At 38.0% G+C, this 288,358-nt stretch overlaps 10 protein-coding genes across 16 annotated transcripts in view; 7 read left to right on the forward strand and 3 right to left on the reverse strand.

Moving 5' to 3' along the window:
* The first annotated feature begins 2,057 nt into the window (after positions 1 to 2,057).
* Positions 2,058 to 35,985, forward strand: LOC129245178 (endoplasmic reticulum metallopeptidase 1). 2 transcript variants are annotated; one of them, XM_054883202.1, is made up of 15 exons: positions 2,058 to 2,452; positions 23,034 to 23,520; positions 23,622 to 23,671; positions 26,779 to 26,903; positions 27,281 to 27,365; positions 27,476 to 27,596; positions 31,956 to 32,110; positions 32,210 to 32,593; positions 32,670 to 32,850; positions 32,912 to 33,096; positions 33,162 to 33,305; positions 33,394 to 33,493; positions 33,558 to 33,660; positions 33,728 to 34,010; positions 35,662 to 35,985. In XM_054883202.1, exons 1-15 carry the CDS (start codon positions 2,420 to 2,422, stop codon positions 35,827 to 35,829), a joined length of 2,604 nt encoding a protein of 867 aa, XP_054739177.1. In that variant the 5' UTR covers positions 2,058 to 2,419; the 3' UTR covers positions 35,830 to 35,985. The 2 variants fall into 2 exon arrangements, with proteins under 2 accessions (XP_054739177.1, XP_054739176.1); XM_054883201.1 differs by lacking the exon at positions 2,058 to 2,452 and adding an exon at positions 10,818 to 11,173.
* A 3,998-nt stretch (positions 35,986 to 39,983) lies between these two features.
* On the forward strand, positions 39,984 to 55,170 carry LOC129244976 (endoplasmic reticulum metallopeptidase 1). Its single transcript, XM_054882908.1, has 10 exons — positions 39,984 to 40,122; positions 42,281 to 42,962; positions 43,060 to 43,420; positions 47,044 to 47,433; positions 47,531 to 47,711; positions 47,775 to 47,959; positions 51,730 to 51,873; positions 54,296 to 54,501; positions 54,633 to 54,915; positions 54,981 to 55,170. The coding sequence occupies exons 2-10, from the start codon at positions 42,283 to 42,285 to the stop codon at positions 55,146 to 55,148; spliced, it is 2,598 nt and encodes an 865-aa protein (XP_054738883.1). The 5' UTR covers positions 39,984 to 40,122; positions 42,281 to 42,282; the 3' UTR covers positions 55,149 to 55,170.
* Positions 55,171 to 55,523: 353 nt separating this feature from the next.
* Positions 55,524 to 123,900, reverse strand: LOC129244968 (endoplasmic reticulum metallopeptidase 1). Its single transcript, XM_054882899.1, has 11 exons — positions 123,556 to 123,900; positions 68,737 to 69,474; positions 68,466 to 68,671; positions 64,799 to 64,953; positions 64,248 to 64,631; positions 63,993 to 64,173; positions 63,728 to 63,912; positions 63,524 to 63,667; positions 63,233 to 63,447; positions 62,877 to 63,159; positions 55,524 to 55,905 (listed from the first exon to the last, which is right to left on the reverse strand). The coding sequence occupies exons 2-11, from the start codon at positions 69,420 to 69,422 to the stop codon at positions 55,738 to 55,740; spliced, it is 2,607 nt and encodes an 868-aa protein (XP_054738874.1). The 5' UTR covers positions 69,423 to 69,474; positions 123,556 to 123,900; the 3' UTR covers positions 55,524 to 55,737.
* A 20,173-nt stretch (positions 123,901 to 144,073) lies between these two features.
* Positions 144,074 to 179,052, forward strand: LOC129245630 (endoplasmic reticulum metallopeptidase 1). 2 transcript variants are annotated; one of them, XM_054883918.1, is made up of 13 exons: positions 144,074 to 144,275; positions 154,238 to 154,781; positions 168,846 to 169,513; positions 169,618 to 169,820; positions 169,892 to 170,046; positions 170,264 to 170,647; positions 170,841 to 171,021; positions 175,360 to 175,544; positions 175,620 to 175,763; positions 175,834 to 175,933; positions 175,998 to 176,100; positions 176,169 to 176,460; positions 178,611 to 179,052. In XM_054883918.1, the coding sequence occupies exons 2-13, from the start codon at positions 154,776 to 154,778 to the stop codon at positions 178,776 to 178,778; spliced, it is 2,589 nt and encodes an 862-aa protein (XP_054739893.1). In that variant the 5' UTR covers positions 144,074 to 144,275; positions 154,238 to 154,775; the 3' UTR covers positions 178,779 to 179,052. The 2 variants fall into 2 exon arrangements, with proteins under 2 accessions (XP_054739893.1, XP_054739892.1); XM_054883917.1 differs by lacking the exon at positions 144,074 to 144,275 and having other exon boundaries at positions 154,160 to 154,781.
* Positions 179,053 to 188,617: 9,565 nt separating this feature from the next.
* LOC129246500 (endoplasmic reticulum metallopeptidase 1-like) lies at positions 188,618 to 196,448 on the forward strand. The gene is made up of 12 exons (XM_054885369.1): positions 188,618 to 188,632; positions 189,121 to 189,749; positions 189,813 to 190,015; positions 190,095 to 190,249; positions 192,081 to 192,470; positions 192,526 to 192,706; positions 192,783 to 192,967; positions 193,035 to 193,178; positions 193,239 to 193,338; positions 195,698 to 195,779; positions 195,842 to 196,136; positions 196,252 to 196,448. Exons 1-12 carry the CDS (start codon positions 188,618 to 188,620, stop codon positions 196,417 to 196,419), a joined length of 2,547 nt encoding a protein of 848 aa, XP_054741344.1. The 3' UTR covers positions 196,420 to 196,448.
* Positions 196,449 to 202,499: 6,051 nt separating this feature from the next.
* Positions 202,500 to 234,849, forward strand: LOC129243647 (endoplasmic reticulum metallopeptidase 1-like). Of its 2 annotated transcripts, none has more exons than XM_054880826.1 (13): positions 202,500 to 202,626; positions 220,118 to 220,646; positions 220,763 to 220,937; positions 221,014 to 221,098; positions 227,127 to 227,247; positions 227,326 to 227,480; positions 230,723 to 231,106; positions 231,195 to 231,375; positions 231,499 to 231,683; positions 231,744 to 231,887; positions 232,648 to 232,750; positions 234,124 to 234,518; positions 234,594 to 234,849. In XM_054880826.1, exons 1-13 carry the CDS (start codon positions 202,510 to 202,512, stop codon positions 234,759 to 234,761), a joined length of 2,742 nt encoding a protein of 913 aa, XP_054736801.1. In that variant the 5' UTR covers positions 202,500 to 202,509; the 3' UTR covers positions 234,762 to 234,849. The 2 variants fall into 2 exon arrangements, with proteins under 2 accessions (XP_054736801.1, XP_054736802.1); XM_054880827.1 differs by lacking the exon at positions 202,500 to 202,626 and adding an exon at positions 202,669 to 202,694.
* Positions 234,850 to 241,905: 7,056 nt separating this feature from the next.
* LOC129243648 (trafficking protein particle complex subunit 2-like protein) lies at positions 241,906 to 244,861 on the reverse strand. Its single transcript, XM_054880828.1, has 5 exons — positions 244,778 to 244,861; positions 242,488 to 242,660; positions 242,342 to 242,429; positions 242,131 to 242,210; positions 241,906 to 242,039 (listed from the first exon to the last, which is right to left on the reverse strand). The coding sequence occupies exons 1-5, from the start codon at positions 244,808 to 244,810 to the stop codon at positions 241,994 to 241,996; spliced, it is 420 nt and encodes a 139-aa protein (XP_054736803.1). The 5' UTR covers positions 244,811 to 244,861; the 3' UTR covers positions 241,906 to 241,993.
* A 290-nt stretch (positions 244,862 to 245,151) lies between these two features.
* Positions 245,152 to 246,996, forward strand: LOC129243650 (protein Vhl). The gene is made up of 2 exons (XM_054880832.1): positions 245,152 to 245,534; positions 245,628 to 246,996. The coding sequence occupies exons 1-2, from the start codon at positions 245,310 to 245,312 to the stop codon at positions 245,955 to 245,957; spliced, it is 555 nt and encodes a 184-aa protein (XP_054736807.1). The 5' UTR covers positions 245,152 to 245,309; the 3' UTR covers positions 245,958 to 246,996.
* On the reverse strand, positions 246,956 to 251,997 carry LOC129243649 (WD repeat-containing protein 48 homolog). Of its 2 annotated transcripts, none has more exons than XM_054880830.1 (11): positions 251,547 to 251,997; positions 251,146 to 251,380; positions 250,877 to 251,089; positions 250,232 to 250,810; positions 249,952 to 250,157; positions 249,759 to 249,863; positions 249,306 to 249,445; positions 248,964 to 249,159; positions 248,694 to 248,891; positions 248,521 to 248,626; positions 246,956 to 247,172 (listed from the first exon to the last, which is right to left on the reverse strand). In XM_054880830.1, the coding sequence occupies exons 1-11, from the start codon at positions 251,589 to 251,591 to the stop codon at positions 247,105 to 247,107; spliced, it is 2,091 nt and encodes a 696-aa protein (XP_054736805.1). In that variant the 5' UTR covers positions 251,592 to 251,997; the 3' UTR covers positions 246,956 to 247,104. The 2 variants fall into 2 exon arrangements, with proteins under 2 accessions (XP_054736805.1, XP_054736806.1); XM_054880831.1 differs by having other exon boundaries at positions 251,146 to 251,365; positions 251,547 to 251,993.
* Positions 251,998 to 252,409: 412 nt separating this feature from the next.
* Positions 252,410 to 288,358, forward strand: part of LOC129246065 (protein salivary glands marred) — a 52,506-nt gene continuing 16,557 nt past the window's right edge. For 2 of the 3 annotated variants that reach the window (XM_054884589.1, XM_054884590.1), the window contains exon 1: positions 252,412 to 252,838. The gene's annotated coding sequence lies outside the window, so the exon portion shown is untranslated. Of the gene's footprint in view, positions 252,839 to 288,358 lie in introns of all 3 variants that reach the window. The other variant, XM_054884588.1, reaches the window with a different exon arrangement.

Consider the following 288,358-nt stretch of genomic DNA (forward strand, 5'->3'; position numbering starts at 1 on the left):
CCAGATAAACCGCGGACTTAACCAAAACCGCCCCTGCGAGAGGACTGTCCTAGTAGCGTTGGACTTGAAGAAGGCTTTCGATACTGTCAGCCATTCCACGCTACTAGATGATATTTTTCAGTCGACATTCCCGCCAAGGCTGAAGAAGTGGTCCGCCAACTATCTGAGCGGTCGCCACTCGTCAGTAATTTTTAGAGGTCTAACATCCAAACAGAGGAAGATTAAGCATGGTGTTTCGCAGGGTGGTGTCCTTTCACCCTTGCTGTTCAACTTCTACCTATCGAAGCTCCCCCAACCACCAGAGGGAGTCTCCCTAGACTCATATGCTGACCTCACCGACCTTTCTCGCTTTTTCACTGCGAGGATTCTCCAACTTTCCCCCACAAAGTCCACCGCGACCCTCTTTAACACCTGGACAAAGGAGGTCAAACTGCAACTTAAGGTAAAAGCCGACGACACAACAATACCGACTGTTAACAATTCCAAAATTTTAGGTTTAACCTTTGACTGTTTGCTGTCCTTCTCTGCACACACAACCGTAATTGCCATTAAAGTCCAAAATCGCAGCGAGGTCCTCAAATCGCTTGTCGGCAGCACTTTGGGGCAAAGGCAAAGAAATGTTGCTATCGACATTTAAAGCAATAGGCCGACCGGTTCTAAATTATGCTGCGCCTGTCTGGTCGCCTGGAACTAGTAACACGCAGTGAATAAGGCTCCAGACTTGCCATAACACTGCTATTCAACACCTTCACAACGAGGCACAGATACTCCCTGTAATAGAGTACATTAAAATACCTCAGCAAACCGTTTCTGTTTGCGCGGTATCGCAGGTTTCACCCTTACAGACACCTGCTTGAGCCAGAGCCGCCTCCCAGGCACGTCAGGCGACACCTCTTCAATTACGTCGGCGAGATCCAGGACAAAACTAACACGCATTTACTGGACCAGACAATGTTTACACAGACAATAAACGACATTTATCGGCAGACCATCAACACATTCTAAAGCTCCCGACCACCGAATGCCGTCATCGGAGTCCAATCATGACCTACTTCAGATGAAGAGCTCCAGCTTCCCCGTGAGAGCCGCGTAACACTGACAGAATTAGATTCTGGTTATTGTCGCAGATTAAACTCCTACTTATCCAGAATCGACCACGACATACTAAACATATGTCCAGCATGTGAAGGCACCCCGCACGACACTAACCACCTTTTCACATGCGCCTCAAAACCCACTCAACTAGCACCCCTCTCCCTCTGGATCCGACCCGTCGAAACAGCTAGTTTCCTGGGCCTACCGTTAGATGAGCTAGACGAAGACGTCCGGTGATTTATACTACACTGACGAGGCTTGTATTACTGCTACATAGCTTGATTTCTTATACCACGGTCATGTTCTCCATTCATTTAATATGCATGTGTATGTCCATATCACATACTTTTTAGATTTAATGTATAATACTTTTTTTTAAATCTTGAGTCCTGAATACATCTTTGAAACCTTTTTGAAGAGAAAAGCCTGGGCGTCTGCTGAAAAATTTAAAATAAAGGATTGCTACAACTGAGTTCAGATAATGCACACAAATCGTTTTTCCGTTGAGTACAGACTAGCACAGTGCAACATATATTTGGGAGGCTCCCCTTAAGTCAGATCAGCTCAAATATCTGTAACCGGAAAGAGGTGAAAATCTGAGTATTGTGTAACTATGTAGTTAAAAAATATGAAAAGTATAATTATAAATAACGCAATGCACAAAGCAGACTTACTCGCACCTGCATAAATCACCAAGAAAGAGAAATTCCAGACAATTTTATTTAGTTTTTCCTGCAGGGTCATTTGCATTTTTGCATGTTTATGGCACATACCCACACGTATGTCCATATGTATACCTCATTTAACTTTTTTTCTCAAACATTTCATTGTGGGCTCACTTATGTTTGCTGTTGTTGCATTTCATGTGAAAGATCCGCTCTGTAAAAAGTCAACAATAGCAGCGGCAAAAGCAAAGTCCAAACTTTGAGCCGCACTCGCAATTAGTCAACGCACAGCTCAGCTACTGGCAACTTCATGCCGTTTGCTGATTGAGCGGCTTCTCACTTCGCCGGCTTCGTTGACCAATGTTTACTTTTATTACCGCGCTGTGGGATTTTTCTTGGTTTCCACTTACTTCTTTTTAATTTGTGCCATTAGTTGTGACTGGTAATTTTTTTGTCGTGCTCGTATTACAATTTAAAGCCGAGGTGAAATTTTCAACTAGAAGCGTTTTTAAGTTAAGTCCAGTTTTGAGTTTGTGGTTGCGCAGTCATTCCACGTAGCGGATTCTCTCCAAATTCAGTGGAATGTTTTGATTTCTGTTTGGGAATTGAATTGAAGTGGCCTAGCGTATTTATTTGAACAGTGTATTAATTTGGCGAAAATGTGTAGTGAGGCGAGATGGAAGCAGGAAAAGGTGAGTTAAGTTGATGCACTGCCAAATAGTGCAAGGGGCATACGTGATTTTGTGACGTAAATCTGCCTTTGTGTGTGCGAAAGTGTTTGAGTGCAATTAAGCCGTTATGTTTTTGGCTATGACACTAAAGCGTACGTACGAATTTATTTAACCACAGATGCAGTGTCAATGTGAGCACAATCGTAGGTATCCCACACCTAGAAATTTAATCATCATAAAGACTTATTCGTTTACCCATTGCCGCGCAGCTTTTTTATAATTAAATTTTAACAAGTGAAAAAGTGTCTAGATATGGCGTGTAGGAATTATATAATCATATATGCAATCATCAAGAAATATTATACGAGGGTTGCTACTTATATTTCTGACGATCTCACACAAGTACAGATTATGAACGACGTTCACGGAATTCATCGGTGATTGGCCAGCGACAACGAAAAAATTCATTGCGCCAGTTGTTGTTGTTGTGGTTTTTGTTGTAGCAGTAATACACCCCAGTGTAGTGTATATCACCGGTCGTCTTCCGGTTCATCTAAACGTTGGGTCCAGATGGAGAGTGGTGTTAGATGAGTAGGTTTTAAGCGGCATGTGAAAAGGTACAGGGTGGGCCATGTAAAATTTGCTTTTTGAATCGGCTATATAAAAAAAACCTAATCAATATTTTTTCAAACTTTTTTTTTTAGTTTGAAGATTGAATATTGCCATTTATGAATGAAAAATAATATCGTTGAAATGACTGCCACGACTGACTTTACAGTAGACCATTCGATCAACCCTATTTTTAAGCACATTTTCGATTGTTTGGGCTCCAATTTCATGAATGGCAACTTCGATTTCGTGTTTTAAAGCATCAATCGTCTCTGGATGGTTCGCAAAGCATTTGTCCTTAACGGCTCCCCACAAAAACTAGTCCAACGGGCTTAAGTCACTGCTCCGAGGCGGCCAATTGATATCGGAATTCAAAAACGGTAGCCAAAAGTTCGAGTGTAACTTTGGCAGTGTGACAAGTTGCACCATCCTGGTGAAACCAAATGTCGTCCATGTCATCCTCCTCAACTTTTGGAAACAACTCGTTAAGCATGTCACGATAACGCTCGCCATTTACTGTAACCGCGGCTCCCCGCTCATTTTCGAAAAGAAATGGCCCGATGATGCCGCCAGACCAAAAACCGCACCAAACAGTGACTCGTTGTGGATGCATTTGCTTTTCTGAGCCCCAAATCCGACAATATTGCTTATTGACGTAGCCACCGATGTGAAAATCAGAAAAGAAGAAGAAGACTCACCACTTTGGAAATAGGTTTTCTATATTTCCCAATTTTGTTCAAGCGTATAGCGTTCGTAAATGTCAAACTTTTAAGTAAATTATGAACACATTTGACATGACATTTGTGTTACCATTCTCAAAAAATAGGTGGTTAAAAAAGCAAACGCTATATGGCCCACCCTGTAGTTAGTGTCGTGCGGAGTGCCTTCACAAGCCGGATATATGTTTGATATGTCGGGGTCAATTCTGGATTAGTAGGAGTTTAGCCTGCTACAATATCTAGAACGTAATTGTGTCAGAGTTACGCGGGTCTCACGGGGAGCTGGAGCTCTTCATCTCCTATAGGTGGTGGTTGGACTCCGATTACGACATTCGGTGGTCGGGAGCTTAAGAATGTGTTGATGTTCTTCCGATGAATGTCGTTTATTGTCTGTCTAAACACTGTCTAGTCCAATAGATGTCTGTTAGTTTTGTCCTGGATCTCGTCGGCATAATTGAGGAGGTGTCTCCTGACGTGCCTGGGAGGCGGCTCTGGCTCTGTCTGCAAGGATGAACCCTGCGGTAGCACCCAAGCAGAAACTGCTTGCTGAGTAGTTCATTGTGCTCCTTTACCGGGAGCATTTGCACCTCGTTGTGAAGGTGTTGAGGAGAGGACATCAGGAGGCAACCCGTCACTGTCCGAATAGCAGTGTTTTGGCAAGTCAGGAGCTTTACCCACTGCGTGCCACTATTGCCATGCGACCAGACAGGCGCAGCTTAGTTTAGAACCGGCAAGCCTTTTGCCTTAAATGTCGATAGCAACATTTCTCTGCCTTTGCCCCAAGTGCTGCCGGCAAGCGATTTGAGGAAGTTGTTGGGATTTTGGACTTTAATGGCAATTGCGGTTATATGCCACGCAAATGAAGTTCATTGTTAAATGAAGTTGATTGCGATCTTTAAGAAAAACGTATCGCGAAATTCGTTATTTTTTTTTTGTGGAAATAATCAATCAAATCAGTCGACAATTCAAAGGGTGGTGAAAAATGTCCGGAAACTGGTTCTGTCATGGATAGAAAGATGACTGCCAAACGAAAAACTGGACGTACTGTTGAGAATGTTGCTGATCTAGCGCAAAATGTGGCTGAACAACTTTAACCCCTTGCTGTGCCTTAACGGGTCTGACTCCTGATGAAAATTTTGATCCACAGATGAATATGAATAGATCATCGAGCCAAACGTAAATATCACGAGGATAGTCAGATCAAACATAAACATCACTAGCCTGGATCGTGATTGAATGTTAGTTTCTATCTGTACGCCATCAGAGTTAGTCACGAGTCTCATAAATGCTATTGCAAAGTAGTTTTGTTATTCTAATATATTTACCACGCGTTGACACCTAGCACTTGGGCTCGAGTTTCGGCGAGCTAAATGGCACGGCAAGGGGTTAAACAACGATACCGCGACGTTCTCAAAAATTAGGCATTCATGAATCGACGGATTTTACCTTTAGAAGGGCTAATGGTGGATATTTCAATGATGTCGTTTAGCTTTTTAGTTCCTGAAGAATAAGTTGATCACGAGCTTCAGATTGCTAGCTCATATTGCCCTGCACAAGCAAAATCACCCAATGTCGATGGAAATATCTTTGGTTATTATTGTCTATATTATCGCCTTTCTATTTTATTTATTTATTTATATTTTTTTGATGTTGTCATAGTCATAATATTTGCCTAATTTAGTCCAAAGCAAATATTTGTAAATTCACAAATTCCTCTTATTCTTGGAATATTTCATTAATAGCTAAGCAAACACAAGACGAGTAAATTCACAGTCGAATAGTTGTTTAGGTGCAAATAAATAAAGCAAACTGAATGAAGTTGATTATCAGGATGAATTAGCAAATCAAGATCTTGTCTTTCTTTCTCTCTTTCAATTATTTATATAACCGAACCTGTTTAAGTTCAAACAGCACTTCGATACATTAGCTTGAACCTGGTATTTGACAAGAGCAGATTCACTAAATGCACAACAGACGCATACGCAGACCAGTTCTGCTACACGCCAAACATTGCCCACTCTGGAAGCAAATGGTTCTAAAATAGATTTCGAGCTCAATTTAACTGGGTTTATACTTTTGTTTGTTACATATACAAATATTATAATCGAAATTGCCTTTATTATTTTTCAAAATACTGCGCGTCAACATGGACACACTTTTGCTTGCGTTTGAAATAACTTTCAATGCACGTTTCCCACGCCGATTTAAGTAACTCCAAACTAAATGCTGTGATTGCATGAAACGATTCCTCAGTCATCGTGTGACGCTAACCTTAGGGTGCGGCCAGAGTGAACGCTGATGCCGAGCCGAGCCGAGCCGAGCTTATTGACGCTTATTTTCATGCGAGAAGAAAATTTGTATATAACACAGTGAATGCGAGAATCAGCGCTGAAATTTTGTTTATTCCATGTGTTTTGCTCTTATGTCATTTAATTTTGTTGTTCATTTGTGTTTATAAAATTGCTGTACACGGTAATGGATTCATCTGATGAAGAGTATTTTGCTTCTCCTAGTGTGATTAATGCAATTATTAACACAAAAGAGTTTGGAAAACATCCAATTACACTAAAAAAGAATGAATTTGGTGAATTTCATCATTTATATAATGATTTATATTATATTTATTTCGTGGAGGGAGCCTGAGAAACGGCTACCCCACTCCATTGGCCAGTTTTTTTTCGATTTTCGTGGTGTGGTGCACTATGGATTCCTTCCACCTGGCCAAACTGTTAATAAGGAATATTGTTTAAGCGTTATACGTCGTTTACGTGAAGCAATTCATCTAAAAAGACCAGAATTATGGGCCAACAACTCTTGGTTTTTGCATCACGATAATGCACCGTCTCACACTGCACTCGTTCTTCGTGACCATTTCGCCAAAAATTCCACGCATATCGTTCCGCAACCACCGTATTCGCCTGATTTGGCTCCGTGTGACTTCTATTCCCAAAACTTAAGAGGCCACTCCGGGGAACGCGTTTCGAGTCGATTGAGGAGATAAAAGCTGAATCGAAGAAGGTACTGATGGCTATACCGGAAATGGACTATTTGGCATGTTTCGGGGATTGGAAAAATCGTTGGCATAGGTGTATTTTATCAAGAGGGGATTATTTTGAAGGGGATGAAATTGATTTACAAGAATAAATAAAGATTTTTCATTTTACAACCAAATTCACCTTACTTTTTGCCCACAGGTAAAAAAAGAAAATATTAATCCTGACAATCCTAATAAGGATAATGGAAAACTTTTATCAAATTATTGCATTGTCATCGGTCCTTGATAGGCGTGCAAAATTTCAAGTCGATCAGATTTTTAGAAGCCAGTGAAAATTAAGCTCAAAGATTCTGTTACATACATACATACATACATACATACATACAACCCGACCTAATAAAAGTGTGTTAAAAACACAACTGCACTCTAAAAAGTAAACATCAACAATCCAAAAAAGCGAGCAAAACGCTTTGAAACTGTTTTCTCGCACTCATCGGCTTTGTTCTCTGCTCTTGTCGGCGCTCACTGTGTTATACACAAGCTTATTTGTATTGACTTGTATGTAACCAGTTTTATCGCACTGACAATCTTTATCGCACTGACAATCTCGGCTCGGCTTTCAGCGTTCACTCTGGCCGCACCCTTAGATTATATATTTGACCTATAACAATAAAAAGAAATCATTGGGTGCATAGGCGGGACTGTACAGGCAGGTGACCCACCGATTTGATATTTCGAATTCACAAAACTTCAGCAATGTATCAGAGTTTGTAATTTCGAGATCGAGGTTTCGTCCTATTAGGCTCTTCTTTTTTTTTTTGTCGGGGCAGACTAGCAAGTACAGCACTCAGACCCAATTAAATCTATAGTACTGCACTCGGATTCCCTTTTTAATTTTCTTTAATTTTCTGACCTCCGAAGAAATCTGAATAGATCTTGTAGTGCTAATGAGCCAAGGTGGTCACTTCTTAACACATCAGTGCCAAAAACCCCAAGCCTGATTCGAGCGAGGGCTGGGCAGAGTGGTCCGCCATCTCACCCTCCTCTCCTCTGAGATGCCTACCTTTTCCATGAGCTTTGCCGATAGAAAGTGGCCCGTCATCAGTCCAACCAGCCTCCAACAGTCCCCTCTGCTTAGTCACGGGAGGAACTGCGACAGCCGGTCGGATATGACAGGTAACATCAGTTTCGTCTACCTGCAGCCTCTCTCAGCCTGCCAAGCTCGCTTGTGGATTAGAGTAACCCGTTTGCTAACCGTGGCTTTGATGGCTGCAGAAGGGAGTGGCAGAACCAAAAAAGTTGGCCTCAGAACCCAGCTTAGCTAAAGAGTCAGAAATCTCCTTTCCCGCGATACCCACGTGTCCCGGGACCCATGTTAGCATCGGGCTATTATGTCTACCGAAATAGTTCAGACTTACAGGACCCGACTACCCTTGAAATGGTTGTAGAGAGATGTCTAAGACCATGAGCTCAGCTTTGCTGTAGCTGCAGACACATACAGATCTGCCTCTCCATCGGTTTTTCACAACAAAGTTCATCGCTTCTTGAAGAGCATACACCTCCGCTTGAAACAAAGATGCATGCATTCCAAGAGCAAAGTGCAGTTTTGTCCCACTGGATTCCACGTAGACCTCAGAGCCGGAGCCGTGCTCGGTCCTGAAGCCATCCGTGAAAATGCGAAAACAGTGTTTGCCGGCCTTAATTTCTGAGTTTGACCACAATTGAGCCTCTGGCAGCACCACACTGTATCTCTTGTCAAGCACGACTCTAGATGGCATGGAGTCAAGGAGCATGGCGAGGATCGTTGGATCGAAGACCATGCCTACTCTGTTGTTTAATTCCGGACAGGGGCCGTACCGATTCCCATTGTGTTTCAGTCAGCAAATGGCCTTCAAGGCCTCTCCTTGCATGAACACATCTAGTGGTGGTAGACTAATCAGAGCATCTAACGCCGGGCCTGAAGTAATCGGAAGAGCTCCGACGCAACAGATGGCCACAGTGCGTTGTAGTCTCGACAAGGTCCTCCTGACTCCTACGAAAGGGAGTCTACCTATCCAGACCACTGATGCATAGGTGATAATAAGTCTTATCATAGCTGTACAGATCCATAGGACCTTGCTAGGGGAAAGACCCCACGTGTTTCCAAAAAGACTCTTGCTCTGCTGTCAGTGCTTTGCATGTCTTTGTTTCAACGTCTGATTTCCAGAGGAGTTTACTATCGAGGATTCCTCCAAGATGTCCGATTGGGTAGTGCAAGCTGATCTATAAAAAGATCTCACATAGACTTCTACGTTCCATTGTCTTGCCATTGCTATGTTTTGGAGTCGATGATATTACTTCATTTTATTTGTCGATGATATTACTTCATTTATATATATAATTGTTAATGCACGTCTTGGCGAGTTTGACCAAGCTGTTCTGCCTTTTTTCATCAATATCCTTCAAGTCTAAAAAATATGCTGATCTACGGCACATTTGTCGAATCCTACATAAAGCAGTGCAGTGGCAAAGGAGGTGTTTCAAAGTGCCCCTAACATTCGCTTCGTTGCATTCGTAACTAATCCGTTCAGAAAATATTGGAGTTATAAACGTATTCAAAATAGTTGTTGCACAAATAAATTTATTTACTCCCTTAATAACAATTTTTGTTCTACAAACTGAGAAAGGCTAGATTTTAAAAATCCATACTCATTCACAAATGTAAATATTACTTATATTTTTAGGAAAGTCCGTTCAAAATTTATTGAAGAAAAAGATATTATTTATTTACTTACTTCTATTTATTTTTTTTTTTATTTATTTGCATATATAGCAAATTAAAATTTTAATTTTAATTTCATTTAAAATTAAAAATAAAATTAAAACTAAAATTAAAACAGAATTAAAATTAAAATTGAAATTAAAATTAAAATTATTTAGTATCCATAAATTCAGAATTTTAACTTCAAAAATGGAACATGAACAAGATTCTAAGTCCGATAGAACCGAATATATTAACTTTTGAAAGTAAGATCACAAAATTTTCAAAATATCAAACCACTCCATTTTCCAAAATATAAAAAAAATAGTCGAAGGTATCTCTTCTTTTCGATATAAAGCCTGTAAGTACATTTTTCTGTTGATTTTGGTTACTCTGCTCGGTTGGCATAAGGTGGAACCTATTTGAGGGCAACTATGTTCCATATTTAAAGCGAAGGTTTACTCTTTCCAATAATAAAACTTATCGAATTATATTCTTGTAGATATTAGGAATAAATCCATTATTTGTATTTTTTACTTTGCGCAAATGATTTAAAACTGTTAAGCCATATTAAGTAGAAGTTGTGGGATATAACGCATCCCTTAGTGGTAAATATTATTTCAATGGGCATTACTAACCTCCCGCTCAAATTGTGCCACCACTATGTAGAAAACGATTAACGATAACATTTACTGCTTCTCATGCAGAGTTGCAATTTTTGCTGCCAACTTTGGAAAGCATTACTTTAGCGTTGCTAAGCTAAATAAAATATAAACAAAGTAAGGCAATGTCGTCAACACTGGCTTTGCGCTATAAATAATAAACAAAATTGCTTCAATATATACATAAGTATATGTATGTATATACATATATATAAGTAATACTATAAATTCAATAACAAAATATGTCTCTCTTCTTCGACTATAAACGCAACAGAAGCACTGGTTCACCTACCACCTTAGAATCGATCGCTCTCTCTCTGCTTTCTCTTATGTATTACCCGCACCATACTTTGTATCAGACGTATGAGTACTCGCTGCAAATATGTGCATTGCTGAGAGCACTTGTACAACACTCAATATAGCTACCAACAAGCATACTTATGCGTATATAGCAGTGTAGAGAATACAAAGGTGACCACATACATGAGCCGCTACTTTGTTCTTGTACTCATATTCTACCATTCATGCCCATATACTCTTGCACAATTTTATATGTAGGTATGTAGGTAAAAACGTGCATTTCTATCGATAACAATGAGCATGGTTTCTCTGTCGGCGAGCACACAGTTTGAGAATAATTACCACCGCATTCGGTTGATTAGTGATTTGATTTGAGCTAAGTGAACAGTGAAATTTAATAAATAAATACTTAGCAATCTAAAAATTGAGAATGAGTTTACTGTCATCGTCTACACACTGAGTAGTGTCAACAATTCTTTTTTTATATTGCGATTTGTACTCTTTTTTTTCGTGTGCAGTTGTTATGATTAAATATAGCCAAAGTCTACCTATTGGCTAGTGGATATTTAGTTAATCGTTAATAATATTTATATAGTCGGCTCAGTTGTTTGTTATACGATGAGCAGTAAGGGTGAAGTCAGACGCCGTGTGATGACACCTAATCCGAATACGCACACCACCGATCCGCTGCTGCAGCAACGCAGCGCAGACTTCCGAGTAAGTATAGCTGCTGCATTTTGTTAAGCGATTCTTGCGCGGAACTGCTTGAGTGATTGCACGCTTACAGTACAGAAGAAAAATAACGAGAATATATACCATGTGCACATGTGTATGCAAGCGAAGTGAGTGGTGAAAGTGCAAAACAATAATTTCTTAATTAATTTGTGGCAAAAACAAAACACTTCATAGACGCCGATTTGCATAAAAAGGTGAAAAGTAAACAAATACGCTTCCCGCTGCTCAATCACAACACCCACCAGCCCATCATTTGCACCAGCAACTAATTGAACTGTTGGCAGCGCTTTGTATTTAGATATTTTAAATATTTGTGGAAATCTAAATGGGATACTCAAACATGATTCTAAGGTGTGAATTAAAAGAAAAATGTGTTAATATTAATATAAAAATATAAGGCAAAGAATTGTTTCGACTTTTTGGGAATATTCACAAAAGTGATTTGTTAGTGAATGAATAATTGCTTTCATGTATAAACATAGAAATTTCGAGTTGCTAATTTTTCATGAATTATAAAATGAACAGCAGTCTTATCGAAGTTTAGCATTCGCAAGTATACGAGATGTTTTTAATAAGCATATCCGATCTTGAACTCATCTAACTCTAAACCTACCTTTGAGATTTTAATCAAAATTTTTAAATTCCAGTTTTTGTATTTTTCTTGAACTTACTGCACGACTTTTTCTATAATATATAGCTGTTTAATTTTTCAATATATATTTCTCTTCTTTCGTTTTTCCTGATAATAATATGTACTCTACCGTTGTCTTCCCTGTCTACGGTGAGGCTAGCGATCATTCAAATAAGACTACTTACTGCCTCTGTACTCGGCATTACAAGTAAAGGGTGGTTAAGTTTCAAGGGCCGGTGTTGATTTTAGATAAAGTACAATTTTTTCAGGAAATTATTGTCATTTTTCCTTATTATGATAATATTTGTCTGGCTCAATTACGTATGGAAGAAAATACCGGCCGAATGGCCGCCGCTGCCTCGGCTACACACCTCCATTCGATGGTCCAAATTTTCGATGACGCTGAGGCATAATTGAGGTTCTATACCGTTAATGTGCCGAATTATCTCATCATTTAGCTCTGCAATTGTTGCCGACTTATCGACGTACACCTTTCTTTCAAATAACAAAGAAGTCTAACGGTCAAAGAAGTCCAACGGTGTCAAATCACATGATCTTGGCGGCCAATTGACATCGCCGGGACGTGAGATTATTCGCCCATCATATTTTTCGCGGAAAAGAGACATTGTTTCGTTAGCTGTGAGATAACGAGAGAGAAGTGCGGTATTTCGCGACTAATTTCGAGCTCGCCAACAACGCGCCCAGGACTCTAATTGCCACTTGGCTGTCGAAGTAAATGTTTACCTCCCTCACAGTAGTAGTTGTAGAAAGAAGTAAGCAATCAATCCACTGTTGCTTTGATTGCGACTACCTCCACTTGAAAAACTCTACAGTGCTACGGTTTGAACTTAATGGGGAGCTCCTCGCAGAATACTTCTCAACTTCCGTCCAACTTCGAGACATCCGTAAACATGTTACCATGCCCTGTCTCCAAAGGCAGTCTCTCTTCCCACTCCTCCCTTGAGGGAATATGAATGGAAAAAGTAGCGCTCGGATCCGGCGCGGATATGCATTGCTGCAAAAAAAAAGATCAGAAAACTTTAAGAAAATGTGCGCCCTATGAGGAAAAAGTTACAAATAACAAAAAATTTCTTGTTATCACTTGCCTTTTAAAATAAAACACTTTGTGAGGTGCTTGGCCGAGCTCCTCCTCCTATTTGTGGTGTGCGTCTTGGTGTTATTCAACAAATGGAGCGACGTACAATTTTAAGCCGACGTCGAACGCCAGATATGTTTTATGAGGAGCTTCTTCGTGGGAGGTTTGCCATTATCCGGCTAGGCGCAACTCCTTTTAGAAAAAAACGTTTCCTATCATTTTGCTGTTTTATAACGGAGACTCGAACCTACGCACTCCCGACGGGTATTCACGCGCCGACCCATTCAGCTATGGAGGCCGCTGCCTTTTAAAATGCTGCCCTAAAAATACTAATACAATTTTTTGTATGAATTTTTGCTCTTTTGGTCTGCAAATGCACTAATTTTCGTTGAAATATACAAACTGAACTGAAAAGAACTCTAAATTTTGAAATAGAGAATTTTTTTCCCAAAATTTCAATATTCATGCTAGGCTGTATGCACTCCTTCACCTCGTTTCGAACTTAATATCCATAAAATGGCTCTCACAAGGCAGGATCCCACAAGGAAGCTTCTCGTCTATAATGACCCCGACCCGAAGAACATCCAGGGGGTAAGAGTTCGTGAAGTGGATTAACGAAGTTGCTCAAGTTTTCCACATATATAGATTTCCTACAATTTTTATCTCTAACTCTACGTAACTGGTGCGATTGGTGGTTCTGCGAAGTTAAGCCTTTCAGAATCTCCTTCAGGTTGGAGAATATGAAAAAGAAACAAGGGATGATGTTAGAGCTGCTGTACGAAGCAGTTGTTGCTGCTGTAGCAGCATAAACATTCCCCATACACATACGAGGAATGTTGGTGAAGTGACAATCCTTGGCCGGATATAAATCCGGGTAGTTCTGGTTACGTAGAACCGACTGTCGTGAGACCAGTTATTATCGGCAAGTTCGGTCCAAACAACGAAAATGAGTAGCCACCACCATTTCATGATGCCAGCATAGATCTGTTCAAGCGCTGCCTATTCGGCTGGAACATATGAACATAGGAACATGATTGATGCCTCGAATATCTAAAAAAAGTTATTAACATTGCGAGCATTCACGTCTTGTACACACTCGCTTTCGTTGACTACTACCTACTCTTTTCCAACCACTGCTGACTTTGGTTACAGATCTCTCAATTATACGTAAATATCCACATCTCAGCTCCACTTTTTAACATTTTAAATAGATGGATTACCTACCTTACTTTTCGTATTTGAAGCTTCATAAGTCTTAATTATTATCTCGCGACAAAAAGTTAAGAATATACAAAACCTTGATCGGTCCCGGGCTCTCCTATGGTTGCGAACTACTGACACTAAAAACTACTGACATTAATCAGCTAATGGAATTTGAAAGAAAAATATTTCGAAAGATATACGGACTTGTAAGATTGCAAGACGGCACTTATCGAATGAGATATAGTCATGAGCTGGAACTATTAGCAAAAAACGAAACTGTGATAAAATGTATAAAATCTCAGAGGATAAGATGACTTCGACACGGGTTCAGAATGACCAAGGAGAGAACAAGGAGAGGCAGTTGAATTATGCCCTGTTAGAGGCCGAATAAGAGGACGCCCCAGAAAGAGATGACTCGAAGACGTGGAAGTTGCCCTTGAAGGAAGTAGTCTTAGAGAGAGACAGAGCAGAGAAAAATTTTAAATGAAGCAATGGTTCAGCAAGATCTGTGATGCTAAAAAGAAGAAGGAGAAGAAGGAATACCTTGCGTGTCCTTCTTCTTTATATATAAAACTGAACGTTTGTCTGTATGTCATCGATGAACTCAAAAACTACTGAAGAGATTATTATAAAAATTGGGATATATATGTATTTTTCCACGGAGATGGTTTGTACAATATGCTCATTGATGCCACTCGCCACCAGGTGGCGCTGCAGAGTAACAACTTCTGATTGTCATAAAAATTAGTATGACCATATATTTTTAAACAGAGGAAACGAATACTCGTATGGCATTTTCATAGATGCAATTCGCCACCAGAATGGGAATCATGGACATGGACAGCTCTGTGTGGCTTGCTGATGTGTTGGAAAACTTTCTGATTTATTCGTCGACGCACCAGATGGAAAAACAAAAAATGTGTGTATCCCACATCACTTCAATAAACATCGAATTGAAACTAAAATTTGTAATATCACAATTTTTTCGAAATAAACAAAATCAATAAAATGGTTTAGAATTAATTGAATATTTGTGTAATGATTTTTCTTTCAAGTTATTTTTCTTAAATTTATTTTAGTTGTAGGTGTAGCAACGAGTGCCAGGTACAGCAAGTTTTTTATAAATATTTCATTTAAAAGTAAGCTGTTTTCTTTTCCTTCAGTTACGCTCACATTTTATATTATATATTTTTTTATTACCCATCAATCAGTTCCAAAATAATTCCGTCACATCTCACCTTTAATTCTCACCCACCTTAGAAACGATAAGTACATAAACTACCCATATTTTCTTCAACCAAACATCAGAAGTATGCATCATAAATTATTTTCAAGCTCTACAAGCTGCCTCCTGCCACATACCGCAAACGCTCATGAATCCACCCAGAGTCTTATCGATATTTTTTTACTGATAACATCGATAAGCCATTAAGGACTAGACTTTTATTTTTAGTACTCGAAAACATGTACATTAGGGCGTCTCAGCAAAAGAAGTAGCCTTATAAAATTTGTCATATTTTAAGACTTCCTACAAAATACTTTGGAAAAATATTCAGATTGACGTGAGCTGGAGCAATTTGAAAGTATCTCCAAAAATCAAGTTTTTATAAATATAATTAAGTTTAAAAAAAATTGTTCAGGAAAATAACCTGAAATGATAAAAAATAATAACCTCTGCATAAACATTTTTTTGAAATTTTTCTAATGGAATCAACGGAACGGAGGTGTACTGATAAGTGGTAATTTTTCAAGAAATAAAAAGGGTGTGAATGATGCCTTGTTATCGCGCCAATGAAGAAGAAGAAGAGTAATACCTTAGAAGTCTAAACTCGTTATTAGCTGAGTTATTCAAGTTTTCTTTGAACCTTTCTTACAATAGAAGCCAAGAGAGAAATAAAACAACCAAAAGATAAAAAAGCGTCCAGCTTTGATTTAATTACAGCTGAGGTGTTAGAAAAGTTCCCTCATAAAAGTTGGGTTAAATTAGCAAAGTTATTTAATCACTCAATATATCTTCACTATCTTCCAAGCCTGTGGAAAGTTGCAGAAATCATTATGAAACCAAAACCGTAGAAAGATCTTATTTCCTCATCCCGATCAATCTGGTTCCTACCTCAAAATGGCACGCTGTTTGAAAGGTCCATCCTCAATTGATTGACGTCAATTATCGAGTCTACAAATTTGTTACCTTCACATGAATTTGACTTTCACGTTAAGCCCTCAGCCATCGACCAGATGCATAGAATCACAGCTGAAATAGAAAACTCTTTTGAACAAAATAACCTGAAGATCTGTATGGTCGCTGAAGAAATAAAAAAGCAGAGGCCCACTCACTCAAGCTTCAAAGGTTTCATCCGAATTAAACCACTTCATCTGGCATGACGAATGTTAGGTCAAGGAAGCGAAAATGTCTATGAGAATGTCTTCCAAAATTGTCTTTCTGTTACCAAAATTACACTGCTCGTTAGCTTATTTACAACTAGTTGAAAAAAAAATAATAATATATGGCAAAAAATGTCATCAAAAACCTCAATACGTTGATCGTTTTTTTAATATTGTTGCAAACCTTTTAAGCAAAAACTTTTGTTCAGGTGATTTTTTTTAATTAATTTTGAAGTGAAACTTCTTAGGCGTCGATGGACTAGCGAGAATGGAGAGTAAAATTTCAAGGTGATGCAACGTTTTGGGCATTTTCGTTCCGCGAGAGAGAAAAAAGATATAACGTAGAGGAAAAGGAGAGAGGGAGCTATACCTTACAAGATATATACCTTAGATACACTTTAGGCTATTTTTCCTGATTTTTTCCTTGTGGTTACTAATTTCTGGCGAGAAATAACACTGCCTACTTTTTGGCGCTTGTTTGTTGGTGCAAACTTGTAGGAAATATATTTGTGGTGCCTACTTTTTGGCGTTATATTTCCTTGGTGCCTACTGTTTGGGACGTTTTTTGGTCCCAATTTTTTTGGCGTTTTTTTGGTGCCTACTTGGTGCCTGGCTAGTGCTTGTGCGTACTATAAAGTGCTATCCATTCCGGCGTCGGATTTATTGGTATTGCCTTGCGGTAGTTTGTGGCGTTGCCGCTGTCTTGAAATCGCTGCGTTTGTGCGGGTAATAAACGCTCGGAGTAGTGCGCGTTGTTGCCGCGATTTGTGTCCGGCGTTTACCTACACCGGTCGACCCTTCTCCGTTCTTTGTAAATTTTGTCTATTTGTATTCTCTGCAAAAGTTGGGGATTTATTTAGATATATATTCTTTCTCTCTCTCTCATTCTCTCTGGGATCTCTCCCTCTTTCTTTATCTGCGGTGAAAGTTTCACTTCTGTTATGTGTACTACGCTACACGCACTTTTTTTATTTTTTATTTATTTTTTTTTAATTAAATTAAAATTTTGACAAATTAATTTTATTTATTAAAAACTCAGACTTCCTTTTATTTTACGCTTAAGCTCTTCTATAATTTCAGTTTTTTTACTAATTTGATGTATTTATTTTTATTTCTTCAATTAATTACATTTTTTTCAAAATAATTTTATTTATTAAAAAACCCGATTTTTTTTACTCAAATTAAATTTTTACAAATCTTAATTTTTTGTTTTACGCTTAAATTCTTCTATCATCTCAAGTGATTTTTTCTTAGATAATTTTACACTTTTTTTTTTAATTAATTAAAATTTTTAGAAATTATTTTTACTTATTAAAAAATCCATATTTTTTTATTTTTAGCTTAAAATCTTCTATAATTTCGGCTAATTTTTTCAAATTATTTTTTTTTTATTAAATTAATTTTATTTATATAAAAAACACAATTTTTGAAGGTACATTTCGGTGGAAGTCTTTAAAAATAAAAAATGTTAGAATTCCGATAAAAAATAGTGCGGATTTTGTATACAATAAATGATGCACCCTAATGTGTATGCATATGTGATTTGACTGTATTAGTATGCGCCCTGTTGCTCCCGCTTTTGCAATATAAACATCCATTCTAACAACAAATTCATTAGTAACTCTTTTACAATTTGCAGTTGCACGCTAGGAGCTTTAATTGTCATGCAAGTTATGTGTGCAAATAAATATGTGTACCATTTTTTATAAATTCCGCTGACAAATTTTATCAAGCGACTAACCTAAATTTGTAACTGATATCGCATACATGGCAATCGTTGAATCATGGCAGCACATGGAAATGATAAATCAAATACATGGAATTATTATTTTTATTTAAATATTAGCACGAATGCTATTATTACACACCTCCTGTTCCAAGAATAGCTCAACTTTTCGCTTTATTTTGGAAAATTATTTAATGTGATATGCCAGTTCATGCGAAAAAATGGGTTGAAAAAATGAATAAAAATTATTAAACGAAAGTTTGAAAAATACTCTGTTACGAGTTAAAATACTAGACTGTTCAATAAGTTGTGCGGTTCGATAGGAGAGAGAGTTGGTACCAGCCCAAACTTTTTTTTGTTATGTTGGAAAGATGGGTTGCTAAACATAAAAGTGGTCGTATAAGCCTTGGCGTCCAAAATCAACAACAGACCAGAGATCGTAGAAAAACACAGGAATTGGAAAATGGTCGAGTACTGAAAGGGATTTAGTAGAAGCCCTAGACGACTTTTTGGGCAGCTTAAGCAATATTTTGGTTGAAGTTTTGGGTTTCATGCATTGGGTTTTTTTGCATTTTATTCAACTTCAAACTTAATTTTTTTTTAATTTTAATAATTCGAAAAGTTGGACCAGGATGGTCTTGTCCATTTTGGCTCTTTTATTTATCTGAAACACAAATCCAAAAAATTATTAATCACTATGAATGTAAAAACTGAAAGAAAATTTTTTCTTAGTATTCGGCTCCCATTGGTAATTTTCCAACTGGTACAATTCTAGTCACTCTCGAACTAGTTTGACTACACCCATCAAATTCCAATTCATGAACTAATGAGCTAAGTAGTTTGAATTCCCCTTCAAAAAACCTTCTTCTTCTTCTTCTTCTTGATGGACGCGATAACCGCTTATCGCTTATGTAGCGAAATCGCAAAAATCGCTTATGTAGTTTAACAAAGTGAGCCAGTCGTTTCTTTCTCGTGCTAACCGGCGCCTGTTAGACACAATGAGTAAAGCCAAGTCTTTCTCCGCCTGATCTTTCCAACGCAGAGGAGGCCTTTTTCTTCCTCTGCTACCACCAGTGGTTATCGCACCGAATACTTTCAGATTTGTATCCATTCGGATGACATGACCCAGCCAACGTAGCCGCTGGATCTTTATTCGTAAAGCTTATGCAGCTCATTGTTCCATCTCCTGCGATACTCGATTATATATTAATTCTAATAAATAAATAAATAAATAAACTATATAAATTTTAGTCCAAGTATAATAAAATTTAGTACAATGACGACACCAAGCTCCTGTACCTGTTTCGATCAGCCTATTAGTGTTGAGTTAATGCTCAGAACTAACAGACTGCAATGTAGATTTTAGTCGCCTCTTACGACAGGCATCCATTACCATACATAAATTTTAACTCCCTGATCCCTGGTCGACGTGTGACTGCCATTCGGAATTGCCCATATTAAAATGTACGGGCATGAAACATTAAATGATAGAAAAAGTATTTTTTCTGCTACTGGTCGTCCGTTTGCAGCCAATGGCGAACCTCCGAGTGTATTTCTGCCGTAAAAAAAACTCTGTGCTGAAAATAGCACTCAGGTCGAAAGTTTTTTTTTTTTTTTTTTTGGCGGTGAGGTTGGGTTCAAAATGCCTTCACACCAGGTGATTCCACTAAAAATATCCCTCCTCTTCTCTTGGATTTTTTCCTCCACCCCAGGACTGCTTCCGCATTGCTAGAGGGTCAAGACGGCGTCCTAAGAAGGACACTTACTTACTCACCCTTGTTTTGAAAAAGTTTCTTCCAAAGTCAAGAGACGAGAGCTGCCAATAAATAGAAAGTGTGGTAAGAAGAACTACATTTTGAGAAATATGGAAAGTTTTTATAACACCAAGAAGTAGCGCTATTAATAAAGAGTGATCAATTTAGATGCATCGGATTTTAAATAGAAATAAAACAAGGAAAATTTAAATTGATTAGGCAATCGTTATTATTTTTGTATATAACAATTCATGACATTTATTTTTTTAAAGATAATCACTTTCAGATGTCGGCCGCAACTGTTATGGCCATCCGTAATTACCAATTTTGAATGACTCGCTAGAAGACTTCGTTAGGTATTTCGTGAATAACTTCAGTAACGTTAGCTTTCAATGCTTCTATCGAAGCTGGTTTATCCACAAAGTATTTAAACTTTACATAACCACAGAAATAAAAGTCCAAAGGTGTGATATCACACGAACTTGGTGGCCAATCCACTGGTCCGGGACGAGAGATAAATTGCTCACCGAAACGATGACGCAGTAAGTCCATTGACTTATGGGCTCTTTGTCAAGTAGCGCCGTCTGCCGTCTTGTTGGAACCAAATGCTATAGAGATCTCGAGCTTCAATTTCCAGTATCAAAACAAACGGTTTCCAAGTCACCAAAACACCAGTTTTCTTTAAAAAAAATTAGCTAATTTATTATTGCAAGATTATTAATTTTTTAATAAAACAAAAAAAATCTCTCAAAAATACTTGTGGAATTATGTAAAAAAACGCTTCGAGGGTCCTTTTCAAAAGGTTATATCCATAAATCGGTAGAAGCTCAAGTGCTGAACGGATGGTTAAAGCCGGGCAACGGACGCTCAAATACTCATAGGTTAGGTTAGGGTGGTATGGTTGCCCAAGGAATGACCGCACTTGGACGAAGAAAAAAATGGATTCGTCCTTTGTGGTACCATTATGATTATGTGGTGCGGGGATGGTTAGGAACGTGTGAATTACGAACGATGAGCTTTGTGCTGCTGATGAAATTCATCAGATTTTTAATGTCAGCGCCAGCTATATCAGCAGGTGTAGCAAAGAAGTAAGTGCCAAGATGCCTGGATCTTAGTCCCGCCAGAGCAGGGCAGCTAAGGAGAAAGTGCTGAGATGTTCTACCTTATCCTCCATACATTCAGCTCAAAAAGGACTCGAGGTGATTCCAAGTCTCACAGCATGCATTCCTCGCATGCCCGAGCGTCCCCGGTCCACACGTGGCCAGAAGGATTTCGTGACCTTACAAGTTTGTGTACTTCCCTACGCTCGCTGAGTTGGCGCGATGCCCATCTTTCCAAAAGCAGACCGCAGGTAGTCAGAGGGATCCCAAATCTCTCCCTTCGCGGAGAAATCACCTCACATGTCCCTTGTCTGGCCAGCTCATCCAGCTCACAGCTTCCCGCAATGTCGCTGTGACCAAGTGAGGTCAAGCATTCCTTGACCAGTTTCGAATGCACCGTCACTGACCCGTGGGCCCTTATCGCCGCTTGGCTATTGGAGTAAATATTTACTTTCTTGACTGTTAGTACGGATGTGAGCAGCCAATTGGTTGCCTCCTTGATTGCAGCTACCTCTACCTGGAACACACTGCAGTGGTCCGGTAACCTGAATTTGAGTCTGATGGGGAGCTCCTCGCAAAAGACTCCTCCGCCAATCTTTCCTTCCAACTTCTATCCATCCGTGAAAAAGTTCACCAGGCCTTGTCCCTAAGTGTAGCCCCCCGTCCACTCTTCCCTTGACGGAATATGAGTGGAGAAGGTTCCGGTTGGACTAAACGAGGGTAGACACTAATCCGTTGACAAAGGGATGAACTTGAAGTTTCTAAGGATGCTTGAGTGCCCATAAGTGAGGTTGAGCTTATAGCCCGAGCCCCTCAGTCTGATTGTGGTACGTGTAGCGGCAATTTTGCCTGCGATGTCTACGGGTACCACATTTAACATTGCGTTGAGCGCCAGAGTAGGAGTCGTTCGTTTCTGATTCCAATGAGTGCCGACCTCTGAACTCTCTCCAGCTTCTTCACACATCGTCTTCTCTAGTAAGTTCCACTAGACTATGACTCCATATAACAACTTTTTTTGTAAATTTTCGTTTGATAAACCGAAAATTTCGACATAATACTCTAGAGATGTTAGGCATTCTAAATACCGTACTCTCCCCTCCTTAAGTTTGCTGAGCACTTAACACAAAGACTCAGTGGTATCATAATAGACCTACTGTGTCTCTTTGCAACAGCCATCCTACCTACCTACCTACACAAAGACTAAATACCTCACTTTCCCCTCCTCAAGTTTACTGAGCACTTAATACCGAAAATGTTAACAATGAAAAAGCATTTATATCTCAAACATATTTATGGGCTCTTGAACTTTAAAAAAAGATTAGGATACAGTAGCAAAATGTTTTCAAATCTTATCAGTGGTACGCGTAGTTCAGGTACAGTTGCAATTTGAAAGAATAAAGTAGGCCAATTATGTAGCAAACACATGTTTATGTACCATATGCCACACACACACAAAGATACATGTGTAACTTCGAACTTCTCATACAATTTATGGCTTATACCTTGATGTAGTCGCCCTACTAGTGGCTGTTTTTGTGCGAAGCTTTCTCAACGCAGATATGCATTCGAAGGTCTGTCATGGCCCAGAATGGTAGTTATGATATTACAACAAAAATCGTATACAAATTTTTAACATTGCCCATTCGCAAGCCAAAGTCTACATAAACACCAGATAAGATAAACACTAGAATTTATGACAAATCGATTATAACTCAATGCCATGCAGACTGCGTAGAGTAAGTCAAGTGCACGAAAAGGGTAGGTCGCATCAAGGTTAGTAACGCTACACTGCACAACATAATAAAAAATTAATTAATTAAATATAAAATAAAAATTAATTAAATATAAAATAAAAATTCTTTAAATATACAACATATTTTAAAGAATTTTTTAGCTTCATTCAAATCCTTCACTATAATTTATTCTCTATACAAACGACATTCTTTACAGACACGAAGCTGTTGGCAGCGTATCTTCGTTGATCATGGCAAAATCAAGTGGTATTGGGCGCCTGTTTTCCTCTCCTTTTGGGTGCTTCTGTATTTCTTCATTTCCATACCCGCCTATCATCGCTTGCCCAAGCCGATTAATATTGCGGACGAAGCTCGTTATCCGGATCGTTTCATAGCGGAGAGAGCAGAACAAAATCTAATCAAACTCATAGCGCTGGGACCACGTGTGGTGGGTAGCGTAGCAAATGAGCAAAATGCTATCCAATATTTCCAGGAAAAACTGAAAGATATTCAAGCCGGTGCAAATCCTTTACTTGAAATTGAAGGCGATGTGCAATTGGCTTCCGGTAGCTATTGTCACTGGGACATGGTCAACATGTATCAGGGCATACAGAATTTTGTAATTAAAATTGGCCCGAAAGATACGAACAGCACCTCGTATTTATTGGTAAACAGTCACTTCGATTCCGTGCCGCATGGGAAAGGTAGGAAAATATTATTTTGCGCAAAGAATTTAGTGTACGAAATTTTTCGTTTAAAATTATTGTAAAAATTGAAAAAAAAAATTTTTTTGCTTTTCAATCAGGCGCTGGCGATGATGGCACAATGGTGGCCATTATGTTGGAGACTGCACGCGTAAGACAATTGAATTTATTTTATAATTTAAAAAAATACAGCCATGGACAAATAAATAGCACAAATGTGAACCTTGTATGTTAAGTTAAGTTTTTAGTACGAAATCTGCTTTGATCAAATAAATTTGTTTGTTTACATTTATTACCGTTATTAAGCTTACATTTATGCGAGGAATTTACCGTTTTTTTTTTCAATGAAATTTTTTGCGTTCTACTTCATTTATGCTTATTGATGTTTTGAAGTGGACACAAAAATAGTACATTTTAACTTGTGCGGCGGAGAGTAAAACTTTAATATTGTTTCGGCGATTTTTAGTATAATTTTTTTGTTTCTTAAATAAAATTTTAAAGTAATTACTAAAAATGGGCCGAGGAAAACATTGCACGGCGGAAAAAAGAGCTCTCGATGTCCTCTCGAAAAATGGTTTATAATGCTCTTAATTTAGTTACGAAAAGAAACCCAAAGCCGCGAAAAACTGAAACTTAAGGGTACCCGGTGGTCTAGAGCACGAAAATTTCATCTATTTTCACGATTTTTTTTTTTTGCCATTAAAAATTTAAAAAACGATATTTCAACTTTTCGGGCTTATTAGTAAGTTTATTGAGCAAACAAAAAATTTTTTTTTACATTTGAAACAATATTTATTATAATATATTAAAAATGCCGCTGAAGATGACCCTCTCGAAAAATCGAACCCGGACGGCGTAGATGATTTCGGGACTTCTACTCATCTGAAACACAAAATTCAAGAAGTTTCTTAATCAAAAAGAGTGCAGTTATGGTCGGAACTAGAACAAATCGAAAAAATGAAAAATTGACAAAATGGCGCACTTTTGAGAAAAAAGTTCGTAAAATCGGGTTTTGTTCACTAGTTTTTTAGTTTTAAAAATAATATAGAAAATTATTTAAATAAAATTATGATTCTAGTTCTGACGATAGCGATACATGTTGTGAACAACATATCCAAATTTCAAGTGATTCGGTTTAATAGTTTTTTTGTTTTCATCCCCGCCGTGCCGAAAAAAGTCGTTTCGAGATAAATGAATTTAAAGTTTGAGGTGCAGGAGCGCGCGCACCGCTCTCTACCCAGTTAATGAGCTATAGCAGCTATAATATTGAGAATTTCCGAATGAAAATTGCACAGTATATTCTTAAGATACTATACTTTCGAAATATCGAAAAAAATCGATTTTTTGAAAATTCTAGACCACCGGGTGGCCTTAATCTGGATAGAGCTATAATACGCAAGAGCAAAGCAGATCCTTTTAAGTCGGCACGGCAAATAATGCTTCAAATAAACCACGAATCTGGTATACAGGTGTCCAGAAAGCTTGTAGAAAGCCGACTTAACGAAGCCCAGCCGTTTGGCCACATAAGCAGAAAAAAACGACTCCTCTCAAAAAGACATACCAAACACCGTCTTGCCTTTGCAAAATCCCACAAAGACAAATCTGTTCAGTTTTGGAAAAACATGCTTTGGACCGACGAAACCAAAGTAAATAGGATGGGAAAACTATTGTACGTCGTCCAAGAAATCAAGCGCTAAATCCTATGTTCACAAAAAAGACGTTTAAACGCGGCGGCGGAAGTATCATGGTTTGGGAAGCTTTTTCCTGACATGGTGTTGGGCCGATTGTTCGCGTGGTTGGTAAAATGGTAAGATTTCAGTATCTGGATACACTCCAGAATCGAATGGAGCCATTTGTGTTTGAGTTTTTTCCATTAAATTGGGCATTTATGCAGGACAATGATCCAAAGCATACTGCAAAGACAGTGAAGCAATAGCTCAGAAGACAAAAAATTAATGTACTGGATTGGCCGGGGGAGAGCACTGATCTAAATCCAATAGAAAATTTGTGGAATGACGATAAGATCAAAATTGCTAACAAAAATTTTAAAAATTTTGATGATTTGTGGGTCGCAGTTGAGGAGGCTTGGTACTCGATTCCATAGGAAAGATGCCACAAGCTTGTAGAAAGCATGGAGCGACGACGGCTTGAAGAAGTAATCAAAAACGGTGGATATACAGGGTGGGTCATATAGCGTTTGCTTTCTGAACCATCTATTTTTTTGAGAATGGTAACACAAATGTGGTGTCAAATGTGTTCATAATTTACTTATAGATTTGAAATTTACCAAATGGGACGCTATACGCTTGAACAAAATTGGGAAATATTGAAAACCTATTTCCAGAGTGGTGAGTCTTCTTCTTCTTTTCTGATTTTCACATCGGTGGCTACGTCAATAAGCAAAATTGTCGGATTTGGGGCTCAGAAAATCCACACGTTACTGTAGAGAAGCAAATGCATCCACAACGAGTCACTGTTTGGTGCGGTTTTTGGTCTGGCGGCATCATCGGGCCATTTTTTTTTCGAAAATGAGCGAGGAGCCGCGGTTACAGTAAATGGCGAGCCTTACCGTGACATGCTCAACGAGCTTTGGTTTCCAAAAATTGAAGAGGATGACATGGACGATATTTGGTTTCAACAGGACGGTGCAACTTGTCACACTGCCAAAGTTACATTCGAACTTTTGGCTACCGTTTTTGAATTCGGATATCAATTGGCCGCCTCGGAGCTGTGATTTAAGCCCGTTGGACTATTTTTTGTGGGGAGCCGTTAAGGACAAATGCTATGCAAATCATCCAGAGACGATTGATGCTTTCAAACACGAAATCGAAGTTGCCATTCATGAAATTGGAGTCCAAACCATCGAAAATGTGCTTAAAAATTGGGTTGATCGAATGGTCTACTGTAAAGCCAGTCGTGGCAGTCATTTGAACGATATTATTTTTCATTCATAAATGACAATGTTCAATCTTCAAAATAAAAATTTTTTTTTTTTTAACCGATTCAAAAAGCAAATTTTACATGGCCCTCCCTATGGTACAAAATACTTATCTGGTAAAACAATATTATTACTTAACTATTACTTGAAAGTGGAAGTAAATAAGTTTTTTTTATTTTTTATGTTGCTCTTTTCCCCAATAAAAGATAATTATTTAAAAACATATTCAACTCTTTACTTCCAAAGTCTAAGTGTGCTATTTATATGACCTGGCTGTATATGTACGTAACAAAAATATTTAAACGACTACATTCACATAGGTCATCTCCAAATCGAGTCAACCACTGCTCAATCCAGTTGTCTTCCTCTTTAATGGCGCCGAGGAGAATCCACTTCAGGCTTCACACGCTTTCATTACACAGCACAAATGGGCGAAATACATCAAGTACGTACACGCTGCCATACATGCATATACAAATGTACACACATACATATCCAAACATACATACATACATATACAAGCATACATTCATGCATATATGTACATACATACATATCTATTCAAACAAAAGTCGCACCTATCACAAGCGCCAGCTTACACACAGCATTCCGCACTTCCTCTCAATGTAACCGCATTTCCCCTTTCCCTCTCACTCTCTATCCCATTCTTCTCTCACACCCAACTGTCTATGTAAACCTTCCATAATCGCTCACTTAAATTTGCCCTACTCCAACAAATCACCACACCACATCAACCTTCTTTCTATTCACTTTCACCAACTCATTAAAATATTAATTACTTTTTAAATCTTCTATCAACAGAGCTTTAATAAATTTGGATTCAGCAGGCAATGGTGGACGCGAAATTCTCTTTCAATCTGGCCCTAATCACCCTTGGCTGATGAAGGTAAATAGTGGTAGAACAAAAATGGAAGAATTGGCGTGCGCTCATTATGATTTGAATGCATAAGTCATTTTATTCAATATTAATTAGAGTCATTCTATTGATTTACCCAGCATTATCGTCGTGCTGTAATGCATCCATATGCCTCGACGGTGGCGGAAGAAATGTTCCAGCGGCAGTTTATACCATCAGATACTGATTTTAGGATATTCCGTGACCACGGTCGTGTGCCTGGTAGGTGCTAAAAAATTATGATAATAATAATAATAGTTTGAAACATATAGACACATACATATATACATTTGAAGTAGGGGATAGGTAGATAAGGTAGGTAAAATGGTTAAAGTGCACTTGGCACTCCTCAAGTAGCACTAAAGCGTCGTTTTGATACCATTATCAGACCTCCAACAGGTAGATATCTACAGCCAGCCATAGCTGTTGATATAATGGAGAAGATTGATTGGATTTATGTAGGTTGGAGCACGGCCCCAAGCTGTCGAAGAAAGGAGCGCCCAGTAAATTTAGTCGTCTAGCTGCCAAACCCGGACATTAACAGAGAAAATGCTCTACAGTCTCCTTCTCTGAAAGGCCCCCACAGCTTCTGCAATGGAGGTTAAATGGTAAACCTAGCTTTTTCGCGTATGTGCCCATCGTCCAGTGACCGGTAAACACAGCCACGAGCTTGGAAATTGAATGGCGAGGAGTCCAAAGAACTTTCTGAGTCCTTCGTATATCGTATTGAGGCCAAAGGGTTTTCGAAATAGCACATGAAGAAATGGAGCTCCATCTTTTCTGTGCTTTCCTGAGAAATAATTTGTGCAGTTCCCATTTAACAACTGTCAAGGGGATGCCGATGACCGGGTAGGAGATCTCTTAGAGCCAATTCAGTCCCCTTCTTGGCAAGCTCATCAGCAATTTCACTTCCCGCTATGTTCCTATGTCCTGGAACTAGTATTAGAAAAATGTTACCCGCACGCCTGAGTCATTTGATCTCCTCCTTACAGGAGTTTACTAATTTCGTTCTGCACCAAGGCGTCGTCAGAGCCTTAATCGTGGCTTGACTATCGGAGAAAATCTTAATATCTCCCTCGCTCTCACTTTCCTTAAGCATTTTGCATGCCTGCAAGATCGCAAGATTTCTTCTGCTTGAAAAACAATAGCAGCGCTTGGCAGTTTAAAGGAGATAGATAAATTGGCTGATTTAGAGAAACCCCTGCTCCGACTCCCGATTCTATCTTGGAACCATCAGTGAAGGCAGAGGTGCAAGCTTCGATGCAGATTTTCTCCTCGATCCAATCCTGCCTATTTGGAAAGACTGCTCTAGCACCACCTTCAAACACTAGTTTGCGAATAGAGAGATCTGTTCAAGTTCGGATAAATACGGTGTTAACTGCCCGAAAATGCTATCATGTCCCTTGAGAGGTTGTTCCAGAGGCCAATCTCCTTTAACCTGGTTGCACTTTGAGCTGCGATGGAAATGACGGAAAAGTCGATGGGAAGTAAGTGCAAAAGGACATTCAGGGCTGCACTGGGGTAAGTTTTACATGCTCCCGTGATGCCAATGCATACAGTCCTTTGTACCCTCCCCAGTTTAGTGATATTATAGCCCTTCGGAAGAGCTCCCTACCAAACCAGGCAACCATAGGTTAAATTTGGCAAAACCACTGCGTTGTGCATCCAGAAGTAGAGAATACTTAGGGGAAAATCGTGAATTCAAAATATTTATTAAGCAGCCATTTTTAACTGTCAGAGCTCCGTTCGAATTTTATTGCTGATTTTTATTAATTGAAACTAAAAGGAAAATGGTAGGACTCTTAAACTAACATTAGGCGTGCCAGCAAAGAAGAAATATTTTTTTAAAATAATTTTCAAACACGAAAATTGAAAGATCTTTTTTTTTTGTTGTTTTTTTTTTTTTTTGGGTAGGAGGTTAAAATCAAAATGTCAGAAACATCATCAAAGGCCCCGTCGCACCACTTGTATGTGGGGCATGCTCCCACTAACACTATACATTCCTCCTCGGCTGATTTCCACCCTGGGACCGCTGTAAACATTTCATCAAGGTGGAGCCGCGTTTATGTCTATTGACACAACCAGGTACCTGTGTCCAGATCCTTCTCTTGTGGACGTATGGAAACCTTACTTCAGCGACGGTATCCACTCCCTCCACTGTTTTCATACGTGGTTCTGGAGGAAATCGAACATCGGAAAATTTGCGATAGCGCTGTATTTACGAACTATCGTCTTGTCTTCTGTCTGATATTATTGTGAGTGATTGACTCAAGTGTCTGTGTTTGTCGTCATTCTGTCCGGAAACAGTTCATCTCCATTTTGTAATTGCAACTGTAGCTGCTGTTGCTGGGTCTTGCGCTCCCATTCGATGAATTTTTCCAGCAAACGCTCGAACCGCCACCCATTTAGCACTGGATGAGCACATGTTCTGTACGATGTCATTAGGACTAGCTGAGTGTCCCAAAACCCTTTCAAGTATTGCACGTTCTCGGTCGAAGCGATCACAATGAAAAATCACGTGTTCCGCGCTTTCGATTGCATTAGGACAGCTTGGGCAAAATGGGCTTTCTGCCAGCTGAAAGCGGTGGAGATATTCCATAAATCGAAAGACCTAAATAATAATGTCCTTAAGTGTCTAGCGCGACTTTCACCACTAACCCTGTACATATAAAATAAGCACTTACACTCTTTGCTAGTGGCTAGGCCGAGCTCTTCCTTTTATTTGTGATGTGCGTCTTGATGTTCTCCCACAAATGAAGTGTTCTAAAGTTGTACACCACCGCGAAAAGGCAGGTAATTTTTATGAGAAAATTTTCCATTGACAAAATACACACGGACGTTTGCCACGCTCAAATAAGTCCCAGGAGGACAGTCGACATAGAAGAAGGCTTTCTTAAGTGTTCAGGCCATTTTCAAAAGCTCTATACTAATATAGCAAAAACTCGGCTTGAGTCAAAATAAAGTTGGCAGCACATCATCAAATTATGGATTTTACTTTTGAAAAAATTGTATACCTGCGTTATCGATCAATATGGACAACGGTATCAATACAAATACCAATACCAAATATAAAACCAAAACCAATACCAATAATAATACCAATACAAATGTAAATACCAATACCAGTACCACTACCAATGCCAATACCAATAATAATACCAGTACCAGTATCAGTAACAATACCAATGCAAAAACAAATAAAAATCTGAATACCAGTTCTAATACGAATACAAGTATCAATACCAATATCAGTACAATTGGTAATGCTAATGCTAGCACCATTACCAATACCAATAATAATACCAGTACCAGTACAAATAACAAAACCAATACCAATATGGAGGTCAGCATACCAGTAACAGTACTAATAAATATACAAATATCAATACCAATACCAATACCATTACCAGTACCAATAACCAGTACTATTACCAATGCCAATACCCATAATAATAATATAATAATACCAATACCAATACTAATACCAAAAACCAATACCAATACCAATACAAATGTCAATACCTATGCTAGTGCCAGTATCATTACCAATAACAATAGATACCAATACCAGTGTCAGTAGAAATACCAATACCAAAGTCAATACAAATCTCTATACCAGTACTAATGGCAATACCAATAATAATAACTTTACAAATATTTGGTATTGATACCCGTACCATACCAGTACCAGTACTAATGACAATGTCAATACCAATACCAATACCAGTACTATTCGTAGTACCACTACCAATGCCAATACCTATAATAATACCAATACCAATACTAAATCCAATACCAATGCCAATACCAATACCAACACCAGTGTCAGTAACATTACCAATACAAAAATCAATAAAAACCAATACTAATACCAATACAAATGTTAATACCAATACTAGTGCCAGTAATAACAAAACCAATACCAATACTGACCTCCATACTACTACCAGCACTAATAAATATACAAATATCAATTCCAATACCAATACCAGTACCATTACCAGTACCAGTACCAATGCCAATACCTATAATAATACCAATACCAATACAAAAACCAATACTAATACCGATACCAATGCCAATACCAATACCAACACCAGTGTCAGTGACAACACCAACACAATACAAAAACCAATAAAAACCTATACTAATACCAATACAAATGTCAATACCAATGTTAGTGCCAGTATCATTACCAATACCAATAATAATACCAATACCAGTGTCAGTAGAAACACCAATACAAAAATCAATACAAATCTCTATAGCAGTACCAGTACCATTACCAATGCCAATACCTATAATAATACCAATACCAATTCCAGTATTAATGCCAAAACCAATACCAATACCCATACTAATACCAATACCAAAAGCAATACCAACACCAACAAAAAAATAACTAATATGCGCAATTTGAGTTTACAGTAGAAATTTGTCTTAGAGAATCATAATTCAGGTTCAATCTTGCATTGTAACTCTACAACTAACTCACCCTCTCGGTTTTAACCATTAAATCTTTTTGCACTTTCCATGTTTTTATTTTTTTATTTTTGTTCTAATTCGCTCGCCTACTTTTAGGACTGGATATGGCGCACCAGTACAACGGATATGTCTATCATACACGTTTCGATGTACCAGACATTGTGCCGCGTGGCACCTTCCAAAATACCGGTGATAATGTACTCGCGCTGGTACGCGAAATCGCCAATGCACCCGAATTGGAAGATCCCTCGGTAAGCCGCTATCCAATAAAATATGTATTTGCCTACAACTTACTTTCCTCTTCTTTAATGACTGTTCCCACCTCTCCTACTTTTACTTTCGTACTCTAGCTCTACTCTGAAGGTCACACAATCTTCTTCGATGTGCTCGGTCATTCACTGGTATTTTACAGCGAAACTGAAGGTGTTATAGTGAATGTGCTCGTCTCCTTAGTCGCCATCATCACCTGTACGTATTCCTTTAAGCAAATGGCGCACAGCACGGGCACGAAGTTTGTTAAAGTCGTAAATCGTGCCATTACTCTCTTCGGTATTCAAGTGCTCGCCGTAAGCGCTGCAGCAGCGCTCTGCTTCTTGATGGCCGTTTTACTGGATCTGCTGCACATGCCAATGACGTGGTTCACCAACTCGTGGCTGATTATGGGCTTGTATTTCTGCCCGTTATTCTTCGGATTCGCCATTGTACCGGCGATATACTTTAAATCGCAAGGGAAGGTGAGGCCATTTGCAAATTAAATTAGTCTATTCTATTGAAATTAGTAATCTATTGAAATTTATTTGACTTTTTAAGGATCGCTTCCCGCTTGGCTATCGCGTTCAAATACTACTGCACTGCCATTGTCTCTTCTTGGCTTTCGTTACGCTGATCGCTACTATTGCCGGCATACGTTCCGCTTTCATGCTCATGATTGCAGTTCTATTCTACACTTTGGGGCTGATCGTCAACTTGAGCACCAAACTGCACAACAAATGTAAGTGAATCACTGCAGTTAATGCTTTTCATGTAACAAATCTTTGAAATTCTTACCACAGCACTGCCTTGGCTTATTCCTCATATCATCTGTAATATTCCGCCATTCCTATTCTACGCATACCAGGCCCACGGTTTCTTTGTCACCTTCATTCCAATGACGGGTCGGTTTGGCGCCAGAGTTAATCCTGATCTGATCATCTGCGGATTTACAATTGGTGTGGGTATACTCACTGGTGGTTTTATGGTGAGTTACAAACTTCAGTCGGATTTCATCTCAAAGGCTTTGATTGTTTAATTGCAATTTCCTAGATTCCAGTCTTGAATCTGTTCCGCAAATCCAAGACAATAATTTGTTCACTGCTCGTATTCACTGCTCTCTTCCTGATACTCGCGGTTACCCCGATTGGCTTCCCATATCGTCCAGCAACCAACGTTCAACGCTTCTCTGTGCTGGTAAATAAAAATACTAATGCGAATCTTTGTGTTCATTAAGAAAATATCATAAAATTTACAAGCTAATTTTTCGCCATATCACTTTTAGCACACTCGTCGCGTCTTCCACGATGAAACTAACGCTGTACGCCGCCTAGAGACTGGCTACTTCATCTTACCGCAAGATCGTCGCATTTATTCCGTCAAAAGTAAAATACTTGACACCTCTTCTACTTCTAATATCTAGTAACAGTTGTTCCCTCTACTTGACAGATCAGTTACTCAACATGTCGTTGGCTCAAACCCTTGACAAAGATTGCGAAGAGGAAATGTTATGCGGTCTGCCGCTTTACAATCATCGTTGGCATAAAGCGCGGTAGGTAGCAAACAACCAACTCTTTCATGTGTGTGATAAGTAATTTCAATCATGTTTCTCGCTTCAGCGCCTCAAGCATTTGGATACCTGGACCAGATCCCCAGTTCGATAGAGTGCCACAAGTGAAATTAATTTCCAAGGATCAATTGAGTAAAACGTCAATTCGCTATAAGCTGGAGTTGAGTGGCCCAGACCATATGGGTTTATATATCAACCCCTTAAAGGATCGCAAAGTCAGCGCTTGGTCATTCCATTATACGCCACTGCGACTTGGTTGGGATACGCCGTATTTCATTTATTTCTCATACGGCAAGGATAGTAGCCCATTGAATTTTACATTGGAATTTGAGGTGAGTGACAGTATTTGAGACAGAAAATGATTTATATTTACACTTCTCACTCTCAGAGAGCCCGTGGCAGAGAGTAATTCTAGTGCACAACTTCATATTGAGTGGACTATATTCGCTCAATGTTTTAGAGAGTAACCATCAATTTTACGTGCGATGCATGGTGAAAAGATTTTTAGAGGTGTATTACCTAGCAAACCGTTATTCGGCTCTGAGCTAATTTGACAGATATGCTGACGTCGTTCGTTTTGTGTTTTGCTAAGCTAAGGCTAAATGTTGTGAAATACAAAACGATTGAGGTAGAATACAAAGTTCCGCTCAAAATTTTTTTTCACCATACCTAACGAGCAAACCTGGTATCTATCATCCTTGCTTGTGATGAAACCCGGTTAAGAACTTTTCACCATAACGCGTGTTTTTCAATTAGAGATTCTTCTTAGTACAGTTTTGTGACCTTTTCGATTTTGAAGTTCCCTATTTGAAGCTTAGAGAAAGAAAAAAAAGTGTGAGGGGAAACGCAATGTGGGCTTAACTTTTATTACACTTTTTCTAATTTTCCAAGCCGCCTCAATAAATCCTAGAAATCTGTCGAGGAATGTCGAATGTACTTAAAAATTGTCTATTCTAATAAAATTTGGCCCAAAGACAACCTCAATGTAGCAAACCCTAGAGAAGAAAATTCCTCGTAGAAGGGGAACACATATATGGTTATAGGCATATAAACGAATTTTTCCACACTAAGATGTTATACGGCGGCCGCCATAGCCGAATGGGGTGGGTGCGTGACTACCATTCGAAAGTGCATAGGTTCAAAATACCGACCATGAAACACTAATTGATAGAATTTTTTTCGTTTTCATAGCTCTTGCCCTTCAACAGCCCAAAGCAAACCCCCGAGTTTACTTCTGCCATGAAACAAACTCCACATAAAAAAACAATAATACGTCCCAACGTCTTAACCTTGCATCATAAAGCATTTTTTGTCCAATATTTTGTTGCTACATATATACTCCGACAGCTCAAATACGATATATTATAGTGTTAGTACAACTGCCAGCCACACTGCTACTACTAAACTCTCTATTTTTCTCCCAACACTCCCACTGTATAACAAATGCGGTGAAATCATCATATGATCTCACTCTCCAACGAATCATATGACAAAATATAATGTCGTTTCCACGACAGTCAATTCTACGTTACCGAAACGACCCGAATTTATATCCGGCCAAGGGCTGTCACTCCAGCAGCATTCACCGTATGTACATAAGTATGGGGAATGTTTATGCTGCTACAACAACAACAACAAAATAGCATGTGCTTTTTTATCACATCATCACAAATGCTAAATATGCAAATGCGATGATCTCATCATATGATTCCACTCTCCAACGAATCATATGACAAAATATCATGTGAGCTTTTATCACATAATCACAATTGCTAATGTGCATATCAATGAATCATATGCTAAGACATCGCATGACCTAAAATCATAGCAATATGCTCCGCATCAAATAAAATTAATAGAAGGCTAACATAATTATCAACCAATTTCTAAGTTTCAGTGTGATTAAATATTAAGTCTAATTAATTCTGCCGCCAAATACAATACCATTACTAAGAATAAAACCTATTTTCTTCTCTCCCACAGAACCCCTCGGAGGACTGGAGCTCACCAATATTTGAAATTGGCATCGCGGGCCATTGGAATCATGATGAGAGCACGCATACGGAAGATTTCAAAAAGTTCCTTAGCAGTTTCCCCAAATATGTAGACGCAATAGCATGGCCAGCATACTATGAGACGCGACTGTTCTAAGTCCAAATTGAACTTATGCGTATATGTATAATATATTTGTATGTGTATGTTTGAATGCATAATCTACTTAAGCAAACTTATAACATAGTTGATTGTTTTGCGAATAGTTTTGCTATAATTTTTTATTTATTTCTCACTCTATGCAAAATTATAGGTTACTAAAATAAATAAATTAGTAGACAAATATTTTTTAATAAACAAGTGAAAAATTAAACCTCTTGGTTTTTCTGTAGTTTTTTTACAATAATGAATCTTTTCTAGATATTTGAAATAGCAAACTGGCATTTTATTTCAGTAGCCCATGATAGCAAGATTATAGACGTGAACCGCTATTCTACTCTCATTCAATTGGATAGAATCAGCAGATTTGCTAACATAGTAATATAGTATTTGTATTCATTTCATTTGTATTGTTATTCACGAGAGAATTTCACTACAATGCCGTTCTCTTTCTCGTTTACGCGACGTACAGAATGCAAAGACGTGGTCAACCGTTTTTTGACTCTCAGCAAATTAGAAGAAATCAATTGCTTTGCCGGCGTAGTAAGTGAGATGAGAGCGGTTTGTTTACAACAGAGGCTGGCAAAAACTGAAATTGTATTGGTTACTCTCACGATTGTCGCAATCTTCATACATGGACACAGCCATTTTGTAGCAATAGAGCGCGCGCTCGCAGTCGTAGTGAAAAAAATTATTAATTCCCTTGCTCCTCTGCGGGATATTAAAATAAATGCAGTGAGAATGAAGAATCAATAGCACCGCATATTATGACCGCATATTATGATGATTAAACCAAGAGGTTTAATTTTTCACACACAATTTAGCGATAGTAAAGTTGTTCTATTGTGTAACGATTTCAGGTTAATGAGCATGCAACTGGCACTGTAAGAGGTATTGGAAGGTAATAGGAGGCAATGAACGGAGAGGATATTTTTGAATTCTTTCAAGTCTATTGATATAACGTAGAAAGTAGAGACTGCGTTTTTCCACTTAGAGCGCACAAATGTATGAAACAATGAAATCAGAACTGAGTCGGCGATTGAAAGCGTGTATTGAAAAAGATTTTCCTCTCTCTCTTAGCTTCTCGGTCTGTGGTGGACCACAGCTTCATCAAAACTCCTCCTCCAATTCAGTCTCTCTCTTCAGCCTCTTTTCTCCAATTACGAACTTTTATCGCTTTTAAATGTATTTCTACATCATCAAGCCATCTCTTTCTTGGTCGGCCTCTCTTTCTTCCTCCAATTGGACGCAATGTAAGCAAAAACGTTAATTAAAATGGTACATTTAAGTGGCTTTGAAATAAGAATCTCCAGTCAAATGCCGTTCCTAGATCAGAATTCACAGATTTCACAGACCAGAATTTGACAGAATCAGCTATTGATCAAATATGGTCAATTACCAGACCTTGATGATTTTAAGGTCTTTTTTTTTTTGTGTTTGTTTAAAAACAACTGTTGTCTTTCTATTCTCTTTTCTATTATCTTACTTCACTACATTAGGTCTGTTCATGTAAAAGTTAACCAGTAACTTAGTTTCCGAGAATTCGCTCTCAGAGAGAAAAATATCAAAAAAGTACATGAACGCCAGTAACAAAATTGCAAGTTTTACGAACGGCAGATTAAATTGTTGGCGGCAAACATGAAGAATGCTGGAAAAAACATGAAAAAAGGAGAAAGAGCAGAACGGAAGGCCCAGACAGAGAGAGAGAAAGTTGATATTTTGAAGTCGCTGGTCGATTTCCTGAAAAAGTAAATATATGTGTACATGTACATATGTATGTACTTGATGTGATATAAAACTGAGAGACTGAGCATTATTTGCTACACAGCCTTATAAATTTAATTAAGAGAATGTTAAATTTCTTTATTTATTTTTGTTATTAATTGTTGTTTTAAAGGGACAGATACCTGTAAAATTTCGAAAAAAAATTTTTTTGTTTGCTTCATAAAATGTTAATAAATGGTGGTTAAGTTTTAAGGGCCGGTGTTGATTTTGAATAAAATATAATTTTTTTAGGAAATTATTGTAATTTCTCTTTATTATGATAATATTGGTATAGCTCAATTACGTGTGAAATAAAATATTGGCCAAATGACCGCCGAGGCCTCGGCGGCACGCCTCCATCCGATGGTCCAAATTTTCGATGACGCTGAGACATAATTGAGGTTCTATGCCGTTAATGTGCCGAATTATCTCATCCTTTAACTCTTTAATTGTTGCTGGCTTATAGACGTACACCTTTTTTTTCAAATAAACCCAAGAAAGAAGCCCAATGGTGTCGTTGACGTTTAGGTGTGATTCACATTCAACATCGGCCCTTGAAATTTAACCACCCTTTATAATCCTTTAAGAATATGTCAAAAACAATTTAGAACGTAAATTTAAGTATTTCTTATATTATAGATCGTCAACCGTGACGACTTTATTCTTTGCGTTCGAACGCTGGGAGAGGAATTTTCATGTATTCAAACTTCAGACGCGTTTTTCTCAAAACCATATTTTTCGAATTGGCGTACACGATAACTCGAAAAGTTATTGACCGATCTCCCTGAAATTTTGCACACATCTTTTTTATGAATGTAGAAATTCTATGTGAATTTAGATAGTTTCGAAAGTTTTTCGAAGTAATTTTTTCGAAGCAAAAATAATAGGAAAATGCGCCCCAAAATTTATTTTGTTTTAAGCATTTTATTCCGCGAATTTTCTTTTCATTGTTTTCTTAATTCATATAGAAATTATGACATTAATAAATGTAAATTTTTTGGTTTTTTGTATTCAAGTCACTAACGCCGATGCTACAATGCCCGCCGATTGAGAAGCCACGCTGCGACCTTCCTGAAAGAATTGAGTGCACATCCGCCATTTTAAATTATTAAAATAAAAAAAAATAAAAATTTATTATTTTAATGTATAAATAAACTGTATGCCAATTTTGAAAAAAATGTATTGACTTCTTCATTTTTAATAATTTTAATGAAAATCAAGGAAAATATGGCCGTTTACAGGTATCTGTCGCCTTGATACATTTTTTTTTTTCTAATTGAACTCAGAAAATTTTTAGTTATATATGTATATATGCTACTCACGATACACGGTGATTTTTTTTTAATACATTTTTCGTGTTAAATAATTTTTCGTAATTTTTGATTTTATCATTCATAAATTTTGGCGATGTGTTTGTATTTCATGGTATATAGAGCCTCTCACTTCATTTTCTCAGGAAACTTCGCCATGGATTGTTAGTTCATCAGAATACATATACATATATACATACCTCAAATCGTCTTCTTTTGCAATACCTGGCAAAACACAACAGGCCCATACAAAATAGCAAATGTTTTCCATTCCTCGTAGCTTGCAGTAATACAGCTGGCTAAAACGTTGCTTGCTTCAAAATGCAGAAACTATGTTCTATGGCTATGCAACCAGAGCTGAGTTTTCTATTAAAAAGTTTTTGTGTACTTTTACATCATTTACAACTTTAACCCAATTCACTAATTTTAACTATTGTGTATGTTTACTTTGCGATCAGCTGTTTTTCTCACTTGCAAATTCTTACAAGTAAAAATGTAAAACTTGCGACTTCCCCTCAAAATGTCATTATCATATCATATGAAATATCATTTTTCTCTCTCACTTTCCCCTACTTTGCAAGTTTTTTGGATACATGAACACCAAAACGTGATAATTTGTAACATTGTTACCAACTATTTGCTTCATGAACGAATTTGTATATATTTTTAACTATTTTGAAACTCCCTTCTTTATTCTCTCACACATCTAATCTACAATTACAATATTCCATCACTTTTGGTGATAACCATTTACTCCGTTGTACTCGTTTCGCTCTCTTGGATCATATCGCACGGTATTTTATTTCTGCAACAGTGGTTCTCCTGACCGTCAATCTTGTAATTCCCTCTTCCATTTCAAAACAGTGCCAGCCTAATAGAAATAGAAGTGAACTAAATTATTTTAAAAGAGCAAAAATATCTGCACGTGTGTTTTATATACATATTTATGTATGTATATACATACACATATTAAGTAATATAGTATAAATGAAAACTCAGTGTTGTAATCTTTCATATCGCTTATCTGTAATAAGATACGATTAACGCAAATAACCAACCATCTCTTCCTACCAGTAGCAGAGAGACCATCAAACAGAGTGTTAACAGGTGGAGGGGCACAATGTTTGTGGTGTTTTCTGTTAATTCAATTAATTGGTATTAAGTTAGTTAGCTAAATAAATTATTTGGGCAAACCGCTGTTTTCAAAGCCAAAAATTAGGTAAGTGAAATATTTTTATAAGTGCATAGACGTACGATACGGCGCGGCGATTGTCTCGAAGGAGTTAATTGAAAGGACAACTAGAGATTCAGACAGAAACGTGTTGAATATAGCGTTGGCTAGTGATTTAGCAGAGAGTGTAAAGAAGAGTCACTGGACTTTTTTTTTTGTTGCTTGTAATTGTGCGAATGAGGAGAAATGGCCTGTTGGTTACCTGTAGAACTCAGCCGAAATGATTGGTTCGTGTTTTAAGTGCTACTCAAGAAAGTGTTTCTGAATATAATTTTATATTCGTGTAAATATACTACTATATAAAAATATTATTAAGGTGATGGCCTAGCCGCTAATGCTTTTAAAATCATTGTGATTGTAATTCATTACTTTTCCAATTTTTAAATAAAAAAAAAAAAAATATTAGTACAGCGCATGCAATCATGAAATATGTTTCGAGCCAAGCTCTGATTTGTGTTGTGTATGGTGCAACCTTTGTTGTTAAGCTAGTTTTATGTAGCCCTTTTACGGCGTCAATGTACTCGAAGGCCTGTAATTGCCTGCCTGGTGATGAACGCTGGTGGAAATAACTTTTTCTTTCATTTTGATATTTTATATCCGCATATTGAAATTTGAAAGCATGTTCATAATAAAATTTTACTTCCAGATAATTCGCCCATAATAAGTTAATTAGTTTGATAAGCTGAGTTGAGTGCAAATTGAACTTTGATAGCTAACGCAGAAAAGCCAAAAACATACATATTTTGTTGCTTAGCTACCATAAAAGCCTTAACTTTACGGCGATATCTATGTATTAACACTAGACGCCATCGATTCGCCACTTCCCTACTTGATATCTCTGGGCTCTGCTCAGTTGAGAAACAAATGGCAACAACAAAGTTATCGAGCAAAATTCGCCGCTAGCGAGTACGGTTATACCTCATAAAACTGGTATAACTCACAAAAACCTTGCTTCTCATGACGGTTTTTTTGTAATTTATGTAGTCATAGTTCTTTTTTTCTATGCAAATTTTTCAATCAATGGCCTCAAATGTGTAAACAAACATCAGCTGTTGCCGTATCCAGTTAAAGAGAAAAACCGTGTTGCCTTGCAAAATAGCTAAAGTTTAGCGCCCCCTTAAGCTCCCAGCTATGCACTTTAAACTTAATTTCAATCATAACTTCAATTAAGTAAACTCCGTTTAACTACAGCGCGTACTCAAACCGAAAAACCGGGCCTAATTTAAGGGGTTAGGGGTACGCCCGAAAAAATTATGATTTTCAATAATTTTTTTTTGCTAGTCAATTGCTTTGTTTTACAAAAATAAAAACATAGCTTTAATACATCATGTTTCAACTTAAAAAAAAATTTCAAAAAAACATGAATAATTGTAAAAGTTATCGCTGTTTGTATGGATTCCGTTTCTCCAGAAGTCCCTTGCGGTGATCATCTCAAGTCTTTGGACATTCATTTAAAATCAATCGGACAAGAGAAATTAGTTTTATTAATAGGTAACTTGTGCTTCGAGAAAAAAAACGAAAAATTAATTGTTAAATAAAATCGAAATTTTTGAAAAAAAAGATTTTCTAGAAAAAAAACCGACAATTAATTGTTAAAAAAATTGAAATTTTTGAAAAAAAAAGATTTTCGGGAAAAAACACCGACAATTAATTATTAAAAAAATCGGAATTTAAAAAAAAAAAAGATGTTCGAGAAAAAAACCGACAATTAATTGTTAAAAAAAATCGAAATTTTTGGAAAAAAAATCCTGCGATCAAGCACGAGTTTTTTATTTTATTTTTTTCCAAGCAGTATAAATTTTATTGAAATCTACCTAGCGGTTTTTAAGTTACAGTGATCACCAGTTCAAAAACCATAGTTTTGAGAAAAACGCCTTCAAAGTTTTGCTATCTGCTCCGGAACATCCGAGCGCCCCTTGTTAATTGTTGAATAACTCGAAAAATATTTATCGAATTCACTTCAAATTTTCACGCAATATTTTTAAGATATTATACTTTAAGAAAATGCAAGAAAAAAATCAAATTTTTTGAAAATTCTGATTACCCCTAACCCCTTAAAATAGCCTAACTGCAGTATTTTCGTACCCTACAGCACGCTCCTAAAATTTTGCTTCAAAAAATAATTACATTTCATTATTTTCCACAGCAATGGGCACCAAAAAGCTGGAACTCCGCAACCAGAATTTTGAGCAGAAGCAACATGAATACGAGTGGTATTGGGCACCAGTCTACTGCGCTGTCTGGTTTGCCATTTTCTACATCGCTGTCGTTCCTAGTTTCTACAATTATGCGCAAACAATCCTTATACAAGATGAAAATCACCACCCCGATGAGTTTATAGGTGAACGCGCCGAGTTGCAACTATCGACATTGGCGCATATTGGCGTCAAACTTATTGGTACCATTGAAAATGAAATTTTGGCGGTCAATTTTTTGCTCGGCGAAATTGAAAAAGTCAAAGCACAAGCACGTCTTGATCTCTACGACATTGAAGTTGAAGTGCAATATTCCTCGGGAAATTTCGAATTATGGGGCATGGCCGCCAGTTACCACAATGTCTCCAATGTAGTGGTGAAATTGACGCCAAGGAATGTGACAACCTCAGCATATTTGCTAGTGAATGCCCACTACGATTCCGAAGTGCACTCGCCAGCAGCGGGCGATGATGGAGTGATGATTGTGATCATGCTGGAAACTCTCCGAGTAATTTCGAGCTCAGAGAAACCGCTTTTGCATCCCATAGTGTTCCTGTTCAATGGTGCTGAAGAAGGTAACATGCTGGCGTCGCATGGCTTCATCACACGTCACAAATGGTCGCAGTATTGCAAGTGAGTCACCCTGTTTACTGTGATTTTCGTTATACATGAATATAAATAAAAATATATAAAATATAAAATCTTTACATAAAAACAATGCCCGTTTCAGAGCAGTCATCAATCTGGACTCGGCCGGTTCAGGTGGACGCGAAATACTCTTTCAATCGGGACCCAATCACCCGTGGCTCGTGAAGTACTACAAGCAAAGCGTGCCACGCCCCTTTGCCACCACAATCGCCGAGGAATTGTTCCAAAACAATTTCATACCCTCGGACACAGATTTTCGTATATTCCGCGATCATGGCAAGCTTCCAGGTCTGGATATGGCACACTCGCTGAATGGCTACGTCTATCACACCAAGTACGATACCTATGCAAATCTCGAGCGACGCACCTGCCAGACAACTGGTGAGAATGTGCTGGCACTAACGTGGGCGTTGGCCAATGCGCCAGAACTGGAGAGCCCTGAGGTATAAAGATGCGTTTCAAATATTCAGAGCACCTAACATATATACTGAAATTATTATAAAGGGTGATGCCTTTTGATCAGCACGATAATTGTCAAGTTAAGGCAATTTACTTATTTATTTTTTAATTTCAATTATTTTTCATAAAATATAATTTGTAAATTGTTATACCGCGATAATCCAAGTTTCATATTAGTACAAGATTCATAAAAATTCGACAAATTTTCGTTGAAATTTCAATATTTTTAAATAATAGGTCTATGAATAAGTTCGTGCGGTTTTTTTTTCGAAATTTGAATTTCGGATCATTCCCATGGCTTTTAAACGTTTGGAAATGGTTGATTGATCAACTCCCAAAGTTTTTGCAACCTCTTCTTGCGTTTGAGCCGGATCTTGATCGAGCAATTCCTCCAATTCGGTATCCATGAACTTTGGCGGCGCGGCCAAAATCACCACTTTTAAAGCGTGCAAACCACTTCTGGCACGTTCGCTCAGCTAGAGCATGCTCACCATAAACTTCCACCAAGATACGATGACTTTCGGCTGCTTTTTTCTTCATATTAAAGAATTCCCCGCAAAAACACATTATTTGGCACGAAATTCGACATTTTCAAGTGTGGTAAAAATATTGTTGTTTACGCTTCAAATAAAAAACTTATACTGACGTTTGTGCCTTACGACAGTAGCTCTCCAATGAATGTTTGGAAATGTGGATCGATGGAATAATAATCAAGTTACGCCATCTGTTGTAAAACCGCACGAACTTATCCATATACCTATTAGAATAAAAAAATTGCGTACGCAGCTTTATAGCCCATTAAATTTTAGTATAACAAAGTGCAAATTTTAAGTCGCTAAAAATTTTCGTTAATTTTTGATAATTTTTTCTTACCCTGAAGATGTTTTCCATTTTCTCCGTATGAAAAAATATTTGGGTGGGAATAAATGATCAAAAATCAACGTGAATCTTGAGCTGCTTCAAACATTCATTTTATTTTTTAAATAAAATTTAATGGGCTTTGAAATTGCGCACCCACATTTTTTTTTAATTCTAATTAATAAGTTTGGGAATTTGATAAAACTTTGTCGATTTTTTTATAATTATTGCGCAAAGTTCAAGCTTGAATTATTATGACCTTTGTTACAGAACTACTCAATTTTTATTATTTTTTTTTTTTTGTTGGGACAAACTGGCAAGAATAATACTCAGGTAACATTAATTCCTTTGTACTGCACTCGGACTCCCTTTTTAATTTTCTTTAAATCTACCCAACCTCCGAAGAAATCTGAGTAGATCTTATCAAGGAGCCAAGGAGCCCAGATGGTCGCTTCTTAACACATCAGTGCCAAAGACCGACCTCAAGCCTGATTCGAGCGAAGACCGAGCAGACGCACAGAAAGTACAAGTAGTCCGCTGTCTCATCCTCCTCTCCACAAGCTGGGCAGAGTGCACTGTCTGAGATGCCTACCTTTTCCATCTGCTTCGCTCATAGACCAATCGGCTACCCAAAGTCCCTTCTAATTAATGACAGGAAATCTGCGACAATCTGTCGGACATGACAGATAACATCAGTTTTGTCCATCTGCAGCCTCTGTCAACCTGCCAAGTTCGCTTGTGGATTGAAGTAACCCGTTTGCTAACCGTGGCTTTGATGGCTGAAGAAGGAAGTGGCAGAACGAGGTCCGGCAAAGAAGTTGGCCTCAGAGTCCATCCTAGCTAAAGAGTGGGAGGTCTTGTTACCCACGATACCTATGTGTCCCGTGACCCATGTTAGCATCACAACTCAACTACCCTTGAAGGGGTTGGAGGGCTGTCTAAGACCATGGGCGCAGCTTTGCTGTAGCTGCAGACACATACAGATCTGCCTCTCCGCCTGTTTTCCCCAATAAAGTTCATTGGTTCTTGAACAACATACATAAATACATATTTGCTCCTTCTGCTCCCTAGTGAAGTATAGAGCCACAACCGATTCATGAAGGTCTTCGCTGTTGTTCAGCGTGACGCAATTTTGCGATAATACTTCTTGCCATATTACAAACATCTGATCACCCTTTCGGAGGTGTGGTCTTCTACCGTTGGCGCACAAAAGGTACAGTTCGGATCGTTTACGTGCTTAAACCTATATAGGTAGGATTTAAAGCACCCATGTCCAGTCAGTACTTGGATCAGATAAAAGTCTAACTATCCATGTTTTCTGTTAAGCCATTTGGAGTTGATGGCAATCAAGAGGTACGTACAGAGCCCGTTGGGGACGAGCTCCATACCTTGTACGCATACTACACTCTCTTCCTTCCCTACGTGTAGTCAGCCCCGCTGGACCAGCTTTGTTTTTGTAAACTTTAGCGCACTTATTTGCCATTGACCTGATTCGAAGTAGTCCCGCAATAACCATAATGAGGGCACTCTTTCGGTACACAGATTCCATACACCTTACATATGAGCTGTAGTTTGTGGCTTTCGCCCATGTTGGAGGTTCATACAGCAAAATCGATGAAGCAACGTTGTTAAGTAGCCTCCTTCGGTTTGGACTAGGACCTCTGGTGTTCATCATTATGTATTTTAGCGCCGTTACTGCCGTGGACGGGTGCTCTTTGTATTTATGCGTATGACCTTGGTTTTAGTGTTGAAATGATTCGAGTTTTCGTGCCTCGGCGCAATCGAGGTCGTTTGAGGATCAACGAAGACCCCATGTGATGCCTCTCTGATTAGCTAGAGCCTGTCCTAAGATGACATCGCTTTTTGTTTTTTGTTTTCCTTGTTCACTCCTCTCGGGAGCATAGGGCCTCGACAAGACTCTTCTATCGTACACGGTTCTGTGTTGAGTTTTTACACCGTCCCATGATATCTCGGCATCTGCTGATTCGCGCAGCATCGATCTTCTCCAAGTGATTTTGGTCGACCGCGACCTCTGCTCCCTTGTGGGTTCCAGTCCAGTTACATTCTCGTGATGCTATCTGGTGGTTTCCTCAATGTGTGACCTATCCATCGCCACTTTCTGCATCTCATTTGCCTAAGGATGGGTTCCTCGTTCGTTAATCTCCACAGTGCGTCGTTACTGATGGTGTTTGGCCAGAATATTATTCAGATGATGCGGAGACATTTTTTGACGAAAGATTGTAGCCTATGTGTGATGGTATTGGAGACCACACATGTTTCACTTTCATACAACAATACGCACCTCGCGCATGAGCCAAATATTCGTAGTTTAGTGCGCCTGGAGATTTGCGCCCGAGTACCGCCCTTGCTTTGTTTAGCCTGCAGTTGACATCTTCATCTGCTCCACCATCTGCCGTGATGATACAGCCGAGGTAGCAGAAGCTTTCGACGGGTCCGGGCATCCGTCAACCAATATCTGCTTACTATGGGGCTAATTATTTCTTCGGGAATGCCTTTACATCGGAGCGCGGCCCAATTAGCGTCGAGTCGAAGAGTGGCGAATGCCTTGGCAAAATCAAAAACTTATTAAATAAGGCGGTGTCCAATATTCCATTCCTTGCGTCTCTATTTGAGAAAAAAAATGATTGAACTAATAAATAAATAGTCAAAAGTAATCAGCCTACGTATTTTATAATAATTTCGAGTGTTGTACCATATTTCCTAACAAAAACTGACGTTGCATGCGTAGGACTATTCCGAGGGCCACACTGTTTTCTATGACTACCTCGGTTGGTTTATTATCTGCTACACCGAAGATGCTGGCATCGTTATTAATATCACCACTTCAGTTTGCGCTATCGTCGCCATTTTCGTATCGGTTTGGCTCATGTCACGCGACGATGATGCGGATGCAGCCAAGCGCGTTTTCATCCGTTTCCTTGCCATACTTGCGGTGCAAATTGTAACAATTCTGGTAGCTGTAGCTCTGCCACTCCTAATTGCGCTAGCTATAACAGGTATAGATGCATCCGAGTGTTGGTACTCGGAGTCATGGCTGCTCTTTGGCCTCTACTTTTGTCCCACGTTCTTTGCAATGGGCTTGCTGCCGGCGCTGTACATACGCTGGACTCAAGAGGGGGTGAGTACGGAGCAACAAATAATAAATGTAATATGCATTTATACTTGAAAAAAAAAAACAATATTATAATCCATCTCAAAATGTCCACCACCTGCAGACCAACATGCGTCGGGATGACACTTTAGCCTGTTTCATGCATTCGCACTGCCTCATTTTGGTTTGCATTTGCCTGACTATGACTGGACTCAGCATACGTTCCGCCTTCTTTCCGATGATCGCCATTTTCTTCTACACAATATCGGTCATAGTGACGACCATGAACCGTCTATGGGGAAGGAGTAAGTTGTTAAGCCTATAAAAATAAAAATATCAGCCTTTTCTTAGTATTCGATTTTTTGCAGAATATTTATACCTGCCCATTCACCTGCTGTGCCAGCTGCTGCCGTACTGGTTCTATACCTACATCACATTTATATTCCTGAAAATGTTGATACCAATGCAGGGACGCGATGGACCGGAGAGTCAGCCAGACTTGCTGATTGGTGTCTTGTGTGCCATAATGGGCGTACATTTTGCGGGATTCATTGTAAGTACTACATCTCGCCTTAAAAAGTTAATTAGAGTCTCGCTCAGAAGGAAGTCACCTCCGAACACAAAAATTATGGAGAGATCTAGAACGGCCCTAGAATAATATTTGTAATCACTCAAAAACTGTCCAGAAATCGTGGCTGAGATACTGCCCCGAATGGAAAAGGCTTGAACTTATGTAGGCAAGAGGATGTAGCGGTGTTCAGAGGAACAAATATGCTGACGAATTGCCAAACCGCGAATCTGTAGGTAAACCAATGCGAACAAAACCAATCATATACACAGGGTCCGGCTCTCGAAGTGTGACCAATTAAAAAGGTCATAAATTTAGTTTGGAAAATTACTTTTATTCCATTCAAAGGAAAAAATGTGTGAAAATAATACAAAATTAAGAACTAATTTACTTATGCTCGATATGACCACTTTTCGCCTTGAATATGGCCTTGAGACGGTCCCCAAACGAATCGCAAGCTGCTCGAATGTGACTTGCAGGTATTTTGGCCCACTCGCGGATAATACCTTTTTTCAGCCCCTCAAGACTGGTGAACCTTTTAGTTCGGAATTTTTCTTCTCCTAAATGACCCAAAGAAACTAAACCATCGGATACGCGTCTGGTGAATTTGACAGCCATTGTATGGACATTATGAAGTTCGGAACGTCGTTTTTTAACTATTCTTAGTTCACTCGAGCTTTGTGCCGACGGTGCCGAGCCTTGTTGAAACGCCCATGGCCTGCCACTGAAATTTTTGTCTGCCCACAGCTTCAAAGTAACCTCCAGAATACTTTCCCGATAATATTTTGCATTTAGGCGTCAAGGCAGGCTCGATGAAAACGGCTGGAGAGCGCCCATCAACGGTTACAGCGGCCCAAACCATTACCTGTGGCGGGTGCTGCCTCCTGGTGGCCAATCGATGACTCAAATTCTCGTATGAACGGTCGGTCAAATAAACCCTATTGTCTTGGGAGTTTACGAATTGCTCAATTTGAAAAATTTTATCCTCAGAAATCAATGTTCGGAAATTGACTGCTTTCGGCCAAGCCAAGAAATTCCTTCGCTCTCTCAAGTCAGACTTTTTGCCGCTTTGGTGTGAGGTCATGCGACTTTTGAATCTTGTAAGACTTGAATTTGAGATCATCTTTCAGTATCCGGCGGATGCTACTGTCAGATATTTTCAGTTCTTAGCATAATTTTGGCAGTTTTGGACGAGGTTGAGTGTTCCCAAATCAATTGCGTTTCCAGAGCTAGCTCCTCATTCAGTTGCGTTTTCAGAACGGTGAGTGATGGGCAAATGTCTGATGTGCTCAATTTCGGCAAGCAAAACAGCTGCCTTATTGAGCTCATAGCAAGCTCTCTCATTTCATTCTTTCATTAGTGAACTGCCCATTTTCGCAAAGTTCATTCATTTTGGAACTGCATTGATGGACATATTTCGAGTTAGTCCAAGGAGCCATAATTGCTTTAATAGGCGCTTGACTATCATTGGTAATGTTTTTTCGAGTAAAAACGTTAGGAGTTAATTCCATAGCCAATTCAGTTGACTTTCTTGCGGCATAGTTTTGAGCTTGATTACAATAATTAGGGAATCTGAAACACTTTTTGAGATATATTTCGGTCCGCCTTTTGGGCGCATTAGTAAAGCAATTGTATGAATGATATATGGTCTAGATCTTTCTGCCATCCATTTTTCTTCATAATGACGCTAGGCTTTTAGCTCATGGAATTACGTATTCTAACCGTGCGGTTGAATCCAGAATGTTGCTGTGGTCAGAAAACCTCTATGAGAATTGTCTTATCACAGATCTTTTGGCTGAGTCTTTTACTACTACTTTGATTGGGTGCCAGTTGAGAATTCTTTCTATTGTAATTCTGCTGTTGGAGTTGTGCTCATAGCATTTTCCTGCAATCCCTTGCACGCTTTTCAATCTTTTAACGCAACTCACTTTATCGCACGCCGTTCACCATACTAGCGATCCCCAGAACATTATTAGTCTAATGACCGCCCATTAAATCCATATCCATTCCTGCTCAGAGCGATATTAGGTTGAAGGAAATTGGCCTCTGGAGGCAACTTCCTGTAGGACATGGTAGCATCTTAAAGCAGATCTCTGTTTCCTTCTCTGTACTTTGTACAGATCTCTCCATCCACAAACTGGGCTTTGAGGTTATACTAGGGATATCTTTTCGAGCAGGCAAGATTGGAAGGAGGGGAGAGGTGGCACTGATATAGGTACCTCTGTTTTCACTGATGGATCCAAGATGGAAGCTGGAGTGGGAGCGGGGGTTTTCTCTAAATCAGCCAATATTTCAGTACCCTTTAAACTGGAAACGCAGAGGTCTTCGCTATCCTGCAAGCGTGCAAAACACTTAAGGATCGCTGTTGGGAGGGAGACATTAATATTTTTTCCGTTAGTCAAGCTGCGATCAAGGCCCTGTCATCACCGTATTTTGCAGCTCTCTTCTGGTTAACTTCTGTAAGGCGGAACTCAAACGTCTCGAACGTTCAGGAAACATTTCCCTTATCTGGGTTCCTGGGCACAGGGATACAGAGGCGAAATGAAATTGCCGATAAGCTTACCAAGAAGGGGTCGACAGAATCGGTTTTACTTGTCCCCTTCTCGGACATCGGTGTCCTCTTGACCGTTGTTAAAGGGAAACTGCATAATTTCTTTCTCAAAACAGCGCAAGGCAGATGAAGGTCTGTTGTTGTTGTTGTTGTAGCAGTAACTTTGCCCCGTCAGTGTAGTGTAATCACCGGTCGTCTTCGTCTAGCTCATCTAACGTTAGGCCCATTAAACGAGCTGTTTCGACAGGTTGGGTCCTGAGGGGGAGGGGTGTTAGATGAGTGGGTTTGATGGGGCATGTGAAAAGGTGGTTAGTGTCGTGCGGGGTGCCTTCACATGCCGGACATATCTTTAATATGTCGGAGTCGATTCTGGATAAGTAGGAGATTAACCTGCTTCAGTACCTAGAGCGTAGTTGTGCCAAGGTTACGTGGGACTCTCGGGGAAATTGGAGCGCTTCGTCTCCGATGGGTGGTGGTTGGTCTCCGATGAGAAGGTGGTAAGGGTCTCCCGATGAATGTCTATACACTGTCCGATCCAGTAGTTGTCGGTCTGCTGATGGTCTGTCTCATCGCGTGCTATTTCAAAAACACTATGGCCTCAATACGATAGAAACAGGACGCTTAAAATGATGGGAATTCCCCGCCATTCAATTTGCAAAGTCATTGCGGTGTTTACTGGTCTCTGGGTGATCGGTAGCCATGTGGAGAAGCTTGGAATTCCGTACAGCCCCTATTGCAGAAGCTATGGGGATCCTGCAGAGAAAGAGACTGTTGATCAGTTTCTATGCAAATGTTCGGCTCTGGCGGCTAGGCGCTTGAGATACCTTAGCGTGCCCTTTGAGGATGAGTTGAAGAAATTCTCCGGCCTAAATCCCTTTTCCCTCCTCCACTACATCAACAGTACTGGATGGCTGAAGATGGTTTTCTCTTCCCTAAATATTTTTTTTTCGCAGATAGTGGTCCACATTATGGTATCAAAACGGCACGTAAGTGCTACTTGAAGTGTACTTGTAGTACTCTTGCCATCTAATCTAGCTACCTAATGACCGCCGCGTATATCCAATGCCTCTTACCAAACAAAATTTTATCGGAAACTTGATTGCATTTATTTATTTTTAATATTTTTGATATTTCTGTTTTTTTTTGTGTTTTTGAAAAATTCTTTCAATTTCCGTATTAATTTTCCTTATTTCTTTGTTCACAGTTACCTGTCTTGCATAAGTTTCGCAAATCCAAACCTTTTATCAGTCTTTTTGGCGTAATATGTTTGGTATTCATTATGTTGGCTTGTCTGCCCGTTGGATTTCCCTATAAGAAGGATGTGGCCATGCAGAGGGTTTACGTTTTGGTAAGTAAATGAAACCACGTACCTGAGACTAAACATAAATAGGAAACGGACTTGGAAATCAAACATCTTAGAATGAGTTAGGAAAGCGTGTCTAGCTTTTCATGCCTGTAAGAGAGCTTTAGGTAAGACCTGGGAAATTAAACCTAAGGTTGCTCATTGTCTTTATACTGCTGTCGTCAGACCCATTCTTCTATACGGAAATGTTGTCCGGTGGTGTGCTATGCGCAAAAAAACCTATTCCAATTCATTGAATAAGGTGCAGAGATCAGCGGAATTAGAAATATGTGGCGTCATGAAAACCACGCCATCCATGGATCTAGATCTCTTCTGCAAATACTCAGCGGCCTTTTCCGCTTTAGGACTCATAGCGAGCTCACAATGGAAGACTGTCACACATGAACATTCAACCATCCTGGATTCTTATACGGATATACCCAGTGATTGCCGTTATCATCCTCTGCTTTGAAAGGAATTTCTCAATGAAAATCTCTTCTAGACTGGAATGGCTTGAAGAAGATCCATCACCCAACACACCCGTTAAAACCTACACCGACGGATTTAAAATGGGCACTGGTGTAGGATCAGGGTTATATTGCGAAGAGCTTTCTATCATTGAATCCTTTAAACTACCGGTTCACTGTAGTGTTTTTCAAGCGGAAATAAACCCTATTCATGAAGCCTAAAAATGGTTAGAGATAAACAGAATCTCATCAACAGATATCTGCATTCTATCAGACAGCCAAGCTGCCTTACGGCCGCTGGATCCATTCCAAATAACATCAAGCAGTGTCTTACATTGTCGCCAATCTCTTAATGAGATGGCCAAACAATATTGTATTATCTTATGCTGGGTTCCGGGCTATAGAGATATACGAGGGAACTGTAGGGCTGATCAACTTGTAGGAGGTACCTGTAGATACCTGTGTGCCACACATAAGTAATTTTATGGGGGTAACTCTCGCAACTTGTACGCTTCTTGTTATGAACGAACTAATCAGTTCTGTAAATCAATGATGGGTTAGTGCGAACATCTGTGAAATTGCGAGGCATGGCTAAAGCTATATCTAGGAATGTTCAAAAATATTATAAAATTGAGTAGACTTCAAATTAGGTCCTTAGTAGGGGCCATCACAGGACATTGTCTCATAGGAAATCACCCAAGGAGATTAGGCGTTTACATGCATGATTTCTGTCATAGCTGCAGGAATGAGAAGGAGTTGGAAACAATTCAACACCTTTTTTGCACATGCTCGGATCTAGCCAGATGCAGGAACCGATATTTAAGATCCTACTTCTGAATGAATATAGATAATCTATACACTTTAGATATCAACAACCTTTTACGCTATGTCGAAAGCTCAGAATGGTTCAATCTGGAAGGGGAAATGTGGTCCAGCCCCTGCGGCTCCGTACGGACCCATTTTCATGATCCAAGTGGCATCGCTGTCTCTATGTGCGATGCGGCTGCCAAACCTAACCTAATCTAAGTAAATCATTTTTATTTTTAAGTAGATTTTTTTAATTTGGTTTTTAGTAGATTAAAGTGTACACAAATCCAACAAAACCTTGAAATCTTTCATCTCCAGGCAGAAAGTAAATCTAACTGAATTTTTTAAGTGAAACTTCTTAGGCGTCGATGGACGAGCGAGAATGGACAGTAAAATTTCGAGGCCATGCAACGTTTTGGGCACTTTCGTTCCGCGAGAGAGAAAAAAGATACAAAGTAGAGGAAAAGGAGAGAGAGAGAGCTATATCTTATGTATGTCTAAGATACACTTTAGACTATTTTTCCTGAGTTTTTCTTTGTGGTAGCAACCACACGCCTTGTGAGAAATAACACTGCCTACTTTTTGGCGCTTGTTTGTTGGTGCAAACTTGTAGGAAATATATTTTTGTTGCCTACTTTTTGGCGTGATATTTCCTTGGTGCTTACTGTTTGGGCATTTTTTGGTCTTAATTTCTTGGCGTTTTTTTTGTGCCTACTTTTTGGCGCTTATTTCCGTTTCCTGGCTAATGCTTGTGCGTACTACAAAGTGCTATCCGTTCCGGCGTCGGATTTATTGGTATTGCCTTGCGGTAATTTGTGTCGTTGCTGCGGCCCTGGAATCGCTGCGTTTGTGCGGGTGTTAAACGCTCGGAGTAGTGCGCGTTGTTGCCACGGTTTGTGTCCGGCGTTTACCTACACCGGTCAACCCTTCTCCATTTTTTGTAAATTTTGTCTATTTATATTCTCTGCAAATGTTGTGAATTTATTTAGATATATATTCTTTCTCTCTCTCCCTCTCTCTCTCTCTCTCTCTCTCTCTCTCCCATTCTCTCTCGGGTCCCTCCCTCTTTCTTTGTCTGCCTTGAAAGTTTCACTTCTGTTATGTGTACTACGCTACACGCATTTTTATTTTCTTTTCTGTTTTCCATCCTTAAGCACACCTCTCGCACCTTCTACGATGAATATGGTTTTGTATACAAAAACGAATCAGGCTACTATCTTCAGCCAGTGGATGCACGCATTGACACATTGGAGAGTACAGTTCTTCAAACTGCCGAATCAGAGTCAACGGTTAAGGAATATTGTGACACTGAACTCTTTTGCGGATTGCCATTATACAATTCACGTTGGCTGAATTGGAAGTAAGTGGGCGTAAACTTCTTTCCTAGACAGACGCAGCGAAGCTGATGGCATTTTAAATATTAATAACTTAGCTCTCAAAAGTGATGTGCACTTGTATGAGTATATTTTGGATTTACCTTTAATTTCACAGAAACTCTTCACGCTGGATATTGGCAACAAGTCCGCGATTGCCTATACCTACGGAGCTTAAGCTAACGTCAAAAGTTTACGTAACCGCAACAAGAGTGCGTTATGGATTTAGTTTGAAATCTGCGGATCGCATTGTGGTGTATATCGAGCCTTATCCAAATACGAAAGTGATTGATTGGTCCTTTAATAAGACACCATTGAACGAGAATTACACAACACCCTATTTTATATATCATCTCTACTCGATGGATGAAAGACCAATGACATTTTGGATAGAAGTGGAGGTGAGTATCAATCGATGAATGGATAATTGAGAAATACTTAAAATGCACCATTACTTAATCTCCAGCGTGGCTCTGCAGACTATGAGGGTGCTACGCTACGTCTGGGCGTGGGCGTGCATTTTATGTACCACGAAGCTTACTACACCGATGAGTTTAAAGAGTTCTTGAATTCGTTCCCTGAATGGTCCTATGCCATACACTGGTTCGCCTCGTACGAAAGTCGCAGTTTTTAGTGGTTTTGAATTTTTTTTTTTTAATTTAAATAAAAAAATATTTTATAATATTTATTATTGATTGGCTATTTGTGCAGTGGGACCTGAATAGATCTATTGTGCATATTTAATATTTTTAATATTTTTTTAAATAAAATAATATTTTTTCAAAACAATTTATTTAAATTTTTATTTCGCTGATAACTGCGTTTAGTGCAAATTTTAAAAACTAATACATCGAATAATAAATATTTTTTTACAAAATTAAAAAAATACAACAAAAGTCTTAGAAATATTGCTTATATAAATATATGTATATATCGGCGTTCTTACTTTCTTCTGTAAAATAATAAATTTCACAAAAGAAATTTTTAAATGTTTAAATGTGTTCACTTTGTTCGTTGGTTTACATTTCCTTAAAAAATATAGTTTATTCCAAACGTCATAGTAATTTTTATATTAAAGCTATGGCATCCATATAGAATAATAGTTTAGGATTTGATCAGGGTCATCTTCATCATCATCTAAATCAACATCATCATCAACATCATCATCATCTCCATATCCATCATCTTCACCTTCATCATCATCATCGTTTCAATTCAATTTTTTATAATCGCCAACTCTCGTAAGAACTCGTCCAAGCGCTGACTGTCGACCAGGCTGGGAATTCAGCTACGAAATCACGAAAGTCGTCGGTGTTGGAGATATCGTCGTGAATTTTATGGCCTATAACGCCAATGTCAAAAGTCGATCCTGACCAATCGGCGCTGTCATGCTGGATGAAGAACAAAAAAAATTAATAAGCAAAAATACTGGACGAACAACCAAAAAATAATAATTAGTAAAAATGTGAGAAGTTGACACAAATTATAATATATTTCAGCTACTAAGTAGACAAGCACTTGGGTAATTTGTGATGCTCAGAAACTCTGAAGTCCATCTGTTTAACTCTTTGAGATTTAAAGACTTAGAATAATGAGAAATGCTGGTAGTGCAAAAATCAGAAGGTACAGAGAGCGAAATTTACACTTGCAGAAATCAAATTTAGCCTGCCAGAATTGTTTAGCCGATGCATCGGAAGTGGAATCTTTATTTTTTGGTGCTTTTGGCTGCTTTGAGGTCTTAAAAAATGTTTCGAAATATTTGTTTTCTTATGTTAGGATGTTCAGACGCTTAACACTTACCTTCGCGGTATTTGTCAAAGCAGTTATACAACGAAATTCCATCAAATGCAAATTTTCAAATTGACTCGAAATTCCATAGACGTGAACCTTTTTGCGCGCTTACCAACCCCCATTGGAAGAAAGTTATCAACGACTGGGAGAAAACATGGGACTTATATGCCAATGTATTGAAAGTCCAGGACAGAGGCAGGCAAAACAATTTATCCCACCTTCCAGAACAGCATCAAGTAGGCTCACAAACCTGGATAAAAAGTCCTTACGACCTCTCACTGGATACTATGCGGGACAAAAAATTTCCGTAACCATTTCAGAAAACTAGGCATAGCAGAAACAGATATCTGCCGTTTTTGCGAGTTTTTGAATACCCAAAGCACATCCTTTGCAAGTTTATAGCTCCCGAAGAGCTAGCGAAGACTCATTAGCCTATGACTAGTCACCTATGTGGTGTGACTCGTAAGTCCATTGGTGATATGGAAGAAAAATCACAATAAATCCCATCGGAAATTCAGTGCTGCAGTGTACAATGGCCCAATAAAACAAACTAACCACATAAATAACTGTCAAAATACTATTTAGTATACTCGGAGCGAAACTTACAAGTCGCGTTAAAAATCAGTGGCTGGCGACTTTTGCATGCTAGCGCCACATGAAGAGACTACTTCTTTTGGACGATTTAAGCAAGCTAACTAAAGAACCCAGACATTGCTTCCAACCATTCTGTACCCAGACTACCGAGGTGTTTGAAACCCATTCTTCACTATGATCAGCATTCGCTTAGGAGGTGTTAAATGGATTTTGTCTCCTCTTCATCTATAAGTATACTAGTATTACTTCCAAATAAATCATTATGCACCTCTCAGTAAAGTCCAAGTTCTTCCAAGGTAGCAATCAAATTGAGCATGACACCCTGAGGAATATCCAAATGCTAGTTATCCAAATTGCCCCTTTGCTCCAAAATTGAAATTTGAAAAAGTCGAGGGATTGGAAACTCCTAAAATACTCAGGCTAAAAATCCCATTGTATTTAAAGCTCTGGAAAGTAAAAGCGTAGATAGTCAAGGAGGAAAGGAGAGAGTAACAGAAAGAAAGAAATATGATAGAATAGAAACATAGAGGTAGCTAGACCTGCGATAATTTTCCAGATTCTTTGGAATCTGTTTAATGTCATTGGTAAAGAAAATATCCGTCAAACTTCGTTGAATGCACTCTGGATTACTCCATTGCTCATATGATATCAAATTTCTTTCCAAATGAAACTATGAGTATAAGGTCGTTCTTAGGTCCCAAAAACAGTGGATACAGTGGATTCCTCATCAGGTTGGTATACTTGTCGCGGGGATGAGGTTTAAGTGGTAGTTTAACTCGCCTTTCATTCGGGCTAATTAACGAACCAAGAGGGAAGCTCCATATAGGGATTTGCTAACCGTCCATCCGCACAACGGCGGCCATTCAATCACCATGCGGAGATTACCATACCAACGTCACCCTGTTATTCCCTACCCCAGCATGGGATGCATGTCTTTTCCTTGCCCTTTCATCCAACTTAGAACTGGACAAATAATGATCCAGATTAGCCAACCTACACTTAGTTGCTATTCAATGATTTTCCTCAACTTGTGAGCGGTTGAGTCTCTGAATTGGGTTGAATAAATTCTGTCCCAGTCATTTTTCTCATGCACTCGTCAACTTTTTCGTACCCCGAAACAACATTATGTTCCAAAAACCTGTAAAAATAGACGATGTACTGTCAATGAGGTTGTTGAAGCTGTGACACTTTTCAATGCATTTCGAGGGCGCCGTTACTGAGCTAAAGGCCTTGATAGATGCCTAAATCTCCACGTTTAAAAGGAATGACTAAAAATTACTAAACATGCGTCGAATTTTATCTCAAATTCAAATATCTGAATATTTTTAAGTCTCTATTGTCAGTATTTTTCAAAACAGACTCAACACAAAATGTGTGAAAGCTTCGTTGAAATACTGTGAACGATGAGTGCTACTATACTCACAGCCAAGGAAATAACAGATTGAGCTCCTTATTTCCACCTACTAATCTACGGCTGCCAGCCTTGAAGTCCAACGTAGAATTTCTCTTGCCAACAAGTGCTTCTTCGGGCTAAGTAGCAACTGAGTAGTAAAGTTCTCTTTCGACGAACAAAACTAACACTCTACAAGGATCTCATCATGCCCGTCCTAACGTATCGAGCAGAAGCTGGGACTATGTCAACATCCAAGGAGGCATCCCTTGGAGTGTTTGAGAGAAAGATTCTGCGCAAGATTTTTGGACCTTTGCGCCCTAGTGATCGCGAGTACCAATTAGCTGTATGAGGTTTACGTCGACATAGTCATAACGCAGCGAATAAAGATCCCGTCTCCTTGGCTTGTCTGGCGTCCGAATGGATACAAACGCTCTGGTGGTAGCAGAAGAAGAGAAAGGCCTCCTCTGCGTTGAAAAGATCAGGTGGAGAAGGACTTGGCTTCACTTGGTATATCCAACTAGTCCAACGTAAGCGGTTATCGCAATGAAGAAAAATTGCCAGGCATACCCTAGTGACACGTTTATATTGCGAGCCGCTTGATCCAAGACGGACGTCTGCTGTAGCCGCCACTAACCTGTGGTTAGACGCTACTGGGTGGATTGTTTTTAGATTCGGTGCTCACTATCGAGCTTACCGCCGTCATCGCTCTGAGGATCACTGCACTTACGAAGCTCCTCATCGCAGCAAGATAACAATACCTTGAGGAGGAGTGAATGAATGTTGAAAGTTGCACAAGTTGCTTTCTGGATTTCTTGAGAAGTTTCACTTCTGTTCTATGGTTCAGCTTTGCTAAACTCGTCCAAAATCACATAAGCGGTTATCGCGTCGCTCAAAAAGAAGAATATACCGACACCGCAACTGAATGGGTAATGATAGAAAGGATTTTTTCTAATAGCAACGCTAGAGTAGTCCATTTTACGAGTACGTATTTTAATATATTGGGAGGTTGAATTAGTTTTAAAGGTGGCACACAGATGGCGCTATTTATCACTTTATCGCGTTGGCAATACTGAATATATATTCATGACAAAGCCTCATCCCTAGGCTTTGTTTATCAGTATCTGTCATTTCGCTGAAGTATAAACAACGCAGTGTTTTCGTGCTCCGGGTATGTCAACTTTCGTGCCGTCGAAACGCAATTTGCGGGAAGCTTTGCTTTTCTGCTTCAATTTGAAAAAAAAAATACAGCCCAAGCCCGTGAATTGCTGCAGGAGGCGTCGAACGGCGATTTTTTACGTGCGAATTGCTGATCGAGCGACAAAATCGGAAGGGTTTTTTGCATCGGGTGGTGACTGGCGACGAAAAATGGATCCACTACGATAACCCAAAACGCAAAAAATCATGGGGTTTGCCCGGCCACGCATCAACGTCGACGGCCAAGCAGAATATTCACGGCAAGAAAATCATGCTCTGCATTTGGTGGGATCAGGTCGGCGTCGTATATTTTGAGCTGCTCCAACCGGGCGAAACAATCACGGGGGATCGTTACCGACTGCAATTGATGCGTTTAAGCCGGGCATTGAAAGAAAAACGGCCGGAAACGGTAAAAAGGCACGACAAGGTTACTTTGCAACATGACAACGCTCGGCCGCATGTTGCTCAACCTGTCAAAAAATACCTTGGAACGCTTGGCTGGGAAGTGTTACCCCACCCGCCGTATAGTCCAGACATAGCTCCCTCCGATTATCATTTGTTCCGGCATATGAGTCTCGATTTGGCGGACCAGCGGTTCTCCTCGTACGAGGCTACCAAAATATGGGTTGAGTCATGGATAGCCAAGCAGCGGTCAGAATTTTGGAGAAACGGCATCCGGAAATTGCCCGAAAGATGGGCGAAAGTTTTAGCTAGCGATGGCCAATACTTCGAATAAAATATTTTGTACCGTTTTTTCACAATAAAGCCCCAAATCTTCGAAAAAAACCTTTAAAACTAATTCAACCTCCATAACTCAAAAATTTGTAGGGATCTCATTATGAAACTTGCAAAGTTTATTAAGCATAGTCAAGGCTATTAATAAAAAAATAAACAAAGCATCTGCAAGGGGTGTTTTTCAAAAATTACAACAAAAAATTACTACCTTAAAATTTTGAGCAAAAAAATATATTTTTTATGCCAATTTTTTTTTTATAAAAAAATAGTCTTGGCTATTAATAAAAAAATAAGCAAATCATCTGCAGGGGGTGTTTTGTAAAAATTACAACAAAAAATTTTTACCAAAAAATGTTGAGCACAAAAATTTATTTTTTCTTAATTTTTTTTTAATCTAAAATAATAGTCTTGGCTATTAATAAAAAAATAAGCAAATCATCAGCAGGGGTGGTTGGCAAAAATTATTACAATAAAAAATTATTACCAAAAAATTTTGAGCACAAAAATTTATTTATTCTCAAATTTTTTTTAATTTAAAAAAATAGTCTTGGCTATTAATAAAAAAATAAGCAAATCATCTGCTGAGGCTGTCTTTCAAAAAGCACAAGAAAAAATTATTAGCCAAAAATGTTAAGCAAAAAAATATATATTATTTTTTCTAAAAAAATTTTTTTTAAGTAAAAAAATAGTCTAGACTGTTAAAAAAAGAGGGAAATTATCTGCAGGGAGCGGTTTGCAAAAATTATATTACAACAAAAAATTACTACCCAAAAATGTTAAGCAAAAAACTATATTTTTTCTAAAAAGTATATTTTTTCTAAAACAATTGTTTTTTAAGTAAAAAAATAGTCTAGGCCATTAATAAAAAAATAAGCAAGTCATCTGCAGGGGTGTTTCACAAAAATTACAACAAAAAATTATTACCAAAAAATGTAGAGCACAAAAATTTATTTTTTCCCAAATATTTTTGTTTTTATTAAAAAAAATAGTCTTGGCTGTTAATAAAAAAATAAGCAAATCATCAGCAGAGGGTGTCTTTCAAAAAGTACAAGTAAAAATTACTACCCAAAAAGGTTGACCAAAAAATTTATTTTTTCTAGAAAATTTTTTTTTATAAATTTCTTTTTTAATAAAAAAATATTTTTTCTAAATTTTTTTTTTTTTAAGTCACAAACTAGTCTTGGCTATTAATACCGAAAAAACAAAGCATCTGAAGGGTGTTTTAAAAAATACAAAAATATCGTTACCCAAAAATTTTGAACAAACAAAATTTGTTTTCTTAAACATTTTTATACATTTTTGTTTTAATTTTTTTTTCTTTCTTTTGTTCTATTAACAATTTAAATTTCTTTTTTTTCTAATTTTTAATAAAACTTTATAAAAATGTTCAAATGAACTTCAGATATTTCACTATAAAAAACTATGCACCCAAATTTTCAACAATGAATAAATCTCAAAATTATTAAATGTTTTCAAAAATTTTCAGTTTACTTCGAATTATAGTCAAGTCTACAAATAAGCCAATTCTTAGAAGAGTTGACGACAATAGCCAAAATACTTGGATCACTTCATATGGAAACGCTCCAATGCACAAGGTTCGAACACCTGAAAATTTTGAAAATAGTTGTTTGGTTAACGTCTGGACTAATAGATCATACAAGACCCCTGTTTGGTAGTACTCCTCCGCGCCAAGTAAAAATGGATTTAAGTACAGTTCAAGCAAAGAGTAGAGGACATAAAAACATTTTTAAAAGAAAAGTGTATAATTTAATTGCGAGAAACGGGGAGGCTCTTCAGAACGTTTTCATGCGCTTAGTGAGAGCTACAAGACCAGCGGGCCTCAATATAAATTAAGAAAAGACAAGTGCATGACACGATCCTTTCCTTATAGTCACATCAGTATCGGAAGTTACGTTTTTGACTTCATGCAAGAGTTTAAATACTTAGGTGTCGTATTCAGCATAAATGAGGATACGTTCTTATCTACACAAGACCGTATTCAGGCAGCTAACAGAGCATACTATACTTTGGCCATATCAAACTTATGAAGTCTTCATTGATATCAAAGGAACAAAACTATAATAAGACCGGTTCTCACTTAAGGCTGTGAAACATAGGTCCTTAAAGTTAATGACGTAAATTTACTGATGTGATTTGAAAGAAAAATTCTTAGAAGAATATTCCGCACTATACAATTAGAAGACGATACGGTACGGCATAACTACGAGCTCCGTTTTTTAATCGCCGGTGGAAATGAAACGCGGTTTATTAAGTCCCAAAGATTGTGGTGGTATGGACACGTTTTAAGAATGAGCAGCGAAAGAACGACCAAAAAAGAATTTGAAGCAAATCCTGAAGGAGCAAAAAGGAGACGTCGGCCAAGGAGACGATGGTTGCTAGACTTAAAAGACGATATACGAAAGATGAAAATCTCACAACATAGAGCGAAAGCAGACTCTCGAGAAAGATGGAGACGCTTTGTAGAGGAGGCTATGGTCACCCCGGACTGTAACTCCAAGTTGATGATGTATTATTTATTCTCAAGGACCAACTGCTTGCGCTCGCTGCTACTTTTTCTGCTTTTTGTGTAACGCTTTTTTAGGATTTCTAAAAAAAATATAATATAAAGTAGTTGCATTCATTATTTTTATTTACCTCAAATTCCAAATGAAATCGGAACGGCGCCGGATCCAAAGCATATGAAAGATATATAAAGTATGGCGCCTCGAAGTTATCCTTAATTGGCGTACGATCGAATGACCAATCCACCAGCTTAGTGTCATTCATGGGATCTATGAAAACGCTCATGTGATCAGGACCAGAAATCTCTAGACTTATAATCAGATTCGTCAATGATATCCGTTCTTTGCTCAGGATGCTCATCTGCGGCCAACCATCTGCTCTAGGTGCTGGACCATCAATCCAAAAACTCTGGCCACTAAGGAAATTAAACATACAATAGTAAGTTAGAAGATACGATCCGAAAGAAGTATTCGCTTTTTAGTGCTTACCGCCAGCCCAACCAGCGCGTACTATAGATTGGATAGCCGCACATCAATTCCGTGTCACAACTCACGCCCAGCCTGCTGGATTTGGTTAGATTCATATTCTCGAACAAGTAATCGACAGAGTGGGGATGACGATCAACAGGCACGACATAGTAGCCAGAATCGTTGTAGCGGACCGACATCGCAGAATCGCCATCGTGAAAGGTGCGCGTCGTGTGCTAGAAAACAAAAACATGGAGCCATAAAAAAAAAAAATTTAAGGTATGCCTACGCGTCTTGATTCCAACTACTTACGGCAACATAGAAACGCTGTGGTACATCGCGCTCCCGATAGGGAAAGCCAACCGGAGTAGCGGCTAATATAATGAATATCAAGCAAATCACACCGAACGTAGAGATGATGGTCTTCGATTTGCGGAACAGGCATAAAAGTGGCACCTGTGTACAAATATGAGTGTTTAGAGAGTTTTTCTTCAAATTTAGTTAAACCTGTAATACCAAGAAGGGCGCCAAAAGCAAGCACGCAAACACTGTAAATCCACCAATCATAAGCTCGGGATTTGTATTAGCGCCGTCACGGCCCTGCATCGGTATAAAAATAACATAGAAAGCATAGGCGCAGTAAGAGTAGAAGAGAAAGGGCAGTATCTGACAGACTGTGTGTGGTATGAGCCAGAGGAAAGCTGTAAGAAGAGAAAAGAATTTAACAGAAATTAGTTAATCTCACCAATAGAGAGAGAGAGAGAGAGATACTCGTACTTACTTGTCTTGTGGAAGCAAGTGATCATATTCAGGATCACCGACAATACGTAGAAGGCAATGCAAAGCATTAATGCGAATGCTGAGCGGATATTGAGTGAGATCATTACAATGAAAAGCACAGTCAAAATCAGGCAGTGTGCGTGCATGATGAGCTGTATGGCATAGCCCAATGGCAAACCATGCTGCAATCGAAATAAACGGAACAATAAATGCATACAAAAATACATACTTTCACACCAACTTGTAAAACACTCACCTCCTTCGTGCGACTTAAGTAGATGGCCGGTAACAAGCCCATCATAAAGAACATCGGGCAAAAGTACAAACCGAAAACCATCCACGTCTGTGAGAACCACGCCATGGATAAGCCAACAGAATCCAAAAAAATCGCAATAGTGCCTGTCAGCAAAATGGCCAGCAGCACAGCCGCGAATTGTATGCCCAATAAAATACCGAATTTGATAAAGACGCGACGACGAAACATGCCTGTCTGGTGTGCCATATTCCAGATATAGGCCAGTATAGTGATAATGGCAACAACACACACCACGACATTCACTATAATGCCAGTTGTTTCGGAGTAGTAGACAATGAACCAGCCAAGCACATCGAAGAAGATGGTATGACCTTCCGCGTATTGCTGAAAATTGCGATTGTTAAATATCTCAAGTTTAATATATGTGATAATGCGATGGTTAATAACTCAGAAGTAGGTGAAATGGTTGAAGTGCCAGTCTGGCACTCCTCAAGTAGCACTGAAGCGCCGTTTTGATACGAGAGTAGTGAATGCAATATTTGAGTACTTACCGACGGATCTTCCATTTCAGGCGCATTAGCCAAAGCTTTCGCCAGCGCTAAAACATTATCGCCAGTGAGTTGATATGATTTGCGTGGTATGAGATTGAAGCGATCATACTTTGTGTGGTAGACATAGCCGTTCAGCGTGTGAGCCATATCCAAACCTGCAGAATGTAGAAAAGTAAGGGGATTGTAGAGGCTTCAGAGATTGTAAGCTAACAACAAAATTTTTTTTTTTTTTTTTAAGAAAAACTTATGATACGCGGAAAAAATTTATGTACCAAAATATGGAAATGTTTATTAGGAGGTCTCACAAAAGTAAAGGTGTCGTTTTTCCATTGGACTAATCAAATTTATTATATTTTAAGACCTCCGTGAAGTATTTAAGAAAAATATTTAAAATTACGTTAGCTGGACTGATGCGAAAGTACCTGTAAAAATCGAGTTTTTTGTAAATAAATTAGTTTCCTTCCCCTCACCTCACTTCCTTGACAATGGTATCACAAAGGACGAATCCTTCTTCGTCCAAGTGTGCTCACTCCCTGGGCAACCATACTAGCCTAACCTAACCTAACCTAGTTTCCAAAAAATATGTCACGCAAAAAATCGCTTCAGCTGATAGAGAATTTAACAGGTTACATACGTCAAGAACTTTCTAAAAAAATCGATTTTTGTTTTTACAGATTATTATTCTTTATAGTTCAAGGCATATTTCTGTGCAAATCGATTGTAAAAATTCGCCATAGATACAAAGTTATGGTCGAAAATGTAACTGCCCGACGAGCGTTTGATGCGCAGAGGTAGCTGTCCTTCGTTCGAGGCAGCTGGCCATTACTTTTGGAGCCTTTCAGCCTGTCGGTTCTTTTGTTATTCTCAAGTATGTACTCGTATAGGGGCATCTCTAAAATATTATGAGAGTATGAAAGGCCTCCAAGTAAAGAAGAAAGAATGCATCGGTCATGTGCATGATTCAATTATTAAAGGTTTACTCACTAGTGACATTCGATTTTTGACACTCCCTTACAAAAGGTTGTATTTAAGAAGATGAATAAAGTGGAACAAATTCAGTTTTAAACCGATTCTGGCAGATGGTTTTTTATGAGGAGCTTTTTCATGCTGGTATTGGGCTTTGTTAAGCCTCCTCTTGACACTTCTTTCATCCATGGTAAAGTGGGCTCATTGGAAACAAGTTCCGTCAATTCCTACTTTTTATAATGAGATATGCAATGCTATCGGTCGCGTCGGGACTATCTAATTATTCTCCTTGTCGTAACTCTTTGGGAAATGCTAGCTCTTTGCAAAACATGAAATCCTTGTAAATCAACATATCACAAGAAATAAAGCTTTGTAAATTCTCCACTCATCGATCTTGGATTACGTCAAATATCTATCATGTCCTGACTTAAGCGGTATGTATTCCATGTCATACTACCATAGTCCTGAACACACCGATGAAAACTCTTGAGCGAGTTGTTCCTCTTAAGCAGACCATGTTGAAAATGAAATGTGTTTTCTACAAATTTCACTTTTCCTCCACTTTTACTAAAGATTTCTAGAGCTAGCCACCCAGTATCTTGCTAAGGGAGCCGGTTTGTCAAGAGAGAACGAGAAAGCTGCTTACTGAGCAAACCTTTTATCATTGAATCATGGGTCATGTGCAAACACGTATGGGTAAGCGTCTTCGCCAAGTTGACAGTAAAAAATCGACGTAAAGGAATATTCAAATACATCGAAACAAATCAAACGAGTTAGTTTGGGAGGAAAAGGAAAATTAATTACAAAACTAATAAACAAGCTAACTATTTATTTCGGTTTGGCAATTAGAAATAATATTGACTCACTGTAAAATATGAAAAATGTCATATGGGCAACATTCTACCATAAATTATCAACGGCCGAAAAATCTCAGCTTTTTCATTGTCCATCTGGAGAAGAAAGTTTCTGTGATTGGCAGAGAGCGGAAGCCGAAGGTATCTACGATTAATGAATACAGACACAAGGCACTTTTACCTCAAATTGTACTGCAGGCAATAAAACCCATCTATGAATCATTGAGTGACGAACAATTACTTGAAAAGTGCTTAGGTGTATTCACACAAAATGTTAATGAGAGTCTTAATTAGATTTGGAAGATTGCACCCAAATTTAGTACAGGTACAGAGAGTTTATTAAGAATGGAAAGATTACTTGGAATAACAATTGGATATGGGGGGGTACCATTATTGTCTCGGAGAAAATTCGCACCGGCTAAAAGAGGCACGAATCAAGGCTATGAAAGGAACAAAAGAGGCCAGAACATCTCGTCGACTGGAAAAAATAAACAACAATAAATGCTTACTGATCAAGAAGGCATACAATATCAAGGTGAAGTGAGAGATTAGACGTAAGTTAGCAAAATAATTTAAAAAATTCATTTTAAGTTCTTGTTTTAAATGCGAGCGACCTCGAGCGAAATGCACTTGAAAGTTTAAACTCGTTTTTCTCGAAACAACTTTTTCGGCGCGGTCTGCACGATAACTCATACAGTTTTTAATATTTTTTAATGCGGTTTTTTTTTAAATTTTCGAAAGTGTTTTCTCTATGGATTTGATTTTTAATATTTTTATTCAAAAATTTTACAAACATAATTAACCCCTTAAACTTATCTTACAAAAAAAAATTAAAAATATCATCAAAGAGCTCATTACGCTGATTCTGTTGACAAAATTTTTAAAATATTTTTAAGCAAATATTTAAGCTTATACCCTTCTATGAAGATGGTTTTTTAGGACAAATATTTCTAAAAACTAATTTTATTTACAAAAACTCGATTTTTACTTTGAAACCAGTTCAACTCACGCAATTCTTAGGCCTCGCACAGGCATACCCATCATCGAAAATGTCGATGAAATCACAGAAATAATCGAAACTGTCCGGCATATTAGTGGTCGTAGAATCGCCCAGGATTTTTAAACCATTTGCGTAACAATAAGAGTTTCTGCACACGCTTGAATCGATTTTCAAAGCAATACATTTTCAAAACTGGTGGAAAATTGATGTGCTATCGTGTTGTCGCTGGCGCCGTAGCCGCATGCGTTGTTGCATGACTACCATTCGGCGCTACGGAGTTTCGAATCTTCGTGCATGAGACACCCGAGAAAAAGTTATTTCTGATAGCGGTCGCCCCTCGGTAGGTAATGGCAAACCCCCGCCTGAAAAAGCTCCTCATAAAAATATCTACCGTTCAGAGTCGGCTTAAAACTGTAGGGCCCTACATTTGTAGAACAACAACAAGACGCACGCCACAAATAGGAGAAGGAGCTCGGCCAAGCAACTAACAGAAGTGTGCGCGCCAATTATTTGTTTATTTTTATCGTTTTGAAGGGGGAGGTACCTCTTTATAGTCGAAGCACTATTCTTTGAACGAGCAGTAGACAAAATTTAAAAAAATGCCAAATAAATGAATCTAACTCTTCGGCCTCATTTATGAAACTGGCGTAAAACGTTTTTAATCTTTGTGGTGAAACTTTTATTTCTCTCATATCTCATTTCTTATTTAAAAATTTAAAATTGTTACTTTCGTAGTGAAAGGGACAAATACAAAAATTACTGCAAACGGCTTTATAAAATATCAATTATTTATATAAATTCACATATTTGTTTATAAACATTTATAAATCACCAGTTCTCAACTCACCAGGTATATTTCCAAAATCTCTGAATATCCTAAAGTCAGTTTCCGAAGGCACAAAGCCATTTTGGAACAACTCTTCGCCGATGGTCGAGGCATAAGGATGCACGATGTGTTTACCGTAATAGTTCATTAGCCACGGATGGTCTGGCCCGGACTGGAACAAAATTTCGCGTCCACCAGAGCCAGCTGAATCCAAATTCATGACAGCTCTGTAAAGTTTTAAAGCCAGTATTTAACAATGAAAAAAAAAAAATGTACAATCACACGAACTCACTTGACATTGTGCGCCCATTTGTGTTGCGTTATGAAAGCATGTGATCCCTGCAGGGGGTTTTCCTCGGCACCATTGAATAGGAATACAATCGAATGCTGCAGTGGTGTCTCATATTTCGAAAGTACACGCAACGTCTCCAACATGATGACAATCATAGCACCCGAATCGCCCGCACCCGAGCTACCTGGCACCGAGTCGTAATGACTGTTGATCAGCAAACTTGACGTACTATTTGTGCCACGCGGCGTTAGCTTAACCACCACATTTTGTATGCTCTGATAGGTGTTCACCATTTGCCAGAGAACATAGTTGCCTGAGGCAATTTGCACATCCTGTTCAATATCGTAGAGATCTGTGCGTGAGTCCTGCACTATTTTGCTAATTTCGCTGAGTAGAAAATTTACGGCTGTTTGTTCATTGGCAGCACTGCCCACCACCTTGGGACCGATCTTGGTGAGCCGCAATAGCGTACTCTCAGCGCGTGCGCCAATAAAACGGCCCGGTTGTGTGACTTCGTCTTCAATTGTTAGCAGATCGGGATAGCTGTGATAGCTGGGTATGACGGCGACGTAGAAGAGTAGAAACCAAAATGCAACAAACAGTGGCGCCCAGTACCAACCAAATTTGCTGCGATTATAAATGATTTTCATATTCTCATATTTGGATTTCATGTTGAGCTCATGCATGGCGACGATTTACGCTGTGCGCAGAATTGATGTAGATAAGAGATCAAGGTGGCTGTAAAGAGATGAAGACGATTAGATTCTCTGCATGAATATAATCGCATGTAATGCTGAAAAGTCACAGAATAATGAGCCACTCTAGTAAAGTGATATTTACTACTGTGTCCAAAAAATAAGGTGACATTTGATTTTAAACTGCGCGCTTTGAAGAATTAGGAGAATTCTTTTTTTTTTTAGGTTGGTAGTACTGTGAGTGACATCTATGTCAAATTTCATGTGAAATATTCATTTACTGTTTGAGATACGCGTCGTTTTGTGAGCTGCTAAAAGTGAGTTTCTCGTTTTTTGCAATGTCGAAATTTGTTGAGCAAAGAATTTGCATTAAATTTTGTTTGCGGAATCAATTTTCGGATACGTTGAGGATGGTGCAGAAAGCCTTTGGTGATGAGGCTATGTCTAAAAAAAATGTTTACAAGTGGTATAGTGAGTTCCAAGCCGGTCGTGAACGTGTAGAAGACGAAGAGCGTCCTGGGCGACCATCAACCTAAACTAACGAAGCTCACGTCCAACAAATCAAAGATTTGGTGTTGAAAAACCGTCGATTAACGATTAGAGACCTTGCTGATGATGTTGGCATATCGAAAGGCTCAGTCAATACCATTTTGAAGGATGTTTTGGGCCTCAAGCGCGTCAAATCTCGACTGGTACCGAAAACATTGAATTTTTTGGACTCGTAATTCGTGATCATTTCATCAAAAACTCAACCCATATCGTTCCGCAACCACCGTATTCACCTGATCTGGCACCGTGCGACTTCTGGCTGTTCAGCAGGCTCAAAAGACCGCTCCGGGGACACCGTTTTGACACGATAGAGGAGATTCAAGCCGCAACGAAGACGGAACTGAAGGCCATCCCGGAAAGTGACTACAACCAGTGTTTCGAAAATTGGAAAAAACGTTGGCATAAGTGCATTGTGTCGGGAGGGGATTACTTTGAAGGGGATGAAATTGATTTGGAAGAATAAATAAAGAATTTTCAAAATAAATACAATGTCACCTTATTTTTTGGACACAGTAGTATATAAGCATAATTTTTTTTTTTTATCTTTAAAATATTTAATTTTAGTCGAAAATGAATTAAGGTGATATTCTAGTCTAGAAATTTGAAAAAATCGAAATTTTTTTTTTTTTCAAAATTCGATAGTTTAAGTATTAAAAAATATCTCCCTAAAAGGATTTTTCAAAATTCAAATTATTTTCGAAGTTATAACTATTTTAGTGACACGACAGCTAGACTGGTTTGAGCGGACGGCGAACTTTAAACGTGTTTTTCTCGAAACTACTTCTTTCGATATGGTCGGCACGATATCTCAAGTTCTAATCAACCAATTTCCTTGAAGTTTATCATGAATATGCTTTAAATATATCTTTATCGGATGACGCACGAAAAACTGGAAATTTCAATTTTTTAATATGTGTAAACAATTCGAGAAAGCTTAAAAATAAGAGAAAAATCGACCTCAATTTTTGAGTAGCCGCTATTTTATGAAAAAAAAATGTTTCCCCCTTTTTTTCTGCGTCATAATGACATTCATATTAATTAAGAATTTGTCATCTTTTTTTTTGAAATGACCACAAGGGTAGAAATCGTGACGAAGAGGACACTGCCTTTTGTTTTCCCCTTCTATTTTGTTGTTTTTTTTAATTCTTTTTGTGAGCTCTTAATATATATTATAAATAAATAAATGATAAAAAAATGGATGGTAAAAATAACAATAGCTTTTTTTTATTCACCGTCAAAAAATGCTCGAAGTGCGGGCCTCTAGACTCAAGAATACCCCCTTAAGAACAAATGATAGCTAATGGCATTGCCGGTTATTTTATATATCGCTTCCTTTAATCGGCTAAAAGATTTTCCAAATTTTAGACATTTTTATGATCCAGCCTTTTTTTAATCCAAACGCGTTATTCGGCAATATCTCGAAAGCTACATGACTAGAAAAAAATTATTGTATATAAATTTTTGGACGCAGCAACCGATTTTGCATAGAAACTAGACTTTTTTAGTTGTAAACTATTGTAAGAAATTTGAAAAAAAAAAACAATTTCACTTATCACTTTTTTGGAATATTTATTGGAGTTGCCTTTTTGTTAAAAAAAATGTATTTTGTTACAAGGAATTATTTAATTTCTTCATTTTTAATTTCTGCCATGTAAAAGCTCTTCGTAAAAACCATTTGCCATTCGAAGTTGGCTTAAAACTGTAGGTCCCTCCATTTGTGGAACAACATCAAGATGCACGCCACAAATAGAAGGAGGAGCTCGGTCAAACACCTAAGAGAAGTGTAAGCGCCAATTTTTGATTTATTTATTTTATTATTTAATTTAATTTAATCACTCATTGCGATTTTATATAAGGTGTGTTTCATAATCATAAGACACCTTTGGTATACAATTTTTGAAGTACCATAAGCTGGCTTTTACTTGCCGGAGTAGCTTTTATTTGGTGCCATATTAAATTTTATAGACTTAAGACTTGCATGAACTGTTTCTGATGCGAAAGCTCACTCTATTTTGTGGAACCGTTATCTTTTTCCAAGAAGCTGCACTTTTACCAGACTTTTCGGCGTTTCATAATGATAAAAGACTAGAAGGAGCTGATTGTTGTTTTGGATAGCTTTAATTATAATTTTATTCAATTTAATCTAAAATGCCGAAGGGTTCAATATTAGCACAAGAGAAGCGTGGAAAAAGTTTGGCCTACAAGAATTCAGGCTTGTCAATCAAATTAATTGCAAAAAAAAACAGGCAAAAGTCATTGTGTTATCCGGAATTTTTTACAGAGTCCTGAGCCCGTTGGAAAAAATCATCACTATCAATTCGAGAACGGCGAGCAATCATAAGAAAACCTTCTAACTCGACTAAGTCTTGCGCCAACTTGGCCGCTGTTGTTCAAAATAAGATTTCAAAAACAACAATTTGGCGCACATTACAGAGGTGCAATCACTTAAAAAAATATCAAAAATAAGAAAAGGACCTATAGACACAAACAGGTGCGTCTTCAGTTTGCACAAAAACACTTAGACACCAACTGGGACACTATAAGATATTAGGAAGATTTTTAATGTTGCCCAATTTCATATTATTTTTTAAAAAGGTTATATTTTTTTCGGATGAAAAAACATGGAACCTTGATGGACCCGATTTTTTTTTTAAATTATTGGAGAGATTTGCGCAAGAGCCCTCTCTTATTTTCCAAGCGCAACTTCGGTGGAGGTTCTGTTATGGTTCGGGGTGCATTTACATCGAAAGCAACTCTTCATATAAAGTTTACATCATCGCAAATGAATAGTGGAAAATAGTCTCCTTCCTTTTATTCAGAATAATCGGGCAGTACTCTTTGTTTTTCAGCAAGACAACGCCCGAATCCATATAAGCAGGGAAACAAGCCAGTATTTGACCGATTGTTTCATAGAAATTGTGGACTGGCCGGCGTGTTCTCCGAATCTAAACCCAATAGGATACATTTGAGGTATATTAGTCAGAAGAGCTTACGCCAACAATCGCTAATTTAACAACACCAACGAGCTTAAAGCGGCAATCAAGGCAAAATGGGCCTCTTTATATGTAAATTTACTTAAAAAGTTGGCAGAATCGGTGAAAAACAGGTTATTTTGTATCGCTAAAGCAAATGGTGCTTCCATAGAATACTAAAATATTCTAGACGACAGAAAAACAAATTTGAAAAAAGCTTAACTTTGTTGAACGATCAGAATTAAACCGTGTCTTATCACTTTGAAATGCCTGGAAATATAATACGTTTTTGCTAAACATTTTCTTTTTAACACACTTTTATTAGGACGGGTTGTATGTATGTATGTATGTAACGGAATCTTTGAGCTTAATTTTCCCTGGCTTCTAAACATCTGATCGACTTGAAATTTTGCACACCTATCAAGGACCGATGACAATGCAATAATTTGATAAAAATTTTCCATTATCCTTATTGGGATTGCCAGGATTAATATTTTCTGTTTTTACCTGTGGGCAAAAAGTAAGGTGAATTTGGTTGTAAAATGAAAAATCGTCATTTATTCTTGTAAATCAATTTCATCCCCTTCAAAATAATACCCTCTCGATGAAATACACTTATGCCAACGAGTTTTCCAATCCCCGAAACATGCCAAATAGTCCATTTCCGGTAGTGGTCTCTTGAGTTTTGGGAATAGCCAGAAGTCACACGGAGCCAAATCAGGCGAATACGGTGGTTGCGGAACGATATGCGTGGAATTTTTGGCGAAATAGTCACGAAGAACTAGTGCAGTGTGAGACATGTTAGATAAATTTTCCATTATCCTTATTAGGATTGCCAGGATTAATATTTTATTTTTTTAACACACTTTTATTAGCTCGGGTTGTATGTATGAATGACTGTAACGGAATCTTTGAGCTTAATTTTCACTGGCTTCTAAAAATCTGATCGACTCGGAACACACAACATAGATGACTAGATGGGAAACTCTTTTTCTCGTGAGAGCGCTGAAAAATGTGTATTTTTTATAACATTTGCCAATATTGCCATACCGGTAGAAACATGAATTGGGTATTTTTTTAAACAAAAATTGGGAATTTTTAGTTTCCACACTACCATTGAGGTTAGTATTTAGTGTGCGGTTGTGTAATAGTATATTACTCGTAAACACCTACATATACTAAAAATAAAAAATAGTTAAAAAAAAACTAAAAACACGCTTTTATTGCTAATCGAACTAAAAAGTAGAAAATAAAATATAGCTTAAAAAAACTAAAAAACACGCTTTTATTGCTAATCGAACTAAAAAGTAGAAAATAAATTTTAATGACAAAGGAGCCTATAATGAAGTAATAGCAAATCGAAGGATCAGTCATAGTCAACTACCTCAGAACAGAATTATAACAAAAATTAATATACAAATAGAGTAATTCAAATTAGAGTTAAAAGCGTGGGATGCATTTTGCTTCACTTTCATAACCCTCTGTACATAGGTAGTTGCCAATAGAATGATTGTAATATTTACTATATCAAGCATCCCACGCTTTTAACTCTAATTTGAATTATTCTATTTGTATCTTAATTTTTGTTATAATTCTGTTCTGAGGTAGTTGACTATGACTGATCCTTCGATTTGCTATTACTTCATTATAGGTCCCTTTGTCATTAAAATTTATTTTCTACTTTTTAGTTCGATTAGCAATAAAAGCGTGTTTTTTAGTTTTTTTAAGCTATATTTTATTTTCATTAAAAAAAGTTCTAAATTCTGTAATGAAACAGATAAATTTAAAGTAACAAAAAACGATGTGTACAATTTTATTTTCCTCTGAAATCTATAAATTAAAATACGTTAGAGATTTATGGGTGTTTTATGATTATGAAACGCACCTTATAGCAGTTGTTTTATGCGTATAGACCTTTCGATAAATATACCTACCTTCTTGTCAAACCGGCTGTTATGTAAACAGATGTTATTAACATTTCTGTTCAGTATGAGCATATTCAGGCGAATCCCCATGCAAACAATTACAGCCTGCGAGAGCTTACACAACTTGGAAATTTAGTTACAAAACTCATACTCTGTAAGTCATACTCACAGATCACTTCGCCTCGTTAGCGGTGAGACTCAGTATAAATGTGAAATAGAAACAATTTTCACAACACTCACAAGACCTCATTTGATCCCAAAAAAGTCGCTGTTTGGCAAGAATGAAGGAACCAAAAGATTACATCAGAGAGTGACAAAGAGTACATCATAGAGTGTGTCACGTTACATTGGTGCAGTTGCATGAGAGAGATGTGAAAATGCAAACAAAATAGCAACAAGAAGAAATTAGACAAACAACACACGAATGAATTACAGAAGTGCGGCGTCAAGCACACAGCTACTCTGTCAAATTCGCTGAGAGCAGAGTAGCGGTGCCACAATCGGCGCCATCTTATTATGCTCTCTATCGTGGGTTTTTGATATATTTTAAACGCGAAAGTTTCCAATTTTTCCAAATTGAGTAATAAGCGCAGGCAGTTTTAAGCAGCCCCAGTTTTGAGGAAATAAAAACCGCCATAAGCAAACTGAAAAATTATAAAAGTACTGGCGATGATGGGGTACCGATTGAAATACCGGCTTACTAAAATATGGTGGAATAGAGTTGGCCAAACATCTGCACAACCTATATTAATAATAAAAATATGGGAAACCAAGAGCTTACCTACAGAATGGTTGACAAGCATTATTATTCCGATACATAAAAAAGGCGATAAAGCAAACTGTCGAAATTACAGAGGCATATCGCTACTAAACTCAGGGTACAAGGTCTTCAATCAACTGTCTTATATTTAAGGCTGAGCCAATATGTTGAAGAAATACCAGATGAATACCAAGCAGGCTTTAGAGTCAACTGGTCGACCAGGGCTTCATAGACACCTTTGAAAAAGTATATGAATACGACATTCATTTTCACTGTATATTTATCGATTTTCAGCAAGCATTTAATAGCATGGACCGAAGTAAAATGCTGCAGTCTATAGGCATACCAACAAAGCTTATTGAACTTATTATTATGACCCTTACAAAGCCGACAGCAAAAGTTATAGTGGGAGAATGTACGAAACCGTTCTCTATTGCCTCAGGAGTTAAGCAAGAAGATGCCCTCTCAACGCTGATATTTAACCTGGTGTTGCATGCAATACTAATTGAAATTGCTGCTAGTAAAATCGGTCTGAAAATCAACGAAGATAAGACGAAATATATGATGATGTCCAGAAAAAATAAACCAACATCAGGCAAACTGAAAATTGGCGATTTTTCTTTTGAAATCGTTGAATCCTTTACCTATTTAGGCTTCAAACTGAGTAGATACAATTCAATGAGCCTCACAATCGATGAGAAAATTCTAGCAGCGAACAGATCGTATTCGTCGTTAACGAAACTCTTCAAATCAAAACTACTAAACAGACAATGCAAATTGACTCTGTATAACACCAGCATTAGACCAGTATTATGCTATGCAGCTGAATCGTGGACGCTAATTGAAGCAGATAATACAAAACTGCAAGCTTTCGAACGAAAAGTACTCAGAAGAATTTTCGGTGCAATCAAAGATCACGGCGAGTGGCGGATAAGATGGAACGACGAGGTAGATCAACTGAAAAAGGGCGAAAATGTTATAGGTTTCATCAAAGCGCAGCGGTTAAGATGGCTGGGTCACATTACAAGAATGGACGGTACGAGGGCGCAAAAGAAAATCGTAGAAGCCAGAGCGTTCAACACTAGAGCAAGAGGAAAGCCGAGAACAAGATGGGCCGACGAACTAGAGAACGACATCAAGAAACTTAGGATAACGAACTGGAAAAAAGTCGCAAGCGTTCGAGACGTATGGAGGTCCCACGTGCAGCAGGCCAAAGCTCACAAAGAGCTGTAGAGCCAAAAAATGATGACATGCAATACTAAACGAAATAAACACGAATAGAAGCATCTATAACAAGCCATTCCAAATCTGTGCCTCTGTAGATGATATACTAATAACGGCAAAAACTAGAAATGAGTTGCAAGCTGCGTTTAATAAGCTTGGGGAAAGAATACATCTAGCTGGACTGTTAATCAATGCAGAAAAAACTAAATATATGGTCCAATATGTATCCAATGACCGGGAGTGTGGGGCATACACATTTCAATGTGTAAAGGAGCTCACCTACTTAGGCATTACATTATCAGCCAACCAAGACATGTCGGTAGCAATCAATGACAAATACGGGCAGCAAGCAAAGCATATAATGCTAATCGAGAATTGCTCAGATCCAAAATATTATAGCGTGAGCAAAAATTAAGAATGTATGGATACGACCTGTGCTTACATTTGGTTGTGAACTATGGACGCTAAAAGCGAACGAGACAAAAAAGCTAATGTGCTTTGAAAGAAAAGTGCTCTGAAAGATCTATGGTCCGCTTAGACTTGCAGATGGCACTTATCGCACTAAGCACAATGCCGAACTGGAAGACATAGTTAAGGAAGAAAGTATTATAATAAGATGTATTAAGTCTCAACGACTTAGATGGCGGGAAAAAGTGGCTAGAATACGCAGGGAGCGATCAACGAGAAAGGCACTAAATCTTTGCCGAATTGGAAAAAGAAAAAGGGGACACCCGCGGAAAAGGTGTCAAGAAGATGGTGAAGTTGATCTTAGGAAAATGCGCGTGCAATGTTGGATGGAAGTGGCTGTACCATAAATCGGGAACGATGTCAAGAAGCTGAAGGAAGGAAGAAGGAAGTAGTGGTTTACCAAGGACTGTGACGCTGAGAAGAAGAAGCGCTGTAGAAAAGAATTCACGATGCTTTCCTTACCATATATATATATAATATATATATACATATATATTATATATGTATATAATTGGCGCGTACTCCCTTTCTGGGTGTTTGGCCGAGCTCCTCCTCCTATTTGATGTGTGCGTCTTGATGTTGTTCCACAAATGGAGGGACCTACAGTTTCAAGCCGACTCCGAAAGGCAGATATTTTTATGAGGAGCTTTTTCAATGCAGAAATACACTCGGAGGTTTGTCATTTCCTGCCGAGAGGCGACCGCTATTAGAAATTGTTCCAACAAGTCAGCGCAGCATGCCGTGCACTACTTGAGGCGCTCACTTGAAAGTGGCAATTTTTTAGTGAACGAATCTTTTTAAAAATTGGTGTGTAATTTGATTTTTGTAAGCTATTTTTTTTTTTTTTTTTGATTTAGTGAAATCACTGGTTTAAGCTGTAAAAGCAGCTACCGATATTCAACTCGTTCATGTCGTTCATGACCTACTCTTCATAACGCACAACCAAAGTAGTCGCAATTTTTTATCAACGCAAGATTCCATAAATTCTGGGAGTTGATGAAGTCAATAAAAAATAAGCGTTGTTTACCTATAAAAGTAAGCCTTTCATAAATAAAATCTACATTAAATCATTACATTTTGTTTAACAGTAAAATATTTCCACATCAATAACGCAGCAGCGCACCAGACCTTGATCCATATGAACTTGCCCTTCATGAACACTCACAACATGCGCTTATCAGATTAATTAAGCTGCATCATTTATATTATTTATATTAATTTTTTTCCCAGAATTTCACCCGACAGCTATTTTATGCAACTTCATATACATATTTCCGAATCCACACAAAGAGGCGATTATTTGTGTGCAATGATGACTTTTTGCTGCATTTCCATCAATGCGTTGCACCCAAGAATAAATTCATAACTATGTATTTCAGCGAAGAATAGAGCATCCAGCAGAGTTTCTGTGTAAATGCAACATGACCGCCAAACCCGTTAAAAATATCAATAACAACCATCTGCGGCGGCACGAAATCGAAAAAAAAAATGCGTTCGAATGGCAGAACAAAGAACAGATGGTGAAACATTAATTGAATTGTCTGCAATTGGATGGCATATCATATTTATGGGGCGAAATGGTGGCGTATACGCAAGTAAATACTTGGTTTTTTTTTTCTTTTTTTTGGGTTCAGGTTTATAGCAGTGACAAATGTTTAACGCCACGCAATCAATTGCGCTGTGTTAAGCGGTCAGTGGTTTCCACAATTGATGAACTACATAATTAATGTTTTTTTTTTCTCTCACTTTTTATTGAGGAAAAATGTTTTGTTTATTTTATATATTATTTACTTATGCAATTATTACGTGTGAAGTTATTGACGCGCACTGGCATTCAGGCATTCAAACAAAGCAAATAAAATAATTGGAAAAAGGAAATGATGCAGATTAAAGCTTTGGTTCATTGAGATTTTGATTAATTTCTAACTTTACTATACAACTCAAAAAACAAACAAAAAAATAACAAGGTTCCCATGGAGTATGGTTGAGAGCAGCAAAAATATGTCGTGCATAGGCGATTTGAAACTTTGAGTCAGAATTTTACTGCAGCAGAGGTCAAAGTTTCCACCCATTTACACATTTTTATGGTAAATCGGTGTGGGAAACTATGTGCTTCATTCATTTTAGATGTACAGGGTCCGGCACTCGAAGTGGAACCAATTAAAAAGTCCATAAACTTAGTTTGGAAAATTACTTTTATTCAATTCAAAGTGAAAAATGTGTGAAAATAATACAAAATTAGGAATCAATTTACTTTTGCTCGATGACCACCTTTTGCCTTGACTATGGCCTTGAGACGGTCCAGAAACGAATCGAGAGCTGCCCGAATGTGACTTGCGTGTTTTTTGGTCCACTCGCGGACAATGGCTTTTTTCAGTGCCTTGAGACTGGTGAATGTTTTAGTTTGGACCTTGCTTTCCCATATGGCTTAAAGAGAATAATCCATCGGATCCACGTCTGGTGAATTTGAGAGCCATTCTGTGGACGTTATGAAGTTCGGAACGTTGTTTTTTAGCCATTCTTGGTTCACTCGAGCTTTGTGCCGACAGGGCCGACCGAGTCCTATTGAAACGTCCATGGTCTGTCACCGAAATGTTTGTCTGCCTACGGATTTAAAGCAATCTTCAGAATACTTTCCCGATAACATTTCGGATTTACCTTGACGCCAGGCTCGATGAAAACGATTGGAGATCGCCCAACTGCGGTTACAGCAACCAAAACCATTACCTGTGGCGGGTGCGGCCTCCTGGCGGCCAATCGATTACTCAAATGAGCGGTCGGTCAAATAAACTCTATAGTTTTGGAAATTTACGAATTGCTCTATTTGAAAAATTTTCTCGTCAGAACACACAACAATGTTCGGAAATTGACCGCTTTCGGCCAAGCCAAGCAATTCCTTCGCTCTCTCAAGTCTAGTTGCTGCTTTGGTATGAGATCATGCGCCTTTTGGATCTTGTAAGGCTTGACTTTGAGATCATATTTGAGTATGCGGCACTTCGTCGGGGATTTCGTTCGCTTATTAACACACATCAAGTAAAGCCAAGTCCTTCTCCACCTGATCTTTCCTCTGCTACCATCAGCTGGTACCGCGTCGAATACTTTCAGAGCCGGAGCATTTGTATCCATTCGGATGACATGTCGCAGCCAGCGTAGCCGCTGGATCTTTGTTCGCTGCGCTATATCTATGTCGTCGTAAAGCTCATACAGCTCATCATTCCATCGCCTGCGATACTCGCTGTCATCAACGTGCAAAGGTCTAAGAGTTCAAAAATCTTCCACAGAATCTTTCTCTCAAGCAATCCAAGTGACGCCTCATCGGATATTGTCATCGTCCAAGACGGGCATGATGATAGCCTTGTAGAGACTTGTTCGTCGAGAGAGGACTTTTCTATATTACTCAAATGCCTACTTAGTCCAAAGTATCAGTTGTTGGCAAGATAGATTCTACATGGGATTTGCAGGCTGACATTATTATAGGTGTTGATGCTGGTTCCTAAATAAACGAAGTCTCTTAACCTCGAAATCATAGCTGTCAACAGTAGCATGGGTGCCGATACGCGAGAGCGCCGACTGTTTGTTTGATGACAGGAGGTACTTCCTTTTGTCCTCGTTCACCACCACACCCATTCGCTTTACCTCTTTATCGAGTTTGGAGGAGGCAGAACTAACAGTACGATTGTTAAGGCCGATGATGTCAATATCATCGCAATACGCCAACAATTGTACGCTCTTATAAAATATTCTGACGGCGCAGCTCGTATTGAGCATCTTGCATAGCCGTATTAGTTTTGCGGGGATACCAAATTCAGACATCGCGGCATACAGGAAACTCCTTTTCGTACTGTCAAATGCAGCTTTGGAGTCGATGAAAAGTTGGTGTGTGTCGATTTTCCTTTCATGGATCTTTTCCAAGATTTGGCGTTTAGTGTGTATTTGGTCGATGGTAGACTTTCCAGGTCTAAAGCCACACTGATAAGGTCCAATCAGTTGGCTGACGGTGGGCTTCAGGCTTATAGGCGATATTTAGAAGACTAATACCGCGGTAATTGGCACAAATTGCAGGATCGGGCTTCTGATGGATTGGGCAGAGCACACTTAATATATTGCATAGAAGCTGATGCATGCATTTTACCAGCTCCTCGCTGCAATGTTTGAATAGCTCAGCCGTCGGCTTGAGTCCGTCGGCGCCCGCGGCTTTGTTGTTCTTTAGCCGCATTATCGGTATTCTCACCTCGTCATGGTCGGGTAGCGGAACGTCAATTCTGTCGTCGTCGATTGGGGTAACGGGATCTTCACATCCTCTAGGACATGCGCAGCTATCACTGTTTAAAAGGTTCGAGAAGTGTTCCCTCCATAATTTAAGTATGCTCTGGATGTCAGTCACCAGACCTTCTTTCTTCTTACAGGAATAAATAAAGTTCAGTTATTTAAAAAACGGTAGTTTACTTAAATATGCTAAAAAATTAGGATGTCCCACTTGTTGTTGGACTTGGATAAATACGCTATTGAGGTTGTTACTTAAATAAACAATGCTTTTCATAATGACGCTTGCTGAATAACGAATTAAAGGAATCACCATGTATATATGCATGTGTATGTATGTACTATAAATATATAAATATTTACACACTTCATACATCAGCTGTTGACAGCAATCAATAACTTCAACATTAACGCACTCTTAAGATAATCAATTACTTTTCTTCTGAAGCCAATTTTATAATTCACAATTCAATTTTTTTTTTTGTACAGTTTAATTACTTCAATTTTATGGCTTTTCTCTTTTCAAGCAAACCGCAACAGAAACAAAGTCGCTGATCGAAAATATTTACCATCCAGGTGGTGCTTGTAAAAGGAACCCCAAACAGCAAATAAAATAATTACAGTTGAGCAGTGATAAAAATCGATTAAGCGAAACCGCATACACTTATCAAATATATATCTAAATATTTAGAAATGCATCCAAATAGATGTTAATTTAAAACAGAATACTAAGCAAGCCGAAATATGCGAGTAAGCAAAAAATTATTAATCAAATAATAAAAAGCGCTGCGGAGCAAATTACTTCGATTGAAGGTAAATAAATTGGTGTATCTCAATTGATTGTGTAAAATCCACCTAACTGTGCGTATTTTCGATTCAGATATATTTTGAGATATAGGACGAGTATAGGTATTTAAGGGGTTACATTCGACCACAATTTTCAAAAAATCGGTTTTTTCGATATTTCGAAAGTATAGTATCTTAAGAATATACTGGGGAATTTTTAAGCGGAAATTCCCAATATTATAGCTTCTACAGCCCATTAACTAGGTAGAGAGCGATCCGCGCGCTTCTGTACCTCAAACTTTAAACTCGTTTTTCTCGAATATTTTTTTTTTTAATATTCGAAAGTGTTTTCTCTATAGATTTGATTCGTGATGTTTTTATTAAAAAATTTTATATATTTACATAACTAAAGTGTGAAAAACATTTTTCTAATAGCGGTCGCCCCTCGGCAGGCAATGGCACACCTCCGAGTGTATTGCTGCCATGAAAAAGCTCCTCATAAAAATATCTGCCGTTGGGAGTCGGCTTGAAACTGTAGGTCCCTCCATTTGTGGAACAACATCAAGACGCACACCACAAATAGGAGGAGGAGCTCGGCCAAACACTCAAAAAGGGTGTACGCGCCAATTATATATATATATTATGCCGGGTCGATTTGTGGGGAGGCAAAAAAATCGTCCATTGCTCTGTGAAAATCATATTTTAGGGATCAAAATAAGAAACTTTGCCGAAGAAACCATACCTCTAAAACGAATTCTGATGTCCCCCAATTTATGTCGAACTTTTTAGTTTCTTTTCTATAACTCACTGAAATTAATTTTTTCTTTTATATTACATATGTTCTGACTAAATAAATTTCTTAAGAGAAAAAATAGATATTATTATAAAGAAATAATAAATATTATTATAAATAAATAAAAATAAAGAAAAAATGTAGCCATTTAGCTGATTTTTTCATGTAAAGGCCAAAAATGGTGATATTTTGAAATTGGGGGACATCAGAATTCGTTTTAGAGGTATGGTTCCTTCGGCAAAGTTTCTTATTTTGAACCCTAGAATACGATTTTCACAGAGCAATGAGCGATTTTTAAATCGACCCGCCCTAATATATATATAAAGTGTGACATTTATGACGTCAAACGCATACTTTTCTAATATGCCGTAAGCAACTTCTTTTTTATTGTACTTTGGGTCACTTGATTCTTGTAAAGAAAAATTGAAATAATCTATAATATAAAAATAAGTCGGGTTTTGCTTCCTGACGCTATAACTCCAGAACGCTCGAACCGATTTCCACGGTTTTGCATTCGTTGGAAAGGCCTCGGGCTCCGTGGGGTTTATAGCATGTACTCTGCTCAGTTAATTATGTGGCATTTATTATGCGCACTTTTTTTGTGAAATTGAGGTTAAAGTTGGGAAGTTGAACTGTGTAAATTATGTGGATCGTGCATTAGAGGTTAAATTCATCGTCTGTCCATAGTGCAAAATGCCGAGAGGACGACGTGCGAACATCGGCCGCCGCACAAGCCATGCAAGCCCGAAACAAGTGTATTCACAGAACTTAAGCGAAGAAAGACAAAATATAATAAGAGAAAATGCCCGATTGAGGCAACGCGTGGGCACACGAAGATCATTGGCATCATACAATCTCTTGGCATTCCAATATGATCCCACTGCGAACTACAGTGATGAAGACAATTTAGATATTGGACCAATGACGACTGTATGCCGATATTGCAATGCGTTAAAGTTCAAAAGAGAAACGGCTGGATTTTGCTGCGCATGTGGAGAAGTCAGACTGGATCCATTACTTACACCACCACAGCTACTGAAACCATTGTTCGATGGAACTGATCCCGATTCCAACCATTTTCTTCAACGCATCCTTGAATACAATAACTGCTTTCGCATGACTTCCTTTGGAGCTAATATCATTCGAGAAGGCGGCTTCATGCCGACTTGCAAGGTAAAAGATACAACACACACAACCAATCGCTCACACTAATCAATCACACCAACACAATCAATTGCAACACATAACAACTACACATACACCACACACTACACCATCACACGATCAGAAATCACGCCGTATTCTTCAAAAATAAATAAATAAATTATTCTACCTTAATTGTTTGCCATCACAGATACAAGGGCATATATATCATTTGCATAGTTCAATGTTGCCAACACCAGATGAACCGCAGCAATTTCTGCAAATATTATATATTTCATTTTGTCGATGGTGGATCAGCTGAATGTGCGGTGCAATATACAGGGAACACAACAGTTAAAGAGACGAATTATTGAATAGTTAGAAGCATTTTTTTTTTCAAGTTAATAACGCTGTGGTTAATATTATATGTATGTCCAAAACAGCATTGGAACGCATGCCAAAACAAAAATTAGAAAATCATTGTTTTTCACATGGGCAGCTATACGTTGCGCGTTCACGAGTTGGGAAACCATCCGCTTTGTTTGTGTTAACATCAGACTAAAGAACAAAAAATGTGGTTTACCAAAGAGCACTTCAATGAAACGGATAATTTGCAGACACGTATAACACTTCGATTCAGTATTTACTTAGGATTCACTTTCATTTTTTACTCAGAGAAGTTCAACTAAATTACACTTCATTTTTGTAATCGAAATGAATTTATTACTGTTGTGAATTGAAATAAAATATTTCTTTCTCAAATATAAAACAAAAGAAATAATTTTTCTTCATCTTCTAATCCCCAAACGAAATTGTTTGCTAGTTTTTTTATAAAGTTTAAATATTAATAAACCAGATATACAATTTTTTTATATTTCTTTCTATTGTTATCCCTTCTAAAAACAGTTTTTCTTTTAGCGCATTTTTGGCGCTGCTGGGCGTATGTAAACCCTTAAATTCGGTGGAAAAATTTCGAAGCTACTTTCTCTTACAACATAATTAGATTTCTTGCATTGTAATTCACATACTTCAATAAATTACTCCTTTAATCCATTAAAAACTTAATTACAGATAACCAATTTCAACAACCAAATATTACGAGGGTCGTTGGAAAAGTCTGTGGAAAAATAAAAACTACTCAAAAAAATAAAAAAGAACCTCCAAACCCTGCAAAAATTATGCCACCTTATAGCACCACTTCTTCCCCACACTGCATTAAATTCTGCATATATGTATTTCCTCTTTAACTTTTATTATTCTTCTGACACTGAAAAATACTAGTCATGCTTTGGCTATAGAGGAAAAAAAATGCTAAAATTTTGCAGTGCATACATAAATTTAAAAATTATCAGCCACTCCAACTAAACAACAATTCCCAGTCGATAAACTTGTTAGCAACTGCAATCACATTTAGAACGCGTACACATACACACACGAGTATATACAGCTAAGCTGGATACTTTATCGTATTAGTATTTGTGGTCGGGCTTATCACAACGGCGCCCCCAAGTGCATTCAGGTTCATTGCCGACGATAAAAACTAATATAACTGTAGACGAAGCGGATAAATAAAAAAAGCAATAAATATTTGAGCATTTACACAAGTGTATGTATGTACTTATATATCCTACAGTACCCCTTCCATATACGAGAAAATATAAAAAAATACATAAATACATTTGTATGTATTTTAAACGGATACTTTAGACTCACTGCAATTTCGTTTATTGTATTTTTTTAGTTTCATTATTGATATTGATATTATCAACCCGCTTGCTGTAGTCATAAATTTTTAATCGAAAAACAATTAAACTTTATTTTATTACCCCTATGAATCGTACGGCTCTATAAACATATAAAACTCAAACCGTAAATTGTGAGGCAATGGGGGTTGTGCACTCAAGTGATGTGAACAAACCAAAGGTAAAGAAGGAAAAGTTTAGATTGCACGGTACTTTCGCACGTGAATATATCCACTAGCACAATGTGGCTAACCCAATGAAGTTTAGGGATCTTAATTCACTGAACTCCATGGGTATTAAAGTCCTACCACAGTTTATGCTCAGCTGAGAAATTTGAGTGCAGATCGCGCAAAAATCCCTAAAACTTCAAACATTTTAAGACGTATTTAATTTTTTTCTTATTTTAACCCTCCCGGGTATGGGCAGACTGGCTTTTTAACTTTGGACATGAATTTAGCATATATCTATTGTAGCTTACAACTTGAGCTTCCAGATAGCTTCCTAATACAGGGTGGCTGATGAAAGCCGCTACCAAAAAAAAATTGAATAACTTTTTTTCTTTTTAAGTTATCTGTTCCATTTTTGTTTTAATTTGCAGATTCTTTAAAATTTATTAAAATCGATAACTGGAGTCCGTAGTTTTGGTACAGAGAGAGTACAGGCGGATGTTTGGCGGCGATCCCCCGAGCAGATGGACCATAATGAGACTGGTGAATAATTTTGCTGAGCAAGGAACAGTCGCAAGAAGGCCTTATCATCGAAACCCACCAGTTCGGACGGAGGAAACGATCGCTGCTGTAGCTGCAGCTATACAAAGCAATCCAAGGGTTTCAACAAGAAGCTTATCTGCTCAACTTGGTGTCAGCCGACAGTCTTTGCAAACAATAATGCACAAAGATTTAGACTTATTTCCCTACAAAATTCAAATGGTTAACAAACTGAATGCAGCAGACTTGCCGATTCGCTTGGAATTTTGCCAGAAGATCCTGCAAATGGTGGAAGAAGACCAAAACATGTTAAACTGCCTTTTCATGTCTGATGAGGCCCATTTCGATTTAAACGGCAATGTGAACAAACAAAATTGTCGAATATGGAGTACTTCTAACCCACAGATACTCCACGAGACGGAATTGCATCCTCTTCGCGTGACAGTGTGGTGCGCGGTTTCTTCACGCTGTATTGTCGGGCCTTATTTTTTTGAAGAAAATGGTCACACCGTTACGGTTACTGGAGACCGTTATTTGAAAATGCTGAAAGAATTTTTCTATCCAGAACTACGCCGAAAGAGAATTCCTTTCAACTCTGTGTGGTTTCAACAAGATGGGGCAACGTCTCACATAGCCCAGACTGTTATGACAGAGTTGCGACGAAAATTTCCCAATAAACTGATTTCAAGAAACTCCGAATTTCGTTGGCCTCCCCGGTCGCCTGACGTTACTGCACCTGACTTTTTCTTGTGGGGTTTATGTAAACAAGAAGTTTATAAAACAAAGCCAGCAAATTTGGATGAACCAAAACAATCCATTCGGGCAACAATTGCGGCTATTCCTGTCGCAACTCTCAAAGTAGCTATGAACAACTTTTTACTAAGATGCCGCACTTGTGTCAACGAGCATGGGGGTTTAAATGCTCAATTATTTTTAAAACTAGTTAAGCTACATTTAATAAAATTTAATGACCTTCAACTTGAAAAAAAAAATAAATGAATTCCATACACTAAAAAAAAAGTTATTTGAGTTTCTTAATGTAGCAAAATTCATCAGCCACCCTGTATTTAATTTTCCATCGATTTATGGATATAACCTTTTAAAAGGCATCCTCGAACAGGACAAAAAAAAAGGTCAGACCTTGAGGTACCCAACCGATGGTTTTAAAAAAGTGGTCTAACGAAGGGTTAAATTCTCAGCTCACAACAGTAATTTCTGAGAACAGATACTCAAAGCGAATCTATTAAAGCAGATAGCGCTTAAGCGGTAACAACATTTATTAAGTGACATGAGTTTTGTTTTTGTAAAAGATATTATTAATGTAAAAATTTCCATGGGAATGTAAATAAACAAACAAAACAGCAACAGAGAAGCCGACCACACTGCTCTGATATTGACATCATCGGCCTTAACAACCGCGCTGTTAGTTCTGCCTTTTCTGGATAAAGATTCAAAGCGAATGGTTCTAGTGATGAACGAGGACAAAACGAAGTATGGTACCTCCTGTCATCTAGCACACAGTCGTCGCACTCGTACAAGGTTCTCATCATGCCCATCTTAAGGTATGACGCAGAATCTTGGACGATGACAATATCCAATGAGACGTCACTTGGAGAGTTCGAGAGAGGAGGATTCTGCTGAAGATTTTTGGACTTTTTGACCTTTGCACGTTGGTGACGGTGAGTATCTGCCAACGGAGTTGGGTAATTGTGGATGACAACCGAACGATGACTGAATTACGGTTGTATTAACTGCTTCATGCTGCTGACGAAATTTATCAGCTTGTTAATATCAAGGCCTGATATAATATCAGCAGGCGTAGAATAGAATTGAAAGCCAAGATTCCTAAATTTTAGCCCCGCGCAAGCAGAGCGTCTAAGAAGAAGGTGCTACGGTGATTCCACCTCATCCTATATACAACTAATACAAAAAGGGCTCGAAGTAATGCCGAATCTCACTACATAGAAACCTCGCAGAAAGTGTGCTGTACGGGAACCCACGAAATTCAGCAACTGAAATTTTATCAGCCTCAGAAAATCTCTCGTACTCGGAGGCGTTCACACGTGGCCAGAAAGATTTCGCGACCTTACTAGTTTGTGTACTTGCCCAGCCTCGCTGAGTTGACGCGAAGCCCAACCTTTCAAGAGCAGACCGCAGGTTGTCAAGCAGATCCCAATCCTTTCCTTTCACAGGAAAACTACCTCACAAGCCTCTTGCCCAGCCAGCTCATCCGCCTCACAATTTCCTGCACTGTCACCAGGTACCCAATTGAGCATTATTTCAAAAAATTCGGATGCGATTGAAAGTGAAGTCAGACAAGCAAATGTCGAGTGCAGCGTCATCAGGCGCAGAGCCATAATTGTCCGTTTGACTGTCAGAGAAGATATTTACTTCGATGACAGTTAACACACAATTGAGAAACCATTCAGCTGCTTCTCTAATTGCGGCTACCTCTGTTTGGAACAACCAGCCGTGCGTCCGGTAACCTGAACTTAAGTTTGATAGAGAGCTCCTCGCAGAATACTCCACCGCCAACACTTCCGTGTCCAATTTCGAGCGATCAAGTTCACCAGAAACTGTTTTCAAATGTTGCACTCCACCCACTCCTCGTTTGATGGAATGTGAGTGGAGAATGTGCCGCTTGGACTAAGCGAGGGTGCACATTGATCAGTCGATGATGACTGTATTAGATTTATAAGGCAAGTACTCATAGCAAACCGCCTGCCAAGACTCAGGCACTCGTTTGTAACCAAACCTTCTGCTTAACAGTCACTGCAGACTTTGGTGGGTTTTTTAATCAAATACGTTGGGCTGGCTCCACTGTACCTTCCACTACTTCCGTAGAGGCTACCGACTCTTGCTTTTGTATTTCTAGATTTCTTGAAGATACACAGAAGTAATATAATAGCTCATTTCAAGTAAGTAAACGAAAAAAAATATGCACTCTCGATCATACTGAAATTTTTTTAAATATCTTAAATCAAATGCAAGTTTGATCTATGACATGTCGAGCATTTTTCTCCTATATAAAAGACTGCCCAACATGTGCTTCATATGGAAGAAATTGCTCAACATTGCATGGAAAGCAACTTGTCAAACATCAACACGATTTTTGAGCGACTTCAAATTTTCATCTCATTATGCCAAAATTGAATGGAACTGTATACCTTGAAGCTTTCCTAGGATGATGATAAATAAGTTGAAATTTTTAATAAACATTTTCAGAAATTTGTTATATTTTTTGTGAATTTTGTGGAAAATTTGGAACTTGTATATTATTTATTTTGTTTCACTGCAACCTATTTTTATTTCCCAAATGGAAATCAAAAAACAATTATTGCCACCAAAAAAGCTACAAAAATTTTAATGCATCAAAATTCTCACGGACTAAAGGGGAAAACTGTCATAAAATCGCATGCGAAAACATGAAGAAAATCGTATGTTTGTTTTTGGCACAAGAAAATACAAAATTAATGCATATTTTTATGTCGCTTGGCACAAAACGAAAGGCTCCCTGATTTTAGTCGAAGCAACAGTCACAGAAAGATAAATTAAAGCGTGAAACTGCTAAAATATTTTTTATGAATGTGCGTATGTAAGTATGCAGAATTTCGCAATTTCTCAAGGCAAGCAAACATATACATACATACATACACACACACACACACACACACACACATTTCAACTGAATACAAAGTACTGATAATTTTTGGCAATTTTTTTGTTGAAGCTGCTAGGCTTTTTCTTCTTAAAAAAACAGCAATGTACTTTGTACCAGTATATACAAGGTGGCGCAAAAGTAACCTTGCGATGTTTTTTGGCTGTAATTAAAAAAAAAATGAAAAACTTTGATTCTTCTTGTGGATTATTTTTATTTGGTCTTTTAATTTTTTTAGAAGTCGAGAATATGAGGTCATGTAAATGGCCGCCGCCACAGTTGATTGCCATTTGAGCCCTTTTTATGGCATTTTCCATCACTTTGGCCAAAACTTCCGGCGATAGATCCTCACATTCTTGACGGATATTATCTTTAAGAGCTGCAAGAGTCTGAGGCTTGTTGACATAAGCCCGCGACTTCAAAAGGTCCCACAAAAAGAAGTCTGGAGCGGTCAAATCAGGCAATTTGCTGGCCAGTGCAAATCGCCAAAACGGGAGATTAGGCGCCCGGGAAATGCATCCTTCAGCATATCGGTTGTGGCACATGTTTTCCAATCCCAATTCATCAAGTTGCGGCAAAAAGAACTCCTTGATCATTGCTCTGTAGCGCTCACCATTCACAGTAACCGTTTGGCCCGCGACGTCTTCGAAGAAAAAAGGTCCGATGACTCCTCCAGCGAAAACAGCACACCATACAATGACTTTGAGCGGGTGTAATGGCTCTTCGTGGGTTACACGCGGATTTTCAGTGCCCCAGAAGCGTAAATTTTGCTTATTTCCGTACCCGCTAAGATGGAAATGGGCCTCATCACTCATGATTATTTTTGATGAAAAATCATCTTCCTCTAGGTGGTGATTAAAGATCGCTAGAGCGTGTGTTAGACGCGATTGGCGGTCAGCAGCTAACAGCTGATGCACCGTCTGGACTTTGTACGGAAACATCTTCAAATCTTGTATCAAAATTCGCTGTAAAGACCGTCGACTGATACCCATTTGCGTGGCACGTCGTCTGGTCGATGTCGACGGCGCTTCCATGACATCCTTAGCTACAGCAGCAATATTCTCTGCAGAACGTCTACTCCGGGGTCTGCCACACCTGGCAGCATCTCGTGTTGTGCCAGTCTCTTCGAGGCGAGCGGCTAAACGTCGCAGTGTTTCACCAGTAGGCGTTGGACGGCGAGGAAATCTGCGACGAAATTCACGTTGTGCCGATTATTGGTCAAATAAATAATCAGCAATATTCCGCGTTGTGGAGCAGTGTAGCGTAACATTGTTTATTAACGTGTATTTCGCATGTGTTTACTACACAAATGTGAAAACAGAACTAACATTAGGGGCCAATCGCAAAATTTATAACATTTTCTGATAGGAGGATTACTTTAGCGCCACCTGTTACCTATGAAATGAGACTTTCAGCTATTAGTCCCTAGATGCCATAGATGTCGCTAGGAGTATTTTTAAATCTTCCCAAATGTCTTGTTTTTTTCGTCTGTCATCTGTCAACAATATTCTGTTCATTGTTTGTTACGTTTCATACAACAATGCAATTTTGTCGCTCTTAAAAGTGTCGAATTTCGTGCCTTCAAACTACGATTTGCGGACATCGAGCTCATCAAATGCTTATAGAAGCACGGTGCTTCAGGTGGTTTGAAAAATTCCGAAGTGGTGATTTTAGCGTGGCGAACGAGGACCGTGGCCGGCCACCGAAAAAGTTTGAGGACGGCGGTTTGCAAGCATTGTTGATTGAAGATGGTGGGCAAACGCAAGAAATGATGGCAGAGCAAAAAACCATTTCCAAACGTTTGAAAGACATGGGCATGATTTTAAAGGTCGGAAGATGGGTGCCGCCTGAACTGACAATGTGACAATGCACCGCCACAGCGAACAAGAGCGATCCGGGAATTGGTGGAGACGTACGATTGGGAACCGCTGGTGCATGCGGCTTACTCACCAGACTTGGCGCCTTCCGATTATCATTTGTTTGCATCGATGGGCCACGCACTTTCCGAGCAGTGCTTCAATTCTCACGAAGAAGCCAAAAAATAGCTCGATGATTGGTTTGCGGCCAAAGACGACCAATATTTTAGCGCGGCATCCACAAAAAACTGTGTCGCTAGCGATGGCTATTATTTTTAAGATTAAATTTGTAACCATTTTTTGTTAATAAAAATTTGAAACTGAAAAAAAGTCTTATTTCATAGATATATAATCAATTACATTATATATCAGAAAAGGCGTGACACATCAGCTAAAAAATTGTCAAAAATCAAGGAACGTTGTTGGAAATTCAGGAAATGAAATTCAGCTGGAAGTGGGTAAATCATTTTGCGTCGAAATAGTGCGGCGCATACTTCGTGGACGGGACTTCAATGGACGAGTAGCACGAAAGAAGCCCTTTTTAAGCAAAAAAAAACCTAACTGAGCACTTTCCCTTTATCAGGGAGCTAGATTTGGAGGACAGTAATTTTCTCTGACGAATCAAAAGTCAATATCTTCGGATCAGACGGGATGGTCTACGTTTGACGAAAATCCAATACCGAGCTGTATAAAAGTAACATAAAGCTGACTGTGAAACATTGTGGCGGCAGTGTAATGGTATGGGCGTTTATGTCAGCAGCCGGCGTTGGAAATTTTGTCTTCGTTGTGGGTATTATGGCCAAAACAATGTATGTGTCTATGTGCTAAAAGATAACCTACGCCAATATACCGAGAAACTTGGAATAGGTCAAGATTTCTGTTTTTACCAAGACTACGATCCGAAACATAAGCCGGCGGTTGTGCAGACATGGCCAGCCCAATCACCGGACATGAACCTAATCGAAAATTTATGGCCTTTATTGGAAACGAAAATCCGCACACACCACATAAGAAACCAAGATTAGCTGAAAAATATAATTTTTGAGGAGTGGAACTCGGAAGTGGAAATCGGAATTAATGCCAAAAAGCCAGAAAGTTGTAATTAAGACCAAAGGATGCCACACAAAGTACTAAATACTAGCTAATTATTAAACTTCCTTCCGGTAGACCTGCAGTCAAAGTACATTACGCGCAGTACGGCAATAAGACTGAGCCCTTTAAGTGGTCAGACACAGACTATGACCACGGTAAAATGCTGTATGGCACGTTAGGGCTTCCCGAACAGGTGGACTGTACAGTCCCGCCTATACTTGCCATTAGAACGTTTACGACCCTCCTACCGTCGAGGGAAGAGTGGGAACGGGACGTGGTAAGACAGAGCGAGTCCATCCATATATACACAGATGACTCAAAGCTCGAGGGCAGGGTGGGCGGAGGTGTATATTCCGAGCATCTGGGGATCCACTTCATTTTTCGGCTTCCCGACTAATGTAGTGCTTTTTAGGCTGAACTGATGGCAATAATGATTGGCACAGTGTGATGCGATACCTGGAGATGATATCTAAATTTTCATTGATAGCCAGGCGGTGATAAAATCCCTCAAAAAACAGTCAACAACCTCCAAGGTAGCCATGAAAGTCGCGTAGCCGCGCATCTCTTAACGAGATGGCTGAGTCATTTCACCTAATGATAACATGGGTTCTTGGCCATTGTGACATTGAGTGTAACTGCATAGCCGATGAACTAGCGAAACTCGGTAGCAAATTGACTGATGAGTACATAGACAACAATATAGATATACCTTTGCAAACATGTAAACTACGTATCCGCGAAGAAATTGTAAGAGTAGCGAATGAAAGATGTCGTTATGAAGCCAAACAGCTATGGCCGAGTCTCAATGCTAAACGCACGGAACTTCTACTAAGAAGAGATAAGCACAGTCTTAACACACTGATTTCAGTTATTATGCGGCACTGCCTAATCGGTAGGCACGCCCAGAGAATGGGTGTGCAAACACATGACTTCTGCAGAAGTTGTCTAGATGAGGAAAAGGGAGAGACGATCCCGCAGCTTCTGTATCACTGTATTGCTCTATCCAGACGTAGACTCGCCATTTTGGATCGACAATCCTTTAATGAATTGGAAGATCTCGGCTCTATCGAAATTGGTTTTAGGAAGGATAAGGGCTAGTTCCCCACGCAGCATCTCAATGGGACATGAGCCTGAGTGTGTCCCACAGTGGACAACCGCTTCAACCTAACCTAACCTACTCTGCTTATTAAGCTTTGGCATAATATTTATAATTGATTTTGGATTTTTAGTTTCACGTTATTAAATAATATTAAAAAAAAAAAAATAGAGTAATTTCTTAAACTATAATTTCGTAGCAACAGTTCAGCGTTTCAGTTTTCTCAATATGGCTCTCTCTCTCTCTCTCTGTATCTCTCTGTCTCTCTCCCTCTCTCTCTATCTCTCCCTCTCTCTATCTCTCTCTTTCTCTCTCTCTTAGCTTCACAGTCTGTGGTGGACCATAGCTTCATCAAAAATCCTTCTTCAATTCAGTCTCTCTTTTGCCCCGTTTCTCCAATTACGAACGTTCATCGCTTTTAAGTCTGCTTCTACGTCATCAGAGATGGCTTTCTTGATCGACCTCTCTTTCTTTCTCCAATTGGACGGAAAGCAGGCACCATTTTTGGATTCTTTCATTGGAAACTCTTACGATGTAGCCAACCCATCCAATAATCGTATTACGTTTTCACCACTAATAAAGTTTTCCATTTCGTTGTTGTAATGTATGCTATATAAAGGGTGGTTAAATTTCAAAGGCCGATGTTGAATGTGAACCACACCTAAACGTCAAATTCTTTTCTGCATTTCAATTCCAGACTAACTCAATTTGAACCATAGAAAGATACACAATTGAGCAACGCGTTACATTTATTCAGGCTTATTATGAGAACGGGCGTTCAAATCAAAACGGGCATTCGAAGAAAATCATCTTCAGTGATGAGGCACATTTTCCCCTCAGTGGATTCTTCACAAAGCAGAATTGCCGCATTTGGGCGAATGATAATCCAAGAGTGATTGCCGAAAAACCAATGCACCCTTTACAGTGACTGACTGTTTGGTGCGGTTTATGGGCCGGCGGCATCATTGGGCCGTATTTTTTTCCAAAATGAGGCCGGTCAGGTAGTTACTGTGAATAGTGTTCGCTATCGTGAGATGATAACGAACGTTTTATGGCCCGAATCGGAAGATATGGATGTGGACGATATGTGGTTTCAACAGGATGGTGCCACTTCTCACACAGCTAACGAAACATTGGCTCTTTTGCGCGAAAAATTTGATGGCCGCATAATCTCACGTCGCGGCGATGTCAATTGGCTGCCAAGATTATATGATTTAACACCGTTGGACTTCTTTCTTTGAGATTATTTGAAAGAAAAGGTGTACGTCGATAAGCCAGCAACAATTCAAGAGCTATCGAATGAGATAATTCGGCACATTAACGGCATAGAACCTCAATTATGCCTCAGCGTCATCCAAAATTTGGACCATCGGATGGAGGTGTGCCGCCGAGACCGCGACAGCCATTTGGCCAATATTTTATTGCACACGTAATTGAACTATATTAATATTATCATAATATGGAGAAATGACAATAATTTCCTAAAAAAATTGTATTTTATTCAAAATCAACACCGGCCCTTGAAACTTAACCACCATTCATATAGCATTCAAGGTTTTAGTGAGCCATCTACAGAAAATAAGCTGTGCGCCACTGCTTATGAGCAAAAAATCGTAAGAATACGAATTGAAGTGCACCTTTTGGGGCTAAGTGGAAAAAAAAACTAAGACCGAGTCTTGGAATCAAACTACTCAAAATATGCACAACCTAAAATATTTTCCAAATCTTAACATAAAAGCACCTCAAAAAGTGTTTGATAAAATCAAATTTTCTGCGTCGCTTTCAGTAATTAGTAAATTTTCACCAAATTTTATCCAAGAAGATTTATGTTCACTATTTGTTTTTCTGTGCCTTAGCAGATCTTTTTTCAGGCAGCTATTAATTGCAAAAAACATAAGCTGGATTTCCAAAGTATCCAATTTAAATTAAAACACAAAAACGAAAAACAATATTTACACACAAAAATATGAGTATTTCATATTCAGCCTTCCTTATGTAATCGTGTAAATTTAAAAGATGACAACAACCCAAATTTTCGTTCTTAATGTTGCTATAAATATGTGTAAGTACATGTGTGGGTATGTATATATGTATGTATGTATGCACGTATGCATTTTGCTATGCTTTCATTACAGCTAAACGACAAATGAAGAAAGCTGTAAATTAAAAACAACAAATGGGCAAACAATAATTTTAGTGAAAAAAATTGCAAAAGCCACAAATTTGTGTCTCGTGTTTTGATAGAAGATGGTGTGTATTATGAGTAAGATGCACACTTATGCACAAAATCATAGCTGTATGTATGTATGCGTATATATATACATTTGCACAGCTATTCTTCTTCTTGTTGTCAGCAGTCTTATGAGCAGGTTGATGTTGTTTTGATATTTTTATTTTTTTTTTTTTCGAATATATTTTAGGCGTTTTCTCATCGCTTTCGCTTCAGAATTAACTAGATTTTTGCTTATGGCAACAGCGCAGGTTGTATCTGAAAATGTCTCTACGTGATGAAATGGAAAAAGAAAATTGTTTATTCGCATGACTCAAACAGCACCGAACATCAGAAAGTAATAAAAGAAAACAAATATTACTATTTGCAAAGCATTTTAACATGCAGATCTACAAACAAACAAACATATAAAATGAGTGCCTGACTAAGTGTTCGCAATTGTCAAGAGCTTTTAACGCTTTCAGAACCAATTATTGTTTTCTAAATGGTTCCACGGCTTGCCACTGTCTTTGAAGAAAATATACGTTTTTTTTTACAAAAATATTTCTTACACACCATTATGCAATCGTCAGTGAAGACAGAAGTACCCGCATAGGTACAGATTTTCATCTCGTTTCAAACCTGCCTACTTGGAAAGGTTGCCCTGACACGACCCTCAGACACCAGTTGCGGATAGAGAGAACTGTATGAAGTACAGAGAAATGATTTGTTAACTGCCTAAAAATGCCACCAGGTGCTTTGAGAGATTTCCTTAACCCAACCTCCTTTAACATCAGCGATGGAAGTAAAGCGTAAGTCGGTGGAAAGTAAGTGCGAAACGACAGTAAGTGCGACATTGGGACAAGTTCTACATGACGCGGTGATGCCAATACAATCAGTTTTTTGTACCCGCCCCCAGTTTAGTGATATTCCAGTATTTCCAAAGTGTTTCCTACCAAACCAAGCATCCAAAAGTTTAAATTAATATAGCAGAAACACTACGTTGCACATCCAAAGAACGACTTGAGCCTTGAGTTTCCTTTATGGTTAAGTTTCAAGGGCCCATGTTGATTTTGAATAAAATACAATTTTATTAAGAAATTATTGTCATTTTTCTTCACTATGATAATATTGGTATGGCTCAACTACGTATGGAACCAAATATTGGCCAAACGGCTGCCGCGGTCTCGGCGGCATACCTCTATCCGATGGTCCAAATTTTCGATGACGCTAAGGCATAATTGAGGTTCTATGCCGTTAATGTGCCGAATTATCTCATCCTTTAGCTCTCGAATTGTTGCGGGTTTATCGACGTACACCTTATCTTTCAAATAACCTCAAAGAAAGAAATCCAACGGTGTCACATCACATGTTCTTGGCGGTGAATTGACATCGGCGCGACGTGAGATTATTCGGCCATCAAATTTTTCGCGCAAAAGAGCCAATGTTTCGTTAGCTGTGTGACAAGTGGCACCATCCTGTTGAAACCACATATCGACCACATCCATATCTTTCAATTCGGGCCATAAAAAGTTCGTTATCATCTCACAGTAACTGCCTGACCGGCCTCATTTTAGAAAAAATACAGCCAAATGATGCCGCCGGCCCATAAACCGCACCAAACAGTCACTCTTTGTGGGTGCATTAGTTTTTCGGCAATCACTCTTGCATTATCATTCGCCCAAATGCGGAAATTCTGCTTATTGACGAATCCACTGAGGTGAAAATGTGACTCATCACTGAAGATGAAAAAATCACGAAGTGCGCGATATGCATTTTGATTTCGACGGCTGTTTTTATAATAAACCTGAATAATTTTAACGCGTTGCTCGATTGTGTATCTTTCCAAGGTTCAAATTGAGTTAGTCTGAAATTGAAAAATGTCAAATAAAATGCAGAAAAAACTTGACGTTTAGGTGTGGTTCACATTCAACACCGGCCCTTAAAATTTAACCAGCCTTTACATCGATGTTCAATGTAGCTTCCAATCGAGTTTGGAGTCAAGTATCACTCCAAGAAAAAATGTTTATAAAATCCGGTGGCATTGATTTAGGATCAGCTGTAAAACGAAAAGTGAATTCTTCCCCCGAATCTGACACTTTTTCCATTTATGGCATTCACAATTTTATAACAAATCGAATACTTCAGTATATGCATATCAACCAGGGGCATTCGAAATTTTTGATATACAAGGAGAAGTCCAAAATATACAAGACTGGCGTCATAAAAATGTTTTTGATGGCGTCATCTTTTTAATGAGTTACTGCGTTGGAATTTACATCCTTAGCTGACTTCCAGTGAAAGCTTAGTGACATTCGGTTAAGTGGAAGCGAAGTTATTGCATCTAAAGGTCAGTATGTTTATGTCATCGGTACGAAAATGAGTTTCGAACAAAGAGTTAATATCAAATTTTGTTTCAACATCGGCAAAATCTTTATCGCAACATTTGAATTGAGGAAAAAAGTTTATGGCGATGATTGTCTATCTCGTGCCAGAGTTCATAAGTGGCTTACACGGTTCCGAGATGGTTATCGGGACATAAATGACAATGAACATATGGGCCACCCAAAATCAGTAAACACCGAAAACTCCATCGAAATTGTTCGTAAATTTATCAAAAATGAACCGAAATCATCATTGAAATTCATGGAATCGGAGTAGAATATCTCCAAAATCGCAATTGTACCGGTCATTTGGGCTTACGAAAGGTCTGTGCACGTTTCATTCCGCACAAATCAACTGAGAACCAAAAATTGCTCAGAATTCAACATTCGAAAGACCTCACTAAAAAGGCGAGAAAAGACAAGAACTTCCTTTACAACATTGTTACTGGTGATAAAAAGTGGTGTTTGCAACATGAACCTGTCTATCTCTTTCTCTGATACTTTTCTCCTTCCCTCCTTGACTGTCTACCCCCTTTCCAGAGCTTTAAATACAATGGGCTTTTTAGCTTTAGTGTTTTAGGAGCCAGCAAATCTCCTGGTGCTCCTTGGCTCGACCTTTTCAAATTTGAATTTCAACATGAACCAGAAACTAAGCGTCAAAGTGCCGAATGGAGGCCCCAGAGAAGCCACCACCCAAAATATCGCGTTTGGAGAAGTGAAAAATCAAGTCGGTGCTCATTTGTTTTTACGATTCCAAGGGAATTGTCTTCAAGGAGTTCATGCGAACGGACTAAACCGGCACTGCAATTTTCTATCTTGGCGTTTTGAAGCGTTTATTGCATCGCATTCGTCGAATTCGTCCTGAATATCGCGAAGCAGGAAGTTGGCACTTATTGCATGATAATGCACTATCTCATCGATCCACTCTTGTGACTGATTTTTTGACTATAAATCGAATTTTAACCATCGATGACTCACCGTATTCGCCTGATATGGCTCCCTGTGACTTCTACCTATTCGGGAAATTGCATTTTGCCTTGAAAGGAAAACGTTTTGCGTCCGTAGAGGCCATCCAAAAGGATTGTACCGACATCCTGAAGGACATTCCGGTGAATTACCTGAGACATTCTTTCGAAAAGCTTTAAATCGCTCAAAAAAATGTATCGAGGCCGAAGGGGACTATTTTGAATAATTCAGAAATTTCTAGAAAAAAGCTCCTGTCGTTTCTATTTTAGCTCAGTCTTGTTTATTCTGGACTTCACCTTGTATATATATAATTGGCGCGTATACCCTTTTTGGGTGTTTGACGGAGCTCCTCCTCCAATTTGTGGTGTGCGTCTTGATGTTGTTCCACAAATGGAGGCACCTACAGCTTGAAGCCAACTCCGAACGGCAGATATTTTTTATGAGGAGTTTTTTCATGGCAGAAATACACTCGGAGGTTTACCATTACCTGCAGAGAGGCGAACGCTATTAGAAAAACTTGTTTCTTCATTTTTCGGCTTTCACCGAGACTCGAACCTACTTTCTCTCTGAATGCCGAATGGTAGTCACGCACCAACCCAATCGCCTATGGCGGGCTTTTATGATTTAGAGCTTCAAAATCCCTATAAAAACCCGCACCCGGAGGCACTCTTTATGGCCCTTCATGTGTGTACGACTAAACTTTGCGCTTAGTTCTACTTGTATTTTCCAAACACTTCCGCATGACTTCCTGTGAGTCACAATCTGCTGGAATATCAGTAAAATATTTTCACACAAAATCAAATGCGCAAATAATAAATCAAGTGCCATAATGAATTGCAATTGCTTTGATTAACGGATTGATGCAATGGGACCAATGACCGAAAATTCAATGTTCATAGCTGATTGGTGCCAAATAAATATGCGCACATACATTTGAATGTATGGTATGTATGTGTATGTGTAAAATTTATGTGTACACAAAATGAATTTTGTAAATTTATTGTTACGAAAGAAAAACAAAGTTAAATTTCAATGTAAGTACGAGGAGAGACAAAATATTCAAAGCTCAAACCCCGCAATTAGGGAGTGCACAGTTGGTACTTTGTGGAAAGGTGAAGTACTGAGATCAGTTGATCCTTGACAGAAAGCTAAGATGAAAGCCCAATATTGTGAAGAGAATTAAGAAGAAAACAGTCGGCTTGTATGCTTCAGGGGTCCATTGCTATCATAAAGCCAAATTTGCTGCATGGAGTCCTCATCGTCTGATGAGTACGACCTTGATTAAGTAGCTGGAGAGAGACAAAATGTCGAAATGTATGCCTCATTGGAATCAGTGGCACACTTCGAACCACTCCTCCATTAGGCGCTAAAAGCAAAATAAATTTGGTACACGTGGACATCGCAGATAAAACTTCCACTGCAGAGGCCGCAATTCGGTTTTGGGATTATGCAATTGAGTACAAAATTTGATTCAGCGAGATTCTAAATCTACTCGCACTTATTCGGAAAAAAAATGTATCAGCTCATTTTTTAGCGTGTTCTTGTCGATCGGCTTCTTTAAATCTGGATAGTTGGACGCCAGTACGTATTTAGCGAATTGTTTGACTTGAGTGTTGTTCTGCTATCTTTGCTAATTACCTACCGTTTCAAAAAAGAGACGACCTTCCAACGTTTTAGAAGAGAAATCACCAAAAGTTCTGTAGCGTCAATCCCTAGGACCAATGATTCCAAACAGTTTTCCGGCCAATCTTCAGTTACTGGCCGATGGAGTATATGCTCACAGGCCAATTCAGCTCTACGATTTCCTTCACTTTATTGACATTTTTGACAATTTACCCAACAAAGCGTGTAAAGACGACCTGATACCCATAGTTTCATTTGGAAGGAAATTTGATGTTAGATTTCCATTGCGTGAGCACTGAAAGCCTTGGAGAACGCGAAGCAAACCTGAAAGATTGTTGAAGAATGTAAGAAGAAGCTTATTTCTGTCGCAATACCGAACAATCTTGTACTTAGATGGATGGATTCCATGGCACTCCGGTGTTCAAGGGAACGAAATTGCCGATGACTTGGCCAACCGTGAATCAGCGGTTCCTCCACAAGGGCCAGAGACAATAATCGGAATCAGTTCCACAGGAGTCACGAATTGGATCAGCGATTATGTATGCAATTTACATAAAGAGCGATGGTCCGGACGCTGTAGAAGTGCAAAGTGTTTTGTTCTCTAAAACTGGAGGATATTTACAGATTTATCAAAGAACCTCTGTCTCCACCTCTATGCTTTACTATCTCTATATCTGATACTTTACTCCTTTCCTCCTTAACTATCCTCCCTCTTTCCAGAGCTGTAAATACAATGGGCTTTTTAGCCTGAGTGTTTCAGGAGCCACTAAATCTCTTGGTGCTTCTTGGTCGACCAATTCAAATTACAATTTCAAGCGTGTCTTACTTCCGACGTCCATTTAAGCAGTATAGAATCATTAGAGCTTCTGCTTTGCTATTGCCTTTGATACTCTATTAAGTACACAAACAGTAAAAAATTTGTTTGCCCCCTACTCCAGCTTCTTACTTAGGACGTAGTGGTACTGAAGAATGTATCGAATTTGGTTTTTTCGTTTTTACTGTTACTTCGTAACGGTATAAGCCGCAGCTAGTATGGAACCTTTTATATATGTGACCTGGTCTATGAAAAGGTACCTTACGTGTCAAAAAATCATTTTTCACTTTTTTGTTGATTCGAATAGTGTGTGAAAGGCTCTTTAAAATGGTGAAAACCAGAAAGTCATAATTTGTTTAAAAGTTTGGTAAAAGTAAAAAAAAGAAAAGTACAAATACGGAAAAGACTGATTTTTTTAGAAGTTTAAACTTTAACTGCTGTTTTCTCGAAAACTTGTTTTCGCACGTAAGGTACCTTTTCGTAGACCAGGTCACATACATATAATTGGTAAAGATATTTTTATGAGGAGGTTTTTCATGGCAGAAATACACTCGGAGGTTAGCCATAGCCTGCCGAGGGGCGACCGCTATTAGAAAAATGTTTTTCTTAATTTTGGAACCTTTTACTTCTCCTAAAATAAACCCTAAAATTCGAATAGCCGCAATAAGAGCTTCAAAATAATTGCGTGTACTCAAATTTCAAAACTCATTTCTAAAACAACTCGGAAAACAAGAGAAATAAAACATTCGCAGTTGAATCAAATTTCATTGGCTTTCTAAATGATATTGCGAGTTACTGCAGGCGAGCTAACTACCCCCCGTCCCTCGACGCTCCGTAAAGTGCATAAATAAAATTTAATATATTATTTTTTGTAGAAACAGCAGGAGCAGCTCTCTGACGCAATGCATTTCTTGCCACAAGAACACACAGCAGACCCAGAGGAATTCGCAAGTGGGTAATTGCAGTGAAGTGCTAGCAACTTATAAATAACAACAAATGCGCGCAATTTAAAAAGCGTAAATAGTGCGCTGGTGATTTCGACGCTGACTGCCCGACTGTCAAAGTGACTGTCTGACTGACTGACTGACTGACTGATGGGCTTCTCGGCGTGCAATAGTTTCAGAGTAATTGCCAGGCGACTAAAAGAGCAACTGCAGTGCTTTTTAATGGCTATACTTAGACGACTAGGAAGCGTAGTGGACCGTTAACCCAGTTCTAGACGATGCCGATAGTTTACCAAAAAACAAAAGTAGTAAAACTAAGAAAATTTGTATGTACGATATGTAGTAAAATGGAGACATGCAATAGCGACACTTGCTGCAGCTGCTGTCGCTGCTATTATGGGGGTCATTAGCCCTCGCATACAGAGGCGCACACACACACATGTGCGGATTGTTGCGCCTCAGCTTGCACACTTCATTGCATTGCATTGCATATGTATTTATGCAAATCTCATTTGTGTCGATGTGTCGTCATCCTAGTCGTCGCCAACTCAGCGCGTCATTTGCACCAATTGTGGCACGCATGAGTTGCATACCCCTGCAAGTATAATATCGGGTGTTTTTTTTTCTCAGAGCTTGAGAACTTAGAATGATAACACAAAACCGAAATATTAACCGCCTTCGATTCAACACTTCTCTGCTCGCTATCTCTGGATTCTGCTCACTGGACGAAAAATTTGCAAACGAATGCAACAACAAGGTTATCGAGCAAGATTCGCCGCTTGCGTGTATGGTTATACCCCATAAAACCTGTATAGCTTACTATTTTCAATGCTGGCAACTCTCTTTCAAGGTAGTTTCATAAGGCCGCTTTCACACAGGGAGGCTTTTATTGCTTCAAAACTTGCTATTTTGGTGTTCTCGTCGTATTCAAACACGGAAGCTCCGGACACGCGTCCGCAACAGTAAAACGGCTTGGGCGGCTATATGCCGACACTCGTCCCTAAAGGGTTAAAAAACGTATGTCCTATAAGTTTATGTTGAATTAAAAATTGTTTTGTTGTTTTTCATTTCGAGATACTCAAGTTAATTCATCTTCAGCGCCATATTTAAAATAAAAAACAAAATTTTTTTTTCAATTTGTATGTAAAAGAAGTTAAATAAAAAGCCTAAAAAAACTAAATATCGGTTTTCATTTTTTATTGGAAGTAAAAATTCCTAAAAATACCCTAAATTTTCGAGCTCTAAGCCACCTGGACCCCTTAAGAACTTCCAAGCTAATTAAATTTTTGTCAGTTCCATTCCAGCGCTGTCAGGATAAGTCTATTTATGGCAGTGGATTCATCTATTCGCCACCTGCTAGCGTTTGACGAGACGAAGAAGCCTGTCGCATATTTTTATTACAATCTGATAGATATTTTCATGGCATCTATTTTTTGTATATGATATCCGGCATATGTCCGCCGCGACTACGGGTTACATGGTCAATTCAATCAGGCCAATTTTTGACTACTTTTTCCAATAAATCTGGCCGTGTGGCGTCAATGCTGGCTTGAATAATGCAATTAATCGATTGTTAAGCGCGCTGGATGGCAGTGGCGCCGTCTTTTTTGAAGCAAATATCATCGATGTTTACAATTCAGTCAGCATGGTTCAATTACGCTTTCCGTTCACCATAATGACAGCTCCTATCTCATTTCCAAAGCAATAAGGACCGATGATGCTCGTGTGCTCCATGAACTTTACCAACAGATTTTTTTTCTAAGTAAATTTCCACAACTTGAAAGCATTGTTCTGGCGTTATACCGTGGCGAATCTATTAAATGTGGTATCGGCAAATCAGCTGATTTGTTTTTGTTTTTTTCTTTCGCCTTGTCCATGTGGCTGTCAGCACAGAATGAAACAAGGCGAATTCATTCTTTGTTTTCCACTTTACAAATACTTCGCCGGGACAATTAGACGTACGAAACTTTTTTGTTGGTCTAGTGCCACCAGCATTAATGAATGAGCCTTGCGTTAAACGATTTATGATGAACTGCCAAGCTTTACTGAACAGAAATGTCAACACAGTTTGGCATTCTGAGCTATCTAACTATACATAGTTATCGGTATTGACAGTTCACATGCAGCTAAAAAAACACCCGATACATACACATATGGTACGAGTATAGTTAATAGGTGGTGTATATCATTTGCACATGTGTTTCTCTACAATATTTCTTTTCGCATATTTTTACGACATGCCCTCATATGAACAGTCATATGCAAATGCGAGTAATGTTTTCTCTGCTGTTTTCTTTCATTTTTCAGCGTTTTTTTCTTTTTGCAGTTTTTACTCTGACTGACATCGACTCAGTGCAACTCATTAGTTTCTGGCAGTATTTTCCTTTTCGCTGCACCGAATTATGAAAAGCTGAGGGCAAAGGGCATTACTACCGCATCACCTATGTAGATGTACGAGTCGTCGTCTTGCGGGGGCTGCACATTAACAGAGAATATGCTGTGAAGTTTCATTATTCCCTTCACAAAAACGGCAAGTCTGAAGTCTCAATATTCCCTTTACCAAGAAGATCTACAAATCTTAGTTTCGTAAAATGATAAAGAAGACTGCAACATCCCATTTAGTAACTAGTGAGAGTTCATAAGCGCTCTCTGTCTAGGTTTAGAAGCCTATTTGATGCTCTTCTGGTGGGAAGGATAAACTGTCTAGCCTGCCTTTTGCCCTATTAACTCTTCATCTAGCATCGTGTAAGCTGCCAGTGTTCCCAGTCTTTGATAAATACCTTTAAGTGAGTTTGGGTGAGCCCACAAAAGGATTATGGTCTATAGAATTTTGAAAGAGCCTAGTTACCACCATAATCTTTATAATCTGGTATCTATTACAGCGAAATTGGGGTATTTTCCCCCAGTGAAACACTCTTCAACGAGTTTGAACACAGGATTGCTATGAATTTCTTTGCCATTTCCATATGTCCTGTGAATTTTCCAATCGCACAAAAGCATAAAAAATTAAAACCTAGTCATTCGAACTCGAGCCCTTTTCCAGTTCTCTAGTCCAATTTATAAGGGACATAACTTTAATATTGTGAGCCGGGTATCACAATTCTCACTCACAACCATAGCAATGACTCGAGTAAGCCTCGAGGTTTATAGGAGTCTACTATAATCACCAACATTTTTTACTGACTTGATCTCTTTTCACTTTCAGATTGACACTATTTAGCTCTTTCCGATCTGCCAATCACAATAAATTATATTTTTCATCTGGGTGTGAGAAAACTTATTCGTTCAAGCGTTTTATGTATGCGCGAGTATGTTCGTATGTACATATGTACGTATGTATGCATATACAGATTTATGGTTAGTTATGCTACATACAAACTCAAAGGTGGAAAATTGTGAATGATTTTCTCAATTCCAAGCGATTAAATACGCCAACACAAATCAATTGATTATTTTGTTTTCAACAATTTTCTTAATTTTCTCGCATCTTTTTAGTATCAAATTCACACGCGCGCAATATTCCTATGTGTAAACAAGCGAGAACCGGCAAGCGGCAAAGTAAAAATACACTGCCATGCAGGCACACGTACGTAGGTATGTATGTATGTGTGTATGTATGTATTCATGTGTCCCGAGTTGAGCAATAGCGACATCATATTAAGAACGGTTCGAACGCCCACACACTGCACATTCACACACATATACACACATATGAACGCATTGTCTTTAGTACTTAGTATAAATATTTATTTAAAATCGCTGCAACATAATTGCGGTGACTGTCACTTGTCTACGATACACGCGAAGTGTAAAAAGCAATAAAAATTAAGGAAAAGAAAAAAATCAGATATTCCAAAAGTGCAATCGTTTGTGACGGTGTTGTCAGACAAGTGCGGCAGGGAGCTATCAATACACATACATACATACAACAGCGGTAGACGAGAAACGAATGCGTGAGTGGCGTCAAGAAACGCACAACAAATTGGAGCGGGACGTCACGCAGATAAAATTTTAAATGCATAGATGCGAGTGTATATGTGTGTGTGTATATATAAATAGTTTTTCCTTACTAGTGATGATAAGAAATTCTAAATTTGTTAAACAAAATTCTAAATCAGAACTGGTGTTATTTATGATGATGATTTTTATATTCCATGTCAAGTATTTTGGACTGGCCTTAAATTTTTCTTAAAATTGGTTTATTTGTTACAATGGAATGCCACTATGAAGCTTTAAAGGATTACTGAGCACAATCTGAGCTGATGATAAAAAAATAAAAATAAAATTTGAGTGAGGTTGTCTTTAAGAATGATAAAAAAAAAATTCCAAAACCTTTTTTAACAAAAAAATGAAATTAAAAAAAAAAAATTGTTTTTAAAGTATATTTTATCAACAAAAAACAACAAAAAATGTATAAAAAGATTTTTTCCACAAAACTTTCTTAAGGAAAAACAGAAAATGCAATTTTTTTCACAATTTTTTTTTATGTTTTATCAAAAAAATAACAACAAAAAATGTATTAAATAAAAAGACAAATAATAAAAAATATGAAAAATATAACAAAAATATTTGACTACTTTTTCAAAAAAGACAAAAAATGTTTTATCTTACAAAAAATTATAAACAAAAAAATTTAATTATTTTCCAAAATTTTTTTTTAAGTATGTTTTATCAAAAACAACAACAACAAAAATGTATTAAATAAAAAGACAAATAATAAAAAATATGAAAAATATAACAAGAATATTTGACTACTTTTCCAAAAACGACAAAAAATGTTTTATCTTACAAAAAATTATAAACAAAAACATTTAATTATTTTCCAAAATTTTTTTTTAAAGTACTAGAAAATGTACCAAAAATGTTAAAAAATAACCGAAGATATTTGATTTAAAAGGCTTCATACCAAAATTTTCAATAATGAATAAATATCAATTTTTTTCTAAAAAAAATTTGTTCAGCATATTTTATAAAAAACAACAACAAAACATGCATAAAAAGATTTTTTCCACAAACATTTCTTAACAAAAAAAACACAATTTTTTTATATTTAAAATTTTTTTTTAAAGTAAATTTTATCAAACAAAATTAATAAAAATAACCGAATACATTTGATTTATTTGTTATAATGGAATGTAACTTTCAGGGACTACTGAGCATAGTCTCAGCAAATAATAAAAAAATATGAAAAAATATAGAGACAAGATTGAATGTGGGCTACTTTTTCAAAAAAGAAAAAAATCATTTTTTCTTCTAAAAAATTATACAGAGAAAAATTAAATTATTTTCCAAAAAAAATTTTTAAAAGCACATTTAATAAAAAAATATATAAAAATGTTAAAAATAACCGAAGATATTTGATTTAAAAAAATTCATACCAAATTTTTCAATATTGAATAAATATGAATTTTTTACTAAAAAAAATTTTTTTCAGTATATTTTATAAAAAACAACAACAAAACATGTATAAAAGGATTTTTTCCTTAAACATTTCTTAACAAAAAAACCCAATTTTTTTCTACATAATTTCTTTTTTTTAAGTATATTTTATCGACAAAAAATTTATAAAAATAACCCAAGGTATTATATATTGTTTTATTAGAATGGAATGAAACTTTCACGAATTATTGAGCACAATTAGCAAATAATAAAAAAATATGACAATAATAAAGATATATGACAAATAACAAAAAACATTTTTTCTTCCAAAAAATTACAAAGAAAAATATTAAATTCTTTTCCAAAAAAATATTTTTAAAGCAGATTTAATAAAAACCTTATAAAACTTTATTAAACAAAATTATAAAAATATTAAAAATAACCGGATATTTAATTTTTTTTTGTTATATTGGAATGAAGGTTTCTCGGATTACCGAGCAGAGTCTCAGCAAATAATAAGAAATATACAAGAATATTGGATGTGGGCTACTTAAAAAAAAAAAAACAAACAAAAGACATTTTGTTTCCAAAAACTTATAAACAAAAAATTTAATTTCTTTTCCAAAAAAATCACATTTAATAATAGCAAAATTTCATAGCAAAATTTTCAATATACGTAGAATAAATATCAAAATTATTCAATTTTTTTCAAGCTATTTTTACAGCCTTTTTTCAGATCATTTCTTATTATCCTCAAGCCTGCAAACAAACCAATTTTTAGAAAAATTTAAAGCCGTGTCCACAATAATTTGATCACTAAAATACGAAACAGTCCGTAAGTGACCACATTGTAACCAGTTGCTAGGTAATATGAGGCTGACGGACAAAATGCAAAAATAATAAAATGTGTGTACAATACTTTTGACGCCAGAAGACATAAAATCAAGCGCTTGGTTTACCGCTTGAACAAATTTCAGCGGACAGCGAGTAACAGGTTGACGGGTACCCGCTGTCAAAATTAGAACACGTTTAATAGCATCAAATTGCACAGAATTGCGGCGGGGACGAAGTCAAAACAATGCTTACAAGTGGTACAAGCTTTTCACAGAAGGCCGGGAAGATGTGAATGACGACGCTCGCACGCTTTGCACGTCCCAGCACATCAACAACCAATGAAAATGTTGAGAAAGTGAAGAAAACTGGTAATGGAGAATCGTCGAATTACAATTAGAGAAGTTGGCATGAAGCGTGGGCAGCGAAGTTCATTCCAAAATTGCTGAATTTTGACCAAAAACCACGTTGCATTAGCCACGCTCGGGAAATGTTGAATCACGTCAACGATGGTCCAGATCCAGACCCTTAAAAGGGTCATATCTGATGACGAATCATGAATATATGGATACATCGAAACCAAATCCTAATGGTCCCAATGGAAGAGTCCAGGAAAGCCAAGACCAAAAAAAGCACGCCAAGTTCGATGAAATGTCAAGGTTTTGCTCACTGTTTTCTTTGATTACCATGGCGTAGTGCATCACTTCCACTTCCCACTACAAGGTCGAGCGGTAAACAGAGTATTATCTTGAAGTTATGCGCAGTTTGCGTGAAGCAATACGAAAAAAGCGACCGGTATTGTGGATAAAAATGCATGGCTCTTGCATCATGATAATGCACCTGCTCACTCATCTTTGCTTGTGAGAGATTATTTGGCCAAAAACAACTACGTAATCATGCCTCAGCCACTGTATTCACTAGATTTGCCCCCCTACGTATTTTTTCTTTTCCCAAGATTGAAGAGAACAAAGAAAGAACGGCGCCTTGCGACGATTGAGGAGATAAAAACCGAATCGCTGAGAGAGCTCAAGAACATGCCAAAGAGTGCATATCAGAACTGCTTCGAGGATTGGAAAAAACGCTGGCACAAGTGTATTATATCTGAGGCGGACTACTTTGAAGGAAGATAAAATAGAAATTAATAAATATTTTTTAAGAAAATTATGTAATTGATATTCTGTCAAAAAATACCAATTTCCCTACAAGACAGCTGACCATCATACATATATATATATATATTATATATATAATATAGATATATATAATTTGCGTGTACACCCTTTTTGGGTGTTTGGCCGGGCTCTTCCTCCTATTTGTGGTGTGCGTCTTGATGTTGTTCCACAAATGGAGGGACCTACAGTTTCAAGCCGACTCCGAACGGCAGATATTTTTATGAGGAGCTTTTTCATGGCAGAAATACACTCGGAGGTTTGCCATTGCTTGCCTAGTGGCGACCACTATTAGAAAAATGTTTTTAGTAATTTTGGTTTCACCGAGATTCGAACCAACGTTTTCTCTGTGAATTCCGAATGGTAATCACGCACCAACCCATTCGGCTACGGCGGCCGCGATCATACATATAAGCGCTCATATTAGCATCATCACTATCCTCATTAAACTACACATTTTCGTTCTAGCCATGGGGAAGTTCTGATAGTTTCCCCTTGTCGGTGTGATATTCTATCTCTCTTTTACCAATAGCAATTTCTTCTAACTGAGAAATACATATATCTACTATGCTTTAAAGGCAAGGCAACTAATCATTTTTATTCTTACAATGTAATACTTGCTGACAACTAAACTCCTCATTGTCGTCATCACAAACTTCTCAGCACTAATAATCATACTTCCCATTTTTGTTATCAAAAAGTAATCAGCACTGATGGGCCAAACTACTCATTTTTGTTATCAAACAATAATCAGCACTGTTGGACCAAACTACTCATTTTTGTTATCAAAAAGTAGTCGGCACTGATGGGCCAAACTACTCATTTTTGTTATCAAACAGTAATCAGCACTGATGATAAAAATTCCTCAGTTTCGAAAAAAGTAATCAGCACAGAAGACAAAAATTTCTCAACTCCTCATTTTTGTTATTATTATTATTTATTTAGAAATATATAAAATTTATATTTTTTCGTATTTATTAAAAAACTTTTACATATCGATTCGGTCGGTGTTTCACCCACGGAGATTCAAACTCACGAATTTTCAAATGCTAGCCAAGCATCTACTCATTTGGTCGCTATAGGTGACCATACAACAAACACAGCAAAATTTCACACTAGTACCTTTTCAGAGCAGCCAATCATAAGCATACAAATCCTTTTTTTAGTTGGCCTCATTCATTTTGCCAATCAATCTAAAACATCAATTTCGGATTTATTTTAATTAAAGTTGTCAAACTCCATAAAACTCCATTTCAAGCGCACCAGACGCTCTAGGCTTCAGAGCTCCATTCAGCTGAAAAGTCTTAAGGCTGGCATAAGCGCTGAATGCCATAATGCCTTAAACGCTTGGTATGGAATTTCGACTTTACCTGTAGTTCTGAACCATCCAAAACGAAATGCGGCAAAAGTGTAATCGCCAATATGTTGAACACTTCCTAGTAAAAATTACCAGTTCCTTACGTCTATGGGAAACAGAAAGGACAAAAATTACTCATATTTCAAGTTCCAGCTTCGAACGCTTGTGTTTTCCTACAGGGAGTGCTCTTGGTGAGCACTGGAGAGTCGTGCCCCGATTGCGGGCACACACAAAAGCGTGCATTTGTGCAACCATATATTTATCACTCATACATAGGTATGTGATGTATGTGTATGTGAAATCCATATGTGAGCATATGGTACGTTTGCCCTGAAATGTGTGGGAGAAAGCATAGCATCCGCCAGATTAAAACAAAAGCGAAATCGGATAAAGGAAAAGAACTGCGCCACCACAACAATGCGTTGCATAGAAACACTACAATGCAACAATACCAAAAACAACTGTTTAAATGCAATTGTAGCAGCAACAAGAGTATTAGCATTTAAGCGCTGCTGCAAGTCATTCACCTCGTCGGCATCACCGCGTCAATCAATGCACAATGGGCAGAGATTCGTGAAAAATTACGTTAGGTTTATTAATTTGCTAGTTGGCAGTTTTTCGTAAAGGGCTCCACTTCAAAGTAACGAATTGTCGGTGGCAATTTAAGCAAGAAAGGGGAAATGAGAACCAGTTGTTGTAAAATGTGATTTACCAGACTAGTGAGGCAATGTAAAAAAGCAGCTAATGAGATCAGTGTGTAGGCATCTACCAAGAATGATAGATTACAAGATTACGCCATCTGTGCGAGAATTTATGGTTGTGACGTAATAATACCCTATGATCAAAAAGTACCGGGAAGGTGAAGTTGACTGTTTTCTTCGATAGGCGTAGTGCACCATAAGTACCTTCCATCGGCCAGACAGTCAATCACGAATATTATTTATCCGTTCTGAAGCGTTTGAGAGGTCCAATTCTTAGATTTTGCATGATGATAACGCGCCATCGCACCAAACCGAAATTGTGGTGGATTATATGACCAAACACCAAGTGCGACTTCTTTTTGTTTCCTAAGTTGAAGTTACCACTTCGTGGAAGAAGATTTCAGTCGATGAGATCGAGGAGATCAAAGAGAATGCGACAAAGGTGCTGAAGGCCATCCCTTCGTCGGCTTGCCAAGGGTGCATGGAGGACTGGGTTAAACGAGGGCACATCTGTGTTGCTTCAAACGGGTCATATTTTGAAGGAGATAAAATAAATTTGCCTGAAATTTAACTCTGTTTTGTTTTATTTAAACATTTCCGGTACTTTCTGATCATAGGGTACATAAACGGCGTTGTAGGGAAAATTCGCTCGTTAAAAACAATAAAAATTAAAAATAATGCAAGAATACTACAACTAAATTAATAAAAATACTCATTTATTGCGTCAGCAAAACCGCTGATTCTGCCAAATTCACTGATAGCAGCATAGCGGTTCGTGGACGTCGCCACCTTCTGTCTTCTTTCCTCCATGAATACCTACTGACAGTACGACGACAGTTGGTTCTACGTTACCACAACGATCTGGATTTATATCCAGCCAAAGACTGTCACTCCAGCAGCATTCTCCTTACATGTATGGAGAATTTTTATGATCCTATAAAAACAACTATTCTAAGACTCTACACGCTTCTGTATATCCAATGCAACGTCTAGAAAGTTTGCCCATGCTCTTGGTACTCTAACTTCTAAAAGTCTTCTTTCATAGTTTAGCTGCAAGCGGAGTCTTTGCGCTTAGAGAATCTAGATCGGAATTAAAATGGAGCTGCTGAAGCGTCTCAAAACTGATGCAAATTTTGTTACGTCAACAACATTCCCCGCATTCATATGATGTTTCCAACTACAGATTAGTAGAAACTGCGTCTACCGCTCTAGGAAAATTCACACTAACAGCTGACTATGTGATGAAGTATAGAACCGAAGGCGGTTCCCATTTGTGCAAAATTATCATAATCAACAGGCAGCGGTACAGCTCGGAGAGAGCTTTAGTTCATCAACTAGCCTTATCCAAGTTACACGATTAAAGGCGGCAAACCGCCAGTTATGTATTTTCAGTTTCTGGATAGATACGATGTCGTCGTCGAAGCAGAGTTTACTAGGCCTTCCTTTACATCTGGTGGCCAGAAGGATGCATGCGCATGATGTGATCTAACATAAGGACAGCTGCGCGAAAATAGTCTGGATTTTAGTAGTTTCAGATTGGTGTAGAAAGCTGTGTTTGCTGCACAAGTTCATTTTGGATGCAGTCCAATTTTTTTTTTTTACTTGTACTTGAAACTCTCTACTTCTGCAAAAACGTACTGTCTACTAATTATATTTTCAGGTATTTGGTCTCATCGGATATGAAAGGGAATGCTCCTTTAACTACACTAAAAACAAAAGACAATGAGAGTATAGACCTTATATTCGCTAGAGACTTAAAGTTCATTAAAATCAAACGGAAATTATAGGTATGGATGGGGGTCGAGATAACGAGAGCTTAGTTAAGGAACATCTTCTATGCGCGTTCAATTCTCTCAATTACAAATTGGTGGCAGCTTCCTCATAAATGTGGCATATTCTAGTGCCAAAAAAGGAAGTAAAAAGTAATTTGAGGTTGGAAAGGTCCGCGAACTTCGAGCTATTACGCCGTATAAAACCTAAGATTAAGTAAGAAGTGGATACATCAGAGTTAATGTGGCTATTGAATAAAAAATGGGCGTCAAAAATCACACCTAGATGTTTGAATTAATGAAAACATTGAAGTAAAGTATTATTAATACCGTGAGATAATTGAAAAAAATGTTGAGCTATGGCGAAAGTAACATGAAAACATTTCCTGATATTTAGAGAGACGCCAGTGTTACTGCACCAGCGACCAAGGGCATTAATTTCCGATTGCAACTTAGGAACATAAACATTTTTTCTATACGCAGAAAATATTTTAAGAAATTAGGGGTAGTCAGAGGTGCAAAAAAATTATGATTTTCAATAATTTTTTTTTTTTTTTTGCTAGTCAGTTGGTTTATTTTACAAAAATAAAAACATAGCATTAAGCAAAATTTCAAAAAAAATTAATAATTGTAAAACTTATCGCTGTTTGTGTGGAGCCCAGTTTTGCTATCGAGCTCCGGAGCGTCCGACCGCCCTTTGTTAGTTGTTGTTTAACTCGAAAAGTATTTGTCGGATTCAGTTCAAATTTTCACACAATATTTTTTATATATTATACTTAAAAAAAAACTCAAATTTTTTGAAAATTCTGTCTACCCCTAACCCCTTAAAATCATCAGCATATAGAAGAAAATTTGGAAACGAAAAACAGGTACTAATATCATTAATAAATATAACCAAGAGTAGAGGCCCTACAATACAGCCTTATGGCACCCCTGAAGATGCAATGAAAGATTCCGAACATTCACCTTCAATCATTACCACACATCGACCATCGGATTCAACCAAGATTTCAACCATTGCAAGAAAACAGAATGAAAACCAGGCGAAGCTAATTTATGCGATATGAGAAACTCTATCAAATGCTTTAGAAATGTTCATGTAAACACAGTTGACTTGAAAACCTTTAGCAAAAGTTGAAAAATAATAGATCTACCCATGTCACAAAATGCATGCTAATTGGGCGAAATGAAACTCTTAGAGACAAAGTACATCTTATCTTTTACAAGTCCTTCCATATTGTAATTGCACACTTATCTTCTTTTTGCCACTTTTGAAAATTTGGGCAATAGTTGTGAATTTCCAATCGTTGATAAAAACTCTAGAAGATAAAAATGTATTAAAAATTAACTTAGCAGGAATAACAAAAGCCAAGCCAAAAGTTTCGGAGAAAAATTACGGAGAACCCATTCTTATCAGTCTGCGTGGAAGTGTTTAAACCTGTGAACCCATTCTCAATGTCCATAGCGCACAGGAGCCTAAGGATTTGCGATATTTTATCACTGGAAATAGTCAGATCTGAAAATGATAGCTTGCCAGAAACAAAACTGTGGTCGTAGCTTCGACTGCCACATCACTGGCTACTCGGCACTATAATTCTGCCTGCTCATTTCACACGCATTCCCACACTCGTTCAATAAGACGTTGATTTTTTCAATCTCAATTTCTTCGTAAAAAACCGCTGACACAACCCCCATGATGCATGCAAGCCAGCTGATTCCCTCAAAATTGCCGAGAGCCGGTTAGGAAGAAGATGAAAAGATTTTGAACGGTGTGGCCAATATCAGACCACTAGCCGGAGTGTGACACAATAAGCGGATGCGCTAGCGTTGCAAGAGCTATGAAAAAACTAAGAATGTGTTAGTGATATACGAAAAAAATATTAACAGAATTTCACTTCTTTGCTGTCTGAACAACGACAGATTTGACGAGTGTGTGAAATATTCGTGCAGCATTCAGCTAGCGAATACTCCCGTAACGTGGCAGCAGAAGTTCCCCTCACAATTTTGTTTTTCACCATGGTTATTAGCTAAACCCAAGGATGATAGATACCAGGTGAAATTTGAGGGGAACTTTGGATTTTACGCCAATCGTTTTGTGTTTCACTAAGATAAAGCTAAATTTTGTGAAATACAAAACAAATGACGTCGGCATATCTATCAAATTCGCTCAGAGCCGATAACGGTCTGCTAGGTAGTAAACCTCTAAATATCTTTTCACCATGGACTTCAGCTGACGAATACTCCCATGATGTAGCAGCCGAAGTTCCACTTACAATTTTATTTCTCACCATAAGTATAGGCTATACCTAGTAATCTATCAACGTTGACATCTCTGCATTCTGTAAATGGCGGTCAGAAGTAGTTATGCTGGTACTGCTGCTATTTATCAAGCATTAAATGAGTTTAGTCGGCTCTCAAACTGTCCTTCTATTGATTTCTCTTATACTAAATACAACTTCAATTTAAAATTTTAATGCCAATTCTAATATATTATAATTTTAATTCTGTAAAGAATGCAATAATTTCAAGATGCTTATAAATAAATAGATAAATATCTGTCAGAAATTTCAATCTTTACAACCGCAAATCATTGCTGCAGGGAGGGCATTTAATAGTATCCAACGTCGCTCCCTTCATTCATAGTCAAGCTACACTGCACGTAATACAATACAAAGTAATTAAGTGAAGCACTACAAAGGAATGTTCAACGTTCAAAGTAGTCACAGCAAAAGTTGAAGAAGACATTGCAGATGGCAGTGTTTCCCCACTTCATTTGTCGATACACGTAACTGCAGGCGCAGAAACTCAAACAGAACAGCAGCTCTTTTTTCTTTTGCAAAATATCATTTGTATGGAAAAAATAAATATTCCTCATTTTAAACAATTTTTTTAGTCACTTTTTTGTGAAGCCTACCCCAATGTGCAACAAGCCACACTCTGTTACTCCTACAAGTAAATATGCACGAGTGCCATGTGAAGGTGGCACAGTAAATGCCATGCAGCGCAATTGTCGACATCGATTCGTCTTTTCTTTTTTTTTTTGTATTTCTTAACATCTCAGTATGCGCGCCTCCACTAATAAATATGTAAAAGCCGTGAATAAGAAATCAAAAGGAAAATCCCCCACAATGCAAGTGAGTGCCAATAGCGGAAATACAATGTCTCCACCAGTGGTATTGGAAGGCAGCGGCGTAGGGGCAATGGAATCCATACAAAACACTGGAGAGATGATGTCAGTCTGACTAACTGGCACTGTCGGCTCACTGCTGCCTGGCTTGTTCTTCTACTGGTTCTTCTCTGGTATTCTGCTGCTGCACCAACATCTGACAGTTGCAAGCATAGCATAGAAATAATTATGATAATGGCCACAAAATGCGGCAACTAGGTAATAACGCTGTTGCAAAACCGTGTTGCATGCCGTGTCAAAGTGCAGCATCGTAAAAGCTAGAGTGCTCTTTAAGTTATTGCATTTATGTTCAACTTTTTTCTTATTCACAAATGAAATTTCTGTTCACCGCTAGATGGGCTTTAATAGACCTGACCTGTAAGAGTAGAGCAAAAAAACTATTAACTTTTTAAAGGAAATATTGTACTTGCATATTTTGGATGATTGAATGAAAGAAGGAATAGCTAACGTTTAGTTAGAGTTAAAAACATTAATCACCTCAATATTTAGATAGCCGACAAAAGGTGTATGTATGTATGTACTAGGTTGTTTAATAAGTTTTGCAGTTCGACAAGAAAAGCCAACGTCACGTGAAATGGTTCAAAAAGTAAAGAAGTCACTTGAGGGAAATCCCCGACGAAGTGCCAATTAAATGTCGAAAGAACTGAAAATATCTGACCGTAGCATCCGCCGCATACTGAAAAATTATCTCAAAGTCAAACCTTACAAGATCCAAATGGCGCCTGATCTCACAGTAAAGCGAGAGAGCGAAGGAGTTGCTTGCTTGGCCGAAAGCGGTAAATTTCCGAACATTGTGTTTTATGTTTCGAGAAAATTTTTCAAATTGGGCAATTCGTAAACTCCCAAAACAACAGGGTGTTTATTTGACCGACCGTTCATACGAGAATTTTAGTCATCGATTGGCCACTAGGAAGCAGCACCCGCCACAGGTAATCGGTTGGGCCACTGTAACCGAAGATGGACGCTCTCCGATCGTTTTCATCAAGCCTGGCGTCAAGATAAATGCGAAATATTATCGGGAAAGTATTCTGGAGGTTGCTTTGAAGCTGTGGGCAGACAAACATTTTGGTGGCAGAACATGGGCGTTTCAACAGGACTCGGCACCAACTCACAAAGCTCGAGTGAACCAAGAATGGCTAAAAAACAACGTTCCGAACTTTATAACGTCCAATGGATTATTCTCTTTGGGCCCTTGGAGAGCAGGGTTCGAACTAAAAGGTTCACCAGTCAATTCTTAGCAGTACATTCTGTCAAAAAATATCGGTAATCGTTCATTTAAAAAGCGCATGTTAAACATATCCCTCAATTTTTTTTGCTAGAATGTTGGTACAACTGTCCTCTATAGTGTCGCAGAGGTTGAGCGTGATCTGTTAATTAGTTTGTTTCTGGCATTTAATAATATCAGTCAACCCCATGTGTGCTCTGCGATTCACTAGGGCTAAAAATATCGGTCAAAGAATGTGTCTTAAATTTTGTGTTTTGAACGGGATTTCGTGTGCCGAACCGTTGAAAATGTTGGCGAGTGTGCTTTATCAAAATCACACGGGTCTACGAGTGGTATAAGGATTTTGCAGAGGGCCGAGAAGTCGTGGAAGATTTGCCCCGATCTGGTCGCCCATCAACGTCTTCAACGGATGAAAACAAAGTCATCGACAAAGTCAAGGAAATGGTGCTGGAAAACCGTCATTTAAATTTGAGGGAGAAAGCTCGCGACCTTAGCGTGTCTCACAAATCAAATCGCAACATTTTACACCATCAACTGGGCATGAGACGCGTGGCTGTTCGATTCGTTCGAAGAGAGTTGAATTTCTTTAAAAAAAATTAGCGGAAGAAGGTGGCTGAAGACATCCACATCAAGGATGACATATTATCAAGTTTACATGGTGAAACAATTTTGGAAGGTGTGGCCAATATCAGACCGTTAATCGGCTCTCAGCGAATTTGAAAGAAACAGCTAATTGGCTGACGTCGCCAAGATCATGATTGAACAGAAATACAAATAACAACACTCTTCTTCTTCCTATTTTTTTTTTTTTTTGACAGGTGTGTAATAGTGAGTGCTTTAGCTTTTTGCTTCAGCTCAGTCGCGTGGTTGCTATTCCAAATTAGAATTTTTATGGTAACATTAAAAACAATAGAATATCGAATAAAATTAAAAATAATACTTTTCTCTTGGCAAATTTACAATAACAAATATTTTTAATACATTTATATATTTTTAATAAATTTCTCAGCTATAATAATGCGTTTTTGTCTTTTTTGTTTGTGAGAAGTATCTAAACTTTTACGACATGTTTTAGACTTATTAGTCTGATTTTCTATGCAATTAAATCAGTTTTTATGCAAAAATTTTACATAAAAGAGCGTTTTGGAATCAGCTGTTCTCAGCTGTGGGCAGTTTTTGAAGACCCGTTGAAAGTGATTTTCCTTTTGGATCTGTACAATGGTCACCACAGTGGTTTGTTTACGAAAAAACTGAGACTGTGGTGGTGATATATGAAAAACATCAACCCCACCTTCGGCAAGCTTCGTTGCCGTCTGAACAAAGACTGATTGGACGCATGCATGTGTGAAATGAGCGAGCAGAATTCTGTTGCTGAGTCTCCCATGACACGACAGCCAAAAATACGCACTCAATATTTTTAGTATTAAAATTTGTGTTTTTGTATTTTTAATTAATTTTTTATTTTAATTATTGGCACTGGAAAAGTTCGAAAAAGGAGTTCTCAGTATTAATGAGTTAATCCTAATGCCACCTCTGACTAATCATCGGTTGCTTTTTTGATTTAAAATTTATGAGTATATCAATTTCATGACTATTTCAACCTTTATATGGCATAAAACATAGAGATTTAGGTGGGCTCGAGTAGGCAACGCCGTAAAATTTAGCGAGAAAGCTTATTTAGTCTTGACATTTAACACATTGGAATTGTTAAAATTTATTACCAAAATCAGTGCTCTGTTCGGCAAACGTTCCGTGCGCTTCAGAAAGAAATGCATTTGGCATTAGTGGAAATTTTGAGGGTCATTCCTGATTAATTTCGCAGCTTGGAACGGGGAGGATCCGCGAAAGCTATTTCAGGTACTTCGATAATCAGACACTACTATTTTCTGGTACCTATCCTAAAGGTGGTATCATCGGACCTTATTTGCTCGAAGGTGCGCAATGAGCTGGGCCCACTGTCAAGGTGATTGTAACGAACTTTTTGTCAACTAAGAAGGATGATAGTGAGATTCGTCACCGTTAAGGGGATTACCACAGAATGACGCCACTTCTCGTCTATGCCGATAAACCACAGACGAAAGCCGCAATGAATTCCACATAATTCGTGAAATTCTGGGCTCAATTTGTACTTAAAAAAAAAAATGACGAATACATTTGAAAAGAAAAGCTCATGTGAATAAAACTTCTTATTTTATTTGGAAGTTTGAGCGGTCTTTATGGGAGTAAAATTATAAAAAATGTGGGATTTTAGGATGCTCTAAAATCTAAACTGATGCTTTCCATTTCAATTCAACCGGGCTATTCGGGTCATGTTCTTCGATTTCGATGTAACTCAAATATGTTGCTCTCTGGTCAAAATAATGAGGCATGTATTTTTTTGTTCGCCCGAAAAATTTGTTTTTCAAGATTTATCGGCAATTTTGTTCTTCGGCTCAAAATCGATTTTTTTTTTCATTATATATATTAAGAAAGCATCAACTGTTTCATACAGATTTTTCAACAAAATTTAATTCGAAGTAAATCCTCAAAAATCCCATGGCTTGTTATAGAATTTCAAAAACAAGTTTTTTTGTAGTAATCAATTTTTGGAAAGCAGATAAACTCTAAAATAAAAAAATATATGTTTTTTTTTAATTTTTGTTCCTCGTTCACTCCTCTCGGGAGTATAGGGCCTCGACAAGATTCAGTCTTGCGTTGGTTTCGTTAATCTGTTTTTGATTTCTCAGGGCAGGTGACTAAAAAAATATAAATATGTAATTTTTGCCATAAATTCTGTGACAAATTTCACAATGCATACGGCCAGAAAAAATTCGCAGAAAAAATTTCGGTTATTTTGCTTTTGTTCGTTTGCATTGTCTACTTTAAAATTATACTCAGTTTCGTGGCAAATTTCGCTTGTTATCAATGGAGTGGGCAGCTAAGGAGAATCGCATTGGAGTGATTGCATTACAAAAGTGTGATCAAAGTGCAAGTGAGATTTACGAATTGCTGAAAAAAACTTAAAATTTCCAGAATGTTTGTTTACCGCATAATCAATCATATTTCCAAAACGTCTGAAGGGACAGACAGAAAAAGAAGTGGTCGTTCTCGCGCGGTTTGTACCAGTGGAGCCATTAAAGAATTTCGAGAAAAAATTGGCAGAAATCCCATTGGAAAGCAGAAATTCATGTACAGAGAAATTAATGTATCGACCAAATCCATATCAAGTTTAATTAGAGATGACCTCTAAAGGAAAGCCTTCCGGCACTCAACCGGTCATCTTTTGACAACACGCTTGAAGAAAATTAGACTCGACAGATGCAAGCAGCTTCTCGGTGGCACGCGGTCAACGGCCATGAAAATATTATATTATGTTGTTCCAAGGGTGCAGCGTGGCCACCATCCAGCCTCCATAATGGTTTGGTGGGGAGTGTCTTGTAAAGGCGTTACATCTCTCCTTTTTTGCGAAAAAGGGGTAAAGACCGGGGCAAAAGTATACCAGAAGGATGTTTTAGAAGGCGTGGTGAAGCAGTTGAGCAGTTCTGCCTTCAATGGAGAGCGTTGGATATTCCAGCAAGACTCCCCTCCAGCCCATAAGGCACAAACCAACCAGCAGTGGCTAATAAACAATATTCCTGGGTTCATAGTCACAGAAGATTGGAAGGTTGGCCGTCTGGCAGTCCAGATTTTAATCCATTGGACTACGGTTTGTGTTTGCCATTGGAGAACTTCGGCTTTTGAAAATCTCACAGTAGTTTGGAGAGTCTCAAACAATCTTTGGTTCGAGCACTGCCGGGAATATCCATGGAAACCGTGCGTGCTGCAATAGCTGAATGGCCAAGCGTTTGAAGGCTTGTGCAAAAGCAAATGGGGACCATTTAAAAGGAAAATTTAAAATTTTTTTTTTTAATATTTCCATGATTAAATAAAACTAGCTTCATTAAAAAAATTAGTATAATTTCATATCTATAACGGACATAACTTGTAACAGAACTTATGGCAGCTCTAAGTAATTCTAAATAAACTCAAATTTTAACTATGTAAAATTGCCAACAACTTATACGCATCTCAAATTACTTACCAAAAAAAAAAAGGAAAACTATATCCAGTGAAATTTCAAGCGTTGATTCCAATTAACCGCAAATTCAGTAACACTTCTTTACACCGAAAAATTGGAGTTTTTCAGCGAAATTCCTCTTCCGCGTTGTACACAAAAGGCCAGTCTAAATATTTATTTTTCAACAAAACAACTGAAACACAACAATAAATCTTCAAAGATATCTTTTAATAAAAATAAACAATTTTTGGCACTTTTCACAAGATGATTCTTTGGCACCTTTGCGCGAATGAGGAGGCCTTTTCACACTAATTACGCTGAGCAGAAGTGGCTATTTTCCGTAAATTTTTCACATTCCTATGCATGTACATTTGTATGTACTTTTTTTGTATGATTTATGTATAAATGTACATATGTATGCGTGTAGAATAATAATAATTGATGTATTTCTTCTTTAGCCAGCAATGGCTGTCCTCACTTGGCACACTTTACTCACTTCTTGAACACCAACTGCTGCGATAACAATTTTGTGTTTTTTTTTTCAGTTTAAAAGCGCACAATTTTTTCGTTCACTTTTTTTTAATTTCCAAACCGATTTTCCGCGCCGCGGTTCATCTTTGATTAAATTACCGTAGCGCACGGCGTTCTATACGTATCTGCGGCAACTGGATACAGCCGCCCAGCGCTAAGCGTATAGATGCTGAGTGCTGAATGCTGAGTTGTGTGTTAAGATCAACAGCAACAGAGATCGTCAATGTGGGGGAAATCTCAATAACAGCGCGTGAAATAGGCTGTGCTGTTACTTGAACTGAGTTGAATTGATTGCTAGTTGGTGAGAGAAGATATGCTGCTGCTCTTACTTTTCTCTTTGCACGATCACTGCTGCTCTTCCATTGGTTGCGACCACAAAGAAGGATATTCGACTTTTTTGATTTTGAAAGGTTGCTCCTTCTCTACTACGTCTTCTGCGTCTTCTTCTTCTCCTCTACCTTCTCTGCGTAGAACTGCCGACTTTCTAGCACGGCGGCTTCCAACTAACAATTAATCAACATATCGCTACTGTTAGTCGATTTTATATAGTAAATGAGTTGGCCATGAAGCGAAGAGCTCTGTCTTCTTATATCATATATTGGCTACCGATAGCGATTGAGAAGTCGGTAGCTGCTACCACATATAGCACTAACAAAAAATTTTATAACAAAAAAAAGAAATTGGGAAGGAAATGTCTACGCAGTAAAGAGAATATGAGCGTATAAACAAATTATGATTGCTAATTGCACTAATAAAGATTTGGACGCACACTTTTCTGTGTTTTAGAAAAACAACAAATATCCTTTGACGGGCGACCATGTCTATACATATTTACGTTTTATGATTAGCGGAAAAAATTGAACTCCTTTCAACTTATTTAGGGTGATCCAAATACTGTTTCGACACTAAAAACTCTTTCGCGCGCGAATTCTTGACTGTTGCTCAGCATTTGCGTTACGAATGTTAGTGGGAATCGTAAGTTTCGTGAGCCATAAAACGAAATTAATCGCTCAAATTGAGTAAATTTATTGGAAAGAAATGCATTTATTTGAAAATTAATTAGAAATGTCTTTATTTTAGAAAGGCAAGATCGCAAAACTGGCCTGCTAGTAGACCAAATTCGATGAACATTGAATCGCTTCAATTTGATTGTTCTAAAAAATATTTCACGCATTAGACTAATGAAAATTTTGCACATAAATCTCGAAGATTTAAAGAAAATACAAAAAGCTCTGAGCAGCTGAAATCAAATGATCGCTAATCGCTTTATGGGGTTAGGGCTAGTCAGAATTTTAAAAAAATTTCATTTGAAGGGAATCTTCTTAGGCGTCGATGGACGAGCGAGAATGGAGAGTAAAATTTCAAGGTCCTGCAACGTTTTGGGCATTTTCGTTCCGCGAGAGAGAAAAAAGATATAACGTAGAGGAAAATGAGAGAGAGATCTGTACTTTATATATATCTTAGATACACTTTAGGCTATGTTTCCTGAGTTTTTCCTTCTGATTGCTAATTTCTAGTGAGAAATAACGCTACCTACTTTATGGCGCTTGTTTGTTGGTGAAAACTTATAAGAAATATATTTTTGGTGCCTACTTTTTGGCGTTATATTTGCTTGTTGCCTACTGTTTTGAGCGTTTTTGGTACCTATTTTTTTGGCGTTTTTTTGGTGCCTACTTTTTGGCGCTTATTTCCCTTCCCGGCTATTGCTTGTGCGTACTATAAAATTCTATCCATTCCGGCGTCGGATTTATTGGTATTGCCTTGTGGTAATTTGTGCCGTTGCTGTGGTTCTGGAATTGCTGCGTTTGTGCGGGTGAAAAACGCTCGGAGTAGTGCGCGTTGTTACCACGGTTTGTGTCCGGCGTTTACCTACACCGGTCGACCCTTGTCCGTTTTTTGTAAATTTTGTCTATTTGTATTATCTGCAAATGTTGTGAATTTATTTAGATATATATTCTTTCTCTCTCTCTCTCTCCCTCTCTCCCTCTCTCTCTCTCTCTCTCTCTCCCTCTCTCTCTCTCTCTCTCTCTCATTCTCTCTCGTGTCTCTCCCTCTTTCTTTGTCTGCCTTGAAAGTTTCACTGTTATGTGTACTACGCTACACGCACTCTTTTCCATTTTCTTAAAGTATAATATCTTAAAAATATTGTGTGAAAATTTGAAGTGAATCCAACAAATACCTTTCGAGTTATTCAACAAATTAACAAAGGGCGCTCGCGCTCCGGAGCTCGATAGCAAAACGTTAAATGCATTTTCCCCAAAACTATGTTTTTTGAACTGGTAACTGTAACCGCTGTAACTTAAAAACCGCTTGGTAAATTTCAATAAAATTTATATTGCTTTTGAAAAACATAAAAAAGTCGTCCCTGATGATCGAAGGATTTTTTTTCAAAAATTAAAATTTTTTTTTTAACAATTAATTGTCGGTTTTTTCCTGGAAAACCTGAAAAATATTTCTTCAGACCGCCATATTGTTAATTTTGAAAAAAAAGCTTCGATCAGGCACAAGATTATCTATTAATAAAACTAATTTCTCTTGTCTGATTGATTTAAGATCTCCAAGGACTTGTGATGATCACCGCAAGGCACTTCTGGAGAAACGGGCTCCACAAACAGCGATAACTTTTACAATTATTAACTTTTTTTTTTTAAATTTTGCTAAAATCAAGTCGAAGCATGATGTAGCATTAGTTTTTATTTTTGTAAAATTAAGCAATTAACTAGCAAAAAATATTATTGAAAGTCATCATTTTTCGTGCCTCTGATTACCCCTAACCCCTTATCACATTTCAATATGGGCCTGAGCATAGCACTAATTGGATATCGATTTTTCTTATGCGGTTTTTATAGCAGCAGTTTCTTGTTGCATAAGATAACTACCGCGAGACCCACAGAGAATGGCAATGCGATAAAGACTTTGAAACGATGACATAATTTATTTATTTCTTACGAAAATGCTGCTGCGCGTGTCATTTCAATTAACGGAAAGTGTTATAAAGACACGATTACCGACTTTTTGTGGGCTTAAATTAAAGACTTTGGCTTCAGCAGCAAATGGCCTCGTACGTCAATCCTATTTGGCACTTGTGAACCAGACAGCTGGAGTATATAAACTACTGTACAGATCACTAAGTAAAAACACTCTCAGATGGTCGTGAAAGAACGCCCCTAGCTGAGATCTCCTATTCCAAAACGCTCTTTTCATACAAAATCGTATCAAAAATCCTAAAAAATGTCGTAAAAACTTCTAAAAAAAACTTCTGTTAAACATTATTAATCAAAAATTTCCCAGAATATATTAAAAAAAAAAAAATACAAGATTATTTATATGATATTATCGCCTTCAAAATACTCCCCATCAACGGCAACGCACAGACGAAAGCGTTCGATTTAACTCTGGAACTTTATTCGCGGTATAGCCATCAGAGCCGTCTTTGATTTTTCCGATACTTCTTTTTGTCTGGTAAAACGTATTCCCCATAGTGGTTTCTTGACCCGATCAAAAAATCGCAAAGAGCAATATCAGATGAATTCGATGACTATTGGATGGTATTCGTTTCCTTCTTGGTCAAAAATTCACGGCTAAAATCCAAGAGTTATTTTCCCACAAATCCTTTCCTTTTTGGCGAATTGCTTCGCGTAAACGCCTCACAACGCACGCAAAAATTTATAATCCATAAAAAGATCATCGCTTTCTTTTTTGACTGAAAACGACTTAAGTTAATCAATAACTTCTCCTTTACTTGATTGATGTTTTCATCGTTTTGTAATGTCGACGGCCCGTTCGTCAATCTCGATGGACTCCGGATCTCTTCTGAAGCGTGCATGCCACTTATAAGCGGCAGTTTTTATTAGAATATTATTAACGAAACAGTTTCGCAACACTTTAAAGTTTTCGCACCATTGCGTCCAAATTCAAAACTATTTTTAAAACTGTTGATTAATTTAATAATCACATATACATATATACCTAGTCCTGCCATAAGTTCTGTTACAAGTTAAGTCCGTTAAAGTAGATATGAAATTATAATACTTTTTTTAATGAAGTTAGTTTTATTTAATCATGGAAATATTAAAAACAAATTGTAAATTTTTATTTGCTTTTACACAAGCCTTCAAACGCTTGGGCCATTCAGCTATTGCAGCACTCACGGTTTCCATGGATATTGACGTCGCTGCTCAAACCAGAGAATGTTTGAGACTCTCCAAACTTGTAAAGTCTTCTACAGGCCAAGTTCTCCAATGACAAACTCAAACCGTAGTCCAACAGATTAAGATCTGGACTTCGAAACGGTCAATCTTCCAATCTTCTGCGGCTATGAACCCAGAAATATTGTTTTTTAGCCCCTGCTGTGAGGTTTTTACCTTGCGGGCTGGAGCGGAATCTTGCAGGACGATCCAACGCTCTCCATTGAACAGAGTGCCGCTCAACTGGTTCACCGCGCTTTCGAAGACATCTTCCTGGTACACTTTTGCCCCAATCTTAACCACTTTTTCGCAGAAATGAAGAGATTTAACGACTTTACAAGTCACTCTTCACCAAACCTTTCGGAGGCTGGATGGTGGCCACGCTGAACCCTTGGAACAACATCTTTTGCGTCATTAGAACTTCTATCATAGGTTTTTTAGTTTCAGTATAGATTTTGTCGTTTTGCTCATTAAAAACTTCTTCAACAGTGAAAATTTCCTCATCTATGAAAAAAATATTTTCATGGCCGTTGGCCGCGTGCCACCGAAGAAGCTGCTTGCATCTGTCGAGTCTAATTTTCTTCAAGCGTGTTGCCAAAATATGCCCAGTTGAGCGACGGAAGGCTGGAGATCATCTCTAATTAGTCTTGACATGGATTTGGTCGATACATTCATTTTCGTGGAGATGATTTTCCACTTTCTGCGATATTTGGCCGAGCTCCTCCTTCAAGTTGTGGTAGCTTTCTTGATGTTTTTTCACAAATCGAGGGACCTACAGTCTTATGTTAGCTCCGAATGGCAAATAATTTTTCTGTGGGGAGATTTTCATGACACAAATACATACGGGGTTCGAGGGGCGGCCACTATTAGAAAACACCTTTCCTGTCATTAATGGATATTTCGTGCCCACAGCGGGGTATGGTATATAGATCATTAAATAATGAAAGTTGATCGACATCTTGACCATTTTATTTAATTTCCTTCGTGTCGTTGTTGATATTCAATGAAATAGTGGTGTTATTCCGTCAATTTAGAAATAATCCAGAAACCATCCAGCCAATTAAAGTAAATATAGACCAGATCCATTTGTGAGATTGTCTGAATCTGGCCACCACCTGGTCTTGATAAGTAAGGTTCCGAGGGTGTACTACTATGAAGCTTGTTGAGGCAGTCAGTGGAAATGTGATCTTGTGCCAAATAATAAAGGAACTTTCTTATGAAGCGGCCATAGTCGAATGCCTTTGTGTATGACCAGCTAAGTCTGATATAACGGAAATGATAAAAACATTTTATTTTCTAATAACATTGGCTACCCAGCAGGCAATGGCTAACCTCTGTGTGTATTTCTATGTAGCATAAAAAAGCTGTTCATACAAATCAACTACCGTTCAGAGGTGACTTACTATTGTAGAGCCCTCAAACATTTAAACGCATATCACAAACTAGCCAAACATCTAGCAAGTGATGTTCGAGGTGTATTCAAAAAGTAAGGTGGCTTTCGAAAGGAAGCGATTAAAGGGGCGTACAGGCTCAAGTTAAACGGAGTCTGGGGAAACGAAGAAAATACTGGCCACTGTCAGATATACCACCAGTTGTCGAAGTGGTGCACACTATTCTCGATTCCAGTGGCCAAACGGGTGCCTTTCGTTAGCTTCGATTGGAAATATGATGTTTTGATCCCAGATCAATGGTTAAGTCCAGAGAACCTATTAACGAGATATCACCACACTTTCTACACCGATGGATCCAAAACCAGTGATAAAAGCGGATCTGGATGGTACGAAGACACAAAGTACTTCTATGCCACAGGACAGATAGCCACGGTTTTCTTTACGGAAGCCTATCCCATCTTGAACGGGGCATTCGGGATAATTGAGAAACTGGATATTGGAATTTATAGTGACAGTCAACCTGCACTGAAAGCCCTTGCTAACCCACGCTGCTCTTCGAAGTTAGTCGCTGAATGTAAGACAAAGCTGAACAGTGTTGCAAAACACAACAAAGTTAGTCTTACTTGGATGCCTGGACACTGTGTGGTATTACAGGGAACGAGTTGGATGTTAAACTGGCTAATGAAAGCTCTGCAAGTATGCCACTAGGCCCTGAACCCTTTCTAGGCGTCAATTCTGCATCAATTCAACTATGAATTGTCGACTTCATGAGGTCTACCCATAGACATCGTTGGTCGGGATTGATTTCGTGCAGAGTAGTAGCCAAGTGCTTTGTGAATGAACCAAACAGGAAAATAGCGACCTTTCTCCTAAAACTCAGCAGAAAGGATCTGAGAGTACTGATAGGTGTAATCACAGGGCACAGCGCCTGTGGTCAGCATATGGCTGTCATGGGAGTCGCCGACAGCCCGATAGGCCTATCCCATCTTGAGGATGACGACACTGCAGAGCATTTTCTCTGCAGCTGTCCGACGTTTTCCAGAAACAGACTTAGGCTGTTGGGTTACGATGTACGGAGTATGGCTAAAGTTCACACTCTTCCTCTTTCGGATCTGTTAGGATTCATCACTGAATCCAAGACATTTGTGGAAGGTGACCTCAAACTAATTTTTCCGTCTTACCACCCTCTTTCTATCTTTCCTATCTCTATTCTTTCTACTATTACAATGATCTCCTGACTGGACTGGTCGAACCTCCCACAAATCTAATCTAATCTAATCTAAGGTGGTTTTGCGAAACATGCGTGCATTGCACATTCGATACCCGATTTTTAAGTTGTCGACATCTAAGCCAGACAGCGTTTGCCCAGAGTTAACATTCTGTCCTTCCATAAGGCTGGGCATTCACAGAGGAAGTGGAAGATCGTTTCCTTTTTCTCCGTTTGTTAGTTTTTGTCGTTAGTGTCATAATCGCAAAACACAATTTTTAGATAATTAACACCGTAATTCTGACTCAACCATCACACCCGCCAGACTTGACCCCTTGTGACTTGTTCTTATTCCCAACACAGAAAATGTCCATGAAAATACCGAGGGTAGCTACAATTGTGGCGATAAAGTCTGCATTTGTCTGCTAAAAGCGTGCAGATCATATCAAATAACTATTTAGTGGGAAGTGGATCGGGGATTGGATTGGCTCAGGTGTATTGCATCTGGCATGCTTTGCTTGAAGAGAGAGAAATAAAAACTTCACCTTTGAGCACCAGACGTCATTCGTTTTGTGAATGACGTAGAATCCAAAGTACCCCTCAAAAAATTTTTTTTTCACCATACCTAACGAGCAAACCTGGTATCTATCATCTTTGTGCGGTATTTACATGTGTGTGTAAGTGTGTTTGTATAAGAAAGCCTTAATAGTAATAAAAGTTAATGATTCACACACCCATCTCTCACACTTTCTCATCCCTACACTCGACCGCCAACTCTCTCTCTCTAAGCTAATCAGTTAGGTAACAACAACTCCCTATATTGGCCCCTTTTATGTTACTATGTATGCGCTTTTCTATCCAACTCACTCTTATCATGCACTCTCACTCTCATATAATCTTACTAAAGCCGGTGCTCTTGTACTCTGCTAATCCGTTTTGTTAATTGCTTAATGATGAGATGAATAATCCGTGTAGAAAGATTAAAAATATTTTTGAGTACGTAGCGAAATTCGCTCTGTATCGCTTGAGATTACGATGTATTTTATATTCTTTCAAATATCAGTTGCAAACATTTCCCAATGGGTGTACTTCAGTTTTATTGCGATTGGCTAATTATTAGACTAATTTTATTGTTTATTGTTTCATATCGTACAGTTTATCGAAAAGTGTGGAATTTTTTACAATCTCACCTACATATGTACATACATACAAATGTATTATCTAAAAGTAATAATAATTAGGTATGACGTAAGAGTGTCACGATAACCTAAACTCAACTGCGTGTATTACTACGAATTTGTATTTCACAGCTTCTTTCGCGGTCAAATATGGACTAGTCCGCTTAGGAACTGGAAAGTGAAAGGCTGATAACAACAGGTCACGTCAAAGAATATGTAAGCTTCCTTTGGGGAATTTGAGTTATTTAATTTTTCATTAATATAGTTTTGAGGCTTAGAAATGGAATACCCAGGAAGCAAAGATCAACATTTTCGACAGCTGCCTAAGTCGCACCGGAAATTTGAGACGTGTATGGAGAAAGCGTTATAGGCGAATCTACAGCACGAAAACGGTTTGCAAAGTTCAAAAATGACGACTTTGACGTCGATGACAAAACCCGCAGCGGAAGGCCTTCTAAAGATGAAGAACATCTCTAATCACTTTTGAACAGTCACCAAACCAGCGAAAAAAGTTATTATCCCCAACCCATACATTGCATGGAATTTGTTCAGGCATACGGATTAGTCTATTTTGGTAGGTCGCTAGTGCTTTAAAGGGTGGTAAAATTCAAGGGCCGATGTTGAATGTGAACCACACCTAAACGTCAAGTTTTTTTCTGTATTTCATTTAACATTTTTCAATTTCAGACTAATTCAATTTGAACCATGGAAAGATACACAATCGGGCAATGCGTTTAAGTTATTCAGGCTTATTATGAAAACGGGCGTTCAAATCAAAATGCAAATCGCGCACTTCGTGAAGAAAATCATCTTCAGTGATGAGGCACATTTTCACCTCAGTGGATTCGTCAATAAGCAGAATTGTCGCATTTGGGCGAATGATAATCCAAGAGTGATTGCCGAAAAACTAATGCACCCACAAAGAGTGACTGTTTGGTGCGGTTTATGGGCCGGCGACATCATTTGGCCGTATTTTTTCCAAAATGAGGCCGGTCAGGCAGTTACTGTGAATAGTGTTCGCTATCGTGAGATGATAACGAACTTTTTATAGCCCGAATTGAAAGATATGGATGTGGTCGATATGTGGTTTCAACAGGATGGTGCCACTTGTCACACAGCTAACGAAACATTGGCTCTTTTGCGCGAAAAATTTGATGGCCGAATAATCTCACGTCGCGGCGATGTCAATTGGCTGCCAAGATCATGTGATTTGACGCCATTGGACTTCTTTCTTTGAGGTTATTTGAAAGAAATGGTGTACGTCGTGAGCCAGCAACAATTCAAGAGCTAAAGGATGAGATAATTCGGCACATTAACGGCATAGAACCTCTATTATGCCTTAGCGTCATCGAAAAATTGGACCATCGGACGGAGGTGTGCCGCCGAGGCCGCGGCGGTCATTTAGCCAATATTTTGTTCCATACGTAATTGAGCCATACCAGTATTCCTAAAAAAATTGTATTTTATTCCATATCAACACCGGTCTTTGAAACTTAACCACCCTTTAGAAACTTTATTGTAAATGAATATAATTAAACTGCACATTTTATTTGGAACAAATTTGGTTTTCAATGTCAATTTAATAGTTCTTTTTCGTGAGACGACCATTTGGGTAATTGTCGTATATTCTTTAATAAATATTTTTAAAGATATTTATGATATTTCCATAATAAATAAAAGAATCTATCTATCTAGAAGCAGTTAAGCAACACTTAACAAAGTATACAGAATAGTTGTCTGAGCGTAACGGGAGCAATGCAAATCTGCCCCACAGCGGCTTTAGGAATGGTCACTGGACTCATTTCACTATATCTTGTAACCAAAGATCGGCAATGAATGCAGCTCTAAGGCTTCCTAATCTTTTCCATCTCAAAGAAGGCAATCTTACAGGACATGTAAGAATTCTGGGTTCAATCCTGAGCTCTTCCTGCCACCGACAGTCCACGACAAGATGGAAAGTAAACTAGCGCACAGGTGTGGTTTACTGACGGATCAAAAATTGAAGACGGTAGTACCGGGGCTGGAATTGTCGGATCACATTTCAAAAAAGCAATTGCAATGGGGAAAACCACTTATATTTTCCAGGCGGAGGTCCACGTGCTGCGTTAGAGCTGTGTGCCAGAGAATGTCTACGGAGAGGCACGCGCGTTGGCAATATTAACATTCTCTCTGACAGTCAAGCAGCTTTAAAGTCGCTGGATTGCTGGTCCAGGACAAATGGTACAATTCTAAATTCTTATCGTGTTCCCAAATTTGGTTCTAAGAATGTTCGGAATTGACTAATTTACAAATAAATTACATTCTATTTTTTGTACTGTTTAATTATGCGCTCACATTAGGGAAAAATTTAAATGTTGTACTCATAGATTTACTGGTGAGCTTAGCACGACTATATTTACAGAAGACCAAGTAGGGGTTGAATTTATATTGGTCAGAGCTATAAGGAACATTTAAGGTAAATAATTTGCTGTGTTATAAAAAATAAAGAGGAATCTACTTTATGAAAATAATTCAAATTAATATACAGAATAATAATATTTATAAAATAGGCATGAAGCATATGAGCTCTAAAAGAATTTTGCATTCTAATTAAATTCCAACAAATGATCTCATCTATGATAAAGCATTAGCATCTCCTATTAACATTTTTCCTACAGGGTAAGCTCATAAGTCTGGTCGGCAATATACAAGCAATTGCTTGTAAAATTCTTATCTACAAAAGCCAGTACTTTTTTACGCACCGAAACGCGCCGTGTAATTTTTTTTGTTTTTTTTTTTTTTGTTTCATATTTTCTATCGCAAACACAGGCGCTTTATTTAGAAACTGATTCCATAGGTTTACCACTATATAGAAATCAGTGTGAACCCTGTTGCTGCAAGATAATCTTCAGAGTTGATGACTGGTAGCTAGACAAATCGAACCCACTGTAACCACAGTGCAGTTTGCATTCCACTCATCTCTTTATATAAAATTGTACTCATTCATATTTTATGGCTTAGTGATTTTAAGAGCATCTACGTACTATGCATCTACAGGGTGGGCCATGTAAAATTTGCTTTTTGAATCGGCTATAAAAGAAAAACTAATCAATATTTTTTAAAACTTTTTTTTTTATTTTGAAGATTGAACATTATCATTTATGAATGAAAAATAACATCGTTCAAATGACTGCCACGACTGGCTTTACAGTAGGCCATTCGATCAACCCAATTTTTAAGCACATTTTCGATTATTTGGGCTCCAATTTCATGAATGGCAACTTCGATGTCGTGTTTTAAAATATCAGTCGTCTCTGGGTGGTTCGCATAGCATTTGTCCTTAACGGCTTTCCACAAAAAATAGTCCAACAGGCTTAAGTCACAGCTCCGAGGCGGCCAATTGGTATCGGAATTTCGGCTGATTATTCGGTTTTCAAAAACTGTAGCCAAAAGTTCGAGTGTAACTTTGGCAGTGTGACAAGTTCCACCGTCCTGTTGAAACCAAATGTCGTCCATGTCATCCTCTTCAACTTTTGGAAACAAAAACTCGTTGAGCATGTCACGGTAACGGTCGCCATTTACTGTAACCGCTGCTCCTGCCCGATGATGCCACCAGACCAAAAACCGCACCAAACAGTGACTCGTTGTGGATGCATTTGCTTCTCTATAGTAACTTGTGAATTTTCTGAGCCCCAAATTCGACAATTTTGCTTATTGACGTAGCCACCGACGTGAAAATCAGAAAAGAAGACGTGAAAATCAGAAAATCAGAAAATCAAAAAGCAAACGCTATATGGCCCACCCTATACTATGACGAGATAGACTCTTACGTTAGACGAAGAGGTCTTGTCACTTGCGTTGCAGCGCGAACAACTGTTGTATACTTAAGGTAGAGATGCCACGTGATGTTTTTCTACAAATACAGTGACTTACTGTTTCTACTGGTTTTTATGAGTATTTTTTCATGGTAGAAATACACTTGGAGGTTTGCCTTTGCCTACAGACGGACGACCGCTATGAAAACATATTATTTTCTATCAATATTTATGTTTCGTTCCTACAACGGGGTTCGAGCCCAGGCACTACCGAATGATAGTGGCCGCTACAGCTTACAAGACCGGCATTGCTGTGGCAAAACTATACTGTGTATATTACCTATTACCAAACTTCTAAGTCTCAAAAACCCCCAACCCTCGTTAGTGATAGAAATCTTAGGCGGGCAGTGTCTCATAGGAATCCGGTGAGACTGAACTTAGCAGAAGATGCTTGAACTTTGGAGGTTTCTCAGTTGAGAATGATGGCGTGGAATTATCTCTGCAACTAATCCTCAACTGTGCTGCTTTTAGGAAGCTGAAATGCAGTTATCTTAGTCGTGAATTTGCCTGATGTCTGATGAGTTGTCAAGTATGGATATTATGCCCTGAACTGACCTTTCTGAGCACTCAACATCCTCCCAAACTTAATCGTCATTGTTCAAGTACATCACCTTCTCCCTATCACTTTTCCGTTTTAAGTGTTTAATGGTGTCTTACCCGTCATACAACTCCATCTTCCCTGTCAAGTAATCGCAGTAATTAATGTAATTTCTACCTTATGACAAACTCAATAGTATTGAATATTTGTCTCACCGGTCGCCCTTTCTCTTCGCCATCGTCCTAGACGACGTCAAGAGTTAATTGACCCTACACAAAACAGACATCGTATGGAGTTTTAATCAGATTTTCAGGACTGGACTTCGCCGATGACATCTGCCTCCTATCCCACAGACCAAAGCTATAAGTCAATAAAGCAAAAGCTATAATGGTTGACGCGTATCCTGTAGAATTTGTCGAAAGCTTCTGCTATCTCGGCTGCACTATCACGACTGACGGCGGAGCAGATGAAGATGTCAACTGCAGGCTAAACAAAGCAAGGGCGGCGTTCGGGCGAATCCATACAGAATGGGGGAGTTCGCAAATCTCCAGGCGCACTAAACTGCGAATATTGAGCTCATGTGAGAAGTTTGTATTGTTGTACGGAAGTGAAACATGGCTAGCACAGAGGCTACAGTCTTTCGTCAACACATGCCTCCGCATCAACAACGACGCGCTGTGGAGATCAACGCATGAGAAACCCGTCCTATGGCAAATCAAACGCAGAAAGTGACGATGGATAGGTCACACGCTTAGAAACCCACCAGATAGCATTAAGAAAATGGCTCTGGACTGGAACTCGCAAGCGAGCAGAAGTCGCGGTTAGCCAAAGATAACTTGGGGAAGGTCGCTGTTGCGCGAGCTTGCAGATGACGACATCACAAGGCACGACGCGAAAATAACAGCCCAGAACCGTGTACGATGGAAGAGTCTTGTCAATACATACATATGTAATTATATGTATAATATTTCCACTAGAAGTATATCTCGAAGCCGGAACTCGAAACACTCGCGGACACTAAAATAAATTTTTTTTTGACTTTTGACTATTTTGCTTTTGTTTATGTAATGTCTATTATTTTTTTACATTTGCGGCCTCGGTAGTCTAGCGTAAGTGCACTATCCTGCCATCCCAGAGGTTGTGGGTTCGAATCCCACGTAAAGCACTGTGCTCGCACTTTTCCAAATTTACCTACGTCCCCTGTTTCTAACAAATATAAATAAAAATCTTTCCTCAACCCCAAAAACTTTTCCTTTTCATCCTTAGTCGCCCACAATAGTCAGCATAATTTGCATTGTGACAGCTAAAACAAGCGAAATCAGTGGCGCCTGCAAGAGGAAGCGGGCGATCGCGGTAGTAGCGCAGACACATGAAATTTAGCGCAGTCCTCAACCATATGTGCGATGCTTCTGCCAGAAAAATGTGAAACACAGATGGCGCTCCTAGCAGTAAGAAGGCGTTGTTTCTAGGCAACGACAGGTGGGCATTCTTGGCAGGTTAATCACCTACCCTGTCAGAAATCAAAAACAATTAACGAAACCAAGGCAAAACTGAGTCTTGTCGAGGCCCCATGCTCCCTAGAGGAGTGAACAAAGAAAAAAAATTTTTTGTAAAAGTTGAACTCATTGTAAAATAAAAACCATGCAAATCGTATTTCCGAACTTTATGCAAAATTTTTTAATAAAGTTTTGGTATGCAATTTTATAGATTATTCAATTTTAGGCAGTAATAAATGTTGGTTGCAATTGGCTACAAAATACCGTAACTTTTTGAAAATTTTTCCCGTATAAAAAAATTACAATAGATAATAAAAAAAAATAAAATAATAAAAAATTATCGAACGTTACACTGTACGAAAGGCATCAAAAGCACTTTTTATGATATTTACCTCCAGTTAAAAGCTCGAGTTCACAGGAAAAAAAATTCCTTATAACAAAATAACTTCTCCTCTGCTAAATGTGGCGAGTTTTGTGCCCTCCATGCTGATCGCTTTAATTTTGTATTTCTGTAATCTTATATGAGCTTCCAAAATCTAATAAAAATGCACCAAAGGTATCATTGACACTTGCAACTCATTGAACAGACCTCACTTCAGCTGATAGCCACTCATTTTATTCAATGGAAATCGCATTTAGACAGAAAATTCTTATGAAACTGTGAAAAAAGAGCTTCAAACTGGCTCGACTCGAAAGATGGACACATTTTCTTGGTAAATCATTCACAACATACTTTGAATATGGGAATTATGTGCATGTAGATACAGATAATGATCATTAGGTTAGGTTAGGTAGTGATGGTTCCTCAGAGAGTGGGCGCACTTGGACGAAAGAAGTTTGGTTCATCCATTGTGATACCATTGCAAGAGGGGAAAAAGAGATGAAGGAAAAAAGGACGAAAGGGGAAGGGATGGGGAGGGTTGTGTGTTTGTGGACTACGAACGGTGACTAGTCTGCGGGTGTGTTAACCTCTTTACGCTGCTGATGAAGTTCATCAGATTTTTGTTTTCAAGACCTGCTATATCAACAGGCGCAGGAAAGAAGTGAGAACCAAGATGCTTGAGAGCTGGGCAGCTGAGGAGCAGGTGCTGAGATGATTCCACCTCATCCTCCATACAGCTGACGCAAAAAGGACTCGAAGTAATTCCGAGTCTTACGGCATGTATACCCCGCGGACAGTGTCCCGTGAGGATGCCCACGAAATTTGAGAGATGAGATTTTGTCATCCTCAGAATATCCCTCGAACGCCTCCTATCCAAACGTGGCCAGAAGGACCTCGCGACCTGACACCTTCGTGTACTTGCCAAGCGCTCGCTGGGATCCTCTCCTTTCGTGGGCACACTACCTCACAGGTCCCTTGTCTGGCCAGTTCGACGGCTTCGCGGTTTCCAGTAATGTCGCTGTAACCAGGTACCCAAATTATCTTTATATCGAAGAATTCTGATGCAATCGAGAGAGAGACCAGGCATTCCCTGACTAGATTCGAATGCACCATAATAGAGCGTGGAGCCCTAATTGCCGCTTGGCTATCGGAGTAAATATTTACCTTCTTAACAGTTATTACGCAAGTAAGTAGCCCGTCAGCTGCTTCTTTAATTGCGACCACCTCTGCTTGGAACACACTGCAGTGATCCGGTAGCCTGAATTTGAGTTTGATGGGGAGCTCTTTGCAGAATACTCCTCCTCCAACCCTACCGTCCAGCTTCGAGCCCTCCGTGAACAGGTTAACTAGGCCCTGTACCAAAGTGTTTCCCCCGGTCCACTCCTCCCTTGGTGGAATATGGGCGAAGAAAGTTCCGCTTGGACTAAGCGAGGGCACACACTGATCCGTCGACGAGGGGATGAACTCAAAGTTTCTGGGAATGCTTGAACTCTCTCTAGCTTTTTAACTGATGTCGTCCTCTCCAGTGAGTTCCACCAGACAACGACTCCATATAACAGAATTTGCTTTACTCTAGGGGAGAGGCCCCATCTTTTGCCAATTGCGCGCTTGCATACATACGAGGCGATTGTTGCCTTCCTTACTACACTTAATTATCATTACTTTGAACAAAATATATTCTAGACTTTTTCAACAATAAATCAATTTCTTTTTATTTTCAAATATTATATATCTAAATTTGGGGCAATATGGCCTTAGTTGCCCAGCCCCAACATATACTTTATAAATTTATTTATAAAGTATAGAATAAATAAATAAATAAATATATCTAAATTGATTTTTAAAATAATTTTGTAATTTAAAAAATTCGGTTTCATGGGTATACATCCTGTGCTTGCCGCGCTTTTATTTCTACTTTGCTGCACGTCAACGTAGTAAAAATGTTTGCCTTTTGTGGCAATTAAATCGCTATTGAATTTGCTAATTGCACATACATACATACATACATATGGGCATATACATGCCAATGAATGATTTAGCTTTAGAAAAATAGAATAATATAAATTCTATATAAAAGGCTTCATTACGTTAATGCGCCTAATTTCATAAAATGCAAACAAACTACCATCAATAAACTCTCATTTTACGGTTTTGTTTTGCTTTGTGTTTATACTTACACATACATACAGACGTAAGATACATTTACGCGCAATGTCCAATGATTGGTTGAATGATGAAACGAATTTTTGTTGAATGCATTCAAGCACAACGATGAAATTGACTGTTTGCTTTTTTGTTTATTTTACAGCCAAAATGAAATTGCCTTAATGTCAGTTCTCACATAGCCGCCTCATTTACTCATCTCTTTCGTTGAATGCTTTTATTTATATGCCGACGCACAGTGTCATGTTTCCACACAACCTGTGGTAAAGTACGAGTATAGTGCGGTATATCCTAATAGCCTAGACAGATGGTGGCGTTAATCGGGATTATCAGCGCAGTTAATTCTGATTAAAATTATTATGGCAGACGGTTGTTACGTGGATTAGTGAACAGCTGATTTGTTTATTGAATAGTTTTGTCAGTAAAAGATGGACCGCAGGCAAAAAATACGGGTATTACCTGCCCTGATAGTCAAAAATAATTATTTATTAAAAAAAATCTTAAGTTGCAATTTCTCAAACTGCTCCGAAGTATCAAACCAGTAAAAGTAATTTCTAACGTGTTAGTGCGAAGTAGCATTGCATCCAGTCTTTCTTGTTCTTCTCTTTAAAAGTTTGATTATTTTTCATTCACATTAGGATATTAAAAGCCATATTTCAATAATGTTGCCAATGTTTTTTTTTTTTTTGCCGGGGCAAACTAGCAAATCCAACACTCAGACAACATTAACTGCACTCCCTTTTAATTTTCTTTAAATCTACCCGACCTCCGAAGAAATCTGAGTAGATCTTGTGTTGCCAAGGAGCCAAGATGGCTGCTTCTTAACACATCAGTGCCAAAGACCGATCTCAAGCCTGATTCGAGCGCACAAGAAGTGGTCCGCCGTCTCATCCTCCCCTCCACATGCTGAGCAGAGTGCACTGACTGAGATGCCTACCTTTTCCATGTGCTTTGCCCATAGAAAGTAGCCCGTCATTAGTCCAACCAGCCTCCTACAATCCTCTCTGCTTAGTTACAGGAGGAACTGCAACTGTCGGTCGGACAGATAACATCAGTTTTGTTCATCAGCAGCCTTCCTCAGCCTGTCAAGCACGCTTGTGGGTTAGAGTAACCCCTTTTGCTAACGATGGCATTGATGGCTGCAGAAGGGAGTGTCAGAACGGGCTCCGGACCAAGGAAGTTGGCCTCAGAGCCCATTCTGGCTAAAGAGTCAGAGATCTCGTATCCCGTGATACCCACGTGTCCCGGGACCCATGTTAGCATCAGGATATTATGTCTACCGACATAGTTCATCTTGGATTTGCAAGACTCGACTACCCTTTAAGTGGTTGGGGGGTTTTCTAAGGCCATGAGCGCAGCTTGGCTGTCGCCTCAGACACATATAGATCTGCCTCTCCATCTGTTCTCCACAACAAAGTTCATCGCTTCTTGAACAGCATACACCTCCGCTTGAAACACAGATGCATGTTTTCCAAGCAAAGTGTAATTTTGTCCCGCTGGATCCCTCATAGACCTCAGAGCCGAAGCTGTGGTCGGTCCTGGAGCCATCCGTGAAAATGCGAAAACAGTGTTTTCCGGGCTCATTTTCTCAGCTTGACCACGGTTGAGCCTCTGGCAGCACCACACTGTGTCTCTTGTCAAGTACGGCTCTGGATGGCATGGAGTCAAGGGGTATGGCGAGGATCATTGGATCGAAGTCCATGCCTACTCTGTTGTCCAACGCTGGACAGGGGCCGTACCAATTCCCATTGTGTTTCAGCCTGCATATGGCCTTCAAGGTCTCTCCTTGGATGAAAACTTCAAGTGGTGGTAAACTAATCAGAGCATCTAATGCGGGGTCTGAAGAAAAAGCTCCGACGCAACAAATGGCCACAGTGCGTTGTAGTCTCGATAAGGTCCTCCTGACTCCCACGAAAGGGAGTCTACTCATCCAGACCACTGATGCATAGGTGATAATAGGTTTTATCATAGCCGTGTAGATCCATAAGACCTTGCTAGGAGATATTTCCGAATAAATGAAAAAAAGGCATGGCCATGCGTGCAATTACAGTAAAATCCTCCCAAAGGTTTTAAAAATGGGGATAATTTCTACAAACTTTATTGGGTGAAAATACAATTGAATAATGAAGAGACGAAGAAATTACTGGAGACTGTTCAAGTATTAAAATGTTGATAAATGTAGTAAAACCTGTTGAAAAGAATGCATAGTTATTTTATTATATTTAGGAACACTTTTCTTACCGAAATTTTCCAATTGGTTCTGGGGCGATGCTCATAATTTGATGTTTCTCCTCATTTGACACGCAATGTTGCTAGCAACATTTCTTCTAGCGACACTTCGCGGCAAATGAAATTCATGTTGCTGGCGAAATTTCACGGCTGTGCAATTAGTACTAGCCTTAATATCAAAAATGTTGGCGCAACGTCACCATTGAATATCAGGAAACTGGGTGTGCGTTAGATTAGAATGAAAGATTAACATAACCGTTACAACACACGTGTCGCAATTTCCATCAGCATTTACTCCATTTGAGCGATTCTATGTCATGTGATACACGTTTTTTGTAAATTGTCGTCCATTCTTCTGAAAATTGGTTTTATTTTCTATTCAACTAAGAAGTCAACTGAAAAAATTCTGAAAAATTCTTGGGAAAACGATTTTTGATAATTTTGAATTTTATTAAATGTTGGAAATTTTAGCAGATATATTTTGAGAGTAGAAATACTTTGGTACTTTTTAATATTTATATAAGTTTATTTTATATATATATGTATATTTTTTTGTAGTAAAAAATAAATTTAAAAACGTATTGTGAAAATTTTTTTTAAATTTTTTTGTTAAAAATTACTGAGAAAAACAAAAATTTTTTTGTAAAAAATTTCTGAGAAAAAAAATTTTTTTTGTTAAAAATTTCTGAGAAAAGAAAATTTTTTTTTGCCATTTTTGAGAAGTATGTAATTGGGAAAATTCAATCCTTAAATTCAAAATACCGATGAAAGGATGGAGATTTTTCATTATTGAGCAGATAAATACCGAATCACTGAGCTCAGAGCCAAAAGTGCTTCAGTAAATTGAAAAAAAAAAAACGGCGACTCAGTTGCATTTGATGTGGATGGAGCATTACTGTGATGAGGGCAAAATGAATATTAATGAATAAATAAATGTTTTCCGAAAAAAATAAAGTCACTTCTTTTGATTACACACAGATGAATTTATATACTAAAAATTTCCATCTCTGCCCCGGGCACCACAGAAGCAATTTTTTCATTTTTTTTAATCCTGCACTACAAATTGTATGTGTAATATTACTTGAAAATAGAAGTTAAAAAGGAAAATTTTTATACAGAAACACAAGGGTTAGCCGAGTTTTTTTATACCAAAAGAATTTTATTCAAATACATCTGAAATATTTTTTTGTTAAATGTTTGTTACACTTTTTTGTTTCAATTTTTTATTTTATTTGTTTTGTTTTTTTTTTTTACTTATTTATTTTTTTTTTTTTTTGGACTTCATTACCACATTTTTAGAAATTTCATTTCTGTTTTTGACCACTGTGCAACACTAAAGTTCACTGCAGTTTCCACAACTATGATTTGATTGAGCATTGAAATTTGTTCGCACAAACAAATCTAAAGCGAAAGTTTTTAAAACAAGAATGTCAAAAATAAACAAAATCAAACTGCAAATACAAATACAACAAACAACAAACAACAGCAACAACAACAAAATCGTAGATGATGTAACAAATATTTGTAGGTGAATGGGGAAGCGATTTGAAAGCCGACACTTAAAATAAATTACAAAAAAAAACAAAGAATTTGAAAGAAAAATTACCAAAGAGCAAAATCCACGAATCTCAACTACTGCAAATGAAGCATTTCAGGTGTGGTTGGGCGCAATTCACACACACCCCCACACCCACACATACACATTTCAGTGAATTAGAAGTAATTTGCATACGACCTCTAGCAGTGGATAGTAGTTCCGCCTGTAAGTATGTACGTATGTGTATATGCACGCCGTAGTTGTAGTGTGAGTAAAGTGAAAAGTGGCGATGGCAAGACGCGCCAGACTGCCGCACCAGACTGGTCCGACACTTCAGTGCAAAAACGCGCATTACAACGGAAGGTTTAGAACAACACATCGTAAATGCCATAAGAACTCCGCCTACAAACATAAAATTGCATATCCCCGCGTGTATGAGAGATATACGCGGAAATAGGACTTTGAGTTGCAAGAAAAATTAAATACTTCTAACAACGGGAGTCGCTGGAATTTAAGAGTTAAGGTGTTTGTAGTGAAAAAATACAAAAAATAAAAAAAGTGGTTACGTGAAATTAGAATTAAACAAAAATCATACATATATACGTTTGACCGTGAGAAAAATATTATAAAATGAATAATATTATAGAAGAGGGATTTATCGACAATAGCGAATGATAAAGGCCTGTCGCAGCAGCCAAATTATCGCGTTTGTCGCGAAATTTACTTAAGAAGCGCATCAATTTTAATGATCATTTTTAACTTTGATATTATTATATACAGTTGTGTGCAAAACAATGGGGCCACGATTTTTTATAACATAAGAAGAAAAAATCGTTTTTGTTGATTCAGCTCAAAATTGTATTTCATTTTTCTCAAGGTGGAGCAAAATTAATCACTTTAGTCTTCGAATAACTTTTCTTTTAAATAAAAAATGTGATTTTTAGTTAGGGGAATCTTTACTTTGACCTTCACGCGCTTCATTTGCTGTCTAGTTCATATTATTGGCGTACGGCGCCATTTGTAAAAATTGCGAACCTTCCGATAGGGTGATTACTTTTACGCCACCTTGTACTTTGAGTGTTACCCCAAAAAAAATTAAAAAAATTAAAGAAAAGCCTGCATATATCGTATAATATATATTTATTATATGAATTCAAATACTATTTTTTTTCTTGTTCATTCCTCTCGGGAGCATAGGACCTCGACAAGACTCAGTCTTGCCTTAGTTTCGTTAATCTGTTTTGATTTCTAATAGGGTAGGTGATTAGCCTGCCACTAGCAGTCCTAAATAGTGGGAATGTCCTCCGGTCGTTGCTTAGGAACAACGCCTTCTTACTGCTTGGAACGCCATCTGCGTTTCACATTTTTTTGGCACAAGGATCGCACAGATGGCTGAGGACTTCGCTAAATTTCGGTTGACTGCGCTATTACCGCGGTCGCCCGCTTCCTCTTGCTGGCGCCACTGATGCAATGTGTAACTGTGTTTTTTTCTTTGTGATTTGCTTGTTTTAGCACCCACAATGCAAATAATGCGCTTACTTACACACGTAAATTTTTCATTGGGCATAAAAATGGGGTCAAAATAAAGGATATATATTTAAAAACCAAAAAAAAGAAAAAAAATGTTATCCACATATTTTTAGAATATCCTTTGTTATCAATTATAGTCATGCACCATTCTGGCATATATTCCCCCGAATTCAGACACGCCTGCTGCGAAATGGGATACCAGGCATTCTTTACTGCTTACCACAGTTCATACTACTTGAACCTTATTGATCCTGCTTTGCTTTACTATTTTTTTTTTTTTTTTGCATATTCTTTATAGGATTTAAGTCTAAAGAGTGTGCAGGCCAATCCATTAGTACGCTTCCCATTTTTTCACTAAAGCTGAAGTATGTTTTCGGTCATTGTCCTGTTGGTATATCCATTTAAGAGGCGTTTTCCACTCAGTCAAGAGCAGCAGTAGGTCATAAAGTATTTGAAGTTGGGAGTAGGATTTCTCACAAGGCTTTTCAATCTGTGCTTGGCCACTCTCATTACCCATGACAAGTGAAAAGCAGGGAGAGTGGTCCCACTACTCAAACCTTGGAAACCCGCCAACCAAGGGGAATCTTATCGGCCGATAACTCTCCTTTACCCAGTAGAGAACACACTTGAAGCTCCCCTACTCCCACTCTTCACGAAACACCTGGACCCAGCCCCACATCCGCATGGCTTCCGACGAGTACCACTACAGCACTCACTGTCATAAACGTCCAGATATACCGCGGGCTTAACCAAAACCGCCCGTGCGAGAGGACTGTCCTAGTAGCGTTGGATTTGAAGAAGGCTTTCAATACTGTCAACCATTCAATGCTACTAGATGTTATTTTACAGTCGACACTCGAGGTGGCTCGCCAACTATCTGAGCGGTCGTCACTCGTCATTGACTTTTAGAGGCAAACAAAGGAAAATAAAGCAAGCTGGTGTCCTTCACCCTTGCTGTTCAACTTCCCTGGTCTCCTACGCGGACGACTGCGCGATATTGGCTTTGGACAATAACATTGATGACCTGTGCGCCAAAGGAAACAACTACCTCGTCTGCCTTTCTCGCTTTTTCACTGCGAGCAAGTTTACCGGGTCTACCTTTAGATGAGTTAGACGAAGAGGACCGGTGATATACGCTACACTAACAAGGCTTAGTATTGCTGCTGCAACAACAGCAACAACAAAGTATTTGGACGTAATGTGATTGACCATATTTTCCTTCAATCAAATGAAAAGCATCCCTAAGCCATAATGCTACCATGCTTGTCACGCTTAGATGTTTTAGTGGTATACCGTGGGTTAAACGATTTATTTTGTGGATGTCTTACAAATACGACTATTTTTCGGAACCCCGAACTAATTATTTTCCTATCTTTGCCAAATTTCCGAGGGATTTCAATAACTTAATTTTGTGTATATTATATTAATAAATCTAGTATCTAGTATTTAAAGTGCCTTATAGGCAATCAAAATTAGCACAAAATATTTATAGTTTAATTGCATTTAAAACCCTTACAAAAACAGATCTGGGTAAAGAAAAATCAATCGACAAAAACTGATATGCAATAAATCATTTAAAGTTGATTTCTGCTTCTACATTTCGCCCTTAATTTAGTAAAACGGAATGACAAAACGTTGTTGTTGTGTTTTAAATGTAATTTCAAAAATGTCTCTGTTGCTTGAACGCCACCGCCTTGAATAGATTCGCCTTGATCTGAACATCAACCGTTAGGAAAGGCGTAAGAATACGTGTGAAAAGAGCAGGCACAATTGTGCTGTCATGTCCTCTATGACGTAGCAGCCAGAGTTAGAACGCCAAATCTTATACTCTATCATTCAGTATCAGTTTTTACTAGTTTTATGTAATAGGACTATGAATAAGTTCGTGCGGTTTTACAACAGATGGCGTAACTTGATTATTATTCCATCGATCCACATTTCCAAACATTCATTGGAGAGCTACTGTCGTAAGGCACAAACGTCAGTATAAGTTTTTTATTTGAAGCGTAAACAACAATATTTTTACCACACTTGAAAATGTCGAATTTCGTGCCAAATAATGTGTTTTTGCGGGGAATTCTTCTTCATTATTTTAATATGAAGAAAAAAGCAGCCGAAAGTCATCGTATCTTGGTGGAAGTTTATGGTGAGCATGCTCTAGCTGAGCGAACGTGCCAGAAGTGGTTTGCACGCTTTAAAAGTGGTGATTTTGGCCGCGCCGCCAAAGTTCATGGATACCGAATTGGAGGAATTGCTCGATCAAGATCCGGCTCAAACGCAAGAAGAGGTTGCAAAAACTTTGGGAGTTGATCAATCAACCATTTCCAAACGTTTAAAAGCCATGGGAATGATCCGAAAGGTAGGCCATTGGGTGCCATATGAATTGAAGCCAAGAGACGTTGAACGCCGTTTTATGGCATGCGAACAACTGCTTCAACGGCACAAAAGAAAGGGTTTTTTGCATCGAATTGTGACTGGCGATGAAAAGTGGGTCCATTACGACAATCCAAAACGTCGGGCAACGTATGGATACCCTGGCCATGCTTCAACATCGACGTCGGCGCAGAATATTCATGGCCTGAAGGTTATGCTGTGTATCTGGTGGGACCAGCTGGGTGTTGTGTATTATGAGCTACTGAAACCGAATGAAACGATTACGGGGGATGTCTACCGACGACAATTGATGCGTTTGAGCCGAGCACTGCGAGAAAAACGGCCGCAATACGCTGATAGACACGACAAAGTTATTTTGCAACATGACAATGCTCGGCCACATGTTGCACAAGTGGTCAAAACATACTTAGAAACGCTCAAATGGGATGTCCTACCCCACCCGCCGTATAGTCCAGACCTTGCGCCATCCGATTACTATCTCTTCCGATCGATGCAACATGGCCTGGCTGACCAGCACTTCCGTAATTACGATGAAGTCAAAAAATGGATCGATTCGTGGATTGCGGCAAAACCGACCGAATTTTTCACAAAGGGAATCCGTGAATTGCCAGAAAGATGGGAAAAAGTAGTAGTAAGCGATGGACAATACTTTGAATATTAAATTTGTAATCATTTTACGTCAATAAAGTTTCAAATTTCGAAAAAAACCGCACGAACTTATTCATAGTCCTATTATTTCTGTTTGCTATTTTGAATGTGCTTCTCTTTGAGAAACATCAGATAGGAATTCGCCAGAATTTCCCTGCGCGATAATAATTCGGGCGACTATTTTCGGCCGCCGTGGCCGAATGAGCTGGTGGGAATTCAGAGAGAGAACGTCGGTTCGAACCTCGGTGAAAGATCAAAATTAAGAAAAAGTGTTTTCTGCCATGAAAAAACTCCTCATAAAAAATATCTGCCGTTCGGAGTCGGCTTGAAACTGTAGGTCCCTCCATTTAAAGAGCGATCATTTTCAAAATAGGTTTCATCTTGTTTCAATTAGTGCATCTGTCTACTTCGCAAATGTCAAAGATGACATAAAAAGGGTACCGTCTAGAGATTATTCACTACTGAGATGTGGGAGTTACTTTCGAAAGACCTTTTATTTACTAAAAATTTAACCGAACAAACCTATAACCATTTAAAGTAGTCTTATTATAAGCAATTTCCATTGCTGCTTAGGTAAATTTTTTTTTTATCATAAGACAACCGCGGTTTGCCAACAATTATGATATATATGGCCCAATGGCAATTCATTTATTTAGCCTATATCTTTAAGGCCCATTAAGGTGCATACATACAAGCAAACGTATCACCTAAAGAAGCGTTGATGATGCTAATAAAGATAAAATATTTTAACTATAATTTATATCGGTCTAAAATACAAATCTTAAAAACTGTGCATTGTCATATACTAACATACATACATACATACATACATACATACATACATACATACATACATTCATACATACTTACAGCACAAATATATCTTATGTGGCAACAGTAATATTTTTTATCTTCAGACGCTTCAACTGCAACATATATGTACATATGTATGTATATATGTACATAGGGCATGCTAGGTTGTTCAGTAAGTTTTGCGGTTTGATAAGGGAGCCGTTGTGCTAGTATTTCTTTGTCCAGGAGGTTGCCAATTCATACTCTGTCACAGGCTTTTCTACAATGAAAAAAAATCAAGTATCGTGCAGTGATTGAATTTTTATTTAGCAAAGAAAATTTATAAACGAATGTTGAAAGTGTAAAGGACCTTTCGTCATCCTTTAGTACAGTAGAAAGATGGATGCTGAATTTAAACGTAGTCGTACAAGCCTTAAAGACGATCCATGTCAAGGACGGACAAAACAGCAACAGCACCGGAAATCGTAGAAGAAATACAGGATATCGTATTGGAAAATCTTCGAGTGACTGAAAGGGATTTAGTAGAGGCCCTAGACATCTCATTGGGCAGTGTAAGCAATATTTTGACTTAAGTATTAGCTTAAGTTAGGTCGGGCAGCCGCATGGCACATAGAGACAGCGATGCCACTTAGAGCGCGAAATGGATCCGTTGAAAGCCGCAGGGACTAGGCTACATTTCTCCTTCCATATTGAACCACCCGGAGCTTTCGACAAAGCGTAAAAGGTTGTTGATACCTAAATTGAATAGATTATCTATATTCATTCAGAAGTAGGATCTTAAATATCGATTCCTGCTTCTGGCTAGAGCCGAGAATGTGCAAAAAAGGTGTTGAATCGTTCCCAACTCCTCCTCAGTCCTGCAGCTATGACAGAAATCATGCATGTAAACGCCTGAGCTCCTTGCGTGATTTGCTATGAGGCAATGTCCTGTAAGGGCCCTACTAAGGACCTAATTTGAAGTCTACTCAATTTATAATATTCTTTGACAGACGTAGATTTACCTTTGGCCCTGTTTGCCTAGCAATTTCACAGGTATTGACACTAATCCATCTATAATTTACAGAACTGATTAGTTCTTCCATAACAAGAAGCGTACAAGTAGCAAGAGTTACCCCTAGAAAATTATTAATGTTTGGCATACTTTTGCAAGTTGGTCAGCCCTACAGTTCCCTGGTATATCTCTGTGGCCCGGAACCCAGCATAAGATAAGATAAACGATATTGTTTGGCTATTTCATTAAGAGATTGGCGACAATGTAAGACACTCCTTGATGTTATTTGGGATGCAAGCAGGACCCGTAGGGCAGCTTAGCTGTCTGATAGAATGCAAATATCTGTTGATGATATTCCGTTTATCTCTAACCATCTTAAGGCTTCCTGAATAGCGTTTATTTTGGCTTGAAAAACACTACAGTGATCTGGTACTTTAAAGGATTCACTGATTAAAAGCTCTTCGCAATATAACGCTGATCCTACACCGCTGTCCATTTTAGATCCGTCCGTGTAGATCTTAACGGGAGTGTTGGGTGATAGATCTTCCTCAAGCCATTCCAGTCTAGAAGGGATTTTCATTGAGAAATTCCTTTCAAGGCAGAGAATGGGAGGGTGATAATCACAATCACTGGGTATATCCTCCTAAGATGGTTGAATGTACATACATCTGTGCCAGTCTTCTATTGTGAGCTCCTTATGAGCCTTAAAACGGAACAGGCCGCTGAGTATTTGCGTAAGAGATCTAGGAGTGGCAGATGTAATATGATATCCAAAGCCATGGATGGCGTGGTTTTCATGACGCCACATATTACTAATTCCGCTGATCTCTACACCGTATTCAAGAATTGGAATAAATTTGTTTGCGCATAGCACACCACCGGACAATATTTCCGAATCGAAGAATAGGTCTGACGACAGCAGTATAAAGCCAATGAGCAACCTTAGGTTTAATTCCACAGGCTCCCTTACAGGCATAAAAAGCTAGGACTGAAGTATTGGATCCTAAATCAAAAAAAAAGGCTAAAAAGTGGGGTGAACCTAATTCTTCGCCTCCGAAACGAGTTTGTGTCCAACAACCAGCCAAGAAGTTGTTACCATCAGTTTTTTGGGATGCGAAAGGAATTTTTTTCGGGATTGCTTGCAAACTGGTAAACAATAAATTATGAATAGACCAGCTGAAGATAAAAATGCGTAGGAAAATACTCAGTTTGCAAAAGAACAAATTCTTTTTCATCAGACCACAGAACAATGCACCGTGTCACAAGAGCAATCTTTTTTTTGTTTGTTGGTGGGTGAGGTAGGGTTCAAAATGTCGTCACACTTACAGTGACCGTCATCTACTGCGTCGAGTAATGAGGCCAGTAAAACAATTCCTCCTCTCCTTCTGAGGAGACACCCTTCCCGTGACTATTTTCTGTATTATTTCGGGTGGGCCCAGAAAGGCATCCATAAAGGACCAATTCTATTCACTTATTCACATGCTTTAGGCTCATCTCCTTGTGTTTCTATCTGTGCGGCTTCGCTTTATTGCACTGTGTCGAGTTCTATCTTTTTCTGCCTTAGTACGTTCTCGATATATGTATATCTTTACCGCGTTCCAGCTGTCCGCGCATTCAAGCATTTTGCTGTTTAAATTGATTGGTGCTATGCCACCAATCTGCTTTCTTAGAGCATCTCTTTCCGCGAGCCATGCTTCACAACTAAAAATCATGTGTTCAGCGTCATCGGTCGGCGCTTCGCAGTATATGCACTTGGGATCGCTTACCTTGCTCATGCAGTATAGGTATCTCCGGAAGTATCTGTGGCCCAAGAGGAACTGAGTTAAGAAGTATGTAATTCCCTTCAGCGAGGTTCCTTTGGACCCATTTGCCATTTGATGGAATGAATTTCGCTCTCCAACTTCCGCTCGGTTCAGTGTCCCATCGGCTTTGTCCCATCATCGCAGCATGGTTTAGAATCACCGTTCCGCGGAGCTAGTGATAACGTATTTCTTCTTGGAGTCCAACACAGCCATTCGTTCCCGGGTCATTAGATTAGCGTCCTTTTGCTCTGTGTTGGCTCACCGATGTTTGGCATTAATCTGCTTAGCATTCTCGTGACCTTTGATGTTTTGGCAGCCGCATGTCGTATCTGGGCATTCGATGATAGCTAAAATGTTAGGTTTGGGAATAAGCTCGTAGCGTTTTTACCGAAGATTTTTATTTAAACAAAAAGGAATAATTATTTCGATAGGTTAATCAATTATATATTCACCGTTGCTGTTTACAACATCTTCCCACCTCTCGACCAATTGTTTGATGCCGTTCCGCCAAAAATCGCCTGATCTGGTGTCAAAGAAGGAGGAAGAAAGATAACGCCCTTCATATGGTTTGACAGGGAGCGGAAAGGTTGGTAATCTGTCTGTGCAAGGTCCGAAGAATAACGCGGATGCTAAAGGACCTCCCATTCGAGCTCTTGGAGTACAGCTCTAACGACTTGTGCAACATAGGGATTGGCGTTATCGTGAAAGAGTATGGTTTGACCATCTCGATCAGGCCTTTTTAGTCGAATAGACTCATTCAAGGGGTGTAGCTGAACAATGTTTAGCTCCTTGTTGACTGTGGCATTCTTTTCGAGCATTTCCCAGTGCACCATGCGCTTCCAGTCCCACCAAACTCATATCATCGTTATGTTCTTTGGATGAAGATCCGACATGACTCTCGGCTTTAGCGTATCTCCTAAAACCACCCACCCCTTTCTTTGCTTCACATTGATGTATAGGCACCATCTCTCATCTCCTGTGACGATATGGTACAAAAACCGCTGTTTATGGTCGCGTGTTGCTCGATGGTGGGCGAGATGCTGAGAAGCAATTTGAAGGTGACTTTCTTTTTTATTTTTCGTTGAGCTCGTGAGGCACCCAGGCTCCCAATTTTTCGGTAAATCCCATCGAGTGAAGGTAATTGAGAATCGGTTTATGATCGGTGTTCATTTTTTCCGCCAATTCACAACTGGTTTGTCGTCCGCTTCCTTTAAAAGTGATTTGAGACGTTCCTCATCGCATTTAGAAGGCCCTCCGCTAAGGGACGCGTCATTGACGTCAAAGTCGCCATTTTTGAAAGTTGTAAACCATTTCCGTGCTGTAGACTTGCCCGTGACACCTTCTCCATACACGTCGCAAATGTCGTGGGCTGTCCCGGGTTGCTTCGGCAGCTTTTTGATCTCGATGAAAAGCAAAGAAGAGCAGGTGTCGAAAATGTTGATTTTTCCCTCCTGGGTATTCCATTTCTAAGCCTTAAAACTGAGAAAAGATTAAATAACTCAAAAATACAATTAACATAGTTTTGTGTTGATTTTTGCCTCCTGGGTATTCCATTTCTAAGCCTTAAAACTAATAAAAAATTAAATAACTCAAAAATACAATTAACATAGTTTTGTGGAGCTGAAGGAATTCTATCGAACAGCAAACAATACGTTGTAAAATGAAACAAATTATGAAAACGCCATGAACTTATTCCCCAACCCAATACATGTCTTAAGGTTCGACACATGACAGCGTCCACCGTCTTCACCAGATTTGGCAGCTAGCAATTTCTACCTGTTTCCAGACCTAAAAAAATGCATGCGCAGAAAGCGTTTTTCATCAAATCATGAGGTCATAACAGCTTTAGAAGCATATTTTACAACTCTTCCAGATGCTCACTTCAAGGATAGAACTCATAAATTGGAATCTCGTTTGAAGAAGTGTACTGATGTTCGGGGCGGCTGTACTGAATAATAAAGTGTACTTCAAAGCATAAAATTATGTTTTTCTTATCGAACCACAAAACTTACTGAACAACCTAGGATATACATACATACACATGGGCATAATCATATAATCATCCACCTGTTATAGCCGTTTTTATATGACTGTGGCATTCCACAAGTTCACTTATGTTTGAACAATCAATACACTACACTTAAGTACATATAAAATAATAATTATAAACCAATCAGTACGGCAATCAAAACAACAATACGCAAATGTAATATTTAATCGAATCGTCAATACAAATTTAGAAATAGAACTATGAAATTCGAAACATGGATTCGAACATTCTTAATTGGCTGGGTTTTATCATTTCAGATATAAAAAAATTTCGATAATTGTTTATAATCGCAAAAATCCAACGTTAACCCTAAATTGTTGTACCTATGTAGTAACTCGAATGTTGTGTGGTAGTTTATGTACGCGCACATTTATGAACATATTTGTGTACTTTTCTCGAATTGATATTTGAGCGTGCGGCCATGAATCAAAACTTCAATTTGGCGTGAAGGTTCGCGAATGAAAGACGTTAACTATTGAGCTACGCGAAAGAAAGGAAAATCAAGTAACGAAATTCGATTAATTTGAAAGCCTGTAGATCGTGCAGGATCTCAGGTCTTTTGTGTTGCATAACAACAACAAAAAGGAATATACGGGAGATTATTGTGTAGAGTGAGACTGAGTGATTGCTTATACATACATACTGGCATACCTATGAATGTATGTTTATACCTGTGATAAAGTGCGTATAAATCAAAATAGTGCTGAATATTGATTTTGTGAAGATTTGTGGAATTCGCAAGAGGATTGCCAGTTGACTGTGAGACTACAAGCAAATAAGTGAGCCGCAGTAAAAATGGGTGTAAGTAAATAAAAGAGCATCTAAACATTCAAATATTCTTTTAAACACTCTGCCTGAAGTTATGACAAATGATAAACGTCCGCTTTTTATAATCAATAATTACTGTAGGTGGCACAAAATTAATCACCCTATCGGAAGACTTATAATTTTTGTAAATAGCGTCGTACGTCAATCATATTTGACACAAAATTTTATCACTCAAAAGGTCTGCTAGGTCCAAGCGGAACTTTTTCCATTCATATTCCCTCAAGGAAGGAGTGGGCAGGGTGTAAAACTTAGCGGCATAGCATGGCAAACATGTTTTCCGGATGGTTGGAAGCTGGACGGAGGGAAGAAGCTCCCCATCAAGCTCAAATGTTAAGCTTCCGGAACACTGTAATGTTTTCCAAGCGGAAGTAGCCGCAATCAAGGAAGCTGTAGATTGGTTGCTTACTTCTGCAATCACTGCAAAGGGTATAAATATCTACGCCCACTGCCAAGCGGCAATTAGAGCCTTGGGCTCGTTGTTTGTGCGTTCGAAATTAGTCCGGAAATGCCTGAATTCTCTCTCGATTGCAGCCGAATACTTCGATATTAGACTCTTTTGGGTTCCCGGTCACAGCGGCATGAAGGGGCTGATGAGCTAACTAGACAGGGCACCCTAGAGACGGGTTTGAGAGGATTAGTGTGCGCTTGAGAACTTGTGGTCTGCTCCGGTAAAGATGGACCTCGCGTCAACTGTACGAGCGCTAGACTAGTGCGCAAACATGCAACGTCGTGATATCCTTCTGGTTACGAGTAGATCGGGAACTTCTAAGACTAACAAAGCCACAGCTCTCAAATTTGGTAGATATCCTTACCGGACATTATCCGTAAGGTGTCCATGCGGCGAGGATTGGGAGTGCTTCAAGTCCTTTCTGCTCAAGCTGTCTGGAGGACGAGGTGGCTTCATCTTCTCAGCTGCCCTGCTCACGTCGTGCAAGGGCTTAGACATCTGGATACTCACTTTTTCGTTACACCTACGAATATTGCGGGTTTGGATATCAGACACCTTATGAAATTCGTCATTAGCTTGAAGCGGTTAATACGAAGGTTAAACGCCACTTTTGGTCGTATCCTTTAATCCAAAGCCACTTCTTCCTTTTTCCAGCGGTCATGGACATAGGAACATAGAGGGAAATGAAATCGCTGATGAGCTTGCCAGGAATGGGTCGACTGAATTGGTCTCAGAGACCACCCATCCGGTTATGGGCATACCCCTGACAGTTGTTAAAGAGGAACTACACAAATTATGTATTTCTCAGGAAAGCGCAGAAAAGATGGAGCTCCATTTCTTCATTTACTATTTCGAAAACGCTTTGGCCCCAGTACAATATACGGAGGACTCAGAAAATCCCGGGGACTCCGCGCCATTCAATTTCCAAACTCGTAGCTGTGTTTACCGGTCACTGGACGATCGACACACACACGAAAATGCTAGGATTACCAGAAGCTGTGGGGACCTTTCAGAGAAGGAGACTGTTGAGCATTTTCTCTGTAAATGTCCGAGCTGGGTGCTCTTTTCTTCGACTACCTGGGCAGTGCGCCAACCAAAATTCCATAGATCTTCTCCATTATATCAACAGCTCTGGCTGGCTGTAGATATCTGCCTGTTGGGGTCTCATAATGGTGTCAAAGCCGCGCTTTAGTGCTAGTTGAGGAGTGCCAGAACGCACTTTAAAGATCCAATATCAATTCTAAATAGCTCAACCTGGATTTCATTACTATTTGTGTTGAGAGGATTTATTGTGAGTGGTTTTATTGGTTTTGAATTGCTCAAATCATTCAGCAAATTCATCTCTAACTTTTTTTTATAACTCGCTGAAGTAATTTGTGTCATCAGTTAGACTGGTTCTATCGCAATATTGCTTCAGAAATTGAAACTGAAGTAATTTACCGCTCTGAGTATGTTTTGCAGAAAGAATTAATTTTTCTTCAAAATAAACGAATTCTTCCACCTCGTTTAGATTCTGCTCGTTTAATTTCGTTGTGATACCCACCATAAAGTAACATTTTTGCAACCCATTGTCGTTCTCTAATTCAAGGTGATTAATACCTTTTCCATTAGAAATGTAAATATTTCATTTAAGCACAAAGCAAAACGTTTCAACACTTAACCTTTGGAAAGTCATCGCACTTTATTATGAAGAAGGAGGGCGGAATACTAAGTTTCTACTCCTAAGAAGCCGGAAAAAAAGCGAATTTTCGAGAATTTTTTCTGAGAAAACTTTTAAATTTTATTGATCTAAAAATTTTTACACTCATTATGTTATCTTTTGACTGTATTTTAAGACTTAGTATTGTAAAAATATTTATTTGGAAAAGCATTACAGCTGATCTCCGGGAGCTCCTCTAGAAAAAGACGTTTTGCGGTGACCACTATATGTCTGAACTGGATCCTCTGAAATTAAAAAACCAAACAGATTTCGTTAAAGTAATGTTAAATTTATTAATTAGTCGAAGGAATAAGGGAAATACATTTTTTTGGGGGTTTCTCTAAAAAAAAATCGATTTTTGATCAAAATTTCGGCCTTAAATTGTTTATAAAAAAAATTTATCGGTGAGAAAAAATCTTGGATTAATTACTAAAAAATATATTTAGGAAGCTCGTGTTAAAATTTGAGACTAATCGGTTAGCCGTAAGTTGGTCACCGACTTTGAAAACACTATTTTGAGAAAAGTTTAAAGTTTGCCTCAAGCTCTCTGAAAAGCCTTTTCAAATTTGCGTGCAACCTCGAAAATATTCACCGGAACGATATTAAATTTTCTGTGTGTAATCCTAAATATATGTACATTAAGAAAAAAAATCGATTTTTTGAAAATTGTAATCATACTCTGTGGGCAAAAAGTAAGGTTAATTTGGTTGTAAAATGAAAAATCTTTATTTATTCTTGTAAATCAATTTCATCCCCTTCAAAATAATCCACTCTCGATGAAATACACTTATGCCAACGATTTTTCCAATCCCCGAAGCATGCCAAATAGTCCATTTCCGGTATATCCATCAGCACCTTCTTCGATTCAGCTTTTATCTCCTCAATCGACTCGAAACGCGTTCTCCGGAGTGGTCTCTTGAGTTTTGGGAATAGCCAGAAGTCACACGGAGCCAAATCAAACGAATACGGTGGCTGCGGAGCGATATATGTGGAATTTATGGCAAAATGGTCACGAAGAACGAGTGCAATGTGAGACGGTGCATTATCGTGATGCAAAAACCAAGAGTTCTTGGCCCATAATTCTGGTCTTTTTAGACGAATTGCTTCACGTAAACGACGCAAAACGCACAAATAATATTCCTTATTAACAGTTTGGCCAGGTGGAAGGAATTCATAGAGCACCACACCACGAAAATCGAAAAAAACTGTCATCATGGCCTTTATTTTTGAACAACTTTGACGTGCTCTTTTCGGTCTGGCCTCGCCTTTAGCACGATATTCGCTTGATTGGTCGGTTGGTCGGTTGTTTCAGGGTCGTAAGCATAAATCCAAGTCTCATCTCCCGTAATGATGCATTTGAGCTTGTCCTGATAGTCTGAAAGCAATGTTTCACACACATCAACGCGATGACTTTTTTCCAAGAAATTGAGAGTTTTCGGTACCAAACCAGATTTGACTTTTCGTAGGCCCAAATGGTCTTTCAAAATGGTTTTCACAGATCCTTCTGATATTCCGATCATATCAGTAAGGTCTTTAACAGTCAACCGACGATTTTTGAGCACTAACTCCTTCACTTTATTGACGTGTTGGTCATCTGTTGACGTCGATGGTTGTCCGGGGCGCCCCAAGTCATCAACACGTTCTCGACCCTCTTTGAAGTCTTTGTACTACTTATAAACATTTTTCTGCGACATGGTCGAATCACCAAATGCCTTCTGCAGCATGCTAAACGTTTCCGCAGCCGAAATTTCATTCCGCAAACAAATTTTGATGGCACTTCTCTGCTCAATCAAATCAGACATTGTAAAAGTCGAAAAATGCACTCTTGGTCGTTTGGTAAACACAAGCGTAAATATATTACTCATAATGACATTCACATGAAAGTTGGCCCAGATGTTATTAACAGTGCTGCCAACTCATGAAAAAAATAACTGACAAATAAATTCACCTTACTTTTTGCCCACAGGTATAACGCCTTAAGAATTATTTACAGTCAGCGAGTACAAGTGGCTGAGAGATAGAATTGGCGCCTAATCCGCGTTAATCGATTCAGAAGGATTTTTAAATGCTTTTGTTTTTGTTTTTTTTTTTTGTTTTGATAAAATAAATAATATTTGCGCATGGCACTAAAGAGCCGCAACTTCACATCTAAACAGCCGCCCATGGCTCGTGAGCTGCAAGTTGCCTACCCTTCCTTAGACGCATTTTATTTACCAATATCTAAAGAAAATATTCCTTGAATTGAATAGATATTGTAAATATAATAAATATCATAAATTAAAATGTATTTATGATATGTATATTTATATATGTATGAGTGTGCACACTAAGCAACTTTTAAAGAAAAATACCCACACAAATATCGAATAACAATCGTTTGTCTGTCGACACTTCAACTGAAAAATTTACCGCCACTTCTATCGTTCGCAAAATCCCTCTAGAACTAGACGCCAAATAAATACTAAAAGAGTCACCATGCGAGTTTTTTTTTGAAATGCTAGTTCCCAGTAAAATGCAGTGAGCTTTACTTATTGTGATAAAAGATTACTTTATATTTCATCAATTTTAAGTAAGGTTGGTTCCCATGTAGTGATATGTACAAATCACTTACAATTCCTTCTACAGAATAGGTTGTAAATTGAGAGCTTAGATATAATGGCTGCACGTGCACAATATTTAAAATACACCTGTGTGCAAAATAATAGCAGCGCGACATATTTATTAGGAAGGTTTGACTATTTATTTAATTTTTTTTTTAGTTTTAAACTTTCTAAAAAATTTGAAAAAATTCAGCTTTCAATTTTTACTCAAATTAAGGGTATATAAATTTTTAATCCATTCAATTTTTCCAATTAAAGTGACTACAAATTCGCGTTCATACTTAATCATTTTTTTTAGTTCTTTTGACTGTGCTACGCATTTTTTACCATTGGGTATATACATCTTACAAGAGCAATTTTTATATTTTCAAACGGGCCAACCGGCTAATGAGCTGCTACTGTTATTTCACATGTGAACAGCATATTTTTCTTGCTATAATTTCCCAATAGAAAATACATATACTTAAATATAATATTTGTATGTATGTATCTGTGTACAAGCACACGATTATCCAGCTCTTATTAATTTCACCAGCCATCTTCAAAGGTGTTGCCGACTAGACGACGTTGCTTCTAAGAAACCGAGGTTAGTAGTACCTAAACGTCACCGTGACAAGTTAATTTTAGCTCAGGTAATCACAGACGTTGACTCATATAAAATAAGTACGAGGGAGGTTCAATAAGTAGCTGCAGTTGAGAAGAGGCGACGTGGAACTTAACTTTTTATGCTTAGAAGGATTTTCGTAAAAATTAAAAAAAAAAAATGTTTTTTTTGTACTGATTAAACACAACTTTTCAAGCGAGAAACCCAACACACAAAGCGAACAAAATTTTGAGAAAAATTATTGAAACTATTCAAAAATCGATTGGAATCATCCACTCAGTTACTGTGCGGTCGTATCCGCACAATAAAGTCGAAAATTCTGGTCGCCCAAAATCAACGGATAAGGAGCTATCGCTCAGGAGTAAAGATCGACCATAAAAGAGTTTTAAGCCATTTGCGCAACGAATGGTAGGTAGGTGAAATTGTTGAAGTGCCAGTTTGGCTCTCCTCAAGTAGCAGAGAGACCTCCAACAGGAAGATATCTACCAGATAGAGCTGTTGATATAATGGAGAAGATTGTTGGGATTTAGGTTGGCACACTGCCCCAGGCTGTCGAAGAAAGAAGCACCCACAGGTGGTGACTGGAGATAAAAAATGGATACACTTCTCCTTAATTGGCGCGATAACCGCTTACGCGACATTGGCCGAGTTTAACAAAGTGCGCCAGTTGTTTCTTTCTCGTGCTAACCGGCGCCAATTGGACACACCAAGTGAAGCCAAGTCCTTCTCCACCTGATATTTCCAAAGCAGAGGAGATCTTCCTCTTCCTCTGCTACCACCAGCTGGTACCGCATCGAATACTTTCAAAGCCGGAGCGCTTGTATCCATTCGGACGACATGACCCAGCCAGCGAAGCCGCTGGATTTTTATTCACTACGCAATGTCTATATCGGCGTAAAGCTCATACAGCTTATCGTTCCATCGCCTGCGATATTCGCCGTTGCCAACGTGCAAAAATCCAAAAATTTTGCCCAGAATCTTTCTCTCAAACACTCCAAACGTCGCTTCATCGGATGTTGTCATCGTCCACGCTTCTGCGTCATACGTGGACTTGATCCTGGAGGATGGTTCCATGTGTGGAAGTCCATGCAAGTAGGGAAAGTTACTGATCGCCATTCACATGGGAGTGGCCAGGACGATTCTTCTGCATAGGGTTCAAGCAGCTTACAACTTCCGCGATTAGCCCAAGTATCCTCTAGGTAGCTCCCGAGCACCCGTTCAGGAGTGAGCCAACGTGTGAAGTCGAAGCATCCCAAGATAACTGATTGTACGCTGGGTTTGTGACCTGCCACTTAAAAATCTCCCCAATGAAAAAATATAATATACAAAGGCTCGGATGAGAACTTCCTATACTGATGGCGACCCTCGCAAACGCACTGAGGACTAAGATTGGGATCTGGAATATCCGGTTCCTTAATGGGGAAGGTACCCCTGCCCGGCTGGTTTATGTCCTCGTGATATGAAAAAGGGGTCACACACGACAATATTGTGTGAAAACGATCGTGGTCATAGAGTGATGAAGCAGCTCAAACGGTGGTCAAACCAGGACCAACAGCCAGGAAGGTTTTACTGTTACTCCGTATGGCCAAACACTAAATTGAGATTTATACTGTCAACAACTGTCAACAACGTTCGAAGTTACCTATTGACCAGAGATGTTGGTTTCCATCAGAACAACGCAAGGCCAAATTCGTCTGTAGTGATTCACCAAAAACTCCGGGAGTTGGTTGGGAAGTTGTAATGCATCCACCATATACTTCGGACTTGGCACCAAGCGATTACCACCTTTTTCAAGAGAAGATTGGAGAATCGATTACTAGAGTTTTTCGCCAATGAGGACCAAGACTTCTTCAACAAATCATACAACAAAACGGTGCCTATTTGACCCACATCGGATAAATCGAAACATCTTAAATAAAGTTTTGAATTTTACAAAAACTAAGTCCTCGGCGGCCGCCGTAGCCGAATGTGTTAGTGCGTGACTACCATTCGGAGTTCAAAGAGAACGCAGGTTCGAATCTCGGTGAAACACCAAAATTAAGAAAAAGTTTTTTCTGATAGCGGTCGCCCCTCGGCAGGCAATGGCACACCTCCGAGTATATTTCTTCATGGCAGAAGCTCCTCATAAAAAATATCTACCGCTCGGAGTCGGCTTGAAACTTAAGGTCCCTCCATTTGTGGAACACCATCAAGACGCAAGCCACGAATAGGAGGAGGAGCTCGGCCAAACACGCAAAAAGCGTGTACGCGCGAATTATATATATATAAGCCCCCTGCGGAGAATAAGTCAAATGACGACTCTGCTTCGACATTTGTGAAGTAAACAGATGCAAAATACCCTTCAATAAGTCATGGATCGTTATACTCCACAGGAATACTGAAAAACTCCGCAGTGCTATTGGCGTGTCAGGGTCAATCGCCAAACTTTTTGAAATAACGAGCCTATGTAAACAAGGCTCACAATTTCGAGCCCTCAAAGAGATCATCCGTCAAGAATGACAGAACGCCAAAATTAATCGCTGGAAATTGTGGAAAATGCAATAAGTCGGGCTCGTACGGCCATCAATTGGCGCATATAGAATTTTTCTTTTGAAGAAAGCCAATTAAGAAGACATCAAATAAAGAGAATCCAAAAGTATAACCAATTTTTTTCATCTATAAAAAACTACAACCATAGAACACCAATTAACAACTTTTGCGCCGCCTTGTAAAATCATCACCAGCGCACTTATACGCAACTGGATTAAGTCGACGTCGATTTAAAACAAAATTGAAAAGGAAAAATCTCTATTCTAGCAGGACAATGCTCGAACATACGCGCCGATAAATGCAATATTAAAATTTCATGACATTTAAAGCATTTGCGGAAACGTCAAATGAAGTGGATCGAACTAATCAAATGGAAAGCAAAACTTTTTTCAATTTGCACCTACCCATCGACCTACCCGCGTAGTTACAAAACTTTGCCGTATCTCCGTCGCCGAGTTTGTCCACTTCATTGGTACTCGCGTTTTCGGCACGTTGCGGCGTGCTTCTACGATAGTAAATGGCGCATACAAACCAAATGTCACTGGCACCCGTTAATCTAATCAAACAAGCAATTAATTAATCATCTAAACGTTTAATTGCCTCAATTACTAATTATTCATTTTTGTTGCTGTGCTTGCGCTTATTTTATTATGACACGTGGATCTGTAGCTGTAGGCATATAAGTACAACCTTGGTCAAAATAATAGATACGCGCTATTTTGACCTGTTTCGACTAGTTTTCTTTTTTTATTTTTTGATTTTTATTAATTTTTTACAGAAATATAAATTATTCTACAACAAATATCATATAAATAAAAGTTTCAAACTTTTTAGAAAGCTTATAAAAATTCGACAAATTTTCTTCAAAATTGAAAATTTTTCAATCAGCATTTAAAAAAAACTGAGATAAGCAGTTTTATGCTCCATTAAATTTTAATATAATAAAGTGCAAGTTTGAAATACCTCAAAATTCTCGTTGATTTTTGCTTATTTCTTCCCCCCGACGGCGTTGAGCCTTTCCCCCATATAACGAATTCACAACATTTTGTTTTAAAACTTGCATTTTTATAAATCTTGCAAATCTTTTTATAAATCTTGTTTCTCCCAGCCAACATGGGTTCGTCTCCAAGCGCTCAGCGGCCACAATCTGGCTATTTTCAGAATTTTTTGCTTTTAGTCGGGGCAAACTAGCAAACCCAGCACTCAGAAAACATTAAGACCATTGTACTGCACTCGGGTTCCCTTTTTAATTTTCTTTAAAACTACCCGACCTCCGAAGAAATTTGAGTAGATCTTGTGGTGGCAAAGAGCCAAGGTGATCGCTTCTTAACACATCACGTCAGTGCCAAAAACCTCAATCCTGATTTGAGCGAAGGCGGGGCAGACGCACAGAAAGTACAAGTAGTCCGCCGTCTCATCTTCCTCTCCACATGCTGGGCAGAGTGCACTGTCTGAGATGCCTACCTTTTCTGTGATTTGCCCATAGAAAGGGAAGTAGCCCATCATCAGCCCAACCAGCTGCCCACAGTCCATTCTGCTTAATGACAAGAGGATCTGCGACAGTCGGTCGGACATAACAAATAACATCAGTTTTGTCTATTTGCAGCCTCTCTAAGCCTGCCAAGCTCGCTTGTGGGTTGAAGTAACCCGATTGTTGCTAACCGTGGCTTTGATGGCTGCAGAAGGGAGTGGCAGAATGGGCTCCGAGCCAAAAAAGTTGGCCTCTGAGCCCATCTTAGCTGGAGAGACAAATGTCGGTGATTACTGCTTCTCTGCTTTTGAAAATAAGTCTCATGTAGGATACTATCTACACTGAATTTTCGCAAGCTTTCGACACAGTATCATATCATTTGCTTTTGCTGAAATTGGCTTCTTTTGGTTTTCATTCAACATTCTTGTCTCGGAATAACTATTATCACTGATAGGGATTGCTTTGTTGCTGTTGGCAACGTTGTTTCAATATCATTTATTGCGTCCCCAGATGTCCCCCAAGGTAACGTCTTCAGGCATATTAGCTCATGCTTCAATTTTGCGAATTTCTGGGTTTGCGCTGATGATCTTAAAATATTTGCAACCATCACAGATTTACGCGAGTTAGCCAACCTTCCAACGGACGTATACTTTAAAGAGTCGATGAATGGTGCCGAAAAAATCATTTATATTTCTTATAGTATTGCGGGCTCCATCTTACAATCTGTGAACGGAAAACGAAGGACCTTGGTGTTGGATTTGATTCCCAGCTGACATATAATAGCCATGCCGATTGTATTCTTTCGCGCTCGTATTCGATGTGAGCTTTTATCCGCCGAAACTGTCAAGCGTTCACGAACCCGTACACACTTAAATCTCTCGGTCAAAAATTGTAGGATTTGCTGATGACATTGCTGTTTTGGTCGTGGCTAAATTACTCCGTGAAACCAAAGAACCATGTGACCAAGCTGAAATGGTGGGCGATCATGGCGTAGAATCGAAGCCATACATTAAGTACCTGGACGTAATAATTGACCGTAGACTTAATTTCAAAGAGCACTTGCCTTACGCGAGTAGCAGGGCAGCAGAAGCAGTAACTGTCTAACGCGATTAATGATGACATCAGAGGCCCCAGGCCAAACTGCAGAAGACTACTTAACACTGTTGTCTCATCACAAATTACAGCCCATATGTTAAGTGTATGAAATCAGTGTACCGATTGAGTGCCAACAGGGTGTGCTCCGCGTTTCGGACGGTATCAGAAGACGCCATTATGTTTATATCAGGACTACTCCCAATCAATTTAATGGCAAAAGAGTATGCTAAAATTTACAAAAACCAAGCTACTTCAGAGCAGGTGACAATACGCAAGGAAGCAAGAGAGCGTACCTTACGTTCATGGCAGGAAGAATGGAGTTCGTCCCTCAACGGACGCTAGACGCACCGCTTGATTCCCATAATTTTGAAATAAGTTAACCGTAAATATGGACAGCTAGACTACTATCTAACCCAAATACTGACAGGACATGCTTTAAATCTTATTTATCTAGGGTCGAAGACGACCCGTACTGTTCTCATTGTGCACCAACTGCAGAAGACGCTGAACATGTGTTGTTTGTCTGTTCGCGATTTGCGTTCGAAAGGGAGGAGCTAAGCACTAATTAGTCGTCCTACACTTGAAGACAGAAGATCCATTTTAGCTTGCTTATTGTCATTAACACCATAACTGGCTCTATTGACTGCACTTCTCTTTTAGAAAAGGCCGCTTTTAATATTCCCTCTAGAATTCTGCGCCATTCGGAATTCTTTAAAATTGCTTTTTCTAAAAGTAGTTATGAAAAGCAGCAACCAAAACTGGTCAAAATAGAGCGTATCTATTATTTTGATCCTGGCTGTACACATGAATCTAGCAAAAAAATTGTCCGACTGTGACGAATACAACTATGTGACATGTCATAACAAGTTCGAAAGGAATTTTATTTAGTTTAGAGCAAATTTTTATATGCCAGGAGGGAGTAATTCTCAATCGTCATCGCTTATGATTTGATAAGAAAATTGGAAAATAAATATTAAGCACTTCTGTCGATGAGTCGAAGAAATGGTATACATACGTATACAATTGTTATAGAAATAACGGGTGATCAATTTAGAGGTACCGGATTTTAAGTTGAAATAAAACAACGAGCATTCAATTTGATTGGGAAATCTTTATTATTTTTGTGCAAAATCATTCATGACATTTATTTTTTAAAAATAATCCCTTTCAAATGTTGGGCACAACTGCGCCATAATTCAGCTATCCGTAAACACCAAGTTTGAATGACTCGCTTCGGAGGACTTCGATCTCTATCTCGTGAATAAATTTTGTAATGTTGGCTTCCGAATGCCTCAATCGAAGCTGGTGTATCCACAAAGCATTTAGACTTTATAGATGAATAGCCCACCGAAACGACGACACAGTAAATCCATTGTTTCAAGGGCTGTATGGCAAGTAGCGCCATCTTGTTGGAACCGCGGATGGATGTTGGGAAGATCACGGGCTTCAATTTTCGGTATCACGACATCAAAAAGTCGTTTATCATGGCGCGAAAGCGTTCGCCATTTACTGTTACATTGGTGCTAGCCTCGTCTTTGAAGAAATATGAGCCGATGATTCATCCACCTCATAGGTCGCACCAAACGGTTGTTTTCGATGTTCAGATACAATTTTCGATTCTTTTAATCACACTTTCCCTAACGTTCGTCAAACTTATGCTGCTAGATTGTCGATTTCTTGGCGAGTGTTGTTCTTGAGCGCCAAGAAACCCCGTAATAAATTTACGCAGGCCAGCCCCTTTAAGTGGACCACTGAAAGTAATATGATGGCGTCAGATGGGACGAACTCACTGGCCTACCAAAATCAATTAGAAGAAAAATCAAGCGATATGGAAAACTTTTCCTCAAAATTTGTATGTTGTCAAGCATTGCGTAGACGGTCACATCGTCTAACTGGAACCCCATATCCGCCAACTCCAGATACTAGAAATTCGTTTAACATGGTGCTGTATCGTTTACCAGTGATGATTCAAAAGCGTCTTGAAAAGGGTATGGCCATTCACATGTTCTCATGCACAGCGAACCTTACGAAATTGATTTGTTGTTGTTGTTGAAGTGGTTGAGTATTTGCACTGAAATAATTCTAATTAGTGACCATCACCGTCTTACTACCACTGTCCTCGTGTGATGATGTTTTTTTTTTTTTGCTTTTAATTCAGATCCATTTGGTGAGGTCCAAGTATAGCAGCAAATTCTTTATCTCGATATCTGAGATCTCATTAATTTGCTGTAATAAAGGCTTACCGAGGAGCGAAGTCGCGCCCTAGCTAGCCCTGGACATACATAAGTAGTGGGAAAGACTTTCATTCACCCCTTCCGCTTGACAGCTTCTGCAGATGGGATTGAAGGTGAGGTTGGGTCTGGCTGTATGATCCCCTACTTTCAATGGCCTGTAAGGATTGCAGTGATGCGTAAAATGTTTGGTCAAGAACATCCTAACAGGTGATTCGTCCTTTAGATTTTGTACGACTGCCATGTGTTTTTTGTTGTAATACATGTGGTTAATTGCTTCCATCTTCTTTCGGCTAAAGTATGATAGTGTGAAGCAATGGATGCTTTTATTGTGTTGCGTGGGGTGGAAATTGCCACCGCCTCTATGTATAATGTCGAACCGTTCCTTGCTAGCTCATCAGCTATCTCATTACACCGGATGCTCCTATGACAGGGAACACATATCAGAGTAATTTCAAGCCAATGACTAAACATTTCCAGCTCCTCTCTACACTGTAAGACTAGTTTGGATGAAATGTAGTTGGAGTCTAAGGCCTTGATAGCTGCTTGACTGTCTGAAAAGATAGCTAGCTACTCTTGCACCAACTCCCTTGTAGAGTTTTAGTGAATTGCATGCTTCTCTGATCGCTAAAAGTTCTGCCTGGAAAACGCTGACATAGTCAGGAAGTCGAATTGACTAAGATAGGTTGAGTGGCTCCGAATGGAAGCTAGCTCCCACACAAGAGTTCATCTTAGAATCGTCAGTGTTAATTTCAATATCATATCTTCCAATCACCTTCGCTTTGCTCCATTCGTCTCTCGGTGAAAACATAACGTAAAGTCGTTCTTGAAGTTAAGATCGGGGACTGTGTAGTCTAATCTGTTTTTGAGCAGCGAGGGCTCCTGTAGGAGGATCTTACTGTGACCGTACGACCTTGTTGTCCAGCTTTCTATGTCTCTGAGTCTCACCCCGCTGCAAGTAGCGATTGTTTTTATATGTAAGTCTAGTGGTAATAGATGAGTTAGTACATTGAAATTGTTTTAAAAAATTAAAAAATTCGAGCTCTTGTGCTCGAAACTGCGTGTATCGAAATGGAGAAGAATATAATTACAAACACCGACGTTATCTCTAACAGTTTTTTAAGTATCAAATGTGTTTAGAAGAGAAATAATTGAACTTCGAGATATTTTTAAGTCTTTAAAAAGTAACACGTGGTTTTACATAACCTCAAATATAGTCAATTACAGAGTTTTCATTTTCTCATGAATTCGCATTCACATTCTTTGTACAAAATTTGTGTTATTTTTTTTTTAACAAAATAATTCCATACTTTCAAATGACTCATCAAAAATTCACTTACACACCTTTTTCCATCCCCAGTTCAAATCCAAATACCACATCGACGTTGACTTTGAGGTGCCCAAAAAGCTCAACTGGTATTATGCACCAATTTTCACCGCTTTCTGGTTGATCATTTACTTGAGTGTAGTCATCACACAAGTTGGACGCTTGCCCACACCGCTCACGCGCAAAGATGAGCCCACATATCCCGATTCGTTTATAGCCGAACGCGCCGAAGAGATTCTAATCAACTTAGCACGTATCGGTCCAAAAGTAGTAGGCAGTGAAGCAAACGAAGTCCGGGCCGTAGAGTTTCTAGTCGGCGAAATCAACAAAGTCATAGAACAAATGAGCGATTACTTCGAACTCGAAATCGACGTACAGGAGGTCTCAGGTGCATATGTGCACTGGACCATGGTGAATATGTATCAGGGCGTACAGAATGTGGTAGCAAAATTGAGCGCTAAAAACAATACGAGCTCCAATTATTTGCTTATCAATGCGCACTTTGACAGCGCTCCCAGTAGTCCGGGTGCTGGAGATGATGGTTCGATGGTGTCCACCATGTTAGAAGTGCTGCGCGTCATCGCAAAGTCTAATGGACCTCTCGAGCATCCTATAGTGTTTCTATTTAACGGCGCAGAAGAGAATCCACTGCAAGCATCGCATGGTTTCATTACACAACATAAATGGGCCACGAATTGCAAGTAAGTTGTTGGATTGACAGTAGACCGTTGCACTCACACACACAAACATATGTCGATAGTTAATAGGTGAATGCAATACTTATTTCGTTTACTTTTTTCTGTAGAGCTTTAATCAATTTGGATGCAGCTGGTGCGGGAGGACGTGAAATGCTCTTTCAATCGGGTCCAGGTAATCCATGGCTCATGAACTATTATCGCCGAGTGCCACATCCGAGTGCAAACACACTGGCCGAGGAGCTTTTTCAAAATGATTTTATACCATCCGATACAGATTTTCGCATTTTTCGTGATTACGGCGGTGTGCCTGGTAAGCAACAAAGGCAAATTTCAAAAATACTCAAGAATTACTAAGTAAAAATTTATAACATTTTTTTTTAGGTGTGGATATGGCCTACATCACCAATGGCTACGTTTATCACACAGAATACGATCGTTTCAATATCATGCCAAAAGGCTCGCTTCAGAATACTGGCGATAATTTGCTAAGTTTGGCGAGATCCATAGCTAATGCACCAGAAATGGAGAATCCCACGGTTAGTGAGAATATCGCCTATTCAGGGTTCAGTCTTTGTAATTCACTTCCGAGTGAATTTCATTGAAATTTTCTTGCAATCGAATTACAAAGCCTGCCCGTTTAAATTGGCGTATTATGCTCTCAAACTCTTGCTGTCACTCTTTCTCGCTCTTTGACGCCTACTCTTCTTGCACTACTTATATTCATTCAATTTTTTCTTCTTCTTCTCTCTTTAGGATTACGTGTCTGGTAAGGTTATTTTCTACGATTTCATCGGTTGGTTCATCCTGTATTATTCACTGCAAACCAGCATCATCGTTAACAGCGTTGTGTGTGTGGCTGCATTCAGCGCCATAGGCGTCTCGCTTTTCTTCATGTCAGCCCGATCAGGCCTCAGCTGGTTGGAGATCAGTCGTCGGTATGCGCTCGCCTTTGCTGTACAAATACTTTCACTGTCAGTGGGTGCGCTTTTGGTAATGGGTATAGCGTGTTTTTTGGACATTGTGGGATGTTCTATGTCCTGGTTCTCTCGTACGTGGTTAATAGGCGGTCTGTACTTTTGCCCACTATTTTTCTGCAAGGGTATATTTCCAGCATTATTTTTGGAACGTACAAAGAAGGTGAGTTGGCCAAATAAATATGGCATGCGATGAAAAGTCGCAATTTAATTCATCTCCAAAAAGGTATGCGTAGAGTAAACTAAAATCTTGCAACATTTTCTAAAGTTCCGCTTTAGTGGAGTTGGAGTTATGTCGGCTTCAATCTGCCACTCTCGCTTAATATTACTCAACTACAATATTTTCTCTTTTACAGGACCCCCTAAGCTTGGGCTTTCGCATTCAACTCATCATGCACTCGCATTGTCTTATCCTAATTTTGCTAACAATAATTCTTACAGCGCTGAATGTGCGTTCGGCTTTCATGTGCATGCTGGCTGTGTTCTTTGATATAGTGGCCCTGACCATAAACTTGATTACGAAATGGCATCGCAGAGGTAAGAATAAGCTGACGAAATTATCACTGTTTAATATTGCAATATGGCTAGACTAGCGTATCTTTCTAGGGTACGCTAGGTATTCAATAGATGGGTTTCAAAGGTCGTGGGAAAGAACGTCTTGAGACCTTCGGCTTTTATTATTATTATTATTGGGCTATTATGCACTGCCGATCTCTGATTTGGTTCATTATGCTTGACCGAAAGCACAAAATTGTAGGTGTCTGATAAATTTGAGTACTTCCTCAGACTTTTAGTCTCATATAACTAATGGATTTACAATCGCACCACTTAGCTGTGCGAGTCTACGTCTTGCGAGAGCTGCACATTCGCAGAGAAAACAGGAACAGAGAAAACAGCAACTATCTACTAATTCTAATTCCTTGAAATGATAACGCAGACTGCAATGTCCCTTGTGGTATCCGATGAGAGTTTGTAAGCTCATTCTGTCCAGGTTTCAGAACCTATTTAATGCTTTTTTGGAGGGAAGGATAAAACTGTCTTACCTGCCTCTGTCCACAACTCTTCATCCAATATCATGTGAGTTCCTTGTCCTTACAGTATTTCCTAAATGTCTTTATGTGGGCTTCAGGGGTCCCACAAAAGGATTCTGCTACACACAATTTTTAGAATGCACCTGTTCGTTGGCAAGAAAAATTTTAAGAAAGATCTTTGGCCCAATAAGAATGGATGATGGTACCTATAGAATCCGATTGAACTCGGAACTGAACGATATAACTCAGAACGAGACAGCTGTGCGTTTTGTTAAAGCGCAGCGCATAAGATGGCTAGTTCATGTGATCCGTATGCCTGTTGACTGTACCGTGAAGAAAGCCTTGACAGGAAAGCTAATGGCGTGAAGGCCAAAGGCAGACCGAAGAACCGTTGGATAGACGCAGTGGAACGCGATCTTAAGAAGCTGGGAATACGTAACTAAGAAGCAACAGCTCAAGATAGACCGCTTTGGAGGAGCATTTTGAAGGAAGCTTTGACGCATCCCGCGTTGTAACGCTATGAAAGAAGAAAGAAGAACCTTTTCGTTGTGATCATAACCTTTATGTTTTGATACCCAGTCTAACAAAACGCGAATAATAATGAAATCGGTGACCTCACAAAAGGATTATGCTTCAAACAATTTTGAGAATCCAAGCACCTAATTTCGCAAGGCAGTCCGCCTGTTCGTTGCCATCATAACCTTTTTGCCCTGATACCCAGTCCAACAGTCCAATAAGAATGAAAGCTGCCGAAATGTGAGTTTTGGTGAAGCTCTTCATCTTCAAAGATTTTGGTTAGTCTCCAAAAGGGAGACAAAAGTATTTTTGTGTTTATTATCCCACAAATACAATAGATGACCTACAAGTGGTAAACTGTGCCTTTTTTAAACCATTAAATGTCATAAATTCATACCAAAGTACAGGAGCAGATGAACTGTATTTTAGAAGCTCCCTTTCTCTGCAAAGAATGTGGCTAGTCTACAGAAGCGCAAATGGATGAAATTATAATATTAATTATTGGAATCCAATTTTATGGTGGCTGTCTTAATATTGTCCCACAAACTGTATGGCAAGTAGCGCCGTATTGTTGGAACCACGAACTGGATGTTGTGGAGATCACGGACTTCAATTTTCGGTATCACGGCATCAAAAAGTCTTTTATCATGGCGCGATAGCGTTCGCCATTCACTGTCACATTGGCGACAGCCTCGTCTTTGAAGAAATACGGCAGCTCATAGGACGCACGAAATGGTTGTACTCAATGGATATAATGGCTGTTCTTGAATGACTTCGCGTTGCTATTCAGCCCAAATAAGGCAATTTTGCTTAATGACGTAGCCATAAAGTCAAAAACGGGTCTCATCGCTGTACAAAATTGTTGGCCTGAGCGCGCGATGAGCACTTTTCACAAAGCGTCGATTTTCCTAATACAATTTTTGTAAACGGCGTTTTGCTGAGACGCCTGTCCAGGATAAAATGTCAATGAATGCTGAAAAAAATGATGTGTCTAGTTTGACAGTAGTCGCCGTGATCTGTCGAAAAACCCCTATGGAAAAGTACCGCCAATCTGATCACCCTTTAGTAGAGGTAGGGATTGATTGGAGTGAAGAAATGCGAAATTATTTGAGTACATCCAGCAATATTCGGCAAGATAACGAAGCAATTCATTTCTGAAGCGCAAGTTCTTTTTTATGCATTTAATTTCTAGGCGTAAATTACAGCAATATTTATATGGACTTATTTATTACAATAAATTTTTTTCAAGTACGTTTAACCCATAGGTGCTCAATGTGTTTGACAACCCCTAGTGAAATGTTCCAAGGAATTTTTTTGAAGAACATAATAACCCTTTAATACCCAGTTTAAGAGGGCTTTTGAACTTTTTGAAAAAAAATGGATTAAATATTTAGTAACATAACGGTGGGATTCAACGGGTTAAAATGTTCTACAAAAAAATGTATCATGGAATTTCACTAAAAGTTTTCTAAGACGAAATTTAAGCAAACCCAATATTTGTACTGCATTTACCATATTATTTAATAGGACATTTGATCAATATTGCGAAACTTTATTACAGTGTAAAACAAACTGTGACCCGGTAGACCAAAACCCAGTTGGGGTGTTACTATTCTACATGAGTACTTTCATTTGCAATTGGTTTGGTTTGGGCCCAAAAATTCCTGCCGCACTGTTTATTTCAAAGATTTGAAACTATAATGCTTTAAAATTTTAAATTCCTTGCAAAATAAAATTGAGGATAAAGTGAAAAACTGCGTATGCCCCGTTGCTGTCAAGACACATTCATTAAAGGTGGTAGCACTAGACCAACAACAATATTTTCTACGTTTGATTGTCAAAGCACAGTATTGGAAAATTAGAAAACAAAATATGAATTCGCCTTGTTTCATTCTGGGCTGACAGCTACATGGACATGGTGAAAGAACAAAAAAACAAATCAGCTGATTTGCCTATATCAGCTTTAATAGATTCGCCTGGGTTGCTGTATAAAATCTATAGCGTACCTGTGGTCAAAAAGTAAGGTGAATTTGGTTGTAAAATGAAAAATCTTTATTTATTCTTGTAAATCAATTTCATCCCCTTCAAAATAATCCCCTCGCGATGAAATACACTTATGCCAACGATTTTTCCAATCCCCGAAGCATGCCAAATAGTCCATTTCCGGTATATCCATCAGCACCTTCTTCGATTCAGCTTTTATCTCCTCAATCGACTCGAAACGCGTTCCCCGGAGTGGTATCTTGAGTTTTGGGTATAGCCAGAAGTCACATGGAGCCAAATCAGGCGAATACGGTGGTTGCGGAACGATATGCGTGGAATTTTTGGCGAAATGGTCACGAAGAACGAGTGCAGTGTGAGACGGTACATTATCGTGATGCAAAAACCAAGAATTGTTGGCCCATAATTCTGGTCTTTTTAGACGAATTGCTTCACGTAAAGGACGCATAACGCTCAAATAATATTCCTTATTAACAGTTTGGCCAGGTGGAAGGAATGCATAGAGCACCACACCACGAAAATCGAGAAAAACTGTCATCATGACCTTTATTTTTGAACGACTTTGATGTGCTCTTTTCGGTCTGGCCTCGCCTTTAGCACGATATTCGCTTGATTGGTCGGTTGTTTCAGGGTCGTAAGCATAAATCCAAGTCTCATCTCCCGTAATGATGCATTTGAGCTTGTCCTCATAGTCTGAAAGCATTGTTTCACACACATCAACGTGACGACTTTTTTCCAAGAAATTGAGAGTTTTCGTAGGCCCAAATGGTCTTTCAAAATGGTTTTCACAGATCCTTCTGATAGTCCGATCATATCAGTAAGGTCTTTAACAGTCAACCGACAATTTTTGAGCACTAACTCCTTCACTTTATTGACGTGTTGGTCATCTGTTGACGTTGATGGTCGTCCGGAGCGCTCCAAGTCATCAACACGTTCTCGACCCTCTTTGAAGTCTTTGTACCACTTACTCGTGTAAACATTTTTCTGCGACATGGTCGAATCACCAATTGCCGCATACAAAATTTGATGGCACTTCTCTGCTCAATCAAATCAGACATTGTAAAAATAGAAAAATGCACTCTTGGTCGTTTGGTAAACACAAGCGTAAATATATTACTGATAATTACATTCACATGAAAGTTGGCCCAGATGTTATTAACAGTGCTGCCAACTCATGAAAAAAATAACAAGAGCGAAATTTTAATCCCGCGAAGTTTGACAAATAAATTCACCTTACTTTTTGCCCACAGTAGTACATACATACATGATTAATCCAAAATTTCTTTAACTTATGCATTAAATTTTTGTATCTTCCAACTTCTCTTAGCCTATTGGTTCGCAATCGCTGTTATAATTTGCCAAATATTGCCTTTCATATACTTTACCTACATCACGCATGAGCTTTACATGTCCATGATACCGATGATGGGTCGCTCGGGGTCTAATTCCTATCCGGACGTGGAAATTGGTGCCTTAGCAATCTTCTTTTCATTTATGTTTGCAGGCTTTCTAGTAAGTTGCATTTCTTGTTCCCTACAAAAATTTTCATAAAATTAAATTATTTCATTTACTCAAACCCGCATTTAGATGCCGCTCTACATGTTCTTCCGTAAGACGCGTACAATCATATTTTGCTTTTTGGCCGTCACGATTCTCTTCATCATATTGGCTGTGACGCCAGCTGGTTTCCCCTACACCGCCAAAGTGGCTACTCAACGCTATGCGCTTCTGGTGAGTTGAACTTCAGTTGTTCACTTAACTCCTTATTTAATTATACCATATAAAATCACCTATGTTGCAGCATGCAAACCGGGTGCTCTATAATGCCGATGGTACTGCGCGTGTCAATGATTCGGGAATTTATTTGTACCCACAGGATCGCCGCATTCACGAAGTGGATGGTAAGTGTGCACTTAGCTGGCAAAGAAACTGAAAAAAAAAATAATATTATGAAAACATCTGCAGAGCTTATCAAAAGCATCGGCGTCAAGTCCCAAGTGAGCGATATTTGCAATGACGAACTCTTCTGCGGCATGCCATTTTACAATCATCGTTGGCAAAAAGCCAGGTTGGTCGTCGAACTCTCCTGGGTATAAAAAATGTAATCTAGTATTTATTTATATTTATTCATTGCAGAGAAACTAGCTACTGGATACCAATCGATGAAAAGGCGAATTTACCAAGCGAAAAGCCAGTACTAACTTTGACATCCAAAAGTGATTTGGAAACGTCGAACACACAGCGTTACAACTTTACGCTAAGCGGTCCAGATCATATGGGAATTTTTATTGGGCCAAAAGCGTCTGCCACAATTGTGAATTGGTCTTTCAACGATACAATGTTGAGGGATAATTGGGAGCCACCGTTCTTTATTTACTACTCATACGGCAAAGATAGTAGCGCTTTGGACTTCTTCATTGATTTGGAGGTAATTTGAGTTTTTTTTTTGAATGCGTTTACTCAACTGATCAATTCAGTCGATGAAATATTTTTTTTTTGTTTTGGCGATGAGGTTGGGTTACAAATGCCTTCGCACCATATAGTAACCATCGCTAGTACGTGTGTGGTAATTGAAATAAAAATATCCCTCCTCTTCTTTTGGATTTTTCCCTCCACCCCGGGACTGCTTACGCATTGCTTCGAGGTAGAGGGCGAGGTGAGAAACTTACGCTCAATGCTCCTCAGCATAAGTTTCCATTTCACGCTTCTTTTTTCGCATTCCATTTTTCTTCGTCTATCATCATTTTCTCGATTATTTCTTCAGGTGTAAATACACCAATAGCTCGTTGCAGAGCTGTTCTCTCTATGTTCCACCTATCGCATTTAAAGAAGGTGTGCTCGGTATAATCATACTCTTCTTTTTCTTAATTGGCGTGATAACCGTTTACACGATTTCGTCCGAGTTTAACAAAGCGCGCCAGTCGTTTCTTTCTCGTGCTAACCGACGCCAATTGAACACACCAAATGAAGCCAAGTCCTTCTCCACCTGATCTCTCCAACGCAGAGGAGGCCTTCCTCTTCCTCTGCTACCACCAACTGGTACCGCATCGAATACTTTCAAAGCCGGAGCGTTTGTATCCATTCGGACGACATGACCCAGCCAACGTAGCCGCTGGATCTTTATTCGCTGCGCTATGTCTATGTCGTCGTAAAGCTCATACAGCTCATCGTTCCATCGCCTGCGATATTCGCCGTTGCCAACGTGCAAAGGTCCAAATATCTTACGCAGAATCTTTCTCTCGAACACTCCAAGCGTCGTTTCATCGGCTGTTGTCATCGTCCACGCTTCGGCGCCATACGTTAGGGCGGGCATGATGAGAGCCTTGTAGAGTGTTAGTTTTGTTCGTGGAGAGAGGACTTTACTGCTCAATTGCCTACTTAATCCAAAGTAGTCATCATACTTTTCACTTTTCACATTCGCCACAAATACTTGCGAAAGGACCCATGTCCGGACAAAAACTGTGTGACGTAATAGTTAACCTCACCGTACTTTCTTTCTACCCACTTTTTTAGATCGGGTATTAGTCTCGCTATCCATCTACCGTACCGTTCAGAGTTCCATCTTGCCTGCCAAAGTGTGAGCGTTTGAATTCTAATACCGGAGAAACGTGGTCCTGGGATTCCTGAGATTTTTGCCTCCCATAGCCGTTTGCGTTCTTGTGCTTCTAAAACCGCTGCTTCAGATACTGTTCTGTATAGAGACCACTCTGAGAGCGCAGGTGCGTTCCACAGAATGCAGAGTTTTTCGCCGGCATGGCACCCTTAGCGAATCTGCCCATATCTCGCATCCGTATAAAAGAATCGAGTTCGTCGTGTCCATTAAAAGTTTTCGCTTGTTCTGGGTGGACCTCCAAGGTTTGACATGAGCTTATTTTGGCAGCTCTTGTGGCAGCTTGATTTATGTACGCCCAGCAAGTTAGCCTTGTATCTAATTGCAGCCCTAGGTATTTGACCACTCTTTTTGTCGATAAAGTGGCATCGAGTACTTGTATATCTACTTCTAATGGGATACGTCTGTTGGTTAGGAGGATTAGCTCTGTTGTGACCAACTTGTTGTGACAAACTTTAATCGATTGTCCTCTAGCCATGATTTACCTTCCTTTTGGCTTCGTCAGTGTCGATAATATATTAGTTTCGGGAAAAATAAATCCATTATTTTCTCGGTAGAAAATATTTTTAACTCTAAAGTCACCTTTAATTATTTTCGTTTACTCAGTCGCCTGAAAACTTTGTACACAAATTGTACAGATACATTGTGGCAAGGCTGAAGTAAATTTCATTATTATTTTTTTTTTTTATTATGTATGTTTCCATATATTTTTTTTAAGTTAATACTCGTAAAGCCAATGAGCAAAACAAGTCGCTTTTCTCGTTTTAATCGTAACCGCAATTTTTGAAGAACACACCAACAAAACGGTAAATTTATCGGTTCGAGAGTTTAACAAGGTGTTCATCCGCCTGATAAAGGATGCTTTAGTAGTAGAAATTAGTTGAGAAAACGGCACTTAAATTTATCATTTTTTATATATATATTTTTTTTTTTATTTATATTGATCTCTAATTTTCTTTACATATCAGACTACCGCCGACAACTCGAGCACACAAAATTTGGAAATTGGCATAGCCGGCCATTGGGTACATCAAACGCAAACACGCACCGACAAATATGAGAAATTCATTCAAAGCTTTCCGGATTACACCTTCGTGTCCGACTGGGTTGCCACCTATGAAAGTTGGCTATTTTGAAAATGTGGAAACCCGTAATTAACCAGCGTCAGCGTATGATAATTCGAAAACATTTATGTTACAAATGGCATAACATATTAATGTTAAGTGAATTTTCGAAATTTCTTACTTTTTTAAGAAATTCTCCAAATTACTATTAATGCGGAATAGTAGGCACTATTGTTTAATTAAGGCACCAAATGGCATTTGTAAAGATACTCGTAGTTTATTTATAATATTTAGCAAGATTTTAAGAAGCCGAAGAATAAACGATATTGAGACTGTTAATATGAAATTATGTCTTTTTTCTAATTTACAGCAATATTACCTGCTTTTGATTCAGCAGCACCTAGCGAGTTGTGAATAAAATAAAAGAGTTCCATTAAATCCAACGTTGCTTTGTCAGCACTACATTTTTCTTGTTAAGGCGAACTGTTATGTGGTAGCAATACTTTTAATGCTTTTTATTATGACATAGACATAGCGCAGCGAAAAAAATCAATGGCTCCGCTGCTTAGTTCATGTCATCCAAGTGGATACAAACGCTCCGGCTCCGAAATCATTCGATGCGGTACCAGCTGGTGGTTGCAGATTAAGAGGAAGAAGGCCTTCTCTGCGTTGGAAAGATCAGGTGGAGAAGGACTTGGCTTCACTTGATGTGTCCAATTGGCGTCGGTTAGCACGAGAAAGAAACGACTGGCGCGCTTTGTTAAACTCGGCCAAAATCCCGCAGTTATCGCGCAAATTAAGAAGAAGAAGAAAGCTTCTTATATCTTAACGTATACAAAACGGTTTGGTCAAAAGGCAAGCTTCCTGCTCCTCACCATATGCCACTCAAACTGTTAGCTAAATCCATTGCGCCTAAATTATGCAAAAATAATAAAAACAAAACCTAAAACCGGAACTGATTTGTATAATATATTACTTCGGGAGGGTCCAGAACGGCATCAATAAATGACTAATTCTATTCACCCACGTCTGGGTCCACCATATTTGTAGCCAGTTTTCTTGCTATAGGGTCCTCTTCTTGTGTCTCTATCTGTGCGGCTTCGCTTTGTTGTACTGTATCGAATTCTATCTTTTTTTGTCGTAGTACGTTCTCGATGTATTTCTTTAGCGCGTTCCAGCTGTCCTCGCGTTCCAGCATTTTCCTGATTATATTGCTCGGCGCGATGTCGCCAATCTGCTCCCTCAGAGCATTTCTTTCCGTAGGCCATCTGTCGCAACTAGAAACCATGTGTTCAGCGGACCATGATGGTCGACGGGTATCTCCATGCTGATCACGAAAATTGCTGCACCTGAAACAGTGCGGTAGGCTGAGGCAACTCTGAGAGCCGCTGTTCGTTGCACAGCCTCTAGTGCTTCGCGTTTGGCTTTATAGCTTAGCGCAACTCCCCATACTTCGTTACTGTACAGGAGAATTGAGTTTGGGGCCGCCGTGATTGGCCTTCTTTTGCTCTGTGTTGGCGCACCGACGTTTGCCATTAATCTGCTTAGCATTCCCGTGACCTTTGTTACTTTGGTAGCCGCATACCGTATCTGGGCCCTACAGTCAAGTTGAATACCTAAGTATTTTACTACTTTTTGGGTCACTAAGGACGTGTCGCCTATTTGCATGCTGACCTCGATAGGCATGTGACCTCGTGTCATAAGTATGACTTCGGTTTGGCGAGTTCCAGGTCGTGGTCTTCAAGCCACATTTGCGTCCTTATCATGACTTGGTTCAGCTTCCTTCTAGCGTCCTCAGTGTCTCGAACTTGTATGACCGCCGCTATATCCCACTAGATATGTGTCTTCTGGCATTTCCATGCTCAACATCTCGTCGGAGCTCAGATTCCAGAGATCGGGGCCAGAGATCGGGACTGGTGTGTCGTACAACAGTTCACGCTCACTCAAGTAGCTCTGGAGAATCCTTAACAGGTATGCAGGTATCAAGGTATCAAGTGTCAAATATTGATTAATGTACGACACCATTTGCAAAACTTATAGACCTTCCGATGGGGTGACTAATTTTGCGCTACTTTGACTTGAAAGCACTGGCCTATGCAAACGCTTTTGAGCTAAATTGTTGTTGCTTTCACATACAATTTTTTTGCTTGGCGAGCAGCGAAGTAGTGCAACGAAAAGGCTCCACCTCCTTTTTGTGGTGTGCGTTTTGATATTTAACACCACCTCCGAACAGCAGGTCGTCTTTAACCCTCTTTAAGATATTTCTATTATAGCTAACGACTCAAGATTCAAAATACGATAGCTGCCTTAAATTTAATTTTTTATCGATTTACGGATGTAACCTTTTAAAATGGATCCTCGAACACGACGAAAAAAAGTATTTAAAACGTTACACCGTCGGTTGGACACCCGGATCTGGGCAGACCCCTATATATTAACATGCATTTGTATGGGAATATGTGGCGAATGCTCGGCATTTATAATTCATTTTTAAGTATCGCAGGTATATATTTTAATTTCTTACCTTTTTCATTGGTTGTGGCATGCATTGAGCTATCTACAGAAGCAAAAATAATACCTGAAAATATTTTGGTTTGTAGAAAAAAGGATTTTTTTGTTTTGTTCTTTATTTTGACTCATTTCGAAGAAGGGATAGGATAGGTTTCATTTGGATGGAAAGACGGAAAAAAAAATTAGTTTGAGGTCACTCTTCTCCAAATCTTTCGGATTCATTGATGAACCTTAAGAGATCCGGAAGAGGAAGAGTATGAACTTTATCCATACTCCGTACATCGTAACCCAACATCCTAATGCCCGAATTCTGTAAGCAGTCTCAAGTCACTAATTGAGACTTTTAGTGGTGAAATTTGATTTTGAGACTAGTTGTAATTCAGTAAGCAATCTCACGTCATTAGTCTCATAAAAAAGTCACTAATTAGTGATCTACTTCTGAGCAGCTCACAAAACGAAAAATATGGAAGAGGAAAAAGCAAAAAAAGCGCGAAAATGAAGCGAAGTAATATGTTTTGGGTAAAAATTTCTTACAAACATGAATAATTGTGTATTTATTGGCGTTTTAGAAATATGCGTAGATGGATTCCGGCAAGTTTACGCAGCACGGAAGACCCATTCCTTCTGGAAGAAGACGTTTTCAGAAGGTTTTTTAGATTCCCGAAACCCTTCTGCTGGGAACTTATTCAAGATCTCAAACCACTTGACAAGTTTGAGCGGAATTCCCAGCTCGTTCATTTCAACGGAATGTATATAGAGATGCAATTCAACATTTATCGATTATTAATTTTGTTTGTCTCAATTGAATTGTTGATAAACCGATTCAGGTAAAAGGTTTATAAAACAGAAGTTAAAAACGTTATTTTGTATGAGCTTAGTAATATTCATATTCTTTATGTTTTTGATGAAGAATTTCGCTTGATAAATGAGTTTAAAAAATTCCATAACATATGGAATCGATAAGTGAATTTTTGCTCAACTTTTTGACTATCTCTAGCCGATATGTGCCATCAGCTGACTGTTTATTTATTTTCACCATGATATTTGGTGAAATTCTTGTGACTTTCCCTTACTGAATAGCAACATCGTCTCAAGCCACAAAAAGAGTCAGTAATTTATAATCTCAATTTTAGTGACTTGAGATGAGATTCGCTTACAGAATTCGGGCATAAGTCTGATTCTGGAAAGCACCGAACAGCTACAAAGAAAATGCTCATTCCCAAGACAGGATATGCAAATTGGGTCTCCAATGATTCCCGTGGTAGCCATATGGGGACTACAGGCATTGTGCACTGTGATTACACCTATCAGTACTCTCAGGTCTTTCCTACTAAGTTTTAGAAGAAAGGTCACTAATTTCTTGTTTAGTTCTTTCGCTAAGCCCTTGCCTACTCTGCAGGAGCCCAACCCAGACCAGCGACTTCTATGGGTAAACCTCATGAAGTCGTCAATCCATAGTTGAATCGATGCAGAGTTGACACCTAGAAAGGGTTCAGGGCCTAGTGGAATACTTTCAGAGTCTTCATTAGCCAGTTTATCAGCTAACTTGTTCCCTGTAATACCACAATGTCCAGGAACTTAAATAAAACAAACTTTATTGTGTTTTGCAACACTGTTCAGTTTTGTCTTACGTACATAGATTCACCGACTAATTTCGAAAAGCAGCGTGGGTTGGCAAGGGCTCTTAGTGCAGCTTGACAGTCACTACAAATTCCAATACTAATATGCCGCCACTTTTTCTCAAATAGACACTATGCTACTTTACATTCAAAATAGCATAGGGGATGCCGTAGGGGTACTTAGTCATCTAAGTACCATCCAGATCAGCTACCATCGCTGGTTTTGGATCCTTCAGTGTCGAAAGTGTGTTAAAATCCCATTAATAGGTTATCTGGACTTAACTATTGATCTCTATCTGGGACCAAAACATCGAAGCTAACGTAAGGCACCCAATTTTCTGCTGCCAGCGAAAAAAGCGTGCACTGCTCCGAGAACTGGTGATATATCCGACAGTGGTCAGTGTTTTCTTCGTTTCCCCATACCTCGTTCAACTTGAGCTTGTACGCCGCCTTCATCGCTTCCTTTCGAAGGTCTAGAGGTTTTAATAACTATCTATTCATCAGAGCATCAGGCAGTCTCGTTTAAGATCAACACGAACAACTTCAAAACGAAAATTTCTGAATGAAGCATTAAACCTTATTCGCTGAGAAAGAAAAAGCGAAACCAGTCAAAAATGAAATTAGATTTAGATTTATTGGAGGTTTGCACTTCAAAAATTAACGAAACTGACAAGAGAGTAAGAAAGTATCAAAGTTCACAGTGAGATGGAACCGCCCCATTAGTATAAGAAATATATGTAAATATAAAGAAATATATAAACAAATGTTTTATTTTAAATATCCACCGTTCAGAGTCGGCCTAAAACTATAGGTGCCTCCATTTGGGGAACAATATCAAGACGCACGCACAAATGGCAGTCGGCTTAGAGCAGCCGTGGAGGTCCTTTGTGGTACCACTGCGTAACAGGGGAATCTAACTGTTTATTTTTCATAGAGCCAGTTAGACTCTCTTATGAAGCGTAGGATAGGTTTTGTCCCAACACCGGTTAGTACAGTAAGAGAGCCAAAATGGTATTCCCCTTACAACTTTTCTCTACTCCTAGCTAAGGCGGCGACTCTACAGCTTCTGCAGTATTCATGCGAAAATATCCCCAGCCTAGAAGAGTGTCTACCTAAAAGGCAATTATCGCTGGCACAAGCCACGTCCTTCGAGATGTTCTCTCTTGAGAGATTAATCAATTGTTCTAATCTTTTCTTATCTATTTGCGGCCAATTAGCCTCGTCTTAGCACAATTATTTTCTTCTCTCCTACTGGCTTCCTGGGGAATATCTTTTTTTTATTCTTAATTTGCGGATTGCCATAGAAATCCCAATATTGTCTCTTTATTAAAGCAGATTAGTATCCTTTCTAGCTCATCAGTTTGCAATTTTCTTCCATATCTCTATGTCCCGGAACCCATATAAGGCTGACCTTGAATATGGTGCTAATATCATTTAGAGCTGCCAGGCATTCCTAAGCAACATTTGATCTTAGAGTAACTGCCTTCACTGATTTGATGGTCACTTGGCTGTCCGAGAAGGTATTTATAGTAGTTTTTGTTACGGCGTCTGTGTTAAGGTACACAGTTGCCTCCTTTATAACTAAGACTTCTACCTGGTAGACGCTACAGTAGTCCGGAAGTCGGACAAATATTTCTAATTCTAATTCTTTTGGAAAAAACTATGCAGCGTACTTTATTTTCTTGCTTGGATAGGTATGTGAAATGGTTAAAGTGCCTGTCTGGTACTTCTCAACAATCACTGAAGCGCCATTTTGATACCATTATGAGACCTCAAACAAGCAGATATCTACAACCAGCCAGAGCTGTTGATATAATGGAGAAGATTGATTAGATTTAGGTTGCCGCACTGCCCCAGGATGTCGAAGAAAGGAGCGCCCAGTGACCTTAGTCGTCTAGCTGCCAAACCCGGACATTTACAGAGAAAATGCTCTACAATATCCTACTCTGAAAGATCCCCACAGCTTCTGCAATGGAGGTTAAATGGTAACCCCAGCTTTTCTGCGTGTGTGCCGATCGTCCAGTGACCTTTAAGCACAGCTACGAGTTTGGTAATTGAATGGCGAGGAGTCCAAAAGACTTTCTGAGTCTTTCGTATATCGTATTGGGGCCAAAGGGTTTCCGAAATAGCAAATGAAGAAATGGAGCTCCATCTTTTTTGCACTTTTCTGAGAAATAATTTGTGCAGTTCCCCTTTAACAACAGTCAGGGAGATGCCGATGACTGGATAGGTGGTCTCTGAGACCAATTCAGTTCCCTTCCTGGCAAGCTCATCAGAAATTTCGTTTCCTTCTTTGTTCTTATGCCCTGGAACCCAGATTAGAGGAATGCTACCTTCATACCCAAGAGATTTTATCTCCTCCTTGCAGGAACTTACTAGTTTCCTTCTGCACCATGGCGTCGTCAGAACCTTGATCGCGGCTTGACTATCGTAGAAAATATTAATATCTCCCTCGCTCCCACGTTCCCTAAACATTTTGCATGCTTGCAGGATCGGAAAGACTTCTGCCTGAATAACACTAGCAGTATTTGGCAGTTTAAAGGAGATAGATAAATTGAGTGATTTAGAGAAAACCCCTGCTGCGACTCCCGATTCCATCTTGGAACCGTCAGTGAAGACAGAGGTACAAGCTTCGGAACAGATTTTCCCCTCGATCCAATCCTGCATATTAGAAAAGATTGCCCTAGCACGATCCTCAAACTCTAGTTTGCGGATAGAGAGACCTGTTCGAAGTTCAGAGAAATATGGTGTTAACTGCCCGAAAATTCTACCATGTCCCTTGAGAGATTGCCTCCAGAGGCCAATCTCCTTTAACCTGATTGCACTTTGAGCTGCGTTGCAAATGACGGAAAAGTCGATGGGAAGTAAGTGTAAAAGGGGTAGCTCAGTAGCTTGGATCTATCCGTGTGGAAATTTATTTCCCCCTCTTCTCCATGGCCTTTGAGTTTGCCACCCTCTTCATGACGAGTGTAAGTGCCAATTATATGTAAACAAATAAACTTTTTGCACATGACTGTTCTGAAATAATTAATTGCACTTGACCATTATCGTACATACCTGTCAAAATCTGATAATACCTTAGTTCCACAAGCACTATCAATATAACTATTGTAACAAGTAACTCATGATATGAAGGGCGTCTCGTGATCCCAAGAGTTTACCACTTCAAATTTTATTTACAATCATATAAATAGCCAATACGTATTAAAATATTTTCATTCATAAATTCTGCAATTGGTCGCGAGTGTAGCGCTGGAAGAGTTGTATTTGAATGAAATTTTAGTCCGCTTTTCATTCAATAGTTAGCGCATAAGCGGATGTATTTTGTTTGAATTATATAGATAGACATCCTAAAAAAACAAAACGCATATACTAATATACTTAGTCCAGCAACAGAAATTAAAGCAGCATATAAAAATAAGACCGTAGAAAACAGTTTCACCGAAATTTTTTGTACATTTCAAGTCTCAATATTCAAAATTTCAGCTGTGCACCGCGTTTCTTTGACTGACAGCTGAAATGGCTAAAATGGGTGTACGTTAACGGATGATTACTTAATTTGTTTTGTAATTTAGAAGATCAGTATATTAGTGATATTTTTTTATTGTGCAGCGATCGCTGTAGCCGAATGGTTTGGTGCGTGACTTCCACGGTCATTAAACATTAAATGATAGAAACGGCCTACGTCCGGGCAATGTCAAACCTCCGAGTGTATTTCTGTCATGAAAATTAAATCCGGCCTACCGTTCGAAGGCAATGTACAACTGTAAATGCCTCCATTTGTGTAAAATGGAAGGAGATGCTCGGTCAAATAACCTGTCCTTTATAAACAGAGTTTTAAGTCGAAGTGCATGATAAGTGATTTTGAACTCATTGGATAAGTGATTTTGAACTCATTAACAGTTTTAAAGTTTATTTTCGTTTGTCGACTACATCCCTGTCTATAATTTTTATTATATTGACAGTTGTTCGTTGTTTGCCTACAAAAGTTTGAATTCGCTGAAAGTGGATAGAGTGATAGTGGTTATTTCGAGACGCATTCATTAAAGGTGGTGGCACTAGACCAACAACAATGTTTTGTATATTTGATTGTCACTGCAAAGTATTGGAAAAGTAGAAAACAAATAATGAATTCGCCTTGTTTCATTCTGGACTGACAGCCACATGGACACGGCGAAAGAAAACAACAACTCAGCTGATTAACCAACACCACCTTTAATAGATTCGCCTTGGACTATTTTGACTCCGAATATATTCTGAGTTTAGACTGATTTATTAGAGTCAGAGATTGGGACGAAAAAATGAGATTAACTGCGCCGCGATATAAATATATATGAGGCATACATGAGAATTAAGAAGAGAGTATCTGACGATGTCGAATAGTTAGCGATAGTAAACAAATTTGAATATTTAGATTATGTTGATGTAAACAAGAAATAGAATAGAAAACAAAAAACATTTTTTTCAAACGCACTGAGAGCTCACATCGAATTGCATCTACTCCAATAACGTGACTTCTTCATCCAGAATATTTGAACAAATGTTAGAGATGGGCGGCTCAATAAAAAGGAACATATACTAAACTTTTTTGAGGAAGCTGGGCTCATAGCAATACTCTGAATCCATGAAGAGACCGTTGTAGATCTTTCACGTTGCAGTGCCAAATTCTAAAATAATAATCATAATAGAGTCAATCGAACCAAAGGCAGTGGATTGTTAGGAGCGACGGTTTAAGTGGGCATAAGAAAAGGCGATTCATACTACTCTGGACTTCTTCACATACTGGACCGACATATTTGGTATGTCGGAGGATATACACGTTAACGGAGATCTTGGTACAAGATGGAATCGGGAGTCGGAGCAGGGGTTTTCTCTAAATCAGCCAATTTATCATCTCCTTTAAACTGCCGAATACTGCTAGTGTTTTTCAGGCGAAATGCAAAATGCTTAGGGAACGCGTGAGCGAGGAAGATATTAACATTTTCTCCTCGACGCCATGGTGCAGAACGAAACTAGTAACTGTTATAAAAGAGGGATTGCTCAAATTATTTCTCAGGAAAGCGGAGAAAAGATGAAACACCATTTCTTCATGTGCTTTTTCATAAACCCTTTGGCCGCAGTACAATATACGGAGGTCTCAGAAAATACTGGGGACTCCTCGCCATTCAATTTCCAAACTCGTAGTTGTGTTTACTGATCACTCGACGATCGGCACACACACGAAAAAGCTAGGGTTACAGTTTAACCGTCTTTGCAGAAGCTGTGGGGACCTTTCAGAGAAGGACACTGTTGTGCACTTTCTTTTGTAACTGTCCGGGTTTGGCAGTTAGACGAATAAGGTCACTGGGTGCTCCATTTTTCGAGAGCCTGGGGCAGTGCGCCAACCTAAATCTCATCAATCATTTACAATATATCAACAGCTCTGGCTGGTTGTAGATATCTTCCTGTTGGAGGTCTCATAATGGTATCAAAGCGGCGCTTTAGCGCTTCTTGGGAAGTGCCAGAGGGGTGCTTCAACCATTTCACCTACCGATCTACCCTACATTTGGTATTCGAGTATTATTGACATGAATGCCTAACTCCAGCTTAACTGCCTTCATTCAAGTTTTGAATAAGCTGGCCGTTGTTTTCGTAAAGTAATATTTTAGTCCCGACGACTGAAGAAGCGAGAAAGCTCAAGGCACGGTCGAAGGGCATCAGCATTGCGGTTCCACTTAAAATCCAATGCGTTGCATAAGAAATAAAAAGCTGCATGATTTGATGAGAGGATTAGAATCCTCCATGGACGTACTTCGAGTGAGTTTCTAAGGTTAACAACGCTTCAGCGCTCGACTTTTGTGGCCGGGAAGGGCATTGCCCACGATATTACTCGACATTACTTCGAGTACTTTTTGCGGCAGCTGGGTAAAAGATGAGGTGGAATCAAATCAACGCATTTTAATTTTCACTTGTTTGCTATAACTGCAGATATAGCAGACCTAGATATTAGCCACCTGATAAGTTTCACCAGTAGCATGAAGCGATTAACACAACTGTAGTTAGAAACTCTTTCCCCTTGCTCTCTGAATGGTATCACAACGGACGAGTTATGATGACTCGCTCTATGTGTTGAGGACCTATTACTTCAGCTCGTCCCATAATTATATACCCTATTGATTTTTCCTTTGGCTACGTTTTGCGGTGAAGTGTCCTTATTAATAAATTCTTAAAGCTTTTTGTGGATTTTTGCAGAAAATTTTAACGTAATTTGTTTTTTTTTCCTTCTTACAATTCAATTAATAAAGCTCGAGCAACCCAAAAAACTTGGCTGGTACTACGCGCCCTTCTTCACAGCATTTTGGATAATCCTTGGTTTGGCTATAGTACTCACACAATTAAACCATTTACCCACACCACTCACACACAGAGATGAAACAGCACATCCCGATTCCTTTATTGCTGAACGCGCCGAAGAGATACTTGTCAATTTAACCAGCCTCGGTCCGAGAGTAGTGGGTAGCAACACAAACGAAGTAGAAACGATCGAGTTATTGTTGAACGAGATCGAAAAAGTACAAAATCAGATGAGCGATTATTTTGATATTGAAGTGGATACGCAAATTGTCTCCGGTCAATCCTCCCGCTTTCATTTATACCAAGGAGTGCAAAATGTCCTAGTTAAACTGAGTGCAAAAAACAATACGAGCCCCAATTATTTGCTTATCAATGCTCACTTTGACAGCGTTCCCGGTAGTCCGGGTGCTGCAGATGATGGTTCGATGGTGTCCACAGTGCTGGAAGTGCTACGCGTTATCGCAAAATCGAATGGACCTCTCGAGCATCCCATAGTGTTTCTATTCAACGGCGCGGAAGAAGAAGGTTTGGATGGAACGCACGGTTTTATCACACAACACAAATGGGCTAAAAATTGCAAGTAAATTTCGTTAGTTTTCATGCATTTATTAATATTAAAAATAACAAGGTAACTTTCGTAAAGAGTGGTAATCAATTTGGATGCTGCTGGTTCGGGTGGACGGGAGCTTCTTTTCCGGTCCAGTGCTAGTAATTCATGGCTAATTAACTATTATCGCAAAGTGCCACATCCGTTCGCCACAACATTGGCCGAGGATATTTATCAAACGAATCTTATATCTTCTGGTACAGATTTTAAAATTTTTCGCGATTACGCCGGTATGCTGGGTACGTTGTGCTACTTATTTGGAATATTGTTACTTTTTTTATAGTTATACAGATTTTAAGATTTTCTCTATTCGCACAGGTCTTGATTTTGCATATATTTACAATGGATACGTTTATCACACGGAATTCGACAGCATGAAAGTTTTGCCCATTGGTTCTCTTCAAAATACTGGCGATAATGTCCTAAGTCTAGCCAAATCTGTAGGCAATGCACCGGAAATGTGGAATCTAACGGTAGGCAAGCGTGGTAACCAAATACGCGTAAGACCGAACAGATCGAGAGCTTTATTGCTTCAACTGAAATGTGAATGTCACGACTTGTTAATGGTATGGCAATGGTTGCACGGGTTAGACTAAGGCTTTTATGCACTGCCACCAGATAGATCTATTGTGCGCCCCTAAATACTTAATTATATTTATTTAGTATACCGAGGAATCGAACCAGCTCCTTAGGAGCGAGCAATTGTAGGTCTTCCTCCTCCAGTAGGTACGAGCCCAGAATTCTGCGTCTCCTGTGGCCTAATGTCTCACAGTTGGTGTGGGTCGAGTGTATGGTCGAGTTTAAGAAAGCGTGCCAGTAGTTTTTTTTCTAGTCAAGTCCTTTTCCACCTAATCTTCCTGATCCTCCTTTAGCCTTCAACAACACACCGTAATTGTGCTTCATACAATTTGAAATATACATCCATTTAAAACGAGAACAACAAAAGTTCTCGGGAATACATTTTTTTTAAGCATAGATTTATTATTGTATTATTATTTATTATTTATTTAAAATTAAATTTTTTTATTTTGTTAGATTTTTCATTTATTAATTTTTTTTTTTTTTGTACTTAACATTAAAAAGAAAATGTTCATCTTTTAATTTTTATTATTTTTAAATTCATTCATTTAAGAAGAGAACGCCAATACATTTTTTTTTTATTCTTAGTAGCCATAAATTTTTTTTTTTATTTATTTATTTTTATTTTTGATTTTTTTTACTTAAAATTAAAAAAAAAATTGGTCTAAGTAGCCATAGATTATTTTTTTTTTTATTTATTATTTTTTTTACTTAAAATTAAAAAAAAATTTGTTCCCCGTAGCCATATATTTATATTTTTATTTTTTTTTTTGTTTGTTTTTGGTGCCTAAGATAAAAAATTTATGTTTTTTGTAAGTACTTAAAATCAAAAAAAAATGTTTTATCTCTTAATTTTTATTATTTTTAAGAAGAGAACGCCAATACAATTTTTGTTCTAAGTAGCCATAATTTGTTTTTTTATTTATTTATTTTTAATTTTTGATTTTTTGTACTTAAAATTAAAAACAAAAATTTGGTCTAAGTAGCCATAGATTAATTTTTTTATTATTATTTTATTTTTTTTGTTTTGTACTTAAAATTAAAAGAAAATTTGTTCTAAGTAGCCATATATTTTTTTTTTGTTTTTGTACATAAAATAAAAAAAAAAATTCATCTCTTAATATTTATTATTTTTTAATTCACTCACTTAAGGAGAGAACGCCAATACAATTTTTTTGTTCTAAGTAGCCATAAATTTATTTTATATTTATTTATTTTTAATTTTTTTTTTTGTACTTAAAATTAAAAAAAAATTGTTTGGTCAAAGTAGCCATAAATTTATTTTTTTATAATAATATTATTTTTAATTTTTTTGTTTTGTACTTAGAATTAAAAAAAAAACTTTTCATCTTTCAATTTTTATTATTTTTTAATTCATTCATTTAAGAAGAGAACGCGAGTACAATTTTCTTGTTCTAAGAAGCCATAGATTTATTATTTTTTTATTACTATTTTTTTGGATTTAAAACTAAAAAAAATATATGTTTTATTTTTATTATTTTTTCATTAATTGAAAACGGGAATTTAAGAAAATAACGCGAATAAAATGTTTTTGGTCTAAGTAGCCATAGATTTTTTTCTTTTTCTATTATATTTTTTTTTTGTACTTAAAATTAAAAAAAATAGTACCGATATATTTTTATTATTTCTATTTTTTTAATCTTCTTATTTTTAATTCACTACAACTATCAACAATCCTATCACATTAACTTCTCCAATTCGTAGGCAGCGGACAACAAAACGGATCATTTAATTTTCTACGATTTTCTCGGCTGGTTTATGCTTTCCTATACACTAAGCACCAGCATTATCATCAATTATGTCGTATGTTTAGCCACTTTAATAGCAATTACTCGGTCGCTCTTTATGATGTCAAAGGCAACAAATCTGGGCTGGCTCGCCATAATATCTCAATACGCTCTTGCCCTGCTGCTACAAATATTCTCTATCGCCGTGGGTGCGACTGCCTCGATTTTCATAGCATACTTTTTGGATAGCATAGGATATTCCATGTCGTGGTTCTCTAGCGATTGGCTGATATTCGGCCTCTACTTTTGTCCAATATTTTATTTCTTAGGCATTTTTCCGGCTCTCTTCTTAGAGTGTACAAAACGGGTAAGTTACCAATATACATACACACATTTTTTGTAATTTTGTTTGTCACCTACAGCACCCGCTCTGCTTGAGTTTTCGTATTCAACTTTTCCTGCACTCGCAATGTCTCATTTTAATAGCACTCACGATTGCCTTAACCATTTTGAATATTAATTCAGCGTTCATGTGTATGCTGGCCGTATTTTTTTATGCAGTTGCTCTTATAATTAATTTGATAACGAAACTACATAGCAAAGGTAAGAATGTATTGTGTCAATACACACATTTTTTGTTTGATTTCATTTAAATTACGTACTTTCTGTTGAAATTTAGGTTACTGGTTCGCAATCGCCGTTATAGCCAGCCAAATAGTTCCGTTTATGTTCTTTTCTTATGTAGCACAATTTGTATATTATTTATTTATACCGGTGTTGGGACGCTCGGGAACAACTTTAAATCCGGATATACTAATTTCCATCGTAGCTACAATATTTTCTGTCTTAATTGGAGGATTTTTGGTAACTAACTATTCCCAATCATTATTTTCTTAGCCTCCATTTCATTCCATTAATTTTTGTTTTTCAGATGCCACTGTATCTTTTGTTTCGAAAAGCGCGCTCGATTATATTTTGCTTTCTCGGTATCACTTTATTATTCGTTATACTGGCTATTACACCAATTGGTTCGCCGTATACTGCGAAATTGGCACCACAGCGTTACTCAGTTCAGGTAAGTTGCTGAGTTAGAATCTAAATGAACTTTGAATGTTTTTCTTCTTCTTCCTTACAGCATACCTATCAAATATTTCATAATGCCGATGGCAGTATCCGCTTCAATGAATCAGCTATTTATGTATACCCAATAGATCGGCATACTAACACAGCGAAAGGTAAGAAGGTACAGAATGGTTTAAGACACAGATGAAAGTTGTATTCGGCACTTAACAGTTAGCTGTGGGACACACTCAAACTCATAGCCTATTGTGTGAGGAACTTTCTATCTTTCTTAAAACCAGTGTATGCTTTTCAAAAGTGTGCTTTTTTTGGCTTAGCAGAGATTCTGTGCGTTTAGCATTGAGAGTCGGCCACAATTATTGGGCGATTCTGTAGGTGGTTGCATAGTGCCATTTTTCATTCGCTGCTCTTACTATTTCCTCAAGAGTAAGTAGCTTATATTGTTGTAAGGGTATGCCTATGTCATTGTCTATGTACTCATCGGTCAATTTAGTGCCGAGTCTCGCTAGTTCATCGGCTCTGCATTTACAATCAATGTCCCAATGGTCAGGAATCCATGTTACCTTTGGGTGAAATGACTCAGCCATCTCGTTAAGACACATGCGACATTTCGTGGCTACCTTGGAGGTTGTCGAGTACTTTGTGAGGGATTTTATCTGACATACTTAGTCTGACTATCAATGTATCTATCACCTAAGGGATTTTAAATTCGTGCATTAATTTTGCAGTTGAATTCAACTGCATTATTTTTTATGATTTGCCAATTCCTAATGTTATTATGGTGAAATACGAGGACACGAGCAGACAATATTATTAAAATTACAATCGATAATCTCTATCTCTAATCGGTCCTCCAGACAGACTTTGCGTAATCACCACTGAATATTCCCGTACCAGTTAGGCTGCGCACAGATCGAAGTACCGAATCGGTTCAACAAGAACTATCATAAATAAATCGAATTCTCGGCGTTTTCATGGTCAAATTAACTAGATAATAGAAACGGCTTAAGCATTTGAAATACCGAAGCCTCTCGAATTGTTATGTTATGTTATGTTATGTTATGTTATGTTATGTTATGTTATGTTATGTTATGTTATGTTATGTTATGTTATGTTATGTTATGTTATGTTATGTTATGTTATGTTATGTAATGTTATGTTATGTTATGTTATGTTATGTTATGTTATGTTATGTTATGTTATGTTATGTTATGTTATGTTATGTTATGTTATGTTATGTTATGTTATGTTATGTTATGTTATGTTATGTTATGTTATGTTATGTTATGTTATGTTATGTTATGTTATGTTATGTTATGTTATGTTATGTTATGTTATGTTATGTTATATTATGTTATGTTATGTTATGTTATGTTATGTTATGTTATGTTATGTTATGTTATGTTATGTTATGTTATGTTATGTTATGTTATGTTATGTTATGTTATGTTATGTTATGTTATGTTATGTTATGTTATGTTATGTTATGTTATGTTATGTTATGTTATGTTATGTTATGTTATGTTATGTTATGTTATGTTATGTTATGTTATGTTATGTTATGTTATGTTATGTTATGTTATGTTATGTTATGTTATGTTATGTTATGTTATGTTATGTTATGTTAAGTTATGTTATTTTTGTTAAGTAATGTTAATATATGTTATTATGTTATATTGTGTTCTGATGTGCAACATAATTTGGTTTGTTATGAAGTACATATTACCTTATTGAAACCCCCTTTTAATAATGACACGATCAAAGAAACTCTGCACTTTTAAAAATTCTATATTATCCCACTTATCCCACTGTATGTGCATAGGTATGTACTAGGTATGCGAGTAGGTATGGATGGATAGGATGGCCAAAAAGAATACTTTTCTCTTAATGTCCCACCCTAACATTGTTCTTTAGTCAAAACAATATCACCTATATTTTTCTTTATTTTTTTATTTATCCAAAATAAAAAAGGGAGATGACGATATTTTTAATTGGAGAGTTTTCATTTGGAGAGTTTTCAGCGGAACCATAGAAATAGCAAAACATTCTCCTTTTAATTATGTGTAGGGTATCCATTTTTGGACATTCCTGGTCAAGAAAAAAACTAAATAATATCGATCTGTAAACATTTTAAACCCAAAAAGTAAATTTTTCCTATTCAAATTCAATGGTAATTTTCAAAGTGTAGAAGGCACAAATAAATAATCACATAAATATAGATCATTAACTTTTTTTGGTTATAGGACAAATTTAAGGATTAGTATCAAGAAAAAAAATTGTTTTTTTGCCATCTTAATGGGTATATTTTATACCTATACATTCTCCTGCAATTCGTGGCATGCGGCTTGATGTTGTATCAAAACCCTTTTTCCATCATTTACCAATTTTTTTACTCCCCGGCATTGGTTATACCAAGTTTTCCCAATTACCACTGCTCCTATAGATATGAAATCAACCTAGGGAATTAAATCAAACTTTCTTATATTCATATATACATTTTGCTACTCTTTTCAGATGTAATAAATCGTTTTAAAACTATGCACAACATCAGCGATGTTTGCAATGATGAAATCTCTTGTCAGCTGCGTAGACCCAGGTTGGCTTTGAATATCCCTATGTAAATCTTCATAAATGTAAAAATCTCCTTTTTTTACACAGTATTTTCTACACAGCGAGCGCTTTCTGGTTACCCGTCGATGAGGCCCCAATTATACCAAGCGAAAAACCTCTACTAACGCTCACTAACGAAATCATATTGAATACGCCGAACACAAAACGTTACAATTACACTTTAACAGGACCAGATCACTTGACGATTTTTATTCTACCAAAAGCACCGGCCAGGGTTGTGAATTGGCCTTTCGACAAAACGTTACTACCAAATAGTGGATACTTCATGAGTTTTGTATACGGCAAAGATAATAAAGCGCTAGAGTTTTTCATAGACTTGGAGGTAATTTTGGTTTTTGGTAGTTATTTTTTTTTTTTTATATTTGAATTTGCTTTGCTTTCTAATATTTTGCCTAATAGTATATTTACTATCATTTTGTGTTATCATAAATTTTCAGTTACCCGCCAATAATTCGAACACACCAAATTTGGAAATTGGCATTGCTGGCAACTGGGTCCACCAATCGGTTCAACATGCAGAAATTTATGAAGAATTTTTACAGAGTTTTCCAGATTATACGACAATTGTGAACTGGGTTGCCACGTATGACAGTTGGTTGTTCTGATGCGCAATAAAAGTTTAATAAGTGATGAATAAGAGGAAAAAATTAACACTGATATTGTTGAAGAATAAGCAGAACTGTAGAAACAAAGATCTGAATATCACAATAAATAAATTATTAAATCTCAGTAATATAAATTACCGTTTATTTATTTTAAGGTCCGTTCCATGGCTCGTCATTCAGGTATTCTCCTTTCCTGATTATCACTTGAAAAGCAAACCTGTAACTTACTCGATTTGATTGTCTTATGCGCCCATAAGCAGAATTAAACTTGGTGACAGAACTATTTCTAAAAACAGAATTGTGAAATTCTCCGGTATTTTATGCCCTAACGATGCCTGAGCGCTAGTACTTGCTCCCAGAAACTATTGGATAATTTCCCGTTGACAACAGCTGTAGCAGGTCATATTGTAGGAAAGCCCCGTTATCGTGGTTTGCTTTACCAGATCAAAGCTCCGTTCAGAGATCCAAGCTCCTTAATTGCAAGAATTTTAAATATGTTGCCCTGGGTATTTCTAGCATTTTTTAGTATTCGCCCTTCAGTTGTTATGCCAAAGCCGTCTTCTACTTTTGAACGTCTGCTCAGTGATGGTAAATGTAGGAAAATTTGTCGAAAAAGAAGGACAGACTTTTTTAAATTCTGTAAATGTAGGGAATTTTCAAAAAGAACAGAAAAAATTTTATAATAGGGGGAAATATTAAAAAAGTTCATTTAAAATAAGAAGCCGCAGTAAGATTTCATGCCAGTATTTTTTTTACTTTTAAAGCGTTAATACGGCAACATTGCCATTTTTTCTTCGTTAACGCTAACGCGATTTTTTAATTTTTTCTTCGCGCGAAAATTGTTAGTTGTCCCGCGTTTTTTTTTTTAGTTTTAGCTTTTTTTATATTTAAAATGTATATATTTTATAGAAATGAGCTCCTCCTCTTCGACTCACTCTTCGGAGGAACACCAGGACAAAAATTCAAGTATCGGAAACAAAAGTTCAATAACAAGTGGCTTGACGACCACAATTTTAGTGGCTGGTTGAAAGCTGTGGCTAATGATCCATTCAAATGCAAATGCGCTGAGTGCGACAAAGTTTTGAACTGCGGCAATTCTGATTTGCAGAAGCACGCCGAAGCAAAAACGTACCAAAAAAATATAAAGACAATAAAAAAGACACCTAAAATAAACAGTTTTTTTTAAGAAAAAGCCGAGTAATCCAAATGGTTCCAGAAATTTCGAAATAAGATTTAGCATGTTCTTCGCTGAGCATAATGTCGCCCTGCAAGTGGTGGACCATTTTATCCCAATCTTAAAAGTAATCGTGCCGAATTCTGAAAAAATAGAAACTCTGTCTTGTTTTAAACAGAACTGAATATAATGAAAAAGTGTAATTTTTAGTCTTTTTGCTGAATTTTTCTTCATATATGTGTTTATAATATAATATATATATATGTGTATTTATATATATTTTTGAAATAAAATTTCTTATTAAAGTGTCTTATAAAGTGTCAAAATAGCACCAAGCCCAAAACTTATGCAAATAATTCAATTTTGACGTTGCAAGTGCCTCATTATAGTGTAAACACAGAAGAAAAATATGTGGGGAATTTTGTAGGGAGCATTTTTGAAGCGTAGGCAAAAGTAGGCAATTTTTTTGGGCAGTGAAGGGATTTTTCAAAAAATCATTTACCATCACTGCGTCCGCTCACGTTCTCCTTGTTAACCCAAGAAAGTTCAATTGAATTTTTCTGTGAATTTGTCCCAGAGAATTTCTCAAATTTATCCAGGCTTTTGCCAATTCGTTCGCTACCTCTCTGTAATGTATCTATAGCCGGAAACCTAGATTAGAGAGATAAAAATCGACTGAGATATGTTACACTGAGTGAAATTGCTAAATAGCTTTGATTTGGTTAAAGGGAGTCATATTTTTTAAGGTCCTACAAGCTACCTGCCTACCATCTCCGCATGCAAAAATGCAACACGGATGTAAATCATAGTATCTTCCAAATATAGTGACTCAAATCCATCGAAATAAAAACCCACGCCATCATACACCGCAAGCCCATTTCGATCATCAGAGGAAAAGAAATCTGACAAAAAGAAATCATGCTTCTATTCACTTCTGGATACAAAACATGTCTGAAAGTCCAAAGCAAAATCTAGGTTAGTTATCAAATACTCTGTGGTCCGTGGAAATACTGGTGCAAAGAATAACTTTATTTCGTATAAGGGCAAATAGGGACAAAATAGATATCTTGCAAACTGACACAAAACGATTTCGAGGCTTGTGAACAACTCCAAATGTCTACTACATTGAGATCTATAGTCTCGATGAAGCCAATATTGCCCAGAGCCTTTCTGTGTGGCATACAAAGAAAAGGAGAAAAGGGAAAGATCTCAGGTTAATAGCCACGGGCGTGAGTACTATAAGTAATATCGTGAACAGACCTAAATAAAATGGAAATTTGCACTTCGACCTTAGGATCTTTTATGCCCTTTACCTACTTACTTACTTACTTAGTTATATGGCCTAATCAAGGATCACAACCCGTTACCGGGATAAGGCCGACTGTAACAAGTCTCGCCAGGCGTCTCTGCTTTGCGCGCGCCTTCTCCAATTTGTTACACCAAGCGATAATACGCTTCTTTCGACTTGGTCCTTCCATAGGAGCCATGGTTTCCCCCTACCTCGATGTCCCCTAACTTGACATCTGAAGACCTCCTGCCACCCCTTACTCCTCACAATATCTCATCCACAACAAGTTCTCCTAATAAACTTTGGATGAGACTAGGTTGAGCTGTATGTACTTCTCCTCTAGCCGTACCAGATCACAATGTTCACTAATTCATCTTGAGACGCAAGTGTAGTGATGTTTTTTGAAGAATCAACAGGAAGCGTTGCCCCGTATCCCAAGTCTGCGCACATGGCGGCGCAGCGTGCAGTGACCTGAGAGAATACTAGTAAATGGAAGGAAGTCCCAGGGGGTACTTGGCGGGACGTTGTACAGTTTGGTTCTAGCAGCTTACATCCCTCAACCTTGGTGCTTAATTTCTGAGCGCTTCCTTGATGGTATGTAGGTCCATAGTCAAGAAGTGCTCAGGTCTTATTGAGGTTTCTAGCCCCTCTAGCTATTGTATACAGTATCTCGTTCGGGGCCTGTATACGATTGCTCGCCCTTTATAAATTTGACCTCAGAGCATTCACTTCAGAGGATGAAAAGGCTTTAAGCGAAACTTAACTGTCGCTTAGAATGGCAATTCATTTAATGTGGAGGGTCCTTTTTAGATTGACATCCGCCTGCAAGGTACTTGTGTTTCAGTTACCCACCCAGACAGTTGGAACAGTTCCATAAGGTGACTTAAGTGCCGCATTGCTTATGACGTAAAGTTTTTTACGGTAAAATAAATGTTCAGAAAACTTGAAATCACGGCAAGTGTATTTTAAACTCATTTTATGACTTTTATGATACATTTCAATAGGACACCCTTGTAAATACCCCAAGTATTTTCAACATGGTTATTGTTGTCAATAGTACAAATGGGAAACAGGTTTCAGGCGCTACAGTTGCGTAAGCATTACAAACAAAAGGAACAGCAAAACAGGCTACCCTCATTTCGAATTAGACAGTACAACAAAGTTAAATTAACAAATTTTAATCGCTGAGTTTTCCCTGATGTGTTATAGTTTATCAAATTTTTAACTAATCCCAATTTTAAGTATTGTTAAAGAATGCAGGAGGCCGCTCTCGCTTATCCCATAACACAACACCATACTTTGTTGGGCCCGCGGCCACTCTGGAGTGGAAGGAAATGAAAAAGCGGATAAGTGTGCAAGGAAAGGCTCTGCCCTTGACCTGCAGCGAGTTCCTCTACCACAACGAAACAAACTATACCCTGCGGTGGACTTGAGCGTTATCGTGAAAACCAAGAAGAAGAAGTGATTTCTGACTACTAACTGCAGGGTCTCCAAAGCGCTCTGGCCAAAACTGAATCTTAAAAGAACAAAATGACTGATGGAATTCAACAGAATGTCTAATGGATCACAGCACAACCTAGCCAGTCTAGCCAGTAGAATGGATGTACCTTACAATGCATTCTGCAGGAATTGTGGAGATCAAGAGGAAATTGAGTCTGTACAACATCTCCTCTGTAAAGGTCCTACATGGCGATTATTTCTTTGCAGGCCTAGAAAACTTGCAAAATGTTTCACTGAAGAAGATCTTCAAGACGGTGCTACTTGCCATACAGCCCGGGAAAAAATGGATTTACTGCGCCGTCGTTTCGGTGAGCGATTTCTTTCTCCCCTCAAACCAGTGGATTGGCCACCAAGAACGCGTGATACCACACCTTTGAACTTTTATTTGTTACGTATGTAAAGTTTAAATGCTTTGTGGAGAAACCAGCTTCGATTGAAGCATTGGAAGCCACCATTACTAGAGTTATTCGTGAGATACGGACCGAAGTTCTCCAGCGAGTCATTAAAAATTGGTGTTTACGGATGGCCGAATTACAGCGCAGTTGTGGCCAACATTTGAAAAGGATTATCTTTAAAAAATAAATGTCATGAATCGTTCTATACTAAAGTAATAGAGTGTCCCCCATCAATTAGGATTATCATTGTTTTATTTCAATTTAGAATCCAATACCTCTAAATTGATCATCCTTTACATGAATTTATCATTGAAATTGAAATTTGAATAGGTCAAGCCAAGAAGCACCAAGAGATTTGGTGGATCCTAAACCACTCCGGCTAAGAAGCCCATTGTATTTAAAACTATGGCAAGAGAGTAGATAGTCAAGGTGGAAAGGAGAGAAGTATCAGAGAAAGGGATAGGAACAAATAGAGACAGAGGTAATTAGTCCTGTGAGAATTTTCCAGATTCTTTGGTAAATCTGTAAATATCCTCCAGTTTTAGAAAACGAATATTACTCATTCTCACGACAACGGAATCCAAGCCTTGCTCTAGCAAGGGCAGGACACTCACAGAGAAAGTGTTCAGTGTTATCCGCCTCCTCCAAGCAAGGCAGGCCCATTGGGTCCTCAATGATGCCAATGGTGGTCATATGCTGACCCCATGGGTTGTGTTCTGTAATAATACCGACCAAGTTTTAGTAGAAAGTCTGACAGTTTACTGTTCGGGCTTGTCACAAAACACTTCGCAGTTCTGCAGCGTTCTAGACCGGACAATCGCTCTGAATTTATCATAATATTGCAAAATTATTTAACTTTTTTCCCAAACTTTGATGAAATGAATTCCTAAGCCAAGCCTACAACAAATTAATTGTTTAAATACTGCATCATAAACCGGCAGTTTAATGTTTAACAAGTGGCAAAATACTTACTCGACTTAAGTTGTTTTACAATAAAATTAACACAGCTATGTTCGCTGCTAATGACGAGCGTCATGAGGCGTAAAATTACGCTGAGCAGCAGCTCCAATTAAATCACTTTCATGCACATTGTTGATGTGCTTATACTTACATACATATATCTGTGTACTTAATGTATGTAGATAATAATAAGTAAATATGTAAATATTTCACTAAAAATCGATTTTTCGTTAATAACTTACTACCGCAACTAAATAATGTTGCATACCTCGTTTTCACTGTAGTCGGTAGGCGGCATCTACGTGTACTACTTCCATATTTGTATTCACCGGTGTAGTGTTTTTTTTGTTTTTATATGATATCAAAAACGAAATTACTCATATCATCTTAAGCAGTGCTTGAATTTCGTGAATTTTCTTTTCTTTTTTTGCAGTAAAATAGATAACACTAAATCACAATAAACGCCAGTGTGCGCATGAAAAACAAATCTGTATAAACATATGAAAAAATGTTTTATGTAGTAACTCATATAAACTCATGTTCGTATGCACAGAGAGAGCATGAGCTTAAATTTATGCAGATTAAACAAATGAAAACTAAGAATAGTTGTTGGTAAAAAAAACAAAATATATTTGATTCTACGATTTACTCAACGGATAACCCGCAGCTTTATCAGAGGCGCATAAACGGGCAAAACACGGCAACGCTGGAGCGCTCAGCGCTTCCTCTTCCACTTCATCTTGGCGCTCGTTGGCGCTTTAGCAGTAAAAAAGATGTTGACTCTCGCATCGCTGCGACTTTGGTGGCAGCATCAGTGCGAACGTGACGGTCTACGCTGCTTTTTAGTTTTTGCGCGCTGTACGTATTTTTGTCATTTCCTAAAACGAAAGGTAAAAACGATCGGGAAAAAACACGAAAATTATACAATATAAGACAAAATCATTTGGAATTTTATGAGGTGTGATAAATACTGTTTATTTCATTATAAATTTCATTTTTCTTAAGATAAATAATAGTTTGATGTAGAGACAAGGTTCGATTTTCGGTAAATAGTGTAGGTTACCTGTAGATAAAAAGTGTTGATTGAATGGGAATTTAAATTGAAAAACAATAATACATACATACGCACTATAATTTGGGCTGTTTGATATTTGACTCACAAATCTATAATACAATATGATTCACATACAATACATACATACAGGCAACTTCAGCCACTATTAAGCATTTAAACTATCGATTTTGTGAATTTGACAACAAAACAACAACAGCGTCCGTCACTCGAAGAGTAAACAATTAAAAAGGCCATAAAATTTAGTTTGGAAAATTACTTTTATTCAGTTCAAAGTAAAAAACGTGTGGAAATAATACAAAATTAAAAATCAATTTGCTTTTGCTCGATATGACCATCTTTCGCCTTGACTATGGCCTTGAGATGGTCCAGAAGCAAATCGCAAGCTGCCCGAATGTGACTTGCAGGTATTTTGACTCACTCGCGGACAATGGCTTTCATCAGCGCCTCGAGGCTGGTAAATCCTTTAGTTCGGACTTTGCTCTCCAAAATGGCCCAAAGAGAATAATGCATCGGAGTCGCATCTGGTGAATTTGAGAGCCATTCTGTGGACGTTATGAAGTTCGGAACGTTATTTTTTAGCCATTCTTGGTTCACACGAGCTTTGTGAGACAGTGCCACGTCCTGTTGAAACGTCCATGGTCTGCCACCGAAATACTTGTCTGCCCACGGCTTGAAAGCAATCTCCAGCATACTTTCCCGATAATATTTGGCATTTACCTTGACGCCAGGCTTGATGAAAACGATCGGAGAGCGCCCATCTACGCTTACAGCGGCCCAAACCATTACCTGTGGCGGGTGCTGCCTCCTGGTGGCCAATCGATTACTCAAATTCTCATACGAACGGTGGATCAAATAAACACCCTATTGTTTTGGGAGTTTTCAAATTGCTCAATTTGAAAAAATTTCTCTAGAAAACGTAATATTCGGACATTGACCGCTTTCGGCCAAGAGAAGCAACTCCTTCGCTCTCTCAAGTTTGACTTGTTGCTGCTTTGGTGTGAGATCATGCGCCTTTTGCATCTTATAAGGCTTGACTTTGAGATTATTTTTCAGTATGAGGCGGATGCTAGGGTCAGATATTTTCAGTTCTTTTGCCATTTGATTGGCACTTCGTCGAAGGTTGGGGATTTCGCTCAAGTCGCTTCTTCACTTTTTGAACCATTTTGCGTGAGGTTGCAAAAGTTTATTGGCCACCTCCATGACGTTTCGCGATGCTACCAGTATTCCTGCAACGAGTACTGTTGCGATAAACAAAACCCTTATTTACTTTAAGGGGGCGTTCATAAATTACGTGAGGTTTTTTTTCAATTTTCTGTATCTCCCTCCCCCCCTGATGGGATCTCGTGAGATTTTATTCAACCCCCTTCCCATCCCCAAATCTCACGTGAGATTTTTCAAAATGTGGGTTTCTTATGTAAACGCGTTAGATCGTTATTGTAAAAAGAAAAGAAAATTGCTTCGTTGCTAGTAATCAATATTGCTGAGACTTATAAGTGTAATAAAAATTTAACAATACGAGTAGAAGACTTAAATCGTAACTACTCCGATTAAAAAAAGAATAGCTACTCTAATTCAGTCCATGGAGTATCATGCGCGGTTTCAAGAGAGACTATTGGGACCAACATGTCCATATGATTTTCAGTAAAATCATCTGCTCCTTCAACTTCGTTCTGATCTATCCACTCTAAGCCGTTGACACTTGCGCACAGTAACTCATTAGCTCGTCTTGCGACAATCCGTGAGGGTCGCACTTTGCGGTACATACGCGCTTGCTTAGCTGGTGCAATGTGAGCTGGTCGCCTATGCTCTGCAGCTCTTGTGATAGATGCGAAGTAAATACCGCATGTACTGCAGCATATTTTCTCTAAATCATCATGTATACTTGTTCAATAGAGATCATAAGGCGTGCTGATAAAGGCATTCAGCAGTTAAATCGGTAGGCGTATTAGAAATGGAGCAAATGACTTTCTGTCATGTTCTTTAAAGTCCGGAATTATCAAACGTCAATCAACCTAAGTGATAGGGTATGGAGGTGGCAGAAAACGATCGTGAAGAATCATATGCAGATCACTCCGGCGTGGGCTGCAGCAGTTCTGGTCATCGCATTTCACAACCTAAAAAAAAATTAAAAACAATTTCCCTTTGTAATTCTTAACAAAAATTTGTTGACATTCGCGCTCGTTAAAAAACTAAAAAAAAATAAAATAGGCACGCATAAAAATTTAATATGAATCAACTGCAATGTACCTGGAGTAAATATTGGCCCTCTCTAAACAAAGAAGGTTGGAACCTGTCCGTGTGTCGCTGCCACTCAGCTCGTACGCTCTTGTTCATCGAGTCGCGCGTTCGGCTGATAGTGGCGCGAAAACAAACGACGGGCTACACTGTACCGTAAATTCAGATTAAATTGAGCTATTTGGTATAAAACAAATATGGTGGTTTGACAGCAGTAATGTATAACGTCGAAGTATGAATGAAATTATTTTCTTTCAAACGAATTAGTGAATGATCTTAATCATACTACGATTACGCTTAAGATTAAATCTTAAGCATGTACAATTTGGATAATGGACCAAAATAGTACTTTTTTTTTTGTTTCAATCAGAAAAGAAATTGCGTGATATTTGCCTAGACCGCCCCCTCTCTCCAACGTAAGATTAGATGAGATTTGACTCGACCCCCTCCCCCCTTAAACATCTCACGTAATTTATGGACGCCCCCTAAGGTGCTCGAGCTCACGAACAATCGCTGGTTGTGATTTTCCAGTCAATTATAATGCAATCGCTCTATTGTCATACGTTAGAAATCCATTACCGATTTTCTCTTTCGCTTGTAAACAATACTCTGGACTGTCATTTAGCCAACCAACAGACAATTGATGCCCGTGCATCAGCTGCACGAGCGGTCTGAAGTTGGTTACACTTCGAGTGCCGTACCCTGTAAAATGACAATACAGAAATCAGAAAAACAGTTTTTAGATATTTACAAAATACGCCGTTTTTACTGGCACAGAATTGGGAAATATCAAAGACATTCGAAAATAATAGAAAATCGAATAATCAGCCGAACCCGGTGGTGCCAAGCTGCGTTTTGACTCCATTAGACAATTTTGTGTATGGCGCGCCGTTTTTTATATGTAAATGTTACGCCAATCAGCCAGAGGGCATGCAAAAGTTGAAGTACGAAATCGAAGTTACTATTGGTGAGATAAACGGCAAAATATGCCAAAAAATTGGGTCAACCAAATGGGTTACTGTAAAGTTAGCCGTTAAAGTTATTTCAATGAAAGTTTGTTCCAAGTTCATTGGGGAAGCTAACACTTTGCAATAAAATAAAATTAATTGGAAAGTATTCGGGTGTATTTTATTTACAGCCGAATAAAATTGAATAACAAGCGCCAGCTGGACTATCCTATTACAATACCTGGCATGCGTGTCAATGGTACAAATTTTGTGTTGCCGCATAGCGCGAAATTGCTTTTCGTTATTAAAAATTGACCTGCTTAGAGAAAAATGTATACAGCGCTGCTATTCTTCGCTTAAAAAAAAACTGATAAGCCTGCAAAAATTTAAAAACTTCATAATTTATGTCAAACGACTTTAAAAAGAACCTCGTATGAATATCCATGTTTTTCCACCACAAATGGAGGGAAATGAAATGCATTACGTAAAATTTGTTCGCAAAAGAGTTAAAAACTGATTTATGGTCGATCTTTAGCTCCTGAGCGATGCTACGACTACTAACATGGCGGTCCACTTCAATTATTTCTGTGATTTCATCGACATTTTCTTTAACATCAAAAATGCCAGAACGGAAACGAAGAAACCACGTAAATCGTATCAGTTACCACGTAAAGTAGTATTTGTTACAGTGTCGGCACCATAAACACCATTCTCAATTCTCGTTTCACAGCGGTCTGGCTTGCATTTTCGCCTTTATCAAAGTGAAACTGTGAAATGTACCGAATTTTCTCGTTGCTTACTTTCATTGTTAACACCCAGTTAACACCCTACAGTTACATGTTTTGTGAACCCAATTTTACCACTTGCAACTTTAACTTCAATTTTACTTTAACTTCACTTTAACTTAACTTAACTCAACTTTAACAATTTTACTTTAAACTTTAAAGTTTTAGGGACACTTTCGTTAAAACTGTAAACCTATCGTCTTTCACCTTTTCTTGAAGGTCAAGATCATGAGGTTTTAAGAGCCTCTTACTTTTTTTTGTCGGGACAACTAGCAAATACAGCACCCATTGTACGGCACTCGGATTCCCTTTTATTGAAGTGAAACTTCTTTTGTCTCGAAGGATGAAACGCTGTGAGGAGTAAAACCATAGCGTTTCATCGATATGTGACGCTACGCCAGCGCCATCTGTTAAAAGCGTGGCGTGGATGAAACGCTGTGAGGAGTAAAACTACGCTAAACTACGTAAAACTCACGCTATGCCAGCGCCATCTGTTAAAAGACTGGCGTGGCGTGTCGTCTTATCGAATGTAATTTGTAAATATGACATTTGATTGATGGCCGCCGTAGCCGAGTGGGTTGGTGCGTGATCACCATTCGGAATTCACAGAGAGGTCGTTGGTTCGAATCTCGGTGAAAGCAAAATTAATGAAAACATTTTTCTAATAAATGTATTTCTGCCATGAAAAAAATCTGCTCATAAACATATCATAAAACAAATTGAAATAAATGTATAAAAAAAAAAAAAAAAATTTTCTTGTGATTCGAACCAAGGATTTCGGATCGGAAGCCCACATTGCTAGCCGCTGGGCTATCGCGCTGTGCTGTCGCCGCAAAATAATGTATCATAAATCTGTTTACCATACCAAAGACCATACACTTTGCGAACGCATTTCGGTGGAAACAGTTGACAATTATCCCAAACACAATATTATTAGTAACGCGAGACGCGTCATAGAGTGTGTGTGTAGTTTTGAGCAAATCTTACAAACATATTTTGTTTTGTTGATTGATTTCTGTTAAATATGGCATCAAATCAACAAAAACGGAAACCGAAAACAGGTGCTGAACGGCAACGTGAGTATTTGGAGCGTAAAAAATTAAGAGCTACTGTTGAACACCGTGACAGTGAATCCTCCGGTTGTACGATAAGTGATAATTTGTAGTACCAACAACAAGATGCGGAACTACCATTGATGCAGTATTTCATCGATACCTTGATAGATTAGAATGTAGATCATTTTTTACGTATTTCAGTTACCATAAAGCCCTTGTTTCATTTTTGGAAAACGAATCCAATAATGATAATGACAATGCCGAGAACCAAATGTAATTGAGTACAATAAATTCATTTCTTTTTATATTAAAATAAATAAATAATTCTGTTTAATAAAATTCCATTCCATGCTTTCCATGACTTCTGCATGCATTATATTGAAATAATAGTTAAATTATTGATTTGTTGATAAAAGAAGTTTCACTTCAATCGTGCGGGTTCCGTGAACTACCACACACTTTCTTTTTTTTTTTTTTTTAAATCTAGTCGACCTACGAAGAAATCTGAGTAGATCTTGTGCTGCCAAGGAGCCAAGATGGTCGCTTCTTAACACATCAGTGCCAAAGACCTCAAACCGGCTACGGGTGAAGGCAAAGCAGACGCACAGGAAGTGGTCCCCCGTCTCATCCTTCTCTTCACAAGCTGCGCAGAGTGCACTGCCTGAGATGCCTACTTTTTCCATGTGCTTCGCCCACAGAAAGTGGCCCGTCATCAGTCCAACCAGCTGTCTGCAGTCCCTCCTGCTTAATGGCAAGAGGATCAGCGACAGTCGGTCGGACATGACAGATAACATCAGTTTAGTCTCTCTCAGCCTGCCAAACTCGCTTATGGGCTGTAACCATTTGCTAACCGTGGCTTTGATGGCTGCAGAAGGGATTGGCAGAACGGGCTCCGGGCCAAAGAAGTTGGCCTCAGAGTCCATCCTAGCCCATCTTACTTAAACGAGCCGCCACAAACTTCCGCTCTTCCATACTCATCCACTCTTTTTGCCCCTGTTGTCACTGGGAATATGTCAACAAAACGCTTACGCAAAACATTGAATGACCAGTTTATCGACTGTCTCTGAAGGTTGCACTATGAATTTGTCTCATTTGATTAACCTGCAAGTGCTTAGAATCCTGACTTTATCATTGATTCTGGAGGTGTTACATACTTAACAGCCAGTCATCCATTTACGAATCTATCGAGATTTTAAACATGTACAAGGGACCTCTATTCCCATCGAAGTCACTGCAAGCGCAATTTTATCTTAAGACTCGTAATTGTGTTAGATTTTAGTGAGGAAATATTTCTCATACTATTTTCGAAGCTCTGCTAAACGTGGTCAAGTACTGTGCGTTGCCATCGGTTAACATCGCAATAAGCTGCTGATGAAATTCACTAGATGTATGATATTTAAACTCACTTTATCCGCATGCGCAGCGAAAAAATGAGAAAATGATATATTTGCAGGACGAGAGCAGGGCAGCTGAGAAGAGGGTATTGAGATGATTCCACCTCGTCCTCAAGACAGCTTCTTGAGGCAACCCAAGTCTCACCGCATGAACACGGACGGATGATTTCCGGTAAGGATACCCACCAAACTCCAGAGCTGGGGCTTTGTTATCCTTAGGAGTTCCCTCGAGCGCCCTCGATCTACACGTGGTCAGAAGGATCCCGTGAACTTGCGCCTTTGCGCACTAGCCCAGCGCTCGCTGAGTTGACTCGAAGCCCATCTTTTCAGGAGCAGACCACAGAAGTTAACTATCACTCCCGCCTGTGTTTGTCGTCATTAATAGTCGATGAGAAATATGCATTCTGAATCTAGACCAAATCGCGAATAACGGCGAAAGCGCACATTTTTTTCATACGGAGAAAATGCGAAATATCATCAGGGAAAAAAGTTATGAAAAATCAAGGAATTTTTTGAGCCACTTCAAACTTGCACTTTAGTATAGTAAAATTTCATGTTCTATAAAGTGCATATCGAAATTTAAACTAAAAAATTTTTAGAAATTTTGATGAACATTTTTTCCAATTTTTATCAGTCTGGTACAAAGTTTATAACTTGGATTATTATGGTCTCTGTTAATAGAATGGACTAAAGAAATATATAAAAAATGTCAAAGCTTGTCAATAGGTGGTGCCTTTATATTCATTTCGGGGGATGTATGTGCAGAATAAAGTGTAGCCTATAATAGACTGCTATAGATTCATGAGAATGGCACTGGAATTTAACCCGCAAGGGAGCAGAGTTCACGATCGGCCAAAGATTACTGTTATAGACTCACGAGAATGGCACTAGATTTTAACCAGCAAGGGAGCAGAGGTCACGATCGGCCAAAGATTACTTGGAGAAGGTCAATGTTGTGCGAGCTAGCAGATGCCAACATCACATGGGACGGCGCAAAAATAACGGCTCCCGAGCGGAGTGAACAAAGATATAAAAACAAACAAGAGAATATTCAGAAAATTCTTCACACATCAGAATAATTCCTCAACCACCTCTCGGCTCATCCGGTCCAAACATTTTAGTATTCAAAGAAACACGCAAACTTTGTACAAATTTTATTATTGCGGGCGGCAGCAAATTTCAGCACACAAAAAACTATTTGGAACTGAGCAAAGCTCAGAGATTATAATATCTTTCAAGACAGCATATACAGCAGGTATAATAAAGGATATCGAACTTTTATTGTAGGTATAAAATCCAGAACCTAAATATCGCATTGCCCTGTCGCCATGCAATTGATTTCACAAAATACTCGTGTATTTATTTTTATCGAATAAGACCAATCAAATTTAGATAACCATTTATTGTACCATAAACAAAGATAAAAGCGGAGATTCACGAATTGGGTGGGAAAGTAATTTAAACAAGTTAGCCTCGCCCTAATCTAGAATAGTGTATATTTAATCCAAAAGTGTCAATGATGTTTATAAGTTTGTCAACTAATTTATTCAAACCCTTGCTGGTTTAGGTCATTGGGGTCCATGAAAAGAAGAAAAATGATAGTCTTGTTTTGAATCAAGTTTAGGTGTAAGCCCACTTGGGCGATTCCATGTCAAGTTATCCAAGTATTTTGGACACGGTCTTACATTTTTCTGAAAATTTTTTTAACTTTTGGTCTTAAGTATAATAAGAACCAGACTGAAAAAGTCGGTCTTAACAACCACGCTGTTAATTCTGCCTTTTCCAAACTGGGTAAGGAGGCAAAACGAATGGGTCTGGTGGTGAACTAAGACAGAACAAAGTACCTCATCAAACAAACAGTCGGCGCACTCGCGTATCGGCACCCACAACAGACACGTGGCAGTTATGAGTTTGAGGTTATAAGAGACTTCGTTTATTTAAGAACCAGCATTAACACCGATAATAATGTCAGCCTGGATATCCAACGTAGAATCTAACTTGCCAATGAATGCTACTTTGTACTAAATAGGCAACTGAGTAGTAAAATTCTCTCTTGACGAACAAATGTTACAGTTTATAAGTCTTTCATCATGCCCGTCCTAACGTATGGCGCAGAAGCTGGGACGATAACAAGATCCGATGAAGCGTCGCTTGATGCGTTTGAGAGAAAGATTCTGCGGAAGGTTTTTGGACATAGCGCAACGAATAAAGATCCGGCGGCTACGTTGGCTGGGTCATGTCGTCCGAATGGATACAAACACTCTGGCTCTGAAAGTATTCGAAACCGTAAAAGGTGGTGGTAGCAGAGAAAAAGGAAAGCATCCTCTAGGTTGGAAAGATCAGGTGGAGAAGGATTTGGCCTTACTTGATGTTTCCAACTGGCGCTGGTTAGCACGAGAAAGAAACGTCTGGCGCGCTTTGTTAGACTCGACGAAAATCGCGTAAGCAGTTAACGCGCCAATTAAGAAGAAAAAGTTAACGGGCCAATTAAGAAGAACAAGAAACTGAAAAAATGTCGAAAACAAATTTAATAATTTTGAGATCTATTCAATGTTGAAATTTTTGGTGTAGAGGTTTTTAAAGTCAAAATTCCTCGGTTCCTTTTAACATTTTTATAGGGTATTTTTGTATTGAGTATACCCTTTTCGGGTGTTTGGTCGAGCTCCTCCTCTTATTTGTGGTGTGCGTCTTGACGTTGTTCCACAAATGGAGGGACCTACAGTTCCAAGCCGACTCCGGACGGCAGATATTTTTTATGATGAGCTTTTTCATGGCATTTGGAGGGTTGACATTGCCTACCGAGGGGCGGCCGTTCGGTCTTTTACCGAGATTCGAACCTATGTTCTCTCTGAATTTCGCATGTTAGTCACTCACCAACCCATTGGGCTACGGCGCACATACAGGTATTTGAAAGATCTACGGGGTCAAAAGTCCATTTAACAAAACAATAAATACATTTACAATAATGACTTCCTGAGGTACCTGACCCTTCCGAGAACAAAAGCCAGCCCCTCCCGCGCACCCTACAAGCATTTGACATACGATAACGGCAGTCGGAATTCGATCGTATCACCTCGTGTACGTCATCTGTTCTCGGCACTCTTGCAAAACCCAAACTTTAAAAGTTAAATTTTATGTTTTTGTGTTCAACAGTGGAGTAAAGAGTTATGGATTCTGAAGCATCAGGTTAGTAATGAATGAAATCAATTAGAATCTTTATAATTTTCAAGTATTAAAGATAACTTTTCAACCCTATAAGTACACCACCTTCTCAAACTACTTTTTTTTCTTAAAATAATATTTGTTAGTCAATAAGTAATACTATCGAGATAGATCCGGTTAAGATTCGATTGTAATTGTTTAGTATGTACCTTGTTTTGACAATTTATCAAAGAATTTGATTTGAAAAAGGTCTTTTCCATTACAAGGGATTAAGCGAAATATTTATTTGTTGTAGGTTCAATGGGAACATCGGGAATGAGGATTGTGATTAGAAAATACTTGTTTGACCTCATGAACAATGAAAATTTACCCAACATAGAGGCAAGGCTAAATTTCTTGAAAGATCAGTTTATGTCTATTAAAGGATTCTCTGACAATCAAATTGAGACGTTGAAAAGCAATTTTGCACATTTCAAATCAGAATTTAAAAATCGATGGACTAAAGCTCATTATAAAGAAGCGGTATTCCTAAAAAGTAATGAATCTTGGCTGAACGCAATTTTCGCCATTCCCGTTGTTGCTGACAGTCCTTCAAATCGAACAGGACGACCGAGTAAATCTTTTGGAGATCTGAGCGAAAGAAGTAAAAGAAGAAAAACTGAGGAAATGCGCTCTAATTTTGATCAAAACCTTATCGTGCATGCTGCGCAAGTAGAATTAAGAAAGTCAGGAAAACGAGATGCTTCGAATGTGCTAAAAGAAATCATTACTTCGCCAACTCGCGCAACCAAATATAAAAAGGCCTATTATCGAACAAAGTCATCAAAAGATAAAATTTGCCCCTTATCTGTCCAGGAAGCAATGCAAATGTTCATCGATGCAGATCTAACACGAGACCAATACGAGACAATAAGAAGAACAAATAAGAAATTCTTTCCTTGTTACAGTCTTTTACAAAAAGAAAAGAAGTGTTATCCGCCACCAGAATCTTGCACTGTAAATAGTACAGGTGCGGAAGCCGAATTGCAACCTTTGATCGACCTTACCGTTAGACGATTATCGGACTACCTGGAAGAGGTACTAATAACATTGAAGGTCCAAGAATGTGAGACCCTTAAATAAATTTGTAAATGGGGTTGCGACGGTCCCAACAGACCCAGTTCAAACAAAAGATTAAAAATGATACGGATTCAGACACGAACATTTTTCAAAGCTGCTTTGTTCCTCTAAAATTAGTATGCGGCCAAAACATGGAAAAGACTATACGGGAAAATCCAACACCATCTTCTCCTTGATTTTGTCGGCCTATAAGATTTAAATTTATCAAAGAGACTACTGATGTAACGGAGCAAGAAATTAATCACGTCAATAATCAGATAAACAGTCTGGTTGCAACAGAATTTGACTTGACTGGCAAACATTATTCAGTGAAACACGAATTTATAATGACAATGGTTGACGGAAAGGTCTGTAATGCTGCCACAGGAACCACATCAACGAGTCGTTGCTACATTTGCGGCACAACCTCAAAGGATTTCAACAATTTGGATAAAACAGTAGATGTTAATTTCGAGGCTACTCAATTCGGCCTTTCGGTACTACATGCCAGGATAAGAATATTTGAGAGCATTCTCCATTTGGCTTATAAGTTGCCAGTAAAAAAATATAGAGCAAGAAAAAGAGAAACTGAAAAAAGCCTCGAGAAAGAGAGAAAACAAGAGATCCAGGACAGGTTATATGTGGATCTTTATCCGCGGCATCCCATGACACCCACAATGCACAAAATACTTATTCATGGAGCTGTTATAATAAAGAGTGCTTTGTTACCAATTGGCCAGCTCTCTGAAGAGGCTGCAGAAGCCCGAAATAAGCATTTCCGCTCTTACCGTCTAGATTTTCCCGAAAATTTACTAGAGAAAATTGCAACAGGGATATTTTTAACCGCCTCCTTTTAAGTTCGGACCCCTTAATGAGCTCTAAGAAGAAAGTCCCAATCATTTCTGCCAGAAACATTGGAAGTGCTCATGCCTGCCGATCCAAACCTAGAATTTTCTTCACGTAGCGATGAAGAAAATCTAGATAATACCATTTGATTGGATGCTTTTTTTAATTGTTTATATTTTTTTATGTTTGATCTTGTAAATCTTTCTTCATTCTCACATTATATTTCATTCAATAAATGTTTTAAGTTCATTATTTTAGTTGGTTTTATTCAGAAACATCCATTAGCACACGTTAAACCCAAAAAATACTTTTGGCTCCTTAGATTGTTCAAATACCCCTATGTGCGGCGGACGCCGAGCATATGTACATAAAATTTTTTTTGTCATCCGTGCAAAACACCTCCCGCCCCTTGCCTCCGCAGATTTTTGCAAAAATGATTAAAAAAGTCCCCTAAAAACTGATCTTAGTACGAAACTGGTTTCTTTAGTGAAAATATACGTACCTACACATACATACCTATGAAAGCAGCACTAATAAATTTTTACTGATAAATTTCTAAATTTATGTTACAACGATTGGTCTCTTTGACTTGCTGCACACCAAGATAAAAAACTGCTATAAATTAATGGATATTTCGCCTAGAAATCAATTGTCTTGAACTTTACCGCGTCGTGCAGATTTGTGCAAAAATCAGTCTCTTTTTAAACGCGGAAACTGCAATAGCGTACCAAAAAACGCTATCAAAAACATAATTGGAAGTGAAGGATACAAAATGGCAGACGAAGCAGTGAAGAAAGTAAGGAATATTAATGAAGATAAAATCGAAATTAGGATAAAATTGAAAATTTTGGCTGTGAGAAATATTGAAATAAGTATAAGGAAGAAGGATATGAATCCTTTGGTACTATAAAGGGAATTGTGCAATCATTTTGCGACTTAAAAAAATTTTGAACGGTGAAATGCATCATTTCTTAGGTATGTAGCTAAACACTTGGAGGCTATAAAGAAGGGCACATGCAAAATGTATCCAAAATGGGAACTAAAGTGTGTAGCCAAACGCTTAGAGGCTAAAAGGGGGAAATATTATTAAAAATGTCCAACGAGGAGCCTACACACCTTGGCTCCTAAGGTGGAGCGAAATACTTAGAGGCTAAAAGGAGGGAAATATATTAAAAAAATGTCCAAAGAGGAGTTAAGGTGTGTAGCCAAACGCCTAGAGGTTAAAGGAACGACCATATTTTTAAAAACTCTTTCAATCCTGGAACTCTTACACTCTTTATTTGGGGTTTGGTCGAGCTCCCTCCTATGTCTTGATAATATGGAGGGACCTAAAATTTTCAGCCGACTCCAGACGACTAATGACTTTTATCAGGAGTTTTTTATGGTAAAAATACACTCGGAGGTTTTCCCATTGCTTCCAACCGCTATTGGGAAAAATGTTTTCTATCATTTTGCGTTTCATGCCCGGAGATTTGAACTCGGGCTCTCCCGAATGATAGTCATTCCGCTCAGGTGACCGCCGTAATTCAAAAAATATATGCGGTTTTTTTAATCAGCTTGTTTTCTACGTAAATTAACAGCACCTTAACCAATTAAACGATAAAGTTTTCTCTCGACGAACATAAATCTAGGATTGTCCATTGGATGGCAATATTAAATGAGGCGAATTTAAGGACCTATACAACTTAGGGAAAGTGAAAAAATTTGTGATAAATCGACTTTTGATTCTACCATAAATAATAAGATTTAAATTTGCTATTGATTACAAAATGAGGGTTCAGAAGCTCATAACTCTAACAGCAAATCTAGATATTATTAAGAGAGGTCGTACGAAATGACTTAGAACTACTAAAACTTGGAAGGAAAGACGTTCGACTGATGGTCGGTATTATTACGGGACACAATCCATGGGGTCAGCATATGACCACCATTGGAATCGTTGAAGACCCAATGTGCCTGTATTGCTTGAAATAAGCGGATAGCACTGAGCACTTTCTCTGTGAATGTCCTGCTTTTGCTAGAACAAAGCTACGAGTTTTGGGTTTCGATGTCGTGAGAATGACTAATATTCGTTCTCTAAAACTGGAGGATATTTACAGATTTGCCAAAGAATCTGGAAAATTCTCACAGGACTAACTACCTCTATCTCTGTCGCTATTCTTTCCTATCTCTCTCTCTGTTACTTGTCTCCTTCCCTCCTTGACTATCTACCCCCTTTCCAGAGCTTTAAATACAATGGGCTTTTTAGCCTGAGTGTTTTAGGAGCCACAAAATTTTCTGGTGCTTCTTGGCTCGACCTATTCAAATTTTAAATTTCTATTTCACAGAGGAGTGTGGATGCCTTCCATTTTTTTCTAGTTTTCAAGGGAAAATACTATATTTTCACAGCTGAAGCTGCTGAGCTCTGATCAAACTATCGCCGAAACGCTCAGAGCTCAAGTGGTTTTCATACCAAAAGTAGAAAGAAAGGACTATTCATTGGCTAAGTCCTTCAGATTAATTAGTCTCGCCTCCTTTGTATTGAAAGCCATTGAGGACACTATTAATAATGAAATCAAATCATACACTCTACGAACAACACTTCTCCATCACAACCAGTGTGCGTACAGGGCAGGAAGGTCTACGGACACTGCGCTGTTTATAATCCTTCCTGAGGAGCTTAGTAGTTGATAACCTGCTTCACTTGCTGACAAAGAACGGAATACGCTGTCAGGGATACAGATGGCGTTGTAATTATAGCGAGAAGCAAGTTCGAGAACACTCTTTGCGACATACTGCAAAGAGCTTCAAACCTGACGAACAGATAGTGTGCTGGTTTGGGTCGAGTTATAAGCGTGTCCAAAACAATCATCATTCCTTTCATCAGAAAAAGAATTTTATTAGGAAGGAGTGAATGAAGTTAAGCCTAGATGGCTTTCTTCTGGATGCCGAGAAGAGATAGCGAGGAGATAGCGAGGAGATTGTCAGACGGCCACAAAGTTTAGTGTAGTGCGACAAGGAAAATTGTTTCGGTGCTGAAATAATGCGAATTTATCGTGAGAGCAATCGATGCTTAGAATCATCTAAAGTGGAGGACAAGATCAGAACGGTGTACGTCCGCACTTCAATCGTACAATTAAAGCCATAAAAGCTTTGCAGGAGCGAATCCAACGAAATTCCTTAATGAAACTGCAAATTAAGGCTAGAGAGCTGGACATGTCTTCTTGATCCATCTCACGATTAATCAGTGACGACCTCCACATGAGAACTTTTCGAAGGTGCACTGACTATCTTTCAACTCCACGGTGGTTAGCTCTCGGCCTGCCTAGCTTTAATTTCTCTCGAGTTCAAACTTCGATCAATGGTAGAGGGTAGAGTCTTCGGAAGTCGCCACAGAAATCTGGGGTACCTCAAACTAGCGCTTATTAGAGCGTCATTCATCATAACATCATTCATATCTATGGAAACTATATGAAACGCTATAGCGCAGTGGCCATACCGTTTAGGAGCCTGTATTAAAACTAAAGGTGATCATTTTGAATAGTTTTTTAGTTTTCCGGAAACGTTGCCAATTAGTAAAAAAATTAAAATCCTTATTAAATCTAAAAATTTAAGCCTTAAATTCTTATACCAGCTGGAAATTTGGAAATTGGACAGCAGTTAAGACATGACTAAATATATAGTCAGATGGTCGTGGCCCTATCGGAAGATTTATAATTTTTATAATTTGGCGTCGTACGTCAATCATACTTGACACTTGTGAGCCGGAGAGCTGCAGCACCCAAAAAGACAATCAATGGAGCGCGTAGAGGTCAAAATAATTTCCTCTTTTTCCTAAGATTGCCTTGACTCCCGATCATATTTTTTATTTAGTAAAAAGGTTATGTAAAAACTAAATTGCACCACCTTGTATGTACACCCCGCTGTTAACCGCTATCAAATGTTGACTGTGACCAGTATTGACTATTTTTGTGCCTTTTTTTGAAAGTCCATTATTTTTGTATAAAAGTATGGTGTGTCTAACAAAAGCCATATGTATAAATCAAATTTTCAAATATCCGTTAATTTTGTTTTTTTGACGATCTTGCATACACATAAAGAAATGGCAAAAATGTTTGTTAAACTATAAACAAATTTTCAAATGTTACAGAAAAATTTGGAAAATTCCACAGGCTTTTCAGACGTAAAAAAAATTTATTTTATTTAAATTTAAATAATAAAAAAAAAATTAATTTAAATTTTTAACAACTTTTTTTTTATGGGGTTGCGCATTTTCTCCACATAAAGAAATGTCAAAAATGTCTGTTAAACAATGAACCATGGTTGGTTGATTGGTTGGTTGTTTAAAGTGGTGATTCATCCAGAATCCAACTAGCGCTTCCGCACCATTTTGTTACCACATCCTCGCTACAAACTTGCTTAACGGTTAATTACAGCCTGACTATATCTAGTCTGTGTGGTTTAAGAACCTTAAACGTCTAAGCCAGTTCGAGACTTTCGAAGAGTGGTTTGCCCAGGATTGACATTCTGTCCTTTCATAGGGCAGGGCATTCACAAAGAAAATGGGAAATCATTTCCTTTTTCTCTGGTTCTTTACGACTGTGACAGTGTGATTGTGAGGAATGCCCATTTTGACTGCTTGTTTCCCTATAGACCAGAAGCCAGTTATTACTGCAGTGAGCCTGCAGGCATCCGTTCATATCTTCGTTTCATATTTACCAGTATTGACGTTTGTTTATGGTTGTAGGTGGGCCATAACATTCTTCTGCATGTTGTCTGGTCTCTCCATATTTTAAGGAAATTGCACTCTTGATTACACCCAGTGGTGTGAATACCGATACTGTAAGAATCCTATTCATGGCAGATCTCAAGAATCCTATTCATGCCAGTTCATCCAGTTTTTCGTTTTCATCAATATTCCGATGTTTCGGGACCCAGATTAAAGTAACTTTATGGTTTACACTCAGGGTGGCTGCTTTGTTCCACCACTTCAGAGGTTGTTGTAACTGAATCCAGTACTTAGATTGCAGCATGGCTATCCGAAAGAAAAGCTATATTGCACTAAAAGGAGGCGTGTGCAATTAATATAGTAACCTACAAGCTTCCCCTATTGCTAGCACTCCGCTAGGAAGAAACTACTGGTATTCGAAAGACGCACAGACTTCTTAGTTTTCTAGCCTATGAGAATATATACCACCTCCAACACTGCAATCCATTTTTGAACCATCTGTGTAGACCGTAGTGTTGAAGTTGTTTAGTAAAAGTCGCTTACTCCATACCTCCCGAAATGGAAAGTGGGTGGCAAAATTCCTATTGAATATCACCGTTGAGATGATGCAATCAGTCCTCCGCGACGTGAACTGAGTTTTTAATAAAAAAAAATTTATATTCAATAAAAGAAAAAAATTGTTAAAACTGCTCAAAATGTAGGTGTGCTATCATTTGCTGCCATTAGTAGTCAATGGGTCAACCCAACTTTACGCAACCGTTCAATGCATTTATAAACTCCACTGGTGCGAGATCAGCCCATGAAATAGAACTGCTATTAAAATTAACTTTTTTTTTAAAGTAACTTCCATTCCACATTTACCAAATATTATGTTTGAATTATTTTACTAATTTTCAAAATAAAGTTAGCGATAATTCGAGTAATCCTTTAGAACACGAAATGTGAGGCGCAAACTTAATGCCTCCAGTTAAAGTAGGAAAAAAACCAGATAGCAAATTTTGCTAACAATTCAATTCTTCCCACAATTTTAGATTTCATGAAGCTTTTTTAAAATATGAACTCTTCCCATTCTACAGGTTGAGCCGGATGAGGCTAAAGTACCAACAGAGGCCGTTTCTCCCGACAACATGACTTATCACAGAAAGCAATCTTCCAAGGTTCCATTTTACTTAGCTCCAGCATTTCTACTTTTCTGGGTTGTACTCTTATTTGCCGTTGTCATACCCATTTACTTGACACTTCCTGAAGGACTGACGCTGGAAAATGAGATCACAAATCCTGGGCAATTCATAAGCGAGCGCGCAAAAAGCATAGACATCGAATTTGGCCAAATTGGACCAAAAGTGGTGGGAAGCAATGCAAATGAAAATGTCACCGTGCAGTTTGTTTACGATCGACTGGTAGAGATTCAAAGTGTTATGCTTGATGATCTGTTCGAAATGGATATAGATGTACAAGTGGCATCCGGTGCTTTTATCCATTGGACTATGGTGAATATGTATCAGACGATACAAAATGTTGTTGTACGTTTCGGCGTGAAAAATTCTACCAGCGAATCGTATCTATTAATTAATAGTCATTTCGATTCAAAGCCGTTTAGCCCAGGTAAGTAGAAGGGCATGAGAGAGAGAGAGAGAGAAAGAGAGAGACAGAGATAGAGAGAGAAAGAGAGAGGTAGTGACAGGTGACATGTTTTAACATAAATATTTATCTTTTGCTAGGTGCTGGCGATGATGGTGCTATGGTTGTTATAATGCTCGAGGTACTACGCGTGCTCGCTACAACTCGCCAACCTTTCGAGTATCCCATTGTATTTCTCTTTAATGGCGCCGAAGAAAATCCTCTACAGGCATCACACGGTTTCATTACACAACACAAGTGGGCCAAATATTGCAAGTAAGTAATAAATAGAATTTGTAAATTTACATATTATATAAAAATGTTGGCTGACTAAAATGTACAATTTCAATAGGGCGGTAATAAATTTGGATTCATCGGGTAGCAGTGGTCGTGAAATTCTCTTTCAGACTGGACCACATAATCCATGGCTAGTAGACGTAAGTAAATTTAATATTCAATAAGTGCCACATGCAGGGGTATTTTTTGGGAATACGAGAGAGACCTAGACGCATTATAAACATACCGAAATGATGGGGACAACCTGCTTAGTGGTGCTAGTAAAATAGAGAAAAATATTTGTGCAAAAGAACTTTTAGAAAATGCTACTAAAGTGGTAATGGCTGTTCAGATATAATGCCAAGCTGTTCCAGTAAAGTTAAAGAGAAGAAGAGAAATACACTAACATATGTCGGTCTTGGTAGTCCAGCGTATGTCTACTAACCTGCCATCCCAGAGGTTGTGAGTTCGAATCCCATGTTAAGCACAGTCCTCGCACTTTCCCAAATTTACCTACTTTCCCTGTTTCTTAAAAAAAAAACGAAATATCATTCCTCAAACCCAAAAACTTATCCTTTCCAACCTTATTTCCGCACAATAGTCAGGACATTATTTCTATTGTGGCTGCTAAAACAAGCAAAACAAAAACAAAAAAAAACACACAATTACACATTGAAACAGTGGCGCCAGTAAGAGGAAGCGGGCAACCGCAGTAATAACGCAGACACACCAAATTTAGCGAAGTCCTCAACCATCCGTGAGCCAGAAAAATGTGACACACAGATGGCGCTTCAAGCAGTAAGAAGGCGTTGTTCCTAAGCAACGACAGTAGCGAAACCAACGCAAGACAAGTCTTGTCGCGGCCCTATGCTCCTGAGAGGAATGAACAAGGGAAAAAAATGTCGGCCCATCTGTTTGCCGGTCCACTATTTTGAATATAAATCATCGCGAAATCTTACAGGTAACTTCAATGGGCTTCAGTTCCTGTAAGCATTTAGTTTTGTAGGCGTACTAATTCACCCCCCAAAAAAAAAAAAAAATAAAAGGACACTAGCATATCACAAATAATTGCTAACAAAAATCTGCATCCCTCTTGAATCACCCTATAAATGTAAATTTTGCTTTTAAACTAGTGCTACTCGGTACTCCAGCAATCGGATATCGGGGGATATCTATATTAAAACAGCCAATTTATCTAAGAAATTTCTTTAAAATTACCGAATACTGCTAGTGGTTTTTCAGGCAGACATGCAAAATGCTTAGGGAACGTGGGAGCGAGAAAGATATTAACATCTTTCCCGATAGACAAGCCACGATTAAGGCTCTGTCGACACCATGGAGCAAACCCAAACTAGTCAACTCTTGTAAGAAGGAGATCCAATCTCTTGTTTGTGCAAGAAACATTTCTCTGATCTGGGTTCCAAAACATATGATCGTAGGTAATAAAATTGCTGATGAGCTTGCTAGGAAGGAAACTGAATTGGTCTCAGCGACCATGAGCTCCATTTCTTCATGTGCTATTTCTAAAATCCTTTCACCACAGTAAAATAGACGATTGCGGCTAAGTTTAAGAAAGCGCAGGATATAGAGGAGAAAGAGGCAGTCGAAAATCTTTTATGCGGGTGCTTGGCTCTGGGTAGAAGACAGTTGAGATTGCTCGGTCGCGCCATTCTGGACAACATTGCGGTTGTTGCAAAACTCAAACTAGCTAATATAGCCAGTTTTTTAAAAGTCACACAATGATTTTAAGAGGACCAAGTAGAGTAAAGATAGGATAGTTCCGGTGATATCTCAAGGGGCCTCTAACTGACTAGATGCGGCGAAAGACAGCCACTTCACCAAACCAAATTTAACTTAAGAAAGCGTACCAGTCGTTTGACCTAATAGGTGCCAGTTGAACACTCAGTGAAGTCAAGTTCTTCTCCACCTGATATCTCAAGGGGCCTCTAACTGACTAGATGCGGCGAAAGACAGCCACTTCACCAAACCAAACTTAACTTAAGAAAGCGTACCAGTCGTTTGACCTAATAGGTGCCAGTTGAACACTCAGTGAAGTCAAGTTCTTCTCCACCTGATCTTGCCAACGCAGAAGAGCCCTTTCTCTTCCTTCCTCTTCTTCTGATGTCACCAGCAGATACCGCATCGAATACTTTCAGAGCCGAAGCGTTTATATCCATTCGGACGACATTACCTAGCCAGTGGAACCCCTGACTCTTTATTCGCTGCACTATTGTTCCATCGCCTGCGACTATCGCCGTCACCAACCCGCAAAGATCCAAAAATCGTCTACAGAATCTTTCTCTCGAATACTCCAAGGGACAACTCATTGGATGTTATCACCGTCCAAGCTTCTGACTATTCAATATAATGGACATGATGAGACTCTTATAAAGTGTAACATTTGTTCGTCAAGAGAGAACTTTACTACTCAGTTGCCTGCGTAGTCTAAAGTAGCACTTGTTGGCAAGTTAGATTCTACGTTGCATTTGAAGGCTGACGTTATTATCGGTGTTAACGCTAGTACCTTAGTAAACGAAATCTCTTACAACTTAAAAAAGGCTGAACTAACAGCGTGCTAGTTTCCCACTAAGCAGAGGGGACTGTAGGAGGCTGGTTGGACTGATGACGGGCCACTTTCTATGGGCGAAGCACATGGAAAAGGTGGGTATCTCAGACAATGCACTCTGCTCAGCATGTGGAGAGGAAGATGAGATGGCAGACCACTTGCTGTGCGTCTGCCCAGCCTTCACTCGAATCAGACTTGAGCTCTTTGGCACTGATGTGTTAAGAAGCGACCACCTTGGCTCCTTGTCACCACAAGATCTACTCAGATTTCTTCGGAGGTCGCGTAGATTTAAAGAAAATTAAAAGGGGAATCCGAGTACATAAGAAAAGGACTTAACTGTGTCTGAGTGCTGTACTTGCTAGTCTACACTTGTTTAGCACGAAATTTGAAAGCCATCACTTCGCAATAATGAATCTTATCAAGTAGAATTTTACAATACAAAATTTTAGCACCCACTATTTTTAGTACAGAATTTTTAATACAGCGAATTGCACCATAAAATTTTCGTACGGAACGTGTTGAACCTTTTATTTCAAAATCCGATATACAACTATTATCTTAATATAAGAGGGTATCAAACGCCCGCATAATAAAGTGTCTGTATGTATGTACGAGATAGATATTATATACATACTTGCGGAAGATTAGAGTGGGGCAGGCACACATTTTATCTTATAAAAAAGGAAAATTATTGATTTCAATTGTTTTGGTCAATAAATAAAACAACATACGGCGTCCTTGCGTATCTCATAATCGAACATTTTATTGCCATCATCAAAACTAAATAAAAAAAGCGAAGTGCTTGCACTGATTAGATAAAGTTAAATTGTGTCAACTCGTTCAAGACATTATTTGTAGTTGTTCATGTGATTTATTGATAAAAGTACTCTATCTACTACGTATTTAGTGCTTAACAGATTTTCTGTTGATCGGCTACACCTGAGTTAGAGCACTAACAATTATGCCTTTTATTTTTATGGGCATTGTGATAGCGCGGCGCTACCTTCAAGAGGCCGTCTGAAACTTGTATAAGCTTGTTTTGCGAAGAATTGTCTTACCTCGCGTTGTCGTCGCCAGGCACTGCATACCCACTGTAGTGTGTTCCAGGCAGAGGAGGCAGCTGATTGGCTGCTCAACTGCGTACAAACAGTCAATAAAGTAAATATTTACTCCGACAGCCAAGCGGTAATAAGCGCCCTCGGGTCAGTGACGATGCATTCGAAACTGATCAGAGAAAGTCTGGGCTCACTTTCGACTGCGTCCGAATTCTTTGACATAAGCTTCATCTGGGTTCCTGATCACAGCGACATTGCGGGAAACTGTGAGGCGGATGAGCTGACCAGACAAGGCACATGTGAGGATATTTCCCCTGAGCCCCCTGACTACCTGCGTTCTGCTCCTAGAAAGATGGTCTTCGCGCCAACTCAGCGAGCATTGGGCAAGTATACAAACCGGTAAGGTCGCGAAATCCTCCTGGCCACGTAAAGATCGGGGACGCTCGGACGAGCTTCTGAGGTTGACAAAATATCAGCTCACAGGACACTATGCGTGAGGAATGCATGCTGTGACACTTCGAATTAGCTCGAGTCCTTTTTGCGTCGGATGTATAGAGGATGAGGTAGAATCATCTCAGCACCTTCTCTTTAGCTGCCCTGCTTTGGCGGGGTTAAGATCTAGGCATCTTGTCTCGTACTTCTTTGCTACACCTGCTGATATAGCTGGCGTTGACATTAAAAATCTGATGAATTTTCTCAGCAGCACAAAGCGGTTGACGCAAGCGCAGCACAACCATCGTTCATAATCCACACACTCTAAACCCGTCCTTTTAACCATCACACCACCACCGCTCCCCGCCCTCTCCTTAAATCCCATCGATTTTCTCTTTCACCTCACCTCCTTCACAATGGTATCACTAGGGACGAGTCCGATTATCTTCGTCCAAGTCTGCTCATTCCTTGGGCAACCAATCCAACCTAACCTTAGGTAAGTTCGAAGGAGGAAGCTTTGTTACTCGCCAGTGCTAGGTCTAGCTTTCTTCCTAAAGCTGAATTTAGCGTCGCTCGCTGCCTGTCATTTCGTTTCATCTTCCATCCTATGTCGTGCTTCCGGTGACAAATTCCCGCATACAGCTTCTACCCTGCCGGATAAATAATATTCTTTATTGACTGTCTGGCTCGATGGAAGGTATTCATGGTGCACTACGCCTTGGCAATCGAAGAAAACAGTCAACATCGCCTTCACTTTTGAGCGGCTTTGGCGCGATTTTTTCGGTTTCGGCTTGTCTTCGAAGCGCCACTCAGACTATTGTTGCTTGGTTTCCATGTCAAATTCATAGGCCCATGTCTCGTCGCCAGTAATTATCCGTTTCACGAAGGTTGAATTACATTGGGCTTCAGAAATCATCTCCTCAGCAACTGTCTTTCGGTGGTGTTTTTGCACAAAATTCAGGTTGTTCGGAACGCGCCTGGCTGTGACGCGTCTCATACCCAAAATATCAACCAAAATGTGTTGTGCCGTTGCATTTTAAATGCCAACTTTACTAGAAGTCTCTCTTAAGCTGTTATGACGATTTTCAAGCACGATTTCTTTCACTTTCTGCACGTTTTCATCGGTGTACGACGCGTCTGGTGTTCGACGCGTTCGGGCGTCCGGAACGGGGCAAATCTTCCACCACTGTAGGACCACTTTCAAAGTCTTTATACCACTCGTACGCTCTTGTTCTTGATAGAGCAGATTCGCCAAATGCTTTTTGCAACATTTTCAGTGCATCGGAACACGAAATTTTGTTCGCAAAAAAAAATTCAAACAAACTCTTTGTCCAACAAAATTATCCATGGTAAAATGCGACAAATTGAAAAAAGTTGACTGATCTAAACAAACGCCAGGCAGACACTAATGATCCGATGGCGCTAAAAAATGACAGAAGTGTGTCTTATAGCCCTACCAACAAAAGAAAAAAGATGGGCCGGTTCCCATGTGCGCGGTTCGTTTAAATTAAATATTTCCGGTACTTTTTGATCATAGGGTAAACTTTTAATTTTTGGTTTAAATGAAACGTTTTCATTTATGTAGAACAAGTGGATGGTAATGTAATGTAATGTAGTGGTTGTACGGGTTAGGCTAAGACCTTTACGCACTGCGACCAGATTGATCCTTACTGCGGCGCTAAGTTCTTAATTATGATTATTTAAAATACCGAGGAATCGAACCAGCTCCTTAGGAGAGAGCAATTGTAGGTTTTCCTCCTCTAATAGGTACGAGTGCAGGATTCTGTATCTCTTGTGGCCTAATGCCTCACAGTTGGTGATTAAGTGTCTCCATAGACTCCTCTTCATCACAGCAGAACCTGCATGATCTTATGCTAGATAACCCTATTGTGTTGAAATGTTAATAACAGGCAAAGTGACCTATAAGTGCTCCACAGAGTAATCTGGGGTCCTTTTTATCTAAGGTTAGAGCAGATTTTGCTCTGTTTGCATCGAAGTTCAAGTACTTTTTGGAGTGGTTAAGGCCGCTTGTCCACATAGTCCACAAATACTCAACCTCAATCAACCCCCAATCAATTGCCTATACATCATTTTAAATGATAATATTTATATGTATTTTGTTTTTTGTATTTCCAGTTGTACGGTAGTAGCGTTAAACGTCCATTTGCCACAACATTCGCTGAAGAATTATTCCAATCTGGTATTATACCTTCGGATACTGATTTTAGTATATTCAAAAGCTTCGGACATATACCTGGTTCGTACTCGTAAAAATTAACTTTAAATCTTATTTTTTCTTTGCGTAAAACATGAGTCAATTTAACCAATTTTATAGGTCTGGACATGGCACACAACTTCAATGGCTATGTATACCATACGAAGTTTGATACCTCGGATATTATACCTCGTGGAAACCTACAAAACACTGGCGATAATTTATTGGGCTTGGTGCGTGCTTTTGGCAATTGCACAGAATTAAAAAATCCTGCAGTAAGTGAGAATCGAATTATACGTTTTAGGATTAAAGGCCCACTAAATCTAGTGTGCCCTGCGAAAGAAGAAAACTAATTTAAGTTTAAAGAAAGGAGCGCATAATCATAGCCCAAAACCCAAAAGACGACTGTAGTTATCCGAAACTAAATCTCTTTTATATTGAGATTTAAATGTTTGAAACTGAAGCTAGGAACTTTGCACTGACTTTGTTATCGAAATCGAAATCATTTCATCAATCGAAAGAACTGAACCCAAGATTGATAAAATACAAAATTGCGCAGATTAATCTGTGAAGAAGAGCGTGACTTTGCCTTGACGTAATTGTAGGTGAGGTGTAGGAGAGAACAGAGAAGAGGGTATTAAAAAAGCTAGGTTTTGTGAGCTTCAAATGAAAAGTTAGGTTAAGTTGGTGTAAACATAAAAAGGAATTTAAAAGATATTAGAAGAAAATAGTTGTTTGCAAATAAAAAATATAAGCAAAACAAATTTAAACAAAAAGCGGAACAACTGGTTGTGTCAAATTCATTAAAAAATAGAACAACTTTTCCGCGAAATTCGTAACCTGCTTATTCACTTTTCTTATCTATATATATTCTGAGCCTCTATCAATAGTAGAGCCTCTATCAATATCATTAAAAAGTTGCATCACAACTTTCACGCACAAAAAATCTACAAAAATATAATTTCATGTAATCTTTAAAGGTTTGCGAAAAAAAATTCATGAGAAGTCGGGTTTTCTTCATAACTCTTTCACTTTTGAACCGATTGCAAGGTGGGACATGTCATTAAAGGTGTAGTTTAAAATGACATACATACATCTCTTTTTCAATGAAACAATTTATTACTCAAATGTTTATTTTTACGGGTACTAAAATTGAATTTAGTCGAGTAGAGAAAAAGTTTACTGATCGGTGAAGGTACTTCGCGTCCACATGAAATTATAAGGCATCGAAAATACCTTTCAAATGGTAGATCTCACTTTGAAAATGGGGCGTAAGTAAAAAAACACGATTTGAACTTTTTAGTGCATAGCGATGACGGAAATTTTAATAACTCTAAAAACCCCTCGAAGTACAAAAATTTTGAAACCAACGGAGTTGTTGCACACATTTTGTGTAGACTCCGACTCGGACCAATGATTATGCATATGTAGTTGATATAAAATATGATATAGAAGATTTGAAAACAAAAATCATTAGAAAATCACAATGAATTTTTAATTAGCGTTAATTTCTCACGCTAAGCGTTTGGGGGAAAATAAATCCATTATTTTTGCGTAAAATTCTTGCGCAAATGGGTTAAATTTTTTTTATGGTCGATCTTTATTTAGCACCTGGGCAATGCTACGGCTACTAAGCGTAAACTTTAAAATCCGATCAACCAATTTCTTTACGAATTATCGATCACTACAGTCATCTACCGAGAAAGTAATGGATTTCTTTTTCCTCAAACAATATTTAGTGGTTTTTTATTTAGTTTTGATTTTTATTACCATTTTTATTTTTTCATTTTTTTATTTCTATATTTGTTTACTTCTTTTTCGTTACTTTCTATTGTAATTAGTATTCTTTTTTTATACATTTTTTTATTATTATTTTTTTTTAACTAAAACGTTTCTTTTTCTCTAAACAATATTTTATGTTTTTTTATTTAGTTTTATTTTTATATTTTTTCTTCATTTTTTTCAATTTTCAATAAATTTTGTATTTTTTTCTGATATTTTTTTACTATATTACTATTTTTATTTTTATATTTGTTTATTTCTTTTTGTTACTTTTACTTTTTACTATTGTTATTTATATCATTTAAAGTTTTTTTGTCTTGTTTTTCTAATAGTTTTATATTATTTTGTTTTTTTAACCAAAACATTTATTTTTCTCTAAACAATTTTTTATGTTTTTTTATTTAGTTTATTTTTTATTATCCATTTTATTTTTTTCTATTATTGTTATTTATATTATTTAAAATTTTTTTTTTTGTTTTTCTAATAGTTTTATATTATTTTGTTTTTTTTAACCAAAACATTTATTTTTCTCTAAACAATTTTTTATGTTTTTTTATTTAGTTTATTTTTTATTATCCATTTTATTTTTTTCTATTTTTTCATCTTTATGTTTTTTTTTTATTAAGGTTTACTTTTTATAACCCTTTTTTGTTCATTTTTTTCTATATTTATTATTTTCAATATCATTTTTTCTGATATCTTTTTATTGCTATTTTTAATTTTATATTTGTATATTTCTTTTTGTTACTTTTTATTGTTATTTATAATATTTCTTAATTGATTCTTTTTTTTATTTTTTCTATTTTTTTATTTTTATATTTATTTCTTCTTTGTTACTTGTGTTGTTTTTTAATTTTTTTATTCTTTTCCTTCTATTAATCTTTTATTCGTTTTTTTGAACGAAAACATTTCTTTGTCCCCACACAATATTTTATGTTTTTTTTATTTAGTTTTAATTTTTATTCCCCATTTTTACTTTTTTTTAATATCTTTATATTTTTATTATTTTGTACTATTTATTAATTTTTTTATTATTTCTTTCTATACATTTTTTATTAAACATTTCTTTTTCCCCAAACAATATTTTGTGTTTTTTATTTAGTTTTATTTCTTTGTCTGATGTTTTTGGTTACTAATTTATTCTCTATCTGTTTATTTATTTTTTGCTACTTTTCATTGTTATTTGTATTGTTTTTTAACTTTTTATTCTTTTTTCTACTATTTTTTTCTATTCCTATTCCAATATTTTATGTTTTTTTATTTAATTTTATATTTTATTACCCTTTTAATTTTTTTCTATTTTTTCTATTTTTATTATTTTGTGTTTTTTTATGTTTTTTTTTATTACTATTACTATTTATATTAATTTTTTATGTTTCTTTATTTCTTTTTTCATACTTTCTATTGTTTTTTGTATTATGTTTTTAATTTCTTCTTGTTCTTTTCTTTCTATTAATCTTTTATTAGTTTTTTTTTAACCAAAACATTTCTTTTTCCTATTCCTGTTCTAATATTTCATATTCTTTTATTTAGTTTAATTTGTTATTACTATTTTTATTTTTATATTAGTTTATTTTTATTTTTTTTTTTTGTTACTTTCTATTGTTATTTGTATTATTTTTTTTTTTATACATTTTTTGTTATAATTTGTATTGTAATATTGTATTAATCAATCACTTATTATTTCACAATTTTCTCATAATTTTAATTTTATAACAAAAATTAAACTCCACAGCTTTATGCCGAGGGTAATGCGGTCTTCTATGATATCCTTGGATTTTTCGCCATCTACTACACCGAAGCTGCAGGCAAAATTATTAACACCAGCGTATCAGTGGTTGCCTTGGTACTTGTGGTCATTTCCATGTGTCATATTGGAGCGAATTCCTTTATGTCCATCGGTAACATATTGCGTCTCTTCGCACTGATATTTGTGCTACATTTGCTGGGTTGGATATTGGCCATCGTTTTGCCTCTACTTATAGCCGTTATCTTCGATAAATTCAACTATTCCATGACTTGGTTTACAAGTAAATGGCTAATTTTGGGCTTATACGCCTGCCCAACACTTTTTGGATTGTGCACACCCACACTACTCTACTTGAGCTTAAGTCGGAATGTGAGTACCTAACAAAACAAAAACAAAATCCCTGAAACAATCCGATTATTTAATTAACTATTCCTTTTCGTCTTTCATCCGCCAAAAGGACAAAGTATCACATCCGTTTCGCCTTCAGATGGTCAATCATGCGCACACATTAATTCTGTGCATATTGTGTCTCGCGCTCACATTCCTTGGCATACGCAGCTCCTATTTCCTAATGATTTCAGTACTCTTCTATGCCAGCTCTTTGCTAATAAATTTACTTACGACGCTCAATCGGCAAGGTGAGTTGATGATCGCTTTAAGCGTATGAAGAAAAAATAAATAAATTAAATTAAATGAATAAATAAATTAAATTAAATAAATAAATAATTGCCATTATTTTTAAATATTTAACGCACACACAGGCTATTACTGGTCCATCTTCGTTATGCTCAGTCAAATTTTGCCCTTCCTCTACTTTGCCTACCTCTTCAATGCCCTGTTGGTAGCTTTAATACCGATGATGGGTCGCTTTGGTACAGCAACCAATCCAGATTTGGTTATAGGATTGCTAACTATTTTGGCGATTATTCTGGCGATGGGTTATTTGGTAGGTACTGAAGTTTATTGACATTCGCTATTTAATATTGAACTCTCTGCTTTTTCACAGATACCATTGCTAAATATTTTCAATCATCCCAAAACGGTTCTTCTTCTTCTGCCAACTGCAACAGTAATTTTTGCTTTGCTCACACTGACAAGCTACGGTTTTCCCTACCGACCCAGCACCAATGCTCAGCGAGTCGATATGCTTGTAAGTTCATACACATGTACAGCTGCGCTCACAATAATAGCAGCGCGATATATTGCAAAGTTTTGATTTATTTGTTATTTCATTTTGTATGAAAACAAAGTTTATGCTACAACCATACAACTTAAAGCTTCAAATTTTGAAAAAAGCTTTAAAAAATTTAACAAATTTTCAGCAGAGTCACAAAATTATAATCAGAGTTTTTACAAAAATTTCGAGTATGCAGTTTTGTAGCGCATTCAATTTTGTATACTAAAGTGTAAGTTACCTTTAATTTTGGAAAATTTTTAATTTGTTGACGGTGCTAGCCAAGGCGAATCTATTAAAGGTGGTGTTGGTAAATCGGCTGAGTTTTGTTTTTTCATTCGCCGTGTCCATGTGGCTGTCAGTTCATAATCAAACAAGGCGAATTCATTATTTGTTTTCTAGTTTCTCAATACTTTGCTTTAACAATCAAACGTACAGAACACTGTTGTTGGTCTAAAGCCACCACTTTTAATGAATGTGCCTTTGTGCTAGACATTTTCTTTCATATAAAAAAATTGTCGAATCTTTCGAAAATTTTCGAACCATAAACAAATTCGAGCATTCGTCAACAGAACAAATTATCAAAATTTTGCACAACTTTAAAATGGCACTTCAATGTGCTACAAAACTGCTTACCTAGAATTTGTCAAAAATAGCTGCTAAAATAGATTGTGCCGACATCTTTAATTCGCTATTTAATTCGCTAATACAATTTTCCATTTCTTCTGCATTTTAGCAAGTGCATCGAGTCTTCTATGAGTACGACGGCTCCGTTAGCCTTAATGAGTCTGGTTATTACTTCAATTTCCAAGACAGACGTAAACATCTACCGCTTGTATGTAAGTAACAGCATTGAATTATAATAAATAAATTTTTTTTTTATTTATATTTACATGCAAATTTAAAGGGTCTTTAAAGTACGACTTTCCTTTTCAAACACAAACGGAGGGGCCTACAATTTTAAGTCGACTCCGAATGGCAGATGGTTTTTTATGATTAGCGATTTTCACGGCTTAAATACATGCCATTACCATTGCCATTGCCATTGTTATTGCCAAAACGCAACTGCTATTCGAAAAGACTTTTTCTATCATTTGATGAGCCCGCACACATCCGAATAGTGCTCATGCACCAACCCATTCGGTTACGACAGCCGCTAATCAATGATATTTTCCAAATGTCCCCGCGTACAAGTTTGTTGATGTCGATTCTTTTAGTGAAAATTTCGATTTCGATAACAGTGACTCTATCGCGGCATAGCTTCAACGTCCTTAAATCAAGCGATCCTGGTGGCCAAGTGGCTTTCGGCACCAACATAGTGAAATTATTCTGCGCGAGAATTTCGTTTGCAATAACTGGTTTGTTCTTTGGTATGCCGCACTGCCCTCTAGAAATCCCATTTATTTAAAATATCCAAAAGCCGACTGCAGAGTATTTTCTCTGTAGCTGTCCAGTGTTTTCTAGAATCAGACTTAGGATGTTGCGTTGCGATGTACTTAGTATGGATAAGGGCTCATGCTCTTTCTCTTCCGGATTTCTGAAGATTCATCAATAAATAAAAAAAATTCTCGGAAAAGTGCCTTGAAACCAATTTTTTCATCTTATCATCTATAAAGTATCTATCATGTATCTCTATTCTTTCTACTGTAATCTATCCGGGTGTAGTACAATGGCCTTCTGAACTGACTGCTTGGACTTGTCCAACTCCCCACAAATCTAATCTACTCGGAGGTTTGTCTACTGTTAGAAAAAACTTCTTTTATCATATAATTTTATGTTTCAAAGTGGGCTTCGAACCCGCACCCATTGATGGGTGATATTGGTCCACAAATGGAGGCACCTACAGTTTCAAGCCGACTCCGATCGGCAGATATTTTATTTTTTATGAGGAGCTTTTTCTTGGCAGAAATACACTCGGAGATTTGCCATTGCCTGCCGAGGGGCGAACGCTATGAGAAAAAACTTGTTCTTAACTTTGGTGTTTCACCGAGATTCGAACCGGCGTTCTCTTTGAATTCCGACTGGTAGTCACGCACCAACCCATTCGGCCGATGCCAACATACATCGACGAACAAAATCATTCGGCTTTGCCGGCGGTAGTCAAAATCGTAAGCAATTCTAAAAAAGAAATTTAAACTTGAAAGATCCTGTGCTTACAAAAAAATTTATTCGATGTTCAATTTATTTGTACCTTTTGTTCTTTAAATTTCAGCTTACGTCGATCTAGAGGGTTTATATTACGTCGCTGAGGACTGTGAAAAATACATGGTCTGCGGCCTACCCATATACGATCACCGCTGGATGAAATCTCATAAATACGCCGCGTGGCTGCCACGTCAAGAGCCCGTTAAATTGCCAGGCAAGGCAATCCTTACACTCACCAACAAAACGGTGAATGCCAGCACAGAAAGTGTGCGTTTCGAATTCGAACTACAAGGCCCATCGCATATGGGTATTTTCATACAACCAGTAAAAAATGTAACGGTGAGCGGTTGGTCTTTCTTGACTGAAATGCTGGAGGAACCGGAAACGTATCCGCCACCATACTTCATCTACTTCTCATATGGCAAACTCAGCACACCACTGCAGTTTTACATTGATTTGCAGGTAAACAGGAAATATGACAATTAACAATTATTTATGAATAGTGAAATGTTTATTTTTTTTTTTTTTAAATTGCAGAAGAATGGCACCGACTTTGATGTACCGCTCATGCAGCTGGGTATTGGAGCGCATTTTATTTACTTGGATTATGAACGAGATGCTGAGACTAAGGAATTCATTGCCACATTCCCAAATTTCACTTTTCTTAACCAGTGGCCCAGTTCTTATGAACGTTATATATTTTAAGTATTGTGGTATGATGTGGTAATTGAGGAGTAGTGCAAGTATTTTCAGAATAAATGTTTAAGCTGAAGAGAAGCTAAAAATACGACAATGCACACGAAATTGGTATTATTTGAAATAGCAGTGAAATCCATGGAGCAAAGAGCAAGCACAGGATACTGTGCTTCAGTTTTCTATTGAAGTACGAATGTTCGTTGTGCATGCGCGCGTCTAGCGCTCCAATAGTCTTCCAATTATGTCAGGCATGCTAAATTTTCGAAAGAAATAACTTTTCGCATACTTTTTCTTCTGAATTCTATAATTTAATAAGTCAGTCAGTCATTTCACAACCATAACAAACACTTAACTCCCCTTTTTCGCTAAGACTTAGTATATTACTTTCGTCTTCTTAATTGGCGCGATAACCGCTTACGCGATTTTGGCCGAATTTAACAAAGCGCGCCAGTCGTTTCTTTCTCGTGCTAACCAGCCCCAGTTGGACACACCAAGTGAAGCCAAGTCCTTCTCCATCTGATCTTTCCAACGCAGAGGAGGCCTTCCTCTTCCTCTGCTACCACCAGCTGGTACCGCATCGAATACTTTCAGAATCGGAGCGTTTGTATCAATTCGGACGCCACACTCAGCCAACATAGCCGCTGGATCTTTATCCGCTGCGCTATTTCTATGTCGTCGTAAAGCTCATACAGCACATCGTTCCATCGCCTGCGATATTCGCCGTGCCTACGTGCAAAGGTCAAAAAATCTTACGCAGAATCTTTCTCTCAAACACTCCAAGCGTCGCTTCATCGGATGTTGTCATCGTCCACGCTTCAGCGTCATACGTTAGGACGGGCATGATGAGAGTCTTGTAGAGTGTTAGTTTTGTTCGTCGAGAGAGGACTTTACTACTCAATTGCCTACTTAGTCCAAAGTAGCACTTGTTGGCAAGAGAGATTCTACGTTGGATTGAATGGTTCCTAAATATACGAAGTATATTGCTTTGGTCTGCTCTTAATCGATGCTGTATTCTTTCGTTAGTGTCTTCGTCATCGAATCCATTTTCCTTCATGAAGTTATAAAATGCTGCTCCCATTTTATATAACAACCACAACTGCTCATAAATAATTTTTGGATGCATTGAATTTTCAAACAGCGGTTTTGACATTTCAAACAGTGTTGCTTACTTTAGGAAATATGTCGAAAACCAATGCGAATTCGTTATAGAGCTATCACAATGGGGTCGTTCCGTCCGTTGTGGCAACGCATTTGGCTGACGTGACGTATAAAACGTCCATATTTCGTGGTATATAAACAGGTTTTAGTTGGTCGGGAAATATATTATAAATCCAATGCTTGTTGAAAGAGGATTTTAATAGAATTTATGGTAGTTGTAGGCGGTGGGTGCGATCATAACTTCAAGATCGGGAAGCATATTCTTTTTTCACGACAACTTGGTTAGGGCGAGCATGGCTACAAGCCTCTTTGATTCGCCATTTCCCCGCTCGCTATCTCTATGCTCGATTAACTTAAAAAAAATTTGCATGCGAAAGCCACAACAAAGTTATCGAGCAAGATCCGCCGGGAGCAAATACTGTTATACCTCATAAAACTGGTAGGACTCACTGTCGTAAAACACATGTAATTTAAGGCAGCTCTATTCCCGCGTTGCCAACATATGTTCACTTATACCAGTTGCTTCATCTATTCGCCCTGTGCCAACACTTGGCCAGATTCGGCCAGATAAGAATGCATTCGGTAAGGGAATGATTTCACGTACTGTATGCCATGTTGCACCACCTTTGCTGGAGTATATAACGACAACTCGCATATTCGTCGAGGATGAAGGAGACGGGAATCATTTGTTTGTAACGTTCACCATTAAAAGTTTTGAATAAATTTTTACAATTGTTGGAGTCATTATTGTCGCTCCAAAAACGATGAGATTGCTAATGACCAAAGGCAACAAGCCAGACATGGATATATCGTAAACTAATTTGAAGGAATTTTTGAAGTGAAACTTCTTAGGCGTCGATGGACGAGCGAGAATGGAGAGTAAAATTTCAAGGCCATGCAACGTTTTGGGCATTTTCGTTCCGCGAGAGAGAAAAAAGATAGAAAGTAGAGGAAAAGGAGAGAGAGAGAGAGCTATGCCTTATATAAATCTTAGATACACGTTAGGCTATTTTTCCTGAGTTTTTCCTTGTGGTTGCTAATTTCTAGTGAGAAATAACACTGCCTACATTTTGGCGCTTGTTTGTTGATGCAAACTTGTAGGAAATATATTTTTGGTGCCTACTTTTTGGCGTTATATTTCCTTGGTGCCTACTGTTTGGGACGTTTTTTGGTTCCAATTATTTTGGCGTTTTGTTTTTTTTTTTTTGCTTCTACTTTTTGGCGCTTATTTCCATTTCGTGGCTAGTGCTTGTGCGTACTGTAAAGTGCTATCCATTTCGGCGTCGGATTTATTGGTATTGCCTTGCGGTAATTTGTACCGTTGCTGCGGTCCTGGAATCGCTGCATTTGTGCGGGTGAAAAACGCAGGGAGTAGAGCGCGTTGTTGCCACGGTTTGTGTCCGGCGTTTACCTACACCGGTCGACACTTCTCCGTTTTCTGTAAATTTTGTCTATTTGTATTCTCTGCAAATGTTGTGTATTTATTTAGATATATATTCTTTCTCTCTCTCTCTCTTTCTCTCATGCTCTCTCAGGTCTTTCCCTCTTTCTTTGTCTGCCTTGAAAGTTTCACTCCTACTACGCTACACGCACTTTTTTTTTTTAATTATAATATACTCGTACGCAACTATTGCCCCAAGAATGATAAAGAAAGAGATTGCGTCTTCTGAATTCGCCCTGTCATAAGAGGGGAGCTGACGCCAAAGTAAAGTAACTGTTTTTAATGGCGCCACCTTCACTACTCAATTCGCTTTTTTCATTCTGGGGCTAGTAGCCACATGGGCACGGCGAAAGAAAAAAAAAAAACAATCAGCTTATGTACTGTTACCAGAGAACGTAAATTCATAGAGAAGGCGCAGGAACGAATGGACAGGTTAAATGTCAAAACACATCAAAACGAGGGTAGGAAATTAACAGTAGAGAGTTAACATAGCGGAGCGTAGTCAACAGAAATATATATAGCGTTTGCATTGAAATGTAAAATGCCATGATTTGATGTTAGAGAAAAGAAAATAACAGCAGACTTGTACATTTTTCTTTCATGCTTATTTGCCGTCGGCATTTTGCATGCGCAAATGGATTATTTCTTGTGAGATGAATAAATTAATTCTAAGTAACGCAATAGCACCGTAGGCCTAAGTAGCTAGAGTGCTCTATCAGTTAGTGTTATATTTCATGTTTCTCTAATAAATAATAATAATAATAATTCTAAGTATATGCATGCATGAATATGAAATTTTAAGTATCTAATTGACTAAATTGTATTGAATTTAGGTCTATTATCAAAATTATTCAAATATCATAACACAAAAAATAACTTTGTAAACCATTCATTTACATCAAGGTTTATTATTCAGCAAAGTGTTGAATTAATATAACATCTACCATCCATATTCATGTGGGCAGATAAAAACATGACTTGCCTCAAAACCCAGCTCATACACCTCTCATACACATCTGCATATAAAGAATTCAAAGCAAATAGACAAACGTATGCAAACATATTTCTAATATACATACATATGTATGTATGAATGCAAAAATCACATTTTTTTTTCATGCTTATTTCCCGTAGGCATTTTGCATGCGCAAATGGATTATTTCTTGTGAGATGAATAAATTAATTCTAAGTATATGCATGCATGAATGTGAAATTTTAAGTATCTAATTAACTAAATTGTATTGATATTAAATGCATTATCAAAATAATTTCAAAATATTCACATAAAAAAATGGTTTTGTAAACCATTCATTTGCATCAACGGTTATTATTCAACAATATGTGTCCTTTTTAAATTTTTATATCCATATGTATGTATGTACATATATTCATATACTAAATAGATATAACATCTACCATCCATATTCATGTGGGCAGAAAAAAATCTTGACCTGCCTCAAAACACAGCTCATATGTATCTCCTTATAAAAAATTCAAAAGCAAATAGACAAACGTATGCAAACATATTCCTAACATATGCAAAAAAAACTCATCTAAACGGTATTCGCGTACATAAACATATGTATGTATATATGCATATATGAATACATATGTTGGGACCATGTACCTATGTATGTACGTAAATGTTTCTATTCTAAGCAAAACAATGAATATTCGTATATACATATAATATAACCGCACATACTTACTTTATGCCTCTACATGTGTATGCTTCCAAAACTAAAATTCTAAGCCTAGCGACTACAAGAACAAAATGCATTCCTATTCGTAGCTGCTGCGGCCATGATTTGTTACCGGCGACGGCGCTGAACAGTTTCAAATATTAAAAAGCACAACAAAAACAAATTCATTGATAAGTTCGAGCTCATATTTCTACAAGTAAAGTACTTTCATTCATAAAACGAGCCGCCCATATGCCAATTTTCGCGACCATTCGAAAATAGTCAATATTGGAATATTTCGCGTTGAATTATTTGCCAATATTTGGTAAATCTTGAATTTTTGTCAAGTCGAGTGGCCGCGGCTCCGTACATATGTATGCATCAATATATGTATGTAAATATGTGTATATGTACAATGCTGTGCCAATGAATGTGCGCTGCGCCTATGAATGCGCGGTGGATTTCTTGATTTCTGTCGCAAGTGCTCGCAGGCTCATATGTATGTATGTCTATGGAAGTTTGTAGGCATGTATTTATGTATATGCGTGTTTGCTTTTGCACGTCCATATGAACGATTTTTCATATGCAGATATTCATTTGATTTAGCTGAACGAATATATTGATTTTGTAAGGAAATCCTGTCGAATTAAATTATTGTCGTGATTAAGTGAAAATTGTAGTGGTTTAAAAATCTAGGCTCAGGTGCTACCTGAAAAATAAGATAAAAGGAAAACCTGAAAGATAGAGAAAAATCTGAAAGACGGAGAAAACCCTGAAAAATAAAATGTTACTCATTACAATTTGATGTAACTCTGTACCATTAAAACCATTTTTGGAAATATAGTAGGAAAATACATACTTCCACTTAGAGCACAACCCTTTAACCATAAAAAAACAACATTTGTTCCCTATTCTGCTTTGACGTTGACCTTCCCCATGGTCCACAAACCCATCAATTATATCCCTACTTTTATTATAAGTAAGATCCGGCTTGATGCTAATTTCATCAAATAATAAAATGCATATGCGTTCTGTGCCGGACATTTTGCTAGCAATTTTGCTTAAATTGTTAACGACATTGGCATTGAAACCTGGAACAACATACCTCTAATATCGAATATTTCTCAAACTCTTCCAGAGTTAAATCTTCTTCTACTTGCTTAACTACCCTACAATAAGTTGCAGTGACGGGCGGGCAAGCCCAATCAGAGCCAGCACTAGGCGAGCGACTTCTATTTACTGGCTCTAAATTGAAGCAAGGAAAAGCCCCTTTCAAGAGTTTATATTTTGTAACCAATGTGGGTTCAAAATGGCGTTGGCAAATAAAAACCCTGTCAGTGCTTGACACTTGCACGTTGCAAGCCAAGGCCCAATTCTTACGGGCCTCTTCGTCCCTAGGAAACGCAAAAAGTATAACTTTATCCTTAGGCACGCAGCTCTCGATACATCAGCTCCTTTTTTTCTTTTTTTCGGTCCACTTGTTCGGTGGGACATCATCATAGCCTAATTAAAATTTTTATTTTAATTTTTACAAAATTTAAATTGAGGTATATTCAGTATAATCATATACATATATAAAACAAGAAACCGCACCCTCCGGGGATTTATAGTTTTCAAGTAATTAATTGTTAAAATTGTGTAATTTAGCGAAAGGATATTGTTGTTTTGAATACAAGTATAAAAACCAGTAAAAATGCGTTTGTGACCATATATTTTATGAATTGAAGTGAAATTTAGAACAAAATACATACATATATGTATTATATTGTACCAATTTATAAGTGTATTGTATTAAAATGCGTGTAAATATTGAAAGATATAAAAGTTGTTCTTGAGCCACTCAAATTACCCATATGCATTATCCTACACCCGATCCTTTAAATTCAAAAGTTTTTTATAAATATGTAAATAAAATAATGAGAATGTGCGCATTCAAGTTCAATTGGTTACAAGCAATCATAAGAGCTTTTCAATATTTGGCGCAATTTTCATATATGTACATATGTATATACATTTATCTAATCAAAATCAAATCTAATGCAATCATACATTTTTTCCAATATTTGGCGCAATTTTCATATATGTAAACCTAAAATAAATATGCCCTTTGCTAATATATGTATATAAACATGCATACATAAAATTTCGCGCAATTTTCATAACTTAATTACATACATATGTCCTAAATTACGCGCAATTTTTATAAAAAAACCAAAAAGAACAAATCTGTAAACATGCATACAAATCATATGGACATATCAAATGAACAAATCTGTTCTGTACGCAAGCAAATGTAAGCTAATGTAAACTACATTTTTTTACATTGCGTATCACTCTCTCCCTCTCATTTCTCTCCGGCAGCCATATTAATTAATTTCCTACTGTTAACTTGTGCTTTCCTACCCGTATTTTGTTAGGAGGAACGGGCCGGGACTGCGCCTTCTCTATGAATTTACGTTCTCTGCTGTTACCACTCAAGAATAATAAAATACACGATTGCGCCGTGCGAATTTTCGCCCTGAGTGTATATCCTGTCCGTTTGTCAAATTTCTTTAATAATGTGCCAGAAAAACACTACACAGCTACTTTTAGATTTGAGATTAAAGTACTTTTGTGGAGGCGAGATTAGTTTTGTTACTCCCCAGCAGCGGCTCGATAGATCTGAAAAACTAATGGCATTATTGCTGTTGTAACAGCATAAAATATTCAACACATATTTTCAAGGAAGCGGTAGTTCTTGATTAGACACAATATAGAACTGATTGTCGTGAAAACCTATTCGAATGGACTTAGGATGTGTTTACATTGACAGTTAATTTGGCACATATTCCTACAAAAAAATGGAACGTGTGAAAAGAGAACACTAACTACATTACATAAACAGATTTATTTAGTTAACTTAATATACACATTAATATAATACTACTCTAACAAATTACGAATTGAAAAAGTAAATAAATTTAGGCATTTCCACCCATAATTTTTTGCACTGCTCGATCGAATTTTCTGAAAGGAAAAAAAGTAGAAAAAATGGATATAACCAAATACGTGGCATAATAATATTCCACATAAAAGATGTCTTTGTAGTTGTACTTACTTGGAAGTTAGAGGCTCACCAGGCGCATAAAAAGGATTACAAACTGCATCCGTATAAAGCATATGCAAATTTCGAAACATCTGCGAATAAAACAAGAAAGTAACTAATTTTTTAAGTGTTCCTGAAGTGCCTGCCTGCATGTAAATAGGCATCCTTTCGGTAGCATCAACCCGTCTATCATGACATCGATTTCGTTTTTGGTAATACTCACCGCCCGCACTTCATTTTCGCGCAATGCTATATTTCCCGAATCCACGACAATGATGAACTTAATTTTTGTGTTAGTCACGAATCCATAACTGTTTATAAAGAAATATTAAATCACTATACTTATATTACTCTAACGGACAATATTACATTTTATGGGTCTCTGTCGAGTATAACATGCCCAAATAAAGCTCCTTCGATTCTGGTGTACCCTTAGCCATGGGTAGGCATTTTTCCTCAACGACATCGAGTGCTGCATGTACACGATACTGCAGTTCCAATTCTTTATCCAAATCAGCTGTAGTTAAGTATAAAGGGGCATTCTAAAAATATTAAGGATTCAAATTTAATCATTTGGAAAGCGCAGGTATTCTTATACATTGACCATATGGAATGTTTTTAGAACCGGACTAAATCTTAAACCTCTGACTAGTTGTGTGAAAAACCTATTATTTAAACATATATGGTATAGGGTTTTCCAATAACAGGTGTTATTTAGATTGGATTACAGATGAGAAACGATTTTTTATGGCCGGAATTGGATGGTATTGATCTGGACAACGTTTATTGACGTGATAACGTTGTTGTTGTTGTAGCAGCATAAACATTTCCCATACTTACATACGCTGAATGCTGCTGGAGTGACAGTCCTTGGCCGGATATAAATCCGGGTCGTTTCGGTAACGTAGAACGGACTGTCGTGGAAACGTGATAACGTCTTATAATTCGATGTAGCCGGCTGCATGCACCAAAAAATGCGGCGTTACCTTGCTTGAACTGCAAGCGAGAGTGCGGAACGAGCGACAAAGAGGCACAATCGGCTCCCGACAACGTTCGACACCTGGCTCTCTCCTACTTGAGTGAGCATATATATGTATGTATATGCGCATATGAGAGAAGAGAAGATATGCGCATATGTATATAAATTCACATATTTGTATTTGCATATGCCTTCTTCCTGTGTGCATGGTAATGAACCATTTCTCTGTTGAGAATAGGACGATGATAGGAAAAGTAGGAAATGAAAGGAAGTGTTTCGAGTGTAATGTGTCTGGAAAAAGTCAAATCGATGATGTTGCCTCTTAGTGTGGTTGACTTATTAACGTCTGATGCACAATCGAAATTGAACATATCTTTCATGAATTTGATAAAAGTATCGTAATTTTTCACGTTTGTGTAAATGTAACTTGATCAATTCCATTGCGATTCCACTTACCTCCTCCTCTATATCCATACAAAATATCTACAATATCAAACAAATAAAATAAAATTTTCTTTTGAAAAATGCAATCATTACATCAGGTTTTTTTTTATGACGTTGTTAAATTGTCGTCAGTAAACCAACTTTACAGATAACCTCTTTTTTCAACAAGACGACGCTACGTGCCACACAAACAACGAAACCATTGATCTTTTACGGGAAGCGTTTCCGGACCGTGTTATCTCTCGAAGAGGTGATCACAATTGGCCACCGAGATCTTGTGATTTAACACCTTGTGACTTTTTTCTTTGGGGCCACGTGAAAGAGAAGATCTACGCCAACAGCCCAGCGTCGATTCAAGACCTGAAAGATGGAATTCGTGAGGCTATCGAGGACATAGGACAGCCACTTTGCAATTCGGTTATAGAAATTTTCATGAAAAGGATATGGAAAATTGTCCTGTAAGCGTGGTTGTTGTTGTTGTAGCAGCATAAACATCCCCCCTACCTACATACGGGAAATGCTGCTGGAGTGACAGTCCTTGGCCGGATATAAATCCGGGTCGTTTCGGTAACGTAGAACCGACTGTCGTGGAAACGCTGTATACAAATATACTTTGAACATAAGCAAACTATTAAGGAAGTAATTTCCAGATACAAAAAAATCAAATCTGTAAGCGTGGTCGTGATGGTCATTTGCCTGATGTTACTTTTCACTATTAACGGCATACCTTCCTCTTTATAATGAAATAAACATCCGATCATTTATATTAAAAAAATATAATTTTTCTTTGAATATCAAAATAATACCTCTTATCGGAAAACCCTATACAATTCCGATCAATTTTTCATGTACTTCATGAACTGTGTAATTACCCTATTTTTGACGAATTTTAGCGCCACGGCCGTAAACTAGAATATTATCACTTTTATTTATTATTAAAATATTAATTTATATGATTTTATTATCAATGTAACCCGAAGACTGCATGAGATATTACAGCCCTAATGTTTCTTCTAATTGGTATCGCCGCTTTCCTAGTTACTTCTCATTGCTTCTAACAAAATTATCACGTCTGGCAGTATTTCGAGTCTCGTAAGTGCCGTACTTTTGTTTACTATTATGGACAATTGAAAAGCAATCAACCTCCTCAACTCTTGGTAAACTTACGAATTATAAAATATTTTCAACGCTTGCTTCGAAAGCCTCATACCACATTTTATATTAAAAAACACTTACATCTTTCCCAATTATTGAAATACACACTGCCATAGTCAACACCAGATCAACTATCCACGACTCGGCGAGAAAATTAATGATACTATAACCATATTGCCAGACCTTCCCTAAAGCATTGCACTTGCAAAGAATAATCTAAACACAAGGAGGCCATCATTATATGAATCAGTAACATATATGATGATTTCTAAAAATCAATAATCATTTGTAAATCAGATAATAAATTTTTTATATTAAATCTAAATACCGCAGATTATTTGTCTATAAAAAATTTCCTATTTATATAAATGGTTTTTCCCATATTGCATACGCAAGTCTAAAAGAAGCATCACTGTATGCGAAAACAACAACCATAATCAGATGTTTATTGTGCACTTGTCGATCGTGATTTATTTCGGGTATACAATTCAACAAAGAAGCAGATTAATTATAAACAAATTACAAACGAATAAACCAGCAATATAGGATATGCACAAAGTTTCCCAATACTTGACCATTCGCGCAAGTTTCCTCATCAAGTAAATTCACAATAATGGCATTGGAGCCGCTTGGTGCTCAACGAGAACTTTGGAATCCAGGACAAGAGTCTTTCGTACTCTTTCGCAACAGAACGAAACGCACTATAAATCTATACTGGAGTCTTAGGGGTAACAGAAATTATCATGTAACATTGGGCCCAGGCGACAGTAGTAAAACTAACACATTCACAAACCATGCTTGGATATTTTGTGATAAGGACACCGATGAAATGATGTGTGTAAGTAAACAGCTGTTGAATGAATTTTTGGGCAAATGATGTTTGGTAAAAAAAACTACAGTAATATTCATTTACGTCTAAATATGTACATAGGTGGAACAACGTAAAATATTTTGGCCACAAACTTATCGAATGCGTGACCCAAGAAATCCTTCACGTATTATACCATGTCGGAAAGAGATTAATATACATTTCACATTGCGTACGTTACGGGAAAATTGCATCTGGCAGCTTGTAACAAAACTGCATGCCATACCGCACCAAGTAGCGATGAGTACCATTGACGATGTTTTGCTACTACCCAAAGTTTTGAAAAACGAATTGAGAATGCATTTCCTACGCAAAGAGTATCCCACCATTGTCACAATGAAAATGTTCAACAGTATACTAGAACGAGAAAAACTAAGAAAAATTAATAGTTAAGAATAGGGGGACAGGGGCGAACAGGAATGTTTGTTGCAATTAAGGGGTTACATGGGTTTCGTTGGTTCAAAAAATCGATTTATTTTTTTTTTTGGCTTATTAATTTCTATAACATCTCAGGAATATTATCCTAAATTTTCAAGACGATCCGAATAATAAATTCGGCGATACAGCCTTTGGAAGGTGTGCGCTCCAAGCCATTTTTATTGTTACTCAAAACTTTGAACGCGTTTTTCTCAGCACTGTGTTTTCAAAGTCGGTTGTCAAATGTGCTCGAAAACTACTCAACCGATCTTGATGAAATTTTACACAGGTGTTCGAGATAAAATTTACTCGTGCTTGAACGAAGGATCTTGTTTTTTTTTTCAATTACAACTATTTACAATAAAAAAAAAAAAAAAAATTTCAAGCAAATTTGACCGAAATTTTCATTTTTTTGGAAAAGTGTCTGCCAGAATTCCAATTTTTACTTTTTTTTCTTTCCTTCGTTCAAGCACGAGTTTATGGTCTTAACTAAAACACTTACTTTTGCTTTTTCATTTTTGATGAGTCTGTCAGGAGTTATGCTGACAACGCGCACGCACCTTTTGTTCGAGGGGGTCACCGGAAATGACGTCACAATGGAGGAGTTTTAATTTTTTTTTTTTTTGAAAATTTCAGAAATTATTCCTTTTTTTCGACGGGTCACCGGAAATGACGTCACAATGGAGGAGTTTTAAGTTTTTTTTTTTTGAAAATTTCAGAAATTATATTTTACGAAATTTATTTTTCTATAAGACAGAAAAAAGTTTGAATTAAATAAATAATTTTTTACATGGAAACAAAAAATATTGAAAATAGGCCGTTTTTTACCCGATGAAACCCATGTAACCCCTTAAATAGAATATAAGTTGGGTGGGAATAATTTAAATCATAGAAACAAAACGAAATATTGTTTTTGTTTTGGTTTTTTTTGCTTATTTTTAAGGATTTCCTGTAAATGAATAAATAAAATAAAGTTGATTTGTATATAAACGACATTCATTAAAAATATATGAAATCGCTTGAAAGTTATTTACAAAGTGAACGCATACAAATTATTACATTTCATGAAAAACATATGCAAATTTTTGTTCTTGTGAGCGTTGATTATACGGATTAAATGCATTTAAAATATTTCAAAATCAAGTATATTTCTATGGATCCCCATGGTGTGCGCGTCATATTTTAGTACATCTGGAAGAAGATCCTAGATTAGAGTAAACACTTAGCATATGGCTTATATACAAATTTGTCAGTTTATTGGCTTTAATGCAATTACTTCTTATATTCCTTGTGTGAAATTTCAATTTCTTTATAATTTAATGTATTGTAATTTTATAATAGTTGCTGCTATATTAGCTAGATTTTTGATTTCGTATTTTATATTATAATTATTTATTTTTTTTATTATGTTTTTTTTTTTTAATATATAATAATTTCGTATAGAATAGCATTAAACTTATGTTAAAGTAAATAACTTGTAGATAATACGCGCCACGTACATTTTATGCATAAATACGTATGTATGTATTATTTAGATAATTTATCAAAAACTAATATCTTATATGTTGCTAAATCCGTACAATATTTGTATAAACAATAACCAAGCCGAGCGCAAGACTCGATTTCAATGAAAAGCTAAACCACAGATTTGAATACATAATACGATACAACTTAACAAGCAAAACACAAAAGAGCTGGGCAATTATGAACACTACCATTGTTGTACAATGCGCATTTCAAGGGTTTCTACTGCTAAAAATTAAACAGTTTTTCAGAAAATTAAGCGCTTTTATGCGCTACAAAACACTTATCGTTACAGCAAAACAAAATTACTGGTAACTACGCATACACTAAAATGCGGTTTTTGTAAGGGGTGTAAAAGATTTAACGCAGATATCACAAAAAAAAAAAAACAATCCCAAATTAGTTGAACGTATTTTAAGCAAGCTAAAACTACACAAAAAAAAAAAAACTTTTATACAATCTTGAACAACGCATTTGTCGAAAATTATGGAAGTGTTTAGCGAGCTAACACAAAAAACATAGCCACTTGACGCAGTACCCACAACATATCGGCGTTTAAAGGTGTGCCTATGCATAACTTATCAACAACTTAAAAAGGTCTATAATTTTGTTTGATCGAACACGTCCAGTTTTCTTTGGGGCATCAACCAATAACCAAATACAAATTGTCGACTTCTGACGAAACATCACAAAAAAATTCGCCACGCGTGCGCTGAACTGAAGCCCTGACGCATATTTTGTTGTACAGATTTACCGCTATACACACCATGCTTGCACTCATGCTGAACTATTATTGGCATTGTATATGCGTCCAGCGCGGCATGTTTTATATCCCACGACTTTCGATGATACGTTTGAAAAATTTGCGTTATCTCTCTCGTGCACAACGTAAAGAATGGTAGGTGTATTAAGTAGCTGCGTGTATATATGCGGGTAAGCGTTTGCTCTATGTAATTATGTGGTTGCATCTGTTGGTGTGTTGGTATTTCAACTGTGTTGTATGTTCATAGTTTACCATCGTAGCTAAAATTTGGCTTTGTCTTATATTGGAAAGTCAAATCAGTCGACTGTTTCCAGATGAAGTGACGCACTGTGCGCAAATCCATGTTCGGATCCACCACCTGGTAAATTACAATATTATTAATTAACAAATATGGCTTATTTATATGTGCATAATGCAGTACTTACAACATCGTTGCACCATAACTCAATTCTATCTTCTGCAGGTACTTGCGAGCCTTCGGAATTCGCATCGCTTTGACTATTTTGCGAGGAATTCGAGGCATTGCCACCACCACTGGGCGTTGTCTCTGCACCGAGTACCTTTTCCAGCACATGTTCGCACACCTTTCGGCACTGTATAAACTCGTTGGCAACTAGGCGATCCTAGTTAGCATAGCAACAGGAGGTATAATGAGTACACGTAACGGTATATTTTTTAAATTTATGATTTCATACCTTTTTGGTACGTTCAGGCTTAATCATTTGTGGATGTGGCTGCAGGAAGAAGGGAATTTTCAAAAATTTCGGTATAGTTTTTTCAATCACCACATCTGTGACCCATTGTGGCACGGTTTCATGCAATAATGTGCTCTCACTCTCGCCAGCTGCATCGCGTACTAGAAGACGACAGACTGTGCGACCACCAACCTCACTGTAACGGAATCACACGTGCCGATATTGAATATATTTGCATATCAAAATTAGTTTTGTTATATAAATTTAATAAAATAAAAAAAATAAATTGCATAACATTTTTTTTTTTTTTTGTTTTTTTTTGGGATATTTTCAAGTGCATACCTGAAGATAACTGGCGTATGTTTGGGTACTTGAAAGTAACCGTTGCCGTGGCTGTCAGGTTCCAACTCGCTTTGCGGTAAACTATGCGGAGGTGTCCAATATTCTAACAACGCTTCCAGTAGTAATTTCCCATAATTTATCTACAATTAAAAGCAAATTATAACATTGGCAGTTAACCACAATCCGGAACGACCTGGATTTGTATCCGGTCAAAGACCGTCACTTCAGCAGCATTCCCCATATATTAGGGCGGGTCGATTTAAAAATCGCTCATTGCTGTGTGAAAATCGTATTCTAGGGATCAAAATAAGAAACTTTACCGAAGGAACCATGCCTCTAAAACGAATTCGGATGTCGCCCAATTTGGGTCGAACGAAAATGTTTGTATGGAGAATGTTTATGCTGCTACAACAACAACATTGACAGTTAACAACTTGTATATCCAAAGCCCACCTTAGTCTCCGATGTTGGTTCCGCACATTCAGGAAGTCCAGCCTCTATAGACACCCATGCTGCAAAGCAATCCACTTCATCCTGTCCTAAAACGATTGTTGGCATCTGTTGGGGAAAATGCCCATTTATTAATACTCACACATTATCCTTGAGCCTTGGAATATAATAATTGCGCGCTCAATTTCTTACTTACTCCGGTTTTCAAATCCACCGTAAACCAATTTGGAATGTACACTTGTTTATTGCGTTTCTTTAGCTCCTCGTCGAAGTCCACCTTACCCAAATCCTCTTTTTTCATCACACGCAGTACATCATAAATGGCAACATTTTCCTCCGTATCCTTTGTTACGATGTATCGTTTGTCGTTCAACACAATGCATTTCTTCACGGCCGCACCTCCTAATTTATGATTACAAAAATGTGCGTACATCAAATTCCTGCAATCCAGTACAATTCGCCTATTTGATGCTTACCTTTGATGCAGGTCAATTCCGTATTGGACGCTATCGACCATTGCGCATCCATTCCACCACTAGACGTTAATGTACATTTATCATAGAGTGGCAATTTCCAACAACGTACATCCGAATTCCAAGTTGTTGCCCACACGCCTGTCTTATCAATATTATAGCCAAGACTAAGCACTGGCGCTCGCTCTTCACACACCAACACCGAGTTACTGGGATTACGTAACTCTGTTACAATGATATTCTTATCGCGGCTGCCTGAAATCACGTACTGGAAGTTTTCGCTCATCAATAGCGCCCAAACGCCTTCTTTGTGTACGTGTATCGTTTGTATGCATCTTTGCTGGCCCAGATTCCACACTTTGATTGTGCCATCTGAACTGCCGGAGACTACTTGATTGCCATCGGGTGAGACGACCAGCGCGCGCACATTTTCAGTATGACCGCGCAATTTCATGCTGCGTGTACACGTGCGTGGATCCCAAATGCGCAACATATTCTCTGTGGAACCGCTAACAATAACCGTACCTGATGGATTCATAGCCAGACTGTATATGGAGTCTTTGGAACCGGTGAGACTAGAGGCTGTGGATGCAAAACACAATGACAATACACTGATGCACTGACGGCGAAACCAAATAATGCACTTACTTGTAACGGTGTTGTTGCTGGCAGTCAGTGCGGTTAGCGTATTTACGTCCCAAAGAAAAATCGCTTTATCCAGTCCTGCACTTGCCACTTGCTCGCGATCTCTAGCATAGGCCAGCGCTTGCACGTAGTCACGATGTGTACGTAGCGTTGACATACAGAAGCCTTTGTGGGCATTCCACACTTTAACGGTGGTATCACAGCTGGCACTAATCACTGTAAATACAAATTTGTTTTTAATTATATTTTCGAAAAAATGTTCAATGACGCACAATTTCTGCCATTACAACAGAGCACAATATCATTAACCCAATCATTGTGGTGCTCCATCGATTGTATATATTTCTCTGTGGACTCTGTTCTCGTATTCCATACGCGGATAATAGCATCACGCCCAGCCGAGTAGAGCTTGCCATTGTTGGGGTCTAGTTGCAACGCATTAACACCGTTTCTGTGTTGTTTCTCCTCTGCATCTCGTATTACAAAGGACACCTGGCAATGAAAGCACTTAAAGTTCTATAATATTCACGCCTTTTACTGGGGTAGTCAAAGAAATTTTAAGCGGTACACTTTTGTATGCCCATGGCTGCTGCTGCAACAGCAACACATTGTGGGGCGCCAGCAGACTATCGCAGAAATCATTCGGTGCTCTTTACTTGCCGACATAACCTACCTGCATTTTCTTACGTCCACCTTGGCAGCCCTTGTGAGTCAACATGTCTGCCTCCACTAATCCCAGTCAATGGCGATGCTTGTTGGAAAAACCGTGCAGCTGCTGATCCAATTACACTGGGTCAGATTTGTGTTAAAATTGACTATAGGAATAAGAGAAAAAAATTCTTTCCGACCGTTTCCTATTGCTATTCTTAATGGTAACTACTTTTGGCCGAGAGAATTTCGTACGTTCGATACATTTATGCCGTGGAAGTAGCTACGCGAGTTTTCGTTGAAGTGCAGGTGTTTCTCAAGCCGAAAGTAAGCACAATTAAACAATTTTAAACAAATTTTCACTAATTGTCCTTTTTGTACGGTATTCTATTCAGCTTGCTACACTCTTTAAGGTTTCTCTCCACCTTCTTTAGTTTTTTTTTTTTTTTCGCTGGCGACTGACAACAGATTTAATGACAAGAAGTGAATGTCAATCAAAACAGTTACTGCAATTTTATAAATTTTTAAGATTTGTACGATTGGGGAAAGGCCACTGATATTCTATTATTCTTGGGATTTGGAGGAATTAGTATTTTCTAATTTTTTAAAATTTTTTTTTTAATTATGAAAATACAATCCGTGATTACCTCAAAGCTTATGCAATTAAAGTAGCAAATCGTAAACTCTTAATGCCTTCAAAACCCTACGAATTAAAAAAAATATATAAATAAAAATTATAAATAAAAACGAATTTTCAACTATGATTTTTATTTTAGAAACTTGTCGTTAAGAAAAATTAAATAAAATGATTTTTCATTGCAAAGTGGAATACTGAGTTTGTTGCAACTCTGAATTTTTATTCGCACAACAACACCCTAAAACGCTTTTGCTTAATTTCTTTTCAATTTAATTCTATTTCTTTGGGCGACTGGTTGTTTGGAAATTGTGTCGGGCTAATGTGGTGCATAAAAAACAGAAAAACAAAATAAAATTGAAAGTAATAAAATAAATTTCATGTTCTAATGACGTGCATTTGTGATAACCAAAAAATACGCGTTTATATACTTAAAACGGGATTACATAGCAGGCAAGCGCGAGAAAGCGAAATATTTGAGTGAATTGTGTGAGGCTTTTATATTAAGCAAAAATATTAAACAAGCAATAAGATAAATCTGAAAACACTTCCATTAAAGTTGCCATCGAAGGTGTTTACGCGCTGATAAAGCAGCGTGAAGAATATCGTAATAGTTTTTGTTGAATGCAAAATAGTGATAATTAACGAAAATTACAAGGATACACAACAAATTTAAAAATAAGGTAATTGAATAAAAGAATATACAAAAAAAAAAATCCAAAAGGATATGCTGAAAAATGTTTTCATTCTACTATAAAAAATATTGCATGCCTACTTGCTTGTGAGTACGTTCAAACGCACACGCATAACATGGCAAGTAAACTTCTTGTGACGTCCTCGCGAAGTCTGCTACGATGGGAGCGTACCATCGTTGAGTGTTGTTAAACACCCTTTAACTACAGGAAAATTGCTGCAATTGATAGATGTTGAATGTATCCTACAACCTATCCATGACTTTTACGACAGGGATTTTGATGGGCCCGGAAATACACGAATGGCAAAGTAACACTTCCGCAACAATTTTGTTTGCTTTTGGTCACTACGCCATGCATAAGCAATATGCAGACCATCATGCATACATATGTATATATACATACACATATGCATAACATAATATACAAACTTAATTGTTGCTATAAACGCGAAAGAAACAGTAACAATAAAGTTTTGGTACTTTATTACTGCTAGCCCTTAACAGTCGCAGCTGAGTTATTGATGAGTGATGAGTTAATTATAAATGTTTTTTGTATCTTAGAAGCTACCTCATTAATAAATAGTATCTGTGCCATTTACTTATCAGTACCTCATCCAAACACGGTATAAGCTAGGAATTAATCCAAAAAAACAGTCCCTTTTAAGGCTTGAAAAGTGCTACCTACAGTTTCTGTTCATACTCGTAGAAATTCAAATTCGGAAAAAATTATTCTTAAACGCGTTTAAATTAAATCGTCGGTTTAATCTTTTAAATATATTATTTTTGCTTTTAAACACGATTTAAAACTTTGGTGAGTGGAACTAATTAAATTTACTAACTGAATTTAAAATTTACTACCACTGAAGAAAACATCAAAAATATTTACAAATTTCTGAAGGACACCGAACTACTCCGTCGTATCTAATTCAACATATAGTACATCACCAGACAGCCAAAAGCCTCTGCTGCTAGCGCTGCGTTTGCTTAGTTTACTTTTAATTTTATTATCATGTAAGCTTTTAAAAGTAAAAAAAAAATAAAAAAATAATAAAAAAATAATAAATGAATAAATTTACTAACATTATTTTGATCATTATTTTCATTCAATCAGTTAAAAATTGCTTCGATTGGGTAATATAGACAGGATTTCGAGCAGCAACATGATCGGCCAAAATATTCCGCTTTCCCCCAACAATCGGTTCTACGTAACCAGAACGACGTTCCCCCGTCAGTCGGTTCTCCGTAACCAAACGGCCCGGATTTATGTTCGGCCAAGACTGTCAAATGAGCAGCATTGCCCATATATGTATGTATGGGGAATGTTTATGCTGCTACAACAACAACAACCATCATCTCAGATTTCATTAAATTTTCTTCCATGTTCCACTCAGGGCTATATATTTCTAGTTTTTTAATCATAGATTGCATGACATAAGAATTATCAGCTAAGAGAACAAAATCATCAGCATATAGAAGAAGGCGTACATTTATTCCATCAATCAGTAGACCACATTTCAAACAGTCATGTAGATCATTCAGGTATAATGTGAAGAGCGAAGGTGATAACGGACGACTTTGTTTTACCCCTGTACCGGTTTCAAAGTAATCTGATACTTCCCTTCCTGTCCAAAATGCTGTTCTCGTATTCGAATATATATTTTCAATCAGATTTGTTATTTTGTTGGATAATCCCATCTTTCGAAGTTTGTAAATTAATGGCCTCCTGGGTACCCTGTCGAAAGCCGCTTTGAAATCCACAATCCCATTAAAACTTTTGCGATACAGTTCATAAAGGATATTCCCCGTAACTATCGGGTTATGCTATATTTGCATTTCCTTTTTTAAAGTTTGGGAAAACTATTGTTTTAAATGATGCTTCGTCGATTCTTCCGGTTTAGAAGATGATGTTGTATACTTTCGTTAGCTCCATGATAAATTCAGTTGAGGCAGCCTTTAGTAGCTCATAAGGTATTCTGTCTTCTCCAGGTGCTTTGCGTGTTTTAGCATTTTTAATTACTTGTTGGACTTCGATTATTGTTACATCTTTATCAAGGACCGTATCTGTATACAATACAGGTGCATAATGAATAACTTTTGTTAATTGAGGCTGATTTAGTAAGTCTTGAAAATAGTTTTTAAACAACGATGGCGTAATATCTACACCAACTTTAAATGATTCTCCTCTTATTTCTTTGGCAAGGCTCCACCATTCTTTTTAATTTGCGGTTTTATTGATTCTCTTTTCCAGTTCTTCATAAAAGTGCTGCTACTATAAAGCAACAAAAACACCGCGTAACTTTCGAATCCGATTAAAAATGAGCGGTGCATCGTTTCTAAAATAAAATATGCTCGAAGAAAGATTATTGCTAGTTTTTCAAAGCATCAACTACATATACATACATACACACATTCCACTTCCGTATTTACATTACCCGGTTAGGGATAGTCAGAGGCCCGAAAAAATGATCGTTTTCAATAATTTTTTTTTTTGCTAGTCAATTGCTTTATTTTACAAAAATAAAAACATAGCAATAAGATATCATGTTCCGACTTGACTTTAGCAAAATTTCAAAAACAAAAAAAAAATTAATAATTGTAAAAGTTATCGTTGTTTGTGTGGAGCCCGTTTCTCCAGAAGTACCTTGCAGTGATCATCGCAAGTCCTTGGAGATTCATCTAAAATCAATCGGACAAGAAAAATTAGTTTTATTGATAGACTAGCTGTACCCGGCGCGCGTTGCTACGCCAACAACTAAAATAAATTTAAGAAAAATAACTTTAAAGAAAACTCTGTACGCAAATATTCAATTCATTCTAAACCAGTTTATTAATTTTGTTTATTTCGAAAAAATCGATTGAACGGGGCAGAAGTTGCTACTCTGTAGCGCAATGAGCATATTCTACAAACCTCAGTGGAAAAATACATATATATACCAATTTTTATAATAATCGGTCCAGTAGTTTTTGAGTTCATCGAGGACATACAGACAAACATTCATTTTTATATATAAAGATAATAGACAATTAATTGTTTAAAAAAATCGAAATTTTTGAAAAAAAAATCTTTCTCTCAAGTACGAGTTTTTTATGTTTTTCAAAAGCAGTATAAATTTTATTGAAATCTACCAAGCGGTTTTTAAGTTACAGTGTGACCACCAGTTCAAAAAACATAGTTTTGAGAAAAACGCATTTAAAGTTTTGCTATCTGCTCTGGAGCGCCCGAGCACCCTTTGTTCATTGTTGAATAACTCCAAAAGTATTTTTCGGATTCACTTCAAATTTTCACAAAATATTTTTAAGATATTATACTTAAAAAAAATGCAAAAAAAAATAATTTTTTTTGAAAATTCTTACTACCCCTAACCCCTTATCTTATGATTCTGAAACGCCCTAACACTCCAAACTAGAATCAACTCACACAAGTGAACTTAAGGAGATACATACATATGTACATACTGACCGCATATACACTAGTTCTGCCATTAACATTCCAAAGAGTTCAACACTTTCCATAAAAGCAACGCTTACTCCAGGCAATGTCGCTAGTAAGCAGCCGAAGCAGTCTATGGCCATTCGAAGCTAAGTAAGGCTGCCATTTAAAATTTATGACCACGTCTATAAAGCGGATTATTAGCCATAAAGTGAAAAACAAAGACAATGTTAACATTTCGGAAAGTTAAGTACCATTGGAGGAGCTTCACGTGCTATATATCCATCCATACAAGTAATAACATATTCGCATAGTGCCGCCATCATTGCTTCATTAACACAAGCGTACTTGCGACCGACACTCGTTTCCGGCTTTAGTGTGGCTTCTCTTACTGCTACTTGGAATTAATTTCTTCTTTCTATTTGCATTCATTTCTTGAAGTTTGGAGTGTATTATTTAGTTGGCACAAATAAATGCCTGTCTGTTGATAAATACCCAGCCTAGCTACACACACACATAGTCGTCTATCGATAATCACATTCACTTCGAAACTTTGGCAAATCCATGTTCGTCGTCATGTTTAAATACTCGCTTCTATTTTGTTGGCACATGCCTTGAATCTGCCGCACATCACACACAAAAGGCCGACTTGCCACCGCCTGCTCAGCACACAACGTCTGCCTGTCCACGTTTGTGGCAGGCATTGTGCGCATTCGCTCATTTAATATGTTTCACTTAACACCACAATCCATTCAAATGTATTCAAGCAAATCGATTGTTTGGTCATGTCAACAAATGTTCAGCAGAGCTTGTTAGTGGTCGTTGTCGGTTGAATGTTCCAATGCATAGGTCAACTTTATGCCGTCAGATAGTCAGTTGGTCGTTTAATTATTCAAAAAAAAGTATTTTAAAGTTGCCAGCCAGCTGATACCGCGCGCCGCATAGGGGTTTTCAATCAGCAAGCTCAAGCTTTAAAATAAAATTAAATTCAGAAAATGTTACTTTCGGGAGTTAATTTTGTATCAAATTTTATCTGTGACTAATGATAGCAAATTATTTATTCCATATGCGTCCACGACGCTATTTTTGTCAATATGTACATTGCAGGTGAATTACGTATTTAATTATGTATAGCGAATGTTTATGCTGCTACAACATCAACAAGTATGTCGGGGTCAATTCTGGATAGGTTGGAGTTTAACCTGCTACAGTAACCAGAACGTAATTGAATCGAGGAAGTTGGAGCTCTTCGTCTGCGATGGGTGGTGGTTGGACTCCGTTGACGGCATGCGGGGGCCGGGAGCTTAAGAAGGTGGTAAGGGTCTCCCGATAATTGTTGTTGATTGCCTGTATGAACACTGTTCGTCCACTGCAAATCAGTAGTTCCAGGCGACAAGACAGGCGCTGCATAGTTTAAAACCGGCTGGCCTATTGCCTTAAATGTCGATAGCAAGATTTATTTGTCTTTGCCCCAAGTGCTGCCAGCCACTGCGCAGAGAAGGAGAGCAAACTGTCAAAGGTAACTCCCAAAATTTGGGGTTGTTAACAATCGGTATAGGTGGATCGTCGACTTTGACCTTAAGTTCCAGTTTGACCTCCTTTGTCCAGATGGCGAAGAGGGTCGCCGTGGACTTCGTGGAGAAAGTTGTAGCTTCCTCACAGTGAAAAAGCGAGAAAGGCAGGCGAAGTAGTCGTTTACTTTGGCGCACGGGTCGTCTATGTTATTGCCCGACGCCATTATCGTGCAGTCGTCGGCATAGGAGATTAAGAAGACTCCCTCTGGTGGCTGGGGGAGTTTCGAGAAATACAAGTTAAAAAATAAGGGTGAAAGGACACCACCCTCCCGAACTCCTCGCCTTATTTTCCTCTGTTTAGAGATTTGGTCTCGAAAGATTACTGACGAGTGCCGACCACTCAGATAGTTTGCGGACCACCTCTTCAGCCACTCCTGCCAGGACTGTATAATGTCAACTAGTAGCGTGGTGCGGCTGACAGTTTGAAAGCCTTCTTTAGGTCCAACGCTACTAGGACAGTCCTCTCGCACGGGCGGTTTTGGTTGAGCCCGCGGTTTATCTGAGTGTTAATGACGGTGAGTGCTGTGTTGGTAGTGTGCACTCTTCGGAAGCTTTGCTGGTATGTGGCTGAGGTCAGATGTTTCGTGTACAGTGGGAGTAGAAGGGCTTTAAGGGTCTTCACTTCTGCAAAAAAGACAGTTATCGGCCGATAAGATTCCTATTGGTTGGCGGGTTTCCCAGGTTTCAGTAGCCGGACCACTCTGCCTGCTTTCCACTTATCAGTGATAATGGGAATGGCCAAGAACAGATTGAAAACCCTTGTGAGAAATCCTACTTCCAATGGACCCAGCTTTTTCAACATCAACATGTTTAATCCGTCAGGGCCAATGGCTTTAGATAATATCATTTTATTGATGGCCCCCTGAACCTCATCACAGGAGAAAACAAGAGGCTCACAGCCGCTGAGGCTCGCTTCATTCTTGCTGGGAGGATTCGGGACACATGTCCCAATTTCCCAGCTGAAGCAGCCGTTTTAGCAACCATGCGTTACAACCTACCCCAGGCCGCTTCCGGGGATCCCCACATAAAGGATCTCAATTTGGGGAGTTGGCACTTGAAGACCAGCAACTTCACCACTGGAGTGAATAGGCTCTGGTCCACCGTAAGGCCCCTGTGGAACCCGACGAAGCACACTGACAAGGTGGATATCACCTTCAACGGTTGCACTTCTTTGGACCCGAAGATATGCGCGAGCTACTTTAGCCGACGACTCATATTGCATCCTCCGGCCGACAAATCCACCAGACGAATATATGGTATTGTTTGTAGTATTAACGATATTTTTATAAAAAAATTAATAACAAATCAAAACAAGTCAATATTTATGCGCACTTTCTTTTGGCGCCCATATTTGCAAATGTACTAATTTTTTCACTCTCGGTGCATATTCGGATAGGTCTGCAAAAAAAAAGCAGGCATCTGGCAAAATCACTAACGCCCAAAACGTTGATAATTGATGGCATACTATGCAAATGTTTACTTATTTAAAACACTTATAGTGTCATCAAGCCACATTTTTCCCATCGTTTAATTTTTTTTATGGTTTTGGGTAAGCCTTTGATTTTATTTGCTTTTAATTTCCTTATAGCTTAGTTTTCTAGCGAGAAACGACAGTTTGCTGTAATTCATTTTTGTAAACGATGTACGTACGGGGACCTACCGATATAAATATTAACACTCACACGCACACACCCACACACATCCATATATGCATGTATGTAATTCGTAGTTATTTAAATTTATATTTGAATTGCACGGAAAATGTTAACACTCGAGTAAGTGTTCGAAGTCACGTTAAAATTTACAGTTAACTAATGTTTACATTACTTTTCAGTGCTCGTCCGCTATTCATTTTTCTAGCTATTGGCGAGGTGGGTGGTTTCGGGTGCATATTCATATACACACTCGTATGTGTGTATGCATATGTGCTTACATTAGGGTACCGCACAATGTTGCTGTTATTATCAATTTTTTTGAAGTATTTTCAAATCAGTTCCGCTCAGGAAATATTTCCTAATAAACTTTAAAAAAGAGTACCAATTTTTTTTTTGTATGGAGGGAGATGGATCTCCAATTGTACATGCATCCACATATACTTATGTGTATGAGCGTATAATTATTTTCATGTAGTTGCAGAAATTTGCAGGAAGTACAATACTCATTTCACTAAAATATGCGTTGTGCAACTTGCACAACTAAATAAATCACTGAACAACATTACTAAATTATTCATGTATGAAAACACTTAAACAAGTACGTACCACATATGTGTGCGTGTGTATGATACATGTATATGCTTGTAAGTATCAGGTCAGTCCATAAGCTCGTGCGTTTTTTAAAGGTGGTTTTAAAATTAATAAAAACGATGTTTAAAGTATTTATTAATCAATAATATATTTTCCTTCATTATTTACAATGTCTTCCCAACGTTTAGGCAAATTTTTAATTCCCTGCTCAAAAAATTGTTTGTCCTTGGAGCCAAAATACGCTTCGGTGTCCCTTTTATAGCTTCTTTTGAGGAGTAGTTCCTGTTACTTATATGGGATTGAAGTCCACAGAAAAGGTGATAATCACAAGGTGCAATATGCGGAGAATATGGTGGATGCGGCATTAGCTCCCATCCGAGCTCGTTAAGCTTGCCTAATGTTTGTCTTGCGGTATGAGGTCTTGCGTTGTCGTGGTGAAACAAAAGTTTGCGTCTATTCACTAAAGACGAACGAGTTTTTTAAGTGCCTCATTCAGGTTTGATAGCTGATGGGAGTAATAATCAGCAGTTATCGTCTGGTTTGGTTCCAGAAGCTCATAATAAACAATACCGGCCATATCGCTCCACGGTATCCTCTACAGTGTTTATTTCTGTAGCAGCAGTTGTTGCATTTTTACCACTTTTATAAAAAAAATGCAAAATATGCCTCTTATACGCGTTCGAAGATTCCATTTTGTTTTTTAACAACCCGTGCTTCTATTCGCGATTAAAATCACTTGTTGAATCCACAATATATCAAAGGAAATATAAATATTCGTTATATATATACGTTATATTCCGCGGATACGCACGAACTTATGGACTGACCTGATATTTGTATTTGTTCATAACAGCCAATCTAAATGAATAGAAGTAACTTGGTGTATCTTTGCACTGCCATGGAAATCTATGTAGGTGCTCACAAATCTTTATAAGCTTGCGTACAAGCATATGTACATACATATGTATGCATACGAGGTGGGTTCCAAAATAAATTGGATTTAAATTTTTCCCAAAAAAATATTTATTTATTCATTTATTTCTATTTTATCACCTTCAAAGTAGTCCCCCTCAGATATAATATGTACGCTTGTGCCAGTGTTTTTTCCAATCCTCAGAGCAGTTCTGATATGCACATTTTGGTATGTCCTTGAGCGTCTCTCAGCGATTCGGTTTTTATCTCCTTAATCGCCGTAAAACGCCGTCCTTTCACGGGTCTCTTCAATCTTGGGAACAGGAAAAAGTCGCAGAGGGTCAAAATCTGGTGAATACAGTGGCTGAGGTATGATGATGACGGTGTTGTTTTGGCCAGATAATCTCTCAAGAGCCAAGATGAGTGAGCAGGTGCATTATCAGGATGCAAAAGCCATGAATTCCGGGCGTTTTTTTTTGTATTGCTTCACGCAAACGGCGCATAACTTCAAGGTAATACTCCTTATTTACCGTACCACCTTGTGGTGACAACTCCTGACGCACTACGCCATGGTAATTGAAGAAAACAGTGAGCAAAACCTTGACATTTGATCGAACTTTGCGTGGTTTTTTAGGTCTTGGCTCTCCTGGACTCTTCCATTGGGACGATTGGACTTTGGTTTCGATGTCATAAACATATACCCATGATTCGTCATCAGTTATGACCCTTTTAAGGGTCTGGATCTGGATCATCGTTGACGTCGTTCAACAATCCCTGAGCGGTGCTCATGCAACGTTTGTTTTTGGTCAAAATTCAGCAGTTTTGGAACGAACTTCGCTGGCACACGCTTCATGCCGAAAACTCCGAAAAAGAGCCAACCGATATGTCGACATCCTCAGCAACTTTTCTAAATGTGGTTCTCGACGATTCTCCATAGCAATTTTCTTCACTTTCTCAACATTTGCATCTGTTGTTGATGTGCTGGGACGTTCAGAGCGAGCGTCGTCATTCACATCGTCTCGACCTTGTGTGAAAACCTTGTACCACTTGTGAACATTTTTTTGATTCCGTCACCGCCACAATTCTGTGCAATTTGCTGCTTTAAATGTGTTTTAATTTTGACAGCGGGCAACCGTCATCCTGTTACCCATCAACCTGTTACCCGCTGTCCACTGCAACTTTGTTCAAGCGCTTGAAATTATACCTCCGGGCGTCAAAAGTATTTACTCGTACACACATTTTATTATTTTTGCAATTTGTCCGCGAGCCTTATATTACCTTGCAAGTGGTTACAATGTAGTCACTTGCGGACTGTTTCGTATTCTACAGATTCAATTATTTTGAACACGGTCTTCAATTTTTCTAAAAATTGGTTTATTTGCAGGCTTGAATATAATAAGAAATTAACTGAAAAAAAATTGAAAATAACTGGAAAAAAATTGAATAATTGTGAGATTTATTCAATACTAGCTTTAACTCGCGGCCCAGCTCGCGTAGGAGTAGTTTTGAGGGATTTAGGATATGTATATAAAAGAATTACAAACAATAATTTCATAGAAAATAATTTTTTATTAATAACCATAATATTACAATACCCGGCATCCGTTGCTATGCCTCGTTGAATAAAATCAAAACAACCAATCAGAAAAATATCAAGCAAAATTATTTTTATTAATTTTCTATCTCAAGCCGTTTTTGAACTTTGCATTTGGGTCATAGTTGAACAGCTTATGTGGATTATGAAGTCTAGAGTGTGCTATAAATAGTGGGGAATAGGAAAAACTAAGATTTTTTAGATTAAATTTAAGCAAATATTCGATTATTAGTGACGAATGAGAGTGGTGGCGCGGCCTGGGGGCTGTGGGAAGGGAGTTTTTTAAATCAAATATTGTATCTTCGTTTATTTTTAACATTTTTATAATATTTTTTATTAAAAAATTGAATTATTGAAAAAAAAATGTTGGAAAAAATTTAATTATTTTGTTTATAATTTTTTGGAAGAAAAAATACTTTTTGTAATTTTTTTTTTTTTTAATAAATTTCTGTTATTTTTAACACTTTTATATATTTTTTTTTTATATTTAATAAAAAAAATTTTTGGAAAAAAATTAAATTTTTTTGATTATAATTTTTTGGAAGAAAAAATACTTTTTGTCATTTTTGAAAAAATAGCCCAAATCCAATCTTCTTGTTATTTTTTTATTATTTGCTGAGACTATGCTCAGTAGTCCCTGAAAGTTACATTCCATTATAACATCAAATATCTTATTTTTATTTATTATAAAATTTTTTATTTATTTTTATAAATTTTTTGTTGATAAAATATGTATTTAAAACAAAGTTTTAGTATATTAGAAAAAAAAATTGTTTTTTTGTTAAGAAATGTTTGTGGAAAAAATCTTTTTATAATTTTTGTTTTTGATAAAATATAGTTAAACAAAATTTTTTTGAAAAAAATTTAATTTTTTTTTGTTAAAAAAGGTTTGTGAAAAAAAATTTTTTAGAAAAATTGTATTGTTTTGTTAAAAAAAGTTTTGGGAAAATTTTTTTTCTATCATTCTTAAAAACAACCTCTTTCAAATTTTTTTTCTATCATCAGCTCAGACTGTGTTCAGTTATTCCTGAAAGATTCACAGTGGCATTCCATTGGAACAAATAAACCAATTAAAAAAAAAATTAAAGGCCATGTCTAAAATACTTGGAGCACTTGACATGGAAGAGAAAAATCTCGCATCATTGATATCACCAGTTCTGATTACTTACTCAATCATTGAGCAAACGGCTGCTTTCGTTTGGTTACATATTTACACAATACATCGGTTGGAGTGGGTTTATGTTTGGTTGTATCGACACAATGTTGCCATAGATATTTTTGCATACACACTTTTACACACATACGCATTATTAGTTACAAATTTTTCATTGTTTAATAAACCGAAGTCAAAAACCACCACAGCACTCACCGCCATAAACACCTAGACAAACTGCGGGCTTAACCGAAACCACCCTGTAAGAGGACTGTCCTAGTAGCGCTAGTCCTGAAAAAGGCTTTCGACACAGTCAGCTAAATCAGATGACTACTTAAAATCTCAATATAAAAAAATGCGTGTGCCTAACAAGGATAGAAAGACGGACATATTCGCAGTGTTTTGTGCTCTTTTCTGAGTAGGCCAAAAATAAAATAATTAATTAATTGTCGCATACAATTATGTTAGGTGTTTGGCTGAGCTCCTCCTCCTATTTACGGCGTGCGTCTTGATGTTGTTCCACAAATGGAGGTACCCACAGTTTTAAATCGACTCCGAACGACATTTTTTTTTTTTTTTTTTGTATGAGGAGCTTTTTGATGTCAGAAATACGCTCGGAGGTTTGTCATTGCCTGCCGAGGGACGATCACTATTAGAAAAAACTTTTTCTATCATTTTGCTGTTTCATGTACGAAGTTTCGAACCTACGCACTCCCGAATGGTAACCAAGCAGTAACCCGTTCGGTTACGGCGACCGTTCAAAAGGCCAAAAACATGCCTTCTTACAAGATTGAGTACCACAGTGAACAATTTCTACACCGGGGAAGGACAATATTTTTTCGTATAAACAAAAACACTACTAATTTACGGATCGGTCATATCCGACTATTTGTTGTCGTTTTCACGGTAATTGGTTTTACGTTACCAGATCGACACGAATTTATATGATGTATGGGGAATATTTATGCTTCTACAACAATAACAATAATCATTTGTGGCCATTATATAATTTTGAATACAGTGGACGCTCAGATTTCTTATATAATCGAAAGGTTTGGATATAACAAATAATTACTGAATTAGAAGTCGATTTCTCTTGCAGATACTCTCTCGGCTACCTCAACTTCTTCTTTTAGTAAAAATGCTTAGTAGTTATAAAATTGGAGCACTGATCTGTAGCATCAGATGCATCGAAACGTTTGTGAGGTCGCTTAAAAGTTAAGTCTATTCCTTGACGAATTCACATCTCAAGATAATTTGCATCGCTATTAGGACATGGTACTGAAGCGAGCCAAGTTATAATCAGACAACGGTAAAGCCACACTGGTGGAGGCACTGCAATAAATAGTTTAACTGTACTGAATTTGCATTTGATTTAAAAAAACTTCACATTGAGTGTAAGTCAAGTTTTAAAACCAAATAAAGCTCAACTTGCTCTTAAAAAATGGGCCTAAATGATTTTGGCTAAATTCAGCATTTTTCATTCTGCCCTCTCACTGAACCCATCGTATTACGATTTTCGTAAATTTTACGAAAAACGCATCATCAATGGTTACATCGCGAATTCGAATTTAGTAGAATGGCATCACTGAGTTCATTCGTAGCGCTATTTCGTAGATTTTTAAAATAATTTCTTGCGACGTGTTTTGGTTGTCTGAGAAAAATTTCGAAATAATATATAGAAAGAATAACCACTTCCATTTTACCAATTTATAAAAATACAGTAAATTAGTAAAATGTGAGCATTAAAGGTGATAAAAATGCTAGGTTTTTGTTTTTTAAGAAATTTGCTTGAATGCGATTTTTCGTTTGAAGTTAAAAATTTGAATGCTCGTTTGCTGGAATTATCAAAGGAAAGATTTAGAATATGGACAAGGTTACACCAGATGCAGGTGAACAGATTTGGGGAAAAAATTGCAGAGGCGCTTAACAGCCGAGGGTTGCCAATTTTCTTTAAAAAGTGGCAACACATTACAAAGGATTAAAGGCACCTCTCAAGAGTTTCCGTTGAATTTGAAGTATCTTTAAATTTTGCTGCTAAATAGTACAACCACATTTCCAATAGAAATAATTTCATTCCCACAAACAGGAAATTATAGTAATTGGATAATAACGCTAAAGAAATAATTTCTATGCAAACATTTTTTTTGTTTGCTATATTTTTTATTTAAATTAATTCCATATGATTTTGAGTTTTCCTTTCTCTTCAAGAGACATGTCTTTATTAGGCTTATCATTGAGTGGTGTATTAAAAGGCATATTACTGCACACATACTCATGCAGCTATACCGAACTCAATATACAATTATGTACACACTTCGCATGTCTGTAGCCTATTTCATTTCTTAGAACATCGATCCGTAAATTACTATGGCCGCCTACTTCTTAATGGCTTAAATGAACATCAGCTATTTATCGATGCAAATGCTAATAATAACAGCTTAAATGTTAATGAAGCAAATTAACCTGTGGGCATTTGCAAATTAATGAATGGATATCGAGGCATAGGTACATATTGTACAGGGTGTTCCATCCCGACTTGATACAAGAGAACATAGAATAACTTTGACAGTTGTTGCTCGGTTTGCTTTTTCTCAGCGTTTTATAATAGTCAATGTAATATAGTATATTACAATTTGAACCATGAAAAACGCGAAATTTAATTTAGAAAATACCTCTGCGAATATCGAATAGGCTCATCATGAGTGATGAGACACATTTCAACGAGCAGCAGCAACCCCTGCATGTTCTTAACGTCGCGGTTTGGTATGGTGTGAAGATTATTTTTTCCAGCAGAATGGCGCAACATGCCATATCGCTTAACAGACGATGCATTTATTCAAGACTATGTTCGGCGGCCTGGTTAGACTTACAGGCAAAACTAATCACACGCGATGCGGCAATAAGGTTGAACACTTGAAGTAAATGATCAAACACGGACTACGGCCACGTTAAAGTCCTGCCTGGCATTTTAGAGCTTCCCGCACAGTTGGCCGCCTATGCACTCCCACCTACACTTGCCATTACAACGTTCATTACCCTCCTACCCTCGAGGGAAAATTGGGAACGGGACGGTGTAAGATAAGGCGAGTCCATCCATGTGTACACAAATGGCTCAAAGCTCGAGGGTCGGCTTTCCTGCAACTTTAGTGTCTTTCAGGCTGAGATGTCTGACTCATTTCATCTATTTCAAGTAAAAAGGACAAAAGAGAAAAAAGGGAGGCCAAATATCAAAAAAAAAATACATAAAGGGTGGTTAAGTTTCACGGGCCGGTGTTGATTTTGAATAAAATACAATTTTTTTAGGAAATTATTGTCATTTCTCTTTATTATGACAATATTGGTATAAATCAATTACGTATAGAATAAAATATCGGACAAATCACCGCCGCGGCCTCGGCGGCACACCTCCATCCGATGGTCCAAATTTTCGATGACGCTGAGGCATAATTGAGGTTCTATGCCATTAATGTGCCGAATTATATCATCCTTTAGCTCTTGAATTGTTGCTAGCTTATCGACGTACACATTTTCTTTCAAATAACCCCAACGGAAGAAGTCCAACGGTGTCGTTGACGTTTCGGTGTGGTTCAAATTCAGCATCGGCCTTTGAAATGTAACCACCCTTTAGAATCGATGGGTAGAAACAAGTGAGCTAGGCATTGAAGGCTAAAGAAAAACTAGCCAAATGTGGAAATTTTAAAAAGGTTATTTTTTGTACACAAGTACCGCTATGTTGTGTTTACTGTTTAGTATTCCTTTTTGAGCTCTCGTGAAATTTCGTAATCTTTTACTTTGAAAAAAAATTTCGAATTTTTCTTATTTTCTGTTGCTTTGGTTTTATGTTTAACATGTGGGCTGAGAAGTCCCATCCCTAACAAAGAAACATTTTTTTTATTCAAAATTTGCTTTATTCATCAACGTACTTTCCATCAAGCACAATGCTATCATTCCAGCGCAGCTCTAACATTTCAATACCACTTTTGTAGAACGATTTATCTTTTGCCTTAAAAAGGCCTCAGTTTCAACGATAATCTCTTCATTCGAGCGAAATTTCTTACCGGCGAGCATTTCTTTTTTAGGTCTGCGAACTGCCAGTAGTCACTGGAAGCCAAATCTAGCGAATATGGTGGTTGTGGGAGTAGTTTGAAGTTGAATTTATGTGGTTTTGCCATTGTTTTGATTAACTTGTGACATGGTGCCTTGTCTTGATGAAAGACACTTTTTTCTTTGCCATATCCGGTCGTTTCTTTACAAATTCGGTGGTCTTCAAGCGCTCAAATAAAGCTATATAATATTCACTGCGGATGGCATTTCTCTTGTCAAGATAGTCGATAAATATAATATTACACCATAACCTTTCCAGCCGATTTTAGAGCTTTCGGGCGTTTTGGACGAGGTTCACCAGTTCCTGTCCACTGAGATGACGATCGTTTTGATTCCGAAGTGAAGTGATGGATCCATGTTCCATCGATTGTCACATACCAATGCAAAAATTTGAATTTATTACGTTTAAACATGGCCAATCACTGCTCAGAATCATCAACACGTTCTTGGTTTTGGTCAACAGTGAGCGAATGCGTCACCCACTTTGAACAAAGCTTTTTCATAGTCAAATTCTCATGCAATATAAAGTCTTGTTCTTGTTTTTTTGATATCTTTACGATATCAGCTAACTCAGGCAACTTCACTTTTCGACCATTCAAAGCGATTTTGATAATTTTTTTTATGTTTTCTGGTGTTACCGCCTAGCATAAACAATCGCCATATATATAGTATACTGGGAATGCTGCTGAAGGGGCAGTCCTTGGCCGGAAATAAATCCGGGTCGTTCCGGTTACGTAGAACCGTCTGTCGTGGGAACGGGTCGTTCCGGTTACGTAGATCCAACTGTCGTGGAACGTAGAACTGACTGTCGTGGGAATGTAGCAAACCATCGTTACCATTGCTTGGCTTGAACGATATTTTTCTCCATCAAGAAGCAGTGTAAAATTAAAACACGAAACTCTTTTTGCTCCATTCTTTCAAAAATAAGAAAATTAGCTTCACTCTTAGCGCAATAACTCACATCCTAATGAATAGAATATCATGAACTTTTAACAGTTGTCTTTTTAAGGTAGTACTAACTGAAAAAGAGGTGAATTAAAATGAAATTAGTGCCGTTTATGTGTTAGACACGGGACTTTTCTGCCTGTATGTTATATTGAATTGGATTGTTGTTGTTGTTGTTGTAATGGCTGAGTATTCTTGCTGAAATATTTGTAATTAGCGATTAGCACCGTTTTACTACCACTGTTCACAAGAGAACTTCTTGTTGATGTCTTGTTTTTTTTTAAATTAGGTCCATTTCGTGTATAACAGCAAACTTTTTATCTCTATGTTTGAGATTTCATAAATTTGCTGGAGATTAAGTCTGGCTGCGTGATCCCCTACTTTCCAGTGCCATGTAAGGGTTGCGGTTGTACGAGCATTCTAACAGATAATTAGTCCTCTGGATGTTGTACGACGGCCATATTTTTCTTGTAGTAATACACGTATTTATTTGCTGTCACCTTCTTTCTTCTAAAGCATAGTAATGCGAAGCAATGGATGTTTGGATGGATTGCGTTAAAAGGGGTAGCAACCGCCACCGCCTCTGTTATTTCTAATGCCGAACTTTTTCTTGTTAGCTCATCTGCCATCTCATTACCCTCTATGTTTCTATGACCAGAAACCCATATCAGAGTAATTTGAAAGCAGTGACGCTGCTTGGTCAGTTCCTTTCTGCACTGTAATACTAACTTGGATGACATGGAATTGGAATCTAAGGCTTTAATAGCTGCTTGACTGTCTGAAAAGATAGCTACTCTAGCACCAATTTCCTTGTCGAGTTTTAGTGATTTGCATGCTTCTCTGATTGCTAGTAGTTCTGCCTGGAATTCACCGGCATAGTCAGAAAGTCGGATTGATTTCGATATGTTGAGCGGCTCCGAACAGAGGACAGCTCCAACACCACAGTTCATCTTGGAACCATCAGTGTACATATCAATGTCGAATGTACCAATCACTTTTCCTTTCGTCCATTCGGCTCTCGCTGGAAAACGTACCGTAAAGTCTTTCTTGAAGTTAAGGTCGGGGACTGTGTAGTCTAATTTGTTTTTGAGCAGTGAGGCTTGCTGTAGGAGGATTTTGCTGTTACCGTACGACCTTGTTGTCCAGCTTCCTATATCTCTGAGTCTCACCGGAATTGGACTCTTATTCAAAAACTATTAAATCTCGGTTACTTTTTTAATTTTAACTATTAACCAACTAATAACTAAGTAAGAGAAACTGATTTCTTTGCGTTTCTTGACGCTCGCAGTAATTATTATTGTTATTTTTCCGTCAGCAAATTTTATCAAACAATTTTACGGCTGTTTCAATTTCCATCTTCCTTTAGTAAATGTATTATTTCTTATCGAATTCCTCACAGCCGAATATGTACCTGCTTATATTTCCATTTTATTCCCTATTCTTCTTCATGCTCACGAATATATGTAAGAGTCATAAAAGCCAGTGACTAAGACACTTGCACTAAATTGACAGAAAAAAAAATAAATTTATCTTTTTTGTAAACATTCGTTTAAATTGAATGATAAGAATTTTAAATGGTTGGTTGATAAGTGTCTGCCACCCAGTGTCACCGCCCAACCAAACAAACAAATACAAACAAGAGCCAATGGCTTAACAAAACAAGCTCATTTCGAGCATTGACCGAGCAGTTTTGCCGCCAACGTACTAAATTTCAACTCATTTTCAACTAAGTAAACGCTTAAATTGTGCACACAAACTTAATCCAGACTAATAATTCAGCAGTTTGCATCAAGCGTTTGCACGAAGCTTTGTCTCTTATCATTTTGAATATAAACATCCACGATAAGTAGACTCCGTTCTGCTCGATTTTACAGAATTTGGGTTTTTCCTGTAAATGCTTTGTGCTTTCAAAATTTAATACCCTTGTTCCGCTAGCTTCAATTATTCTTTCGCCGATACTGGTCCGTGGGACGCCTCTTTCATGCCTCAATTTAAATTTGTCGACATTTTATTGAAATGCGATGGTTCACTTCGCACGCGTCACTCCACTGAACATAATAAATATTAGTAAATATTACATATGTATGCATGTGTAAAGTACTCGTGTAAGTACATATATGAATGTGGGTGTGTGTGTATGTATACGAGTATATTGCCATTGTGGCAGCTTGACATAAGTCATGAATCATGCCCATGTGGGACACATGCATACTTACGTACACGTGATTGTTGTACTTGCACATACAGTTGCGTTAAAAAATATAGCAGCAAAAAGTATTAACTCTTTCGTCGATACAAATTGTACGAGGAGTTTCATGAAATTGTGTGTAAATAAAAAGTATTTTAATTTAAGGTAGGTAGGTGAAATGGTTGAAGTGCCAGTCTGGCACTCCTCAAGTAGCACTAAAGCGCGGTTTTGATCCAAGTGGCAGATATCTACAGCCATAATGGAGAAGATTGATGGGATTTGGGTTGGCGCACTGCCGCAAGCTATCGAAGAAAGGACCACCCAGTGTCCTTAGTCATATAGCTGCCGAACCCGGACATTTACAGAGAAAGTGCTCAACAGTCTCCTTCTTCTGCAATGAGGGTTAAATGGTAACCCTAGCTTTTCCGCGTGTTTGCCGATCGTTCAGTGGCCGGTAAACACAGCTACGAGTTTGGAAATTAGATGGCGAGGAGTCCAAAGATCTTTCTGAGTCCTCCGTATATTGTACTGGAACCAAAGGGTTTTCGAAATAGCACAAGAAGAAATGGAGCTCCATCTTTTCTGCGCTTTCCTGAGAAATAATTTGTGTAGTTCCCCTTTAACAGGAGTCAGGGAGATGCCGATGACCGGGTAGGATATCTCTGAGGTCAATTCAGTCGCCTTCCTGGCAAGCTCATGAGCCATTTTATTTCCATTAAAAAAAGCAGTAATTTTTCTTCATTAAAAAATTAGTAATTTACTTTGGTTAAAATATGTGAAGGGCTTATTTAATGATTAATCCAGGCAAGACTTCGATTTGAACATTAAAAATGATTTATTGTCGGGACAAAAATTAACAAAAGAAGAGGTGTTAAAAGCAATAAATTCTGCAAAAAATAAAAAATCCGTAGGACCGTATGAAATTGCAGCTGAATTATATGATGTAAACTTTTAGATGAAGAAAATACGAGGGGTGCCTTGTATATGTCGGGATTTGGCAACCCTGGTGTTGCAATCTGGCAACTGACAGCTGTATCGCAAAGTTTGACATTTTTTGACTTTTACGTACTCAGAACGTTTTCAAATACTCGCGCTATTTGTGTTGTTTACAGTAACTTAAAAGATTCATCTCGGTCCGAAAATGGAATGAAATCATGAACATTTTCGTGCGATTATTTTTTACAACTTTCGACGTGGATTAACTCAGCAACATTGCATTGATGAACTTAATTCATATTTTGGCGATGAAGCTCCATCAAGGACCAGTGTTTATCGATGGTATGGTGAATTCAATCGTGGTCGTAGTTCAATCCAAGACGAATTTCGTGAAGGTCGTCCAAAATCAGTTGTTGTTCCGAAAACCATTGATGCTGTGCGCGAACTGATATTGCAAGATCGTCATGTGACTTATCGTGAGATTGAGACAATCTTAGGCATTAGTGGGGCCAGCATACATTCAATATTGCATAAACATTTGACTGTCAAAAAAATTTGTTCGCGTTGGATCTCACACAATTTGTCAATCCCTCAAAAAAAGGCTCGTGTCGATTGGTCGAAGGAAATGCTCAAAAAATACAATCGCGGGGCTTCGAAACACGTCTATGACATCGTGACAGGTGATGAATCATGGATTAACGCGTATGAACCCGAAAGTAAACAGCAGTCGACTGTATGGGTGTTTCAAGATGAGCCAAATCCAACAAAAGTTGTTCGCGCACGAAGCACTTCCAGGCAAATGGTCGCGTGTTTTTTCGGAAAAACTGGCCATGTCGCAACCGTACCACTAGAACAACGCAGAACAGTAAATTCTGAGTGGTACACAACCGTTTGTTTGCCAGTTGTCTTCCAAGAAATTAGGAAAACCAATCGCCAAAGACGGATCACTCTTCACCAGGACAGTGCGGGCTCTCACACATCGGCTCAAACAACTGCATTTTTGAGCACCCAAAACATCGAATTAATGGGTCATCCGCCGTATAGCCCTGACTTGGCACCGAATGACTTCTTTTTATTCCCGTACGTAAAAAACAAACTGAGAGGTCAACGTTTTTCGACATCTGAAGAAGCGGTTGCGGCATTCAGAATGCATGTTTTGGAGGTACCTCATTCAGAGTGGCAAAAGTGCTTCGACAATTAGTTCAAACGCATTCAAAAGTGTATAGATCTTCATGGATAATATTTTGAAAAACAATAAAGTGATTTTCGATGATTAAAATTTGTTTTTGTTCTCTAATCCCGACATATAAAAGGCACCCCTCGTATAGGAATTATGTTTAAAATGTTTCACAAAATCTACGATTATGATGTATATTTAAAGGAGTGGCTGCAGTCGACCTTCGTGCCGTTGCCTAAAATATCCAGAGCTAACAAATGCGATGATTGTCGACTCATTAGTTTAATGAGACATGGCTTGAAAATATTCCTTCAGATCCTTCACAACCATTTTTACAAAATGCGAACAATCAATGGGTCATACACGATTTGGATTCAAACAAGCTATGGGAACGCGTGAAGCTTTGTTCAGCCTTCAAGTTCTAATACAAAACTGTAAAGACGTCCAGAAAGATATTTTTATATGCTTCACTGACTATGAAATGGCTTTTGATAAGGTACTGCACACAAAACTATTTGACATTTTAAGGCAAATGGACATTAATGAAAAAGAAATAAGGTGCATTTCCAACTTGTATTGGGGCCAAACTGCGAACGTGAGACTACAAAATGATGTGACGAGTGATGTTTCGATCAAAAGAGGAGTTCGCCAAAGATGTGCTCTATCACCAATGCTCTTCAACTTGTACTCGGGCTATAGATTTGAAGAAGGTTTGGCATCAGTCAACTTAGGAATAAAAGTCAACGGCGAAATAATAAATAACATACGATTTGCCAATAACACCACAATATTGGCTGACAAAGAAGAAGTCAGCGGAAATAATCTGCAGTACGGCCTAAGTACTAACATCCAAAAAATAAATTTCATGATTGTTTCAAAAAGCTCTTAACAAATCACCAATTCAAACATTTATGTATATGACAATCCGATCTAAAGAGTATCCCCATTTAAGTACCTACATAGAGGATGTTGGCTTAGCGAAACATAGACAAATGACAGAAAAATTTGCTGTTGGATTGAAGCAGTGAGGGAAGTTGTCTTTAATTACAGGAAAACTCTTTCCAATAAAAGCTTGAACATAAAATTATGTTTTGTTGTACGGTGTGGAGGCATGGACACTAAAGGTTACGACTATGAATAGATTAGAGGCGTTTGATGAAAATATCGTGAACAAGCAAAGTTAGTAACAAAGAAGTCTTAACGAAACCTGGAAAGGATAGAGAGTTGTTATTAACGATAAAGCACCGCAAAACCGCATATTTTGGTCATATTATGCGTGGTCCTAAATATGAGTTGTTGTAACTGGTTGTGCAAGGTAAAATCGAAAGCAAAGGAGGAATGGGAAGGAAGCAAATGTCCTGGCTACGTAACATAAGAGAGTGGACAGGATTAAGGACTATTAGGCAGTTGGTTGTAGCAGCCCAAAACAGAGACAATCACCATAATATTATATCTAATATTTTATAGTTTTGTTAAATGTCTAAAAGAAGAAAGAATTTGTTTTAAAATTTATGAGCAATTTATTACTGTGATCGCTAACATTCTGTATTAAGAATTTGCAAATAAATAGTAGGAAGAAAATTGATAGACTAGGTTAGGTAGCTTATGGTGGTAGTCGGTTTGTACGACCAACTCACTTAACCGTTTCAGGTCCGTTGTGATATCACTGTGCGTCACGGGAACCTTATTTATTTTTCTTCGTGGATCCATTTTGTGGCTCTAGTGAGGTGCAGGATTGGTCGCATCCCCATCCCAGTTCTATAAGAGAATTGAAAAAGTATTTAGCTAGACAACCTGCTCTGATTTTAGTTAAAGCTGGACATTTGCAATGGAAGTACTCAACTCAATGTGGTGTCATTATTTCGAAAAAACCTTGCTTTACATTTCGAGATGCTGCAAAACAGGTCTGTAGCTCGAAAGGTTACATCCAAAAAGTGCGCAAGAAAGAAGGTTTACCATCTTATAATCAATATACGAAGAAATCATATAAATGATAAACCAAATAAGAGAGCTACAGGGTCCGGCACTCGAAGTGTAACCAATTAAAAAGGCCATGCATTTAGTTTTGAAAATACTTTTATTCAATTCAAAATAAAAAATGTGTGAAAATAATACAAAATTAAGAATCAATTTACTTTTGCTCTATATGACCACCTTTTGCCTTGACTATGGCCTTGAGACGGTCCAGACACGAATCGCAATCTGCCCGAATGTGATTTGCAGATATTTTGGCCCACTCGCGGACAATGGGTTTTTCCAGCGCCTCGAGACTGATGAATCTTTTAGTTCGGACTTTGCTCTCCAAAATGGCCCAAAGAGAATAATCTATCGGATTCGTGTCTGGTGAATTTGAGAGCCATTGTGTGGACGTTATGATGCTGGGAATGTTGATTTTTAGCCATTCTTGGTTCACTCGAGCTTTGTGAGACGATGCCGAGTCCTATTGAAACGCCCATGGTCTGCCACCGAAATATTTGTCTGCCCACGGCTTCACAGCAACCTCCAGAATACTTTCCCGATGCGCTGACTTTCTCGTTTGAACTACATTTCCCGCCGTTCATCATCATCATCATCATCATCATTCCTTCGTCTCCGTTGCGGAGCATAGGGCCGTGTGGAGTTTCTAGTCTCCCATCGGACGCGGCAGATATGCAGGGCAGGTGGGAAATAAAATACCACTCGCGGGTCAAAACCAGAAAGCAAGCAGCGTCTGTCTTATATTAAGCGGCTGAAACCAGCGTCTTACTCGTAACGAGCGGCTACCAACAAATAGCTGAACTCGCAAGCTAAATTCAAGGTGGTAATCCCATCGCGAGGATTGGAACCTTAGGTTAACAACTTACTGTCTCCGAAATCAAATTGTTACAGAAACCAATGACGCCGTTCGCATCCCAACAAATCGTCGCCATGACCTCTGCGGCCGATGGGACTGTCTTAGCCTTCTTTGGAGCAGACTCCCTGGGAGAAATCCATTATTTCAACTGTTGTTTAGTTATCTGGTATGGAATGATGAATCCAGGTTTCATCAAGGGTGACAACTCGACGCAAGAATTCCTTCGGATCTTGATCAAATTGCTCCGAATACTGCTTCGAAGTTAACAGCCGCATCTGTTTCCATCTGTTTTCCATCGCCAACTTATCATGTAAAATATTAATTACCGTTCCGCTCGACACACCCATGGCCTCTGTTACTTGACGCACTTTCCTTCGTCGATCAGCGAGAATCATGTGGTGGACTTTTTGAATGATTTCCTCGGTGCGTCCCGGTCGCTCCTCATCAAAAACGGTTGTTCGCCCACGTTTAAATTCACCACCGCTGAACCAATATCTGACTCTGGTTATAGATGGCGAAGCGTACCCATGGACAGCATCTAACTTTGCTTTTATCTCCTCGCATTTTTTCCTATCCAAAAACAAAAAGCGAATTACTCGAATAGCTGCCAAATCCAAACTAACCTGTGAATCAGTCTAAAATTTGTTTTGTCGTTGCTTTATAGATGGCAACACACGATGCTAACTCCAACTTCCCTCAGGAACGCCCTCTGTCATCAAACACGGGTACCTATTGAACCGCCCTCGCATATATCGAAATGTATTCCCCCAACTTTCCGCCTTAATAGAGAGGTTAGGTAGCAGTGCGCGCCTGGCGACAATTACAAAAAAGTTTACTCACTTTCCATAACTTTAAGAAAGTTGAATTGGAAAAGTTTATTGCTGCCACGGCATGGAAACGTGTCATTCTATGTAGTCTGTTGCACGAAACCTGTTCCACTCACACTAGTTACGCCTGCCACTAGTAAGTCCTGACGAGTGCGCGAGCACCTGCTGTAATGAGGCTGATGATTCGTCATTTGTGTCTATTAAGGGGTTACGCCACTCTAGCTACTGTAAAAAAGCAGTTTTTTAAGGATTTTTTTTACATTGAAAGAAAGGTGCCAGGAAAAAACTTTTTAAGTATATTATTAAGCATGTATTTAAGTGTAATTACAAATATTTTTATTGAAAAATATTACAAAATGGCGCCTTTGGAGTGAATCTCTGAACGCGCCCTGCGAAAAAGGCACTTCACGGCAAGCAGTACAACTGACGTAAATGTCCACCTAAACCAAATTAAAAACATTCTTCTCAATCGACGTGAGTATAGCTGTAGAAATACGTACGGGATTTTAGAAATATTGAAATTTGTGTATTTTGCAGATGTTTGAAGTCAAAAGTAGAATTTTTCGTCTAAAATGGAACCGTTAATTGTTTATAAAAATTTTTCTAATTAATTAATAAAAAAATCCGTACGTATTTCAGTGCGGAATAATGTTCTAAAGATCCTTGTACAATTACAAGTGAAAATATTAAAAATTGTTTGTGTTATGCTGCTTGCCGTTTTGAAAAATCACGTTTTGAGATAAACACGCTTTAAATTTGAATAGTCGGTTCAGAGACGTCAGAGGCGCTCGCGCAAAAGTGCGAAATATTAGAGATAAACATTTTTTTCACGCATAGGACTTTTTGTTTTATATTCTAAAGAGTTTAAAGCATCTTTTAAGCAAAAAAAAAAATTTCGATATTTTGAAAATCCTAGAGTGGCCTAACCCCTTAAATTGAATATTCAGTTATGTGGACGCGAATAGTTTTCAAATGTGAAGTAGTTTTTCGCAAATAAACAAGACAATAAATTTGTGTCACTTGATGATTTTGTAGCATAAATAATTAATTTTCTTTCAATCTGCTATATTTTGTGCCCATTGTCTAGTTTTCTATAATAAACAAAAATCAAACAAAAAAACATTAAAGCGGCTTATGCAAATGTATTTCGCCTAACTGCTTACCACTGATGATTCGCTGACCCCAAGTAAACCAGTCGAACTTGTCACTTCTAGAGCCAAGCTTTGTTAGTTTTTTATGAGTATCTTTTAATGTGGCTCTCATAATGAAATCTCGCAAATTGTTTTCGCCGTCAACTATCGCTACCTCATACATTTAAATAAAAAAAAAAAAACAGAGGATAGTAACTATGTATCTCGTCCAGCATCTTTGCAGCCGTACGCACTCGACATACATAAATACATATGCACACTCGAAAAATAATCCGGCTGAACGAGAAGGGAAAGCGGAATTCAAAACAGATGTTTTCAGACGGGTTGTACATAACTACATACTTATGTCTACATACATATATTTTTGTGCATGAATGTATGTATATACGTGAATTTTTTCGAGCACGACCAACTTACGAAAACTGAAGAGAATGCGCGCCAGCAACAAACCACACAAAAACATACATATTTCATTCCAGCCCAGCCAACTTCCTACGATGGGCCGGTGAAAAAATATACATACTTACTAAGTTTTGTTTTGTTGCCGCATACGTACATACATGTGTACATATCTACATAGGTATGTTTGCAATACCTGCAGATGTCTAGTATGTAAATATGTAAGTACATTACTCAGGTCCACCTGTCGTCGAGACAATTTTGGTATTGTGTTTGAGCTGCCATGGTTTTTACAGCTACTGTATGTATGTATGTATGCGATTAAATAATTCTTAGGGGTGCATTTTCCTATTCTTACATACAAACATGCATATGTATGTGTAGTTGCGGTTAAAAAGATATTTGTTCCTGTAACACTTGTTAAATATTTATTCTCGTATATTTATTGTTATATGAATCTGTTAAAATAATCGAAAATTCAGTTACAAAGAAACACGAAAGCTGCTTCGCCAAATTCTTCCTCGATTGCTACTCCCTACTTCTAACCTCCAGCCTTGCCATTTGTCGTTGACACACTGTACAACGCAAAAAAAATACCGACAATGGATTCTGGTAAAGGATATAAAAAGCAATGTTCGCCTGTGCTCGAAATAATAAGGGGACGATTTACCAATTTTAGCAATTTGTTTTGGTATTTAATTTTCATATGTTACGTACAAAGAATGGCCAGTCTTTGCATCTGCGGGGCCCTCAGAACCACACCCACAGATGACTAAATATTATGCTTAACATTGTACCAATAGAGCAGTACGGTAAGCAAACAGCTGCCAAAGCAACTCTCAGACTAAGAGAAATCGGCCTACTCAGAACGTACCAAAGAGGGCACTCCTCAATTTTAGAACAATTCCCCTGCATTCCCAGCACAACGGACTTCTGTAGGACCAAGGACATCAATTTCGATAAATCCTTTGTCACAGTATTTCCTTCCAAAGAGGAATGGGACTTAAACAGATGGCTCAAAACTGGACAACCAAGTAGGTGGAGGGGTCTACTCCGACAAACTCGGAGTATGCCAATCATTTCGCTTACCTGATCATTGCAGTGTATTTCAGGCGGAAGTCACTGCCATAAAAGAGGGACTTAAAGAAATAAAAACGAGAGTATTATCCGCAAATGAAGTCTTCATTTACTCGAACAGTCAAGCAGCAATAAAAGCGCTGGAATCAAAAACACACTCGTCAAAAACAGTTCTAGAATGTTTTAAACTATTAGATGACGTATCTAAGCGCTACAAGGTGCACCTTATCTGGGTACCAGGCCACAGGAACATCGCAGGAAACTGCAAGGCGGATGAACTTGCAAGAACCGGTACAAAGCTCGATCTCGAACCGGACAAGACGCTAATACCCATGCCCATAGCCACTTGTAAATTACTTATAGACAGGGAAACCATCAAAAAGGTAAATAGGTGTTTTAACTGGTCATTGTTTAAGGGGGAGGTAGGGTTTAGCGCTAAAAAAAAAACACTTTTTTTGTGAATTTTTTACAGAAATATGGCTTAAGATACTTTAGTAAAATCAGTTACATGTTATTGTACATCTTTTCAATAAGTTTTTAAAAAATATTAATAATAAAATATTGACAAATAAGCCCATGACAGAGTTTTTTTGGAGATATGTTTTTCGAAAGGTGCTCTGCGGTGCCAATCGTAATGCTCCACCCTACATTAATAAAATTTTTTTTTTTTTCATTTTTGTAGTTTTGGTGGCAAAAAAACGTAAAACGAGCATTTTTGGCGAAAAATTTCGCCATATTTGTAAGTGAAAAACAACCTTAAAAATCAAAAAATAAAAAAAACAGTGTAGGGGGGAGGTATTTTTGATTTTGAAAACGTGTGCCAAATTTGAAAAGAATCGGTTGAATAGTTTCGGAGTTGTGATTGGCACCGACTTTTAAGAAGTCGTTTCGGGAAAAACGCGTTTGAAAAAATGACTCTGAAAAATTATCGATGCTCCGCATTCGAGGTAGAGTGCCTACAAAGGCTATAACTTTGAGAGTTCTGCTCCGATCCACTTAAAATTTTGACACAACATTCTTGAAATGATTTACTATAAGATGAGTTAAGAAAAAAAATGTCGATTTTGTGACCCTACCCCCCCCTTAATAGGCAGCCACGCTAGAAGGTTAGGACTCCCTTACTTCGATTTCTGTAGAAGCTGTCTTAATACAGAAGAAGAGGAAACAGTCAGACACCTTTTATGTGAGTGTGAAAGCCTAGCTATGAGAAGGCTGCGCACTCTCGATACAGCATTTCTAACCGATGTAGCGGACATAGCCCATCTAAAACTAACGAAGCTCTGCTCGTTTATTAAAGCAACCGGATGGTTTGAAAAGGAACACGTAGAGTAAGGATAAGCTCCAGTGGTATCACAATGGACCTGCCGAAGGTCTAAGTGTGTCTTACGACAACCACCCTACCTACCTACCTACCTACAAAAGTAAGTGCATTCTGCAACAAAAAGTATAACTCAAAGTTCCGTATTCCATATACAAAATTCATAAAAATGTAACAAATTTCTTAAAACCGAAATTTGCAAATTTTATTTAAAATTTCTAAAAAAATTCTGGGAGAATTTTGGTTTTTTTTTCGTTTTCTAAAGTTCGATGCGTCTTTAACGTTGTGTCAAAATTTCTACTAAATCAAACTAACGGAGATAACGACCTTAAACTAAAAGAATTTAGTGAGACTGTGGGCTCATTCAAGGGGGCAGATAGCTGTAAAATTTCGAAAAACACAATTTTTTTTTTTCATAAAATGTTAATATAATCCTTTAAGAATATGCAAAAATAGTAGAAAAATTCGCCCCAAAATTCATGTTTTTTAAGCATTTTTCCCCCATTTTTGTCTAATTCATACAGAAATTATGACATTAATAAACAAAAAAGTTTTTGGTTTTTTGTATTCAGGTCACTGACGCCGATGCTACGAGGGGTGCCTGTTATATGTCGGGATTAGAGAACAAAAACAAATTTTAATCATCGAAAATCACTTTATTGTTTTTCAAAATATTCTCCATGAAGATCTATCCACTTTTGCATGCGTTTGAACCAATTGGCGAAGCACTTTTGCCACTCTGAATGAGGTACCTCCAAAACATGCATTTTGAATGCCGCAACCGCTTCTTCAGGTGTCGAAAAACGTTGACCTCTCAGTTTGTTTTTTACGTACGGGAATAAAAAGAAGTCATTCGGTGCCAAGTCAGGACTATACGGCGGATGACCCACTAATTCGATGTTTTGGGTGCTCAAAAATGCAGTTCCTTGAGCCGATGTGTGAGAGCCCGCATTGTCCTGGTGAAGAGTGATCCGTCTTCGGCGATTGGTTTTCCTAATTTCTTGGAAGACAACTGGCAAACAAACGGTTGTGTGCCACTCAGAATTTACTATTTTGCGTTGTTCTAGTGGTACGGTTGCGACATGGCCAGTTTTTCCGAAAAAACAGGCGACCATTTGCTTGGAAGTGCTTCGTGCGCGAACAACTTTTGTTGGATTTGGCTCATCTTGAAACACCCATACAGTCGACTGCTGTTTACTTTCGGGCTCATACGCGTAAATCCATGATTCATCACCTGTAACGATGTCATAGAGATCCAACGCGAACAAATTTTTTTGTCAGTCAAATGTTTATGCAATATTGAATGTGTGCTGGTCCCACTAATGCCTAAGATTGTCTCAATCTCACGATAGGTCACATGACGATCTTGCAATATCAGTTCGCGCACAGCATCAATGGTTTTCGGAACAACAACTGGTTTTGGACGACCTTCACGAAATTCGTCTTGGAGTGAACTACGACCACGATTGAATTCACCATACCATCGATAAACACTACTGGTCCTTGATGGAGCTTCATCGCCAAAATATGAATTAAGTTCATCAATGCAATGTTGCTGAGTTAATCCACGTCGAAAGTTGTAAAAAATAATCGCACGAAAATGTTCATGATTTCATTCCATTTTCGGACCGAGATGAATCTTTTAAGTTACTGTAAACAACACAAATAGCACTGGTATTTCAAAACGTTCTGAGTACGTAAAAGCCAAAAAATGTCAAACTTTGCGATACAGCTGTCAGTTGCCAGATTGCAACACCAGGGTTGCCAAATCCCGAAATATAAAAGGCACCTCTCGTAAAATGCCCGCCGATTGAGAAGCCCCGCTGCGACCTTCCTGGAAGAATTGAGTGTACATCCGCCATTTTAAATGATTAAAATAAAAAAAAAAATTTCATATCATTTTAAATAATTTTAATGAAAATCAGGGAAAATATGGCTGTTTACAGGTATCTGTCCCCTTAACTGATTTTTTCACCAAAAGCCAGTATTTTTTTCTAAAGCTCAATGCGTCTTTAATGTTTGCCAAAATTTGAAACAAATCAGAGGAAAACATACGTAGATATAAAATTTTAACTGAAAGAATTTCGTGAGACTTTGTTTGGGCTCATTTAAGTGATTTTTTCCAAAAACCAGTATTTTTTTTGTTTTTTTTTTGAGTTTTCTGAAGTTCAATGAGTCTTTAATGTTGTGCCAAAATTTCAACTAAATCAGAGGAAAACTTACGGAGATAACGAACCTTAACTGAAAGAATTTAATAAGGGCCACTTGGAAGTAGTGAGACTTTGCGCTCATTTCACTTATTTTGTCCCAAAAACCAATATTTACTTTTTTGTATTTTTCTCAAGTTTAACGCATACATTTTTTTGTTCACTGACGTGTTGAGCATTTTCTTCCATTATTCTAGGCCTCCGAACAGCTGCTTTATATGGAAGAAAATGTTCGTGTGATAAAAAGCAGTCAAAAGCCAACGCGAATTTCGAGCGACTTCGATTTTACATTTTATTCTACTAAAAATCAGTATTGCGTACCTTGAAATTTTCTAAAGATTCTGATTGAAAATTTGAAAAATTGTTTAGAATTTTGTTTTTGTGAATTTTGTATAAAGTTTGGATTTTTGAGTTATATGCTTTTGTTGTAGGATGCACTATACTTTTATAAAGAAGTAATACGAATACGAATACAAAAACAAAAAGAGTGAAAACTTGGCATTTCGTCGCGCTTATTATTTTCAACACAAATGGACGATTTTAAAGTTTACGTCCGAATTTTTTTTAGAAGGTGAAATCAAAGTTTTCACACTTTTGCACATTTTATTGGAAATCAGCAGTAACCTACATGCAAGTAAGCATTTTACCGAAAAAATTCCAATACATTGGTCTTTTTTCTTTACATCCTTGTTCACTCCGCTCGGAAGCATAGGGCCTCGATAAGACTCTTCCATCGTACACGGTTCTGGACTGTTGTTTTTGCGCCGTCCCGTGTGATGTCGGCATCTGCTAGTTAGCGCAACATCGACCTTCGCCAAGTGATCTTTGGCCGAGCGCGATCTCTGCTCCTTTCAGGTCCTCAAGATGTCAGAACTCCGAATTTGTATGCTGAAAAGTGTGATTAGGACTCGAATTTTTCCATTCATAACAGAGACATGACTTTTGTTCGTTACCCGCAGATTATTGTCCACCAGAAGTCTAAGTTCCCCTTAGCCGCCGGGCTAGTGACTTACAGATGACGCGTAATTCTCAAAAACTGTCAAACATTTCATTGCTTTCATGAAGCCTTGATTTAGTACCTATGAGCTCTGTAAATCTAAAGAAGTCCCCTACTGGAAGACCCTATGTACTCAAAGTTTGTTATAATATTTGAATAATAATACTCCAAATTGGAAAATAATTCGCAAATTTCTGTCGAGTGCAAGTATGTTTATGTTGTTGTTATTGTATATGTAACAACATATTGTCTATTGGATGTCATTGGCCCTTCATCCCTTGCCTATTAGTACTCTTGAATAATTCACAAAAAACAGAAATGCGATTAGATAAGAATGGCAATATATAACTGTGTATGTGTGTATGAACATATGTATCTAGATAGGGAATTTACATTTAGCCCCGAAATTCATTATGGGCGTAATTATAATTATTGTTCGCAGCTTTATTTTGCCCTCAAGCAGCAAATCATTAGCGGAACTAATTGCTTTTTAGCGATATAAGTGCCAATTTCTTCCAAATGATAAATGTTTACTTTCAATTTTTTTCTTTTTTTTCGCCAAAAACTAAATTTGCCATTGACCTTAACCGGAACTCGTTTGATGTATTTGAAGTTTTGCTTTTATTTAATATAACCTATTTTGCATTGTATGATATATAATATTATCGCCGAGTGTACTTATATATTGGGTATTGGAATAAGATTCCGTCCTTTCTAAGCCAAAGTTACGAATTATTTAAACAATTAAATAATCTTCTTCTTTATTTGCTATTCGTAATCGAATGTAAGCGATTATACAATTTAAAAGTAATAACATTATTTACACATATTTTTAAAATGTTTTTTTTTTTTTTGTAATACAAATTTTTAACTATATTTGAAGATAATGCGCGGTCTCTAGCAGCTTCCAAGAGAGCTCGATTCAAACGCATTAACTACAGTCGGTAAAGATCGCCGGTGATGGTTTCAGACGGTTTAAGGAGTTCATCGTCCCCTTAGTATAACAATAGCCTATGTGCTCATAGGCTATTATTTTTTTATTGAATTTTTGGATTCTCCATCGTCGATTTTATATGTGGTCAAAATTTTATCAAATTCTAGTTCCACAAAGTGGGTGAAAACGTCAGTCAAAAAATAATAAATATTTACAGACATAATGAGATTTCAGTGAGAGCTACTTTCGACAAAAAGTTTGAAATTCATTTTCTCAAAACATCAAAAAATTTATAGGCTATTTTAATACTAAGGGGACGTCATAATAGATGACACCCTTCTGATCTCACCAGATGCACAACATAACCTTTGAAGAGTGCATTTTTTTTTTCGCTGTCGATGGACCTGGTCCGGCTTTGCAGGCTCCAACTTTTTCGCCGCTTAGGGTTATAATAATAGATCCATTTTTCATCCAGTGGCGATGCGATGCAGAAAACCTTTTCTTTTCTGTCGTTCAAAAAGTATCTCACACGTCACCCAACGTCTCTCGATATCCCTTTCCTTTAATTGATGTGGCACCCAGTTACCTGCTTTCTGGATCATTCCCGTCGCGTACAAATGTTTACAGACAGTTGATCTGTCAACATCCAACTCTTAAGACATATCATCAAAGGTTCGACATGCGTCTTCATCCAATAATTGTTGTAGTTGAGTATCTTCGAATTTTTTCGGTGCCACTTCGCTCGTTCGATCTTCATCACTCACGCCGAAATTGTCACTTTGGAAGCGTTGAAACCACTCTTTATAAGTTGTATTTGATGGAGCGTGATTACGGTAAATATTGATCAATATACGACACGTTTCAGGTACACTTTTCTTACAGAGGTAATAATGAAGCATGACTTCCCGCAAATGCTGCGTTTTTCGGGACGAACGTAGACATTTTTGACGTCAGATAAAAAAGGATCTTTACGCTTCAAACGAATGTCAACTACTGCGATCTAGACCCCACATATACACCTTCATACCGGTATACTTGTATAACTAGAGCGAACACAAAAACAGTTTCAGCAGCGACACCTCTTTTACGAGGGCGGAAACTTATTGCCATACCCAATATTATTAAAACTGTAAATAAAAAAATTAAATTTTGTGGTTGAATTATAATTATTTTGATAATTTTTTGTAATTTCAAGTTTCAAACTTTTTAATCAGAATTAAAAAAAAAATTGAATCGGCAGTTTTCTAGCGCAATACCGTCAGCGGGAAAAAGTAGCAAAAATAAACGCGAATTTTAAGTAACTTCAAAGTTGCACTTTATTATGCCAAAATTCAATAATTCAATGAGCTACTGTAAAACTACGTATTATACAATTTTTTTAAATCTGATAAAAAAGTTTGAAATTTTGACGACAATTTAACGAATTTTGCAGAAAGTTAGAAACTTTGATTTACATGAAATTTGTTGTAGAATGATCTATATGTTTATCAAAAATTAGTGAAAATTAAAAAAAAAACAAAAGAAAATTAGTCAAATATCGGGATTCTATTATTTTGTCCGTAAGCATATGACATTTCAGTATGCATTTAACATCAGTTTCTTCCATTTCGGTACGAGTTGAAATTTTTCCGAAATACGAAATTACGAGAAATACTTCCTTCCTGGTTAGTAATCTTGTTTAAATAACCCTTGCTTGTAAAGGATGGTCAATTTAGAGATATCGGATTTTAAATTGAAATACCCTATGATCAAAAAGTACCAGGAATGTTTAATTTAAACGAACCGCGCACGTGGGAACCGGTCCATATTTTTTTTTTGTTTATGTTGGTAGGACTGTAAGACACACTTCTGTCACTTTTTAGCGCCATCGGATCATTAGTGTCTGCCTGGCCCGCCAGAAACGTGGGCAAACATTCTTGGATCACACGCCATCGCACCGAGCCCAAATTGTGCTGGATTATTTGGCCAAACGCCAAATAAATACCATCGTGCAAGCACCGTATTCACCTGATATGGCCCAGGCGACTTATTTTTGTTTCCCAAGTTGAAACACTTCGTGTAAGGAGATTTCAGTCGATAGGGGAGATCAAAGAGAATGCGACGAAGGAGCTGAAGGCCATCACTTCGTCGGCCTACCAGAAGTGCATGGAGGACTGGGTTAAACGTTGGCACATGTGCGTTGCTTGAGACGGGTCACATCTTGAAGGAGATAAAATAAATTTGCCTGAAATTTAACTCTGTTTTTCCCGGTACATTCAGATCATAGGGTAAATTGCGCCGAATTACGGCGCAGTTGGTTCCAATATTTATTTCACGAATGGTTCTACAGAAAAATAATAAAGATTGCCAAACCGATTTTAATTTTCGTAAAGGGGTTATAGGTAGTAAGAATTTTCAAAAAATATATATATTTTTTGCATTTTCTTAGAGTACAATATCTTAAAAATATTGTGTGAAAATTCGAAGTGAACCCGACAAATACTTTCGAGTTATTCAACAATTAACAAAGGGCGCTCCGGAGCGTTCGAGAGCAAGTATTACTATATATATAATGTACGTACGTGCCCATTCTGGGTGTTTGGCTGAGCTCCTCCTCCTATTTTTGGCATGCGTCTTGATGTTGTTCCACAAATGGAGGAGCCTACAGTTTCAAGCCGACTCCGAACGACAGATGTTTTTTATAAGGGGCTTTTTCATGGCAGGAATACACTCCGAGGTACGCCATTGCCTGCCGAGGGGCGACCGCTATTAGAAAAAACCTTTTTCTTAATTTTGGTCTTTCACTGAGATTCAAACGTACATTCTCTCTGAATTCTGCTTCGGAGGCCGCAAGAGCAAGTAGCAAAACTTTAAATTCATTTTTCTCAAAACTATGTTTTTTAATCTGGTGATTACTGTATAGTAGATTTCAATAAAATGTATACATTATTATTTATATAAAGTTCCTGATCGAAGGATTTTTTTCGATTTTTTTTAAACAATTAATTGTCGATTTTTTTCTCGAAAATCTGAAAAATATTTCCTGAGGCCGCCATATTGTTAATTTTGAATAAAAAAAGGCTTCGATCGAGCACAAGATTTACTATTAATAAAACTAATTTGTCTTGTCCGATTGATTTTCGATGAATCTCCAAGGACTTGTGATGATCACCGCAAGGGAGTTCTGCAGAAACGGGCTCCACACAAACAGCGAGAACTTTTACAATTATTAATTTTTTTGTTTTTTGAAATTTTGCTAAAATCAAGTCGAAACATGATGCTATGTTTTTATTTTTGTAAAATAAAGCAACTGACTAGCAAAAAAAAAATATTCAAATCATCATTTTTTCGGGCCTCTGACTACCCTTAACCTAAAATGTATTTATTTCAATTTAAAATCCGATTCTGCTAAATTGATCACTTTTTAGATTTGGTGGGAAGGGCTGAGGCTTAATATCATTTGGTTAGGCCCCAATCCTAATAATCTGCAATAACAATTTAATAACCTCTATACCTAAAAGACGT

Source organism: Anastrepha obliqua, chromosome 4 (genome assembly GCF_027943255.1).
Source record: "Anastrepha obliqua isolate idAnaObli1 chromosome 4, idAnaObli1_1.0, whole genome shotgun sequence".
Taxonomy (NCBI): domain Eukaryota; kingdom Metazoa; phylum Arthropoda; class Insecta; order Diptera; family Tephritidae; genus Anastrepha; species Anastrepha obliqua.

Coding starts and splice junctions, on each gene's coding strand:
- LOC129245178 (XM_054883201.1), top strand. CDS start 11,075: ATGAGCAGTAAGGGTGAAGTCAGACGCCGTGTGATGACACCTAATCCG. Junction 32,594..32,669: donor ACTTTAAATCGCAAGGGAAG/GTGAGGCCATTT, acceptor TGACTTTTTAAG/GATCGCTTCCCGCTTGGCTA. Junction 33,097..33,161: donor TACTCACTGGTGGTTTTATG/GTGAGTTACAAA, acceptor GCAATTTCCTAG/ATTCCAGTCTTGAATCTGTT.
- LOC129244976 (XM_054882908.1), top strand. CDS start 42,283: ATGGGCACCAAAAAGCTGGAACTCCGCAACCAGAATTTTGAGCAGAAG. Junction 47,434..47,530: donor TACGCTGGACTCAAGAGGGG/GTGAGTACGGAG, acceptor CACCACCTGCAG/ACCAACATGCGTCGGGATGA. Junction 47,960..51,729: donor TACATTTTGCGGGATTCATT/GTAAGTACTACA, acceptor CTTTGTTCACAG/TTACCTGTCTTGCATAAGTT.
- LOC129244968 (XM_054882899.1), bottom strand. CDS start 69,422: ATGCATGAGCTCAACATGAAATCCAAATATGAGAATATGAAAATCATT. Junction 64,954..68,465: donor AGATTTTGGAAATATACCTG/GTGAGTTGAGAA, acceptor TACATTCTGCAG/GTTTGGATATGGCTCACACG. Junction 64,174..64,247: donor ACTTAAGTCGCACGAAGGAG/GTGAGTGTTTTA, acceptor TTTCGATTGCAG/CATGGTTTGCCATTGGGCTA.
- LOC129245630 (XM_054883918.1), top strand. Junction 171,022..175,359: donor TACGAAATGGCATCGCAGAG/GTAAGAATAAGC, acceptor AACTTCTCTTAG/CCTATTGGTTCGCAATCGCT. Junction 176,461..178,610: donor ACTTCTTCATTGATTTGGAG/GTAATTTGAGTT, acceptor TTTACATATCAG/ACTACCGCCGACAACTCGAG.
- LOC129246500 (XM_054885369.1), top strand. Junction 189,750..189,812: donor AAATGGGCTAAAAATTGCAA/GTAAATTTCGTT, acceptor ACTTTCGTAAAG/AGTGGTAATCAATTTGGATG. Junction 193,179..193,238: donor CACAGCGTTACTCAGTTCAG/GTAAGTTGCTGA, acceptor TCTTCCTTACAG/CATACCTATCAAATATTTCA.
- LOC129243647 (XM_054880826.1), top strand. CDS start 202,510: ATGTTGACTCTCGCATCGCTGCGACTTTGGTGGCAGCATCAGTGCGAA. Junction 220,647..220,762: donor TTCAAAGCCGTTTAGCCCAG/GTAAGTAGAAGG, acceptor ATCTTTTGCTAG/GTGCTGGCGATGATGGTGCT. Junction 231,888..232,647: donor CTCAGCGAGTCGATATGCTT/GTAAGTTCATAC, acceptor TCTGCATTTTAG/CAAGTGCATCGAGTCTTCTA.
- LOC129243648 (XM_054880828.1), bottom strand. CDS start 244,810: ATGGCAGTGTGTATTTCAATAATTGGGAAAGAT. Junction 242,211..242,341: donor GCGAAAATGAAGTGCGGGCG/GTGAGTATTACC, acceptor TTTTATTCGCAG/ATGTTTCGAAATTTGCATAT. Junction 242,040..242,130: donor GGTGAGCCTCTAACTTCCAA/GTAAGTACAACT, acceptor TTTTCCTTTCAG/AAAATTCGATCGAGCAGTGC.
- LOC129243650 (XM_054880832.1), top strand. CDS start 245,310: ATGGCATTGGAGCCGCTTGGTGCTCAACGAGAACTTTGGAATCCAGGA. Junction 245,535..245,627: donor ACACCGATGAAATGATGTGT/GTAAGTAAACAG, acceptor ATATGTACATAG/GTGGAACAACGTAAAATATT.
- LOC129243649 (XM_054880830.1), bottom strand. CDS start 251,591: ATGTTGACTCACAAGGGCTGCCAAGGTGGACGTAAGAAAATGCAG. Junction 250,158..250,231: donor GGAATTGACCTGCATCAAAG/GTAAGCATCAAA, acceptor ATCATAAATTAG/GAGGTGCGGCCGTGAAGAAA. Junction 248,627..248,693: donor AGTTATGGTGCAACGATGTT/GTAAGTACTGCA, acceptor GTAATTTACCAG/GTGGTGGATCCGAACATGGA.